Source organism: Salmo salar, chromosome 03 (assembly GCF_965601325.2).
Source record: "Salmo salar chromosome 03, fSalSal1, whole genome shotgun sequence".
In the NCBI taxonomy this organism is placed as follows: Eukaryota; Metazoa; Chordata; class Actinopteri; order Salmoniformes; family Salmonidae; genus Salmo; species Salmo salar.
This window is the reverse complement of record NC_138293.1, coordinates 23,174,997-23,420,791: the sequence shown is the minus strand read 5'-3', so window position 1 is coordinate 23,420,791 and position 245,795 is coordinate 23,174,997. Positions and strand designations below refer to the sequence as shown.

The following is a 245,795-nucleotide window of genomic DNA, read 5'->3' as shown; positions in this document are numbered from 1 at the left end:
CAAGCTTTTTAGCAGTATTTTACACATTTTAATTCTCTATTCTGTAAATATAATATTTATCTAGTTTGAGGAATTTGGGGGATCTAGTTCCATACATTTCATAGGGTGGAATAAAGGGCAGCCAATCATTGCTTTGGTTGCCTATTACAGTTTCAAAATCACAATTCAGTAGTACATTCAAAAGCCACCCATGGAAGGCAATTGGTAATATCCTAATGTTGTTGCTTGTTGAGTGGTTCCCTGCTTATGGGCTAAATGCAAAATCTATACCATTATAGGCTGACATTCTACCAAGGTCAGTTCCGGTCTATTTAACGGGGAGGGTCTCCCATAGGCACCAATGCAATAGCAGCTAGTTCTGGTCTACTTAGTTAATTGACTTTCGAACCAGAAAAAAACATTGAGTGGGTTGTCTCTTGCTTCCACTTCCGTTTCTGATTCTACTCCTCTTTCTCATTTTCCAGTTCGTTTATTCTTTCTTTGATATACACTGCCACCTAGTGAGTATTTCTCAGTGTGACGTTAGCACATGCATTTGCGTTGATCATTGGCCCCCATACAAGGTTTAAATTGCACAATCAGCAAAGGCAATGAATGATGAAATTAGAACGTTCATTAGCGTTTTGTTCTATATTGAAAAACTATAATTTATTAGGCATCTGTACATTTTACATTATGGATTCATATAGTTTGATCTTGGTGTTTCAATTGGAAAATCAGTGTGATCTTGGTTGAAATTAACTCTTTGCACAGGGTTTCAATTTATATTATCTTGAGTTCAGCTGTCCCTTGGCACATACCGAAGTTTAAATGATGTCCTCAAATGTCCAAAGTCGGCATGTTAAAAATGGATGAAAGGTGGCCACCAGTACATTGGTAGCGCCCTAAATTGATGTGCCGGGCCAGCTATACTCTTCTTTCACATTTCAACTTTCTCCTTTGGCTGTATTCAGACAGTACAGACACAATCATTTAATTGATATGAAGAATAACTTCATATTCTTGCAAAATACTCTTCACATCACACCAAACCAAGCTCATTTGTGCGTTGCACAGGGAAATCCAAGATCTCAAGTGTCCTTTGTCAAATGAAAGTGTGGATCACAAACTACTCTTCCATTTACTTGTGTGAGAAGATTCATCACTGGCTGAATGAAAATTGGAGACAAAATTATAAACATCTAGAACATAGTATTACGGTACATTAATCAAATAGTGTAACATAAGATGACAATTTAATTGACGGAAATGAAGACAAACCAACAGTTATCTTCCCATCCTTCTCAAATTTCTTAAGGTGATGCACAAGGTACACCTTTGTTGCTTTATGCAGACGTTCAAGTGTCTCCTTTTGCAGAGAAGTAAATGTTACAAAGTGAGATACAAAGTAGAGTATAGCACAAGATTCCACAGATTTGTAAATGTTCCTTTCAATAGGCAAAGCAGTGTTCGTATGTTTTGAATGACTTAACCTTCTTGGTTCAGCATCTACACATACTGTATATCAATCTTACGGTTACCAACAGAGGATCATAACTTTAAGTTACAATTCCCACACCTTGTAGACGACTTTGACCAGTTCCATAGAAGTCAATGTGTTCCCTTACGGCTGCCTGGAGGACAGTGAGGAACTGTTGCTCTCTGAGGTTTCTATGGCTGATGTAATGCTGGATCTTAGAAGCTGCATCTTGGACCACAGGGCTATGCCCTGCAGATATTAGATAAGGAAGAAATGAATGACTCTTGTAGAATAAGTTTTTGTGTTGATTTCTATACATAAAGTGCCTTCAGAAAGCATTCATACCCCTTGACTTATTCCACATTTTGTTGTGTTACAGCCTGATTCAAAATGGATTAAATATATTTTTTTCTCACCCGTTTACACACAATACCCCATAATCAGAAAGCGAAAACATGTTTTTAGACAGTTTTGCATAATGTATTGAAATGGAAACACTGAAATGTATCATTTGGGATTCTCTGCCTCTACCCCTATTACAGGGGCTGAGTCACTGGCTTACTGGTGTTCTTCCATGCCGTCCCTGGGAGGGGGTTGAGTCACTGACGTGGTCTTCCTGTCTGGGTTGGCGCCCCCCCTTGGGTTGTGCCGTGGCGGAGATCTTTGTGGGCTATACTCGACCTTGTCTCGGGATGGTATGTTGGTGGTTGGAGATATCCCTCCAGTGGTGTGGGGGCTGTGCTTTGGCAAAGTGGGTGGGGTTATATCCTACCTGTTTGGCCCTGTCCGGGGGTTTCTTCGGATGGGGCCACAGTGTCTCCTGACCCCTCCTGTCTCAGCCTCTAGTATTTATGCTGCAGTAGTTTATGTGTCGGGGGGCTAGGGTCAGTCTGTTATATCTGGAGTATTTCTCCTGTCTTATCCGGTGTCCTGTGTGAATTTAAGTATGCTCTCTCTAATTCTCTCTTTCTCGCTTTCTTTCTTTCTTTCTCTCTCTCGGAGGACCTGAGCCCTAGGACCATGCCTCAGGACTACCTGGCATGATGACTCCTTGCTGTCCCCAGTCCACCTGGCCGTGCTGTTGCTCCACCCCTCATAGCCTGGTTCCTCTCTAGGTTTTTTCCTAGGTTTTGGCCTTTCTAAGGAGTTTTTCCTAGCCACCGTGCTTCTACACCTGCATTGCTTGCTATTTGGGGTTTTAGGCTGGGTTTCTGTACAGCACTTTGAGATATCAGCTGATGTAAGAAGGGCTATATAAATACATTTGATTTGAATTTGATTTATTCACACCCCTGAGTCAATACATGTTAGAATCACCTTTGGCAGTTATTGCAGCTGTGAGTCTATCTGGATAAGTCTCTGAGCTTTGCACAACTGGATTGTTAAATATTTGTACATTATTTTTCAAATTCTTCAAGCTCTGTCAAGTTGGTTGTTGATCATTGCTAGACAGCCATTTTCAAGTCTATTGACTTTCAAGCTAATTTACACTGAACAAAAATATAAATGCAACATGTAAATTGTTGGTCCCTTGTTTCATGAGCTGAAATAAAAGATCCCAGAAATGTTCCATATGCACAAAAAGCGTATTTCTCTCAAATTTTGTGCACAATTTTGTTTGCATCCCTGTTAGTGAGCATTTATCCTTGGCCAAGATAAACCATCCACTTGTCCGATGTGGAATATCAAAAAGCTGATTAAACAGCAATATCTTTTTACAGGTGCACCTTATGCTGGGGACAATAAAAGGCCACTCTAAAATGTGCAGCTTTGTCACACAACACAATGCCATAGATGTCTCAAGTTTTGAGGTAGTGTGCAATTGGCTTGCTGACTGCAGGAATGTCATCAGAGCTGTTACCAGAGAATTTAAAGTTCATTTCTCTACCTAACCCGCCTCCAACGTCGTTTTAGAGAATTTGGCAGTACGTCCAGCCGGCCTCACAACCACAGACAACGTGTAACCACGCCAGCCCAGGACCTCCACATCTGGCTTCTTCACCTACGGGATGGTCTGAGACCAGACACCCGGATAGTTGATGGGCTTGCACAACTGAAGAATTTCTGCACAAACTGTCAGAAACAGTCTCAGGGAAGCTCATCTGTGTGCTCGTCGTCCTCACCAGGGTCTTGACCTGACCGCAGTTTGGTGTCATAACCAACTTCAGTGGGAAAATGCTCACCTTCGATGGCCACTGGCACGCTGGAGAAGTGTGCTCTTCACGGATGAATCCCAGTTTCAACAGTACCGGGCAGATGGCAGACAGCGTGTATGGCCTCAATTGGGCGAGCGGTTTGTTGATGTCAACATTGTGCCCCATGGTGGCGGTGGGATTATGTATGGGTAGGCATAAGCTAGGGACAACAAACACAATTGCATTTTATTGATGCCATTCATCCGCCACCATCACCTCATGTTTCAGCATAATGCACAGCCCCATGTCGCAAGGATCTTTACTCAATTCCTGGAAGCTGAAAGAGGCCCAGTTCTTCAATGGCCTGCATACTCACCAGATATGTCACCCATTGAGCAAGTTTGGGATGCTCTGGATCGACGTGTACGACAGCATGTTCCAGTTCCCGCCAAAGTCCAGCAACTTTGCACAGCCATTGAAGAGGAGTGGGACAACATTCCACAGGCCACAATCAACAGCCTGATCAACTCTATGCAAAGAAGATGTGTCACGCTGCATGAGGCAAATGGTGGTCACACCAGATACTGACTGGTTTTCTGATCCCCACCGCTACCTTTTTTAAACGGTATCTGTGACCAATGGATGCATATCTGTATTCCCAGTCATGTGAAATCCATAGATTAGGGCCTAATTTATTAATTTCAATTGACTGATTTCCTTATATGAACTGTTACTCAGTAAAATCTTTGAAATTGTTACATGTTCCATTTATATTTTTGTTCAGTGCAAGTCAAAACTGTAACTAGGCCACTCAGGAACATTCAATGTCATCTTGGTAGGCAACTCCAGTGTGTATTTGGCCTTGTGTTTTAGGTTATTGTCCTGCTGAAAGGGGGATTTGTCTTCCAGTGTCTGTTGGAAAGCAGACTGTGCTTTGTCTGTGCTTAGTTTTATTCAGTTTCTTTTTATCCTAAAAAAAACTCCCTAGTCCTTGCCGATGACAAGCACACCCATAACATGATGCAGCCACCCCCATGCTTGATAACATGAAGAATGGTACTCAGTGATGTGTTGGATTTGCCCCAAACATAACACTTTGTATTCAGGACATAAAGTTAACTTTGACAATTTCTTTGCAGTTTTACTTTTTTGCCTTATTGCAAACAGGATGCATGTTTTTGAATATTTTTATTCTGTACAAGCTTCCTTCTTTTCACTCTGTCATTTGGGTTAGTATTGTGGAGTAATTACAATGTTGTTGATCCATCCTCAGTTTTCTCCTATCACAGCCATTAACTGTTTTAAAGTCACCATTGACCTGCATCATTGTGAAATCCCTGAGCGGTTTCCTTCCGTTCCGGCAACTGAGTTAGGAAGGACGCCTGTATCTTTTTCGTGACTGGGTGTGTTGATACACCACCCAAAGTATAATTAATAACTTCACCATGCTCAATAGGTCCCCTTCTTTGCGAGGCATTGGAAAACCTCCCTGATCTTTGTGGTTGAATATGTTTGTAATTCACTGCTCGACTAAGGGACCTTACAGATAATTGTATGTGTGGGGTACAGAGATGAGGTAGTTATTCAAAGATCATGTTAAACACTATTATTGCACATAGTGAGTCCATGCAACTTATGTGACTTGTTAGGCAAATGTTTATTTCTTGCCATAACAAAGGGGTTGAATACTTATTGACTCAAGACACTTCAGCTTTCATTTGTAATACATTTGTAAAAATGTCTACAAACATAATTCCACCTTGACATTATGGGGTATTGTGTATAGGCCAGTGACACACATCTCAATGTAATGCATTTTAAATTCAGGATGTAACAACAAAATGTAGAAAAAGTCAAGGGGTGTGAATAATTTCTGAAGGCACTGTAGCTAATGTGAACTAGCCATTTGAAGGTGTGATTGACAGTAGAATTTATGTAATGTAATGTGTCTTTTCTAATGGATGATATCCATGCCTTTTTTGAACACTTTTCATTCAGTTATACCATTCAGTGTTTCAGAGTTGGGTATATTAGGTCAGCCTGTGAGTCCAACAGGATTTGCAGAGATTTCACATAGTCATAGAGATCTTCAAACACGGCAGTTCCCTCCCCCAGAATACAGTCTCCTGAGAAGTTGGCCTTCTCCTACTCCAACACGAGGACCTCTGTGTGTCCTGGGGAGAACAGGACCATGCACAGACCAATAGACATCCATGCTCAGACTGTGGATGAGACACTGCACATACATACAGCAACAGAGATAGACAGACATACATGGCACTGGCTTTGGCCAATATATTACTTAAAAGGGCACATGCATGCACATACTACTAACACATAGTAACACTAGACAATCAACTCACTTCAGTGTGGCCCCCTCTATCTCCATGCTTCAGGTAAGTGTACGTCTTACTTTCCACTATTCTTTCGTCAGTTGGAGGACAGCGAGGAAGTTTAATGACTTTGAACTCCGAACCTGCATGCGAAAATAAAAGCACATTGGCCTCTAGCTCTGGTCCAGGGCACTCCGCTTGCTGACACAGAGGCTCAGTCTCAGCAAGCCATAGGTTATGTCCTGAACCTGACCTAGTCTCTGTAGAGCTTCAGTGCCGTCAAACTGGAGCTGACCAAATGACAGAGAAGCCTATCCTCTGGTGTCACTCTCACCTCCAGTGATGTCCCTGCTGATGTCTATCCACCTGTATGGTGGTGCTGCCAATGGGTGACAATGATCTCCTGGATGGTAGTGTTGAACTGACTCAAGGCTTGTTTGAGACTGCTGATGTACTCAGAGACACGGGAGAGCCTGCTGTCCATCAAAACTCGTCTGAAAACAAGTACACTTTTGGTCAATTTCAATATCCATACAAACAATAGCTGGCTACAATCTTACCGCATTTGACCTAGCCCATTCATAGACGCTAACTACGTCTATTGAAGATAGTAACTTCTGGTCGGGGTCGTTTTGTTAAGAGCCCTGACGCTCGTTATGGACTTTAAAACGCATCGCTTGCAGTACAGTTTTGGAAACATAAGAAACTGAAATCTAGCGAGAAATACTTTTCTAAAAACAAAAGGTTAAATTACTACACACCTTTAAAGGGTTAGAATTCCCACACTGCCATGTTTCCATGTTACAGGGCATGTTTAGTGAAAAAAGAGGAAGACAGGCTTACCTGTGCCAATTAGGTATCTGAGTCAGAGTGTAAATGTAATTAACTTTAGAACGTGTTGTCACTGAAAAATACAGTCGCATTCAAATGTGTAAAAAACGGTTAAAACAGCGTACAGTAAGTGCATATTTTGCATTTGTGAAATTATTTAGAGGTGATATAAAAGTAGAGCGCTTTAGCTATGTTTGTAGAATTGTTCAGCAATTGAGAATCTATTCATTTAGATGTAGCCGATTAAACTCCAACTCCGCGATTTAAGATGGAGTTGAGCGGTGACTAGTGTGGGAGCACTGAACCTCACAATAAAGGAAGTTATCAAAAACGACTGATTGTGCGCTAAAATAATTGTGCGCTAAAATAAGTATTTTTTGATAACTTCATTTTATGTGACTTCGGAGCTCCAGTGCGCCCACACAAGTCGCACACGGTGGAGTTGAGTTTAGTCGGCTAGTTTAGATGGAATATTTGTCAGTTTGGGTTGCCAGGGCCAATTCGCCTCTTAACAGAACATGTCAGGTCCTTGGACTATAAGGTGTAACGGTAGGCTCATTTAGTCCATTACTGGGCTACATTAGACCAACCAGAAAGAACGGAACCCTCTTTGCTACAATATCACCTTGAAAGCTGAGCCGATGCTATCTAAGAGGGGCAATCGTGGCTAGCAAATGTAGTATATTTTACAAAATGAAAATCACATTTTCTCGTTTCCACTAAATATGTATTGGTTTCTTGTAGTGTCATTGGACCAGGGTTGCATGCCAGAATTCACACAACTGGAACACTACTGATCGATACGAGGGAGTGTGGCAGTCATGGTGCGATTTACGGCAAACAACCAGGTTAGAATATAAATCTCAATGTAAATCCAAAGGCCTGTGTGCAACAGGAAAAGGCGAGGCCAAAGACACGGAAGATTCAGCTAGAAATTTGCTTAAGAACTTGGAAATAAACATTCACCCAGTGGAAGATTACTACCTGTATAACGTATCGCCTCGTTTTCAAAATAAAAGTATTGTGGGAGGAAAAAAAGCACAAGCTGGTAGGTAGATCAGTAGGTGGAGCCATTGTCATCTTGTTCAGAGATAATATACGTGTGCAGTCTAGACTTGGTTCCATAAGTCTTAATCAGTATGTTTTAGAATATATAAAGTGCTACAAAACAATACAATTAAAACTAATTTACATTTATCTGTGGAAAAAAAAGATGAACACATATTTTTCTATAAAATGTTGGGTTATAAATTGTGTGTGTGAGCATTAGGTTTTCCCATCTTAAAAAATTTCCATGGGTTTGTCCAGCCCACAGAACAAGAATGATTATATTTCTATGGTTTAGCCTCTCTAAATGGATTGACCAGGATTCTTTAGAATGAGTAAAGTCAGATTAGTTGTGTCTGCTAGATAGACAGTCTCAATATGCAATAGGAAATAGATACATTTCTTATCGGATTTAACAATTTCCATTTGTTTTGGCTTTGCAGTTCCCCTGCATTATCCCCCTTATTGTCAGTAGGCCCATGCACAACATAAAGAACAGCATGATCTTTTATTAAGGGAATTGATTAGAGGATTGATTTTATTCATTCTATTACCCCCTTAGTGCATCATGAGTAATACTGCATGCATTACAACACAACAGGATCGATACATTCAAATGAACCCATAAAACTGAGATAAAGATGCAGCCATGAATCGTACAATGGGGCCAACAATCCATCTCACTGAATGCTGTGTTTTGATATAAAAATGGCTGCTTGGTCTATATAATATTTACAGGAGCATTGAGAGGTAACAGAGACCGTTCCTAAATGAAATGGATACTGCCATCTGAGCATCAGGGCCCTTTACTTCTCCTCTCTCCCTCTGTAATTACAACAAAATGGCTGCCCAATCTGCCTGTAATCTCACATTATAATCACTCTGCTTTCCTTCCCTCCATACCTCACTCTCTCCACTGCCGCCTATTCAATATAAATGTAATTGACTTAGAGAAAGAAAGGAGAAAATAAATATAGAAATTATATTTTTATTTACATGCCTAATCACAATAAATTCTTCTGTGTGAATTTCTGTGAAAAATAAATGGGGTAGTAGAGGGTAAGGGGGAAATGAGAGAAAGTTGAGGATTACTGAAGGCTCCTTTGGTTAAAGCATTTTGTTACACAAATCCATCACGCTGCCTTTGTTATAGCCCTGCAGAGGCATAGTGCTATTCAGACATTAACCCAGGGCAAAAAATGACACAGAAAAAAATATCATAGAACCCTTCATAATTCATAAAAAGAAGAAATATAATGGCACTAATCTTATCATAATTTATTATTCAAAATGCAAAAAAATGTGGTGTAATTACATTTCCCATTTAGAAACTTAATTTACCAATGGATTAAATGGAGAGAGAGAGAGGGCAGAGAGAGAGAAGCAGAGAGAGAGGACAGAGTGAGAGAGAAGCAGAGGAACCAGCTCATTGGACCGAGACACCGGTTGTTAATAATGTATGACCAAGCAGGTGTAGCAGGATGAGTTTTAAATATGGATCATAGATAACAGCCATTTTAGGATAAATGCCTGATGTGTAATCTCTCCCCCATCCTTCAACACTTCGCTGCGATCTACGCCCATTAATCTTTTATGGAAGCAGACAGTCGTGAGGATGCTGAGTTCCAATCATCTCTTCAATATCCCACTTTGGAGTATGTTGTTATCAAAGTATTATTATCCAAATACAGCCTCCCGTTTGCCTATGTATCTCTTAGAATATTCTGACTGCACTCCAAATATTGGCTGTTTACTGTTTCACCATTCAGAATTATTGTATTCAAGCAATATGCCACCATTTATTGCACTCCACCCTGTCAGTCCTGAGTCCTTTCAAATAGAGAGAGAAGCAATGAGGTATGCATGAGCCATGAGTGCAGGACTGTTCCGGTCAAAGTTGTGATATCATTTTCTGTGCATGTGTATCAACCATGCATGAAATGTGTCAATATTTTCTGTCCCATGGCATCCTTTGTCCATGCTCTAACCCTGTATGATGTCCCCACCAATGAAGGATACTACCCCTCCTCTTGCTGTGGTGAAGCTTCTTGTACTGTAGTCTACGGATACATCCCAAATGGCACCCTTCAGTAGTGCATTATATAGGGAGAAGGGTGCAATTTGGGATTCAGTCATAAAATATGTTGTTCTTTAAAGTTCTGTGGCTAGAGGTCATATGGGGAGACTGATGAGAGTGCTGAAAGGCAGAAGAGACATCAACACATTCTGATGCGAGATACAAAATATACACTGAGTGTACAAAACATTAGGAACACCTGCTTTTTCCATGAATCCAGGTGAAAGCTATGATCCCTTATTGATGTTACTTAAATCCACTTCAATCATCGTAGATGAAGGGGAGGAGACAGGTTAAGTTTCAAGCCTTGAGACATGGATTGTGTATGTGTCCCATTCAGAGGGTGAATGGGCAAGACAATAAGTGCCTTTGAACAGGATCCTGTAGTGGGCGCCAGGCGCACCGGTTTGAGTTGTGTCAAGAACTGCAATGCTGCTGGGTTTTTCATGCTCAAGAGTTTCCCAGGTGTATCAAGAATGTTCCACCACCCAAAGGACAGCCAGCCAACTTGACACAACTAACTGTGGGAAGCATTTGAGTCAACGTGGGCCAGCATCCCTGTGGAACGCTTTTGACACCTTGTAGAGTCCATGCCCCGATGAATTGAGGCTATTCCGAGGGCAAAAGGGGGTGCAACTCAAAGTAGGAAGGTGTTTCTAATGTTTTGTACCCTCAGTGTATATAACACAGCGGGATTGACAATTTACACCAGCAATGAAAGAGCATGATGCTATTGAGCTGTCCCCCTACCTTGGCCACAGCATCGTGTCAATATTGCCAGCCAAAATCAATAAGATGTGTATAACAAGGCTCTGCATGAGATATGTGGGCAGACAGACTTAGGTTTCAGCCCAAATGGAACCCTATTCCCTATATGGTGCACTACGTTTGACCAGAGCCTGGTCGAAAGTAGCACACTATGTGAGTGCCATTTGGGACATTGCCAGACTCAGTTAGCCTACCTTACCTTACTCTACCACATCAGCATTCTCAATGTTTCCCTGTCTGACCGCTCCTGGCTCTTCATTAGAGTGGAGGGTTAGCTAGATATTGCTTAATTTGTTTCGTCAGCTGGAATACATTAAATCCGGTTACACCAAGAGACAACGAGACCCTTTGTAAAAACATATTCAAGTGTATTGATTTTCCACACTGAATAAAACCTTCATTTGATTGTACTTGAGAGAGCTGCTGTTTGGGTACTGCTGTTGAATTTCCAGACCTCATCATGTCCTACTCATCTCTTTCCTTCTCCATGCTGCTCCTCAATTACCATAGTCTTTTATAACTGCTTGACTACAGTAGCTACTTCTACTGAACACAACCCCTGCCAGTTAGATAACTTTAGCTTTTGAGCATGGTGCTATATCATTGTAATATTCAATATTGTATTTTCTGATAGCTCCATGTTGTCTGAAAACTGCAGCTTCTTCATGTTCTAAGTTAAATGTAGGCTCTCTTGTTGCATGTGCAGAAGATCCAACATCTCATTTTAAACATATTCTTCGACCCGATTGTGTTGTTGTTATCAGTTGTTAAATCCTGCTGTCAAGGAGATTCACACTCCTTTCATATGTGCAGGTACCAACTGCCATGTTGGGTCCCTTTTGTTGTCTGTTTGAATAATTCAAAACAGTGTTGGAACAAGGGGTGGAAGTGAGAGATTGTTACTCAGCAGCTTGTATCCCCTCAGGACTAAATTACAACTGTTCCATTTGCCAATATGCTGATTCACGGCAGGCTCGTGTCTCAGGCTGATCTGGACCAGAGCCAACTAGGGGAAAACTGTCAGACAGCGGCAGTAAACTGCTGATTAATCTAAGCAGTCATGGAGAAAAACAATAGTGAGTGTGTGTGAGAGAGAGAGAGAGAGAGAGAGAGAGAGAGAGAGAAAGAGGATATCCTGAAGTGCGACCATGGCATCCATTGCTAAATTGTTAATAGAAGAAGAGCACAGACTGAGGTGTTGAGACATAAATTGCTGCCTTGTGAAATCCCGAAAGCTACGGCAAATAATGTGCACCATACGGAACCTGGCAAGGATCCATGGCAACGTTCTACATGTGAAGAATCAGACATATGAACATTGAACTGAAGTAATAGGAAAATACTGATCTATTCTATGCTAGGACAGGTTATTGCATGGCTGGTTACCCAATCCGTACCGCTTTTCATTCGTCCATGCCGTACTATTCTGATGGGATTTTTCTCACCCGACTAGCACATTCAGAGTCATCACCTTTTAAAATAGAAAGGTGACTATTGTTGGCTAAGGGGAAATGATGAACTGAATTTGCAATTCAGATTTTTATCACATTTGTGAAAGTTTTAAATATTGAATATCTATGGGGTTCCAAAGTGTGATCCTTGCTGATTGCATAGATGTCAACAGCGAGACCCTATAATTTTAATTTAATCTGGAGATGATGATTCATTCTCCCTCATTTAGAACTATATATCTAGGTCCCAAATGACACCCTATTTCCTATGTAGTGCATAGGGCTCTGGTCAAAAGTAGTGCACTATGTGGGGAATAGGGTGCCATTTGGGACATATCCTATGTCTCTATATGATTCAGTGCAGTGTCCTTATTTCTAATAGCACATTGGGAGGCCACCACCTGTCAGGGGACCTGCAGTTTTCTGATCTTGATCCAAATGAGCCGTGTGTCACCCAGTCGTCACACAGGCCTGGCTAGCCCTTTAATGGGGTCTCTACCCACACACTGTCTCATCTAGAATTGTTTCAATTACATGCTCTCTGAATTCACATTTTAAAGAGAGTAATATTCCTCCCTACTTACACATTTTCAAAAAGCAAGGGGATGGTGGTAACGATGAGATCTGATGAAGTTCAATGTCACTTTCAAATGAAAATATTGACATGTTTTTTTTCTTTCTCTTCAGATAGGAACAGCAGTTTTAACTTTCTGGAGACAGACAATATAACAACTATTAACACTAATTAGCTGCTGTTATATCTGTGTAATATCGTTGTAATTACTTAAGTAACATTTTACTAACATGTTATTTAGTTGCAGCTTTGTAATTACATAGTGGTAGAGTTCAGCGATTTTATTGGTTGACACAACTTGATATTCCCCCACAGGGCTCTGGTCAAAAGAAGTGGACTGTATAGGTGTCATTTTGGACTCCACCAAAGTAATAGCACATTATCTGTAGCTGATGCCCTGGATAGACAACACAGAATATAAAACTGACACCCCCTTTTCTGCATCATGGACAAGCCCTTTAAATCACGTTACAAACAGCAGCTCTTCTATTTTTATAGAAATCATCTGAGATGAAAGTGTCTGTGATAGATTGCCTGGTAGAGAATGGAGGCATGAATGAGCAGTGTTAGCTTTTGAAAGAGCAGGTAAGACTCCCATTTTCATTTTTAGATTAAGCCAAATAATACATCTCTAGATAATACCCACCTCTGGCCAGGAAAGAGAAAGAAGCTGTTGTGTTTGTCAGATGCAAAGCCATATTGGATTCAGTCAAAGAAGTTAAAGTTAAATACAAGCTTTTCCCCCTCATACCATAGAATGTCCCTGGGCTGATTGTGGCCCAATTGTGGACTGATTGTGGCTTGATGAAATCCTGCAGGAAAAATATATCCTGAAGGAATTTAAAATATCTTGCACATCTCACGTATATTCTTGCAGGAGCCTGTAGGAGTAGAACCACTAGGATTTATGATATAGTGTAGGACATGCTCATTTCGATGTTTCCTGAGGGATTCTGGTGGGATTTCTTGAAATATTCCTGCAGGAACTTTTTGGAAGGGAGATATTAAATCTAAGCACATTATATAAAAAAATATTCAGGGTTCCAAATGTTTGTGTGCTAACATATGCTAGTAAACAAACCTGAAGAAATGTGTCTACAGGTATTTTTGCAATAGCAGAGAAAGTATAATATCCGCTTTGCTTTCTGTAATTTTTAATAATGTTAATTTTAATGTTTTGATCAACATGATCTACGTCATGACAGTTGTTATTATTTTTGTCCAGCCTCTGTACCAAGGTGGGTATGTATAAAGCACTCTCTATTCATAAGTGTTTCTCCAATAAACATGGTATTTGTCTGTGTGTGTGTGTGTGTGTGTGTGTGTTTGTGTGTGTGTACCTGAGCAACAGACACAGAAAGGTTGTGAGTTAGTGGTATGTCCACACAGCTGGGGGAGAAAGGAAACATAATTTTTCCCTCTCAGTTCCTTCCCTCTCTCCATTGGCTAAATTGGATCAGACATGCAGGTTCTTGATAGGGTGAGGGGGTGGTTGTTGCTGTTGCTAGGATTCTGTTGCTAGGATCACCTCTGTCGCTAGGCTCTGTAGAAAACGTAATGAATTATGGATGGTTGATTTTTCTCATAGAGGCCTCATCTGAAATGCAGATGAGCTCAATCCTCCCTCCCTCCCTCTCTTTCTTCCCTCTCTCCACCCTCCGCTCCCTGCTTTCCCAATACACACACTTTATTCTGGGTTCATTAAAGAAATCGGGAATTTGGAAATCGGGAGCCGGCCATTGTGTAAAGCCATTTGCCGCTGTCGGTACGCTAGAATATTGATATTCAATTCAATTCTAATGCAAAAAGAGGTCAGAGGTCAATATAGGTTTTTTTGTCTCTGGAAGGAAGGCATGGATGATGACTCGGAACAATCCCCTCAACCCCCCCCCCCCCCTCCCCGAGGGACGAAACACTGGCAGCAGAGAAAACCACAATACAAGAGGCATTATCGGACAGGAAATGGCTAGTGAGAGCAATGTGGAGAATGAATGCCAGATGAACAGATTCTACCTGATGTTCAATGTGGCAGTAGCTGTCATTTACCTTATATAACAATATCCAAGGACTGAGCAACATAACCTATTATAAGCCTTATAATAACACATTATCGAAGGTTCATAAGCCTTATAACAAATAATATATCCTTATACTTGTATATGAAATTCAACTAATTTCAGAGTTACTGTTGAATTGGCAGCTTCAATAAATATTAACCGCAAAACACCAGTCTCAACATCAACAGTGAAGAGGCGACTCCGGGATGCTGGCCTTCTAGGCAGTTGCAAAGAAAAAGCCATATCTACAACTAGCCAATAAAAAGAAAATAATCAGATTGGCAAAAGAACACAGACACTGGATAGAGGAACTCTGCCTACAAGGCCAGCAATCCGGAGTCGACTCTTCACTGTTGACGTTGAGACTGGTGTTTGCGGATACTATTTATTGAAGCTGCCAGTTGTTTCTCAAGCTAGACACTCTAATATACTTGTCCTCTTGCTCAGTTGTGCACCGGGGCCTCCCACTCCTCTTTCTATTCTGGTTAGAGCCAGTTTGCGCTGTTCTGTGAAGGGAGTAGTACAAAGCGTTGTATGAGATCTTCAGTTTCAAGGGAATTTCTCGCATGGAATAGCCTTCATTTCTCAGAACAAGAATAGAATGATGAGTTTCAGAAGAAAGTTATTTGTTTCTGGTCATTTTGAGCCTGTAATCGAACCCACACATGCTGATGCTCCAGATACTCAAGTAGTCTAAAGAAGGCCAGTTTTATTGCTTTTTTAATCAGGACAACAGTTTTCAGCTGTGCTAACATAATTGCAAAAGTATTTTCTAATGATCAATTAGCCTTTTAAAATTATAAACTTGGATTAGCTAACACAACGTGCCACTGGAACACAGGAGTGATGGTTGCTGATAATGTGCCTCTGTACACCTATGTAGATATGGCATAAAAAATCTGCCGTTTCCAGCTACAATAGTCATTTACAAAATGAACAATGTCTACACTGTATTTCTGTATTTCTACAATTTTTTTTCTGAGGTCTTGGCTGATTTATTTTGATTTTCCCATGATGTCAGGTAAACAGGCACTGAATTTGAAGGTAGGCCTTGAAATAAATCCACAGGTACACCTCCAATTGACTCAAATTATGTCACAACGTCCACAGAAGGTGGCGCCACTCCCCGGTCGGGCGGCGCTCGGCGGTCGTCGTTGCCGGCCTACTAGCTCCCACCGATCCATGTTTCATGTGTCTGTTGGTTGTCTGTTTAGTACGCACCTGTTCCTTGTTTGTAATTAGTGGGAGAGTATTTAGTTTGTCTGTTTCTTGTTTGGGATTTGTGCGGGATTGTTCTGTGTTACGTTGAGGTTAAGGGCTGGATGATTTTTCCTATGTGTTTTTTTACACAACATTTTTGATAGGCTATAGGGTTGCCGGGCTGCGCCCCGTGTATTTTTTGAGTTTGGAGCTGTTCTCCCTCTTGGTTGTGGTTTTCACCCTGCCTAGTCGTTGTATTCACTCTGGACATTATTAAATATATATTCTACGGACATTTCGTTGCCTGCGCCTGACTCACCCGTTTCCTGCTCCTTGAGATACGTGACAAATGATGTCAATTTGCCTATCAGAAGCTTCTGAAGCCATGACATAATTTTCTGGAATTTTCCAAGCTGTTTAAAGGTACAGTCAACTTAGTGTATGTAAACTTCTGACCCAGTGGAATTGTGATACAGTGAATTAATTATAAGTGAAATAATCTGTAAACAATTGTTGGAAAAATGACTTGTGTCATGCACAAAGTAGATGTCCTAACCGACTTGCCAAAACTATAGTTTGTTAACAAGAAATGTGTGGAGTGGTTGAAGAATTAGTTTTAATGACTCCAGCATAAGTGTATGTAAACTTCCGACATCAACTGTATATAATTCACGGTTGTTTTAAATGCTCATAAGTGCGGTAAATGTGTACATTTTCCTGTTTCAAATATATATTGTTCAAAATAAGTTTTCAGGGGCTTCCCAAGTGGCGCAGCGGTCCAAGGCACTGCATCACCCATCATGTTGTGGGGGTGCTTTGCGGCAGGAGGGACTGGTGCACTTCACAAAATAGATGGCATCATGAAGCAGGAAAATTATGTGGATATATTGAAGAAACATCCCAAGACATCAATCAGGAAGTTAAAGCTTGGTCACAGTACATCTGACGGCCAGCTGCACCACATTGTCCACCTCATTTTCTACTGCTGGTATACTCTTCGGCAATGTGAACATCCACTGCAGGTTAACGTGGTCACGTCTTTGCCTGCATGGTAACAGTCACATGAGGAGTCTGGTTCCTTTTGCGACAACGCATCAGCGTTTCCATGCCGAGCTCCAGCTCTGTGTTCTATCTGACGGTCATACAGGCTGAGTTCCTCTAGCCACCGTGCTAGCTGCCCTTCAGGGTGTTTGAAGTGGAACAGCCACTCCAAGCTGTTGTGAACCATGCGAAGGACAATTTGTCGACCCAGTAGGTAGTGTCTGAACTGCCTGGTGAACTTCACCACTGATAGGAGCTCTCCCCTGATTACGCAGTAGTGCTGATTGGTGCTCAATAGGTGGGAGCTGGCATATGCTTTCTCCTCCCCCTCTTGAAGTTGAGACAAGACAGCCCCTATGCTGAAGTTCGAGACATCTGTGTCCAGTATGAACAGCCCTTCAGATGTAGGGTATGAGAGTATAGGAGCTGCTACATGTCTGCCCTTGAGCTCCTCGAAAGCATGCTGGTGTGCCTCACCCCACTGAAAATCCACATCCTTTCTCTGGAACTAATTCAATGAGTTGCAGATCGCTGAGAATGCTGCCGATAATAGTTACAGAGCCCCATAAATGCCTGCAGCTCCTGCAGGTTGGTGGGTGTGCTCCATTCCTTGACATCCTGGATGCGCTTTGGGTTTGGACCGATACCTTGACCATTGACCACATGACCAAGAAAGAGCACTTCATCCTTCTGGAGATGGCACTTTTGATGGTTTCGGTTGAATCCTTGCTGTTTCATGTGACTGAAGACTTCCGCTAGGTTCTGTAGACTGTCTTCAACTCCTTTGCCTAGTATGATCACATCGTCAAGGTATATGAGGAGACTTTGCTACTGCAACCCCCAGAGAACAATCTCCATGTCTCTTTGGAACGTACTCAGTGTGTTACACAGCCCAAAAGGCATTCTTGTGTACTCAAACAGCCCATACCTTGTTATGAAAGCAGTCTTGCGGCAGTCTTGCTCATGGACAATCTGCCAGTACCCGCTTTCCAAGTCTAGGGTGGAGAAAACTGTGGCACCCCCTAGTGTGTCCAAGCATTTTTCAATCTTTAGAAGCGGATAGGCATCCTTAAGGGTCAATTCATTCAGCTTGCGGTAGTCTATGCACCACTTGTCTCCTCCATCCTTTTTACGGACGAGCACTACTAGAGACGCCCACACTGAAGTAGAAGGGTTGACAACACCACTATCCAAAATTGCTTGAAGGTGCTGTTCATTCTTCTTGGAATGCAAGTGGTGTGCGCCAGGTTGGTTCTCTCACATGCCGTGCATCTCCAGTGTCAATCTGATGGGAGACTGTAATGAAGTGACCCAGATCTTGGTCACTGGTGGCGAAGACTGACTGATACTCCAGGTGTAGGCTGATGAATTTCTCATGTTGAGTATCGCTTAAGTCTTTTCTTGATGTAGTGAACAGCTCACGCAGGTTATCAGGTAGGTCTAGAGCATTTACTGGCTGGACGCGTCATATCTGTTGCTGAGGGGAGTTGCTGCTGGGGTGCACTTGTTATTTCAGAAATTGACTCTGTGGGCTGGAGGCCAGCCTCAATGAGTATTCCAGGGCAAGTACCCTCTCGTAATTTTGCGCTTACAGGAGACAGGTTACAGAAACAGATGAGCACCTGCTTATCCATTTCGATGAGTACACTGCCCGAGAGCCTGTCTGCTAAGCCTGCTGGCTCTAGAACTACTGCTACTCCAGGCCTTGGGTCTTCTACAACTCCACACACATGGCATTCACTTTGAGTTGTAAGGGTTGAGGAGATAAGTAGGTGAACTCAGGATACTGCATAAGTCTGAACTGATCCTCCAAAGATATAGCTAGGTACTGGCTCACCGGCAATGGCAACTCTACCTCCTGCCTGTATGGTCATTTCAGATTCTATAAGGGCACAAGGCGAGACCCAAATGCAGACACAGGAGGCAGATGGTTGAGCTCCGATATTTATTATACCAAAAGGGGGAGGCAAAAGGCAGGTCGGGGACAGGCGAGAGTTCATAAACCAGGTCAGAGTCCAAACAGTACCAGATGATAGGCACGCTCGAGGTCAGTACAGGCAGGGGTTCAGTGAACAGATCCGAGTCCAAACAGTACAAGGGGATAGGCAGGCTCAAGGTCAGAACAGGCATAGTGGTCAGGCAGGCGGATACGGTGTCAGGACAGGCAAGGATCAAAACCAGTAGGGAAAGGAAAAAACAGAGACTGGGAAAAATAGTAGGTAGGAGACACGCAGGTTGACTTGGCAAAACAAGACGAACTGGCACAGAGAAACAGGAAACACAGGGATATATACACCAGGGACTAATGGGGAAAACAGGAGACACCTGGAGGTGGGTGGAGACAATCACAAAGACAGGTGAAACAGATCAGGGTGTGACAGATTCAGATTCAGATCAACGATATTATCCCACCAGGGGGAAACATGAAACAACACAATAGAATTAATTGAAAGTGCTATAGATTCACATTTAAAGTGAAAGTGTAATATGCTGTATACTCAAGGGACCAACAGACTATCCATTATACAGCCCAATGGCTGTTGGAATAAAAGAGTCAACATATGTATCTATCTGTTTTGAAAGAAGTCTCTTTTCCCTTGTCCGGATGCTGCTGTGACGGAGTTTTGAGTGAAGGGGATGAGTACAGTCCTGTAAATTTGTTATTTATTAAAAAATGTATTTACCCTTTATTTAAATAGGCAAGTCAGTTAAGAACAAATTGTTATTTACAATGATGGCCTACCAAAAGGCAAAAGACCTCTTGCGGGGACGGGGGCTGGGATAAAAATAAAAATAAATAAACATATAAATATAGGACAAAACACACATCATGACAAGAGTGACAGCACAACACTACATAAAGAGAGACCTAAGACAACAACATAGCAAGGCAGCAACACATGACAACACAGCATGGTAGCAACACAACATGACAACAACATGGTAGCATCACAACATGGTAGCAGCACAACATGGTAGGAGCACAAAACATGGTACAAACATGATTGGGGACAGACAACAGCATAAAGGGCAAGAAGGTAGAGACAACAATACATCACGCAAAGCAGCCACAACTGTCAGTAAGAGTGTCCATGATTGATTCTTTGAATTAAGAGATTGAGATAAAACTGTCCAGTTTAAGTGTTTGTTGCAGCTCGTTCCAGTCGCTAGCTGCAGCGAACTGAAAAGATGAGCGACCCAGGGATGTGTGTGCTTTGGGGACCTTTAACAGAATGCGACTGGCAGAACGGGTGTTGTATGTGGAGGATGCAGTAGATATCTCAGATAGAGGGGAGTGAGGCCAAAGAGGGTTTAATAAATAAGCATCAACCAGTGGGTCTTGCGATGGGTATACAGAGATGACCAGTTTACAGAGGAGTATAGAGTGCAGTAATGTGTCCTATAAGGAGCATTGGTGGCAAATCTGATGACCGAATGGTAAAGAACATCTAGCCGCTCAAGAGCACCCTTACCTGCTGATCTATAAATTATGTCTCCGTAATCTAGCATGGGTAGGATGGTCATCTGAATCAGGGTTAGTTTGGCAGCTGGGGTGAAAGAGGAGCGAGTACGATAGAGGAAACCAAGTCTAGATTTAACTTAGCCTGCAGCTTTGATATGTGCTGAGAGAAGGACAGTGCACCGTCTAGCCATACTCCCAAGTACTTGTATGAGGTGACTACCTCAAGCTCTAAACCCTCAGAGGTAGTAATCACACCTGTGGGGAGAGGGGCATTCTTCTTACCAAACCACATGATCTTTGTTTTGGAGGTGTTCAGAACAAGGTTAAGGGTAGAGAAAGCTTGTTGGACACTAAGAAAGCTTTGTTGTAGAGCATTTAACAGAAACTCCGGGGAGGGGCCAGATGAGTATAAGACTGTATCATCTACATATAAATGAATGAGAGAGCTTCCTACTGCCTGAGCTATGTTGTTGATGTAAATTGAGAAGAGCGTGGGGCCTAGGTTTGAGCCTTGGGGTACTCCCTTGGTGACATGCAGTGGCTGAGACAGCAGAGTCTCTGATTTTATACACTGCACTCTTTGAGAGAGGTAGTTAGCAAACCAGGCCAAAGACCCCTCAGAGACACCAATATTCTTTAGCCGGTCTACAAGAATGGAATGGTTTACTGTATCAAAAGCTTTGGCCAAGTCAATAAAAATAGCAGCACTACATTGCTTAGAATCAAGGGCAATAGTGACATCATTGAGGACCTTTAAGGTTGCAGTGACACATCCATAACCTGAGTGGAAGCCAGATTGCATACCAGAGAGAATACTATAGACATCAAGAAAGCCAGTCAGTTTTCCAACACTTTTGATAAATAGGGCAAAATAGAAATAGGCTTATAACTGTTAGGATCAGCTTGATCTCTCCCTTTGAATAAAGGATGAACCGTGGCTGCCTTCCAAGCAATGGGAACCTCCCCAGAAAGGAGAGACAGAATAAAAAGGTGGGAGATAGACTTGGCAGTGATAGGGGCAGCAACCATAAAGAAGAAAGGGTCTAAACCATCTGACCCAGATGTTTTTTGGGGGTCAAGTTTCAGGTGCTCCTCTAGCACCTGGGACTCAGTGACTGCCTGCAGGGAGAAACTTTGTAGCGGGGCAGGGGAAAAAGAGGGAGAAGTATCGGGGATAGTCACATTAGAAGGGGTGGGAGATGAGGAAATGTTGGACGGGCAAGGAGGCATGGCTGAGTAAAATAGGAATCCTGACTTAATGAAGTGGTGATTAAATAGCTCAGCCATGTGCTTCTTGTCAGTAACAACCACATCATCAACATTAAGGGACATGTGCAGCTGTGAGGAGGAGGGTTTATTCTCCAGGTCTTTAACCGTTTTCCAGAACTTCTTGGGGTTAGACCCACAGAGAGAGAACTGCTCCTTAAAGTAACTAACTTTGGCCTTCCGGATAGCCTGAGTGCACTTATTTCTCATTTGCCTGAATGAGAGCCAGTCAGCCTGAGTATGCGTGTGCCGAGCCTTTCGGCAAATGCAATTCTTGAGGTAGAGTAACTCTGCAAGATCACGGTCGATCCAGGGGCTGAACCTGTTTTTAATTCTCATTTTCTTTATGGGGCGTGTTTGTTAACAGTACCACTGAAAATATCAAAAAAGAAGGTCCAAGTGTCTTCGACAAAGGGGATCAAGTTGATTCTATACCATTTTACAGAGGCCAGTTCATGAAGGAAGGCTTGCTCATTAAAGTTTTTTAGCAAGCCTCTATGACAAATCAGGACAGGTCGTTTCACTGAGCAGCCATTACGAACACAGGCTGTAAAACAGTGATCACTAAGGTCATTACAGAAAACACCAGACTGATACCTATGAGGATTATTTGTGAGGATAACATCAAGAAGATTAGCCTTTTCTGGGTGTTTGGAGTCATACCTTGTGGGATTGGTAATAATCTGAGAAAGATTTAGGGAGTCCCATTGCTTTAGGATTTGGTCAGGTGGTTTAAGCATGTCCCAGTTTAGGTCACCTAGCAGGACAAATTCAGACTTGGTGTAAGGGGCCAGGAGAGAGCTTAGGGCAGGTAGGGTACAGGCCGGTGCTGATGGAGGACGATAGCACCCAGCAACAGTCAACAAAGAGCTATTTGAAAGTTTAATACTTAAAACCAGCAAATAAAATTGTTAGGGGACAGACTTGGTGGAGACAACCGAGCACCTTTGGAAGATATATCTTGCCGAAAAAGGTTATAACCAGAAAGGTTAACATCAGTAATCAAAACACTCTTCCTTAACCACGTCTCAGTAATCTGGATTGGAGCTGTGAACCCACACTTTCAATTGATCCATTTTAGGTATTAAGCTTCTAGTGTTAACGTGCAGAAAACCCAGGCAGAAATCAGTGAAGCAGATATCAGAGCACAAGTCAGAATAGTAGATAGGCCAGGGTGTACATGCACATTTCCAGATATCATCAACAGTAATACAATCAAGGCACGGCATAGGACAGGGAGAGCTCTGCAGTGCTGATTTATGACATCTGAATGTGCATCAGATGGCAACAAGATCATATTGTACAGCAATTTCATCAGGTAGTATGACTACAAAGCCGGGGAGAGGTGTTTAGAATGGGATGGGAGGCCAAAAGTGTAACCAATAGAGAGTCAGAGTCCCGAGTGTGGGAACAAACAGCCTGTCCCACGGTTGGGTAAAGAACGTTTGTAGTCAACAAAGCATGATGCAGGAGTCATGAGGCAAATAGTAAAATAGCAAACTGCACAAGAATTTGTTTTAATATATAATGACTTGGGCCTAGCCATTGTAAGTTCAGAGTCACTCGCCCCAACACTGCATGTGTGCTGGAGGTGAGTGGAAACTCAGGAGAGAGAGAGGGGGAGGGGGGGTCTGGTGGGGAGTGTGGTGGGGGTACCTGTACCAGACAGGAGAGACAGGCCAGGGCAGACGGTGAACAGATCGCCAGGTGGAATCCAAGCAGGAGTGCAGCAGGCAATGGGAGTAGGTGTCACCCATTTGGGAGAATATTTTATTTCTGGAGGCAGATTTCTTGTAGAAAATGCCAGTGGATGGCAAAATGCTTTCAAGTTTTAGGAGGATGAGTTTTGTGTACAGGTTGGTGGCCGATTCTTGGATCTATACCAATTATCCTTCTGCCCTGCACTGGTAGCCCTACCTAAAGCAACTACTGGTGAGTTGTTGGCTTTTCCGTTCTCTTTGATAGTGTAGCCGCTGGAACTGTCGGCCAGGCCCGGGCCATGGGACCTGGCCTCTATTAATTTCCCAGGACCGTGGGGCTCGGGGACCTGAAACAGTCACGCTTGTAGTGTTCAGTCTCACCACAGTAGTAAGAAGGTCCCTTAGTAGCAGCTGTGGGACTTGGGGACCGGAAGCAACTACTTCAGATGGGGCTGGCGTGTGGGAGACCTTCCTCTTGATGGGTCCAGTTTCAGGCTGTAAGACCTACTGTATGTCCATGACTCAGGAGAGTTGTGTCAGTCGTGACAGTTTCCATTGTGTCTTGGAGCTTTTCCACTTTATCCATCAGGGACAGCAGCTGGTTGGTGGTAGCATACAGTAGCTGTCTGTTTGGGTCACTTCGAGGAGTCACTGTTGTAGGCCTCACTACAATGGCGACATTGTCTTCTGCCCAAGATATGCGCCTCATCTTGCCTCGGTTATCTGTCACTTATATGTCACTTGCCTCGGTTATCTGTGTTGCTCAGCTGATCCTCAGCTGATCCTGCAGTTCAAGGTCAACCCCTGGGTATGCCAATGTTACCAGGCGTCTCACTTCCTCTGCAAACTCTGCAGTGGTCTCCTTTTGCTGGCACAGTTCATTCAGGCAGTGACAGACAGTGGTAGGAGGAGACATCTGCCCGTAATGCTGTTAGCTGCTCAATGAGGAGGGCGTAGTCCCCTCTGACATGCTCCTGCAGAGAGCAGACAAAGTGGACTGCGGAGCCTCTGAGTCTTTCATGGAGTTTATCCACTCTTTCCGCGCTAGTCTATGTCTGTCTCTGAGCCTTCCGGTCGAACGTTATGAAAAAGGTGTTCCCGTAATTTTTTTCTATCGAAAGTGGTGATGAGTTTGGCACTGCAACAGCAGGAGGCAGAGCGTGAGGTGCCATGAGAGCCACTGAAGTTGCTGTGTGGCGGGTTACTATCTCTGAAGTCATCTGTCTCTCTATCCGACTTGTACAGGTGGGTGCTGGTAGAAGGAAGAGTGGCCATAGTTGGGGTCGGAGCTCCGCCTCTTCTCTCCGTGTTGCAGTCGTCGGACGACAGGCTCTGTGTCTGGGTACTCAGGATTCCACATATGGCGTGGTGGTGCTGAGGTATGGGACCGTTGTCGGATGATCTGTAGCTCTGGGGCAAAGTCTGGAGAAGCATTGGCGGAAGCTGATGAGGTGTCATATGTGATTAGATGGGGGGGTTTACCTTGCAGAGTCATCACGGGAAGGTGTGGAGAAACTCGTTTGGAGTGCCATTCTATCACAATCAGGCGGACTGTTTTCCTGGCCATGATGGGGCTTTGGATCCAGGTCATGAATGCTTTTTACAGCCGCTTCAACAAAAAAAAAAATATTCAACAATAGGTGTAGCCAGGCCTAGTGCTGTTCTGGGTTAGAGGCTGCAGTAGCACTTTTCTCATTGTCTCCAGCTGTCTCCATTTTGTTGGTGATTTATTTGTTTTGCTCGTATCTCCTGTGATTTTTACAACTCAGTCTTTATTTACAGTTGTTAGCTAATTATGTATCTTTACTTTTTAATGAATTTGCTTTCAATTTCATGAATTTTCTCCAATGTCCCTTTAATGAATTTTCCCAGATGGCCTTTTAATTAATTCTCCCTTTAAATCACGTTTATTTTGTTTTTCAACTGTTATAATACTGAACTTCCACTGTCCCATTCACTGAAATTATTTCCCCACAAGAATGACCAAGAAGGCAGATTTTTGTGCTTGTGATTTGTTACTGGGGGTGCAGAGCAGCAATATCTCTCCTTTTCTCTCCCCATCTAAGGTTTCTCTCACACTCTGTACTGCACAGGGGTTTCTCTTTGTACAGCGGGACAGTCTCTCTCTCTTTGCATGCGACCCGCTCGTGATGTTAATCATGTGACATTGCAGCTTTATCACAGGGGCTCGCGCTTTGGCCCAAGGGGCTTCGCTAGCTGTTTAGCTTTGTCTGACAGGCTCAGTTACATACATGATGCAAGCTAACAGTCCACAAGTAACCATTGAGGTCATTGGCTAGCTTGCTTCAAAAGCTTCCTCTCTGTCCAGAGCTAGCTATTCAATGTTCACGAGGTCCAGTAATAAAATACCAGCACTTCTAATGTCAACTACTAACATTTAGTACCTGGTTGGGCTAGCTAGGCTAGCAGTCCCACTTTTGACACCAGTTGTCATGCTGCTGTGTGTGGGTACAAACTGAGTCCATGACAATGATATTCATTCAGGTGGTTTTCAGCTTCCAAGGTAAATAATACAAAGCACTAGAACTGTCTTATACAAATTGTAGCCTAGTAGGGCTAGCTACGCTACATGACCAAAGTATGTGGACACCTGCTTGTCGTACATCTCATTACAAAATCATGGGAATTAATATGGAATTGGTCCCCTCTTTGCTGCAATAAAAGCCTCTACTCTTCTAGGAAGGCTTTCCACAAGATGTTGGAACATTGCTGCGGAGACTTGCTTCCATTCAGCCACAAGAGCATTAGTGAGGTCAGGCACTGATGTTGGGCAATTAGGCCTGGCTCGCAGTTGGCATTCCAATTCATCCCGAAGGTGTTCGTTGGTGTGGAAGAACATGACTGACCTGCACAGAACCCTGACCTGAACCCCCATAATAAATACAAATACAAACATCATACTCTTTTTGACCAGACAGAAAAAGATAGATGGGCTACACATAGAAATAAAGGGGTGCTGTTTCGCTCGACTCGTATGCTTTCTCCTGTGAGATACTGTACATTCAGCCTCTTGTCAATTGAAGGAAAATTATGAAACACAGAGAGAGATACATTATTTTATTAAAAAAATATTGCTCATATTTTTGGGCAAGCCTGGCTTCCCTTGGCATCCATGAATACACGCCACTGTAATGATTGTAAATAATGATTGTGAAAAAGAAAGAAGCAGTACTACAGTGTGACGTCATCTGTAAATATTGGTGGATGTCTATTGTTCTCCAAACGCTGATGAAGGCTGCCTTCGAAACGCATCTGTTTGTTTTGACCTCTGCTGCTAAAAAATAAAAAAGAATCACCTTTAATGAGCAATACTTCTGACTTCCAGTCTCTAATCAAATCAGTAGTCCAATCACTATCAGACATAGTTTGATACTTATAATTCTTTGCAACTCTTCTTTTAGGTTTTATTTAGCTGCTGTTCTATACATGTATTCTTCAAATTAGTCCAAATTCTTTTAGATCATACAACCAAAACACCATTCATTCAGCTTTCCTTCAATAAGATAATTCGATTTCTTTGCCCTCCTAAAATAATACTTTCTACAATAGAAAAGTTAACCATCCTCAGCTCCAACTTGACCTTTTTGCTTTTAGCCAAAGAAAGGATCAAAGAGCCCTTTAAGATTCTATTAAAATAACTTAAGGAAAAGAACGTGCATGGAGGTCAATGTTCTGACATGATTCCACTCATTCTAATGGGCAATAACAAGCTGATTAACAGCAGCGTGTGAGGTACGCTTACTTATAGACCTAAATAAGAAGAGGAATTTCTTCATGACCTCTCCTCATGTCTTGTAGTGTAGCTTTTCTTTTCTATTATAGTAATATTTTTCATCATGATTCCCCAGTACACGGTTTGTCTGAGATCACTGTATCATATGTAATTATGCAAAACAGTATTTTCATGCCATGCAGAAGGAAAGCAATTTTTGTATGCAAATAGTTAAACGGCCTAATAATGAGTGACACCATGCGATATTGGGGTCACCACACGTAGGACACCAATGAAAATTATCAACTAAATGCCAGAAGTGTCCAGTACGGACGCGTGGGGGACGAGATGAAACAGAGTGAAATGCCATGGTCACATCGACGCCTATTAATAATCAAATTGGATTGGATGTAATGAGAAAAGATTTTCATAGTGATTGAAGTGAGTCTTTATGTCCCAAATGGGACCTATCCCTATATAGTGCACTACTTTTGACCAGAGCCCTGGTCAAAAGTAGTCCACTATATAGGGGATAGGGTGACATTTGGGACTCAGAGTTTCCCCCGTTCATTCCCCGAGATGTTGGCAGCCTGTTGGAGCAACAGTCATTCAAATATTCCACGGCGGTTTCATTCAATTGACCTCTCTGAAGACCCATCAGCCTTCTGTTCTACATCTGTAGCCTACATCACTACAGCCAGCCTCATTCAGAGACTGGACTCAAAACCCAAAACATAACACAGGCAACCATATCATGGACCTGAAGCTGTAACCTAACTGTGGCTCTCAGACCAATAGCAAACTACAACTGTTGATCGTTTTGCATTACACTATAGAAAACGAGACCATGGTCGCTGTGTGGAATCTCACATCATCAGATAAGGATGAAAACAGGTTGACATTGAACACGGCTCTATTTCAAGTATTCACAATATTGACATGACGTCATAAAAAGGGGGAGTGGCTGTTTTCAGGGTCAACCTGTAGCTAGCTGTCAAATGACAAATCTTAGTGGTGTTTCTGTAAACAGGTTGACGTTTAACAAGAGCCTGTTCCAAGTATTCCAGTGAGATACATACACCTGTTGAATTGCTCTTACATAACATGCAGTAGACTAGACTGGAGCCCATGCTTGGAAGAGAGTTGATCATGGTCCTGAAAAGGCTCCTTATTTGTAGGGTAGAAGAATAGAATAGAATAGAATTACTTTATTTTGGTGGTGATAGTTACAGCACAAGCAGATAGTGGTGGAAAGAAGGACAACATCTAGGAGTACAAGTTGCAATACAATACACCACGGTCATTTTTATTAGCTAGGTGTCACTTATTAGAGGGACCGAAGGAGCAAGGTTAGGACTCAAATAGTTTTCTACTGTTTATTTAGTGTGCTTATCCTGGCAAAACAAGAGCTTAATGATTGAGAGAAAAGTCTCCCTGAGCTAGGTACATACCGTATTGTATCTAGCTGAGATGTTGACTTAGAAAGCATAAAACAACACATCAATGTCTTGAAAGACAACAGTAGGCCCTCAAAGATGAGGCATAAGGGAAGATTTAGTTTGCAATCTCTCCATGCCACCTGTTGATCTTTTTAAATTAACTTTGTACTATGAAAAGCAGAATAATTTCTGTCTTTGAAGCTTTTTCTTTATTTATATGTTTCAAAATATCCCTGTGATATTTCTCATGGTGACTTATTTTTCTTCATTCTGTGTGTGTGTGTGTGTGTGTGCGTGCGTGCGAGAGTGTGGTTACGAGACAGGAGACAGTCAGTGTTCCATCCTCTTACTGTGTGGTTGTTAGGAAGTGTTGATAGCATAATCTACACTCTGAAGTAGCATGAAGCTGCCAAGCCATGTGAATCACCATGCAGATTGGAGATCAGAATAGCACCCAGCCATTCAGACACTCTGGCTAAGAAGAAAGAACCTTTGAACCAGAAGGAAACTTAGAATTTTAGAAAGAACTAAGGTTTCTTTGAGACCATTTTAGAGGTATTGGGAAACAGGATCAGGTCGTTACAGAGGTTCCTTGCCTACTCAGACAATAAATACGTACTACCCAGCAGATAGTGGTGGAAAGAAGATCAACATCTGGGAGTACAAGGTTGCAATACAACATGCCATCAATAATGGGACTTTATTCACAATAGTTTATCTTCACTGATAGAACAAAATATTTTCTGTTGGTTTTTTAATAATCATATATATATACAAATCAATGGAACAGACCAGCCATCTCTTGCAATAAATTAGTTGAAAGCTTTTTGCAGTGGTGACAGTATGGGACACATAACATGGCCCGCTTTAACTCGGAATGCCTTCCAAATGGCACCCTATTCCCTTTATAGTGCACTACTTTTGACCAGGGACCAAAGGAAAAGAAGTGTAATAGAAAGGGAATCAGGTGCCATTTTGGAAGCACAGCTGTGATAGGTAAAATAAGTTTATGCCAATATGTAATATAACAATCCACTATCTTCTCCTCTGTATTTGCACTACTATTCTTCAGAAATGAATGTCTCAAATGGCATGATTATATATCCTTGGCTTGTCAAAGTAAATAGGAAATGATATCCTTGGCTTTCTTCATGGTGACATGATATATTTTGAGGCTGAAGGAGATACATTTGGGGAATAATAGTCTCAAATAGCCATGTGCGAGTGTATGCTAAAAAAAAACAGGTCATATCATCGGCAATTCAGAAAATATTGGGTGTACAAAAAAACAGAATCCAATGGACAAACATGAAAGCTTGACACAAAATTTGGTGATCTAATGGCATGAGTCTAGTCAAAGCAGAAAGTGTTGGGGTAGAGCTGTATGCCCGCGTGACTGTACAGGATAAAAGCGTCTGCTAAATGGCATATATTATTATTAATTATTATTATTTAGCTGACTGTACTCCTGTAGTGCAGACAAACCTGCCTGGTCAGCATCCAAAATGGCACCCTATTCCCTACATAGTGCACTTGTTTTGACCAGAGCTCTGGTCAAAATAAGTTATCTATTGTATATAAGGAAAGGGTTGCCATTTGGAACGCAGATATGGACTCAGTTGTTAATAAGACACAGGGACATCCAGTGGCAGCTTATATTCACACTTAAGCCATTGATGCTACATGTACATCTAGGGCTTTATTCAATCCGTAGCACTGATGATCCACTTTATAGCATGATTGAAAATGAAAGGCAATGTTCCTGTGGTTACGGAGACTGCATTCACGGTAAAACTGCATTCACGGTAAAACTGCATTCACGGTAAAACTGCATTCACGGTAAAACTGCATTCACGGGTAAAACTGCATTCACGGTAAACGCTGCATCTGTCGGCTAAATTAGAAATGACCTTTACATTTTAACCCAGATCTTCTGTGATACTTTGGCGATACGGATTGAATCCAGACCCTAGATTAGATGAACTGCTTTATTTACAAAATGACAATATCGTTTTCATTGTACATACAGTACACAAATTCGTAGAACTGCTTTACTTGAGGCAGGCATTAGCTAGTTTAGTTTACTGACATTAGTTAAGTTTACTCACAATCGTTGTCCACAACATACAATTATTTGTCCAGGTCTGGACAAGCTGAAGAAACACATATTGCTTGGTGTAATTATCACTATGGTAACTAGAATTAACATCAGCATCCTTGTTATCAGTGTTCACTTGACCTAATTAAGCAGTTTTCCTTTTATATACATTACATGGTATGATTTAGTACACCGCATAATAGGATCAAAGTAATAAAAAAAAATATTCAACTTAAATATGCCATATGATACAGATGTTATGACCAACATCATCATTTACACACACACAAAAACAATATTTCTGTCATTGATATATTCTAGTAATTTAACAGATAAACATATTTTTCAATCAGTAAAAGTCTTGATGCACTAAATTGTCTGTTTGGAAACAAGCTTCATAGGTTCACAATATATATCTTTTTTTATACACGACTAAGTCAGGTCACACTCTCTCGCACAACATCCACAAAGATAGAGAGGTGGAGAGAAGGAGTGGGGGAAAGAAAGCGTGGGCGAGAGAAGGAGAACAGGAGGGAGGTCCCTGGGGAGATCTGCTGAGGCTTGGTAGTGGGTAAACCTCTCACTGTGGAAGAGCTTTGAGTATGGCGTTCACCTCCTCCGCAACAGCTGTCAATGCAAACTCAAACTGCTCCTGAGGTGGAGTAAGAGAGGGAGGAGAGAGAGAGAGAGAGAGAGAGAGAGAGAGAGAGAGAGATAGAGGAAGGGGGGAGAGTGAGAGAATGAGAGAGAGAGAGAGAGAGAGAGAGAGTGGGGGAGGGGGAGAGAGTCATTGTAGAGTTAATGCCAATGTTCTTTCCAGATGAATTGCAATACAGAAATAGACACAGATCAGACTTACAAAGCAGCTATAGAGCTATAGAGAATCATGTGAAAGAAGTCTAGAAAACAATGACTTCACTGCGATTGGTCACTTGATACTGAAGTTATTCAATAAGCAAGCACTAGGGGGAGTACAACTGTAGCGCTTACTAACTAAACAAATGAGAAACATTTACAATGTATGTAGAACCCTTAACTAATGAAATCAAACTATATACAATAGGCTTATACGATATTGAAAAAGCAAGACTTATACTAATAAAACATTTTTTCATCACCAATAATAGTGAAAACATGAGTCACTCATTGAGGATACATGGTTTAATAAAGAATGGATCGATATGACTGCTGGACCAATCTAATAATTCACAGGGAATCCACACTATGATTGATGTTTCCAAACTGGCTGCCGATTGTCTGACCAGAACACATATTGTTAATTCTTTGTGTTTAGTGTTGGGGAATAACTTGGGTCTCATTTGAGCTGATACTCTGGAGAGAGAGCTCTGCTTTATGAAACAGACATAAAAGCTTCACATTTCTTGAGGACACAGAGTGTACCTGTGTTACCTATCCCAAGACAACTAACTGAGCCTGCCAGTTCTCTCTCTCTCTCTCTCTCTCTCTCTCTCTGTAAAATTATTTGGGAAGCACCATACACCCACTACAAACCTAGCACTGCACCAAATCAAAAGCTTTGAAAATGTGACCGCTACTAGTGCGCACCGCTAACTAGCTAGCCCATTTCATACTCTCCCTCCATCTCCTTTCAGAAATCACAGTTCATTAGAGTTCCCAGCAGAGGTGAGGACATTACCTTTGTCTGGACCATAGCCGGCCGCTGATCCCTCAAGTGCTCTAGGGTGGCAGCAATATCAATCTCCTTAGCACCTGCAACACAACACCAACAACAAATTGGACAGAGTTCAAAGCCAGGAGATAATCCAGGCAGCGTCTGTCAATATCCTTTTTACTTGAACCCTTTGGAACCTCCGCCATGCAGCGATTGAAAATTATTACATTCATCCCATATCCACACAGATGCTACAAACAAGGCTCCGATTGTTTTAGTTGCCTAGATGAAAATGAGAGGGTGGGGAAAGAGAATGTTTGCAAAGGTATTTGTAAAACCACAAAATGTAAGATACAGGAATCAGAGGGATTATTTTAGGATCAAATAAAATAAACACTTCAAATAAGGATTTGTTTTGACCAAAGCCTTGTCCCCCCTGTTGCTTTGTGAGCTAACCAAGGTGCCCCAGTTTGTCATAGTCTCAAGCAGCGAGGGATGGTGAGTGTCTGTCTGTCTGCCTGCCTATTTGCCTGTCTGTCTTTCTGCCTGCCTACTTGGCAAGCTACCACCCAGGTGAATAGCTAGATGTGTTGGATACTGGGCAAGCAGAGTGGAGAACCCTCTCTTCCCTATCCCTGCAGCACCAGTGCCCAGTCAGCCTGGCAGCGGGCCCTGCCCTCAGACCCAGTGCGCAGTTGGCACTGCTCTATGCTCCCCTGTCGACCAAACACGGCTGTGATCACAAAGAAGGCGGCTATCTGAGGCCCTTGAATTGGGGGCAGACTACATGATCGCCTGTCTGGCGCTGAAGGCCTACTGTGAAACCTTTGGAGAAAATAAATAAGTAACAGAACGAGGGAGACAAACACAACAAAATTACATTCATGAGGAGTGGTGAGGAAAATGGAAAAAGAAAAAGGATTTGATTCGTTTTCTGTAGCTAACTACCTCAACCCCTCCCACACTTTCCTCAGAAAATCTTTCCTGTGCATCAAAAGAGCAAACTTTTTTGTTTTACAAATCAAAAAATGAATAAGCAAGAATAGCTCATTCAAGCCATTCTCTTTCAATGACAGTTTTTACTCTACAGTTACAATAGAGTAACTCAAGTCTATTCCTCCCACCCAAGAATGGCGCTTGCACAATTCTACAAGCACCACACTGATAAGTTCTTTATTTTCTAGGACTTAACAGCCAGGCTATTGTGCTGGTTGTAATAAACCAGACTGTGGAGGAACAGTATAAACGGCTCATTTGAGTTTCCCTCGCAAGATTCCCTTCAAGGAGGGGAGCTCTGAGAAGAAACAAGAGAAAGCCCCAAGTCCTTATGGGAGCTGTGAAAGAGACAGAGCCGTGGCTAGCAGCTGGACCCCGGGCTGAAAGAGACAGAGCCATGGCTAGCAGCTGGACTCCGGGCTGAAAGCACTCCTGCACTTGTGCTGCCGATTCTTAAGGTAGAGAGAACATTACAGCAGGAGAAAAAAAGAAGAGGCTTTGGTAGTAAGTAAAAAAAAAAAAAGGCATAATTCTCAGCCTCCGAATTTACAATTCATTCCTTGGGAGAAAGGTAAAGAGGGTAAAAAAAGAGCGGAGAGTGATTTTGTGTCCAAGGGCATACAGGTCTTTGATCAGGCTGAGGGAACCTGGGCCTCCTGCTTCTCAGGAGACAGACAAAGAGAACCCTAACCCTAACTGGCCGGGCCCAGATTCCTCCCCGACACAGAGAAAAAAGCCTTTGGGCTGCCTCACAGTGTGACAGCCTGGGAAAAGCCCCTCTCAGCAGGCCTAAGATGCCTGCTTTGGCCTTTGATCTTTCATTAAGGCCAGGGCCACAGCACCGGTCAGGAGATTGACATCCCTAATACACACAAATGTAAATGCACGGGTGAACACACACACATACACACAATACCTCGACAAACCAAGAGGAGAATAGGTCAAGAACAAATGCGTGCGTGTGTGTGTGTGTGTGAATGCCATGCTGAAGCAATTGGTGTAAGGTGCTTTCAATTTGAATGGAAGAGCACATTCCAACAAAAGTGCATGTGAGACTACATGAACACAATTAGGTATACTGTTTGCTGAAAAGAAATGGCATTAAATTCCAATAAACAGGATGAATTTATCTGCATGAACAAATTTACAATTTGCCTGACGTAAATTGCCAGAATAGGAACTCTTAAACTACATTTACATCTGAAATCATCAATGTGAATAGGAATACTGATATATATCTCCATATTTTTTTTCTCTCCCATCGCTCATTAATTCAGTGAAGCTGCACCCGAGCCAGTCACTCTCTAATGCTTTTAAAGACCCACAGCTGAAAAAGTAAGGCTTTAACGTTGACATGGCGATGCTGCTAAACATGCGTAAGGAGAAAAGCTGTCTGACTCCCACCTTTAGCCATCTTATTGAGAACCATGTCCATCAGAATGTATGTTCCACTCCTCCCGGCGCCGTCGCTGCAATAGAGAGAGAGAGAGAGAGAGATGGGGTGTCATTAGCATCACTTAACAGACACAAGACTATTTCAATGTGTTATCGTTTCGGTCAGTGCAATTTTGACTTATATCCCTAAATGAGTTGTTCATTTTGAATGCAATTTTTTGTTGTTTGATATTGTATCAGTTTGTAAAAATGTGAGCTGTTTTTAACAAGTGGCAACATAGAAGAGGGTTTAATATTCCAAGCATATACAATTACTAACGCTATTTTGAGAGGCTGAACGACATCAAACCATGATGATTTTTGTATAAAAAGGTTGTTCTGGGGTTTAAATTTAATAACAGGAATAGTAAACCATCCTCAAAAGTGGCAAAGCTGCAATATGATGCAAAGAAGAGTGCATTTATTTTATTCAAATTGCTGGTGAAAAACTAACAAAAACACTCCGTACATGTAGAAAAAATAGGGGGTAAACTGAACATTTAGTTTGATGAATAGAGATGCAATACTATTTTAATCTATGTTTTTAATCTATGTTTTTAATCTATGTCTTTTCATTTCTAAATCTGGTGTTGGTGCTGTAAAAATAAAGACACCAAATCCCCTTAAAAAAGCACGAGAGGTATACATACACACACTGTCTGTTGTGTATCTGAACAAACTAGGCAGAGATAATTGGGCACAATCCCGCTACAGTATACAGGATGTGCTTCTCAAATGCCCCCTTATCCCTTTGTAGTGCAGAACTTTTGACTAGGGCCTGGTAGTACAACTATGAATAGACTAGGGTGCCATTTGGAACGTAGACAAGGACTCCGGGGCAATACGGCTATCTATGTCTGGGATCTGAGGTCTGCAGTTTGCAGTATGTATCAATACCTAGCAACGCCTAGCACGGGTCATTATGAACTGATCAAAGATAAGGCTGAGGACAAAGCCCTGGGCAACAGAAAACACATTTTAAGATGTTTGTTTGCCTGCCTGGCCTCGACTGGCTAGCCTCTCAGAGCTGAGCTAAACTGATCTGAGCTGAGATAGAGACCTGTGATTTATCTGCAAGGTGCCTCTGTATAGTCTACTAAGCTATAGCTATGCTAATGTTGCTGCTTGTGCTACTGGTTATATGAAAACTGAAAACACAAGCTTTAAACTACACTGAACAAAAATATAAACTCAACATACAACAATATCAAACATTTTACTGAGTTACAGTTCATTTAAAGAAATCAGTTAACTCGTATAATTTAATTAGGCCCTAATCTATGGATTTCACATGACTGGGAATAGAGATATGCATCTGTTGGTCACAGATACCTTAAAAAAAGGTAGGGCCATGCATCAGAAAACCAGTCAGTATCTGGTGTGACCACCATTTCCCTCATGCAGCGCAACACATCTCCTTTGCATAGAGTTGATCAGGCTGTTGATTGTGGCCTGTGGAATGTTGTCCCACTCCTCTTCAATGGCTGTGCAAAGTTGCTGGATAATAGTGGGAACTGGAACACGCTGTTGTATTCGTCGATCCAGAGCATCCCAAACATGCTCAATGGGTGACATGTCTGTTGAGTATGCAGGCCATGGAAGAACTGGGACATTTTCAGCTCCCGGGAATTGTGTACTGATCCTTGCGTCATGGGGCCGTGTATTATCACGCTGAAACATGAGGTGATGGCAGTGGATAAATGGCACGACAATGGGCCTCAGGATTTCGTCACGGTATCTCATCATTCAAATTGTCAATGATAAAATGCAATTGTGTTCGTTGTTTGTAGCTTATGCCTGCCCATACCATAACCCTACCACCACCATGGGGCACTGTTCACAACATTGACATCAGCAATCCGCTCGCCCACACAACGCCAAACAAGCTGTCTGCCATGTGCCCATTACAGTTAAAACCAGGATTCACCCGTGAAGAGCACATTTCTCCAGCGTGCCAGTGGCCAATGAAGGTGAGCATTTTCCCACTGAAGTCGTTTACGACCCCAAACTGCAGTCAGGTCAAGACCCTGGTGAAGACAACGAGCATGCAGATGAGCTTCCCTGAGACAGTTTGTGCAGAAATTCTTCAGTTGTGCAAACCCAGTTTCATCAGCTGTCCAGGTAGCTGGTCCTTGAAGATCCCGCAGGTGAAGGAGCTGGTTGTGGAGGTCCTGGGCTGGAGTGGTTACACGTAGTCTTTGGTTTGAGGCCGGTTGGACGTACTGCCAAATTATCTAAAATGACATTGGAGGTGGCTTATAGAGAAATGAACATTAAATTCTCTGGCAACAGCTCTGGTGGACATTCCTGCAGTCAGCATTTCAATTGCATGCTCTCTCAAAGACATCTGTGGCATTGTGTTGCGTGACAAAACTGCACATATTAGAGTGGCCTTTCATTGTCCCCAGCACAAGGTGCACCTATGTAATGATCATGCTCTTTAAACAGCTTCCTGATATGCCACACCTGTCAGGTGGATGGATTATCTTGACAAAGGAGAAATGCTCACGAACAGGGATGTAAACAAATTTGTGCACAAAATGTGAGAGAAATTCGTTTTTTGTGCATATGGAACATTTCTGGGATCTTTTATTTCAGCTCATGAAACACGGGACCAACACTTTTCATTTTGTGTTTCTATTTTTGTTCAGTGTATAAACTATATTCCAACCATTTATTTCAGGTTTCATCTATTTTTGGGAACTGTGGTTTGGAGCATATACATGAAAGGAAAACACAGTAGATCTATGCATAATAGATCTACGCATAATAGTATGACTCTGAGAGAGAGGGGTGTTATAATCATAGATGTAAGACCCACCTTAGACTCATGGCATTCTATGATTACATCATTTACTTCCTCTACTGAGGTACAATACTGTTTATACTTGCCTGCAGTGGACTATTATAGGACAAGACCTTCCCCGGTAGCACTTGTTAACCTTTCTGCAACAGAACAGACAGACATAAAGCATCATAAACCTTATGTCAAATCCCAACATCAAAATGAGATCAAATGAAATATAAAATAATAGAGTACACCCAGTGATTGAACCAATTTTATTCTCATTATGATCGGTTTTAATTGGTCAACACTTCTCATATTAATAAGGCCCTGAAGACTAGAACAAGTCTACATCAAGGTTAAATATTATAATGATACTATGGACTTTGAAAAGATACATCCCTTCTCAATCTATAAAAAAAATATATAAATCCACATTTCACAACCATAATTAATGAAGACTGACTTAATGAAGATATGCCATTGCAGTGGTGATATATTGGATTGTGGTAATGAGGTGAGGTGGCTGCTGGGTATCTGCATCCCAAATGACACATTAGTGCTCTACTTTTGACCAGGGTGCCATTTTGAGATGCGGCCCCTTGCCCGCCATGCATTAACCTTGTACAATTAAAGACATTACACAGTGGCGAGACACACTCCTGCCAACCGCACCGTACAGCAGTCCTCACATTGTTAATTGGCTGTTGTTGTGGGGGTGAATTATGCTGGATCAGATCTTTTCATCATGGAGCGCAAGAACTAAAATGTTAAAGGGGAAGGGGTGGTGGAGGTTAGGGGTCACTCACTCCCATAAAAGTACATGCAGTAGGCTAATGATCTTACTGAAACTTCTAGAACTAAATAAGAATTCAACTTCCATCTGTATGTATACTTTCAGTGTAGGGTTGAATGTATAGGGTTGAAATCCCAGTTACCACGCTTTACCCGGAATTTACCGTCCAAAACCACTCCCTTTTCCAAGGATAAATAACTGCAAGAAACCGGTAAATTATAATAAATTATTTATATGAACAGCATGGCATGAAATGGAACTGTTACATTATATGCAATGTCTAAATCTGGCTTCTCTACGGCCTCCAAATGATGAATCAGCGCTCAGGGTGGGGACAGACAGCCCATCTCAGTATGGAGCGCACTTCACAATGCATGTAGACCTATTACCTCAGCATGGTAACTGTTTTTCTTGTGACAGGTAGGCCTACATTTGCTGCACCATAGCCTATGCTACGGTAATATAAAGACTGAATGCGCGTCTAATTTACCCATCTCCACCTGGCTTTCGTGGGGTCATCTTGTTTTTTAATTGCAGCTCCAGAGTTTTAAAACAGCCTATCACTAGAATATCATTGCTTTAAATCAGTGCACCCTCTCACTAGCACTCTCTCGCAGTCTTTCTCTCTCTCCATCAACTCCATTCAAATTGCATCCAAAATGTTTAATCCTGTTCTAGATTGATATATAGCCTTATATATAGATGTCCTAGCCTCCCTCTTTCAGGTAATACATTCAATGCAGTATTAGCCTTATATTTAGTTAATGAATTATGGGTATGCATAATCAGCTTCTAACTTATAGCCTCTGTCTCTTGCCGCAATACGCAAGCACCTGTGCTTCACTGGCCTCTCCTTAAAAAACGCTACTTAGCTCTTGGAGTCCCATGCAGGAAAAGCTAGACTAGAATAGCTTGCTTGACATAATCTTTTGGGCATTTCTTATACCAGTAGACTATTCAAAGAGCTCTTTTTTGCTGAATGTTAAATACAGCAGCCAATAGAACTCACGGGTAATTTGAAAGAGGCGAACGAGGGATGGTGGTAGGCTATAAATCGGTCATTCTGCCCCTGAACTAGGCAGTTAACCCACTGTTCCTAGGCCGTCATTGAAAATAAGAATTTGTTCTTAACTGACTTGCCTAGTTAAATAAAGGTAATATTTTTTTTTTTAAATAGAAGTTATTTATTCAGACCGATAATCATTCAATCTTCATGAAGAGAAGTGAAAGCCTTCTGCATCTAATTCTAGTCCTATAATATTGAAGCATGTCATTAAAATGATGAAGATAAGTACAACAAAACTTGTTTCATGTAACTGCTGAAAGCGAGGAAGGAATGAAGCAACAATAGAGAGAGAAAGAGGAGGTAGGCTAATAACATTAGGGGAAATATTATGAAAGGTATATATGCGTCAGTCTACTAATTATACAAATAGGCTCTATTATATTTCAAAATTAAAATCAAATTCGCTAGCCTATACTTGTAACTTTGTAGGCCGCATTTGCTGCACAAGATTTGCATGTTTCTCTTCTGCTTCATCATGGCTTGAATGATATGCGTAATTCCAGTCCGTATAATACAGTGTAATACAATACAGCACAGTAATACAGTTCACACTCAAAAAGATTAGCCTACTGGAGCTAGTTTCATTTATTTACCCAAGAGATCATATAGCTAGCTACATCTATAGGCTGTTATGTTTTTCTGTTGTGCGTAATGTGCAGTAGCCTATATCATAGGTTATATGTATTGTTTAATGGCACAATCATTTGGGCTTTTTTAGGCTTGGGCTCATTAAATGTCATTTATGTAGGGATCAAATTTTCTTATTTAATACATGACTCATCAGGCTCAGGTAGCATCAGGTTTGTACAGATGAACGTGGTACCTTCAGGCGTTTGGAAATTGCTCCCAAGGATGAACCAGACTTGTGGAGGTCTACAATTTGTTTTCTGAGGTCTTGGCTGTTATCTTTTGATTTTCCCATGATGTCAAGCAAAGAGGCACTGAGTTTGAAGGTAGGCATTGAAATACATCCACAGGTACACCTCCAATTGACTCAAATGATGTCAAGTAGCCTATCAGAAGCTTCTAAAGGCATTTTCTGGAATTTTCCAAGCTGTTTAAAGGCACAGTCAACGTAGTGTATGTAAACTTCTGACCCACTGGAATTGTGATACAGTGAATTATAAGTGAAATAATCTGTCTGTAAACAATTGTTGGAAAGATTACTTGTGTCATGCACAAAGTAGATGTCCTAACCGACTTGCCAAAACTATAGTTTGTTAACAAGAAATGTGTGGAGTGGTTGAAAAAACGAGCTTTAATGACTCTAACCTAAGTGTATGTAAACTTCCGACTTCAACTGTATGCATTTACTGTATGTGGGGCAGGACACTGAATACTTATGCCTAGGGATTTATTTCAAGATCTCACTATAATCCCCAATGATTACCTCTTTAAGAAACTGGATTTAAATTAATAGTATTCCTTCATCGATCAAAAGAAAATTGACAGAAAATGTTACGCAACAAACCCGAAAAAACCAATTCACAATTCAGAAGTACCAAACCCACCATGAACCAAATTACCATAGGAACAACAGCAGATCACCAATGGGGGGTTGGTTGGGGGGAAGTGGGGGAATTCAAAGGAGGGAGGTGATCCTTAAATAAGTTAAACGTATAGAGTATCAGTCAGAGGAAGTCAAGCAAATCATGAGCAAGCAAAAGGTGAGAGGTCATTAGAGAGAGGAAGAGAGGCTGAGGAGAGAGAGGAGGAGCAGGGGGGTTCCGCAAGGCCCCTGGTTGCAGAGTCACAGTTTCCAATGATCACTTTTGTGACTATGCAACTGGGCTCATATTACTAGCTGCAACATCACAAAAATGACACTGGCAACCGCTAATTAGCTGGCAAAATAACAAAAGGAAGAAAACAAACCAAAACAGGTAGGTAGCTATGAAACTGAGAAATAAAAGAAAGTGCTGCTCGATCAGAAGTAAGACTTGTTAATTAAATACATGGCGGCATACAGAGAGAGGAATTAGCTCGCAGTTTATGATCTCGAAACCTCAAGTGTGATAATTGCTGTCGAAACCACAAACTAAGATTCAGATTCAAGTGTTACTGCAATAGCATGTGATAAGAAATTGAGCGAGAACACTTTTTTTTAATCCTAGTATTTCTCCTCACCATTCCCTCACCCCATGAGAAAAGAAAATGCCTACACTGACCACAGTTGGTGGCTTGATGGCAGTATGATGTGTTTCACCACATATCCTGGCCCTGCTCTTTCCCGGAAGATCTCACCTCATAAGTGTGCAGCACAAATACAATAACACCAGGATATATAACATCACAGTACTCAGACTTGTCCTGTTATTTGAAGAATTCCTCAGTGGGCCTAAGAGAGCAGCAAGGCTAGTAATAAAGAGATTTACTGAGTCGTAGTATATCTTATATCTATGTGAAGACTGGCACATAAAGTAAGAGGAAAAGAAGGGAACTAAAGGTTTAATCCCACAAAATACCTTATTGTTACCATATCAATCTGACAGCAATAGGGTTGCAAAAGTCTAGTAACTTTCCCAGGTTTTCTAGAAATCCATGTTTTCAGAGGAATCTTCCAATCAGGATTTCTGGAAAACCTGGGAATTTTTGGAAAGTTCACGGATTTTTTCAACTGTTGATAGTGGTGAGGACAGCCCTGTGGAGCCCTGGCTCTAGGAAGTCCTACCTGCGGAAGTCCAGGAGTGTCCGACTGGACTCAGGGACATTCTGGTTGAGCCAGGTAAGGAAGTGGAACTGTGTGACGGTGCGAGTCTCGTTGGTCTGCATGTTCTTTAGGTAGAAACTACGAACCAAGAAGTCATCACACCAGATGTGCTCCGACACCAGGTTCACCTAGAGAGGAAGTTATGTCAGAGTCATAGAAATATAATGAGTTCTTATTCTATTGTAAGTTATCCGTGAATACACAGTAAAACATGTAATTATAAGTGCACTTGATTTTAAATATGCAGTGTACTGTGCACCTTCCAGAAAAGTTAGAAAATGTGTATTACTGACTGTGCTATTACAGTGTATAAGTAAACGGTTGAATACAATTAAAACTGAGTATATTTACAACCAAATTACGCTGAAATTACACATTAATTTTAAAATCAAAAACGACTATAACCATATTTCTGATTTAGAACAATAACAATAGATAAGACTAGAAAAACAAAAAATTGTCATTTTGAGCGAACATCAGACATTGGATAACCAGGCCTGGTACCTCGTAGATGTGGTAGAGGTTGGACCCCTCGTCAGGCCAGTAGTGGTAGCACTGTTTGACTCCACTCTCAGTGAGGGGCGTCAGCATGACAATGACCACACAGCCATTCTCCCAAACCATCTGCACACAAAAGACAGAGAACGGCCATTTTGTCACAAGGCAACACCCGGTAATTGCCTCGTGACATGCAGCCTCACGCTATTCTATTGAGACTCTCCCTCACACACTTCAAACTTTTATGTATGAGCCCATTTACTAGTATTAGAGGAAAAAGACCAAACATGACAAACAGGAATATGGAATAAAATGCTTGATTAAAACGATTAATTATCATCCATTCCTTCTTATTGAATCATCTGCATCTAAATTACAGTACAATCTACTTTCCATACTTGGGGAAAACACTGTTAGCTGTCGCTGTGAAATTCTTAAAGTATTTTTGTAAACTTTAACAATAGTAAAAAACGAACAGCTTCATATGTAGGGGGGACTGATGGTGCAAAATAGCGCAAGCTAAGGCATGATGGTGCAATGCATCTGACTGTCGACTATTCAATGTATCAATGTTTTAATTGTGTCTGTCCCTTAACAAATAAATACACTATTGTCCCTATTGTGCCATTCCAGAACTAGGAGTGTCTGTTTAGGTGTATTTTTCTCGCTAACATACAGTCTAGATGTTGCTGGTCAGAAGGTAGGTAGGCTCTAGAGAGCCATTGGCAGGATAGAAAGACAGCAGCCAGGTTAATGAAGCTAATAAAACATTATTGTTACACTCATCAGATGACCAGGATGCTCTCTTACCTATGGCTCATGATTTCACAGTTACCAAGAACATTTGCTAATGTTTAGCACATTGAACAAAGTTTATCACCGTTGACAAAGTTCTAATATAGTTTAATGATGTAGATTGTGTTGTGACCCATGTAAAATGCACTTACATTTTTTATAATTTACTAAGACAGGAGGGAGAAAATTAGGGAGAAGAGAGGAGAGAGAGAGAGCCTCCACCCCCCCCCCCCTCTCAGAGTGTGTTCAGAGCCAAACAGGGATTAGGCAGAGAGGGGCCCAGGCCGAGGCCCATACTCCGGTTGTCATGTTGGGCCAGACATTCCCTCCACTCAGTAGCACAATTCAAGTAGCACACGGGTGACAGAGGATGCATCCTAAATGGCACCCTATTCCCTACATAGTACTCTACTTTTGGCCAGAGCACTATGCACCCTGGTGAAAAAAGTAGTGCACTATATATGGAATAGGGTGCCAATTGGGATGCACCCAGAACAATTCCATCCTCGGAATTCTCCCATTATCATGCACCTTATCGATTGCATGAAATAATATAATATAATTCAAGACAGCCTCCCTTTCTCTCCTATAGTTTGACACAACCAGGCATATCTGTATACATAAAATGTGCACCAATATTTGATTATCATTTGCAAGTAGATTGGGGAGTGGTATATATGGAGGCTATGGTGGGATTACAAAAAGCACTTGTCTCCAGTTTGACTTACACTTCTAATAACACTGTTCCCTTGTTGTTTAAGTCTGGAGAAGATATTGATTTTATGAAAGAGAGGACTGTACCTGCCAGAAATCAGCCACCGTGGAGGGAAGAGGGCCTTGAGTAGCGATGTAGGCTGGGTTCCGTGGGTCATGATCCATCTGGGAGAGAGAGAGAGAGACAGAGAGAGAGAGATAGAGAGAAAGAGCAATGTTATTACTTAATTATTGATCAAGTAAAGGACCACAAGGTTTACCCTAGTGAGTGCTTTGAGAAAGAACAATATTCTTAAACTGGATATAGTGAAAAACATACCAACTTAAAGTCAAATAAAAAATGATGTAGCAAAATGTTGAAATAAAGGGACAATCCATAGTTGCTACATTCCACTCATAAATTAATTATATTTACCCATTGATTCTTGAAGAAAATAACTTATAAATGCCTCCTGAGCTTAGTTCAACTGTCGTACCCCATCAGATCCCAAAATGTAAGATTGTTATACTCCAATGTTTGTAAACAAACACCATGTAGCCTAAAAACATGGTTAAAACTATTATTTTGACGTAATGGATGGTCAGTCCTTGCATCCATAGCTCTTTCTATGAATTTGAGAGTGGTTACATTTCTCCAGCCCTATCCCTCAGCTTTTTACTGAAACAGGGGCGGGGAGTACGCTATTGTTTCAACCGCTTATTGCCGCTTTAAAGTAACACCCACATTGGCTGTAGAAAGAGGAAATTCAGAGTATTACTGCCTACTCTTCCCTCCCCGAGAAATAGTGTAGGTGGTCAGTGAAGCGTTCAAGGTTTAATACAGTGTGCAAAGCCATTCACTTATGGTCTGATCTTCATTTCGGATATGTTTGAATAGGTATTCAATGGGAATGAGATCAGAGTGTTCCCATGTATTGTTAACCAAATGTTTGTGGAAGAACTCCTTTCTATGAATCCCAAATGTTGTCTGTGTGCCGTCTTTTCTTATTCTGCAGTGCTTAAAACAACAAGGCTGCTAAACTCTCACAAGTTGGAGAGCAATGACATCTTAAAAAAAACAAGCATGGTCCAGAAATGTGTGGCGAATGCGAGAAGAGAATAGTTGAGTGTCAGTCATACCTATTACCATGCAAATTGTATGGAACATTTTATAATTGGATAGGCCAATTTATCTGGAAGCAATTATGGGAAAAGACAGATAATTCCAAGGCTTGCACACACAAAATGGTGTTTAATAGTCTTCTGTTGCTTTATGAACTAAAATAATAGAATGTTTTAAATAAACTCGGGTTTACACAAAAGATTACGCTTTTAACGTAAATGTATTAACTGGGGAAAGAAAGGCACAGTTTTAACTAGGGGTTTGCATTTCAATTAATACGGAAAAACTGTCACTGCAAAGTGCATTTGTTAACAGATGGAGGAGAATAGAGGAGGAGCTGTGAATGGGAGAGTGCTTTTATGTCCTTTTATATAATTGTCAATGATGACGAATGCTAACAACAAGTCAAACGTTTTAGCTTTGGCAGAAAAAAGAAAACAGAAATACAAAAATGTCTAGTGTTTGATGCAGTACCCCAGGAGAGTATCTGCTGCTGCAACAGAGAAACTGACTGTCATTGGTCTAGACTCAATACTGAGAGAAACTCAGTGTCTGCAGTACACTCTGTACAGAGAAACTGTACTCTCTGTCGCCCCCCCCCCCCCCTCTCTCTCTCTCTCTCTCTCTCTCTCTCTCTCTCTCTCTCTCTCAATTCAATAGACTTTATAGACATGGCAAGTTAAATTACATACATTGTCAAAGTATACATATCTCTAGCTCTCTCTAGCTCTCTCTAGCTCTCTCTCTCTGATGCTCCCCTTCTGTCTCTCGTTCTCTCTCTCTCCAATCTCTTGGAGACACAATGTTTCCTGACAATTTCAAGTGTCTGCTGTCTCTGAACTAAGAACTGGTGCTAATGACATTCTTGAGTGTGTCCGTCCATTCAGCCGTCAGTAGGCTGAGGGGCTAATGCTGTTGATGGGTCTCCAGGAACCCATTGTCCCTCGTCCATCCCTCCCTCTTCCACCCACCCAACTTCTTGGTTGGAGTTGCAGAGGGAGAGAGAGAGAGAGAGAGAAAGAGAGAGAGATTAAACATTGTTTACCAGTGGATGATTTCCCTGGGACCTAATGAGGAGCAAGCGGCAACGTGACAGGCGTAATCATGGCCGTTTTGTTCTGCCCAGCCAGGGTCTGTGTGCAGTAATTATCAGCCTTTCTTCCCTACTGGCCAGTGGCTGCCGGTGGCAGCAGTAGTTATTGCAGAGCACTGCTCTGCCTCTGGTTGTCTGTCACCACTGCACCGTGGGGGACCAAGGCTTGTCAGCTCTTTGTTTCACCCACCACACTGTGAGACCAGGGAGAAGGAGGGAGGGACAGATACTCTCTCACAGGAGATTCACTTCTGTTCTGGTCCTCATTTCAGAGGTGTTTGAATAGGTTTCCCATGTATTGTGAGGGGCTAGTGGTGATGATGTGAAAGCAAGAGTCCATAAGACGATCTAGAGCGCCCATAGAAACTCTACTTCATCAATGTAACAGCAACAGTAATGCCTTCAAAATGAAGCCATACAATAACAGCTCAATTAGCTTGAAGCCAGATATCCCACAGTAGCGAGAGAAATAATAACAAGCTCTTTAAAGCGGCAATCACAAGGGAGTTACACAATTCCTCTTATAAGATGGTCATAAGTTTTACAGTGATTCACAGTACTACTTTGCAGACAAACATTCTCCAGAGTGCCGACAACAATGTTTTGCGCGTGAGCCAGTAAGTGGTGTTGTTGAGGAAATCAAATTGCCAACAGCAGAGGTATTTCTGTAAATATCTAGTTGTACCCATCCCGCTCGGTGTGTAGGAAAAGGTTCTTCTGTGTCGTCACATCCTGGCACTTTGGTGCAACGACAACGGGCCAGTGTCCCGAATGGCACCCCTTTCCCTATATAGTGTATTACTTTTGAACCCTATGAGCCCTGGTCAAAGGTAGTGCACTATGAAGGGAACAGGGTGCCAGTTTGGACACGACCTTGGATTTGAATTGCATAGCATTTCAGTTTCTTATAATGGAATAGTTCTGTATCTGCCTCCAGGGGAAGATAACTGCATCTATTTGATTTGACCACCTTTTTCAAATGGGTATGCTCAGTTCCTGAATTCACATGGCTCCTATTTCTCTCTTTCTTACAAATGTTTGGTTCTTGGACATTCACAGTTGAGTAAAAAAAAATGTTCGCTCAAAATGTATTGTTTGATGCTTAAGTGTGTGTAAATTACCCAATTTATACACTGGTTGTCATTTGTGAGTGGCGAAGGTTCAAAAATAGCCGGAGTGGGTCTTTAAACTCCTGATTTAGCCTTTAAAAATGCACCAGTAGAAATGGTATAAATAAATGCATCAGCTCCCATGCTGATTCCCTGCTGCCAATGTGTAGGCTTACATGTAATCAACTAAACCTGAATATATACACTGAGTGTACAAAACATTAGGAACACCTGCTCTTTACATGACATAGACTGACCATATGAATCCAGGTGAAAGCTATGATCCCTTAAAGATGTCACTTGTTAAATCCACTTCAATCAGTGTACATGAAGGGGAGGAGACAGGTTATAGAAGGATTTTTAAGTGAGTGTACAAAACAGCTCACCTTCCTAATATTGAGTTGCCCCCCCTTGCCCTCAGAACAGCCTCAAATCGTCAGGGCATGGAATCTACAAGGTGTCGAAAGCATTCCACAGGGATGCTGGCCCATGTTGACTCCAATGCTTCCCACATTTGTGTCAAGTTGGTTGGATGTCCTTTGGGTGGTGGACCATTCTTAATACACATGGGAAAGTGTTGAGCATGAAAAACCCAGCAGCGTTGCAATTCTTGACACAAACCGGTACTACCATACCCCGTTCAAAGGCACTTGCCCATTCACCCTCTGAATGGCACAAATACACAATCCATGTCTCAATTGTCTCAAGGCTTAAAAATCCTTCTTTAACCTGTCTCCTCCCCTTCATCTATATCAATGGGCTCCTGAGTGGCGCAGCGGTCAAAGGCACTGCATCTCAGTGCAAGAGGAGTCTCACATCCGGCCGTGATTGGGAGTCCCATAGGGCGGCACACAATTGGCCCAGCGTCGTTCCGGGTTTGGCCTGGGTAGGCTGTCATTGTAAATAAGAATTTTAACTGACTTGCCTAGTTAAATAAAAAAAAATAAAAAAATATCAGACAGGACCTGCAACTACCTATCGAATGTAGCTTGTTTGAGTTGGAGAGTCCATGTGACTTAAACAATCGGAAATGACTTGGGTTGATGCATCTAAACACTAGGAGCTTACTTCCTAAACTTAATTACATCAAGATCTGGGCTACGCAGACAAATTCAGACATTCTAGTATTGACTGAAACTTGGATCTCTGGGGACATTCTGGACTCCGATATTAATATTGAGTGTTATAATAGGTTCAGAGCTGACAGACAGGGTAGAGGTGGTGGAGAGGCTATTCTTAATAAAATAATTTCTCTCTCTTGACTGAAATCCATTTCCCTTGCCAAAAATGTTTAGCTACTATATTTAAGCCTTTGTCTGGGGAAAAATGTATCCATAACTGTTATAGGGGTCTACCTACCGTCCTCCCTCGGCTAACCTTTGTGCACTTAACTAGTTTGTTGTATTATTTTATTAAATCCGAAGTTATTATCCTGGGTGACCAAAATGATGATTGGGAAATGCAGGCTTCGGACAATCGAAAATATATGTTGTTTATCTAAGAGATGTGACAATACAAAAATCTAAGCCTCATGTTATCACAAAGAGGAACTTTAAAAACTTCAGTATACAGGCTTTTTTTTACATGATCTTTATTTTTGTGACCTTGATTGTATTTCAGCTATCCCTGAACCTGATTTATCTTTGAGCCTTTTTGCAGATGTCTTCAATACTATTGTGGATAATCATGCTCCCTAAAGGTAGATCAAATGCCTGGTACACTCTTTATCAGAAGTAATTCATAAAAGAGATGATGTTTTGGTCAAGGCCAGGAACACAAGCCTTTAAGATACTGAGGAATCATTGGGTAAGACAAATCCGAAAGGTTAAATCTGATTATAATGTAAACACTCTTTCAGATTGTAATTGAACCCGGCTAAATTCTGGAAAACTGTCAAATCCCTGAAGGGTTCTATTTCCTCCTCGCTGCCACAACAAATTCATTCAGACACTGGCCTTATTACGGAAAAAAATGCCATCATTGATGCATTTAATCACCATTTTATTTCAGCGGGCTATCTCTTTGAAATAACTTCTAAGCATATTCACAATGATATTTGGCAGGATGCTGATAAGGAAAACTTGCTGAATGACTTGCTGAATGATCAGAGAATTTATAGTCCAAAGTTTTCTTTTAGGCTATTTACAGAAAAAGAAGTCCTGGATGCTTAGCTAGCAATAGGCAACAAGAACTCCACAGGGGCCGACCAATTGGATCCTGGTCTGCTTAAGTGTGCAGCGCCCATCATTGTTTGCTCAATAACCCACATTATTAATTTAACATTGTTATCAGGAAATATTCCAAAAGTATGGAAATCAGCTCTTGTTCTGCCTCTCCACAAGCGCAGGGATAGTAGTGATCTTAATCATTATCTCTCCATTTCAAAACTTCCTTGTCTAGCTAAGAATCTTGAATCCTTGGTAAATGTAGACCTTTTCTCTTTTTTTATCTGAGAAATATGTTTTGAATGTAAACCAATCAGGGTTTAGGCCTGGGCATAGCACTATTACAGCAACCACTTCAGTTGTTATTGATCTTGTCCATGTGTTAGACACTACAATGAAATGTGCTGCTTTGTTTGTAGACCTGTCAAAAGTTTTTGATACTGTTTATCAGGCTATTTTATTGAATAAGTTGTCCTCAATAGGCCTGAGCTCTGACGCCTGTTCATGATTTCATGATTATCTTAGTGACATAACTCAGGCCATCGTGATGGATGGGGTTAAGTCTGAATTTCTTGAAGTACATAAAGGTGTCCCACAGGGGTCGATTTTGGGACCTGTTCTCTTCACTATTTATATAAACACCATTGGTCAATCTGTTTAAAATTGTAAACTTAATCTATATGCGGATGATAGTATTATGTATGCTACTGCCCCGACTGTTGATCTGGCTGTGTTAAACTACAGTATGATTTTATAGCTATGCAGGAATCCATTCCTGATTTAAAATGTGTGCTTAATACAGGCAAAACACAATACATGTTGTTTTTAAAATTTCATAAGAATGTTTCCGATGAACTACATGTTCACTCATTGGAGGGTTCTCCAATCGAACGTGTTCCCGCATATAAATATTTAGGCATTTGGATTGATGTGGATTTAACGTTCAAAAAACATATAGATGAGCTGGTTAAGAAGCTAAGGTTTAAAATATTTTTTTTTCTACAGCAACAGATCCTGCCTTCAGGAAGCAGATCCTTCAGTCAACGTTTCTATCTGTTCTTGATTATGGTGATATTATTTATCAAAGTGCAGCTGCTACTACTCTTAAACCTTTGGATGCCATCTACCATAATGCCCTTCGTTTTATTACAGGTGACAGTTTTGATAATCATCACTGCAGGTTGGCTGGACTTCGCTGAAGACCCGTAGATCTCTACATTACTCCCTTTTTGTTTACAAGCCCCTACTTCATAAACTTCCATCTTATCTAACTTTGCTGTTGAAGTATAGACACCTGAGTTGCCTAATCCGTTCACAGGATTGGTTAACTCTTGAGGTTTCTAGCGTCTCTAACGAGCTAGGCAAAATTCAAAATACATTTAATATTGATGTTCTGGTGTCATTCGGGCAATTTAAAGTATTGATTTGGGACTTATTTGTGGATGAATGTAACTGTTTATCTGGGTGATTTGTGCTGTTTTATTTTGTGCTTCCCATGACAATGTTTTTGTATTTTAATGTGTTATATACAGTAACAGTCAAAAATTTGGACACACCTATTCATTCAAAGGTTTTTCTTTATTTTTATTATTTTCTACATTTCAGAATAATAGTGAAGACATCAAAATTATGAAATAACACATATAGGAATCATGTAGTAACCAAAAAGTGTTAAACAAATATACAGTTGAAGTCATTTAATCATTCCTCCTTGCTCGCATACGCTTTTTCAGTTCTGCCCACAAATGTTCTATGGGATTGAGGTCAGGGCTTTGTGATGGCCACTCCAATACCTTGACTTTGTTGTCCTTAGGCCATTTTGCCACAACTTTGGAAGTATGCTTGGGGTCATTGTCCACTTGGAAGACCCATTTGCGACCAAGCTTTAACTTCCTGACTGATGTCTTGAGATGCTGCTTCAATATATCCACATAATTTTCTTTCCTCATGATGCCATCTATTTTGTGAAGTGCACCAGTCCCTCCTGCAGCAAAGCACCCCCACAACATGATGCTGCCACCCTCGTGCTTCACGGTTGGGATTGTGTTCTTCGGTTTGCAAGCCTCCCCCTTTTACCTCCAAACAAAACGATGGTCATTATGGCCAAACAGTTCTATTTTTGTTTCATCAGACCAGAGCACATTTCTCCAAAAAGTACGATCTTTGTCCCCATGTGCAGTTGCAAACCGTAGTCTGGCTTTTTTATGGCGGTTTTGGAGCAGTGGCTACTTCCTTGCAGAGCGGCCTTTCAGGTTATGTCGATATAGGGACTCGTTTTACTGTGGGTATAGATACTTTTGGACCTGTTTCCTCCAGCATCTTCACAAGGTCCTTTGCTGTTGTTCTTGGATTGATTAGCACTTTTCGCACCAAAATACGTTAATCTCTAGGAGACAGAATGCGTCTCCTTCCTGATCGGTATGGCGGCTGCGTGGTCCCATGGTGTTTATACTTGCATACTATTGTTTGTACAGGTGAACGTGGCACCTTCAGGCATTTGCAAATTGCTCCCAAGGATGAACCAGACTTGTGGAGGTCTACAATTTTTTTTTCCTGAGGTCTTGGCTGATTTCTTTTGATTTTCTCATGACGTCAAGCAAAGAGGCACTGAGTTTGAAGGTAGGCCTTGAAATACATCCACAGGTACACCTCCAATTAACAGAAATTATGTCAATTATCAAGTGAAATAATCTGTCTGTAAACAATTATTGTAAAAATGACTTGTGTCATGCACAAAGTAAATGTCCTAACCAATTTGCCAAAGCTATAGTTTGTTAACAAGAAATTTGTGGAGTGGTTGAAAAACGAGTTTTAATGACTCCAACCTAAGTGTATGCAAACTTCCAACTTCAACAGTATATATTTTATATTGTATATTCTTCAAAGAAGCCACTCTTTGCCTTGATGACAGCTTTGCACACTTTTGGCATTCTCTCATCCAGCTTTACCTGGAATGCTTTTCCAACAGTCTTGAAGAAGTTCCCACATATGCTGAGCATTTGTTGGCTGCTTTTCCTTCACTCTTCGGCCCAACTCATCCCAAACCATGCCAATTGGGTTGAGGTCAGGTGATTGTGGAGGCCAGGTCATCTGATGCAGCACTCCATCACTCTCCTTATTTGTCAAATAGCCCTTATAAAGCCTGGAGGTGTGTTGGGTCATTGTCCTGTTGAAAAACAAATTATAGTCCCACTAAGCGCAAACCAGATGGGATGGTGTATCGCTGACAAATGGTGTGGTAGCCATGCTGGTTAAGTGTGCCTTGAATTCTAAATAAATCACAGACAGTGTCACCAGCAACGCACCCCCCACCATCACACCTCCTCCTCCATGCTTCACGGTGGGAACTACACATGCAGAGATCATCTGTTGACCTACTCTCCGTCTCACAAAGACACGGCGGTTGGAACCAAAAATCTCAAATTTGGACTCATCAGACCAAAGCACAGATTTCCACCGGTCTAATGTCCATTGCTCATGTTTGTTGGCCCAATCAAGTATTTTCTTCTTATTGGTGTCCTTTAGTAGTGGTTTCTTTGCAGCAATTCGACCATGAAGACCTGATTCATGTAGTCTCGTCTGAACAGTTGATGTTGAGATGTGTCTGTCACCTGAACTTTGTGAAGCATTTATTTGTACTGCAATTTCAGAGTCTGGTAACTCTCATGAACTTGTCCTCTGCAGCAGAGGTAACTATGGGTCTTCCTTTCCTGTGGCAGTCCTCATGAGAGCCAGTTTCATCATAGCGCTTGATGGTTTTTGCGATTGCACTTAAAGAAACTTTAAAAGTTCTTGAAATGTTCCTCATTGACTGACCTTCATGTCTTAAAGTAATGATGGACTCTTTGCTAATTTGAGCTGTTCTTGCCATAAAATGGACTTGGTCTTAGCCCTATTTGGTAAATCTTCTGTATACCAACCCTACCTTGTCACAAGACAACTGATTGGCTCAAACAAATTATGAAGGAAAGAAATTCACCCCTTCAAATTAGTGGATTTGGCTATTTCAGCCACACCCGTAGCTGACAGGTGAATACAATCGAGCACACAGCCATGAAATCTCCATAGACAAACATTGTCAGTAGAATGGCCTTACTGAAGAGCTCAGTGACTTTCACCGTGGCACCGTCAAAGGATGCCACCTTTCCAACAAGTCAGTTTGTCAAATTTCTGCCCTGCTAGAGCTGCCCCGGTTAAATGTAAGTGGTGTTATTGTTAAGTGGAAACATCTAGGAGCAACATCAAGGCAAAGGGTGGCTACTTTCAAGAATCTAAAATCTAAAATATATTTTGATTTGGTTAACACTTTTCTGGTTACTACATGATTTCATAAGTGTTATTTCATAGTTTTGATGTCTTCGCTATTGTTCTACAATGTGGAAAATAGTAAAAATAAAGAAAAAGCCTTGAATGAGTAGGTGTCCAAACTTTTGACTGGTACTGTATATTTGGGGTATAATGTGTATATTTATGTTGTATTATACAAGGCGCATTTGCATGAGACATACTATGCATCTAAATATGTCTTCCCTGTTAAAATAAAGGTTAAAGAAACATTTTAAAATCTACACTGATTGAAGTGGATTTAACAAGTAACATCAATAAGGGATCATAGCATTCCCATGGTCAGTCTATGTCATGGAAAGAGCAGGTGTTCTTAATGTTTTGTACACTCAGTGTATATAGGCAACATCAAAGCACAACAAAACTGAACTGCATAGCTGTGACAAACAGCACACAGTAACACAGACATGAACATTAGCATAATTCAAGGTCAATAACAGTCACAGATCAACTGTGCTTTCAAAATGGGGGAATGAATAGGGTGAATCATGCATGGTACCCTTCCCCACCCATTCCCCATGTGAATATTCACTCATTATTTCTAATAAAACAATCATGAATATTCAACGCATGAAACACAGTGTGCATAAGCAATACCAGGCATCTTACTAAAGCTAAGCAATCTGTTGCATCAAATGGTATATTGTAAAGCACTGCTTTGCTTCAGTTCGTTCTGAAGTACAGCATCCAACACTATAAAGCAGAGTTTAGTCTACTGAAAAGGTACTTACAATTGGGCTGGCATTGATGTAATCTGAATTGCTGTGGCTGTTTTCAACCTTCAAGGTAATTCTTGAGTGATCATCTGAAATATAAATGGAGGAATTTATTGCACCAACTCAACCTCCTCTACAAGGACTCATCACCATGCTCCGCCTGCCTGCAGTGTGTTATAAGCACTGGAATGCTCAAATACTCAAAAGCAAACCTGCTCCATATACAGTGTATCTTATAATTTGAAATAGTCTCAGATGGGTGCAATTGACAGTAGCATGATATCTAACATGAGGAGAGCTTACAGGCCTTGTGACCTGGGGTGATCTAATGGTCTAAGCTGCTGCCTGATGTACTGCTGTGAGCATGGGTTCAAATCCCATTCACTGCTCTTTTAGCACACTCTCTTCTACCTTTCCTCTCTATCCAATAAACATGGAACAATACGGAAGGAGTGGGACTGCCCCACTCCTTTAAAAACATAGAATAATAACTTACAGGCCACCACAGCATTGGAGCGGTTCTTCTTTGTGTTCCCGGCCCCCAGGCCTGTAGTGGAGGCGTTGGGCTCAGCCTGATACGCACACAGAGCCTCCCACTCCTTCTCCAGACGATTCTTGTTCTTCAGGTGGTCCTCCATGTAAGACTAGGGAGGAAGAAGAAGACATGGAGTCAATATGCATTCAATAACTATAGTTGTACCCATCATGTCAGTTGGTGTGTATTCCTCCTCAATGTAAGACTAAGGAGGTCGAGGAAAGAGAATATATTAACCAGGTAAGTCAATTGAGAAGACATTCTCTTTAACAATAATGATCTGACCAAGAAGGAGCAATGCAAAGAAAGACATACAAACAACTCAAAATAAAATATTCTTAATTCAGCAGGAGTAAAGATGAGGTAGTAGAAATGTTCTTATAATTATATGAATAATAATGCTAATGTTTTATGGCATTTGGTTCCGAGGTGTGTGTGTGTGTGTGTGTGTGTGTGTGTGTGTGTGTGTGTGTGTGTGTGTGTGTGTGTGTGTGTGTGTGTGTGGCTTTATTATTGATATCTATGGTCTCTATTATCTATGGTCTCTTTGTGGTCCTAGCCGTATAGATGTAGGATAAAAATGTTATCAATCTTTTGTTGCTGAGAAATTTCTTTCACTGCAGGAAATGCAATCTTGTACTGTATTTTAGGTTTAAAAAGGCTTCAAAAGTTAGTCATTTCCACTTTGAAATTTGACTTGATTTGCCCTAACAAAAAATGTATCAACCCCTACAAAAATGTCCATAAAAGCTGCAATATGTAACTTTTTGGGCAACCCTACCAAATCCACAGAGAAATGTGTGTTATAGATATTTTAATCTCATTGAAAGCAAGTCTAAGAAGTGTAAGATCTGTTCTATGTTTTGCGTTCAGAAGTTTTGTTTTTGCATTTTTTACTTTCGGTTTTGAAAATATATTTTACCGTTTAGATGGTACAATGATTCTCTACAATATATTACTTGTTTTGTCACAAACTGAAATTAGGCGAACTATTTGAATTTTAGCAAACAGGAAATGGCGGAGAGATTTCTGCATAGTGCATCTTTAATTATAACCCACACAATAATAAAAATTTGCTGTTGCTGCATGATTATTTTCCTGGTGTAGAAAACTGGCTCAAATTAAGAAACTACATCTGTAGTCAGGAACAGGAATAGTTCCCTCACAATGATAAGCCAGTCAACCGAGCCCATTACCTCTCATACTGTATTCATCATTAAGTCAGGAGCACTGACTTTGATTAACTGCCGCTAATGAGATTGTCAAAGCTAAATGTGAAACCTACTGTAGCATGTTTTAGCACGGGGGCCAAAAGTGTAGACTAGCTATTGTTCCTCTCTGTTGATAGAGAACAGTTGGACTGAGATGGTTGTTGGACATCAATGGTTATCCAGGGTCCATACACAAACAGGCAGGAAACAATCACCAGGAATGTCTCTTTAAAGCTGCATTATGTCACTTTTTGGGCGACCCAATCAAATTCACATAGAAATGTGAGTTATAGATCTGTCATTCTCATTGAAAACAAGTCTAAGAAATGGTAGATCTGTTCTATGTGGGCTATTTCTACGCTTCCCAATCTTAAGTTTAGTTTTTGCGCCTTTTACTTTCGATTTTGTACACCAGTTTCAATCAGCTCAAAATACAATATTTTTGGTTATTGAAAGATATTTCACAACGTTTTAGATGGTACAATGATTCTCTACATTTCTTGTTTTGTCACATAAACTTAAATTATGTGAACTATTAGAATTTGTATTAATTAAATTAAATAGTCTCCTAAAACAGACTCTATGTCTGCGTCAGAAATGACACCCTATTTCCTATGTAGTACACTACTACCATACTACCCATAGGGATCTGGTCAAAAGCAGTGTACTATATACAGTAGGTAATAGGCTGCCATTTAGGACACAACCCTAATGTAATTATATTAATAACATAAGGTTACAAATGAGTGGGGACATAATCTGGATTCATTTTCATTACTCAAAGAGGCTTAATAGACTTTCTCTTAACAGGGTATAGTGCATTACTTTTGACCAGAGCCGTATGGGCCCTGGTCAAAAGTACTGTAGTGCACTAGGGAGCCATTTTGGATGTATCCTTGTCTGACTCTTACTCACTATGATATTGAAAAAACAAAGTGGAATACAGCATACAGAGATGATCAACACACACACACACACACACACACACACACACACACACACACACACACACACACACACACACACACACACACACACACACACACACACACACACACACACACACACACACACACACACACACACACACACACACACATATTCCATTTAACAATGCTACTTTAATCCCTGCCCACACTACCCCGGTACACCTCGGTCTCCATATCATATCAACACTTATTACATTATGTGCTGACATACTGAACACAGTCTGGGAAACGGTCTACACTTTTTAGCAGGGCACGAATTCATGGCCCTTCCTTGATTTAGCCCCTTATCGAATAGCAGCTTCATTCTGTACTTATCTCCTTCCCAAATACCCCCTCCTCTACCCCTGCATCCCCCCTCCTCCACCAGCCCTACCTGCCAGGGCATCAGAGAGACACACTCTCCTCTGTGCTAATGCCAGAGTAATGGGGTTTTGTACTGTGTAAAGGGATTATTGCAATCCAATCAGGAGGTGCTGAGATCACCATGTGTCAGGCAAACACTGGCTAATCCCCTTACTGCTGGGTTTACAGCTGCCAAAGGTGCTCAATAAAATCAGAATGAAATAACGCTCGATGAGGAGCTAGCGCTCGGCTCAGGGCTGCTCAGAGCTGTCGATGACGTTGAGGCAGGGCTGGAGCCTCGTAATGAACTAGAATAGAGCACCTGGGTAGGAGAAGGACATATACACATACTGTATAAGCTGTTTGGTTTTACACTGATGGGGTGGTTCACAAATGGCACCCTATTCCCTATATACTGTAATGCACTACTTTTGACCAGAGCCCATCAAATGGAGTGCACTAAATAGGGAATAGGGGGCCATTTTGGACGTAGACATGGAGATGCCAGGAAAAGGAACTAGCGTACAACGGCAACTTACACAGTACAGTGAGGTAGCTACAGTATCACAGTATCACATTTTTGGAAATCCTGGATTAAGATTATATGGGATATGTCCCAGATGACACTACTTTTGACCAGAGCCCATCAAAGAGAGTGCAATATAAAGGGAACAGGGTGCCATTTGGGACACAGCCATAGAATAGGGGGTATCATGGAAGATTAAGACCTGCTCCTGAACACATATTGTGCTTTCCAACATAAATGCTCCCGATAGGCTTTTCCTCTGACACTGTCCTGTATTAAAGTGATTAAACAACATATTACTTCATATACACATTGTGCCTGCGACATTGTGGTGTAAATCAACACTCCAAATTACACCTCAGCACACACCCTCACACTCAAAATAACTTCCGACTTAGCGGCTTCGCAAACCCCTAATCTATATAGACTCCAAGCAGTATAATCTATAACACTTACTGGGCCAACAACAAAAGACAAGATAATGTGCTTTATATATAGGGCAAGTTAATCCGCTTAAGACACAGCCAAGTCTCTGTATGAAGTCATATTCTGAACAAGTCACATGGGAAAAAGTAATACATTAACATAGATAAGATGGTGCAAGCCATTTCTCAAATTAAAATCAGTCGGGGATCATGATGTTGTGGGATTTGCAGCTTTACAGAAGGCAATTAATTTTGAGTGTAAAAAACTTAGTAAGCAATTATGCTTTTTTCTGACACCCACAGTTTTAATCACTCTACAATGTACTGTAAGTATGCAGCTCGTACTGTTGGTACTGTCATTCTGTACTGCTTGTGAAAACTCAATATCATTTCAGAATAGTGCTGGTCTGACTCTGGTCATATGATATGTCTGAGGAAACTACTCAGAACATTTATTTTGGCTAGATGAACAATCACTTTTAAGAAAGGGCATTATGGACTTCAGTGTTGATGTCCATAAGAATTGCTATGGTGTTTGGAATATATACAGACCACTAAAAACATATCAACTGAAATACAGACTACTAAAAACATATAAAGTACTATACAAACTACTAACAACGTATCAACTGAAATACAGACCACAAAAAACATATAAACTAAAATACAAACTACTAACAACGTATCAACTAAAATACAAACTACTAACAACGTATCAACTAAAATACAAACTACTAACAACGTATCAACTAAAATACAAACTACTAACAACGTATCAACTAAAATACAAACTACTAACAACGTATCAACTAAAATACAAACTACTAACAACGTATCAACTAAAATACAAACTACTAACAACGTATCAACTAAAATACAAACTACTAACAACGTATCAACTAAAATACAAACTACTAACAACGTATCAACTAAAATACAAACTACTAACAACGTATCAACTAAAATACAAACTACTAACAACGTATCAACTAAAATACAAACTACTAACAACGTATCAACTAAAATACAAACTACTAACAACGTATCAACTAAAATACAAACTACTAACAACGTATCAACTAAAATACAAACTACTAACAACGTATCAACTAAAATACAAACTACTAACAACGTATCAACTAAAATACAAACTACTAACAACGTATCAACTAAAATACAAACTACTAACAACGTATCAACTAAAATACAAACTACTAACAACGTATCAACTAAAATACAAACTACTAACAACGTATCAACTAAAATACAAACTACTAACAACGTATCAACTAAAATACAAACTACTAACAACGTATCAACTAAAATACAAACTACTAACAACGTATCAACTAAAATACAAACTACTAACAACGTATCAACTAAAATACAAACTACTAACAACGTATCAACTAAAATACAAACTACTAACAACGTATCAACTAAAATACAAACTACTAACAACGTATCAACTAAAATACAAACTACTAACAACGTATCAACTAAAATACAAACTACTAACAACGTATCAACTAAAATACAAACTACTAACAACGTATCAACTAAAATACAAACTACTAACAACGTATCAACTAAAATACAGACTGCTAAAAACATTTCAACTAAAATACAGACTGCTAAAAACATTTCAACTAAAATACAGACCACAAAAACATATAAACTAAAATACTGACTACTAACAACGTATCAACTAAAAGCTTATCACACACAGTACTGAACAAAGAAAAAGTATCCCTTGACCTGAAAGCTTCAGGAAAAACTAAAAAGGGAAACATCAACCCTTCTCTACCAAGAAGATGGCAATATTTTGATTTTACTGGATCACAATTGCAGTTGTTGTTGACTGCATTTGGCCTGTAGTTGTAGTTCTATCTCTAAGACAGAGACAGTTCAGCTGTGAAAGAGGGACCCCCTGTGAGGAGATGAAAATGGGCTGGAGAGAAGAGAGGGGAGGGAGAGAGGGGGGTGGGGGGGGGGGGGGAGAGGGGGGAAGAGAAGAGAGCGAGTGGAGAGAAAGAGGAGAGAAGATAGAGGAAAGGGGGAGGAGGAGAGAGAGGAGAGGGGGAGGAGGAGAGAGAGAGGAGAGGGGGGATTAATTGCAGGAGAAGAGAGAGGCGTGCCCCTGGATCTGCCCCAGTCTCTTGCAGTATGTAATGAAGCAGGGTATTCAGGATGGGGGGTGGGGCCAAGGGGCACAGTCGGCAGTGGGAAGGCAGGGATCGTGGCTCACACCTCCTGGGTAATTTGCCTTTGCTTCCCTGCCCTGGCTGGCTCCAATATGTACCAACCCACCAAAGGCCCAGTATCATCAACACTGAACAGAACCTCTCCAATGACGGCCTCATGGCCCAGTTCATTCTCATATTTAAACTGGCGTACGTGGGAGGACGGGACAAACAATTTGGCCGATCCGTTGAAAATGGGCTCAGTTGAGTAGCAGCACATGTTACTATCTGCTGCCAGGGAGTTGTCCAAGGTACTGAAGCTCACAGAGCTTTCTCTCACATTACCCTGCTGCTCCACTCACTGCCAGTCAGTCAGAATAGCACAGCCAGACAGAGGGTGAACCGTTGTGTGTGTGCGTTCATGTGCATGTCTGTGTGTCTCATACACTCCCAGCGTAAATCTCAGGGGCAATTAAGAGCTTCATGCCAATTGGACACATCCCAGGGCCCTTCTATCACTGTGAGAAGCATATGATGCATGTAGACTCAGAGCAGGAGGACAGAGTTATGTGAAGAATAGCTATGTATTGCAATGATGGTAGACTGAGTTTTTCAGAATCAATGGATATTTTAATCTGTGGGAAAAGAAGACATGTGGAACAAGCCGGCTCATGGAAATGTGGCTGTAATGAGATGAATAGAAACAAATAGAGATGGTGCCGGAGAGAGAGAGAGAGAGATGGAGTAGGAGGAGAGCAAGAAAGAGACTGTGCGAGAGAGAAAGAAAAAGAAAGACAGACGGGATAGAGAGAGAGATGAGACACAACGACAGACAGACAGACAGACAGACAGACAGACAGACAGACAGACAGACAGACAGACAGACAACCAGTCACAGACAGACAGACAAACAGTCCGACAGAAATAAGGATATAGTGATGTTTACCAGGATCATGTGTCCAGTGGAGATGTCCATGTTGGAATGGACGGGTTCCTCAGACCAGGAAGAGGTGGAGCTTCGTGCCGAGGGGCTGACCATGGGCCCCCCGTCGCTGAATTGGGACGACACACTGTTGAGCCGTGATGACACACTGTGCATCGGCTCTGGACGCTCCGCCGGCGGCTTGACCGACATCCGCTGACGACACAGCTCCTAGGAGCAGAAGGAGGGACATGGGTAGACTATGAGCACAGTAACAAAGTAAACTCACTTATTCCGTGAAATACATGTTTTTCATATCCTAATGTTTCTTAAGACCTACCTATACAGAAACAATGTATTTTTATGGTATACATTAAATTGATTATTAATAGGCTGTTTAAAAAATAAACTCAGCAAAAAAGAAATGTCCCTTTTTCAGCACCCTGTCTTTCAAAGATCATTAGTAAAAATCCAAATAACTTCACAGATCTACATTGTAAAGGGTTTAAACACTGTTTCCCATGCTTGTTCAATGAACCATAAACAATTAATGAACATGCACCTGTGGAACGGTCGTTAAGACACTAACACCTTACAGACGGTAGGTAATTAAGGTCACAGTTATGAAAACTTAGGACACTAAAGAGGTCTTTCTACTGACTCTGAAAAACACCAAAAGAAAGATGCCCAGGGTCCCTGCTCATGTCGCCAGGGCAATAAATTGCAATGTCCCTACTGTGAGACGCCTAAGACAGCGCTACAGGGAGACAGGACGGACAGCTGATTTTCCTCGCAGTGGCAGACCACGTGTAACAACACCTGCACATGATCAGTACATCTGAACATCACACCTGCGGGACAGGTACAGGATGGCAACAACAACTGCCTGAGTTACACCAGGAACGCACAATCCCTCCATCAGTGCTCAGACTGTCCACAATAGGCTGAGAGAGGCTGGACTGAGGGCTTGTAGGCCTGTTGTAAGGCAGGTCCTCACCAGACATCACCGGCAACAACATCGCTGGACCAGACAGGACTGGCAAAAAGTGCTCTTCACTGACAAGTCGCGGGTGATGGTTGGATTCGCGTTTATCGTCGAAGGAATGAGCGTTACACCGAGGCCTGTACTCTGGAGCGGGATCGAACTGGAGGTAGAGGGTCCGTCATGGTCTGGGGCGGTGTGTCACAGCATCATCGGACTGAGCTTGTTGTCATTGCAGGCAATCTCAATGCTGTGCGTTACAGGGAAGATATCCTCCTCCCTCACCTCGTACCCTTCCTGCAGGCTCATCCTGACATGACCCTCCAGCATGACAATGCCACCAGCCATACTGCTCGTTCTGTGTGTGATTTCCTGCAAGACAGGAATGTCAATGTTCTGCCATGGCCAGCGAAGAGCCTGGGTCTCAATCCCATTGAGCACATCTGGGATCTGTTGGATCAGAGGGCTAGGGCCATTCCCCCCATGTCTGGGAACTTGCAGGTGCCTTGGTGGAAGAGTGGGGTAACATCTCACAGCAAGAACGGGCAAATCTGGTGCAGTCCATGAGGAGGAGATGCATTGCAGTACTTAATGCAGCTGGTGGCCACACCAGATACTGACTGTTACTTTTGATTTTGACCCCCCCCCCCCTTTGTTCAGGGACACATTATTCCATTTCTGTTAGTCACATGACTGTGGAACTTGTTCAGTTTATGTCTCAGTTGTTGAGTCTTATGTTCTTACAAATATTTACACATGTTAAGTTTTCTGAAAAGAAACGCAGTTGACAGTGAGAGGACGTTTATTTTTTTGCTGAGTTTAGATGTTCCTAAGGCGTCATAGGCTGCTTCTTGCTTCCAAGCGGTTTTGGTGTTAATGACCATGTTAATGACCATCTCCAAGGAAACGGCTGCCGTCGCTAAATTTACGTCACTATTATACACTACCTTTGGGATTGCACATTCACAATCAATGAGGGTTTGACTGATGTCATATAATTTTTGCTAATGCGCACATTAACATTTACAGTTTGCATACTATCAGCTTACATGATGTTGGTGGCTTGGCACGTCTAATGAAAATACAAAAGGCCTACATAAAAGGCCCTTCTGTAGAGTAATTTTAGTATTTTGAATTCGAGCATGTGTTCAACCTGTTATTTCAGTAATACTGAAATATTATTAGAGGAATATTTAAGGAATGCTGAAATAGTTATTACATTTTCTCTAAGACAATGTGTTCAAATTATTATTTTTCTCTGCTTCATGATCTGGGGCTGCATTCCAAATGGCACCATATTCCTTTTCTAGTGCACTACTTTTGACCAGGGCCCAAGGGGGAATATATAGGGAATAGGGTACCATTTAAGACGTAACCCTGGTGTCAGTCTGTTATACTGTATATGGTTGATCACCATGTTGTATTGTAGGATGTGGAGGAATGCTGAAAACAAAAACCCTTCGTCAAAAGATACATCTGTTCTCCAGTGTGAGCCAGAGACAGACGATGGAATGACATTTTCTCTAATAATCAGTTCAAATGATGCTTTTTCTCAGTCACAGCTGAGCGAGGATTTCTGTTGGGGTAGCAGTGATGTAGCCTAGCTAATGTCAGAGGACGTCTAGCTACACATGCTCCAGTCATTAGGAGAGAGATAATCATGATTAACATTTGCTGTGAGTGACAACACAAGTCATTTCACCATCCCTTCATTATCTCACTACTCCTCATTCTCCCTCTGACCTCGATCTATTGTCTGTCGTCTAAACCATAACCATGGCAATTAGGTCTGTCTGTGTTTTACCAGCACCCATACACTTAGTACCATTAACTGGTAAGGGTATACGGTGTGCTTACACTCTGCTTCAGCGGAAGCACACACAATATCTGCAACGGTATAGAAAAATACAGGAATCCAGCTAGTCATATTTCTATTAACATGCTATAAGTCTAGTAGCTTATTACCACTAAATTCCTGCAAAAATCTGTCCGTCTGCCTGCCTGCGTGACCGTCTATCTGCTTGCTTGACCATCTATCTCCCTGCCTGTCTGTCTGTCTGCCAGCCAGCTCGCTTATCTGTCCCCGCAGCCACCAGGGAGGGCCTGCCTCTCCCCCATCCCCCTGCTACAACCCCATTACAGCCAGCCAGACAGCCACAGTGTTACTGCACGCTCTAACATTCACATTGAAACAACTCTACATGCTGAACTTTGTACCAGTTAAAAGTTCTAATAAAAAAAGCCCCATATGAAAATGGCCTCTCCTGAGATATTCAATTAGCTGCCTGCAAAAAGCCCAAATGAACCAGGCGAGGAGAAAAAAAGAAAAACGTTCCACCAAGGTCGGGTTTACATTGAATAACACATTATTTACAGCTTCAGTATGGCACTGCCCAGGCAATGGAGAAATGAACAGCGTCCCAAATAGTACCCTATTCCCTATATAGTGCATTACTTTTGATCAAAACCTGGTCAAAAGTAGTGCACTATATAGGGAATAGAGTGCCATTTGAGATGCAGTTCAGATATATCTTAATTTATGGGTTATTGATTTTCATCTATACACTTAATCAGCAATTTATGCCCCTGCATTCCAAATGGCACCATATTCCTTTTCGAGTGCACTGCTTTTGACCAGGGCCCAAGGGGGAATATGTAGGGAATAGGGTACCATTTAAGACGCAACCCTGGGGCCAGTCTGTTATACTGTATATGGTTGATCACCATGTTGTATTGTAGGATGTGGAGGAATGTTGAAAACAAAAACCCTTCGTCAAAAGATACATCTGTTCTCCAGTGTGAGCCAGACGATGTTTCATGTTTCATTATTCATGCTTCCAAATGATGTTAGAAAACAAGCTATGGCTGTGTTATGTTATATTTCTCACACACAAATCTGGAATTGAACACAGATTTTTTTTGTTTAAGCGTACATTGTAGAAATGAAGAAAAATGTTTCATGATGGAAATGTATTCCAATTGGTTTGGTTCTGATGATACAGAAAGCACTAGCTATCTCACAAAACAAAGTCTGGCCTGACATAAAATAATAACATTTAAAAAATGGACAAAGACACAAGAGGCCTATGAGTCATGTGACTCCCAAATGTGTCCCAAATGGCACCCTATTCCCATAGGGCTCTGGTCAAAAGCAGTGCACAAAATAGGGATTATGGTACCATTTGTGAAGCATCCATACATCACCCTGGCCAGTGTGGGCGAGCCTCCAACACCAGTCCATAGCTGAGTCTCAAATGGAACGCTATTCCATTGGGCTCTGGCCCAAATGTGTGCATTATATAGGGAATAGGGTGCCATTTGGGATGTAGGCCATCTATAATAGAGTGCTAATAGGGAGGGTGGCAGAGGGTAGCAACGCTACAACAGCACAGGGTTTGCATGCCCTCCAACAAATGTAGGGGCCATTCTCACCGCTTTGCCTTCATGCTAAAACAAATAATCAAACAAGCAAACCCTCTGGAACAATGTGGTGGAGAGACAGAAAGAGAGAGGAAATGGAGAGAGAGACGGACAGAGAGAGAGAGAGAGAGAGAGAGAGAGAGAGAGAGAGAGAGAGAGAGAGAGAGAGAGAGGGTGGGTGGCTGGGCAGAGAGAGAGGGTGGGTGGGTGGGTGGCTGGGCAGAGAGAGAGAGGAGTGAGAGGGAGGAGGACAGAGGAAGAAGGCCAGAGAAGGATAACATAAGCCTCAGTAGACTGTTCAACAGTATGACAGGCAGTTCCCATGTCTCGCTTGGCTATCAAGGGAGAAGGAGACTGACAGAGAGGTATCATCCACAATATCCCCCAAGATGAAAGCCAACAGCAAGCACTCAGGTACGACAGGCGGCCTGTCAATCAAGCTTTTCTCTCTCAGTGTCAACATCATACTTTCACAACACAGGAAAATATGCCTGACAACTTGGAGACCTAGCGAAGGCTCAGAGGATTCTGTGATAAACAGAAAGCTGGTTGGACACTAACGCAACGGGAGCGTTGTGTGTGGGGGTATATAGACGTGTGTAAGTGTGTGTGAGCATGGCCTCAGACAGACGCACCCAGGGTCTGGGTCATTAGCATGCAGCAAGGCTGTGAGAATCTGTGTGTGTCAGGCTGCCCGCTGCTACCCCTCTGCTTTAATTGCATGTAGCTCTAAAGAGTCCCCTGCTACTGGGCCACACACACACACACACACACACACACACACACACACACACACACACACACACACACACACACACACACACACACACACAAACACACACACACTTAAAATATTTGCGTTTTAGTTGCATGGCCAAGGTGGTAAATGCATTAGGAAAAGCCAGTGACTCCTACTGGAATTGTGTAAAGGCACAGTAAACATTAATTAAGTGGAAATGTGCAGGAGCCCAGCAGTAAGTGGATCATGAAAATGATTTAAGACTAATAAAACTATCCAGCCACCTTGTTGGTTAATATGAAATACATCCTATAATGTCACAGTAAAACATATATATTTCAAAGTAGAAACACCACCTCTTCAATGAGTATCTTAAATAATCCCACGACACACCCCCATCCCCCCTCCCTGAAAGAAAAGCCCCAAAAACAACTAACACCCTTGCCTTTCGTGAACTAACACTAGCACTTGGCTTTTCTCTACTAGCACTGACTTAGCTGATAGCTACTTTACTGAGAAAAAATGTACTTAATATGACTGAGATATGTTGTTTCCCACCTAGCTATCGTAAGATGAATGCACTAACTGTAAGTCACTGGAAAAGAGTGTCTGCTCTATGACTAAAATGTAAATGCAGATTGAAACAAAGTTGAATACCCTACACTGGTATTATTTATTGAAATAAGAATGACGTGAGAAACGCACCTACAGTAAAATGTAAATACTAAAGAGAAGGGCATTCTTAAATCACTGCTCACCGGACTGCCCTCATTTAAAAACATAAGGGAGAAATGGTCAGTGGTGGAAATGTAAATCTAACTCTTTCCTTAAAAAGGCACTTAATATTGTATTATATTAATTGGACTTGTAGGCCGTTGGATAATTACGCCAGTTAGAGAGTGGAATTTAAATGATTTCCAGCACAGACAAACACTGCCACCCGCAAACCTGTTGGGTTCATATCATTTTACATTTTCCCAATTCCCAAACACTCAGAATGGAATGGAATCTACTCCACAGTAAGAAAAATGTCAAATACAGATGTAAATTACACCACATAAAATGTATCTATTATACAATCCAAGTAGATTAATTAACAAGTGCACACACTCAAAACAATGTAAAATACACTGAGATCCTCCGTTTTCATCGATGAAAAAACAAGACCACACAGATCAAGTCATCTGGATTTTTTGGCGTCCGTCACAACTGGTCCCCTATTCACTAAATAGTGCACTACTTTTGACCAGGGCCCATAGGGATAGGGTACCATTTGGGACGCAGACATTGAAATAAAGACGAACTAAAGTCTGACATATATCCTCTTACCTGATAGGTGGATGTAGCATCGCTGCCTGTGTCTGTTCCCAGGTTGGTGAGCTTCTCCTTGAGCTTGTGGTGAGAGCGGTGTCGGAGGCAGTAGACCACAGTGGAGGCCAGCAGCACAGCCACGATACACAGGATAGATACCACTGTCAGGATCATGTACTTGGTGGACTCGGCTGTGCTGTACTTGGTAGGGATCTGGTTTATCTGGCTTCTCTGTAGGTAGGGGGACGGAGAGGGACGGAGGGGGGGGGGGGCGGAGGAGGGGGAAAGAGAGAGGGAGAGAGAGGATTACACATTATTACATGATGAGAGGATGGTATAAGACTTCACGCATTTTCTTTATCTAAAAATGTTGATGTTTTGGTTGGACATACAGTTGAAGTCGGAAGTTTACATACACTTAGGTTGGAGTCATTAAAACTTGTTTTTCAACCACTCCACACATTTCTTGTTAACAAACTATAGTTTTGGCAAGTCGGTTAGGACAGCTACTTTGTGCATGACACAAGTCATTTTTCCAACAATTGTTTACAGACAGATTATTTCACTTATAATTCACTGTATCACAATTCCAGTGGGTCAGAAGTTTACATACACTAAGTTGACTGTGCCTTTTAAACAGCTTGGAAAATTCCAGAAAATGATGTCATGGCTTTAGAAGCTTCTGATAGGCTAATTGACATCATTTGAGTCAATTGAAGGTGTACCTGTGGATGTATTTCAAGTCCTACCTTCAAACTCAGTGCCTCTTTGCTTGACATCATGGGAAAATCAAAAGAAATCAACCAAGACCTCAGAAAAATCAATTATAGACCTCCACAAGTCTGATTCATCCTTGGGAGCAATTTCCAAACGCCTGAACGTACCACGTTCATCTGTACAAACAATAGTACGCAAATATAAACACCATGGGACCACGCAGCCGTCATACCGCTCATGAAGGAGACGCGTTCTGTCTCCTAGAGATGAACGTACTTTGGTGCGAAAAGTGCAAATCAATCCCAGAACAACAGAAAATGACCTTGTGAAGATGCTGGAGGAAACAGGTACAAAAATATCTATATCCACAGTAAAATGAGTCCTATATTGACATAACCTGAAAGCAAGGAAGAAGCCACTGCTCCAAAACTGCCATAAAAAAGCCAGACTACGGTTTGCAACTGCACATGGGGACAAAGATCGTACTTTTTGGAGAAATGTCCTCTGGTTTGATGATACAAAAATAGAACTGTTTGGCCATAATGACCATCGTTATGTTTGGAGGAAAAAGGGGGAGGCTTGCAAGCCGAAGAACACCATCCCAACCGTGAAGTACGGGGGTGGCAGCATCATGTTGTGGGGGTGCTTTGCTGCAGGAGGGACTGGTGCACTTAACAAAATAGATGGCATCATGAGGGAGGAAAATTACGTGGATATATTGAAGCAACATCTCAAGACATCAGTCAGGAAGTTAAAGCTTGGTCGCAAATGGGTCTTTCAAATGGACAATGACCCCAAGCATACTTCCAAAGTTGTGTCAAAATGGCTTAAGGACAACAAAGTCAAGGTATTGGAGAAGCCATCACAAAGCCCTGACCTCAATCCCATAGAACATTTGTGGGCTGAACTGAAAAAGCGTGTGCGAGCAAGGAGGCCTACAAACCTGACTCAGTTACACAAGCTCTGTCAGGAGGAATGGGCCAAAATTCACCCAACTTATTGTGGGAAGCTTGTGGAAGACTACCCGAAACGTTTGACCCAAGTTAAACAATTTAAAGGCAATGCTACCAAATACTAATTGAGTGTATGTAAACTTCTGACCCACTGGGAATGTGATGAAAGAAACAAAAGCTGAATTAAATCATTCTCTCTACTATTATTCTGACATTTCACATTCTTAAAATAAAGTGGTGATCATAACTGACATAAGACAGGGAATTTTTTACGAGGATTAAATGTCAGGGATTGTGAAAAACTGAGTTTAAATGTTTTTGGCTAAGGTGTATGTAAACTTCGACTTCAACTGTAAGTATGCACATCGATGTTGCAGATAAAAATCTGATCATGTTTTTGTTCCATCATCTGTGCGTAATAGTGCACTAAATATGTAAATTCCCCAAGTAGAAAAACAAAATATAGATTATTTAGGAACAAATTGAATAAAATAATATATTTTGAAATCAGTAACGCAACCACTGTTTGCTTCATTGGACACAATAGTTTTCCTGCTGTATTTTTCCTATCACATCATTACAAACAGTAGAACCTGTGACTCGTAGCCAATGACTAGTTGAGTAGCTACAACCTGTCAAGCACTTAATCCACTGCCAAGAAAAATACATCTAAAAGCAAACATTGGGATGTGAAACAACCTACTTCATTTTGCACAGTACATTGCTAGGAAGAAAGCCCAACAATATACAGAGTGCTAAATTAAAACACCATATAAACCTACACTCAAATAGGCTACATATGGAAAAAGCTTTACATGTACAGAAACATATTAGAGAAGGGAAATTCATTATGTTACTCATTAAAAGCAGACTGTCTTACTGCTACATGGAATTAATTTCAGAGGCCAGTGATCTATGGATAATGGCCCTGCTCCATTCTAACTGGGATGCATTCCAAGTGGCATCCTATTCCCTTCATAGTGTACTACTTTTGAACAGGGTCTCTAGGATCCCATTTGGGAAAAGGAATAGAGTGCCATTTGGGACACAGCCCCAGCCACAGTAAATCAACAATAGCCTGATAATTATCTCTCATTAGAAACAGCATAAATGATGTTAGCAACAATACGGAGCAGGGGGAAGAATGAAGAGACGAGAGCTGCAAATTGCAATCCCAACTACCAGACCTACAATTCCCCCTTTTTACAGAATTTTCAAAGGAAATCAATAATGAGAAAGGCTTGGTTGCTTGGCTTGACTCTCTGCAGCTTGCTACAAGATGGGAATAATTCGTTAACCAATTTTTCTTCTTTTTTACATCCTCTTTGTAGTGTTACAAAAAAATATATATTTTCCAACCCCCCTCTCTCTCACAATTATAAATGTCTCACTAGGCTATTCATTATCTTGTTCTAATAGTAATGTAATGCTATGTATTCAGCGTGCCACATTCTATTTTCTACCCTGTATTACATTGCAGAAATGCAAGGCCCTCATTTAGTGAAGGCTCTTTTTATCTCTTCATCATAAAGACCTGGCAAACAAATATTGTGGGTCTAAAAAAAATGAAAAAGCCTGGTGGAACCTGGTCGGTCGGTGGCAGGCCACGGGTCATTGGGATTAGGGCCGGACCAGTCTGCATCCCAGTTAATGGAAATGTGTGTTGAAAGAGGCTGTGATGGCATCCCAAATGGCATCCTATTCCCTATATGAGCACTACTTTTGACCAAGGCTTTGGTCAAAAGTAGTGCACTATATAGGGAATAGCGTGCAATTTGGGACATAGCCTGTGAGATGGGCTCTGCTTGGGCCTGCCTGCCTGTCACAGACGTGTAAGCCCCTGGGAGGCGGAAGGGTGGAAGGGAAGGGGCGGCCAACGAGCGCTGTACAAGGATTGTTCTGGAATTCCTTGTGTTGTGAGGCTATGAAGCAGGGTACCCCACCACTACACTCAGCGGTGTAGATCTGTTCCCCCTGATTTAATTCATAGCTGGCTGTATTCAGCACCTTGAAAGAATGGACGCAGAAAGCCCCACAAAGGGAGACAACAGTTGCCCAATGCTTTGTGGGGTCCAACTTGCCTGGGAGCATTAAGTCCTACTGTAAAGCCTGGTTGAATGGTAATGTGATGGTGTTAAAAGGAAACAGTGGAAAGCTCTCTTATCTCTTGTCTCACTAAGGCCCTCAGTGCTATGAAGAAAACTAGCATTTCTCAGTCTGGGAGGTAGAATCCAAAAAAAGACTATATTATTTCTAAAGATTATATTCTAAAAGATTTTTAACATTCTATTTCCACTGACCTTCTCTCAGTCCCTGGGAGAAAAAAAGAATGTAACGCTCTGATGTATCTTACAGAAATATTGCAAAATGAACTGAGCAGAATGTTTATTGTAAACACCCTCATTAATAACACATTTTAACTGCATGACACACTTGCTTTGATTCCAATGATCTTCTGCAAAATATATTTTTTACACAGATCAAATGACTTCATTTGTATTTTTGTTTTGTCAAATTACATTTCATAGAGAAAGATTGATGGCATCTTGCTTGGATAGTAATGGCCATATTTAGTCTTAAATCTGTAACTGTTCACTCATTCCTCACTGGACAGACGCTTTAGCTTCTAATACTTACTCACTCTCTTCTTCATAGCTGCCTTCTTATGCCTCTCTCTCTCTCTCTCTCTCTCCCGATTCAAACAAATGATCCCTGACTTCCCCTGCTTAATCAACATTGGGTGCGGTTGTCAGTGAAGTAGGGACGTTTTAAATCACATCTATGAAAAATGAGGAGCTGAGGTTCTGATTGTGGTGCAGAACCACAGAACCAGATGCTGTGGCATAGAGCAAAAACATAATAATAATAATAATAATTAAAAAGCTTGCAGAAGGAGAATGTTCCAAATAAATATGCCTATACAGTGTGTGTGATTATTACATGAAGGCCACATTTTTTTCCTTCATGCATTTACAAATAAAATTGAACACCAAAAGAATGTGTTACCTTTTATTCGGTACAAAAGCAACATAGAATAGAGATGACCAGGCAGGCCAGACAGACATACAGACGGACAGACAGAGAATCTTCTCTTTAATACTGCCGCTCCAGGGCCTTAATTTCCTACTCTCTCTCCAAAGGCTTAGCACTTTCAATCAAATGACATGGCAACATCTTGACGCACAGAGGACTGTGTAAGACTGAATCACATTATATATGGAAATAAATGCAGAAACATTTGCATTTCTTAATTATGTTTGGTCAAAAATAGATTAACAAAAAATATATGTGCCAGTATGAATATATATGTATTTTTAAATCATGAATTGACACACATTTCCTTGAAAACAAATATGATTGATATAAAGATAATTTGTAGTCTGACATCTAATGTTTTACATAATATAAATCACTTAGGCTGCTGTTGGGTTTTTAACTTACATTTGTCTAGCTCAATTTTAAGAAACAAGTATTTGGTTTCAACCATATTTAATGGAATGCAAAAAAAGATATAGAATAAACTGAAAATAATGCCTGAGAGCAAAAGAGAAGGGAGTTCCCTTTATGACGAGAGGTCTATTGTTCATCTGTCCTAAAGTCATTGTACTTGCAAATTTCCATATCACACAGGCAAACGTCACCTGACATACCCAGCTCCTCCTCAGCATGCATTGGAGAAAAACATTAGCATAGCCGTCAAGGATGGATGCTGCACACTACGGGTTCAAGCTTTTCATTTCAACACATATCAGATGTAGGCGAGTCTGCCCAAAATAACACCGATTCTCCTGAGAGAAACAATATCCTATAGGCTGCAATAATCTCAAGAAAGAGAGAGAAAGGATACTTAATTAAAAACCATTCAATTCATGCAGATAAATTCATTCAAATAGATGTATTATTGCTGCAAAATTGCCACCATATAAGACAAGTGTATTTTGCCATACAACCCATAGGTTTTACAGGTTTACAGTATGATGAGAGAAAACTGTTACGATTCTGTTCTATAACGAAACATACAAAATAAAGTTACTAAAACGTTTGAATGAAATGGGCAGAAAAACATGGGCAATACAAATGCAGAGGTGGATTTGAGTAACGGGCTCTTTATTCTCACCTTTATTTTAACGTAGTCATACTGAGACAAAGGTCTCTTCTTCTCTCTTGCAAAATTAGAGACCTCCTAAATCCCATCCAACATGTTTTTCAATTCTTACATTTGAAATAGAAGGCATAGAGAGAGGGCTTGAGTTGAGGGATGTTGGTTGGCTTGGTGAGGGGGTATGACGGATTAGGGGGCTCCCTTAGATAAAAGGCAGATGGATTTCTACAGCTCTGGCTTACTCAAAATCATTGAAAAAAGGTCAGGGGGAGAGAGGCGCCTAACTATTGTTCCCAGCCAGTCTAACTATTGTTCCCAGCCAGCTACTTGTGAGGAAACAATGATCTCTCCCTAACCTCAGATAATACAATGCCTTTGAAAAGTTCACCCCCATTTACAAAACCTTTCAGCAAACAGGCGTGTGCGCAAACACACACACCCACGCCCACTTTTCAAGAGAGCAATTTAACAATTCAAGAGTGTATAAATTGGTAACACAATTTACCACACATAATATCAAATATATATAGCCCTACTCTACTGGAAGTTACTTCTATTTTATCCCGTTCTTTGGATCTCTGTCTGGCAAACATACCTATACAACTTTGATATTATGCACACTCATATTGTGATTCATGATGGTCCTCCAAATGAATTATATGTACACAACATTAAAACAAGTAAATTATCATAAATTACAACATGAAGTGCCACTATTGCAGGCATAATAACTGTTCTATATTCAACCAGGTCTGCTCACTTCAACGTATCAGAATACCGAAAATACTGAATAGACTAGACAAAAATAAACTCGATAAATATAACGTTATGAATATTTTTTATAAAAAATCTAGATTGTCTAGGCTACAGAAATATGCAGTCCACCCCTGGCAACCGTGAGCCATCAGATCTTCATGATGCGTAAAGTAAACTCCAGGTACTGCACCGCGCTAACTTCTGATTGCTATAAAAGTGTTGTCAAAATAGATCGGAAATGTGAGAGACATTAATACAAATATTATTGTTTGATTTCAGGCTTTGGTTAATTAATATACAGTATTACCAAAGGAGGATTACGCATTGTTATCATATGAAATACAAAAACGCAATGCATGTTGCGCAATTATCTATATTGAGCAGTATCCTAGGCTATAGCCTATGCATGACAAAACAAAATACGTTAATAGAAAAGCATATGATCTCAAAGCACAATCAAAATGATGATCAATACCCTACACAACATACGCCTGCTGAACATGAGATATCTCGAGATGGAGAGAAGCGAAGCCAAGTGGTGTTGCAATAAGCGTGTATTTACCCAAATCCATGTTGAGATGCGACAGAGATTCCTTGAGCTTCAGCTATTCCCTATTCCATCTGAGGGCACGCGCGACACGGCTGCCGATGCACAGACACTAGCAGCGGCGGCGACATCAGCATGAATGACTCTGGTCTTTCGTCTTTCAAAAGTTCACTGCATCTCTCTTCCATTAATTTCATCTGTGACAAAGGCGCACACACGGCAGCGGTTGCACTGCTCCGTACTCCTCAAATGAGGTGAAAGCTTGGAGAACAATGTAATACACCAACAGATTTTTTTTCTCTCTCGACAAACTCAGAAGTAAGAGAAGCCTCAGCTGTACCAGCACGCTGAAAGCTGCTCCAGTGGAAAGGAGAAGCCCGTGGGTGATTTTATCGCTTTGGAAGACTAGAAAGTGAGAGGCTCCTTATATTCAGCGGTCCTTGAGTCCGTGTCTGTAACAAATCACGTCACATCCACTGGTTGCTATGGTGATGCCTCCACATGTTGTGGACAGTGCAGTGAACATGGTGAAAGCTTGAGGAGAGCTCAGAGCTGGCTGTTGAAAAGCTTGTCGGGAATATGAATGGTCCCTGCGCAATTGCTTGCCTCTCATTTATAAAATTGTTTAGGGTTAGCTTATGGAATAGCCAAACTAGGCTTTCTTTCTATTTATTTTGTTTCCTCTTGGACATGATTACTAATTGTGTCATTCCACGAAATTAGTGCGTTCTGCATCCCTCTGATATTTTAAGTCGAAATTGTGCACCAATATTGAATTTGAAATGCCTGTTATATTAAATGAAGTGCCCTTTAATATTGACCGCATGGAAAATGTAATAAATCTGATGTTTAATATGAATACAAATGAAGCATTGTGTCAAATCCTTCTGTGCACTCTGTGACTTCCAGGAAGATTTCTAACCCCCTTAACAACCAACATTTCTCCAAGTTTTCTGCATCATTGTAAAGCCCTAGTTCTTTTGTTGCTTTGACAAATTCATTTCTGAAGTTAATTATTTATTTCATGTGACTAGTGATTCATTTTAAGGTAAAAATAATATATATAGTGAAACTATTCCTTACATTTTTTTTTCTTCTTAATAAACATTGAACATCTAATAGTCAAATCATAGTGTAAAAGTAGGTGAGCTGGTTCTACTCTTTTAGCACTTTTCTGGTGTTTTGTGGCAGAAAACTGTGGGTCAACCATAACATGTCAACCCTGTTACCCATAACATGTCAACCCTGTTACCCATAGATAGACAGGCTAGACATTTTTTTACAATGTCACATTTTTTGTGAAGCTTGCATTCAATTGCCCAACCCTGTTGCACACAACAAGCTTCCATTCACTCTGTCAAAAGGGGATTTATAGCAGATTTAAGATTACATCGTCAACCCTGTTACGGTCAACCCTGTTACGTTATGTCACTTAGTAGGCACTTACTATCGTATTTTTTTATTTAACCTCTTGAGATCGGAAAATATGTTTTTTATTAAATTGAACATGTGCTCTTCATGACAGAATGTCAACTTTTTTTTCACCAAGTTACACTACCACAAAAGGCACTCATTTCGTGGAACAACCAAATTAATGGAAGTAAAGGGGTGAAACCATATAATCAGTTTTACATCTATGGGTTGAAAATCCTCCTTTAACATTCACCTGCTCCCCCCAAAAATGCCATCATAAAAAGTAAAACCTGACAACCATCATTCTTGCTGTCTTATGCCAGTCCTGCTGAGACACAAAACTAGGTATCTGGTTTTTGGTATTGCAGGTGTCAGCATTGACCATGCACTGCAGTAGTGACTCACAATTTGCTATCCTCAAAAGACCACAATATGCAGAGAGAGGGAGCAGAGACTTATTCCGCTACAGTACACACAGGGACAAACATCCCCCCCAAAAAACAATCAACAAATACTGGTAATTAGTTATTAGCACCAGAAAGGACTGCTCCTATGTAGGGCAACAGCTGCAGCAAACATGGGGGAAGGAAGGCTGGGTTGCTGGGTCTGAGAAACCAGGAGGGGGACGATGGGAGCGGTGGAAGGGAGAGAAAGAGTTAAAGAAGGTATGTGTCCTGAATGGCACCCTGTTCCCTATATAGTGCACTACTTTTGACCAGGGTCCATAGGGAACAGGGTGCCATTTGGGAAGCAGACTTAGATAGGGGAGAGAAGGAGATCCTGTCTAATGCAGATGACAAGTCTTGGTGGGACGCTTCAGTTTATCTTTCTATTCAGGCCCCACTCTTGCGTTCGTTGGTCCATTGTTCCCCTGTGTGACAGCTGGAGGTGACAGGCTCAGCTCTTGGACAAAACAGGGCCCTTTCACTGTGCACCGGGCCACACTCGGACAAACAGAAAGGATGCCACAGCCAGCTACAGCTTACAGCTCCAATATCTAATTTCCCCCTTAGCAGCATGCAAACACTCTCCATTAGGATAGGATGGCTACTACAGGGGTTTTCTCCCTCTAAGCAGCATCTTAAAAGGCAGGACACAGCAAGAAGACTCTATGGTGGATTAATCGTTGGAGTTAAAAAAGTGTTGTTTTGGAATGTATTAATTTATATTGATTTCATAGCTTCCGCTCCGAATGAGGTACAAATATAAAACCAACTGCGGCAAGTTCCCTGACCTCTCTTGTCCGTGATGCTATGGCAATACATTTGATATGAGAGATGGGGGAAAATAAGTGCAACTTCTTTTGCCAAGCTGAGAGCACAAATTCAGTAGCAGCTCACCAAACTAATCTCTCCACCTGTCAAAGTCTCTTGGTATTCTGAACAAAACAATCATGCAAAGCAAAAGCCTGGATGAGTCTCAAACGGCACTCTATTCCCCATATAGTCCACTACTTTTGACCAGGCCCATTGTTAACCTTCGTAACCCCTCAACATAGGCTGCAGTACACCATTATGCACCTATAACACCTCGCCTCCACATCCTCTCTTCGCTGCTGAAAAACCAACTGTGACGAGGCACTTCATAAGGGCAGAGAGGATTTATAGTGATATTGAAAAGGATTGGACACAGAGAGAATAAGCAAGCAAAGGAAGCCTATTTTCTCTGCAGTCCGGGTGCTTCTTCACGCTGCTCAAGCTGTACCTGTCCAGACAGCCCACACAGAGGCGGCGTCCCAAATGGCACCCTATTCCCTATATAGTACATTGCTGTTAACCAGAGTACGCTCACTTCACAAGGTGGAACATTTTTGACAAGCAAGCCCATATAACCAGCCTGCGTGCGTGTGTGTGTGTGTGTGTGTGTGTGTGTGTGTGTGTGTGTGTGTGTGTGTGTGTGTGTGTGTGTGGGTGTGTGTGGGGGGGGGGGAGAGACTGGCCGGGCTCAGGCTCTGTCTGCAGTCTGACAGGTGTCTCCAGGATTTCCACCAAATTGAGCATTTCATGCTGTGTGCTTGATTTCACATCCCAGGTCACATAGTCCTTGGTTGGTCACAGAATAGTGTGATCAGTCCTTTAAAAAAAAGGGGGCTAAAAAGGGTAGGCTTTAATTTACATCTGAAAACATACTCCACCCCTTCAATCTGCCACTTAGGTATTCTAGTTATTTTCTCATAATGAATTCTCAAATAAATAATCAAATGATCATCTTACGGTCACACCCCTTATCCCATGGTTATATAATCATCAACTGTATCCAGAATGTAGGATTTTAATTAATAGAAAAAACTGCTAGTGCATGAGAGTGTAAGAAATGAGTAGCTCAGATAAGGTGCAGTTACTTAGCACATTCTGCCACTACACAGTATCAGAAGAAGAGGAGTAGTAGACTGGTACTGAGTAGACTGAGGTCTGGCTCCAGAAGAAGAGGAGTAGTAGACTGGTACTGAGTAGACTGAGGTCTGGCTCCAGAAGAAGAGGAGTAGTAGACTGGTACTGAGTAGACTGAGGTCTGGCTCCAGAAGAAGAGGAGTAGTAGACTGGTACTGAGTAGACTGAGGTCTGGCTCCAGAAGAAGAGGAGTAGTAGACTGGTACTGAGTAGACTGAGGTCTGGCTCCAGAAGAAGAGGAGTAGTAGACTGGTACTGAGTAGACTGAGGTCTGGCTCCAGAAGAAGAGGAGTAGTAGACTGGTACTGAGTAGACTGAGGTCTGGCTCCAGAAGAAGAGGAGTAGTAGACTGGTACTGAGTAGACTGAGGTCTGGCTCCAGAAGAAGAGGAGTAGTAGACTGGTACTGAGTAGACTGAGGTCTGGCTCCAGAAGAAGAGGAGTAGTAGACTGGTACTGAGTAGACTGAGGTCTGGCTCCAGAAGAAGAGGAGTAGTAGACTGGTACTGAGTAGACTGAGGTCTGGCTCCAGAAGAAGAGGGAGTAGTAGACTGGTACTGAGTAGACTGAGGTCTGGCTCCAGAAGAAGAGGAGTAGTAGACTGGTACTGAGTAGACTGAGGTCTGGCTCCAGAAGAAGAGGAGTAGTAGACTGGTACTGAGTAGACTGAGGTCTGGCTCCAGAAGAAGAGGAGTAGTAGACTGGTACTGAGTAGACTGAGGTCTGGCTCCAGAAGAAGAGTAGTAGTAGTAGACTGGTACTGAGTAGACTGAGGTCTGGCTCCAGAAGAAGAGGAGTAGTAGACTGGTACTGAGTAGACTGAGGTCTGGCTCCAGAAGAAGAGGAGTAGTAGACTGGTACTGAGTAGACTGAGGTCTGGCTCCAGAAGAAGAGGAGTAGTAGACTGGTACTGAGTAGACTGAGGTCTGGCTCCAGAAGAAGAGGAGTAGTAGACTGGTACTGAGTAGACTGAGGTCTGGCTCCAGAAGAAGAGGAGTAGTAGACTGGTACTGAGTAGACTGAGGTCTGGCTCCAGAAGAGGAGGAGTAGTAGACTGGTACTGAGTAGACTGAGGTCTGGCTCCAGAAGAAGAGGAGTAGTAGTAGACTGGTACTGAGTAGACTGAGGTCTGGCTCCAGAAGAGGAGGAGTAGTAGACTGGTACTGAGTAGACTGAGGTCTGGCTCCAGAAGAAGAGGAGTAGTAGACTGGTACTGAGTAGACTGAGGTCTGGCTCCAGAAGAGGAGGAGTAGTAGACTGGTACTGAGTAGACTGAGGTCTGGCTCCAGAAGAAGAGGAGTAGTAGACTGGTACTGAGTAGACTGAGGTCTGGCTCCAGAAGAAGAGGAGTAGTAGACTGGTACTGAGTAGACTGAGGTCTGGCTCCAGAAGAAGAGGAGTAGTAGACTGGTACTGAGTAGACTGAGGTCTGGCTCCAGAAGAAGAGGAGTAGTAGACTGGTACTGAGTAGACTGAGGTCTGGCTCCAGAAGAGGAGGAGTAGTAGACTGGTACTGAGTAGACTGAGGTCTGGCATCATAAAGCAAAGAACTACCAGATGTAAAAAAGCCTAGAATTGTCAGGGACCTTATTGTTATCACAATCCCCTCAGCCTGCCAGGAACAAAGAGAGCCAATTCATTCAGGAGACTCTGAGGCATTCTCAGTTGTGTGTGCAAGCGCGCATGGGCGCTCTATGTTGAAAAGATCTATGCATGCTACGAACACAATTAGAATTCTGAAAACAGTTTTTGTTGGGAGGAGACGTTTTCTCTCCCCAGTGTCTTTTGACTGACCACCTGTGTATCTGCCGGGGTGAATGAAGAAACCTTGAAATGAAGTGAGCAGGATGTTCAATGCTTATCCACTGAATGGGATTGCTCTCTGAGAGCATACATTTCACCGGCATAATGTTACAGGTGGCCAGCTGGGGATGTGCTGTTGTCAGTGGAGGTGGTCTTCTACAGCTGTTCGTCATATACTTTATACAGAACCTTAGGAAAAATGATGTTATTCTATTCTATTGTAAAGATATAAGAGTCTCACTGAAATACAGCATGGGATACAATAACTAAAATATAATTCAATTTACAGAAACAAAGAAAGAGAATAGAATATTGACTTAACGTTCTCGTACTGTGACTGAGATAGGATAGGCCTTCCCCTTGGTACAGACATGTATTCATCACCCGACCCTCACAGTGTTGTTAATGTGGCTCTGGTGGTGTTTTATCAGCCACATTAGTTGAAGAAGAAAACAGACAACTGGGTGACTTATAAACACTGAAGACCTGAGAGCACTAGTAACAAAATCTGCTACACAGCCAGAGGGTAACATTGTGGCACATTTTTCACAACAATTTTGTGGCCATTATCAAAGTCATGTTTGTTTTTTTAAACACTACAAGTCAGGAAGGGGGTGAGGTCGAATTTTTCACAATGGGAAGGAGAGAAAAAATGAAAACATTAAAAGCTTGCATAATTATTCATCATTAGCTGCACCCCCTCTGGACCAGGCCCATGTCATTGTCATGACAACAATATTCCCCACCCCCACAGCACCCTCCCCACCCCACCGCTCAAACACCAAACACCAATGTGACCCACTCTCAACTGAAAATGTCCTCCAGGCAAGCAACTTATGTCTGCTTCCCAAAAGGCTCTCTATCCCCTACATAGTGCACTACTTTTGACCCGAGCATAGTGCACTATATATGGAATAGGGTGCCATTTGAGACGCATACTGTACATTACCCCATGTCTCTGATGGTTAGGGAGGGGAGAGTGGCAGTGGGCCAGGGTGCTTGAGCCTGAGCCATCCCCTCCCCTGCCACCCCTTTCTCTGGCCAGCCAGCCTGGCTCATGTCTCATGGTGTCTCATGGTGTACAGAGTGACTTAAGGCAATGGCTCTGATTTCACAGTTTAATTAGTGCTAATCTGAGGAAGTGTGGCCAATGGTAATGGCTTGGCACACACACATACAAAGTAGCAACACAGGGGAATGTCAGGACAGGGTGTTGGGATAAGAAACCAGGATTTGTTTCTGAGCTTGATATTCTTTTTACATGAAGACTTTGTACCCTTAAGTAAACGTGAATGTGTAATGAAGAGCGCTACTACATATTATATTGCACAGGATCCTGCATTTTACGGCACAGTAGCTCTCTTGCACGGCTCTGCAATGCGCAATTCAAATATATTTACAAACAAAAATGAAAAACAAATAATATTCCAAATAAATTTTGCCTCTCTTTTATTACTCATTGACTGACAGATTTGTGGGAAGAAGGGAGGAGGTGATGAGGGAAACTCCTGAACCTTCTATTTTAATTTAAGAAACATTCTAATCAAATTTCTCCTTATGCATTTATAATTGATATGCAATCCAGTCACTTGAGACAGATACCTCCGACAGGTATTCATCCATTACATTGGGGCTTGTGCTCATTTCATGGTGCCTGCCTGTTCTACTTTTGTTGTTTATGCGTATTCAAATGAAAATATGTAATTATTAGCTACTCATTTGAAATGTCTCTCTTGGTAGTGAAAGTGCCTGATCTCCACGGAGACCTTTCTATCCTACAGGGGTGTGTTAAGATGCCCTTTGAGAGGAAACAGATAAAACTGCATCAACATTTAAATCTTTTCGCAGTGATCCAAATGATAAACTTGATAAAATCTGTCAAAAGTGAAATCGTTTTTTTTTGTTGCTCTGGGATAGGATAAATGTAGTGTTTGGTGGTGAGCAGTAAATAGTTATATTGCCATCAAAATGATTACATCTTTTCAGTAATTAGTTGATAAAAGCTACCAAGGTCAATCCGATTGGAGATTGCTCTCTCGCTATTATTCTCGGTCTCCAACAGCCTCCTCCTCTCTCTCTCTCTCTCTCTCTCTCTCTCTCTCTCTCTCTCTCTATCCCTCTCTCTCTCTCTCTATCTCTCTCTATCCCTCTCTCCCTCTCTCTCTCTCTCTCTCTCAATGCTTCTGTCTTCCCTTCTCCAGCAGAGATCGTTTTTGTTTGTAAATGTTGGTGAAATGTCTGGCACAGGAAGTACCAATTACTAATCATAATATAGATGCAGACATCCTACTGTGTTTGATCAGGTAGGGAATATAACAGAAACCAGTAATACGCTAAATGGAAAATTAACTCCAGCTAATTGTTCAGCATACACCGCATGCTCTGATTAAAAACAACTCAATTTGCCGATATAGGAGGAAGACAAACAACAATATTACGACTAAAGTAATGTATTAAATGCACATGTAAAACAACTGAGCAATACCAGTATAAGGCTACAACTGAAAAAATGTTACCTTGACCTTTTATGATTTCAATTGCATTAAATTAATATAATGACACATTTTTGCAAGACAACGCTGTAATGTTGATTATTAAATCAAAGGGCTCTATTCAATCTGTAAAGCTGAAGCGTTACAGATTCCGTGATAGAAATTTAAAGGTAATTTCCGATTGAGCCAACATAGGCAGTGTATAGCATGAATGAAGTCTCCGCTAAAGCGGGAAAATTACCTTTCAATTTCAATCACGCTGTAAAGCTGAACTTTCCACCATGCAGATTAAATAGAAATCCAAGAAGAGAACACAACAAACAAGCAAACAACATCGGAAAGTATTCAGACCCCTTGACTTTTTCCACATTTTGAAACGTTACAGCATTATTCTAAAATAGATTCAATTTTTTTTTTTCCCTCATCAATCTACACACAATACCCCATAATGACAAAGCAAAAACAGGTTTGTAAAAAAACGGAAATATCACATTTACGTAAGAATTCAGACCCTTTATTCAGTACCTTGTTGAAGCACCTTTGGCAGTGATTACAGCCTCAAGTCTTCTTGGGTATGATGCTACAAGCTTGGCACACCTGTATTTGGGGAGTTTCTCCCATTCTTCTCTGCAGATCCTCTCAAGCTCTGTCAGGTTGGATGGGGAGTGTCGCTGCACAGCTATTTTCAGGTCTCTCCAGAGATGTTTGATCAGTATCAAGTCCGGGCTCTGGCTGGGCCACTCAAGGACATTCAGACTTGTCCCAAAGTGTTGTCTTGGCTGTGTGCTTAGGGTCGTGGTCCTGTTGGAAGGTGAACCTTCACCCCAGTCTGACGTCCTGAGTGCTCTGCAGCAGGTTTTCATCAAGGATCTCTCTATTCTTTGCTCAGTTCATTTTTTCCTAGTCTCCCAGTCCCTCCTGCTGAAAAACATCCCCACAGCATAATGCTGCACCACCATGCTTCAGATTAGGGATGGTGCCAGGTTTCATCTAGACGTGATGCTTGGCATTCAGGTTAAAGAGTTCAATTTTGGTTTCATCAGACCAGAGTGTCTTGTTTCTCATGGTCTGAGAGTCTTTAGGTGCCTTTTGGCAAACTCCAAGCGGGCTGTCATGTGCCTTTTACTGAGGAGTGGCTTCTGACTAGCCACTCTACCATAAAGGCCTGATTGGTGGAGTGCTGCAGAGATGGTTGTCCTTCTGGAAGGTTCTCCCATCTCCACAGAGGAACTATAGAGCTCTGTCAGAGTGACCATCAGGGACCAAGGCCCTTTTCCCCCGATTGCTCAGTTTGGCCGGGCGGCCAGCTCTAGGAATAGTCTTGGTGGTTCCAAACTTCTTCGATTTAAGAATGATGGAGGCCACTGTGTTCTTGGGGACATTCAATACTGCTGTCACGCCCTGACCTGAGAGAGACGGTTTATTTCTCTATGTTGTTAGGTTAGGGTGTGGGGTGGGCATTCTATGGTTTATATTTCTATGTTTTGGCCAGGTATGGTTTCCAATCAGAGGCAGCTGCCTATCGTTGTCTCTGATTGAGAACCATACTTAGGCAGCCATTTTCCCTCCTTGAGTGGTGGGATCTTATTTTTGCACTGCTTTGTAAAGCCTGCAAGACGTGATGGTCGTTTTCCATTGTTTATTATTTTGTTTAAGTGTTCTGATTTAAAATAAATTCAAGATGAACACATACCACGCTGCACCTTGGTCCCCTCATTGCGACGGTCGTTACAACTGCGGACATTTTTTGATACCCTTCCCCATTTCTGTGCCTCGACACAATGCTGTCTGCCTGCTGCCGAGTCTTAGCAAACTTTTAGAAAAAATGGTGTTTGACCTGATACAATGCTATTTCTCTGTAAACAAATCAACAAGAGACTTTTAGCATTCTTATAAAGATGGGCACTCAACATGTACTGCACTGACACAAATGACTGATGATTGGTTGAAAGACATTGATAATAAGAAGATTGTGGGAGCTGTACTGTTAGATTTCAGTGCCGCCTTTGATATCATTGACCATTACCTGTTGAAAAAATGGCTTTTCAACCTCTGCCATAGAACACATAGGGTTTCCTTTAATGTAAGCTTATCTAATGTTAAACATGTAAAGGGTGGTGTACCGCAGGGCAGCTCTCTTGGTCGTCAATTATGAAACTTTTTTTTTTACCACTGACATTAAACAGTCTGTGTGTCTATGCATGCTGATGATTAAACCCTTTACGCATCAGCAATCACAACTAGAGAAATCACTGCAACCCTAAACAGAGATTTGCAGTCAGTTTTAGAATGGGTGGCTAGTAACTAGTCCTGAACATCTATTAAACTAGTCCTGAACATCTATTAAACTAAGAGCATTGTATTTGGTACAAATCATTCCCTAAGTTCTAGACCTGAGCGCCTCATGACAGTCACCTGGACTCCATCACCTCCCTGATTACCTGCCCTATGTATGTCACTCCCTTTGGTTCCTTCCCCAGGCGTCATTGTTTCTGTTTCATGTCTGTGCGTTGTTCGCATTTCTTGTTTTGTATTATGTTTCGTTCATTTATTAAATGATTCACTCCCTGAACTTGCTTCCCGACTCCCAGCGCACACATTACAAAATGACTTGGTGTGCAAACTGTCATGGTCAAAACATATTGATTCAATGGTTGTGAAGTTGGGGAGAGGTCTGTCTGTGATAAAGAGCTCTAGTTTGACCTTATCTTGATTATTGCCCAGTCATATGGTCAGGTGCTGCAAAGAAGGTCAGGTGCTGCTCTTCACTGTAATCAGAGGGCTAATATCAATACTACGCATGCCAGTCTCTCTTGGCTAAAACAATCACTTCTTGTTTTTAAAAGAAACATTAATGTTATGAAAAGACTAAATTGTTTGCATGGTCAACTTACACACAGTACTGAGACACACACTTACCCCACCAGGGGTCTTTTCACAGTCCCCAAATCCAGAACAAATTCAAGAAAACATACAGTATTATATAGAGTCATGATTGCATGGAACTCCCATCAAAGTGAACAGCAAAACTGGTCTCAAAAATCAGATAAAGCTACACCTCACCGGACAACGCCTCTCCCCCATTTGACCTAGATATTGTGTGTATGTACACACATGTAGGCTATGTGTGACCTTTTACACTTATATAGTTCTGTCTTTGAGCTGTTCTTCTCTAATAATGTTCTGTATTATTTCAAGTTTTCTATGGACTCAAGGAAGAGTAGCTGCTGCTATCGCAACAGCTAATGGGGATCCTAATAAAATACAAAAAAATACCAAAGAAACTTTTTCAGATTTTTCTCTGCAGAAATCATCTGATGAGATCCCCTCCTGAGTCACATGATGATGTTTAATGTGTTCACAAAGCAGAAGGGAAGGAGTTGATGATAACAAACTGTCTCCTCATACCTCCGACCGCAACAGCCCCGGGAACCCACCTGCTCTAAAGGTCAGGAAATAACTCACACTGCTCTGTCTCTGTCTGTCTGTCTGTCTGTCTGTCTGTCTGTCTGTCTGTCTGTCTGTCTGTCTGTCTGTCTGTCTGTCTGTCTGTCTGTCTGTCTGTCTGTCTGTCTGTCTGTCTGTCTGTCTGTCTGTCTGTCTGTCTGTCTGTCTGTCTGTCTGTCTCTCTCTCTCTCTCTATATATATATATATATACACACTGCTCAAAAAAATAAAGGGAACACTTAAACAACACAATGTAACTCCAAGTCAATCACACTTCTGTGAAATCAAACTTTCCACTTAGGAAGCAACACTGATTGACAATAAATTTCACATGCTGTTGTGCAAATGGAATAGACAACAGGTGGAAATTATAAGCAATTAGCAAGACACCCCCAATAAAGGAGTGGTTCTGCAGGTGGGGACCACAGACCACTTCTCAGTTCCTATGCTTCCTGGCTGATGTTTTGGTCACTTTTGAATGCTGGCGGTGCTTTCACTCTAGTGGTAGCATGAGACGGAGTCTACAATCCACACAAGTGGCTCAGGTAGTGCAGCTCATCCAGGATGGCACATCAATGCGAGCTGTGGCAAGAAGCTTTGCTGTGTCTGTCAGCGTAGTGTCCAGAGCATGGAGGCGCTACCAGGAGACAGGCCAGTACATCAGGAGACGTGGAGGAGGCCATAGGAGGGCAACAACCCAGCAGCAGGATCTGGTAGTTCATTCAGATCTAGGATGTGTTGTTTAAGTGTTCCCTTTATTTTTTGAGCAGTATATATAATGATAATAGTGAGTTGCGAGGGCTGTTAAGAAGACCAAAAATTTACCCTATGAGTACATACCAATACATTACACACTACAGACCTAAATCACATATGTCACTACCAACAGTGAGTCCCTGCTGAGATCACTGAGGCTGAGATGGTACAACACCACTAATACAGTACAGCTCTTTGCATTACAGCTCTAAAATACTGTGATAGCACAGAAATGAGACAGAGATTGAGACAGAGATGGAGATTGTGATCGAGAGTCTATATGCGAGTCTGTTTGGTTTTGAACTGTGAGAGTCACCTACCCGCTGTATTTATAGTTATGTGCAACAGCACCATAGCGATCCAGGAGCAGCATCTGATGTGGTGAACAATTCTAGAGCTATCCCAGCATGCCCCTGGCCACAGGCCTCATAGTGGTGATGCATCCCAAATGACACACTATTCCCTATATGGTGCACTACTTTTGACCAGGCCCATAGGGGTCCGGTCTAAAGTTGTGCACTATATAGGGAAAGGGTTGCCATTTTGGATGCACCCTGGGCCTTATTACCATATCAAACCCCGTGTGGATGCTTATATCTTGGGCATAAAAATAGAGGTAGTACTTCAATAGCCTATTGATAACATTTTCACATAGATACATTTGAATATCTATTACAATAGATGCAGATGTATTTTTCTCCATAGCACTGATGTCCCAATATTTTTCTTTCTTTGTAATGGAAATTTGAGCTGGGATAATGTCTGTATGCCGGTAAACAGATAAGCCTTCTCTCTCTGGGCAGGTAGCTTAGTAGTGGGCGGCAGGTAGCCTAGTGGTTAGAGCGTTGGGCCACTAACTGAAAGGCTGCTGGTTTGAATAGCTGAGCCGAACAAAGTGAAAAATCTATTGACGTGCCATTGAGCAAGGCACTGACCCCTAATTTGCTCCAAGGGTGCTGTACTACTATGGCTGACCCTGTAAAACAACACATTTCACTGCACCTATCTGGTGTATGTGACAATAAAAACATATACAGTACCAGTCAAAAGTATGGACACACCTGCTCATTCAAGGATTTTTCTTTATTTGTACTATTTTCTACAGGATATTTTTTTTATTTTTTTTTATTTAAGCTTTATTTAACCTTTATTTAATAGTGAAGACATCAAAACTATGAAATATCACATGTAGTAACCAAAAAAGTGTATTTTATATTTGAGATTCTTCAAAGTAGCCACCCATTGCCTTGATGACAGCTTTGCACACTCTTGGCATTCTCTCAACCAGCTTCATGAGGTAGTCACCTGGAATGCATTTCAATTAACAGGTGTGCCTTGTTAAAAGTTAATTTGTGGAGTTTCTTTCCTTTTTAATGAGTTTGAGACAATCAGTTGTGACAAGGTAGGGGTGGTATTCAGAAGATAGCCCTATTTGGTAAAAGACCAAGTCCATATTATGGCAAGAACAGCTCAAATAAGCAAAGAGAAACAACAGTCCATCATTACTTTAAGACAGGAAGGTCAGTCAATGCGGAACATTTCAAGAACTTTGGAAGTTTCTTCAAGTGCAGTCGCAAAAACCATCAAGCGCTATAATGAAACATGGTCTCATGAGGACCGCCACAGGAGAGGAAGACCCAGAGTTACCTCTGCTGCAGAGGATAAGTTCATTAGAGTTAACTGCACCTCAGATTGCAGCTCATATAAATGCATCTCAAAGTTCAAGTAACAGACACATCTCAATACCAACTGTTCAGAGGAGACTGCATGAATCAGGCCTTCATGGTCGAATTGCTGAAAAGAAACCACTACTAAAGGACACAAATAATAAGAAGAGACTTGCTTGGGCCAAGAAATACGAGCAATGGATATTAGACCGGTGGAAATCTGTCCTTTGGTCTGATGAGTCCAAATTGGAGATTTTTGGTTCCAACCTCTGTATCTTTGTGAGACGCAGAGTAGGTGGATGGATGATCTCCACATGTGTGGTTCCAACCATGAAGCATGGAGGAGGAGGTGTGATGGTGTGGGGGTGCTTTGTTGGTGACACTGTCTGTGATTTATTTAGAATTCAAGGCAGACTTAACCAGCATGGATACCACAGCATTCTGCAGCGAGACGCCATCCCATTTGGTTTGCGCTTAGTGGGACTATCATTTGTTTTTCAACAGGACAATGACCCAAAACACACCTCCAGGCTATGTTTGACCAAGAAGGCGAGTGATAGAGTGCTGCATCAGATAACCTGGCCTCCACAATCAATCAACCTCAACCCAATTGAGATGGTTTGGGATGAGTTGGACCAGAGTGAAGGAAAAGCAGCCAACAAGTGTTCAGCATATGTGGGAACTACTTCAAGACTGTTGGAAAAGCATTCCTCATGAAGCTGGTTGAGAGAATGCCAAGGGTGTGCAAAGCTGTCACATCAAGGAAAAGGGTGGCTACTTTAAAGAATCTGAAATATAAAATATATTTTGATTTGTTTAACACTTTTCTGGTTACTACATGATTCCATGTGTGTTATATCATAGTTTTGACTTCTTCACTATTATTCAACAATGTAGAAAATAGTAAAAAATAAAAACATTTGACTGGTACTGTATATATCTTTTTTTTTCTTGATCCATTGAAATGGGTCTCCATCATTCACATTAATTAAACATTTGTAATATTCCTATACAATATCAAAAAATGTTTTTGATAGGGCATCTAGGCATGAGATAGATTGGAAATCAATGCGAAATGGGTTAAACAGCCATATAATTAAACAATAAATGATTTATTTCAAATGAAATCAATGTTTGTCTGTTTATTACTATCAAAACAATTATAACATGTCATCAGGAGGCAGCCACACAGTTAACGCATTAAAGCGTATTGTATTTAGGGCGGTAAAACCATAACAGATAGCTTTAATCCTTTTTATAGACAGAGTTGTGCAGTCAGTGGTTTTGTCCCAAATGGCACCCTATAACCTATTTCATTTACTACTTTTGACCAGGGCTGTGGTCGAAAAATAGTGCACTACATAGGAAATAGGGTGCCATTTGGGACACAGCCAGTCTCTCCCAGGATAGGTTACTTGTAGCCACCATGGTTGTAATCAATTAAAATGGCTGTGTGGGGCTATCTAATCACTAACCACGCTCCTGTGTTTTCCTTTTGATTAATTCCTTCCCCTTGCTGTCTAAAACACAGTTTTGAGGACAGATTGGAAGGAGAACAACTCAAGCTAAACAAAGCAGCGCAGGGAACTGACTGGGATTAGTGGTAGCTACTTCAGGACAATTAGAATCTGGCTTCTGCCCAGATTCCTTATATAACACTACTCATAATTGGACCTGTGTTGAAGAAGTGTGGAAACAACAATGCCTGTGTCCCAAATGATAACCTATTCCGTATATAGTTCCCTTATAGGGCTTAGGTCAAAACTTTAGCACTATATAGGGAATAGGGTGACATTTGGGGCACAACCAATGCTTGTGTTGACTAATGGTATAGCTATAACATCAAATGTGAATTTTTGTTTTATTTCAAACTCAGATATTGACAAATTAAATGGGTGCTCTACCCGTCATCACCTTTTCTGACTCCTACAATCTACAATGAGCAATATATAGTATATCCAGCAGAACATTCAGCATGTAGAATACAAAAACCTTGAAGCTGGGCACTTTGAAAAAACTTAACTCAGTCTCTGTCTGATTACAGTAGACATGATCCATCTCAGTGTTCTCAGAGAATCCATTTCAGAGCAGAATCGTGAAATGGAGTAGCACTCTCCACCCGACCCAGGCTAGGAAAAGAAGATTGGGGTAGCAGTGCAGCACCAGACATAATCTGAATAGGCCTGGTTTGTGTCCCAAATGCCCTAAATAGTGCAATATCATTTTATTCATTCAAAAAACAGATAAAGCAACACCTCACGGCACAATGCCACTCCCCTATTTGACCTAGATAGTTTGTGTGTATGTAATGATATGTAGGCTGCCTTTTATTTATTTTTGATGTAGTTCTAGTGTCTATTGATGTTCTGTATTATGTCATTCTGTATTATGTTTCATGTTTTGTGTGGACTCCAGGAAGAGTAGCTGCTGCTTTTGCAACAGCTAATGGGGATGCAAATAACATACCAAATACCAGGAAATATGATCAGACCCCTATGGGCCATGGTCAAAAGTAGTGCACTACATAGGGAATAGGGTGCCATTTGGGACGCCTACCCTTCCCTCTCACAACAGCAGTTCAATTGGTGATAATAGGCTCCATTCAGGCCTAGTATTGAATTCGCTCTCTCGCTCTCGCTCTCTCTCTCTCTCTCTCTCCACATTGAGCTCATCGCTGCCATTTTGATTACTGGTCTGAATGTAACACAGTCATTGAGTCATACTTACTGCTAAATCAGTAACAGAGATAGGAGAGACACTCCATGGTATATTTAATAGAGACGTGGCAGAGAATGGTAATGTTCACGACTTGAGCCCAGGAAAGCCAGCCAGCCAGCCAGAGAAACTAATCGTGGGTCCTGAAAATGGAGGTTCGGTGGCAGCCTGTGCTGTTTCAACTGACACGTCCGCAGTCATAAAGGTGCTTTATATTGCTGACTGCTGAGCACAGAAAATAAAGAGTTCGTCCAGTTTATTTGCGCTGTCATGTTCGCTGTTTACGTGTATGTTCGACACAAAATCTGTCAAAGTATGTCTTTATGCTCTCAGGAAAACACTCTCTCACAAATATGCTTTGCTGTAGCAGCCCATGAGGAAACCATTCAAATCAATGTCATAGGACAACTCAAACGACAAATAATAAACTCAACAGAGTCTAACATCATAGCTGATTCCCAAAAAGTATTGCAATATTTTGGAAATAGGGTGCCATTTGAGACACAACCCATAGAAAGAAGGGTACTTACATCTGTGATTCCAGCCTCCAGAATGATCACCTTGGCCTCCTTCTCCACTGCATCCTTCTGGTGAACTGGGAACGGGAGAAACAGGAGCTTGTGTGAGACTAGACTGCTGGCAATTTTTATTATTTCACCTTTATTTAACCAGGTAGGCAAGTTGAGAACAGGTTCTCATTTACAACAGCGACCTGGCCAAGATAAAGCAAAGCAGTGCGACACAAACAACACAGAGTTACACATCAGATAAACAAAAGTACAGTTAATAACACAATAGAAAAATCTATACACAGTGTGTGCAAATGGAGTAAGGAGGTAAGGCAATAAATAGGCCATGGTAGCGAAGCAATTACAATTTAGCAAATGAACACTGGAGTGATAGATGTGCAGATGATGATGTGCAAGTAGAAATACTGGTGTGCAAAAGAGCAAAAAAGTAAATAAAAACAATATGGGGATGAGGTAGGTATTTGGGTGGGCTATTTACAGATGGGCTGTGTACAGCTGCAGCGATCGGTAAGCTGCTCAGATAGCTGATGCTTAAAGTTAGTGAGGGAGATGTAAGTCTCCAACTTCAGCAATTTTTGCAATTCGTTCCAGTCATTGGCAGCAGAGAACTGGAAGGAAAGGCGGCCAATCACTCCTATAGTAGAATATGTGACGCAGGTGGTTAGAGGAGCAGCTCCAAGGAGAGACAGTCTATGTCGAAATGGTGCCCTATGCCAATATAGTGCGCTACTGTTGACCAAGGGCAAAAGTAGGGCACTCAATAGGGAATACAGAGTCATTTGGGACACAAACCACCACTGTCTACTAATCTATTTCTACGCAATTGGTTAATAACTAGCACTAGATGAAATAACGTGCTTAAGGCATCGAGTGTAATTCAAATAGGCCTGAGGGTATTTGATATAAATAGCAAAATCAAGGTTTATTTACCTCTTGGTGATTGAACTAGCAATAAAGTATGTATATTTTCTTACGGGTAAATTATATTTCCATCTCTTTTTGCAACCGTTGAATATATTAAGGCGAATCGTACCCGAAATAGATTCATAAAACTCATGTTGAAACCTTCCTTCTTTCTTTCCTTCCACTGCCTTAAGAGGAAATAATTGTGAGGTTTAATTGAAATTCATGGAGGACTAATATTAAAGGAAGAACAAAATGTTATGAAAAACTGTGCATAATTGGCATTCACTTTGTTTTCCATGTGAAAGCACCTCCTTTGTTGACACATCCGGCAGATGAAGGATATGCAAATAACCTAGGGAGAGCTCTTCTAGGTCCCAAATGGCATCCTATTTCCTATTGTACACTACTTTTGACCGGAGCCCATAGAGCTCCGGTCAAAAGTAGTGCACTATGTAGGGAATTGGATGCCATTTGAGACGCAACACTCAACTCTATAACGTTCTCCAAATCCATCCAATAGCCTATCTAATGAGTGTTTTAATCTATCACAGTAATTCTTTGCTCTCGTCAATTTATGCAGAATCCAGTATAATTACGCTGTGCGGCTTCAGATGGGTGATTTGATTGAAGTGAACTAAGCTCTGAACCTGAGGAGGGGAGCGTGACCACCATGTCTGCCATGGACCAGGCTGTCAAAAAGGATGTCTTAATAATGCTGTCAGAGCCAGACCACCTGGGCTACACACATACGTAATGACCACTGAACCACAACCACTGGAGTCAGTTTACTCCATAGCCATTACACCACTGTCCAGTAAAAGCTTTGCAGAGCGGACACATGTGTGCAGCCAGTGGTAACATACTGCCTTAGCAAGTGAGACATGCCCACAAAGACATTGACATGAAAACCCAGACAGTCAATTAACTACAACCATACATCGCAATATGATGAGCATAAAACAAACAATCAAACAAGTAAACAGACAAATGAACATGAAAAGAACAAGAAAAGGCTGTCCATGGGAGGGATCCAACAAGTACACAGCAACAAGTGGGACTTCTCTTCCTGGTGCTTGAATGTGATGTGAACAGTAAGGGTGAGATAATTACAGCCAGACAGTCTTTCATTAGACAATACTTTTGGCATCGCAACACCACATTGTGGAGCGTGGCTTCCCCACATCCTCTCCTCTCCTCTCCTCTCCTCTCCTCTCCTCTCCTCTCCTCTCCTCTCCTCTCCTCTCCTCTCCTCTCCTCTCCCCTCCCCTCCCCTCCCCTCCCCTCCCTCCTCTCCTCTCCTCTCCTCTCCCCTCCCCTCCCCTCCCCTCCTCTCCTCTCCTCTCCTCTCCTCTCCTCTCCTCTCCTCTCCTCTCCTCTCCTCTCCTCTCCTCTCCTCTCCTCTCCCCTCCCCTCCCCTCCCCTCCCTCCTCTCCTCTCCTCTCCTCTCCTCTCCTCTCCTCTCCTCTCCTCTCCTCTCCTCTCCTCTCCTCTCCTCTCCTCTTCCACAGACTCTTAATGAGCAGCAGCCTAACTAGAGCTCAGCAACTCAACAGCCAGAATGAGCAAGTTCATTTGTACCACACTGAGTGGTTCCCAAATCGCAACCTGCATGGATGGATGTTTGAAACTACTAACAAACTACAAAGCGGGCAAGGGTAAATTGGCTATTTTGTTTACAGTTTGCATACCTGCAGGTTTCGAAATAAGTCTGAGATATGAGACATTTTGAATACAAATTGCAAAAGTAAACTAGATACAGGTTTTCATTGCATGTATTATATTATTTCCATATCCCCATCATTCCATTTTATATATACCCTTTTCAGTGTGCTCCATCTTTTGTTGCACAGTATCACAGGCCAGATTGTTGTATAAGAAACAATGGGCAGCTGAAGAAAGAACTCACTCTATGAGCGAGTAGCTGCCTTTTTTCCTTCGAGAATACATAGGAGTTTCATTTGTCACCCCGTGTCCTGCTTTATGTTAACTCAATGTATCAGAGGCACCTTGAGGGGAACAAAACAGCCTGGATTCCAAAAATGCTCAATATTTAACCACTGACTGAAGGAAAAGGCCTGGTTCTATGAGGTCTATGAGTTCAGAGCCCAGAATGGGGTGCTGTGTTGCACCGGGGACTGTTTCTGAGCACATTTGATGGGAATAACAACCCCATCACTTTGTGATACAGCACACGGATGTAATCACCTTACCTGATCATGATAGCAGTGATCCCTGAAAAAATTCTAATATATCGCGGTGTGTTTTCTGCTCTCTGAAATATTTGACAGCGTGAGAAGGAAGGGGACTTGATAAGTAATATTTATAATATTTTTGGTCTAAAGACCATGTCACCATCCCCAACATCCAGTTGTCAAAACCAATTCCAGAGTCATTTTTCAAATGCTTTTTAATTACATATTGTATTCGGAGGTCTCACTTGCATTAATTTGATTTCTGATATCAACATTTCAGCCTTCAATCTCTTTCAAATGATGTTTTTCTCCAATCTCCAACACCCTAGCCTTATTGCCTCCAGTAATTTAAACTGCAATATGAAGCAATGAGCAATGGGAGACGACTTAGAGCATCACAAAGACAATGCAATATGTAATCAAATTAAAAGCAGGGGGGAGAAATGGCATCCCAGGCCACCTGGGGCAAGGAGCCATTACCTCTCTGTGGAGGGGAGAGAGCAGTACTCCATCATACACTGCCTGTATCCCAAATAGGCACCATATTCCCTTTATAGTGCCATAGGGCTTTGGTCAAAGGTAGTGCACTATGTAGGGAATAGGGTAACATTTGGGAAGCAGCCACTGTCTGCCAGCTGAATAATGGTAAACAAGCTCCATCTCTATCGAAACATTTATCATCACTCTCCACTGCTTGGAGAGTCTGGCTAACACTGGGAATGGAATGATATTCATGTAAAAATGTACACACTGTATGTTACATGGTTCCACTTTGAGTAACGGTTGTAATACCAAATATCTAAGAATATATTTTTTTGGTGTGTAATGTGCTTGGTCTCAACATGAAAATGATACCGATTTTCCTAACACAGCAGTTTAAGCAAGATCTGAGCAATTTTGTTGAAACAATACTTTTGTTTTGTTGTTGTTCATATTTTATTTGATTATTAGATGTTGCCGTTCATATTTTATTTATTTATATGGTGACATGTTATGTAATGTTGTCACTCCACACTGGCAGTTGTTTTTCTGTTGCATTCAGGTGCAGGTACTAAACTGTAATGACAATGTACAGTATACAAACATCTGATTTTATGGGCCCTGGTTAAAAGCAGTGCCCTATAGGGAATAGGGTGCCATTTAGGATGCAGCCTATGACACAAACAACCCTCCTACAGAGGGTAAACAGCAACAACACCCGCCAACAACAATTAATGACCCTGCTTAAATGAATTGAGGTTACTGCACTAAGATGTAATACAGACCACGACATCGCAGCCTCGACTTTCAACAGCAATCAGCATCATATCACAATCTGTAATGGAAGCTTTAACACAGTGCTGTTAACGCTGTCAACTCATTTCTAACCTAGAATAGAGTGATGGGTAATGAACCAAGTATTCGTGTGATGCATACATTTATGCATCACACTAATGCTATATAAGAACTAAGCCCAAAGATCTATGAATATCTATCTATACATTCTCATGAAGGATCTCACAGTCTAAAAGAAGATCTCTTTAAAAGTAAGAGAATGTCTAGTCTACACAGAGTCCATGTGGGCTCCCTGTCCTTGTCTGAATTCTGCCCATCTGTCTCATCCATCATGATTCATAGAATAGGGATGTCTCTCTCTTCTTTGTGTGAGGGATGGCCGGATGGTGGGCAGGTAGCCTAGCGGTTAGAGCGTTGGGCCAGTAACCGAAAGGTCGCTATTCGAATACCCGAGCTGACAATTTGCTCCAGGAACTCTGCACTACTATCGCTGACCATGTAAAACAGGGCTCCCCAACTGGAGAATTTGGCCCTCAGGTAAATTTATTTGGCCTCCCAAGTTTTCTTAGCAAAACTTTTTTGGGGGGGAGGGGGACATAAAAGACACCAGCAAAACAGCTCCAAGTGATTTACATTTTGGTAATCTGTTCCAAAGTATGCCCAAGCTGACTCATCACACACGCTGCTGTTACTGTTCATTATCTATCCTGTTGCCTAGTCACTTTATCCCTACCTATATGTACATATCTATCTAAATTACCTCGTACCCCTGAACATGGACTCGGTACTGGTACCCCGTGTATATACAGCAGCCAAGTTATCATTACTCATTGTGTATTTATTCCTTGTGTTGTTATTTTTCTATTATTTATCTGCATTGTTGGGAAGGACCTGTAAGTAAGCATTTCACTGTTAGTCCACACCTGTTGTCTACAAAGCATGTGACAAATAACATTTAAAATTATTAGGTTTTAGTCAATCATATCTGTTTGGGCTTCTTGTGGTCAATTTGCAGACTACAAATTATTTGCAATTATGTTCAGGCCCCCTGACCATGCGCTCAAGAAAAAAAAGTTCCGCAGCTGAATCTAGCTGATTATCCCTGCTGTAAAATAACACATTTTACTGCACCTATCCGGGGATGGAAGGAGAGAGGCAGAGAGGGAGGGAGGGGGAGGGAGGAGAGAGAGAGAGAGAGAAATAGAGATGGAGGGGGGTGGATGGAGGGCTGAAGGGAGGGAGCGATGGGGTATAGAGGTTTGATAAGTGGAGGTAATGATAATTCACTGGCAGCAGAAAAGCAACAAAAAAATGGGACAGACAGTATCAGCCCGTCCACAGCAGGGATCTGAACCGCCAGGACAGACAGTATCAGCCCGTCCACAGCAGGGATCTGAACCGCCAGGACAGACAGTATCAGCCCGTCCACAGCAGGGATCTGAACCGCCAGGACAGACAGTATCAGCCCGTCCACAGCAGGGATCTGAACCGCCAGGACAGACAGTATCAGCCCGTCCACAGCAGGGATCTGAACCGCCAGGACAGACAGTATCAGCCCGTCCACAGCAGGGATCTGAACCGCCAGGACAGACAGTATCAGCCCGTCCACAGCAGGGATCTGAACTGCCAGGACAGACAGTATCAGCCCGTCCACAGCAGGGATCTGAACCGCCAGGACAGACAGTATCAGCCCGTCCACAGCAGGGATCTGAACCGCCAGGACAGACAGTATCAGCCCGTCCACAGCAGGGATCTGAACCGCCAGGACAGACAGTATCAGCCCGTCCACAGCAGGGATCTGAACCGCCAGGACAGACAGTATCAGCCCGTCCACAGCAGGGATCTGAACCGCCAGGACAGACAGTATCAGCCCGTCCACAGCAGGGATCTGAACCGCCAGGACAGACAGTATCAGCCCGTCCACAGCAGGGATCTGAACCGCCAGGACAGACAGTATCAGCCCGTCCACAGCAGGGATCTGAACCGCCAGGACAGACAGTATCAGCCCGTCCACAGCAGGGATCTGAACCGCCAGGACAGACAGTATCAGCCCGTCCACAGCAGGGATCTGAACCGCCAGGACAGACAGTATCAGCCCGTCCACAGCAGGGATCTGAACTGCCAGGACAGACAGTATCAGCCTGTCCACAGCAGGGATCTGAACCACCAGGGGGTGCTCACATTGAGAAACATAAAGACACTGCATCTTCAACTTCAAATATTCATTCTACCTTTTCTGTTTTCCGCAAGGTACTCTCATTTAAAGCATTACTGTAAATCCTTTTTTTAGCATAAAAGGTAAGTATAACATAACACTGGTAGTACCAGCAACATAAACCATGCCTATCAGAGGGCAGTGACAGAGAGAGTTGTCTGGCCTGTTACCCAGTTCCAGTACACTAGCATCTGTAGACTTTAGACCACAGGGACTCCTGGTAAAGCAACCTTCTGGATCCCGACTGGCACCCTATTCCCTACTTACCTTTTGACCAGAGTCCTATGGGCCCTTGTCAAAAGTAGTGCACTAAATAAGGAATAGGGTGTCATTTGGGATGTAAACAAAGCGTTTGGTCTTATCAGGAGTGTTTGTCCTAGACACCCGACTGTCAGGAACCCTTAACACACCACTTCCCATATAACCAGGCCTGACCCAGTTTGATACTGGGAGGAGGAGGGAGATAGAATGCATCCCAAATGGCACCATATTCCCTATATAGTGCACTACTTTTGACCAGGGCCCAAAGGGAATAGGGTGCCATTTGTGATGCAACCATAGCCCGGGGCACAGTACAGTACAGTATCTTTCTGACTGAGTAGTGGAAAAAATTAGAGACCACTTATTGTTCATGACAGGAAAATTCACACGGACTGGCAACACTTAACGCCTCGCTTGCTCGCTCTCTTCCCTCTCTCTTTCTCCCTCCTCCCGCGCTCTCTCTCTCTCTCTCATTCTCTCTCCTCCCTCTCAGCACGTCCGAGGGGTGACTTTTACGTCTGACTCATCTCTCATCTCTCCAGCCGATTGAGTGAGGACCGACCGACCGGCTGGCAGCAGCTCCAGCTCGCCAGCTCCAGCTCGCTCAAATATGATTGCTGCATGATCACTCAAGCATTTTAAAGACTCTCTGACAGCCCCATGCATGTCAATAGTTTAATAAAGGCTAGATAGATGGTTAATTCGTAGTGTCAGAAACCTTGTGGTGTGTGGATTGCATATTTTTTTCAATAAAATGTAGAGGTTATACACAGTTGTAAGCAGCAAAATGGACAAAACATTACACAAGGTTTGTAGCTTATCCTTTTGTGTGTGTGTGGGTGTTGGCGTGTGTGTGTGCATGCGACGTGCGTGTGTGTGTGTGTGCCGGTGTACATGGGCGTGCACGTGTGTCTGAAACAGAGAGGAGACTGAAAGCCTTCTAGCACAGGTCCATGGTCAAGGCCATCTCACTGGGGAGCCTGCAGTGCAGTCAGAGCCTTTCCACTTGAAGGAAAAGTCTCCTGTTTCTGCTGCAGAGAGGACAAGGGCTGACATACTGGGAAAACCTTCAACTTTCAATTGTTTCCAAGCACTGGAAGCTCCATACCTAATGCAGGCTATTTCTTAGACTGCGCTGGGTTTGTCCATATTGCTCGTATTATGTCAATTGTGCTCGGTTTTTCAGACAGTGTATATCGGCTGATGCTTATTACAAACAATCCATTCTGTATGGCAGTCTTTAAAGTGTCCATGACCATTTGTGTCAAATAATCAATATGTGACTGAATGTGTGGGTAGGATGGGGTAAGCTGTAAAATGCTTATGCACACAATTGAAAGTAGAATACTTGATAATAAGAAAATAAACACTGAAGGAATTCATTCAACTTGCATAATGCTCAAGGCTCTGACAATGGTGTTACACATGCTTGGCATGCCCAGTCCAACCAGATTATTTCACTGGTATTTTCGCACAGTCATCCATTGTCCTGAGGAGGTGTGTGCACTGCCTGCAGTAAAGACCTTTACTAATAACATAGTAATAATAGCCTAGCACCCTGGGACAGCTGGACACACTCAGTTGCGTGGACACCAGGAGACCATGACAATGTCACTGTGCTGGGAGGACAGCAGCGGAGCATGCCTGTATCACCCCAGCCCAGGGCTACAGATGGACACACGGGCTGATGGGTAAATCTGTGATAACAGAGGCCTCACTTCACTATGCTATCCTCCACGGACAAGTCCTCTTGTCCTGCGGCACGTAATTACAAACCCGGCTCTTAGCTGGACGAAAAAGAAGAGAACTATCTGATTGACCGTTGAAAAGTCGCCCAAAAAACCGACAGCGGTGGATGGAACTATCAAGGGACATCTGTGTAAAGAGATATCAGTGGAGGACTGCCACTTTATTTCGCCCACATGCAGCAGCCAAGAAGAAGAAAAATTGTAAAGCCTGAAACCATATAAATGCCTCCAGGAGATACGGGAAACTGGAGACTGGCCAGACGCTGCCTGTATGAACGGTTAGAGCAGGCCTGGGAAAAGGCCGGCCCGGGGGCCGTATGCGGCCTGCAACCTGATTCAATACGGCCCGCGGAATCATGCTCAGATCTCAAGGAATTTGCAATAGTAAAGTTTTGAAAAACATATTTGTTATTCACATTAAAAGCCCAATGAATACTCGCCTTTGTGTAATGATTTAACTCCCACCGCTTGTGGGACATTTATTTTGAAGGCACATATAAATAACAACTGCACGAGGACAGACAGTGACTGACAGGCTGATACACACGTCACAATTACAAATAGTAGCTAGCTACAAATGAGATTTTTAAAAGAAAAGGAAAGTAGACAATGAATGTAGGGTGTTCCAGCAAGAGTGGATATCGAAATATTTCTTTATTTAGGTATCAGGGAAAGCTGTGTGCTTAGTGTGCAAAGAGAGCATCGCTGTCTTGAAAGACTACAACTTGTCCCGACACTTCCAGATGAAGCATGCAGAGAAATATAGGAATATGTCTTCTGAGCAGAGGGCAAGTGCATGGAAAGAGTTGCTTTCTCAGTTGCAAAAGCAGCAAGGACTTCACAAAACTGTATTCACAAACGACGGAATTGCGAGAGCTAGCTATGTACTGACCCTCAAAATTGATGAACATAACAAGCCATGGCGAATTCAATAAAGAATGTTTAATTGACTCTGCAGCAATACTTTGCCCCGACAAGAAAGAGCTGTTTGAAAATGTTTCCCTGTCAAGACGAACAGTGACACGACGTGTTGAGGGCATCGCAGAGAATATGGAACAACAGTTGAAAGACAAGGTAAAGGATTGCACCTATTTCTCCTTGGCCCTGGATGAGAACAGTGATGCACGTAACACAAAGCAGTTGTTGATATTCTTACTAGGCATAACCCCAGACTTTGAAATTACAGAGGAGCTTGATTCAGTGCAGTCAATGAAGAGCACAACCACAGGGAAAGATTTATTGGAGGAGGTTAATAAGTGTTTGGCAAAGCTGGGACTGAGTTTTGAAAAGTTATCCAGTGTGACTACTGATGGGTGCCAAAACAGGAAAAGGATACAAGATCAAGTAGCTGAGCTGAATCCAGATCAGAAAATGATTTTCCTGCATTGCATTATTCATCAGGAGGTGCTCTGTAAATGTGTTCTGAAAATGAGCCATGTTGTGGATACAGACACTAAAGTGGTAAACTTCATAAGAGCAAAATCTTTAAACCACAGGCAGTTTGTCTCACTGTTGGAAGAGACAGAGTCGGGTCATGCAGATCTCCCCTACCACACAAATGTGAAATGGCTGAGTTTGGGGAAGGTGCTTAAAAGGGTGTGGGACCTGAAGTCGGAGATTGCTGAGTTTTTGCAAATGAAAGGAAAACGTGGATTTCCCTCAACTGCAAGATAAAGAATGGTTGGCTGATTTTGCCTTCACCATGGACATCATGGCTCTCATGAATGAACTGAATTCCAAACTACAAGGGAAGGGCCTTTTTGCACATCAGATGTACAGCCTTGTCAAAGCCTTCAAGGGAAAATTACTCCTCCTGACCCGCCAAGTAGAAGCCAACAATTTCACCCACCTTCCAACACTACTGGTCTGTTCCCTATCAGATGACCAGGGGCAGAAGTATACATTGCCGCTGCGTGATTTGAACAGTCACTTTTCTCGTCGTTTTTTCAAAGTGTTGGAAAATGACATGCTGTTGGTTTCCTCTCCTTTCACTTTCAATGTGGATAACACTCCCACTGACCTGCAACTTGAGCTTATCGATCTTCAGTCTGATGCAGTGATTGGAGAACTATTCAAAACAATGTCACTGATGAGGTTCTATGCATTTCTCGATGAACAAAACTTTCCAAAGATTATGAGTCATGCTCAGAAGATGTTTGTACTGTTTGGGTCAACCTATGTATGTGAACAGATATTCAGTGATGAAATCAAGGCACAGATCATCTTTTACTGGCTCTCACCTCTCAGCAATCATGCGCATAGCGACGTCAGAAACTATATCTGACTTCACTGCTGTAGTCAATGCCCATCAGACTTCACTCCTCACACTGATTGAGTAGTTTAAATGTAATGTTGAGCTCTCTCTCTTGCTTGTGTTTTTGTGCATACCCGTTAACAAGAGTTCTGTCCATGGTGCTGAATGCACAGTGTACTTTTCCCTCCGTGTAGTTCATTGCAGTGTCTCCCGACCCCTCCTGTCTCAGCCTCCAGTATTTATGCTGCAGTAGTTTATGTGTCGGGGGCTAGGGTCAGTCTATTATGTCTGGAGTATTTCTCCTGTCTTATCCGGTGTCCTGTGTGAATTTAAGTATGCTCCCTCTAATTCTCTCTCTCTCCTCCCTCTCCTCCCCTCCCGGAGGACCTGAGCTCTGAGGTGCTGACCTGTTGCACCCTCTACAACCACTGTGATTATTATTATTATCTGACCCTGCTGTTCATCTATGAACATTTGAACATCTTGGCCATGTTCTGTTATAATCTCCACCCAGCACAGCCTGAAGAGGACTGGCCACCCCTCAGAGCCTGGTTCCTCTCTAGGTTTCTTCCTAGGTTCCTGCCTTTCTAGGGAGTTTTTCCTAGCCACCGCGCTTCTACATCTGCATTGCTTGCTGTTTGGGGATTTAGGCTGGGTTTCTGTATAGCACTTTGTGACATCGGCTGATGTAAAAAGGGCTTTATAAATACATTTGATTGATTCATTGATTGCATGTTTATTTCTGTGCATGTTAAAAAAGTAAAATAAGTAGCATATCTGGATGTGATTTACAGTAGATATATCTGTCAACACAGTCATACACATGTTGTAGAGGAAGGCTGGAGACTGGCCAGACGCTGCCTGTATGAGCGGTTAGAGGAAGGCTGGAGACTGGCCAGGTGCTGCCTGTATGAGCGATTAGAGGAAGGCTGGAGACTGGCCAGGTGCTGCCTGTATGAGCGGTTAGAGGAAGGCTGGAGACTGGCCAGGTGCTGCCTGTATGAGCGGTTAGAGGAAGGCTGGAGACTGGCCAGACGCTGCCTGTATGAGCGATTAGAGGAAGGCTGGAGACTGGCCAGGCGCTGCCTGTATGAGCGGTTAGAGGAAGGCTGGAGACTGGCCAGGTGCTGCCTGTATGAGCGGTTAGAGGAAGGCTGGAGACTGGCCAGGTGCTGCCTGTATGAGCGGTTAGAGGAAGGCTGGAGACTGGCCAGACGCTGCCTGTATGAGCGATTAGAGGAAGGCTGGAGACTGGCCAGGCGCTGCCTGTATGAGCGGTTAGAGGAAGGCTGGAGACTGGCCAGGTGCTGCCTGTATGAGCGGTTAGAGGAAGGCTGGAGACTGGCCAGGTGCTGCCTGTATGAGCGGTTAGAGGAAGGCTGGAGACTGGCCAGGCGCTGCCTGTATGAGCGGTTAGAGGAAGGCTGGAGACTGGCCAGGCGTTGCCTGTATGAGCGGTTAGAGGAAGGCTGGAGACTGGCCAGGTGCTGCCTGTATGAGCGGTTAGAGGAAGGCTGGAGACTGGCCAGGTGCTGCCTGTATGAGCGGTTAGAGGAAGGCTGGAGACTGGCCAGGTGCTGCCTGTATGAGCGGTTAGAGGAAGGCTGGAGACTGGCCAGACGCTGCCTGTATGAGCGGTTAGAGGAAGGCTGGAGACTGGCCAGACGCTGCCTGTATGAGCGGTTAGAGGATCGCTGGAGACTGGCCAGGTGCTGCCTGTATGAGCGATTAGAGGAAGGCTGGAGACTGGCCAGATGCTGCCTGTATGAGCGGTTAGAGGATCGCTGGAGACTGGCCAGGTGCTGCCTGTATGAGCGATTAGAGGAAGGCTGGAGACTGGCCAGGTGCTGCCTGTATGAGCGATTAGAGGAAGGCTGGAGACTGGCCAGGTGCTGCCTGTATGAGCGATTAGAGGAAGGCTGGAGACTGGCCAGGTGCTGCCTGTATGAGCGGTTAGAGGAAGGCTGGAGACTGGCCAGGTGCTGCCTGTATGATCGGTTAGAGGAAGGCTGGAGACTGGCCAGACGCTGCCTGTATGAGCGATTAGAGGAAGGCTGGAGACTGGCCAGATGCTGCCTGTATGATCGGTTAGAGGAAGGCTGGAGACTGGCCAGACGCTGCCTGTATGAGCGATTAGAGGAAGGCTGGAGACTGGCCAGGTGCTGCCTGTATGAGCGGTTAGAGGAAGGCTGGAGACTGGCCAGGCGCTGCCTGTATGAGCGGTTAGAGGAAGGCTGGAGACTGGCCAGGTGCTGCCTGTATGAGCGATTAGAGGAAGGCTGGAGACTGGCCAGGTGCTGCCTGTATGAGCGATTAGAGGAAGGCTGGAGACTGGCCAGACGCTGCCTGTATGAGCGATTAGAGGAAGGCTGGAGACTGGCCAGACGCTGCCTGTATGAGCGATTAGAGGAAGGCTGGAGACTGGCCAGGTGCTGCCTGTATGAGCGGTTAGAGGAAGGCTGGAGACTGGCCAGGTGCTGCCTGTATGAGCGGTTAGAGGAAGGCTGGAGACTGGCCAGGCGCTGCCTGTATGAGCGGTTAGAGGAAGGCTGGAGACTGGCCAGACGCTACCTGAATGAGCTTGTTCTCCCCTGAGGAATGGAGTCCAGATTGTAAATAAAGGAAAGCCTAGGGGCAAGCCTGCGTGGCTCTGACTCCCAACCTGGCTCTGCATGGCTCATCAGATGCTAGTGACTACAAAACCAAGAGAAAGCAGCAGGCAGTGTAGTGAGTCCCTGGCAGCACAGTGCAGGCAGGCAGTGAAGAGAGTCCCTGGCAGCACAGCGCTGGCAGGCAGTGTAGTGAGTCCCTGGCAGCACAGTGCAGGCAGGCAGTGAAGAGAGTCCCTGGCAGCACAGCGCTGGCAGGCAGTGTAGTGAGTCCCTGGCAGCACAGTGCAGGCAGGCAGTGAAGAGAGGCCCTGGCAACACAGTGCAGGCAGGCAGTGAAGAGAGGCCCTGGCAGCACAGTGCAGGCAGGCAGTGAAGAGAGGCCCTGGCAGCACAGCGCTGGCAGGCAGTGCCCACTCAGTGTAAACTACCTAACTCTGTGAGATGGTATCAAAGGATGAGAAGCAGAGATTCATCCCCCCTGAATAACATATCCAAGGCCTAGCTACACTTGCAGGAAAGGAGAAACCAGTTCACCACACTGTTGAATCCTAGTAGAGATCTGTACTGGTCCAGTGACAATACTGGTCCAGTGACTGTACTGTGACAATATTATTATTCATAAAGCATATTTTTCATGAACTTAATGTGAACATGTTCATGAATATTCTTCTCTGCATTAGGAGAATTTGACGTCCTCTATTACCCTTCCCCCACGCTTCTCTTCTCCTGCCCCACCTTCACTGGTATTTCTTCTGGAGTGTATGTGTGTGCGTGCTTTCAGACACTGAGATGAGCTGCCTCTGTTCCCTGTCTGCCCATCGGCAAGTGGGCACTACTTATATGTTCAGACAGTGAGCAGAGCTGTACACGAGGGTCTTTCTCTCTCTGTCTCTGTCTCTCTCTCACACACACACACACACACACACACACACACACACACACACACACACACACACACACACACACACACACACACACACACACACACACACACACACACACACACACACACACACACACACACACACACACACACACACACACAAATGAAAGGTATTAGCTAGCCTGCCGATGCCCATGGGAGAGAAGGCAGTAGAAGAGAGTTGTATACTGAAGCACACCCACGTTCTAACCCTCAGAACTGAGCCAGGAAAGGGCTCACAGACAAAAGGGAAAAGACAAGAATACAAAATATACCACAGAATCCTAGATTTTTTTAAATTTCTATTTCAAGATGGAAACGAGGTAAAAATCCAAATCCACAGGAAGACATATCAAGCCAGAACAGTAGACAGCTATCGTTGTTTCTGTCCTTTCCCCTTTATCAAGCGGTAGGCACTACATTTTCATTTAGATGACTCTAAGTCTATGTCTGAAATGGCACCATATTCCCTACTTAGTGCAATACTTTTGACCAGAGCCCAAGTAGTGCAGTCAAAAGTAGTGCAGAGAATAGGGTGCCATTTGGGAAGCAGCTTAACATGGTGGGTTGTGAGACATTTGAAGTCAGACAGTTGATCTAGAACCCAAGGTGACTTCATTAACAGAATCTGTTCCGGTTGTCATGATAAATCACACGCAGTGCCACTCAAACCCAGGAAGCCAATAGGAAGCCCTGACGCTGCAGACACCAGTAGAGACAGACATTACTGTCATCTCATGATCAGTGACCCTGGAGTCAGAAGAATCTGATCTCATTTTCCAGTTGGAAATCTCTCTGTCCGGCAGAGCTAAGCTACAGTATAGTGCACTATGTAGGGAGTAGATTGCCATTTGGGATGCAACCAGGAAAGGCAAAGATGACCCGTAGCTGACCAGGCTGTATCAACACTCGGCTACATTCATAAGCTAAGGTTGCTAAAGTTACACACTTTGTCTGATCCTCTAGGCTGCCAAGCAGAGAGTTTATTTATCACCCAGTTAGGCAGTCTTCACAGCACCTTGTGATCTCCAGAATGGCTATGCTGTGATATATCACTGTAAACTCCATTAAAAACTGACTGTTACTGTATTACAACATTACAGTAACAACCTTATGAGCTTTACTGCTGAATTTAACCTGAGAAATGTACATATATTACAACTCTGAATGACCTCATTGAAATCCATAAAAAGGGGAAGGTGGAAACTATCTTCCATTGCACTTAGGTTACTTAATAGCATGAGCAAATGGTTGTAACTTTTCATATTTTCTACATTGAGTTTCAAATAAATGATAGAAATAAATATAAACATTAAATCAACTGCAATGACTCAGACTGTGCAGTGAACAGCCAGGCCAGCGGTGTTCTAAGAATACAGGGTTGCTGGGCTCAGTGGCTGTAGCTGAAGCAGCAGTGTATGTGTGCGTGTGTGTGTCTGCGTGCATGCATGTGTGTGGTAGCAGCAGTGTGAGAGCCTGGCAGTTAACTTGCTAACATATTGGCCTTGGCTGAGCCATTATGCATTACTTGTTCTCCTGCCAGCCAACAGTGGAGCCATGAGAGGGTGTGTGCGTGTGTGTATGTACAGGTGTAGGATCTTAATTTGAGCCAGTTTGCTACAGCAGAACAATTATCCTTCAGCAACAGGAAATGTGAATTATTATGTGGATTATAATTAATGGACATCCAAGTCTGACATTTCAAAGTGGAATGTATGTACAATACCAGTCAAAAGTTTGGACACACCTACTCATTCAAGGGTTTTTCTTTTCTACATTGTAGAATAATAGTGAAGACATCAACACTATGAAAGAACACATATGGAATCATGTAGTAACCAAAAATACATTTTAGATTTTAGATTCTTCAAAGTAGCCAGCCTTTGCCTTGATGACAGCTTTGCACACTCTTGGCATTCTCTCAACCAACTTCATGAGGTAGTCACCTGGAATGCATTTCAATTAACAGGTGTGCCTTGTTAAACGTTAATTTGTGTAATTTCTTTCCTTCTTAATCCAGTTTAGCCAATCAGTTGTGTTGTGACAAGGTATGGGTGGTATAGAGGAAGATAGCCCTATTTGGTAAAAGACCAAGTTCATATTATGGTAAGAACAGCTCAAATAAGCAAAGAGAAACGACAGTCCATCATTACTTTAAGACATGAAGGTCAGTCAATGTGGAAAATTTCAAGAACTTTGAAAGTTTCTTCAAGTGCAGTCGCAAAAACCATCAAGCACTATGATGAAACTGGCTCTAATGAGGACCGCCACAGGAAAGGAAGACTCAGAGTTACCTCTGCTGCAGAGGATAAGTTCATTAGAGTTAACTGCACCTCAGATTGCTGCCCAAATAAATGCTTCACAGAGTTCAAGTAACAGACACTTCTCAACATTAACTGTTCAGAGGAGACTGCGTGAATCATGCCTTCATGGTCGAATTGCTGCAAAGAAACCACTACTTTGCTGGTGACACTGTCTGTGATTTATTTAGAATTCAAGGCACACTTAACCAGCATGGCTACCACAGCATTCTGCAGCGATACGCCATCCCATCTGGTTTGCGCTTAGTGAAACTATCATTTGTTTTTCAACAGGACAATGACCCAACACACCTCCAGGTTCTGTAAGGGATATTTGACTAAGAAGGAAAGTGAGGGAGTGCTGCATCAGATTACCTAGCCTCCACAATCATCCAACCTCAACCCAAGATGGTTTGGGATGTGTTGGACTGTAGAGTGAAAAACAGCCAACAAGTGCTCAGAATATGTGGGAACTCCTTCAAGACTGTTGGAAAAGCATTCCAGGTGAAGCTGGTTGAGAGACTGCCAAGCGTGTGCAAAGCTGTCATCAAGGCAAAGGGTGGCTACTTTGAAGAATCTAAAATATAATATATATTTTGATTTGTTTAACACTTTTTTGGTTACATATGTGTTATTTAATAGTTCTGATGTCTTTATTCTACAATGTAGAAAATAGTAAAAATAAAGAAAACCCTTGAATGAGTAGGTGTGTCCAAACTTTTGACTGGTACTGTATGTACAGTGTATTTATGTGTGTGTGTGTTTGTGAGAGCATGCTTGCATTTGTTTGCATGTGTGTGTGTGTGGTGGGTTAAAAGGGGAAGGGGTGATGGCGGTGGCACTAAGACAGGTGGCACATTCCTGCCAATGAGCCTCCTGAGTATCAGGTGGCAGAGAGGGATACAATGGCCTGCACACGTGTCTTAAGGAATGTGTTATCACAGATCCAATACACTATAGCTGTACCAAATCACAGCACTACAGCTGTACCAAATCACAGCACTACAGCTGTACCAAATCACAGCACTACAGCTGCACCAAATCACAGCACTACAGCTGTACCAAATCACAGCACTACCGTTGTACCAAATCACAGCACTACCGTTGTACCAAATCACAGCACTACAGCTGTACCAAATCACAGCACTACCGTTGTACCAAATCACAGCACTACCGTTGTACCAAATCACAGCACTACCGTTGTACCAAATCACAGCACTACAGCTGTACCAAATCACAGCACTACAGCTGTACCAAATCACAGCACTACAGCTGTACCAAATCACAGCACTACAGCTGTACCAAATCACAGCACTACAGCTGTACCAAATCACAGCACTACAGCTGTACCAAATCACAGCACTACAGCTGAACCAAATCACAGCACTACCGTTGTACCAAATCACAGCACTACAGCTGTACCAAATCACAGCACTACCGTTGTACCAAATCACAGCACTACAGCTGTACCAAATCACAGCACTACCGTTGTACCAAATCACAGCACTACAGCTGTACCAAATCACAGCACTACCGTTGTACCAAATCACAGCACTACCGTTGTACCAAATCACAGCATTACCGTTGTACCAAATCACAGCACTACAGCTGCACCAAATCACAGCACTACCGTTGTACCAAATCACAGCACTACCGTTGTACCAAATCACAGCACTACAGCTGTACCAAATCACAGCACTACCGTTGTACCAAATCACAGCACTACAGCTGTACCAAATCACAGCACTACCGTTGTACCAAATCACAGCACTACAGCTGTACCAAATCACAGCACTACAGCTGAAACAAATCACAGCACTACAGCTGAACCAAATCACAGCACTACCGTTGTACCAAATCACAGCACTACAGCTGAACCAAATCACAGCACTACCGTTGTACCAAATCACAGCACTACAGCTGTACCAAATCACAGCACTACCGCTGCACCAAATCACAGCACTACCGCTGCACCAAATCACAGCACTACGTGACCAAATCACAGCACTACGTGACCAAATCACAGCATACCGTTGTACCAAATCACAGCACTACAGCTGTACCAAATCACAGCACTACCGTTGTACCAAATCACAGCACTACAGCTGTACCAAATCACAGCACTACAGCTGAAACAAATCACAGCACTACAGCTGAACCAAATCACAGCACTACCGTTGTACCAAATCACAGCACTACAGCTGAACCAAATCACAGCACTACCGTTGTACCAAATCACAGCACTACAGCTGTACCAAATCACAGCACTACAGCTGTACCAAATCACAGCACTACAGCTGTACCAAATCACAGCACTACCGTTGTACCAAATCACAGCACTACCGTTGTACCAAATCACAGCACTACAGCTGTACCAAATCACAGCACTACCGTTGTACCAAATCACAGCACTACAGCTGTACCAAATCACAGCACTACAGCTGTACCAAATCACAGCACTACAGCTGAACCAAATCACAGCACTACCGTTGTACCAAATCATAGTACTACCGTTGTACCAAATCACAGCACTACAGCTGTACCAAATCACAGCACTACAGCTGTACCAAATCACAGCACTACAGCTGCACCAAATCACAGCACTACCGTTGTACCAAATCACAGCATTACCGTTGTACCAAATCACAGCACTACAGCTGTACCAAATCACAGCACTACCGTGGTACCAAATCACAGCACTACAGCTGAACCAAATCACAGCACTACCGTTGTACCAAATCACAGCACTACAGCTGTACCAAATCACAGCACTACCATTGTACCAAATCACAGCACTACAGCTGTACCAAATCACAGCACTACCGTTGTACCAAATCACAGCACTACCGTTGTACCAAATCACAGCACTACAGCTGTACCAAATCACAGCACTACCGTTGTACCAAATCACAGCACTACAGCTGTACCAAATCACAGCACTACAGCTGTACCAAATCACAGCACTACAGCTGACCACCAGCACACCGTGCCAACACGCACTACCGTTGTACCAAATCACAGCACTACGCGTCCTCCGCCTCACCAAATCACAGCACTACCGTTGTACCAAATCACAGCACTACAGCTGTACCAAATCACAGCACTACAGCTGCACCAAATCACAGCACTACAGCTGCACCAAATCACAGCATTACCGCTGTACCAAATCACAGCACTACAGCTGCACCAAATCACAGCACTACAGCTGTACCAAATCACAGCACTACAGCTGTACCAAATCACAGCACTACCGTTGTACCAAATCACAGCACTACAGCTGTACCAAATCACAGCACTACAGCTGAAACAAATCACAGCACTACCGTTGTACCAAATCACAGCACTACAGCTGTACCAAATCACAGCACTACAGCTGTACCAAATCACAGCACTACAGCTGAAACAAATCACAGCACTACAGCTGAACCAAATCACAGCACTACCGTTGTACCAAATCACAGCACTACAGCTGTACCAAATCACAGCACTACCATTGTACCAAATCACAGCACTACAGCTGTACCAAATCACAGCACTACAGCTGAACCAAATCACAGCACTACCGTTGTACCAAATCACAGCACTACCGTTGTACCAAATCACAGCACTACCGTTGTACCAAATCACAGCACTACAGCTGTACCAAATCACAGCACTACCGTTGTACCAAATCACAGCACTACAGCTGTACCAAATCACAGCACTACAGCTGTACCAAATCACAGCACTACCGTTGTACCAAATCACAGCACTACAGCTTTACCAAATCACAGCACTACAGCTGTACCAAATCACAGCACTACAGCTGTACCAAATCACAGCACTACCGTTGTACCAAATCACAGCATTACCGTTGTACCAAATCACAGCACTACAGCTGCACCAAATCACAGCACTACAGCTGCACCAAATCACAGCACTACAGCTCACCAAATCACAGCACTACAGCTGTACCAAATCACAGCACTACAGCTGTACCAAATCACAGCACTACAGCTGTACCAAATCACAGCACTACAGCGGGTAGGGCAGGCTTCTTCTGGATTCACAATGTGTGTGTGTCCCAAACGGCACCCTTAATCAATCAATTAATCGAAAATATTTTATAAAGCCCTTTTTACATCAGCATTTGTCACAAAGTGCTTAACAGATACCCAGCCTAAAACCCCAAACAGCAAGCAATGCAGATGTAGAAGCACAGTGGCTAGGGAAAACTCCCTAGAAGGCAGGAACCTAGGAAGAAACCTAGAGGAACCAGACTCAGAGGGGTGGCCAAATGTAACTGTACAATGTCTACACTTGAATATCGGGTCACCTCAACCTCACTGAATTAAGCCCACTGTGTATGACTGAATTGCAGGCCACAGTAAATGACAAACCAAACACAGTTTGTCACGGTTGTTGCTGTTCTGATAAACTGCAACAAGACCGTTATTAGATCTGAAATCACTCATCCAGAACTCAGGAAAATCAGTTCTCTCTCTGCTGCAAAATACGATCACGTGATTTGCATGCCTTAAATTACATTTTTGATATGCAGTTCAGGAATTAAGTCAACAGTGTAATTGTCTGCTGTAAAGGTCAGGGTGTATTTGTGCATCTCAAATGGCACCCTATTCCCTATATAGTGCACTACATACTGTAGGGATCTACTACTACAAAAGGGCTCTTGTCAAAAGTACTGCACAATAATGGGAATAGGGTTTCATTTGGGACACACTCTTGTCTGGGACAGGGGATTGTTGTCATATCACTTTGGGTTGTAATTCCTCTTTCCCGTAATAAGATTTGGAAAGTGTTGCATTAGCACCTTGAAGTATAAATAGCCTTCATATTGTCTATTGCACTGTGGTAACAAGAGGGCAGTTCACACAGGAGTAATAGTATTTAACTGTCCCAAAACAGAAGAAACAACTCCACAAGATTATAAACAGATTATAAACCGTCATCAGTTAGACAAAACCCCTATGAATCAGTTCATCCAAATAAACAATAAATAAAATAGTCATTATTTGTCAAGCCAGACACAAATTCTATGCAAAATAATGTCACTAGGCCTGTCACAGTAAACAATTAGCTAGTATTTTCCCAATGGTTGTGTATTATAAAGGTTTGATCTGATTCCTCCGCCAGGTTTAGGCTCAATATTATTATCATTGTTTAATTGCTACACCGTTTGAACAGCCTCCTTTCTCCTCTACTATGATCAATAAGACTGCAGCCTTTCAACATTACATACACATCAGCCAACAGGACAATATTGCTTTCCTCTGAACCAGATCTCTAATTAAAAAGATAAGCAGACCCATTTGAAGCTCACTTTAATAGGCAGTTTCTTGTTTCTAGGAGTGAATATTGAATAGAGCCAGTCAGATCGACAGAGTCATTGGTGCCGGGTGTTCATTCAGTTTCACATAGATTATTTGAGGTAACTATGGGAATTCCCTGTCTCTACGATGTTGGATCAAGACCATAAATGCAATCTGTACATTCTTAGATAAAAAGGTGCTATCTAGAACCTAAAGGGGTTCTTCAGCTGTCCCCATTGGACACAGGTGTCAAACTCATTCCACGGAGGGCCGAGTGCCTGCGGGCTTTTGCTCCTCTTTCGGACATGATTGATGAATTAAGGTCACTACTAAGGAACTCCCCACACCTGGTTGTCGACGGCTTAATTGAAAGGAGAAAATGTAAAACCTGCAGACACTAGGCCCTCCATGAAATGAGTCTGATACCCTTTCCATAGGAGAACCCTTTGAAGAACACTTTTTAGTTCCAGGTAGAACCCTTCCACAGAGGGTTCTGCATGAAACCCAAAAGAGCTCTACCTGGAACCAAAAAGGGCTCTCCTATGGTAGGGGTGTCAAACGCATTCCATGGAGGGCCTAGTGTCTGCTGGTTTTTGTTTTATCCTTTCAATTAAGACTTAGACAACCAGGTGAGTGGAGTTCCTTACTAATCAGTGACCTTATTTCATCAGTCAAGGACAAGGGAAGAGCGAAAACCCGCAGACACTCTTCCCTCCGTGGGATGAGTTTGACACGTGTCCTATGGGGACAGCCTGTCACAGGGGTCGTGGAATGGAGACCAAGACGCAGCGTGGATAGTGCTCATTCTTAATTCTTTAATGAAAACACTTCAAACAGCAAAACAGGAAAACGACCAACAACAGTCCCGTCAGGTACTACGACTAAAACGGAAAACAACTACCCACAAACCCCAAAAGAAAACAGGCTGCCTAAGTATGGCTTCCAATCAGAGACAACGAAAGACACCTGCCTCTGATTGGAAACCATACCCGGCCAAACATGGAAAAACAACACATAGAAAGAGAAAACTAGAACACTCCCACATAGAAACAGAAAACCCAAAAACCCACACAAAACAACCCCCTGCCACGCCCTGACCATATTACTATGGCAAATGACCTCTTTACCTGGTCAGGATGTGACTGTTTTGGAACCCTTTTTTCTAAGAGTATATGATGCACTTTACATTGAACAAATGCAGCCTTTGTTTTTGTCAGACCACATGGCAGCCACTGTCCATCAGGAACGAGATAGGAATGAGTTTCATCATGTGATGTTGATCCCTTCAGCAGGAAGGGGAAATGGGGTGTATGGCCTGAGGTGAGCCATAGGCTGTGTACCAAATGGAACCCAATTCTCTATAAAGTGCACTACTTTTCACCAGAGCCCTATGGTCCCTAGTCAAAAGTAGTGCACTACACAAGAAATAGGGTGTCATTTGGGATGTGAGCCACATTGACCTACATCACCCATGGCCACATACAGATCAATTTGAACCTCGATCCAGGGGGTGAGAATGAGCTGAAGACTCGTCTCTCATAACCCATACATAATTCACCCATTCCTTTCTTCCTTTCATGATGGGAAGAAAAATAAACCCTTTCAATTTCCAGACAGATCTGTTCTTGCCCTTTGGAAAATACTTGATCCATTAAAAAAGAATGAACAGATCTGTTCTTGCCAGTGGAAAATACTTAATCCATTCACGCAGAATGAGACAGAGTAATGTCCATATAGTTCAGGTAGGAAAACACATAAGTGGCACATTGAGTCAGTACAACCTCATATGAGAATAATACAGGTCCTAGGCTGCCGTGGGCACATGCATGTGATGCATACAATTATTGGATCAATATGGATGTTACCAATAAGATAAATGCCTAATCTTACCAAAACCTAATTTATAGCTACATACATACTGTACATACATAATTAGAGCTGGGACGAAATATCGAAAAATGACCGACATTGATTTTGCTACACAACGTTCCTGCAGATGTTTCTGTTTTCTTAAACCATTATTTGGACAACAGTAATAGCCTATGTGTAACCGATGTGAAATGGCTAGCTAGTTAGCGGGGTGCACGCTAATAGCGTTTCAATCGGTAACGTCACTCGCTCTGAGACCTTGAAGTAGTTGTTCCACTTGCTCTGCAAGGGCCGCGGTTTGTGGAGCGATGGGTAACGATGCTTCGTGGATGTCAGTTGTTGATGTGCGCAGAGGGTCCCTGATTCGAGCCCAGGTAGGGGCGAGGAGAGGGACAGAAGCTATACTACATATATGCAGTATGTTGATTCCTGCTATGAAAGCATCTGCCTGGCCCTGTTTCACTGTTGGCTGCTTTGTGAGCGAGACACTCATGCGCCCGCTGAGCGGAGGGCGCCATTTGCGCTGAATAGGCCTACATCAAGTAGCCTAGGCCTAGCACTGGAAAGTTCTGTTGGACATTATATTTACTGATAGATTAATCAATTAGCCTACATGGCTATCAAGCAACAATATCACATTTAGAGTTAGCAATCTAGGTAAATGTTTTGAGTTCCCACTTCCTCAGGTGGTGAATAGTATAACATACGCCAATAGTCGTCGGCAAATTCATCTCTGAAGAGCCAAAAATAAATCTGATTATATTGGATCCTATTTTGACAGTTCGTACATCAAAATATCAATCATGCATTCCCTGGATATGTTAGATGAAATAGCTTACTTTTTAATCATGCTGGAAGCTATAGTCTTGGCACTGGAAAAAAACTGCCACTAATGGAAAGTAGGCCTAATTGTCCATAAAACAATAATATACAGTATATCTTTGTATTTATCGAGCAAAATAGTTAGGTTTATCATAATATGATTTTTTGTTCATATCGCCCAGGTCTAACATACAGTTGAAGTCGGAAGTTTACATTCACCTTAGCCAAATACATTCAAACTCTGTTTTTCACAATTCCTGACATTTAATCCTAGTAAAAATTCCCTGTTTTAGGTCAGTTAGGATCACCACTTTATTTTAAAATGGTTAAATATCAGAATAATAGTAGAGAGAATGATTTATTTCAGTTTTTATTTCTTTCATCACATTCCCAGTGGGTCAGAAGTTTACATACACTCAATTAGTATTTCGTAGCATTTCATTTAAATTGTTTAACTTGGGTCAAACGTTTCGGATAGCCTTCCACAAGCTTCCCACAATAAGTTGGGTGAATTTTGGCCCATTTCTCCTGACAGAGCTGGTGTAACTGAGTCAGGATTGTAGGCCTCCTTGCTCGCACACACTTTTTCAGTTCTGCCAACAAATTTTCTATAGGATTGAGGTCAGGGCTTTTTGATGGCCACACCAATACATTGACTTTGTTGTCCTTAAGCCATTTTGCCAAAACTTTGGAAGTATACTTGGGGTCATTGTCCATTTGGAAGATGCATTTGCGACCAAGCTTTAACTTCCTGACTGATGTCTTGAGATGTTGCTTCAATATATCCACATAATTTTCTTTCCTCATGATGCCATCTATTTCGTGAAGTGCACCAGTCCCCCCTGCCGCAAAGCACCCCCACAACATGATGCTGCCACCCCCGTGCTTCACGGTTGGGATGGTGTTCTTCGGCTTGCAAGCATCCCCCTTTTTCCTCCAAACATAACCATGGCCATTATGGCCAAACAGTTCTATTTTTGTTTCATCAGACCAGAGGACATTTCTCCAAAAAGTACGATCTTTGTCCCCATGTGCAGTTGCAAACCGTAGTCTGGCTTTTTTATGGCGGTTTTGGAGCAGTGGCTTCTTCCTTGCTGAGCGGCCTTTCAGGTTATGTCGATATAGGACTCGTTTTACTGTGGATATAGATATTTTTGTAACTGCTTCCTCCAGCATCTTCACAAGGTCCTTCGCTGTTGTTCTGGGATTGATTTGCACTTTTCGCACCAAAGTACGTTCATCTCTAGGAGACAGAACGCGTCTCCTTCCTGAGCAGTATGACGGCTGCGTGGTCCCATGGTGTTTATACTTGCATACTATTGTTTGTACAGGTGAACGTGGCACCTTCAGGCATTTGCAATTTGCTCCCAAGGATGAACCAGACTTGTGAACCAGACTTTATCTGAGGTCTTGGCTGATTTCTTTTGATTTTCTCATGACATCAAGCAAAGAGGCACTGAGTTTGAAGGTAGGCCTTGAAATACATCCACAGGTACACCTCCAATTTACTCAAATTATGTCAATTAGCCTATCAGAAGCTTCTAAAGCCATGACATCATTTTCTGGAATTTTCCAAGCTGTTTAAAGGCACAGTCAACTTAGTGTATGTAAACTTCTGAACCACTGGAATTGTGATACAGTGAATTATAAGTGAGATAATCTGTCTGTAAACAATTATTGTAAAAATTACTTGTGTCATGCACAAAGTAGATGTCCTAACCAATTTGCCAAAACTATAATTTGTTAACAAGAAATTTGTGGAGTGGTTGAAAAACGAGTTTTAATGACTCCAACCTAAGTGTATGTAAACTTCCGACTTCAACTGTACATACATACATACATACACACACATACACTAGTCCTGTCAATAGATCATGCAAAGACACTACCAATAAATCCCCCCAGTGCCTGGTGATTTGGTGCTTAGTCTCTGGGATGCAAATGAAAATTATGAGGAGGACGATCAATTCTAATCTGGCGCTCTAATCCCGCTCGGAATTAGAAAGGAGGAATAGAAGGAGTACATTAATTATAGACAAAAAGTACAAAAGCAGGGAGCAGGCCTTTGAAGATGCAGAGCCTTAAATGTCACCCAGCAGCTTTGATGTTCCTGGGCTGCCTTTGTCTCTCTGTTAGAATACATAAAACGCTCTAGAACAGACAGACAGAAACCCCAGACGGGTTTCAATGGGACATTTCATGTTGGCTCGAACCATCAAACGCTCTTCACCTCCTACTGTAATCTTATGGAGACAGCTACAGTACCTCTACCTTTCAATGGCGAACAGCCATTGTATGGACCTGTAATGCGTGTATATGGGAGGCGAAGTCAAGTGCAGGAGAGCGGAGTATAACAAACAGGTGCACTTTAATACCGGTAACCAAATGACAGCACATAACACATACAAGTGCCAAAAACACGGTCTAAAACAAAAGTGCAACGCCTGACTATAATCCACGTAACAAATAACAATCACTCACAAATACAACATGGGGAACGGAGGGTTAAATAATAAACAAGTGATTGGTGAGTGAAGCCAGGTGTAATAAGACAAAGACAGAACAAATGGAAAATGAAAAGTGGATCGGCGGTGGCTAGAAAGCCGGTGACGTCGACCGCCGAACGCCGCCCGAACAAGGAGAGGGACCGACTTCGGCGGAAGTCGTGACAGGGCCAAGCGTTCTCTATCACTCACTCAGCCAGGACACGTTGACATTTGAGAATCACACTGTAGAACATACTGCGCATACTTATAAAAACTACAGTAATAACATATTGTTGAAGCCATCAATCACTACGTGTTATGTTACACATTCAAGGTAGGCATCAATATTTTTCAAAATGAGGAAATTACAAGAAAGATGTCTTATTCTGGGAACAGAACAGTACATACAGATACTTTGGTATTATCCTAAATCTTTAGCCTACCTATGTGCAACTACAGGGAACTGCATTGGTTTGTGTGTTAACGTTTCGAGGGGAACACAGCTAGCTGGCTATATGCAGCATGCAGACAGACAGACAGCCTGCCTAATCCTAGTGAGTCAGTCTGCTTTTCTCTCCTACTCTATCTGCTCTGATGAGTGAAGGAGCTGTGGAGAGAACAGAACAACACTTGAATGCGGCTGTAATCAAGGTCCATACGGTGAAGTGGGCCAATCAATTCAGCTGTCTGCTTCTGTTCTCATCAGGGATCTCAGAGCCCACTACGAGTAGCGGGCTGCTGCCTGATCAGGCCACTAAAGGTGAGCGAACAACAGGAGCATTTCAACAGCCTCTAATAACGTTCTTCACTGCAGAGAGAAAGAGAGAGAGAATGAGAGAGAGAGAGAGAGAGAGAAACCATGACTAGGAAGTTTGGAGGAACATGGCTTTTTTACTGCCCCAGAGAGAATACTGTCATGGGACTCTGCATGGGACTCTGACAAGGGACTCTGCATGGTGTTTTATCCATCCTGCAGTAAAAGCATAGTGATAGTGATGGAATAGTACATTTCATACAAATGGTTACAGAAACACCTGTATTAATGTTATGTTATACCATGGCATCAGTGGCGGTCGGTGCCATTTAAGATGAGGGAGGATGATTACATTTTTTTTATGAGCATGGCATATTTATATTACAGCATATTGGATGACTGTCATTCATATTCATTCACCCAGTTCAATGTAACAGTGATAGGTTTAGGCTACTACATGATACTCAAATTTTCCCTATACCCATTATGAGGTTGCTACAACCTAGCCTATGAATGAAAGTTTACAACGTAGGTACACAGCTCGAGAGAATTTTGAGTGATCAAGATGACAAGACAGTGACACATTCAATACCGCCTTGCACACTCTTGCCTGCATCTAGCTGATCTAGGGTGTAATCACTAGTCCAACAGTTGCAAATGAGTGTTTCTATTGGACAAATTCAGGTATGTTTATCCCCGTTTCGTTACGTTTGCTTCCGTTTAAGAAACTTTTTTCAACAGAATTGGCGGAATTAATATACCCCTGATCAAACGCAAAAAGTTCACTTTCATAGCAGCCACATAAAAAAGGCATGATCACTTTGCTCATTGCATATATAATTCCTTCTCGCAACTATCTACACGCTCTCCTCCTCTCACCTTTTCCTTTCGCTTGTGGACTACAATCCTGCAGTACAGTGTACAGTCAGATAGCAGTTACACCAGTGTGCCCCGGGCTCAGGCTGGGCCACTCAAGGACATTCAGAGACTTGTCCTGAAGCTACTCCTGCGTTGTCTTGGCTGTGTGCTTAGGGTTGTTGTCCTGTTGGAAGGTGAACCTTCGCTCCAGTCTGAGGTCCTGAGTGTTCTAGAGCAGGTTTTCATCAAGGATCTCTTTGTACTTTGCGTCGTTCATCTTTAGCTTGATCCTTAATAGTCTCCTAGTCCCTGCCGCTGAAAAACATCCCCACAGCATGATACTGCCACCACCAAGCTTCACCGTAGGGATGGTGCTAGGTTTCCTCCAGACGTGACTCTTGGCATTCAGGCCAAAGAGTTCAATCTTGGTTTCATCAGACCAGAGAATCTTGTTTCTCACTGTCTGAGAGTGCTTTAGCTGCATTTTGGCAAACTCCAAAATGGCCACTCTACCATAAAGGCCTGATTGGTAGAGTGCTGCAGAGATGGTTATCCTTCTGGAAGGTTCTTCCATCGCCATAGAGGAACTCTGGAGCTCTGTCAGAGTGACCATCGGGTTCTTGATCACCTCCCTGACCTTGGTCAAGGCCCTTCACCCCCTTTTGCTCATTTTGGTCGGGCAGCCAACTCTAGGAAGAGTCTTGGTGGTTCCAAACTTCTTCCATTTAAGAATGATGGAGGCCACTGTGTTCTTGGGGACCTTCAATGCTGCAGACATTTTTGGTACCCTTCCCCAGATCTGTGCCTCGACACAATCCTGTCTCGGAGCGCTATGGACAATTCCTTCGACCTCATGGCTTGGTTTTTGCTCTGACATGCACTGTTAACTGTGGTACCTTATATAGACAGGTGTGTGCCTTTCCAAATCATGTCCAATCAAAATAATTTATCACAGTTCATCACAATCAAGTTGTAGAAACATCTCAAGGATGATCAATGGAAAAAGGATGCACCTGAGCTCAATTTTGAGTCTCATAGGAAAGGGTCTGAATACTTATGTAAATAACTTATGTTTTTTTTATTTTTTATAAATTTGATGAAAAAAATCTGTTGTAGCTTTTTCATTATGGGGTATTGTGTGTAGATTGAGGATGTTTTTTTATTTAATACATTTTAGAAAAAGGCGTAAAAAAGTGTGTAAAAGGGGAAGGGGTCTGAATACTTTCCGAATTAACTGTATATCAGCACGGTAAAATTCAATGGCTTATATGTTCTATGTTTGAGCTGTTTTTGAAAGCAAGAGTCGAATTGAAAACATTATTGGCATTGCTGAATTCGATTTTCATAATAGCAAGCTAGGACTGATGGTTTGGTTAGCTAAATTAGCAAGTCTATTTGGTTACCAAGGTAACTACTGTAGCTATGTAGTAAACTTGCTAGCTTGTTACTTCAGTGGATGTTGAACACATTTCTACCTGCAAATTAACACATTTCTAGCGGCAAATGTGCTACATTTTAGCCATGGTATAAAAGGGATAATCAACGCGGGGCTCTATGCATTCTCTGGAAAACTCCTTGGAAGGTTAGTTCCAACCCTGCTAGCGCGTCATCGAACACCCCTCCCACGTCGTTCATTATTTTCCATTGAACGCATATCCCGTCATTGATTATCCCTTACTTATGTTATGCCATCATCTTCATATGTGAACTAGACCTACATCCAAGCTTAGAGCATCCATTCACACATCCCACACATACTGCCTTTTTAGCACAGAGAAATAGACCGCAGCAAAATGGAAGCTTTCCCTCGACCTCTCTGTCTCCCAGACAGCCAGTTGCTGACTGCCATAGAATGATGCAAGAGTGGAACCATGCAGGCAGCAGAGCCAGCATGAGATCCAGTCAATCAAGCCATCTGTAGGAGTTCTGAGGCTCAAATGGCATGCTTTTGCCTATATAGTGCACTATATAGGGGAATAGGGTGCCATCTGTAGGAGTTCCGAAGCTGGAGGTCCAGAAGCAGGGCCTACACAGAGGCAGCATCCCAAATGGCACCCTATTATATAGTGCACTACTTTTTAACCAGAGGGAACAGGGTGCCATTTGGGACATAGCCACAGTAGAGCTGTCAGCTGTGAGAGTTGGACTCTGAGAGGCCTGCCCAGAGAGGGCTGGCTGAGGACCATGACGCCTGCGTTGCCATTGCTGCTGAACAAACTCAGCTTCCACACAACACCTGTGTTCCACCTTCTCTACAGCAGGACTCACAGATGCTCCCAAAGCTCTGGTGATGCCACCACACACCTCACACCCTCTCAGCTCTCTCTGAAGTGACTGAACCATGGGGAACACAAACGATCGGGGTCTCGCTAGTAGGGATTTCACAGAAATCACAAAACACAACCACCATCATCCGATAATAGAGAATAAAGATGAACCACCAACCTGTTAATTCAATAAACAACAGGAAACCCTATTTTCGTCATTTTATTTTCCACTAATTTGGTTTGAGCACATTTTTACCAAAATCTAGCTATTAGCTGCTAGCTAGAGAAAATCCTGAATTGACTATCCTTCAGCATTAGATGAGAACTGATCAACAGGCATGAAGCTACATGATGTTAACTTCATTGGATCTGGTGGCTCCTGTAGGGCTTAAGTGGGCCCATAGTCCCACTGGGGAGACTTCCAATGCAATCACACAGGAAATCAATGGAGACAATTTAAGAGTTGAATCGAAACAGAAATTGCTGATGACAAACAGTCAGTGTGTGTCCCAAATGGCACCCAATTCCTTATATAGTGCACTACTTTTAACCAGGGCCCATAGGGCTCTTATCGAAAGTAATACACTATAGGGAATAGAGTGCCATTTGGGATGCAGACTTGTTGCTACTGATGAGGATTATGCGAAAGGGAACCACGGATTGGCCTGCTTGGGGGGAGTAGTTTGGAGCTGGAAAATGTGTTTTTATACACTAATGTGTTAGGCTTCTATGTTGTACGGTCAAAACAGACAAGCATACAGGGATTTAGGAAGACCTCAAAATGTAATGTATTTGGTACTTTTATGGTAGGCATGCGACTTCTCTCAGATAACGCAAAAGCCTAAGCTGCCGCTGATGATAACCATAGAGAAGTAACGTTACGACAAGATTTTCAATGCCATGTCACAAATTTCACTTTGTACATCAACATCATGCACGTTTACAGAGTCACACGGATTACAATAAATTAGCTTAAACAGGTATACATTATATTCCCTTTTTCTGTAGAGCAGCATGGATGATTTGTCACGAAACCAGGACAAAAAAAGACCATGATTTTGGAGACAACATTTAATCCATAGAATGGTCGTTTGGAGGAAGGTTTGTTGACATACATTTCACATTTGTATTTCAAAGCATAATTGAGAAATAATGAATCAAAGTTGGCATTTTTATGACATTTTGGCCTTACCCAGGCCTCCTTGAATACTCCATAACGTTTCATATGTAGGTGTTAGTCAGCGCCCTAAAGCTAACCGCTAAGCTAACCGCTAAGGCTTTCTCCACATCAATAAGGAGAAGATAAGTTAGGCAGATAAACCACATTACTTTTTCCTAAAGAGCCAGGTAATTAGATTTGACATTTTGACAGCTGTCAGCATTATGAGATCTATACTAAACCACTGAACTGCGAAAAAGACAAGAAAAGAGAGAGAAAAAATACAACCAATAGTCTTTGTAATAATCAGAAGAATTGGGGTCTCATTTCAACTCCTGTATTAACCAGTGATCAGAAATGACTCATGGTTCATAGTGGATGAGGCGATTGAGATTCAAGGCAAGGTTAGGACAAGAGGCTACCAGAGACAGGAAGTGAATAAGAATAGGTGTAAAGCAGAAAAACGTTGTTGGATACACCATATTCAAAACAACAACAGCTCTGTCTGCATAAGTGAGGAACTGACAGAAGAAAAGCTGGTTGATAGATGTATGTGAAAAATATCATAATGATCACAGTTTCTTGACTTTTTAAAAGGGGTCATTCCATCAATTAGCATACAAACTCAGTCATTCACAGATGGGAAACCGCCTTTATAACTTATTGAACTGTGTGTGACCTCAGTGACAAAGACTTATTTCTATGTCAACACACAAATCACATCTCACATATTACACTCAGCCAGTGAATGAGTAACTAACTATTGTCAGGGAAGACAATGCATTTACTCCTCTTCATAGAAAACATAAGAGACTCAGTTTAATGGTTAATAATGCACAATCAGTCAAACCATTTGTGGCTTTAAAAATATATTTGACTACACAACACATACATGCATTCTATGCTGGATTTTTTTGAGGGACTCTTAAATTAATGATACATAGCTATTGATTCTTGAAGAATATATCTTAAACACGCCTCGTGAGCATACTTGTTTTACTCCACTGTTTGTTAACAACAACATGCATATCTACAGCAGCCATCTGAGGCTGATAAGGGTTGGGTTTCAGATAAACAGCATGGTGGTGTGTGTCTGTGTGTCTTTCTGCTTTTTAGTGTCAGTGGTCCTCAGCTGGTGTCCTCCTGCTTAAAGTGCTAATTACGCTGCCGGCTAGCCTGACCCTGACCTCCAGCCCATAGAGAAGGCCGGTTCTCACGGCCGGGACGCACCACTGGAAGTGGCCTTTGGGCCTGCCACTCCCCAACATTGTAGTGCGCATGAATAGGCCTGACAATGAGGGTCATCACCCCGCTGCCCACCATCTTGACATCCCCCCTGACAATGGCCCTTGCCTGGCCCTGGGTGCCTAACAATGGTCGGGTACGCGTGACAGAAGCTCCACTCCAGGACTCTTTACTCAGCAGGTCAGGGCCATACAGGGCTGCATCCCAAATGGCACCATATTCCCTATATATTGTGCACTACTTTTGAACAGGGCCCATAGTGCTAGTCCTATGGGCCTTGGTCAAAAGTAGTGCATAATATATAGATAATAGGGTGCAATTTCGGATGCAGACTGGGCCATGCTGCTGCACCTCTTTGTCAGACAGCGAGCACCCTGCTCCACCATGGACCTGGAGGCTGGCTCTTTATCGATCAAGTATTGTTCATATGAAGGAGAAGAATGATAAGGCTGACTTCTTTGTCCAGCCGGTCCATGTATGTGTCCTACATTTCCTATATAGTGCACTACTTTTGACCAGGGCACTGGTCAAAAGGGTCTCAAACTGCTTAAAAGATGGGCACACAGATTTCTCCAATGCATCTGGAAGAATCTGTAAAATGATGATAAAATGATGGCCTTGTATTGCTTAATGTCTCAGAAAAACAACAGAAACTGGGGATATTGAAATAATCTCTGCCCATATTCTTGGTGAATATGACAAATGATGCTTTAAATACAGCAGCTCACCCACAGTACTGCATTTGAGGTAAGAGGCAGAGGTATTTCATTTTGAAGTGCGGTTCTGTCAACTGTTTGCATTAATATCAATCAAGGCTCATCCATGACCTCTCAAAACAACTTAGTCGCAGCACTGGAAATGAGAAACGAGGGCACGAACAAGAACAACAGCACTTTCGAAACAGGTGGGTGAAGTAGCCATTACATAATCACATCATCAAGAGTGTGGACTGTGGAGTTCAATTATCAAAGCTGTCATCAATAAGGGAAAAAAACAAGGTTTAGCTATTCATGTAACTTGTGTGTGTGTCTGTGAGTGCGCGTGTGTAGGTGATTTGGAGGAGGTAGTCTCAGCCAGGCCCCAGCCAGGGATCATTTGAGAATCTAGCCAGGTCCCTTCCTGGGAATGACATTCCATTTATATTGCTATTCCCTTTACAGTGTGCACTACTTTTGACCAGAGCTAAAAAGTCCTATACAATAATGGCAAGCATCTAATATTTATCTAAGACAGTCGGGAAAAACATTACCTTCTCATATTTATATCCATATTTTCCTGGTACCTGTTGAAGCAGCCCTGCACGTTTGTCAGTAATACTAACCACATACAGCTGAAATACAGCTATTCTCTCTAATTTCCATGGAATCTTTGACAATGCATATCTGTACTTAATTCACCATAGAGGAATGTGATTGGTGCATAGTACAGAGGTCAAAGCTACAGCAGATTACACTGAAGGGAGGCTTCCTAAGAACGCTTAATGGATGTCATTCTGACTTTAGTCTTCTTCCCAATGACACACATCTCCATTACCAGTGGTCTTTACAGAGAGCTTTCAATAGGAACCCATCAAAACTGTGAACTATACTCAGCAAAAAATGAAACGTCCCTTTTTCAGGACCCTGTCTTTCAAAGATAATTCATAAAAATCCCCAAAACTTCACAGATCTTCATTGTAAAGGGTTTAAACACTGTTTCCCATGCTTGTTCAATGAACCATAAACAATTAATGAACATGCACCTGTGGAACGGTCGTTAAGACACTAACAGCTTACAGACGGTAGGTAATTAAGGTCACAGTTATGAAAACTTAGGACACTAGAGAGGCCTTTCTACTGACTCTGAAAAACACCAAAAGAAAGATGCCCAGGGTCCCTGCTCATCTGTGTGAACGTGCTTTAGGCGTGCTGCAAGGAGGCATGAGGACTGCAGATGTGGCCAGGGCAATAAATTGCAATGTCTGTACTGTGATATGCCTAACACAGCGCTACATGGAGACAGGACGGACAGCTGATGGTCCTCGCAGTGGCAGATCACGTGTAACAACACCTGCACTGGATTGGTACATCTGAACATCACACCTGCGGGACAGGTACAGGATAGCAACAACAACTGCCCGTTACACCAAGGCCTGTACTCTGGAGCGGGATTGAATTGGAGGTAGAGGGTCCGTCATGGTCTGGGGCGGTGTGTCAAAGCATCATCGGACTGAGCTTGTTGTCATTGCAGGCAATCTCAACACTGTGCGTTATAGGGAAGACATCCTCCTCCCTCATGTGGTACCTTTCCTGCAGGCTCATCCTGACATGACCCTCCAGCATGACAATGCCACCAGCCATACTGCTCGTTCTGTGTGTGATTTCCTGCAAGACAGGAATGTCAATGTTCTGCCATGGCCAGCGAAGAGCCCGGGTCTCAATCCCATTGAGCACATCTGGGATCTGTTGGATCAGAGGGCTAGGGCCATTCCCCCCAGAAATGTCCGGGAACTTGCAGGTGCCTTGGTGGAAGAGTGGGGTAACATCTCACAGCAAGAACGGGCAAATCTGGTGCAGTCCATGAGGAGGAGATGCACTGCAGTACTTAATGCAGCTGGTGGCCACACCAGACACTGACTGTTACTTTTGATTTTGACCCCCCCCCCCCTTGTTCAGGGACACGTTATTCAATTTCTGTTAGTCACATGTCTGTGGAACTTGTTCAGTTTATGTCTCAGTTGTTGAATCTTGTTATGTTAATATAAATATTTACACATGCTAAGTTTGCTGAAAATAAACGCAGTTGACAGTGAGAGGACGTTTCTTTTTTTGCTGAGTTTATTTCTCTGAGAGTAAACAACAAAAACGTTGGCATATTTGATGAAAGGTAAAATGTCAATTTCAGATCCAACATGCTCCACTAAAACACAACAGATTTCTTTTTTTTGTAAAGTTATATATGAAGAGTTTATTTCCAAATGCTTTATCCACCAATTTTTTACATTTGTGTTTTTTCATAAGAAATGATTGCTTATTGGTACCTTTATGTGTGTGTAAAAAATATTCCTGTCCTCAGATTTTTTATTCATAGATTTTAGATGTGTATAACAATTGGTTTTGTTGCAAAACTCTATATATCAATTGTTTAGCTGGAATGGAATGTTCGTATCCTATACATTTAAATTCAACACATCATAAATCTAGCCTCATGCTATCGTGTTTGGTGATTAGAGTTGGGCCTAGTCCCAAATGACACCATATTCCCTATTGTGCACTACTTTTGACCACAACCTAGATGAGATCTCATATTATTGTACAGATCATTTTTTTGTATATAACGATGTTACAAATGTATCATTTGTGCAGTTCTTTATATTATTATAATCTTCTTGTCACATTTGACAGTGTAAAAACTTGCAGTGCTCCCGAGTGGCGCAGCGGTCTAAGGCACTGCATCTCAGTGCAAGATACGTCACTACAGTCCCTGGTTCGAATCCAAGCTGTATCACATCAGGCTGTGATTGGGAATCCCATAGGGCAGCGCACAATTGGCCCGGCGTCGTCCGAGTTTGGCCGGGGTAGGCCGTCATTGTAAATAACAATTTGTTCTTAACTGACTTGGTAGTTAAATAAAAATATAAAAGTGTTACTATTTTCTCTGAGAGTTAGGCGGATATATCTTGTTTTGCAACAAAATGTGATTGTTTGTCTCTCTGAAATGAAACTATCTAGTGATAGGTTTCAAATCAATACATTTCTGTCATTTAACACCAATCTCTTTTATAAGTTCTTTAAAAAAAAACTTATTTACCAACATTTCTGAAATTGTATATATAGCGTTTTGGAATGAAATTCTTCATACATTACATCACATTTATCTATCAGAAATGCTCCGACCTACCTGCTACATTGGCCACATCTGCGGTGCTGACGTTCTGGGCATTAGGTCGTACTCTGAAGGTGACAGCTGGGCCTACCACTCTGTAAAAAAAAATATATATATATTTTTAAACACAGACACACACACACACACACACACACACACACACACACACACGCACGCACGCACGCATGCACGCGCGCACACGCACACACACACACACACACACATTGAGATGAGACACTCCAAACACAAGCAGGAATCTATTTTTCATGGTGGCGAAGCATTATTTTTCTACCCTCTTGCCTTAAAAAAATAGCTCCCCTCATTAAAGCAGAGCCGTACACACACGGTGCTTGAATACTATTTCACCTCTGGCTTCCCCGCCTGTTAGATTCCCTGTTGCCAGGAGCCGCCGGATACCCGCCTGTTAGATTCCCTGTAGCCACAGGAGCCACCGGATACCCGCCTGTTAGATTCCCTGTAGCCACAGGAGCCGCCGGATACCCGCCTGTTAGATTCCCTGTAGCCACAGGAGCCACCGGATATCCGCCTGTTAGATTCCCTGTAGCCACAGGAGCCGCCGGATACCCGCCTGTTAGATTCCCTGTAGCCACAGGAGCCGCCGGATACCCGCCTGTTAGATTCCCTGTAGCCACAGGAGCCACCGGATACCCGCCTGTTAGATTCCCTGTAGCCACAGGAGCCGCCGGATACCCGCCTGTTAGATTCCCTGTAGCCACAGGAGCCACCGGATACCCGCCTGTTAGATTCCCTGTTGCCAGGAGCCGCCGGATACCCGCCTGTTAGATTCCCTGTAGCCACAGGAGCCGCCGGACACCCGCCTGTTAGATTCCCTGTTGCCACAGGAGCCGCCGGATACCCGCCTGTTAGATTCCCTGTAGCCACAGGAGCCGCCGGATACCCGCCTGTTAGATTCCCTGTTGCCACAGGAGCCGCCGGATACCCGCCTGTTAGATTCCCTGTAGCCACAGGAGCCGCCGGATACCCGCCTGTTAGATTCCCTGTAGCCACAGGAGCCGCCGGATACCCGCCTGTTAGATTCCCTGTTGCCACAGGAGCCGCCGGATACCCGCCTGTTAGATTCCCTGTAGCCACAGGAGCCGCCGGATACCCGCCTGTTAGATTCCCTGTAGCCACAGGAGCCACCGGATACCCGCCTGTTAGATTCCCTGTTGCCAGGAGCCGCCGGATACCCGCCTGTTAGATTCCCTGTAGCCACAGGAGCCGCCGGATACCCGCCTGTTAGATTCCCTGTAGCCACAGGAGCCGCCGGATACCCGCCTGTTAGATTCCCTGTAGCCACAGGAGCCACCGGATACCCGCCTGTTAGATTCCCTGTAGCCACAGGAGCCGCCGGGGATACCCTCTTGAATCTCAATGTGCCTCCAGGCATTTTACAAACAACAAATGACAAGGACGGGGGGTTTTGGTCTACAATGAGATACACATGCCTAATGCTTGTCCCTTCACCGACAGTCATAGGGACAATTTCTGATGTACAGAGCTTTATGAATTTTGTGCGCAATGAAAAGTGCTGTACAAATAAAATGTACAAATATTATTTTCCCCTCACAATGTATTTCCAAAGAGCAAAACTAGGGTGACACTGGCCAGGTACTATATTGAGCTTAAAAGGGCTAAAAGGGATGAAGGAGGGCATGGGTGAACCACCCTGAATACAAACAGGTAATGGCAACATATTGAATATAAAACGCTGGACATTTTATTGAACAGAAAGTGCTTTGCTGTATGTTGAAGTCAAAGACTCAGAATGTATCCAGACAGGAGGTTAAGATCTCTAGCAATGTGTGGAGAGTACCTCAACCAGCAGCCAGCCATTCAACCATAATATTATATTTACCTCCGTAAATCTCTAGATGTATAGATGTATCCCATATATTAGGAAATAGATCAACCTGCCATAGCGGTCTATTAGCGGTTGAAGAGGAATATCACTCACTGTGACTTTCTAACACATTGATATGTTCCCTGACAGCCGCCCAATGAACGTTTCTCAAAATTCAACACAGCAAAAGTAAAAAATGACTTTGTGGTTTTCAAACTGAAGCTCATGCTTTTCTTTAGTACAGTATTACTCCACTGTCGAAGCGAAACACTCAATATTAGTCTGTTAGAGCACAAATATAATCATTCTTTTTGACTGGCCAGTTACTGTACATTACAACATCAAGTGTCGGAATGTCAAACTGTCATTGTTCATCAACCATCATAATCTAGATTCTCCTGTGAAAGTAAATGAGTCCTTGTCTGTTCAGTATTATATAGACTGCATTACCAGCAGCCAGCATAGATGCATCTCCCCACCTAGTGGCTATTCTTTGAAATGAGCTGAAGTCAGACATTACGTCACCCCCATTTCTTTTCAAATTGGAGTCTGACTGAAGTCAGTAATGGTTGCACAACAACTATTATTCAGAGGGAACTAATGCTAGATGGTTCTAAAGCAAACCACCCACATTGGCACATCAAAACTAACGTCTCTGCTTTCAACCGCTCAGGCCTGACATGATCAATTCCAGATATTATGAGACGATTCTGGCAGTCTCCTCTGTCAATCATTAGTCATAACAAATAATAATGGATATTTTGATTGATTAACTTGTGTGTGTAATGTTTGGCCTTGTGTCTTGCATACTGTGTTAGTACTACAGTTACATTGAATTACCCTGTTTGTATGCATCTCTATTTTCCTTCAATATGAAAAACATGATAGACACTCATTTCAAGGCCCTACAGGACTAAGTCATGCTTACACAAATGAGTCAACATGAAGGGTGAGAGGAGCCATGCTGGGAGGGCCATTCTCCCAGGCTCCTAGGTGGAGTCGTGGTCTAGGAGTGGCAGCGGTTAGTTGCAAGGAGCAGGAAATAAAATAAGCGTGGAGGCTTCGACAAATTGTCCAGACTGCGCCCCCTGTTGGGCCGGCTCGGAGCTCTAACAAAGGGCCCCTGGCTCTCTCCCACCCAATCTATCACTCTCCCATACCAACGCCCTTTCAGCTCCAGAAAGGGATAAAGACAAAAGGTACATTAGTCCGGCCCTGTAGGGCCACCCATGAGCAGTGTAAAGCGCCCTAGTGCCGTGAGGTGCTTCAGAAACAATGTCATTTTCAGAACCTTACAAACAGGGTCACATGATACACAGTCGACCAATCACTACCTGTACCGCCAACAATCAAGCTTAGTAGTTAGAAAGACACAAAGGGGGCCTACCAGCCCATACAACACTCTCTTTCTTATGCCTTTCATCAGCATGTTACGTCACCATTGCATTTATGCTGGTAAATTGTTACTGCATACATACTGCTACGCTTATTAAGTATAGCAGTGTATGTTCATTTGATGAATGAATGCATTACAATGACCACAATGTCAGACTTGAACATAAGTCATGAAGAATGTGGCCCATTGTAAAGCTGTGTGTAGTTGTGGGGTACAGGGCATGACAGTTGGGGAAATAAACACATGACAGGTTATGGCATAATGTTTCTATACAACGTGGATATGATTTTCTCTTTGATGTTATTTTGAATGTCATCTTTGAATAATGTGCTTCGGTGCAATATCTAGCTGTGCATTTGTATGTCAAGTGTGTGTAGAGTAGCTGTTGGTGAGAGTATTTGAAAGAGTTGCCACTGAACACACAGACCATCACAGTATGTCAGTAGATTCTCATTTCTGTTGTGGATGGCTTTAAAAGCCTCATTGCATGTGTGTGTGTGTGTATGTGTGCGTGTGCGCGAGTGTGTGGTGTTCAAAGTCAGATACCTGCGTGGAAAAACATAATGATTTTGGAGAGAGAGGGAGGTTCATGAAAAGTTCATTCTCGTTAATAAATGATTGCAGCCACGACTCTACAGTATATGGCGCCTCATGTCAATAATGTGCATGAGCAAGTTTCCCATCTTCACCCTCCAGCTCGAATGTTTACAGAAAAAGAATAAGACAAGTGTCCCTGTATATCTTATTTCTCACTAAGGGTGCATTTCTTAAACCTGTTAGACGGTTTAAATGATTTGAGTGTTCCTATTTTATTTTATTTATTTATTTTTGGCAATAAAAGTTTTTAAGTCCCTCAGGTAACGTTTGACATGACATGGTGCACTTGCCAACTAAAATATAGCTGTTTGGTTTTAGGTATTTTTCTACAGTATATTGGATAAACTCTCTCCATGCACTGCTCTGCACTTCAGTCTGCATTATTCAGTGGATGTATACCTATCTACAGTGCATTCGGAAAGTATTCAGACCCCTTTTCTACATGTTGTTACATTACAGCCTTATTCTAAAATGGATGAAATAAAATAAAAAATTCATCAATCGTCACACAATACCCCATAATGACAAAGTGAGCTTGAGACCGGACTTGAACCTGATCGAACATCTCTGGAGAGAGCTGAAAATAGCTGTGCAGCGACGCTCCCCATCCAATCTGACAGAGCTTGAAAAGATCTTCAGAAAAGAATGGGAGAAACTCCTCAAATATAGGTGTGGCAAGCTTATAGCGTCATACCCAAGAAGACTCGAGGCTGTAATCGCTGCCATATGTGCTTCAACAAAGTACTGAGTAAAGGGTCTGAACACTTATGTACACTACCGTTCAAAAGTTTGGGGTCACTTAGAAATGTCCTTGTTTTTGAAAAAAAAGCACAATTTTTTACCCTTCAAAATCACATCAAATTGATCAGAAATACAGTGTAGACATTGTTAATGTTGTAAATGACTATTGTAGCTGCAAATGGCAGATTGTTTATGGAATAGCTACATAGGCGTAGAGAGGCCCATTATCAGCAACCATCACTCCTGTGTTCCAATGGCACGTTGTGTTAGCTAATCCAAGTTTATAATTTTAAAAGGCTAATTGATCATTAGAAAACCCTTTTGCAATTATGTTAGCACAGCTGAAAACTGTTGTCCTGATTAAAGAAGCAATAAAACTGGCATTCTTTTGACTAGTTGAGTATCTGGAGCATCAGCATTTGTGGGTTCGATTACAGGCTCAAATGGCCAGAAACAAAGACCTGTCTTCTGAAACTCGTCAGTCTATTCTTGTTCTAACAAATGAAGGCTATTCCATGCGAGAAATTGCCAAGAAACTGAAGATCTTGTACAACGCTGTGTACTACTCCCTTCACAGAACAGTGCAAACTGTATCTAATCAGAATAGAAAAGGGAGTGGGAGGCCCGGTGCACATAAATGTGATACCTGTTTTTTATTTGTAATAAATTTGCAAAAATAAAAAAATAAATGTTTTTTGATTCGTCATTATGGGGTATTGTGTGTAGATTGATGAGGAATAAAACCAATGGAATCCATTTTAGAATAAGGCTGTAACGTAACAAAATGTGGAAAAAGTCAAGGGGTCTCAATACTTTCAGAATGCACTGTACCTGCTACAGGGAATTACTATTTAAAGATGCCCATTTTAGATTCTGCCCTGAATCGTATAAGCTTTCGGAGGGAAATCTAGTCATGCCTTTTAAGCATGCAGCCAAAAATGAATAGAGTTACATAAAAAGGTTAAATACATACAGGAGTGGTGTTGACTCTGTTGGTTGGGTCTGTACTGGTTGTTGTTTGTATTGAGTGTGTGAAAAATCTATAAAAAAATCACCACCAAAAATACGTACGAGAGCTCCAGGAAGTCAGTCATCTGCAGCTTGGCGCGTCGTGTCAGAATCTCCATCAAGTGGAGGCCCTCATCAGTCTGCAATGCGCTGTGGAGAGAAAAATAGAGTTCATCAATACTGGCCTTTCTCCTAAAGGTCCCCACAGAGTTGATACCTAAGCCTGTTAAGTGTGGGTGAGCACTCCAACACATTACATTCCTGTCACACACAGAAGAGAGGAATGGGGACATGAGTGGGGAGACAGGCCCGGAGGTCAGGGGGATGGAGGGAGGGAGGGGGAGGAGAGGAGGGAAGGGGGAAGGGAGTGAGGGCCAAAGACAAGAGAGCCAGATAGGTAGTTGAGGGAGAGGGAGACAGAGAGTGAGGACATGAGGCAGGGTTGAGGTGTGAGAGCTAGGGGAGCAGGAGTTCCCTCTGGCATGATGAATGACCTGTGTGCGCCGAACGTGTTCCAAAATGGCACCCTATTCGATATCTAGTGCAATACTTTTTACCAGAGAGCCCTGGTCAAAAGTAATGCACTATATAGGGAACAGGGTGCAATTTGATACACAGGCCCTCTCTCAGACTACAGGCCAGACAGAGAGGTGCAGATGGGATGGTGAGGAGGTGTAATGGTGTAGCCACACCACAGTGGTTCAGTTCAGCCCTGCCTATAGCTTATAGGGTCTGAGTCCCAAATGACACCCTATTCCCTACTATACATAGTAGTACACTACTTTTGACCAGAGCCAGTAGGAGCTGCTACCAGGCTACTGTGCGTACAGTATAGCAGTACATGTCTCAGTTTTCCTCGATTATATTTCCTCCTGTTGGTGGTGATAAGCCATACCGTTCAGAGCTATAAACCATACTGTCCTACTTTATCACATAACAGGAGTATGGAGATTAAAGCAAGAATTCGAGAGACATTATATATACAGATAGTGATATTTGCTAGCAGCAGCACAGCCCCCATCCCCAGCCCCCTATGGAGAGAGGAGGCACTCCAGACCTGAAAGTTATGGAGCAGTGAAGGGACGTGGGCACCAGTACAGGGTGGCCTGATGGACTGGGGGTTCTGTGACATGGAGAAGGACTTGAACCTGAACACCATCAAATCATTATCTAATATTTACTGAATGATACGTATGTAAGATGTTTATTATACATGCATATGATATACCACACTGGGGTATGGTCTTGATAAATTGAAATAAAATTGCAAATACAAAAAAAATGAATGAGAAATGTTCATGCATAAATGAGTCCAGTATTGAAACATTTCAAATAATCAATGGTAATAAATTGAAATATACAGTATGTCAAACAGCATGAGTAAAATACATCATGGAATTACTATCCCAAAAGTGACACAAACACTTTGTCAAAATGAGGAATGAGAAATGCCAATGTTTTATTTTCAAAATGGTTCCTGGGAAATTCAGGGCACCGCCAGGTTGGATAGGGGGCAGGAGTGGAGTAATGAGAACATCTCTGTTGGCAGACACAGGGACACAGCAGGCATTTGGTGGTCTAGCATCTAAAACACATTTCTGTTTCCATTTGTAATGGTTGGTTTTACAGCAACTTCAGCTATACTTACTCAAAACAAAAACAAAAAGACCATCAAAAGTATAAACAGAACTGCACCAATGGAGCCAAATCGTTGCTACTGATCGAACTTACCCAATCGTCGCTGTCTGATGAAAACCTCATCTCCAAAACACAAACTTTTCAGGAAATTTAAAATAATTACCATATTTGAACAAACATACATTTATGAGACTACAGAAGCTATTTTGAATGCATTTCCTTGGTCCTAGAGTAATGAAATGTTCAGAGTACATTGAGGGGAGTTACTGCTTTCATTAAATGTAATGTAAAAAAATATGTACGTTTTCATCAGAGAGCGACGCAATGCAACATGTTGACACCTGTAAAATTCACCACAGATGACCCTGGACTAAAAAAAGACTCCTTTGTACTGTACTAAATGCAATTCCATAAAGACATACTGTAGAACACTGATTGATTAGCTGTGGTTGCCTCATTCATTGTTTATGACAGGCACTACTCACTCAGTGTCGGTGATGACATAACCGTAGTCATCATCAGTCTTCTTCGTGTCCACAGCAGCTTTGACATCTAGCTGCAACTCCTGGACGTTGACTTTCTTCTTATGGGGCTCCTGGTAGACCACCTTGGCAGCAGGAGGCTCCACTGCCTGGATCCAGCCCTCCACGGCAGCCACCTCCTCCATGCCCGTCGAGTGGGTCGACTTCTTCTGCACCGCCACCTTGATTTGATTCAATTTATTTGACCATTTAAAAACACAATTCAACCACACATGTGGATACAATGCATTTAAAGTAATTGAGGATAAAACAAAAAAGTTGAACAACAAAAATGTACATGGTATGTATAAGCTGGAAGTAGAAACCTAAGTGTTGTTTTCCATTAGTTTACTCCAATTAGGGGAGGGATAGGGGAAAATAAAAATAAATTAAAAAAAATATTATTTTTTTTATATACATGGGAAATTGGAAATTGTGCAGATAATTACATTGATGGAAGCCACAATCAATCTGCAATATTGAAGCTGGTCTACCTCTGTGCTTAGTCCCTTACTCATTGTGGTCCTCACCTCAGCCTGAGTGGTCCTGCTGTGCACGTTCTCCAGACCAACACCTCTCCCCTCACCCAGCCCTGCACCCACACCAGCCTGGCCTGGGGGCTCTCTCTGGGCTGGGGACTCAATCTTATCCAGGTACACCAGCAGCTTGCCAAATAAACTGACGGCGTCGTGGGGCTGAAATAACACAGAACAATGTCATGGCTAGATCACCGTCATGTTGATCCCAAGTCATGTTGATCCCAAGTCATGGTGATCCCAAGTCATGGTGATCCCAAGTCATGTTGATCCCAAGTCATGGTAATCCCAAGTCATGGTGATCCCAAGTCATGGTGATCCCAAGTCATGTTGATCCCAAGTCATGGTAATCCCAAGTCATGGTGATCCCAAGTCATGGTGATCCCAAGTCATGGTGATCCCAAGTCATGGTGATCCCAAGTCATGGTAATCCCAAGTCATGGTGATCTCAAGTCATGGTGATCCCAAGTCATGGTGATCCCAAGTCATGGTGATCCCAAGTCATGGTGATCCCAAGTCATGTTGATCCCAAGTCATGGTGATCCCAAGTCATGGTGATCCCAAGTCATGGTGATCCCAAGTCATGTTGATCCCAAGTCATGGTGATCCCAAGTCATGGTGATCCCAAGTCATGTTGATCCCAAGTCATGGTGATCCCAAGTCATGGTGATCCCAAGTCATGTTGATCCCAAGTCATGTTGATCCCAAGTCATGGTAATCCCAAATCATGGTGATCCCAAGTCATGTTGATCCCAAGTCATGGTAATCCCAAATCATGTTGATCCCAAGTCATGGTGATCCCAAGTCATGGTGATCCCAAGTCATGGTGATCCCAAGTCATGGTGATCCCAAGTCATGTTGATCCCAAGTCATGGTGATCCCAAGTCATGGTGATCCCAAGTCATGGTGATCCCAAGTCATGTTGATCCCAAGTCATGGTGATCCCAAGTCATGGTGATCCCAAGTCATGTTGATCCCAAGTCATGTTGATCCCAAGTCATGGTAATCCCAAATCATGGTGATCCCAAGTCATGTTGATCCCAAGTCATGGTAATCCCAAATCATGTTGATCCCAAGTCATGGTAATCCCAAGTCATGGTGATCCCATGTCATGGTGATCCCAAGTCATGGTGATCCCAAGTCATGGTGATCCCAAGTCATGGTGATCCCAAGTCATGGTGATCCCAAGTCATGGTGATCTCAGAAAGAGAACAAATACGAATCAAATAATAATTGCACTATGGCTTTTTCTCATCTTGATTATGATGAGACAAATATTTTCTTATAGTACTTGTGTACTGAATAAAGAAACTGTTTTGATAGAGAAGAGGCGATTTTCTTCTCTCATCAAAGTCTAAGAATACATGGAGCAATAGGATACAAGTCAATAATCATAATCTGAAAGATAGGACTGCAAATTGACAGCATCAACTTTCTCAGTTGAAAAATAAGTCAATACAACACTCGAAAAGATTTTAATCAGTTTTAAAAAATCTACTTCTTCTCTAAGTTGTGTATACCAACTGGTTTACTGTCTACATTGCAGATGTAACATCAAATTACTAAAATCCTTTTGAAAAACATCTTATCTGGATGATTGATACCCTACACACAGTATAAAATTACCGTTTAGAATGTAAGTCTTCCGTTTGACATTTTACACTCAGCTTTCAAACCATTTATCTCTTTAAGAGTCCAAATGGGGTACCTTGTCATTGGAGTCTGCTGGCTCTCTGTCTCCCTCCGTTTGTCGCTCTGTCAGGAAATTACACAGAATTACTATGTTCACTGACAACAAGAATAATATTAAGCAGAAAGCACACCAACTTTGCATATCTCAAATAACATGCAGATACAGTATATGCTCCCTTTCACCGTTTTCAGCTGATACTTTTTTCTAGTAAGTCTGACTGCATTTAAAATGAACAGAACAGACAATCTGAACCAGTCACCCTGAAGTTGGCATCGATAGACAAGGAGCAGATAAAGGTGTTGGAGAGAACTATGGGATAATACTACAGATGGAGGGATCCTCCCAGTCGGTCAGGCTTGAGTACCTTGGATCACAGCCTCCTCTACTGGAGTGCTCTCCGGAGCTGTTTTCTCTGTGGTGGATGGAGGGACACTCTCCTCCTTCTCCTCCTGTTCCCCAGGCCCTTCTTCTCCAGGCCCCTTGTTCCCTTCCTCCCCCAGGTCTCTGGGTCCTGCTCTGGACTGGGCTTGGGTATGTTCTTGATCCACTATCTGCATTTACATGTATTATTTTATCCAGAACATCTGCAGACAGTGCGCATTCAACAAGGTAAGGCAACCACATATCACATTCATTCCAAGTAAAACCTTCCTCTAAAATCAGCTAAATCAGTGAAATCAAAGCTAGTAAGAAAAGTGTGAGCATTACAGCAAGAAAGACAAGTATCAACATGTTATTGTTTATTCTACCTGTAGGGCGTCAGTGATCAGCGTAGAGAGTTGGTCCAGGTCTTTAAGACTCAGGTCGTCCACGTCCACGTTGTGTCTGCCCACGTTCTTCAGAACCTTCTGGATGAACACCTCTGTGGAGGAGAGAGGAAGAGAAGTAGGGATAAGAGGAGGAGAGAAGAGGGATTAGAGAGAGGAAGGGTTATAACTAGAGGTCGACCGATTAATCGGAATGGCCGATTAATTAGGGCCGATTTCAGGTTTTCATAACAATCGGAAATCGGTATTTTTGGACGCCGATTTGGCCACTTTTTTTTTATACCTTTATTTAACTAGGCAAGTCAGTTAAGAACACATTCTTATTTTCAATGGCGGCCTAGGAACGGTGGGTTAACTGCCTTGTTCAGGGGCAGAACGACAGATTTTTACCTTGTCAGCTCGGGGATTCTATCTTGCAACCTTACGGTTAACTAGTCCAACGCTCTAACCACCTGCTTTACATTGCACTCCACGAGGAGCCTGCCTGTTACGCGAATGCAGTAAGAAGCCAAGGTAAGTTGCTAGCTAGCATTAAACTTATCTTATAAAAAACAATCAATCAATCATAATCACTAGTTAACTACACATGGTTGATGTTATTACTAGTTTATCTAGCCTGTCCTGCGTTGCATATAATCGCTTAGGTACACGTTGCTCCAACCATAAACATCAATGCCTTTCTTAAAATCAATACACAAGTATATATTTTTAAACCTGCATATTTAGTTAATATTGCCTGCTAACATGAATTTCTTTTAACTAGGGAAAATGTGTCACTTCGCTTACAACAGAGTCAGGGTATATGCAGCAGTTTGGGCCGCCTGGCTCGTTGCGAACTGTGAAGACTATTTCTTCCTAACAAAGACAGCCGACTTCCAAACGGGATGATTTAACACAAGCGCATTTGCGAAAAAAGCACAATCGTTGCATGACTGTACCTAACCATAAACATCAATGCCTTTCTTAAAATCAATACACAGAAGTATATATTTCTAAACCTACATATTTAGCTAAAAGAAATCCAGGTTAGAAGGCAATATTAACTAGGTGAAATTGTGTCATTTCTCTTGCGTTCATTGCACTTTGGGCCGCCTGGCTCGTTGCGAACTAATTTGCCAGAATTTTATGTAATTATGACATAACATTGAAGGTTGTGCAATGTAACAGGAATATTTAGACTTTGGGATGCCAACCGTTAGATAAAATACGGAACGGTATTTCACTGAAAGAAAAAACGTTTTGTTTTCGAGATGATAGTTTCCGGATTCGACCATATTAATGACCAAAGGCTCGTATTTCTGTGTGTTATTATGTTATAATTAAGTCTATGATTTGATAGAGCAGTCTGACTGAGCGGTGGTAGGCAGCAGCAGGCTCGTAAGCATTCATTCAAACAGCACTTTCCTGCGTTTTTTACAGCAGCTCTTCGCAATGCTTCAAGCATTCCGCTGTTTATGACTTCAAGCCTATCAACTCCCAAGATTAGGCTGGTGTAACCGATGTGAAATGGCTAGCTAGTTAGGTGGGTGCGCGCTAATAGTGTGTCACGTCCTGACCAGTAAAGGGGTTATTTGTTATTGTAGTTTGGTCAGGACGTGGCAGGGGGTGTTTGTTTTATGTGGTTTGGGGTTTGTTGGGCTATGTACTTATGTAAGAGGGGTGTTTGTTTTATGTGTTCCGGGTTTTTTTGGTCTATGTTCTATGTTAGTGTTTCTATGTTCAGTCTAGTCTATCTATTTCTATGTTTAGTTCATTGGATTGACCTTCAATTGGAGGCAGCTGTTCCTCGTTGCCTCTGATTGAAGGTCCTATGTATAGGGGTGTTTTTGTAATGGGATTTGTGGGTAGTTGTCTCCTGTTTTGTGTCTGTGCACATGACAGGACTGTTTAGTGTCGTTCATTGTTTTGTATACATGCTTTGTTTGTTTTTCCTTCTTTTGATTTAATAAAGAAGATGAGTATACACGTTCCCGCTGCACCTTGGTCCAATCCTTATGACGCCCGTTACATAGCGTTTCAAACGTCACTCGCTCTGAGACTTGGAGTAGTTGTTCCCCTTGCTCTGCATGGGTAACGCTGCTTCGAGGGTGGCTGTTGTCGATGTGTTCCTGGTTCGAGCCCAGGTAGGAGCGAGGAGAGGGACGGAAGCTATACTGTTACACTGGCAATACTAAAGTGCCTATAAGAACATCCAACAGTCAAAGGTATATGAAATACAAATCGTATAGAGAGAAATAGTCATATAATTCCTATAATATCTACAACCTAAAACTTCTTACCTGGGAATATAGAAGACTCATGTTAAAAGGAACCACCAGCTTTCATATGTTCTGATGTTCTGAGCAAGGAACTTAAACGTTATCTTTCTTACATGGCACATATTGCACTTTCTTGTCTAACACTTTGTTTTTGCATTATTTAAACCAAATTGAACATGTTTCATTATTTATTTGAGGCTAAATAGATTTTATTGATGTATTATATTAAGTTAAAATAAGTGTTCATTCAGTATTGTTGTAATTGTCATTATTACAAATAATCCCCCCAAAAACGGCCGATTAATCGGTATCGGCAGTTTTTGGGCCCCAATAATCGGTATCGGCGTTGAAAAATCATAATCGGTCAACGAGTTATAACTATGGTAGAGTACCTACAGTATATCAATGGTTGCGTCTCAAATGGAAGTATATTCCCTATAACACACTACTATAGACCAGGGTACTATCAAAAGTAGTGCATTACAGGGAATATAGTGCCATTTGAGACACAACCATTGACAAAGGTACTCTAACCTTTCCTCGCTCTCATTCCCTCTTCTCTTCCCTCCTCTCATCCCACTTATCCTAATCCCTCCTACACAGAAAGGAAAGATTCACCCATTTCGAATGTTATATAGTTTTTGTGCATCTCTGAGAGATGTTCCATCGATTCCCGGGGTCATTTCCTGTTTTCATGTGTATCTTACCTATTGCCGTTCAAGCAGGCAGAAATACTAAATGCATGACACCGGCAGTGAGGATTAGCGTTTTGAAAGTTCTATATCTCGATTGCTGACATGCAAAACATTTTGGGACTGTATCAACAGTGGACAAATAAAACACATTTTGAGTGGATTAATCCTTTAACAACGAATAGCATGCTATACCATTATTTAACAACGAATAGCATGCTATACCATTATTTAACAACTAATAGCATGCTATACAATTATTTAACTACTAATAGCATGCTATACCATTATTTAACTACTAATAGCATGCTATACCATTATTTAACAACGAATAGCATGCTATACCATTATTTACCAACGGATAGCATGCTATACCATTATTTACCAACGAATAGCATGCTATACCATTATTTACCAACGAATAGCATGCTATACCATTATTTACCAACTAATAGCATGCTATACCATTATTTACCAACGAATAGCATGCTATACCATTATTTACCAAAAATAGCATGCTATACCATTATTTAACAACTAATAGCATGCTATACCATTATTTACCAACTAATAGCATGCTATACCATTATTTACCAACGAATAGCATGCTATACCATTATTTACCAACGAATAGCATGCTATACCATTATTTAACAACGGATAGCATGCTATACCATTATTTAACAACTAATAGCATGCTATACCATTATTTACCAACGAATAGCATGCTATACCATTATTTACCAAAAAATAGCATGCTATACCATTATTTAACAAAAAATAGCATGCTATACCATTATTTAACAATGAATAGCATGCTATACCATTATTTAACAACTAATAGCATGCTATACCATTATTTAGCAACGAATAGCATGCTATACCATTATTTAACAACTAATAGCATGCTATACCATTATTTAACAACTAACAGCACACTATCCCATTATTTAACAACTAATAGCATGCTATACCATTATTTAACAACGAATAGCATACTATACCATTATTTAACTACTAATAGCATACTATACCATTATTTCCAGTGGATGCATACATGACTACTAATGGTGATCATCTGTTCACAGTGAAATAATGAGGAACAACTTGTACAGTAAAAGAGGAAGAAAGCATTTTTAATGAGGCACATACCATCCACTGTACTGAGGGGGTCCTTGGGAGCAGAGCTGGCTCCAGCTGTCTGGAGGAGTAGAAGTCTGTCCAGGTTAGGTGTTTGAGATTGAGAGGTCTCTTTAGGTCCAGTACTGTCTATACTGTTGCTGTAGGAGGGGCGTAGGCGAAGGGAGGGCAGGACCGGGCCCTTGGTGGACACCCCAGTCTGAGATGGTACCTGCCCAGACAGGTAGTGTCTGAGAGCAGCCACGAGGAGGTCTCCATCCCCCGCAGAAGATCTGTCCTGGTAGGGAGGCTGGAAGGACGTCAGTGGGGAGAAGTTTCCCTCTCCCTGGGACTTGGGCCAGTAGTAGTCAGAGGAGACCCCAGATGGGTAACGGTCACTCTGCAAGATAATAAATAAACACCTTATAAGTGTATTATAAGGCATCATAAATTATGTTATAAAGCATAATACATGTACATCATAGAAAGCGTTAGCAAATAATATATAATAATAATATATACGATTTATCCAAAGTGACTTAAAGTCATGCAAGCATAGATTTTAAGTATGGGTGGTCCCGGGAATCGAACCCACTATCCTGGTATTGCAAGTGCCGTGACCAAATAAATCAAATGTGTTCGTCTTTACTTAGTGCTTCACTTAAATCCTCAGGTAATACACCAGCATCAAATTAAAGGTTAACTGATAATGTTAACAGTAAAATAAGCCTATATGATCAGCCTATTGAAGTACAGTATAGGGATGGATCAACAACATTCCAAGATCCATCCATCTCCCGCACGTTCATCTTAAACAAAAGGCAAGTCCCCCTTGTTTGCCATCAACCCTATCCTTGATAAATAAAGGGTTACCCTCCCCAATCTCTCAATGCCTGGCCCTCAGCAGGGGTTTGGCCCTCTCATTCAGCTAGGCCATGTTGGTCACCCCCCTGAACAAAAATGACCCAGAGCCCATCATGTGGACGTTATTAATTAAGGAACTGAACTCCTGAACCCTCGGTGGGCATTATCTCCCTCATAATAATCCAGCAGGAAACTATCCCTGTGAATGGTCAACCAACAGCCATTCATTCACTAACCTTCAGAAGTGGGATAGATAATGATACAGAGTACTAAAGATGATCCACAGCTCCCGCTGTGTCAGTTTGTGTGTGTGTGTGTGTGTGTGTGTCTATGTGTGTACATTAGTGTGTTTGTGAGTGTGTGTGTGCGCGTGTGTCTGTACATTAGTGTGTTTGTGAGTGAGTGAGTGTGTGTGTGTGTGTGTATATAGAGATGTCCATGCATGTAGAAGTAAAACATGGTCCAGCAGCTCATCGCAGGCTAAAGCAGGTGCAAGGAGGGGTCTGGAGGGGCCTGAGGATGGTCAGTGGCCCCCAGGGGCCCTCACCTTACTGGGGCTCTTGGGTCCGGCGGGGGAGGAGGCCTGGGGAAGGAGGCCCAAACGTTGCAGGTAGTTCTGGAGGTTTCTACTGAGCTCCACCTCCACTGGCTTGATCCTCCGGTCTCCTGGGTCCATAGCCTGTGTAGAGGGCCTGGACCAGACGAGCAGAGGTAGAGAGTAAGAATGAGTGGTGTGGCTGAGTGCGACAGAGACAGCGAGAACTAGATAGAGAAAGAGAGACAGAAAGAGACACATGAAGACACAGAAAGAGAGAGAGAGAGAGAATGAGAGAACGAGAGAGAGACAGAAAGAGACACATGAAGACACAGAAACAGAGTGAGAGAGACAGACAGATAATGTGGACTATCCAGAGATAGACTAGACCATTCAGACCTAAACCAGTGGTGGGCAGGGTGGCTACTGTAGCTCATCAGTCATCTCATTGCATGTGCCCTCCTGGAGTCTGAAGCGTAAATCAATGTCCTATTGAGGTCTGCACTATATGTTTGTGTGTGTCTGTGTGTGTGTGTGTGTGTGTGTGCATACGTACGGGCATGCCTGACTGTCTGCGTCTGTAGGTGTGTGTCCGTGTCACAGGAGGCTGGTGGCACCTTAATTGGGGAGGACGGGCTCCTGGTAATGGCTGGAGCGGAATAAGTGGAATGGAATCAAATACATGGTTCCCATGTGTTTTATGCCATTCCATTTGCTCTGTTCCAGCCATTATTGTGAGCCGCCCTCCCCTCAGCAGCCACCACTGTTCCACGTGTGAATGTACAGGTGTAATGGATTGTGCTGCCTGCCAGAACAGTGACCTGGATTTGCTGCTGCTGTAGACAGGGGGGCTGGAGTCCTGTAGGCGTCTGTAGGGGATCTTCCTCAGCTTAGACAGCTCCCTGGACAGGATCTGCTGGGTGGTCTCATCCTCCCAGGTCAACCCTGGAACATAACACATTTACAGGAATAACACTCAGAATGTCAGACTAGAACCATCTACTATAAATATATCGAGCATGTATTTCATTATGTGACAAACAATGGAAGGAAGAAAAGCCAGGTTAGGAGAAGAGACTAAGAGGTGTCTGATCGTAAATGTTATATCCTCCCAGTTCAACCCTGCACACAACACATCAAAAGGAACACTCAGAATGTCTAGAATGACTAGAACAAATTAAGAGTTTCTTTCCAAAACGCTTCACAGTATATCCATTTTCAGAAATGTTGGTAAATTAGCTTTGTTTGAAGAACAATTCTTGGATATATAGCATTTTGCAGAAAAACACATTTTAATACACACCTAAAATCTATGAATTAAAAATCCAAAAACAGTAATATTTTACACAGACATGAAGGTACCCATAAGCAATCATTTCTGGTGAAAAATTGGTGGATATAGTGTTTTGGAAATAAACTCTTCAAGTGGTTGAACATGTACTATATATTGCATCATGTGACTAATCTCAAAGGGAAACAGAGAAAGAGGTGTTTAAAAATGTTATCCCTGGTGGATAAGGTCAAAGTTCACTAAGAAGCAAAGGGGAATGTATATGTGGCTCTCATCATGTAGACTTTAGTCTTGTATACCTACTAACATGCTGAGAGAATATTACAGGATGAGAATGACTTAGGGTGTGTCTCAAATGGCAACCTATTCCCTATAGGGCTCTAGTCAAAAGTAATGCACTATCAAGGTAATATGGTGCCATTTGGGACACATCCTAAGTCCTTCTCATCCTGTAATATTCTTTCATCATGTTAGTAGGTGTACAAGGCTAAAGGCGACATGATCAGCCACATATGTATTCCCCTCTGTTTCTTTAACTACAGCGCATTTTGGCAACAGAACTGAGGACTGGTGCCAACACCAGATGGGGTGGCGGAACCAAATGTAACCCAGAATATGGCCACGCACACTTGAACAATTCAATAGAGACATTCCACAGATGAGAGGCAGCATCCATGAAATATACAAGCAACACTAGAATGCAGGGCAAATAGCATCTGCAATGACATCATTATCACATGTCACTTTGCACAGTGCATCTTACTGTTTAAAGTGAGCATTTTGGCTAGATAAGCTTGGCTTATATAAATCAAATTTTTCCAAGAAGGCATGTGGGTCGTTCCACAAAACTTTTTAGTAGAAATGGTACCCCATTATTGAATGTTAAAAGCCTGTTATATTAAACGAAGTGCCCTTTAAAGAGTGATTGCCCCTAAAAAAGCAACTTCTTGTTTTGAAAATGGCCTATATGGCATCCATATGAGACAGAAACATTTATTCTAGTGTCAAAATTTACTATAAAGTGTAAATAGGATATTTTTGGTCATTTGTGAGAGGATAAGAAAATAAATGTACGGCACAGAATGAAGGGTACGGTAACAGTTTTCCGTAGGTTGGGTTTATTTTAATCCTACCCACATGTCCACACCTGGCAGCACCCAAGTAATCATCAATTCGGAGCGCAGATACACTCGACCCAATCGTAATGCTTATGATCAATTTGGTTTGACATTTGATATCCCTTCGGGGCTAGTTTGGGACCATCAGTAAATTACACAACTGGTACTACTAGGACAATATTTTAAAAGGTAAATAGCTCTAAATTCCAATGACGTAACAACCTCAAACCAACTATACATTTTTGAAAATTTAAAATAAAATAAAAAATCTAATCTAATAGTCAAATCATAGTGTAAAAGCAGGTGAGCTGGTTCTACTCTTTTTGGCCATTTTGGGGTGTTTTGTGGTGGAAAACTGTGCGGGTTGAGCATAACACATCAGCCCTGTTACGCATAGATAGACATGCTAGAAATGTTTTAGCAATTACATTTTTTTGTGAAGCTTGCATTCAATTGCCACACCCTGTTGCACACAACAAGCTTCAATTCGCCCTGTCAAAAATCTTCAACCATGTTACAGTCAACCATGTTACAGTCAACCATGTTACTTTATTTGGCACTTAATAGGGACTTACTATATTCACGAGCTGAATTAGGTGAAATGTTTTTTTTTTAAAGCACTGAATATATATATATATATATAATATATATATATATCAACCATGTTACTTTATTTGGCACTTAATAGGGACTTACTATATTCACGAGCTGAATTAGGTGAAATGTTTTTTTTTTAAAGCACTGAATATATATATATATATATATATATATATATATATATATATATATATATATATATATATATATATATATATATATATATAAAAAATATATTGTTGCAGGTCATCATTCTTAAAAATGTAGTATAAATCAGTAAAATATCCCAGGGAATAAAAGTATGAATCGATATGGGCACAGTGGTCTGAAATTATCTCTCCTTTTTACATACTTAGGTATGCAAATGTGCTATCATGGCTACCAGATGAGAGCATCAAGCAATGCAGATCTCTCGGTGGTGGGTGCGTCCCATGATGCTATTGAGCGGCGCACAGAAGGTAGAGGCCAGGGTTCTGGAACCCAGCCAGCCACTAGATCCACCACAGCCTGAGGAGGGAGGAGCAGCGGAACACACTGAACACATAGAACACTCGGAATCCACCATACTGCTGTCTGCTGCTACAGCTTGGCCTGCCTGCCACACACCTCTCAGAGCAGTGCCTGGCTCAGTAAAACACGGAGGACTATCAAACACAGAAAATAACTGCTCAATGATGGCTTTAATGGGGGCCCTGATGGCTTTCTGTGTGAGAGGAGAGCACAGGCAGTGTTTTCACAGGAGCAGACGTTATGTGGCACGGCAGCTTGATTAACGGTAACCCCCGCCAAGACATTCACACACAGCTTAGGTTTTCACAACCATCAGGCGAAACGGGTCCATAGCAATGGAACATAAAGAAGAGGTCCGCTTGGTTGGGCATCTGGGGTTAACAGAGATAGAGCTGTGAGACGGTGGGGGTCAGGGTTAGGGTATTAGTTTGTACGTCTATCGGGCTGATTTAACAGAAATAGTGTTGCAAAATTCCAGTTACTCCCCAAATTTCCAGAAAATCATGAGGGATAAGCAGGACATCCAGGAGTCTCCCAACCAAGATTTATGGAAAAGCTCAATGTTAAGTTAAAGCCCCATAATGCTGTGCTTCATCAGCAGGGTTTATGTTTTTGTGATGAGGAGAAACAAGAGGCGTCTTGGTAGCTTTGAAAATATGGCGGTGTTTCTGTTTTGTTGTTTTATCGGCCAGCACTTGGAGGGTCAGAGCAGAGGTGGCCGTTATGTTGAATATTCTGAGGCCATTACTTCTTCATCCCAAATGGCACACTATTCCCTACATCGTTCACTACTTTTGAGCCCATAGGGATCTGGTCAAAAGTAGTGCACTGTGTAGGGAATAGGATGCCATTTGGGATGCATTCTAGGTTTGTGCTGCTCTGCTTATCGTGTTGCTCTGCTGTGCTCTGTTCTGGGATTGAAATGCAGATGCTCTTTGCAGTTTTGTTCCCCTAATGGTTTTTCAGACAGCAAGGATAAATAACCTATTAGCATATTTCATTTCAGCTGGATAGGTTGATAAACCCTCTAAAATTAATCAGCACTGTGCACTATGGAATCTGAATATCATTATGTAGCTTGCCCGTCTAGAGCTAATTTCTAGAAATGTATGTGGATTTCCGGGGCTTGCTAGAGGATAAGGTATTTGATCTATATAAAACAACTATTATAATTTTTCAATTGTTCAGTAAATATTAAACATGATGACTTGATGGCCGTGTAAAATAGGATTTAACTTCAAAAGTCATGTCTTTCTCCATTTCTGCAATTTTGCTCTCCATGTGCTGTATGAACATGTCCTTACAATTCTTCTGTCTTTATACATCAATAACATACTGCTGTTGGGAGGATGGAATACACAGCATATATGCTCTATGATACACAGGCATTGATTACCCTCTGGTGGTAATTTATGGGTATTACAGCACTATATGCCAAGCACAGTCTGGGGTGTAAAGTTCATGGCATTCTAGCACATTCTGTAGAAAATCTGTTATCAGTATACCTTTATACTTTGTCTGTGGAATAGAAGTCAGTGGATGAATTTTAAGGTTATGCTTAAAGGTTTACGAAATGTACCTGATATGATCCACACAAAAACCCAACTACATTAGTGGTGCCAGGACAACAACCTCTCACTCAATGTGAGCAAGTCAAAGGAGCTGATCGTGGACTATAGGAAAAGGAAGGCCGAACAGGCCCCCATTAACATCAACGGGGCTGAAGTAGTGTCCACATCACCAACGAACTATCATGGTCCAAACATACCAAGATAGTCGTGAAGAGGGCACGACAACACCTTTTCCCCCTCAGGAGACTGAAAAGAAATAAGGGGAAATAAATCATCTGATTCAACAGTTTCCTGGTGAAGACAGGACGTCAGGAAGAAACATCTGCTTTCTGATGATGGGAATACAGGAATTTACCAATTTAATTATGCATAGCTGACATTTCCCCACCAATGCCAGTGAGGGCTGGGGTGCTGAGGATGCCTCAGGAGGTTTGATCGACAGACAGTGACGGTGGCAGCAATAGCGTGGGCGTACTGTACGGACCTCTGAATCAGAAGTATGTGGAATATTTTGAGTGTTCTTGCTGTAGGAAGCACACTAATAACTAGAAAATGAACATTTGTGTGCTTGTTCAGCGGTCTTAAAATTTATTTTTATGGTAGTGGAAGAAGTTTAAAAGTTTTAATTGTAAGTGTTGTAAAATTGAGCATAGTGTAGGAGAAGAAGTAGTGACTAAAGCAAGCACACAATTATGCATTGCTGACATTTCCCCACCAATACCAGTGGGGTGGCTGGGTCTATGAGGATGCCTCAGAGGGGGCTGTGACAGACAGTGACGGCAGCAGCGGTAAGTGGTAGCGCTGGTGTAAAAGTGGAAATTGGAGTTGATGATCATTGATTAGTACGCCTGACAAATGTCTATAAATTCCTATAAATGTTTTGCTTACAAGAATGAAGTCATGTTTTATGACCTCCTGTATGCTGCCTTTAAGTTGACGTTCCACTTTTTGAATTCTCCAATTGTTGCATTACATTTAGCCTGACTACTCTTCACTAAATTAATCTGCTGCTCGGTCGTTCGCTACATACTTTAGCCTGAGACTGCCATCGTTGAAGTTGTTGTGGTGACGAGGGGCACAAGGGGCGTTGTATAAAACAAAGTAATCAGCGATTGGATCGTCTCCAACCAATCAGACAGTGGAGGCTCCTCAGAGGAGGAAGAGAAGGACCATCCTACTCAATGAATTTCATAAAAATAAACATAGTTAAACATAAAAAATGTATCTTTTTTAGATAGACCTATATTAAGCATATTCACATCACCATATAACTGATTAAAACGCACTGTTTTTCAATGAAGGTCTACAGTAGCCTCAACAGCACTCTGTAAGGTAGCACCATGGTGTAGCAAGAGGACAGCTATTGTCCGTCCTCCTCTGGGTACATTGACTTACAATACAGAACCTTGGAGGCTCATGGTTCTCACCCCCTTCCATAGACTTACACAGTAATTATGACGACTTCCGGAGGACATCCTCCAACCTATCTGAGCTCTTGCATGAACTGACATGTTGTCCACCCAATCAAAGGATCAGAGAACCTAGTAGTGAAAGTACAAGCTACAACTAGCTAGCACTGCAGTGCATAACATGTGGTGAGTAGTTGACTCAAAGAGAGAGAAAGATAATAGTTGAAGGGTTTTGAACAAATGAATTTCTTAAAAAATGTATGCGAAGCAGCAGACAGAGAGAGTGACAGCTAGCTACAGTTGAAGTCGGAAGTTTACATACACATTAGCCAAATACATTTAAACTCAGTTTTTCACAATTCCTGACATTTAATCCTAGTAAAAATGAGTCAGTTAGGATCACCACTTTATTTTAAGAATGTGAAATGTCAGAATAATAGTTGAGAGAATTATTTATTTCAGCTTTGATTTCTTTCATCACATTCCTAGTGGGTCAGAAGTTTACATACACTCAATTAGTATTTGGTAGCATGGTATTTGGTAGCATTTCCTTTAAATTGTTTAACTTGGGTCAAACGTTTCAGGTAGCCTTCCACAAGCTTCCCACAATAAATTGGGTGAATTTTGGCCCATTCCTCCTGACAGAGCTGGTGTAACTGAGTCAGGTTTGTAGGCCTCCTTGCTCCCACATGCTTTTTCAGTTCTGCCAACAAATGTTCTATGGGATTGAGGTCAGGGCTTTGTGATGGCCACTCCAATACCTTGACTTTGTTGTCCTTAAGCCATTTTGCCACAACTTTGGAAGTATGCTTGGGGTCATTGTCCATTTGGAAGACCCATTTGCGATCAAGCTTTAACTTCCTGACTGATGTCTTGAGATGTTGCTTCAATATATCCACATAATTTTCTTTCCTCATGATGCCATCTATTTTATGAAGTGCATCAGTCCCTCCTGCAGCAAAGCACCCCCACAACATGATGCTGCCACCCACGTGCTTCACTGTTGGGATGGTGTTCTTTGCTTGCAAGCATCCCCCTTTTCCCTCCAAACATAACAATGGTCATTAAGGCCAAACAGTTCTATTTTTGTTTCATCAGACCAGAGGACATTTCTCAAAAAAGTACGATCTTTGTCCCCATGTGCAGTTGCAAACCGAAGTCTGGCTTTCTTATGGCGGTTTTGGAGCAGTGGCTTCTTCCTTGCTGAGCGGCCTTTCAGGTTATGTCGACTCGTTTTACTGTGGATATAGATACATTTGTACCTGTTTCCTCCAGCATCTTCACAAGGTCCTTTGCTGTTGTTCTGGGATTGATTTGTACTTTTTGCACCAAAATACGTTCATCTCTAGGAGACAGAATGCGTCTCCTTCCTGAGCGGTATGACAGCTGCGTGGTCCCATGGTGTTTATACTTGCTTATACTTTTCCTGAGGCACTGAGTTTGAAGGTAGGCCTTGAAATACATCCACAGGTACACCTCCAATTGACTCAAATGGTGTCAATTAGCCTATCAGAAGCTTCTAAGGCCATGACATCATTTTCTGGAATTTTCCAAGCCGTTTAAAGGCACAGTCAACTTAGTATATGTAAACTTCTGACCAACTGGAATTGTGATACAGTGAATTATAAGTGAAATAATCTATCTGTAAACAATTGTTGGAAAAATGACTTGTCTCATGTAGAAAGTAGATGTCCTAACCGACTTGCCAAAACTATAGCTTGCTAACAAGAAATTTGTGGAATGGTTGAAAAATGAGTTTTAATGACTCCAACCTAAGTGTACGTAAATGTATGACTTCAACTGTACATGGAATCACTGGACACTTTGATAATGTTTACATACAGTATTACGCATAATGTTGCTGCTACCATCTCTTATGACCGAAAATAACTTCTGGACATCAGAACAGCGATTACTTACTGCAGACTGGAAGAAACGTTTTCCTTTTCAACGAGTCAGACGAGAACAGGTGCAGTTAATACAGGTAATACGTGGAGAACAGGAGGGCTTCTTAAAGAAAAACTAACAGGTCTGTGAGAGCCGGAATTCTTACTGGTTGGTAGGTGATCAAATACTTATGTCATGCAATAAAATGCAAATGAATTACTTAAAAATCATACAATGTGATTTTCTGGATTTTTGTTTTAGATTCCGTCTCTCAGAATTGCAGTGTACCTATGATAAAAATTACAGACCTCTACATGCTTTGTAAGTAGGAAAACCTGCAAAATCGGCAGTGTATCAAATACTTGTTCTCCCCACTGTAGCCCTAAGAAGTTTTAATGCAGGCGAACTTAAATCAGTTTTACCAAATTTTTACCAGCATGTCACAAGTGCAACCAGAGGAAAAAAATTCCAAAGACACCTTTACTCTACACACAGAGATGCATACAAAGCTCTCCCCCGCCAACCATTTCGTAAATCTGACCATAATTCTATCCTCCTGATTCCTGCTTACAAGCAAAAACTAAAGCAGGAAGTACCAGTGACTCGCTCAATACGGAAGTGGTCCACTTTCAAGGAGCGGGAGACTAATCTGGACGCTTAAAAGAAATCCCGCAATGCCCTCAGAAGAACCATCAAACAAGTAAAGCGTCAATACAGGATTAATATTGAATCCTAATATACCGGCTCTGACGCTCGTCGAATGTGGCAGGGCTTGAAAACTATTACGGACTACAAAGGGAAATCCAGACACGAGCTGCCCAGTGACGAGAGCCTACGAGACGAGCTAAATGCCTTTTATGATCGCTTCGAGGCAAGCAACACTGAAGCATGCACGAGAGCACCAGTTGTTCTGAATAACTGTGTGATAACACTCTCGGTAGCCGATGTGAACAAAACCTTTAAACAGGTCAACATTCACAAAGCCGCTGGGCCAGACGGATTACCAGGACGTGTACCCAAAGCATGCGCTGACCAACTGTCAAGTGTCTTCACTGACCTTTTCAACTTCTCCCTGACCGAGTCTGTAATACCTACATGTTTCAAGCAGACCACCATAGTCCCTGTGCCCAAGGAAGCGAAGGTAACCTGCCTAAATGATTACCACCCCGTAGCGCTCACGTCGGTAGCCATGAAGTGCTTTGAAAAGCTGGTCCTGGCTCACATCAACAGCATCCTCCTGGACACCCTCCTGGACACCCACTCCAATTCACATACCACCCCAACAGATCCACAGATGACGCAATCTCAATCGCACTCCACATTGCCCTTTCCCACCTGGACAAAAGGAACACCTATGTGAGAATGCTGTTCATTGACAACAGCTCAGCGTTCAACACCATAGTCCACGAAGCTCATCACTAAGCTAAGGACTCTGGGACTAAACACCTCCCTCTGCAACTGAATCCTGGACTTCCTGATCGGCCGCAACACGTCTGCCATGCTGATCCTTAACACTGGGCCCCCTGAGGGGTGTGTACTTAGTCCCCTCCTGTACTCCCTGTTCACCCACAACTGCGTGGCCAAACACGACTCTAACACCATCATTAAGTTTGCTGACGACACAGCAGTGGTAGGTCTGATCACCGACAAATTTTTGCAACTGTTTGTAATGATTACACCCTAGATCAGTTAGATGCAGGCAAGATTGTGCAAGGTGGTATTACTCCAATTTGTCTCTCGACATGTGCACCAACGTTATAAACTTTCGTTTTAAACCTATCGATGTTACATTGAACTGGGTGATCCAACAGTCATCCAATATGCTGTAATAGAAATAAAGCCCTGCTCATGAAAATAAATCTTCCTCCCTAATCTTAAATGGCACGAGCGTCACTGAATCAAAGCGTTCAAACTGCCGCTTTACCAATGTATGTTCTGGCGCTGGCCCAACCCATCGGTTTCTGGACCAATCAGACGGTCCTGAATGTGTTTACTTTCGGTGAAGGTGTCGGGGAGATACTCAGATCCAGACTCATTGCGGAGAAGAAACAAACATCCGTGAGCGTTGTGTAGTGTTTGGCCGGAGCAAGGACTCAGGGGTGGATGATAGTGACGGCAGCAGCAAGAGAAACTGTACTGTACTTACCTCTGTGGGTGAGTTTCTGCAGTAGAGTCCTGAAGCGCTGAACCACAGATGGAGACACATCATACGTATACACCTCTGCTACCGGAACAGGTGTGGAGTGACACCTCCCGAACATTCCATCTGGGGAAAGGACAACAAAGAGTCAGGAACATACTGTATAGTGTGGTAATATACAGTCCATGTCATTTATCCAAAGCGATCTACAGTCATGCATGCATACATTGTAGGTATGGGTGGTCCCAGTTATTGAACCCACTACCCTTGCGTAATAAGCCATGCTCTACCTATTGAGCTACAAAGGACCACTACTAAAGTCTGCCTTTCATGTTCCCCAGCCAGAGACTTCAAACAGTAATAATGTTAGGTACCAATACAATTACTTTGATACAATTCATTATTATGAGTTGCCTTTTTTAAAAGTATTTATTTTGATAAAAGCTTCTCACCAAGAAGCACAACATTCTCCCTTCAGTACCAACCCTGCTACATCAGCGTTTGTCAGAGATTTAGATATTCTTCAATGGGAGATAATGCTTCTCACTTTAGAGGGGATGCTATCAGCATGATGATAAGCACCAGCTCATCAATAGAGAGACGTTATCAGTGAAGGTTCATCTAGCCTTCTCTCCATATCAGCAGGCCTGGGCCCAGTTGCATAAAACATCTTAAATGTTTCCCCTAAGGAATAATTTCCCCTTACCTAAGGGAATTGTTTAAGGATGTTGCATAAAGCCCCTCAAATATTTCCTTAGGTAAGGGCATACTTAAGGGGTTTTACGGTCGTTTGAAGGCATATATGGCAGAACGAGTAGCTGGTTACCATGGAGACGGCCTGATTCACTGACTAAAAGCCTCCATAAAAGAGATCTCGCTTTCATTTTGTGAGATAGCTAAATAGAACAGGATAAACAGGATGAACAAATTGCTTCAGAAGATAAACAACCATGTTTTTGTAGTTACTTTTTCTTAACTTGTTTTATTACTTTCTAGTATGTCAAGCTAGTTTACAGAGTAGCTATAGCTAACTAGCCAGCTAGTTTATAGCCATGGATTGTGCACCTTCCATTGTTAAAGTTAAGGAAACTAAGGGAAAAGATAAGGGGGAAATTAACTTAAGGTGTTTTATGCAACTGGGCCCTGAGCTCTACTGTGACCAATGGGCTCTGGGGTGATGCACTCTGTGTCTCCTGACCCCTCCTATCTCAGCCTACAGTATTTATGCTGCAGTAGTTTGTGTCGGGGGGCTAGGGTCAGTCTGTTATATCTGGAGTATTTCTCCAGTGTCCTGTGTGAATTTAAGTATGCTCTCTCTAATTCTCTCTTTCTCTCTTTCTTTCTTTCTTTCTCTCTCTCTCTCTCTCGGGGTCTTGAGCCCTAGGACCATGCTTCAGGACTACCTGGCATGATGACTCCTTGCTGTCCCCAGTCCACCTGGCCGTGCTGCTGCTCCAGTTTCAACTGTTCTGCCTGCGGCTATGGAACCCTGACCTGTTCACCTGCTATTTTCAACTCTCTAGAGACAGCAGGAGCGGTAGAGATACTCTCAATGATCGGCTATGAAAAGCCAACTGACATTTACTCCTGAGGTGCTGACCGGTTGCACCCATGCTGGTCATTTATGAACATTTGAACATTTTGGCCATGTTCTGTTATAATCTCCACCCGGCACAGCCAGAAGAGGACTGGGCACCCCTCATAGCCTGGTTCCTCTCTAGGTTTCTTCCTAGGTTTTGGCCTTTCTAGGGAGTTTTTCCTAGCCACCGTGCTTCTACACCTGCATTGCTTGCTGTTTGGGGTTTTAGGCTGGGTTTCTGTACAGCACTTTGAGATATCAGCTGATGTAAGAAGGGCTATATAAATACATTTGATTTGATTTTGATTTGAAACAAATACAGCAGGATTCATATTTCAACAACCCACTATCTAGACAAGATTAGAAAGCCAGCACTTATTGGAGTGTGTATACATCCCAATTGGCACCCTTTTCCCTATATACAGTATAGTGCACTACTTTTGACCAAAGCCCTATGACTGCCATTTAGGATGCAGACTTTGTCATAATACTGCACAACAGAATAATGTGAGACAGTAGAGTAACACTGCAATGCAAAATCTTTGAATTCATCATTGTTTTTAGTTAACAACTATCACTTCCATCGCTGAGTGAGATTCAATTCAAATCGTGCAATGCAGACACGTTGGCAATGGTCCATGTTGGTAAGGGACTGGCCGCTTTTTTGTTGTGATTTTTTTAAGCAATTTAGTCCAGGGGAGGTTCATGTAATTTGTAATCAATTAAATATCAGTATTTGATCAGTCCCTCTTTGTGCTTGGCATATCCAGAATGTGTGCGTGTAGCATACCTGGCGAATCAAATAGCGCTTGTAGTGATGAAATGGGAAGCTAGCCTGCAACAAGAACAGTGGTAGAAATGCCACGTTCAAAACAACTGGGAACTAGGAAATCTCATAATTCTGACTTCAGTGCGTTCAAGATATCTGGGAACTATATATATATAGAGCCCCGACTGGGAAAATCGTTTTGAACCGTCATCCAACTCGGAATTCAAAGTCGGAAACTCAAGCATCTTTCTAGAGCTCCGACTTTCCGACTTGAAGATCACTGACGTCATGATTTGACATATATTTTTCTTTCGAGTTCCCAGTTGTCTTGAAAGCACCAAAAACCTCTGTGATTTATTGGAATAACAAGCATGGCGTCGCACAATTACACAGCTCGTGAAAAAAGTTATCTTCACAATAATTTAGGGGTTTCTTTACAGTCTCTGTCTGCTGAAGATAGTCTATAAACGTTCAATGGAATTTTTGAGTGGAAAGGAGATGGTTCCTCAATGGGGAAAAAGGTGAATGGATGAAATGTGGTGTTGGAGGAGTTGCTACCTAATGGGGAGGACAACAGTCCATGTGGATGGCCGTAATATCTGTATGCCAAGAGATGTTCTCTTCCTTTTTCTAGGCTGCCTGTTATTTCATATTATTCCTAATAATTACTGTTTAGCTCTTGAAATCCCAGGAAAAGCTAGACTAGGCCTACAACAGCTTGTTGTACATTTATTTAGAGCATTGTATTTACTACTACAGCTTCCTCTTGCTTGCTGAATGTAAAATATAGAAACCAAAATAACTTGGGCGTATTCATTAAGCAAATTCTGCTGCAAAGCGTTTCTTAAACTGAAGCAAACAGAACGAAACGGGGAGGGACCTACCTAAAGTTGTCTTTTAGAAACTCTTATTTTGCTCTGTTTGCTTCCGTTTGGTTATAAACACCCCTGGTTGGGAATTTGAAAGGGGGGGAGAGATGATGTGATCAAAATACACCATATGAGTAGCCTGCTAATGTACCTTTCTGGACCTTGTAAACTGTCGAGAATAGACCCATAATGGATCCAAATGGTTGGATAATCAGCCTGAGGTTGTATGGTACTCTCTGCATATAGCTCCAGTCTTATGTATTCCTCTTGTTTATTTTTTTGCATCATTGGGAAGGACTCTTAAGCAAGCATTTCACGGTAAAGTCTACACAGCTGTATTCGGCACATTTTAAATAAAATGGTATTTGATTTTATGCAGTTATATCGGCATGAAGCATTCAAAACAGGATGTTTGAGCGGTTATTGTCTTGCTCTTCACTGTAATCAGAGAGTTAATATGAATACTATGCATGTCCAGACTCTCTTGGCTAAAAGTAAAGGAGAAGAAGAAGCATTAATGTGTTAAATTCCTAAGTTTTGCATATTCAATTTACACACAGCACTTACCCCACCAGCAAGGTGTGGCGTTTTAAATGCACATAGTTCTGTTCTTAAGGTGTTCTTGTCCATTAATGTTCTGGATTATGTCGTGTTTCATGTTTTTTGTGGACCCCAGGAAGAGTAGCTGCTGCAATCGTCACAGCTAATGGGGATCCTAATAATCCAACTGGCCTACATCACTTGCAGTTTACAGACCTAGCCAATAATTGTTTGCTCACTTGATAACAATGTTGTTGTAGCCTAGGTAGAATTATGTTATTGTCTAAAAATGTAGGCCTAAATCAATAGTGAAGATTTGCATGCCCAACTGCTGCAGAGTGCAGCCTGGAGGAACGTACAGATCTGCCATTTCATTATCTGTTAATCAAAAATATTTGACAGGTAAATACTGTATTTATAGCCCTAATATTTAGCTAATGAGTGGCCAAATAGTTAGCTAATATTTAGCTTCTTCGGCTACACAACTCTAGCCTCTCTCTTCCAGCTATTCCCCATGCGCAATAGGCTATAGGCTACAAGCCTCTCCGCTATTCCTCTTTTCCTGAAATCCCAGGATAAGCTATAGGCTACAAAAACTATAGCAGATTTATACAAAAAAAAATCATACTAGGCCTAATAGCCTTTTCGTGGAGAGAAGCAGGCTTGCTCTTGCTAATTTGCTGAATGTCAGGGAAAGTTGCGGAGAGAGAGTCCATGTATGACGTATTAAATGGCTGCACAGGAGAGAGAGTGATGAGCACAGTGAAAAGGATGATCCAAGCGATTTGACAACCATTAAAAAAATTGAAATCACTTGCAAACCACTTGAGCAACGAGGCAAACAATGACATGACGTAAAAGATGCACTCGACAAACAGCATGTTGTTGAATATCTACATTTAATTTAAATACGAGTTTCTGTATTATTATTTACATTAGGCTACATGTAGCTTACATTGACTATGACAATGAACACACCCTGAAGCACTGATGAATGATCTGTGTTACCAGCTTATTAATAGGGCTACAGTAGGACCTCTCTCTCACCTGCTGTCTTGAACTCTGAATGCCCGGCTATAACCTGTCGGCTATGACCTGGTGCTGACCTGTTGCACCCTCTATGACCACTGTGATTATTATTTGACCCTGCTGGTCATCTATGATAGTCTTCCCTGTGGCTCAGTTGGTAGAGCATGGTGTTTGCAAAGCCAGCATGGTGTGTGCAATGCCAGGGTTGTGGGTTCGATTCCCAAGGGGGGCCAGTACAAAAAAAATGCATGAAATGTATGCATTCACTACTGTAAGTCTCTCTGGATAAGAGTGTCTGCTAAATGACTAAAATGTAAATGTATGAACGTTTGAACATCATAAAAAACTATCTAGATTTAATAGCCAGCCAGAAGAGAACTGGCCACCCCACATAGTCTGGTTTATTCTGAGTTTTTCCTAGCCACCATACATTGCTTGCTCTTTGGGGATTTAGGCTGGGGTTTCCGTAAAAGCACTTTGTGACATCTGCTGATAAAAAAAGGGCTTAGAGGATGCACCTCTGATGGAGTTACATAATTGAAATCCTCCATGGTAAAAGCCCACTCTTTTTTTACCACCGATTGTAACCATCGCAATCAAACGGAGAGGAGCTACATTCACTAGGCAGTTGAGAGTGGCCTGGCTCTATGGCGTCAAATCAGTCTCTCTACTGCCTGTAACAACCATTCACTCTCTGTCACCACCTCTGTTCTAACAAAAATCCAGAAAAACGCATGTCAAAAATGTTATTAATTGATTTGCATTTTAATGAGGGAAATAAGTATTTGACCCCCTCTTAATCAGAAAGATTTCTGGCTTCCAGGTGTCTTTTATACAGGTAACGACACGAGATTAGGAGCACACTCTTAAAGGGAGTGCTCCTAATCTCAGCTTGTTACCTGTATAAAAGACACCTGTCCACAGAAGCAATCAATCAATCAGATTCCAAACTCTTCACCATGGCCAAGACCAAAGAGCTCTCCAAGGATGTCAGGGACAAGATTGTAGACCTACACAAGGCTGGAATGGGCTACAAGACCATCACCAAGCAGCTTGGTGAGAAGGTGACAACAGTTGGTGCAATTATTCGCAAATGGAAGAAACACAAAAGAACTGTCAATCTCCCTCGGCCTGGGGCTCCATGCAAGATCTCACCTCGTGGAGTTGCAATGATCATGAGAACGGTGAGGAATCAGCCCAGAACTACACGGCAGGATCTTGTCAATGATCTCAAGGCAGCTGGGACCATAGTCACCAAGAAAACAATTGGTAACACACTACGCCGTGAAGGACTGAAAATCCTGCAGCGCCCGCAAGGTCCCCCTGCTCAAGAAAGCACATATACATGCCCGTCTGAAGTTTGCCAATGAACATCTGAATGATTCAGAGGACAACTGGGTGAAAGTGTTGTGGTCAGATGAGACCAAAATGGAGCTCTTTGGCATCAACTCAACTCGCCGTGTTTGGAGGAGGAGGAATGCTGCCTATGACCCCAAGAACACCATCCCCACCATCAAACATGGAGGTGGAAACATTATGCTTTGGGGGTATTTTTCTGCTAAGGGGACAGGACAACTTCACTGCATCAAAGGGACGATGGATGGGGCCATGCACCGTCAAATCTTGGGTGAGAACCTCCTTCCCTCAGCCAGGGCATTGAAAATGGGTCGTGGATGGGTATTCCAAATCTGTGGAGGGAGCTGAAGGTTCGAGTTGCCAAACATCAGCCTCGAAACCTTAATAACTTGGAGAAGATCTGCAAAGAGGAGTGTTGACAAAATCCCTTCTGAGATGTGTGCAAACCTGGTGGCACACTACAAGAAATGTCTGACCTATGTGACTGCCAATAAGGGTTTTGCCACCAAGTACTAAGTCATGTTTTGCAGAGGGGTCAAATACTTATTTCCCTCATTAAATTGCAAATCATTTTATAACATTTTTGACATGTGTTTTTCTGGATTTTTTTTGTTATTCTGTCTCTCACTGTTCAAATAAACCTACCATGAAAATTATAGACTGATAATTTCTTTGTCAGTGGACAAACGTACAAAATCAGCAGGGGATCAAATACTTTTTTCCCTCACTGTATCTTCTGTACTGTACTCTAGTTATGGCAACGTTTGAATTATTACTCATAATTACAGTATAGCTGTCCATATTTAAGTCAGGAACATCTTCTCTCTCATCCATCTTCACCCTTGTATCTGGAGCTGTACTTCAAAGCCAGAGCCCCCTCCCTTCCACTTGATTTACGGCGTGGATTACAGCAAACGAGAATTTAAAGGCCATTGTCATGGGAGTGGTTTGCTTTAGGATTGTGGAGATGCTCGTTGGTTGGATTGTCTCTGATGCCTTGTTGGATTGTCCCTGATGTATTATCTCTGCTTGGATGTGGCCAAGTGGTCATGTTTTGTTGTGCTACACTGGTCTGTACAGCTGGAGCAACTGTAAACAACTCCCATATTCAATCAATTCAATAGGATGCAACTTGACCAATCCATCTATCTATACGATATCACAAAAAATTATAAGGGTAAACCAATAAATGAATGATCAGGAAGTGGATAAGTGCACTGAATTCTGATTGTCTCGTACAAAAAAAGATGGTGCTTCAAACCTAAATAGAAAAAAAGATCTCTGCATTGCACTACACTTCAGGTGTTCCTCCAGTGTGTGGTAGACCAAAGCCATGCACGGCATCAGTCGATGCAGCTAATCAACTGTGAGTGATGCTATAGCTAATAGAAGGTTCTCTGAGTGGGAGGCTGTGAGTTAATGGACCATGGTGATGCTAGCTGCTGCCAGAGTAGGAGGAATTTTATTTCCCATCCAGCTCAGTGTCTGAATCCCAAAGGGCACCCTATTCTTTCTCTATATAGTGCACTACTTTTGACCAGAGCCCAGCCTGGGGTATGGTCAAAAGAAGGGCACTATGTAGGGAACAGAGCGCCATTTGGTATGTAGAAAGTGTTAATAAACATGTCAGATTGTGCCGGGGGAGGCCAGAGTAATCGATCTGGTTGAGTGGTCTGGGAAAAGAGGGACTCTGTATGGCTCTAGTCTGGTCAGGCTCTGGTTGGCCCTCAGGGGCCTGCCCGGTAAAATATCTTGTTCCAGGTCATTAGGCTTCAGTGTAGAGATATGGGTTGCGTCCCAAAAGGCACCCTATTCCGTATTCTCTATAGAGTACACTACTTTCGATCAGGGTCCATAACGGACACAGACGTGCTCTTTTTTAGCTCCCCTACCCACATCCCACAGCAGAGTAGCCGCACTCAACACAACACAAAGCAGCCAGGAAAACAGCTTGAGTCTGCTGCTGTGGTGGCTCTCTATAGTAAATGATTAAACAAATATGTTCGGTTCATGATGATTTCAGAGGTGGGTATTCGTAACGGAAGGCTTTCCATGCTAAATACAAAGCATTACATCTGTGGTCCATTGAAGCATTTTCTCATTAATGAGCAGTGCATCCAAGCAACTACATTTACCACAGAGCTGGCATGACAATTCTCATAACAGAACATTTAATGTGACAGCAAGAGCATTACAGTAGCCTAAGCAGGAGGGGCAGAATAAAACAGTCTCAATATAGCCTATGTATTATGTTATTTGTGAGAAGAAGAAAAAAACATGTATTTATATATATATATATACACACTACCGTTCAAAAGCTTGGGGTCACTTAGAAATGTCCTTGTTTTCCATGAAAACACATGAAATTAGTTGGAAAATGAATAGGAAATATAGTCAAGAAGTTGACAAGGTTATAAATAATGATTTTTAATTGAAATAATAATTATGTCCTTCAAACTTTGCTTTCGTCAAAGAATCCTCCATTTGCAGCAATTACAGCCTTGCAGACCTTTGGCATTCTAGTTGTCAATTTGTTGAGGTAATCTCAAGAGATTTCACCCCATGCTTCCTGAAGCACCTCCCACAAGTTGGATTGGCTTGATGGGCACTTCTTACGTACCATACAGTCAAGCTGCTCCCACAACAACCTAAATAAGGTTGAGATCTGGTGTCTGTGCAGGCCACTCCATTATCGACAGAATACCAGCTGACTGCTTCTGCCCTAAATAGTCATTGCATAGTTTGGAGCTGTGCTTTAGATCATTGTCCTTTTGTAGGAGGAAATTGGCTCCAATTAAGTGCCGTCCACAGGGTATGGCATGGCGTTGCAAAATGGAGTGATAGCCCTTTTATCCTGTCCAAATCGCCCACTTTACCACCACCAAAGCACCCCCAGATCATCACATCGCCTCCACCATGCTTGACAGATGGCATCAAGCACTCCTCTAGCATCTTTTCATTTTTTCTGCGTCTCACGAATGTTCTTTGTGATTCGAACACCTCAAACTTTGATTTGTCTGTCCATAACACTTTTTTCCAATCTTCCTCTGTCCAGTGTCTGTGTTCTTTTGCCCATCTTAATCTTTTCTTTTTATTGGCCAGTCTGAGATACATATTTTTCTTTGCAACTCTGCCTAGAAGGCCAGCATCCCGGAGTCGCCTCTTCACTGTTGATGTTGAGACTGGTTTTGCGGGTACTATTTAATGAAGCTGCCAGTTGAGGACGTGTGAGGCGTCTGTTTCTCAAACTAGACACTCTAATGTACTTGTCCTCTTGCTCAGTTGTGCACCGGGGCCTCCCACTCCTCTTTCTATTCTGGTTAGAGCCAGTTTGCGGTGTTCTGTGAAGGGAGTAGTACACAGCGTTGTACGAGATCATTAGTTTCTTGGCAGTTTCTCGCATGGAATAGCCTTCATTTCTCAGAACAAGAATAGACTGACGAGTTTCAGAAGAAAGTTCTTTGTTTTTGGCCATTTTAAGCCTGTAATCAAACCCACAAATGCTGATGCTCCAGATACTCAACTAGTGTAAAGAAGGCCCGTTTTATTGCTTCTTTAATCAGAACAGTTTTCAGGTGTGCTAACATTTTTTTTACATTTACATTTTAGTCATTTAGCAGACGCTCTTATCCAGAGCGACTTACAGTAGTGAATGCATACATTTCATTTCATACATTTATTTTTTTCGTACTGGCCCCCCGTGGGAATTGAACCCACAACCCTGGCGTTGCAAACACCATGCTGGCGTTGCAAACACCATGCTCTACCAACTGAGCCACATAATTGCAAAAGGGGTTTCTAATGATACACTTGGATTAGCTAACACAACGTGCCATTGGAACACAGGAGTGATGGTTGCTGATAATGGGCCTCTGTACGCCTATGTAGATATTCCATAAGAAAATCAGCCATTTCCAGCTACAACAGTCATTTACAACATTAACAATGTCTACACTGTATTTCTGATCAATTTGATGTTATTTTAAAGGGCAAAAAATTGCTTTTCTTTCAAAAACAAGGACATTTCTAAGTGACCCCAAACTTTTGAATGGTAGTGTGTATATATATATATATATATATATATATATATATATATATATATATATATATATATAATATATACAGTACCAGTCAAAAGTTTGGACACACCTACTCATTCAAGGGTTTTTCTTGATTTTTACTATTTTCTACATTGTAGGATAATAGTGAAGACATACAAACTATGAAATAACACATATGGAATCATGTAGTAACCAAAAAAGTGTTAAACAAATCAAAATATATTTTATATTTGAGATTCTTCAAAGTAGCCACCCTTTGCCTTGATGACAGCTTTGAACACTCTCGGCATTCTCTCAACAGATGTGGGATACATACAACACACACACACAACCCCTTTCCCACACAAACAACCATAAGCTCAGATGCTCAACAGTTGTTCCATCCAAGAAAGGACTTGATTTACAAATGCATACAGTTGCAGCTGTTTGAGAAGGCATGCAAAATTTTGTAAAAATTTGATTGTTAGGTCCTAGGTGATGGAGATCAGATACACCCCCTTTCCCTGAAACACACGCACGCTGGACCCCCGTTGTGACCATTTTCCCAAGCATTTCTGTGCAGTCAGTCCTTTGATTATTTTGTGCCACGAGGGCCACAATAATATGCACCCTCTCTGATTGTCTGAGTGTGACCTACAGCTAGTGTTGCCAGCACTGCCACTACCTGGGTGGGGGCATCCCACCGGAATTCCCACCGTATAGGTACAAGGTCATCAAGGTTCTCATTAGTAGCTTTGAGAATTTCCTTGTATATTATGCTCTCCTATCAGTTGGTCCTACAATGCTCATCAGGGGAGAGCATTGTAGGACCAACCTTGCCAGGGAGGCTCAGGATCTTGAGGGGGCGGTGCTGCTTTAGTAGGTCTCTGACCACATTCATCTTTCTGATTTGACTGCGTATAGGCTATTTATAGTAGGCCCATAAAACAGATAAGGACTTCTCTTTAGTGTATGGGTTGCTCAGGTGGCTGTCTAGGGTATAGGGTTGGGGACCGTTCCATCATGATAGGACAATAAATAAACATTTTTTATTATTTATTTTAAAACCTATATCCATATCTGCACACAGTTGAAAGCTCTGTCTCACAAACACACATGATCTCTGGGATTTGCAACCCTTACTGTATCCTTTTTCACTCACTTAACTCCACACTTTTCCAAACTCAAAAACACACACCCGACCTTCCATCGCAATACATCCGCACATCTCTACATACTGTGCCTTCTATGTCCTCTGTTTGCTGTGTTTTATCTCTACCGTGTTGATTGAGTACTTTTGTGTTCCAGTTCCTTATATTTGAAGATGTATTATTGAGCTAATTATCCTTTCTTCTAATAATGTCTTATGAATTTATAAAAATACTATAAAAGGAATGTCTAATACAAATTATTTTCCAATATTCCCTATCTAGAATGGTATAGTGTAGTTGTAGTTTATTTCTTTAACAATTGTTGAATTTTATTGCTTTTCTATATATATTTCTTATTACAATCCCTACCATGGCTTGTATTGGGTGTTCCATTATTCGACGACTCTATGGGAACTTTTGTAATATTTAAAATAGCGATGGAGTAGTCTTTGTGTCTTGAAACATTTGGTTATCAATATATCAAGTTTATAGATTACAAGAGCTACACATTTCCCTTTTAATCTATTCTCCTTGAAGATTGGGTACAGAACTTTGCCCCGGTCTGCAATTTCCTTCGTGAACTGATCATTCATGCCTATTCTTGTGCCAGCAAGTCTTTTACCCAGGCATTTGACCATTATTTTATCGTTAAAGAAAGCAAATTTGGCGACGATTGGGCGCTCATATCTCTGTCCTCTCTGTCCGAAACGGTGTACACATTCGAGTTGGATTTTATCGACTGCTTCGCGTGGGTTCTGAAGCGCTGAAAGAAGGAATTCCATCACCACATTTTCAAATATTTTGCCTTCATTTTCTTGGATACCAGTAAGTACCAGATTTTCTCTCATAGACCTAGTTTGTATGTCAAGTAAGGCTTCTCTCAGAAAGATGTTCTCCTTTTTAAGTTCATTAATGTCCCTTTAAGCTTGATTGTTTCTTTCTCCATTGTCGCAGATTTTTCGTCACTCATCTCGAGGCTCGCCTTCCAACTCCTTTATATCTTTACTGACTAATTCAAGTATGCCCAGTTTGTCATTTATTGACTTTAACAGATCGCTTTCCACCCTTACCAGTCCTGGTGGTCAAAAGCATAAATCGTCTGTGTCCGTCGGGGAGTCACGTTTTCTTTTGGAGATTGGTTATCCTTGTTTACTCTCCGTCATGTTTGGGTGTTGCTTGTTTTCATAGTATTTGTCGATACATTTCTCTAGCCTTATGATTTGATATGTGTTGTTGTACAGACTGAAGGTTATTACCCACGAGTATGTAAAGTGGTAATATTTAGTCTAACTTACAGATATTGAATATTACGATTTTATCTTGAGGCAATCTGCACCGCTGTATTCAGTCCGCCATCTTACCTCCACCTTCGCTCTAGCAGGCTAGTGTTACTAAGTGCTTGATTCTATATAGGAAATGAAGAGAAGCTGTGGTTTCTTCCTTTTTTAAATGTATCTAATCAGTATAAGGGTTAGTAAATTTAGAGCTGGTAGAGACAAACAGGCTTTCTTGTTATCAGAGACCAAAACCTACTACAGATCTTAATTTAATCACTCTTTTATTGCTGAGAATTTTCCTGCATTGCAGGAAGTGCAGATGAGCTTTGTCATTTCCATTAATTCACTGAAAACCCACACTAACACATGGTTATATGAACAGTATTGCACTTTTCATGTAGCCTACTTTTGGCCAGCTAATAGCCTAACCACTGATCAAGCAACATTATGGACTAAATGTTAAAATCCTGTTGCTGTAGGATTATTTTGCTGTGACAATATACAGATAGCTAGGTCAAGTTAAGAGCTTACACCTGTAGCTGTGATGAGTCGCACAGCAATCTGAATCAGTCTGTGACATGTTGGATGAAGACAGCTAGGACACAGCTGGGTAATGGGCCAATTTAGTTATGTTCCCTGTTCCGCCAGTTGCCATGGTGATGCGTTGGTTCCCTACTCCCCGTTAGCTAATCAGAGTAGGAGATGGAACAGAGCAGAGCATCCTCTTTTGTTTGTGTGGTGCTCCAGCAGGTTTTCAACGGGCATCAACATCTGATGCCTCTTTTCCTACTCCTCTCAAAGAGCACCTAGAGTCTGTGGTTTTACTGAGAGGGGGGAGGGGTTGGATTCCCCTAGCCAACTTCAGGCACTTCTCAGGAAATCACAGTATGCGCTTGTACTAGCACAATCTTTACGGTTTTATATTAATCATAAATAAACGGAAATGATCATAAATTAGCACTAAATTGTGGAACATCTGCTTTCCACGGTTCTCCTTTGTTAGGATAGAATACATTGTCTATGTGTGTCTGTGTGTGTGTGTGTGTGTGTGTGTGTGTCTGTGTGTGTGTGTGTGTGTGTGTGTGTGTGTGTGTGTGTGTGTGTGTGTGTGTGTGTGTGTGTGTGTGTGTGTGTGTGATCCTACTTGACAGATTGAACATTTTATGCAAATGTGCTTTTCCTTCTAAAGCAAGCTAAGCATACATAAATGGCTCATCCAAAACCATCTTTTTGCAAAGACAGCAAAACTATGGATAGGTGCAACAGAGAGATCTACATGTATAGGTCCTAATGTAATAACTACAGTATAAATATAGAAGTTATAAAACCACACCAAGACCTGTCCTTCACAGTAACAAATCCACACCAAGACCTCAACTTTACCTTGCTTCAATGTTGCTTCAACTTATTCCAAGAAAGCATGAACTTACCAAGGCTTTCTCCACCTTGGGAAAATAGGTAAATTGTATTAATTTTAGCAACACCTTAATTGATTGAATTAAAATCAGTTCTGCATTGAAGCTTTGCAAAAGGACTCCATAAACAATGTAAAAAAAGCACCTAGTACACGTCTATGTCCAAAAGGAAAGTCAAAACGGATACTTTACTGAACACTTATTGACTACAGTCTTTCCTGTATCAGGGAACACAATGTTTCAATTTCACTGTTGAGCACACAGAGGGTGTTCCTTGTGGAATGAAGACAGGCTGAGGAAGCGTTCAGTACTACCGGTATTAAATTATAAGTCACACAGTACACAATACAGCCTAGGAAACTGATTAACATTTACAGTGAAATTAATCAAACAGAGGAAAATAATCAAGACACATCCAGCACACTTTCAATACCATTGTATATATTTATACATAAATTAATGTAGCAATCATTCAGAACCAGAACTACCCTGCTCCTGGAGAGCTACTGTCCTTTAGGTTTTCACTCCAACCCTGCTCCTGGAGAGTTACTGTCCTTTAGGTTTTCACTCCAACCCTGCTCCTGGAGAGTTACTGTCCTTTAGGTTTTCACTCCAACCCTGCTCCTGGAGAGTTACTGTCCTTTAGGTTTTCACTCCAACCCTGCTCCTGGAGAGTTACTGTCCTTTAGGTTTTCACTCCAACCCTGCTCCTGGAGAGTTACTGTCCTTTAGGTTTTCCACTCCAACCCTGCTCCTGGAGAGTTACTGTCCTTTAGGTTTTCACTCCAACCCTGCTCCTGGAGAGTTACTGTCCTTTAGGTTTTCACTCCAACCCTGCTCCTGGAGAGTTACTGTCCTTTAGGTTTTCCACTCCAACCCTGCTCCTGGAGAGTTACTGTCCTTTAGGTTTTCACTCCAACCCTGCTCCTGGAGAGTTACTGTCCTTTAGGTTTTCACTCCAACCCTGCTCCTGGAGAGTTACTGTCCTTTAGGTTTTCACTCCAACCCTGCTCCTGGAGAGTTACTGTCCTTTAGGTTTTCACTCCAACCCTGCTCCTGGAGAGTTACTGTCCTTTAGGTTTTCCACTCCAACCCTGCTCCTGGAGAGTTACTGTCCTTTAGGTTTTCACTCCAACCCTGCTCCTGGAGAGTTACTGTCCTTTAGGTTTTCACTCCAACCCTGCTCCTGGAGAGTTACTGTCCTTTAGGTTTTCCACTCCAACCCTGCTCCTGGAGAGTTACTGTCCTTTAGGTTTTCACTCCAACCCTGCTCCTGGAGAGTTACTGTCCTTTAGGTTTTCACTCCAACCCTGCTCCTGGAGAGTTACTGTCCTTTAGGTTTTCACTCCAACCCTGCTCCTGGAGAGTTACTGTCCTTTTGGTTTTCACTCCAACCCTGCTCCTGGAGAGTTACTGTCCTTTAGGTTTTCCACTCCAACCCTGCTCCTGGAGAGTTACTGTCCTTTAGGTTTTCACTCCAACCCTGCTCCTGGAGAGTTACTGTCCTTTAGGTTTTCACTCCAACCCTGCTCCTGGAGAGTTACTGTCCTTTAGGTTTTCACTCCAACCCTGCTCCTGGAGAGTTACTGTCCTTTAGGTTTTCACTCCAACCCTGCTCCTGGAGAGTTACTGTCCTTTAGGTTTTCACTCCAACCTTGCTCCTGGAGAGCTACTGTCCTTTAGGTTTTCACTCCAACCCTGCTCCTGGAGAGCTACTGTCCTTTAGGTTTTCACTCCAACCCTGCTCCTGGAGAGCTACTGTCCTTTAGGTTTTCACTCCAACCCTGCTCCTGGAGAGCTACTGTCCTTTAGGTTTTCACTCCAACCTTGCTCCTGGAGAGCTACTGTCCTTTAGGTTTTCACTCCAACCTTGCTCCTGGAGAGCTACTGTCCTTTAGGTTTTCACTCCAACCCTGCTCCTGGAGAGTTACTGTCCTTTAGGTTTTCACTCCAACCTTAATCTAGTGCACCTGATTCTAATAATTTGCTGGTTAATAAGCTGAATTAGTTTAGTTACAACTGGGGTTGGAGTGAAAACCTACAGGAGGCTTGCTCTCCATTTGGGTCAGATCTTGACTGCAAACTCTTCCTTGCCATTATCTCTCTGTCCAGGTGTGCCTCCATACATGCTGTTGAAGCCAGGTAACTGAGAATCATGAGATGAGCCTGGAATGTCACAGGTCATCCTGCTCCAAATTCAGGACTGCTCATCCTCAGACAACTATCACAGTGAAAATGTCAAGTCACTGATCAAACTTAGCCTCTCCACTGCCGACCGACCATTCAGACGGCCCTTTCCTTTTGTGTTCTATATCAAACCTGGGGTGCATCCCAAATGGCACCCTATTCCATTTATAGTGCCCTACTTTTGATCCGGGCCCTATAGGGCTGGGAATAGGGTGCCATTTCAGACATACCCCTGTTGGTGGGGAGATGTGATCTAGAACATCCAAATGGCCAAACCCACTAATATGCCTCTCTATCTCAGGATCCAGGAAGCATCATCAGAAGCTGATGTTCAGTGTAAACAAGGATTCATGTCAGTGTCTCCGATTACAAAAACATTTTTGTAGCTTGGTGGCGATTTCATCTGTCAGTTTCTTCCAAATCCTCATTTGTTTCACATAATAACCAAATTATAACAGTTTACAATAAGTTGCTCTTATGCCTGTGTAGTAACCCTGTTACTCTATCAACATTGTATTATTACATAGTAGCCTACTGAGCTGTTGGGCACAAAGCAAGAACAACAGAGTCGTGGGCTGGCAAACCACCAGTAGCTTATCAACAAGCAGGAGATAAGAGGGGCTGTGTCCCATTATCACCCATTAGCCTCTCAGTGTGCGTCTCATTTCCCTGCCTGGAAACAACAGTATTAGGGTTTGTACCAAATGGCACCCTATTCCCTATGTAGGACACAACTTTTGGGCCCTGGTCAAATGTAGTGCACTATATAAGGAATAAGTTGCCATTTGGGACATCTATAGTGCTAGCTGTGGTTCTGTCCTAGGGAGCATGTGTGTCCTGATCCTGCCACTCAGACAGACAATGTGCCTAGCAGGCAGCGGCAGCGGCCCAGGGTAAATTGACAACTGCCATTAACACTGACTTGCTGTCACTGGCACACACCACATAGAGAAAGACAAAGGCTGAGCTAGTGGTGCTCACTCACTGTAGCTTTTCCACAACGTGGTCCAAAACTAACGTGTCAGCCAAACCTCAGCTCAGTTTACCTCAGTTGACAGTTATAGTAGCAGCTTCAAACAGGTAGTCAAAGAGAGAACGCGTCAGAGTGGCTGGCATACACTCAAAGCAGCACTTCCACCCTGTTGCTAGGCAGCACGTCAATCTACACTGATCATTTTTTTTTGTCTGAAGGTTAACCATATTCAGACATTAGGAGTGGCGTAAAAATATGTACCATATCAGGCATAATATACTGTATGCGATGTTGTTCACATCAAATAAACTTTTATGGCTCATATGATCTCAATTGCCAATACAGTATAGCTTAATTACTTTTGAAAGAAGGACCACCTAAATATGGACAGTGTGTTGCTTTGATGTGTAGAACTACTTTGGTGCTATTGGTGACTCATTGGTAAGTGTGACTGAGTGTGTTGTGAAGGGTGTGAACAGCAACACCTACAATACAACCTACCTCCCTGTACTTTAACCCACACAGAACGAATAAAAGTCAAGTTTTGAGATAACTTCACGAGAAGTTTAAATATGTCTCCCACCTGGCATACCTACTAGGTCATCAGTTACATCAAATGAATAACAATATCCGCAAGTGAAAAACATTTATAATAGTCAACAGAACCATCAAATTATGGTTTGATAGGATATGTCAATTCAAGTGATTATATTTACATGGGAAGAACAATATTCATGAAACTATGTTCACCTCAAGGACATAGTGTCTATCTAATATAGCCCATCAGACAGTATCCACTTTCCTCATTGAAAATGAGTGAATTCCTGACATAGGAGTGTTTTCCTATGACATATGGTCTGTTAAATGGAATAACCCAGGCGACAACCAGCGCAGACTAAACACAGACTGAGAGCTGAACTGGGCCAAAATAGTTTAGCTATCAACATGATTTTTCCCCAGCGGCACAGGGCATTGTTTTATTCCTATCACAATGAGATCAGAGACAAGGCCACATTTCAAATGAGGAAAAGGTCCCAAATGGCACCCTATTCCTTATATAGTGCACTAATTTTGACCAAGTCTGAAAGGGCTCTGGTCAAAAGAAGTGCACTATAATGGGAATAAGGTGTCATTTGGGATGCACACTAAACAAATGAATTCTGAGGGAGTAGAGGCCCAAAGAGAGCACACAGGAAGAGAGGTGGACACCATCTCACCAGCTGTGTCTGTGGCGTTCCCTTATCTATTCTTTCCTGTGGTTGCACCCTGTGCATTCTAAACCATAGAAATAGAATCTAATTCTAGTCCTGTGTTTTCTAGTCCTGTGTTTTCTAGTCCTGTGTTCTGAACCAACCGTTCAAAGAGAAGAAGTGAGGAGAAAAGAATCAGTTCAATAGATTTTCTTCTCCAATTGATCGTCATCACTTTCTCTAATATTGTGCCATGAATGTCCACTTCCTTTTAGATGAAAAATATTTCAGTGTCTACAGATGGCTTTGATTTGTGAGCTCTACTTTATAGCTGTATGGTATCTGAATGAAATGAAAATGGCTTACCGTTGACACAGATCTCGTATGGTGTGCACAACTCCTTCTCAAACAGACAACCTGTTGGAAAAGAGGAGAGAACAATTTGTACATTGCAACTTTATAATATCATGCTATCCTAAGACCCATCAACAATAGCCTACTATACATACATGTATTGTACACCTCAGCTTTTTATAGATTCAGCTATTCTATAGGCTATAGCTGAATCTATAAAAAAGAACAGAGATATACAATATAATATCCCACTTCCTGCGTGGGCGAGGCGTCATGGATTACAATGTCATGCAGCACTGCGTTTCACAGCTACAGCAGATAAACAGCACAGCCACGGGGCCATTATTCTAAGTTAACATTTAGGCCAGTCGTAAAACACAGACTGTTTCCCAAATGGCACCCTATTCCCTACATCGTGCACAATGATTGACCAGAACCATATGGGCCCTGGTCAAAAGGTAGTGCACTAAATAGGGAATAGGGTTCCATTTGGGACTCAACCACAGTGTTCCAGGGTGATCCATCAACACAGAGGAGCAGGCTGCTGGGGGATGCTGGTTCTGTATCCATCTCACTAGGCGCTCCGGCAGCGGCAACCGGTCGTAACTGACATTTCTGCTTAACAGGGATCTGACAGAACACACTGCCCTTAGGCCATATAATACACATCTTTGTACCATACATACAGCTAGAGGATGGGAGAGGGAGAGGAGGGGGAGAGGAGGACAGCCAGGAGAAGAGCAGGCCTAACAGGGCATAAAGTTCTCTCTCCATTTGACAACCCCTTACCCTCACTAAGAGGACACGATTTATAACCCTGTCCACAAATCCAATTGAACTGCAGTATCAAATCGGTATCAGGCCGGGGCCATAGCAGCTATACGGAGTGGGATGTGGGCGGCTGCATGGATCCACCTTCCTCAAGTTTATATAAATCATTGTTTTGTTATCTCTAGGTTTTTAGTGATTCCTTTTCCCCCCTAGTGGTTCCTAAACACATTTTTTCATCATAAGGGATTTAGGAAGATACACTGTTTATTGTGGTCGGGAGCTGCTGACCCAAATGGCACCCTATTCCCTATGTAGTGCACTACTTTTGATCAGAGCCCTAGGGGAATAGGGTGCCATTTTGGGAGCCAGTCTAGGATACTATGCTATATAAAGCAGTCTTGTCACAGCATGTGGTCGGCGGATGGGGGCTGAGGAAAGGGTCAGGGCCTGGGTTTACAGTACACACAGCCAGCCCACCCACCATCCCCTGCAGTGTTTCTGGGGGTGTTTTGGGCTCAATATGTCACATTGCTGTCATACCACAGCAGCACCACTGGTGACACACTCCATGGGACACCCATACAGGACACCCCAGGCAGGGAGGCGTGGCCAATTATCCCTCTGACAAGATGGAGAGCGAAGACACAACGTGTGCTGTGCATCATACATACGTCACCACCTTCTGTAGTGGTTTCTACAGCCTTGGTGCTGATGTGACTGCATTACACATGCTAGCGATACTGACAAAAAAATAGTATTTGTCTTTGAAATTGACATTTTTCAAGATCTGACATTTTTTAACATATTGAAAAATAGCGTACTTTTGAAGTTGAGTTTGAAAGATTTTGGGTGTACTTGTATGATTTAAGAAGGGATCCACGTACTCATTCTTAGACACAGACAGACAGACTCAGACTCCTTTCATCGTGGCGCTGCTACTGATGAAGGAGTCTGCTTTACTCTGCTCCTTCCTGTGTCTGGGAGTGAGCTGGTAGTGCGTAGGCAAAATAGAAGCTTCTCAGAAGGCCACAGCACCAAAACCAAACATCAAGAGAAGAGAGTGCCTGGCATACCGATCAACCTAATGAGCCTAGAGGTAACCTTGGGGGAAACTGAGGTAACCTTGGGGGAAACTGAAGTTGAATGTGAGGCTGATAACATCAAGACTTTTTACTTAGAGTGGTGATATAGGGCATTATGACTCTATATGCCATGCATATAAAGGCTTTATGACTGCTTTATGAATGCTACATATCAACACTAAGTAAAGTATTACCAAGATGTTATTTTTATAGGCACACACAAGTGAAGGATGAAGCTACTAAAAAAGGAATTCTGACAAATTAATCATTTAACAAAAGTGTGGGTGGTTTTCGACATGGCTGTCTTGGATTTGCTCTTTACTTGCAAAGGAATAAAGTTTGTCCATCTGGAAAATTAGATCTCTGTGTAAAAGACAGATGAATGACTCTATGTTTATTGGTATCTTAAAGGAGCATTAAAGATCTCATCCCAATATACTGACGGTTGTCACGCCTATTCCCGTTCCCTCTCTCCGGTCCGGGCTACTAACCATCGGTCTTGGCAACCCACATTACGCACACCTGGACTTCATCATTACCTAGATTACTTCCCCTTTATTTAGCCCTCAGCAGCCTCAGTCTTCAGGCCGTATTGGTTTTCTTCCCGTTCAGTACGCTTCTCCTGTTTTGTTCATCTGCTTATTCTCATTATTAAACTCACCTTCTGCACCTGCTTCCTGACTCCGAGCGTATATGTTACAGCCGTTGTTGCACAAATGGCTGCCGCCTGTTGATTGACATTGTCAGACATACACACTGTGTCTATATATTCTGTGTCTGTGTTCTTTGACTGTCAACATTAGCTTAAATAATTATTGAAGACAGAAAGAGCGTAGCCACACCATGGCTACACCTACAGAACACACAAAGGCTAAACAAGAGATCAAATAATGTTTCTGGATGCTGCTGAATATTTGACCAAACAAAGTTACATTAAAAAAGCTGCCACAAGTCATACTGTGCACATTACTGTCATAACTGATAAAAACATCTATATTTCCACTGACTGTCAACCTTGATAAGACCTGTGTAGGGAGTGAACAGGGAGAGTGCCAGGGGGTAAAGTATGCCCTTACGGAAAAACCACATGAATTTCACAGAACACAGGATCTTATGTGAAGTTAATGTGACAACATGTAAAACAACATGTGATAACATGAAACTACACATGATAAAATATGTGATCACATGTGAAGTTTCACATGAAATGTCATGTTATTTTCCACATGTGAAATGATGTGATTCTCCACATGTGGTTTTTCTGTAAGGGGGAGCTGTAACCATTGTGGTAACTGCTCTGCGGTACGCCCCTGTAACTATATCTGCTGTTGCGATTCAAGGCAGATCAAACAAAGACAACAGTAACGCCCTCCCACTCCTCTCTATCATATTTGTCACTTGACATTTAGTTTGAGTCATTGCATTCATGTCCACCCCTTATTGTAAAGTGAATTATAGTAGCCATCCTTTTCCCCGAGGTGTGCCCTTGTTTACAACACATGTCAGTTCTTGTTACATTTTCTCTTGTTTTTAACATGGCCCTATTTTGGCTCTGAAGACATACAGTAAGATGTTACTATACAATGTTTCAGAGACAGACATACTGTCACGTCCTGACCAGTATAAAGATTATTTGCTATTGTAGTTTGGTCAGGACGTGGCAGAGGGTATTTTGTTTATGTGTTTCGGGGTGATGGTTTATGTAGTAGGGTGTTTGATTTATTATTTCCGGGTTTTTTGGTCACTGCTCTATGTTAGTCTATTTGTATGTTCTTTCTAGTTAGTCTGTTTCTATGTTTAGTTAATTGGGGTGTGGACTCTCAATTGGAGGCAGGGGTTGTCTAGTTGCCTTTGATTGAGAGTCCTATATATTAGGGTGTGTTTGTGATTTGTGGCAGGTTGTGCTTGTTTAGCTGTCTATGCCTGACAAGACTGTATTTCGTCGTTCATCATTTTTGTGATTTTTGTATACGTGTTTGTTTGGTTTTCCTTCTTTCTCCTATTAAAAGAAGATGAGTATACAACCCGCTGCGTTTTGGTCCTTTCCAGACGACAACTGTTACACATACTCTCTGCTGTATAGCATGTTACTACCTATAGTTTCATCCTATTTTTGTGTTATTTTGAAATCCACAGCTGCATGGGTTTTACTCTCTCTGGTCACAGATTGTTTGTGGTGGTCTTTGATACAAGTAATACAATTTAAAGATGCACTCCGGGATCTTAAGCACAAGAAATGTGTAACATATTGCACAAATTTGATTAGTAACCTATCATATAAATTGCTAAATTCTTAACATATCACACAAATTGGATGACGTAGTACAAAAACAACGGGGATCCGTTTTGGCTCGTGAGCACCACTTTCAAAACTACTGGCTGAAATTATACAAAGGTTTGAGAGTGACTCTTTAACATGCCAAATAACTTATTACAAACAGAGCAAAACATATAAACCAATGTGATTTTGGTATTTTTAACCAGTCTGATTTGTCATTTGTGTCCTTCTGAGCTTTGCTCTGTGGGTTTTATGGCCATATGCCTGTGGAGTGTGAATAGGTTGAGGGCAGAACACCAGACAAATAACAACTGGTAATAGGGGATGGATTTTTCAATCAACTTCTCCCTGTGTGCAAAGAGCACTGTCCTTACCCTGGCTTTAACGCTGCCAAGCAGCATAACCATTTCAACCTGTTATCTCTCTAACAAACAAGAGTCCAAGTCCACTTCCCAAATGGCACTGTATTCCCTTTAAATAGAGTGCCATTTGGGACGCAGTCCATAAGTTTACAGTTATTATCTTTGTGGAAATTGAGTCACACACTGCAAATTACTTAACCCATCGGCCTGACTAGAAATACTTAGAATAGAGGGAAACCAAATCAAATATTGCAATCATTAGCTCACCAAGGCCTCGGAAAAGGTCTTCCCATGCATGCCTGTGCACCCATGTCCATAGAAACAGGTATTAACATCTTTAATTCATGCTGATTGTTCAGTTGCATACGCACATTGCACATAGACTGACGACTATCAAGGCTGACATCACCCGACTGCAGTATATACAGGGAAACTACATGGACAGGAAGATATACTCTGACATGACCCCGTCACAGCATGTCAACAGACTGTCCTCATGAAATACCAAAGCTGCAGAACAGTCTGAGCAATATGAAAATGCCCTTACCTATTGTGATAGGCCTTTTATTCGATGCCTGAGGTAGTGTTATATATGGAGCCAATTTAATGCCAATAATAATGAGTTGAAATGCTTAATATCCATAAACCAAACAACTAAAAACTGAAAGCAAAAGGGAATAAATGTGCCTTGAGATCAAGAAAAGTGAACAGTGGATACAAGCTTTGGCTGAGACTTCAGAGGATTGAGAAAAGCTTTGTGTATCGTGTCCATGCTCCAGTCTGGTGGACCAATGCTGGAGCTTTGGATCAGGCAGTCAGTCTCAGGATGTGAGAGGAGGGGATGAGAGCAGGAGGGTGTTACAGGGGGCAGTTAGTCAGGCACCATGAACACACAGAGATTACTATCAATTTAAGGAGCTTTGTGTGAGCACACCTCCTGATTGAAACTGTTATTTTCCACGGTAGTTCTGTCAAGGTCCACAAACAATGGAGCAAATTTCAGGACTGCTATTCCAAACCACTATCGGTGTACCCCTCTAAATTGACCAATTGAAAGTTGATTGTTTTTCACCTTCCAGTTTAACCCTGTACTCAGACAAGTTACATCTCTGTAGGCTGTTGGTTCCCAGTCACCATGGCTACAGTGGGGATGATAATGCCCTCTCTTTTTTCTCCCTGCTGTCATTGGGGAATTGATCCAAGTATGCTTTCAACTTAAGCCACCAATCCAGGAAGAAACTCATTACTTAAAGAAGCAACACAACAACATAGGTTTAGTTTACCAGTAGGCCTCTTCATCTGATTGTAAATCAGCAATCGCACATAAGTGACACTACAGCCAATTAAGAAATGCTTTTGATCAACTGACACAAGAAGTGAAAGTGACTCAGCCAGTGGAGCATAGGCGTCCAAAAATAAACACAGGAGCTTTTAAATCAGTGTATTATTGTTCTCCTCTGAGTGTGCTGGCAGACCGACCACTCCATTAACTGCAACCCAAAATAACATTTTGAACATTATGGGGCTCTTTCCCTGACCCTAAAACCTAGACTAAAAGGCAGACTCAATGGAGATTCTCTATGAAAGGGGGTTTTAGGCCAGGACTAGACTTAATCTGTGTCTTGGAAAACGGCCCTACATCCCATGCAATGAAACCAATGGGAAGTGATACAGGCAAGGCAGTGTATTGTACAATACGGTTCATAATAGAGTAAATGCTATGGAGGGTAGAACAGCTAGAGTGAGCTGGTGATACGAAGGCTGCTCTTGTACCTGTGCTGTAACACCGTAATTACTAGGCTACATGGCTACAACATGTTTATACAATATTAATATGGTCATAATAGCACAGGTGTAATCAGATGCATAATGTTAAGTGTTGTAGATTTGTCCATGGCATTGTGTATATATTTCTTAACAACTTTTCTAACACAGTATGCTATTACTGTACTTGATCTTTATAATATAGTATTTAGAACAATTCCCTGAATTATAGTGTGTCAAACAAGGGCAAGTTATCAAAGTCAATGAAAAATCCACACTATAGCATGGTGGCAGTTATCAAAAATGCAATTACATTTTTTATGAGGCTACAACATTAAATTGAAAGGTGAACAACTGAAATGTAAATACAGGGAAATTACTGTTTGATATGACACGGTTTGATATGAAAAAATATGGTTTCTAAGGACTGAGTATTGCATTAGATAGCCTATACAGAATAGTAGCCTATGTAAGTAAAAAATAAAGCATTTCAACTATATAACAAATGGTCCACCCATAGCCTAACACTAAAATGAGGCGTTTTAAAATCGGATTTCTTTACATCTCTCTTCTTAAAATGCGTCTCTTTTTAATCATAGATATGGCTACAAACTAATGGGTTTTGTAAGGTTTGGAGCCTAATAATGTGTTGGTTTTCCTCCCAATGAGCATAGTTACCCTCCATGGTCGCCACAGCAGGCATGTTGCCTCGGATACTACCACAGCTTTTTCCCTCACTGACTCTCACCATCTTCGTGATGGAAAGACAGACAGCAAACGCACCACGGTGGCCTAACGTGATTCTCTGCTATTTCTCCCCGCCAAATAGCTATGCTGTATCCTAAATAATGGCATTTATTCCATTAGAAAACAGTTTGGCTACTCAGTAGCTATTAAAATAGTCATCGTTAAAAGTAGTAAACACTTGATATTGATATATTGACAGGTGCGTTTTAGCTTGCCCATGTTAAAGACGTACATGCAAACAACATGTCTAAACAATAATATAGGCCTACATCATAGACTATTTCTTGCACATTTTCTATATTACACCGACCCCCATTTTATAGATATAGCTGTTAGCCTCTCTCTTAAACAAGAACTGCAGTCGTACAGTAAGCTATTCCGCGCCTTTCCCAGCTGCCTAATGTCCAATACAATTTGGACATTATGATCCTTCAGATAAATACATGTAGGCTACTCACCGAATTTCCTGTCTGCAGAGGCTAAAAAATAGGGTTGGGGAGCAAGGAGGACGAGAAGAATGTAAATCGAATCCATGTTTCTCATTCTTGATCCATGACACACATGCGGTAGTTAACAATCCATGTCTATGGTTTCGTTTCGTTTTATGAAAGGAGAGAGGAGAGACAGAATCAGGGAGAGAGATGGAGGTTGGAAGGTATGGGGAGGATGCAGGACGATTCAGGCAGCTCCATTGGTCTCGGCTCCTGCAGTAAGTCTCACGACGACGATCAGCACTATGAACAGACAAGCGTTGGCCCCTCCTAGCTGACGCCAAGCAGAAGCGCACCTGCGCGTCATTGAGCGCACACCATAACACAGCCCACCTAAATGTCTTTATTAACCAATTATAAGAGGCACGTGTCAATAGATGTTCACTGATAATAAAAATATTGATATTATTATAGTTTGGTACTGTACTAAGTAACCTAGACTGTTTCACTTTGTAAAATGTTCCTGAAAAGTATTGAACAGCCGAATTAATATGCGCCAATTGCCAATATGCGCCTTCTGTTATAATGTAGGACAGGGCTGTTCAATATCGGTCCTGAAGGGCAGAAGCACTTCTGGTTTTCATCCTCTCCGTCTAATACGGGACTAATTCAGGCCTGGGACATCAGGTGATTGCAATTAATTACCAGGTAGAAAAAAACGTCAGTGTTTTGGCCCTCCAGGACCTGAATTTTAAAGGACCTGATATACTATAGGAAGTATAACCAGTTGACCTACTGCATGTATACTATGAGGGCACGTGAAGAAAATCCCAATGAACAGCATTTGTTCCAGGAAATCCCTTTGAACATTAGATATACCTTTCTAGCATGACTCACTCTATCACTCTCCCTCTCATACCCTAAGTCACAGGGTATGACACCCCATCATCGTTCCGTGGCAGCTCATAGGTTCCCTCTATCATGCAATAACACATCACATCTGATATTGGCGCGTCCTGCCTTGGTATCCTCTTCAATCTGAGACCTTAATTCTGTAGAAGACCAAGGTCAAGTTAGTTTTATATAAGATATTCGGGAGATGTTTTTTCTCTCGTCAATAGCTATTGAATCAAGCATGCCATGACTATGAATATAACGTTACCTCGGTTAGAATACCTACTGTAGACTTTGAAAAGAGAGATGAGAAATGTGGGAATGGAGAACTGTCAGGTGGTTTGAGTTGACTGATACATCCATCTCCCTGAAATGAATAACCAGATAAATAAAGGTAAACCAAGGTAATACAAATGCGTCAATAGTTGACTCATCCATTCAGGGAGTCAGTCATCGTGAGCACACCGACACACCATTTACAAATAACTATCCCTCAAAATGTTTGCACATTACATATGTTTGAAGGCGCTTGTGACTCATGTCGTGTTCATCTCATATCGGAAACTTGGAAATATATTACTTGCTTACTCATTGGAGAAAGATCGCTACGTTTACACAGGACCACAATTCTGCATATTGTTCCCCACGAATTGATCTTTGACCAATCACATCAGATCTTTTCAAAGCAGGTCTTTCCAGTTAGAGAAAAAAATATCAGAATTGGGTTGCCTGTCTAAACGACGCACATGATAGCCGAGTTTCCCACTTGGGAAGTATCAGAGTCCACCAATAGGAAGCTCTAAGCAAATAACTTACGTTAGTTTTAACTAGGAGGTGCCGAGTTTTCGACAAGACATGAACACGGCATCGTTTGCGGTGAGCAAGCTCGTGCATTATTAAAAGGGCCCACAAGATGGCATCAATACACCTACATTGATTTGATGAAAACAAGACGAATACGATTAAATTAATGAAAACAAGAAACAAGACAAATAAATGAAAAGACAAATAAATGAAAACAAGCATTAGTGCAAAATCAGCGCAATAAACGTTTGATAACAGTGGGACATTAGAATGAAGTCTATGGAGTCAAAGTAATATACAGCTTATTGCTGTGCATACAGCAAAAGCTCTTTATTATTTAAAAGACATAAGTAGAAATTCTCAAACATGGAAACCGTAACAGCTTCTTTATACTTTAAAATATCTTAATATTTGTGGATTTAAGGCACAAGATAAATAAAGTACATGGAGAAGGCGAACCAGTTCAGAACAAGAGGATAAGAACTTGACTTCAGAGACCGTTTTCATTTGATGGCTTACACATAGGTAGGCAACCAACTAGTTTAAAAAAGGACAGAGGTTTGAGAACACAAATCATAACTAATACATTAGGTTACACGCCAATATGGTACAGTCTAAACATGGTACAATCTGAAATGTTTTCCATTAATATGCATCATTAATGGGGTAACCGGATACAATAGGGTCATACCCGCAACGTAAACCAAAACAATTCCTTAATCCTTATCATGTGTTTGTTTTTTTGCAAGCGATTGCATTAAAGAGAAGCTTCGAATAAGATATGCATGCTGAAATGTGTTTGTAATACAAAAACAGAATTAAGACTGGTATATTTATTGATCACAAACATGATACATATATTTCACCATCCATACATAATTGATCTGTCCTGATTTCAGAGTTGGAAAATCAATTATGATAAGCCACAATGATTTGAAGGAGGCTGGAATATTCCTGTGAGGTTAACTAGAGCAAGTTCTGTTATTATTACTGTTCCTAAACACTATGCTTTGAAAGACTTTAAATAAGGAAACAAATACTGTGCAAACATGCATACATATTTGGCTTAGTTAAAACCCCATGTAGGCAATAAAATGAAACACTTGTGTCTTTGGTGGCCAAGTACTGTACTAGGTGCATTCTTTAACTTAGAGGAGAGACTGTCAACTTGTAGCCATGCTCTGACAAAGTTATTTTTAGATTGTAGAGTTTATACGTAGTTTGTTTAATTCTAAAAATGAAATGGTAATTTTGACCAAGCGAAACCTCCCTCTACTAACACTATAATAAACCTCTTCTTTAGTCCTCATTGTACATATATGTTGTACATTCTCCACATAAACCAAGGCGGTTAAACCTGCTGTCACAGCCGTAGCAAGAAAATAGATATTTTGTTACAGTCCTCAATAATTTCCTCTTTAAATATGGAATTCTTTTTTTCATTCATTTTAACACCACATACTCCCTTTCTTACTATTGCACTGGAGAGTTTCTAAGTGGGCAGCGATAACGATGCAACTGATGTGTATAAATGAATATCAAAAGCTTTTTTTTTTTTTTACAATTGCGAGTCATGTAAATAATAATAATCGTAATTAAAAAAGGGAAAACAAATAGAAGATTTGCCCACGGGCTTAAAAGCAACTGTATGGAAAAGGCAGTTACGTTTGTAAAAGATTTGGGCTGTATGTATCATGCGTCTCAGAGTAGGAGTGCTGATCTACGATCATGTCCCCCCCCTGTCTATGTAATCTTATTTATTATGGATTCATGTCCATATTACCTTATTTATTCTGATCTAAAAGGCCAAACTGATCCTAAATCAGCACTACTCTGAGATCCTTGACACATGCGGACTCTGGTGGCAATGATACATGGTTGAAGACTTGGTTAGGTTAGGTCCTCCTCTAACTTTCATGGTGTAGTCTATAGCTGCTGAAGAGGTTTTTTCAGCCCATCTTCACTCAACTCATACCTAGTGGCAAAGACAGACACATTGTTATAAAGCAGGAATAACAAACATACATTTACATTAACTACGCGTAATTCTTTGTACCTCAAATGGTGTGATGAGAGCAAATAATGTCTCAATTTGTTTGAGAACAAGTAAACATGACTGTATTTTTCAGTTCTTTCCACTAACCATTGTGTCCATCCTTTTGCGATATCCTCGTAAGTCAGATCCACAAGAACCTGTCAGGATGACATGACATGAAGGAGGAAGGGTGAGACTTGGACAGGTAAATAAGAAAGAGTGATTGCAAAGTTTCCCTGTGAATCAGCAATAATGTGTCTTCACAGTTATGTCATCCAATAATGGACAAGGTATGCATGTATAGACACAGTGCTGTTGTAAGAGGACAGGTCCAGTCTCACCTTCCCCAGCAGCCCTTTGTGTTTGGAGAAGATATTTCCTCCGTTCTTTACCGCCACGTCCAGAGTCCTCCTGTGTAGCTCCACGATCGACACACTGAACTCAAATCTGACAACACACACAAACACAATTCAATTACACAATGATTACCAGCACACCACCAGTAAACCCATTGATGTCTGATGGTAAGAGTAGTAAAGAGGAATGTCGAAACTTACATCTGGTCGTAGACAGGGTTCAGTGTCTTCTTGTGCGTGTGGGTTTTCCTCCTCCCAGACCTTCGCTTGTCAGGTAGAAGATAGAGCCGCACGTATGGATCTGACAAGTGATCTGTGAACGCAATCAGGTTTCTGTGGGGGAGAGAGAGAGAGAGACATGAAAACACAGAAATAGAGAGGGACAGACCGATAACGTGGACTATCCAGGGATAGAATAGATCCATTCAGGGCGGCTACTGTAGCTCATCAGTCACCTCATTACATGTGCCCTCCTGGAGTCTGAAGTGTAAATCAATGTCCTATTGCGAAATGAGTAGTTTGGCACAATTAAGTTAGCTGGATCACATCCTTTGAGTTAACAGAAAACAACTATTGAGAATTAATTGTGTGATCAAATAAAAAAAGCTTGTACTGTACATTTAAAATAGAGTGGATATAGCTGATACAACCAGCACCTTGTCCAATACTTAGTGTATAAACTAACTACAGTCCTGCATGCTACAGTCCTGCAAGTGTCCCAAATGGCACCCTATTCCCTATAAAGTGCACTACTTTTAACCAGAGCTCTATTTGCCCTGGTCTAAATGTCCCGTCATGTCTCTTACCGACAGGCGTGCACCACCACGATGAGCTTGTTCCTCTGAGAGCTGTGTCTGACAGTCAACTGCACTTCACCCAGGGGGAAATGACTGGCTGAGCCACTGTGGACAGAGACACACAGATTAGTCTCCATGTTCTGATCACATTAGGTCTGTAATATAATATAATCTGCAAGTTAGTCAATAATTCTGTATTTTATGCTTTAATTATGTCACAATGTGGTGTGATTGTGCACGTGCCTGCGTGTATCAATGTGTTTTTGTGTGTGCTTGGTTTCATGCATGCTTACTTCTGCAGCTCTCTCAGCCTCTGCTGGAGCTCCTGTGTGGCGTAGGGGTTGGAGATGTCTGAGGCGATGCTGGGGGTTGACCCCCTGTGGGCCAGGTGTTTCTGAGAGCCAGAGATGGCCAGGTTGGAGGTGCTCCTACCTGCGTCGGCCAGGCCGATGCCTACCGGTCCCCCTGAGTAGGGCTCGTCATCCCCCCCTCTCCTGTGGAGCTCCTGGGTGGAGGCGGCCACAGAGCTGGGGAGGTCTAAGACAGGGACAGGGTTGGGGGGTTCGGAGACTAGCGGTCTCTTCATGGGAATGGGGTTACTAGTGCTAGCCTTACGAACCTGCACCGAGGACGTCTGGTCTGACGCTATCAGCTTCTCCAGACACAGAACCTGCACAAGTGGGATATAGAGGTTGGAGAGGGTTAAAAATAATCATACGAGACACATTGCTCGTCTTTATTGAAGAATGTGTAGTATATCGTTTTTATTTTTAAGTCAGGTTAAACATTGAACATTTAGCAGGGAAAGTACTAAGGTGAATATGACTACGTACCAAATGGCAACCTATTCCCTGCATGGGCCCTGGTCAAAAGAAGCGCACTATATAGGGAATAGGGTGCTAATTTGGGACATAGACAATGTAAAAGAGCCCACTTCAGACCCTCATGGAACCTTACCCTCAGTGCAATCTTTATCTTGAGGGTGCAGCTGGGCCCAGAGTTCTTGAGAGGAAAGCGCTGGTGTAGTGTCATTTCCTCAGCCTCTAGGAGACGCACCAGGGGCAGGTTCAGAGTCCCCAGGGAACACTCATGTTTCTCATCCTTCACCTGAGGAGAATGGGACACACCACAGCCACAGCACAAATCGCATCAAACTTCACAGCAAAACACTTATTGAGGCAAACTAGAGGCAAAGATGTCTTAAAACAGTAACATCACTGACGAACGTGATTTAAAAAACAGCAGACAAAATCCACTCCTCCTCGCATCATAGCCACAGATATCAAATCAGACACAAAAGCCATACTAAATAGCTGAGATTTTGAGGTCACTCAGGAGGAAAAGCATGCTTATCTACCTCGACCTCCAGCTCTTGGCATTTGGGGTTGTGGATGAGGAAAGTAAACGCCTCTTCCCATACAGGCTCGTTGGTCTTATACCTCGTCTGGTTAGGGAAGGAGGATAATGTTAGAGACTGTATATCAGCAAGGACATATTCTATTCACATTGCACTGGAAATTCCTCTGTATTTTATATGGTTAATGTAACCAGTGGTAGAAAAAGTACCCAACTGACATACTTGAGTAAAAGTAAAGATACCATAATTGAAAATTACTCAAGTAAAAAAGTGAGTCACCCAGTAAAATACTACTTGAGTAAAAGTCTAAAAGTATTTGGTATTAAATATACTTATGTACTTTTGGGTGTCAGAGAAAATGTATGGAGTAAAAACTACATTATTTTCTTTAACTTCTTCAGGATCGGTGGGTCCCCTACAGGGCGGTTGAGCTAACATAGGCTAATGCAATTAGCATGAGGTTGTCAGTAACAAGAACATTTTCCAGGACATAGACATATCTGATATTGGCAGAAAGCTTAAATTCTTGCAAATCTAACTGAACTGTCCAATTTAGAGTAGCTATTACAGTGAAATAATACCATGCTATTGTTTGAGAGTGCACAGTTATGAACGTGAAAAGTTATTAATAAACCAATTAGGCACATTTGGGCAGTCTTGATACAACATTTTTAACAGAAATGCAATTGTTCATTGGATCAGTCTAAAACTTTGTACATGAGCCTAAATTGAGCCTGGGCTGGAATAATACATTACAGCCTTTCTCTTGCATTTCAAAGATGGTACCAAAAAAAATGGGTGTTTTTTTTCTTTGTATTTTCTTTTACCAGATCTAATGTGTTATATTCTCCTTCATTCATTTCACATTTCCACAAACTTCAAAGTTTTCCCTTTCAAATGGTATCAAGAATATGCATAGCCTTGCTTCAATGCCTGAGCTACAGACAGTTAGATTTGGGTATGTCAATTATGGAGAAAATTGAAAAAAGGGGCAGATCCATAAGGAGATTTTAAGAATGTATTGAAGTAAAAGTGGTCAAAAATATAAATAGTAAAGTACTGTACAGATACCCCACAAAAATACTTAAGTAGTACTTTAAAGTATTTTTACTTAAGTACTTTACAACTGAATGTAACATACAAATGTAGGATCTAAAAAAATGTGTTATTTTGCTCGAGCTTACCTTACTCTCATAGGTTTTGTGGCCGACTGTGAATTGTACAAATGGACTCGGGACGCTGCTCACTTTCTTACCAGACTGTGAAACAACAAGAACAGCTATAAAACACATAACCTCTAGCCCTGTGAGATGTTACCTTCATAGGTACTACTGTATCACCCTAGCCTAGTATCAAGTTCAGTATTTAAATATCTAAATCACTTAAAGATCGATTCCGCATTTGGGGAAACAGCACCACTGTTCGCCCCCCAGCGTCTTTGTTACAGTTTTGGTTTTATTGATGAAATGCAGAAGTGTGTCGGGCAGCATGGTAGAAAAAAAATTGCAGTACATATTCTGCTATTCTATCACACATGCAATGATGTCTGAGTTAAAAAAAAAAACAATAGTGTTGGTTGTTTGCAGTTCTTCTTTGGTGTTGTAATATCCCAAACTGACGTGGCAGTTTCACCAATTAAGAATTGTAGCTTAAATATTTGATTTCATTATGTAGAATGGGTATATTCTCAACAATATAATTCAAATCAAATGTATTTATAAGGAAGATGCTCTATATTTGTGAAATATATTTGTGAAATAAAGATTATGTTCAAAGTGATTTATGTAAAACTAATCATGTGGATTGATCCCTCATTGGCTAAATATGGCAGCATAAAGACTTGAGATCAGGAAGTATTGAAGTTACATAAATGTATATAGAAGAACCCCTTAACACCAGGAAATTTAGTTGAAATTGGAAGAGAGGAAATGCTTACATGAAGATATATTTTCTTCGTGCATTAATCATATCATACAACAATTTGTTTTATATACATCAGAATATTAGAATATAGTGCATGGAATGCAGTTTTAGTCCACAAACACAATTAGTAGAGTTTGGGGTTTGTTAATAATTAATTTCACAAAACAAGGAACCCAAATCAACTTGTAAAGCATTTTTAATGCTCCAGTAGCAGTCCTGTAGGAATACATGGGTGGGGAACAACTTGTAAGCAATATTACTCACTGGGATCTAATCAATCGATACAGTTGATGCTAGTCTAGGAAACTTAATTGCTTTTCACTAAATCCACTTCCTAATAGAAAAAGCACAGCACTGTACGTGCTTCCTGTACTACATTGTAACTCTCTGGTCACAGGGGCAACAGCAGTGTGTCTCTAGGCCCTGTTCAAATACCTTAAATTCATCCTTAATCACTGATCTATAAGTGAGTGCACAGATGAAAACGTAGCTTCCACCCCATTGCTTTCACCAGTCTTACTGTATTATAGGAAGGGTGTTTTAAAAAAAAATAAAAAAGTATTTAACAGGGCCTTTAGTCTTCCTCTGTCTGTCTGTCTGTCTGGCTCTGCATGCTCGGTTGTTACATTACCTTGATGGCCTTACTGACTGAGGCCTTCTTCAAACCGTCATGGTTGAATTCTAAAGGATTGCGCTTTTTCCCCCAGGGCAGGAGAGAATGAACACACCAGGTTGGTTATTAGGAGAGGGCATGCAAGGAGGAGGAGGAGCAGGAGGAAGAAGAGGAGGTTAAATCATGATTGGAGCGACGATGAAGACCACACACCAGACGACCCCAAAACCAGGACGCCAGGACAACAGGTAGAGACAGAGACAAAAACAACATGATGAGCACAAGGTTAATAAATCATGAAGAGTATTGACAACGACATACCCAGGAAAAACCCAATGGGAGATAAAGAGGAGCATTCATTATGGAGAAAACAGAAGGACCATTCCAACCCTGACAAGGCAGTCCAGTAACAGGAGTGAGATGGTGGATGTGAATAGAGAGTAATAATTGGGGGTAAGGTTGCAAAATTCAAGTAACTTTCCCAAAATTCCTTGGTTTTCTAAAAATCCCAGTTGGAGGATTCCTAGAATAGGAGGTAATCTGGGAATCCTCCAACCTAAAATGGGGATATTCACATTGTACTTTTTATCTACATCTATGAGATTCCAGATACATTATCATCTCTTTATGGGTTAATGGAATGGAGTCATTCTCTTGATGAGTACTTTCGTACAACACAGACAACATCATTTCTATCGACAAATACATCTACAGTTAAATGAATACAGTTCATCCACAGAGCGAAGCATTTCATTTAGGACGTAGCATATCCTTGCATTCTGTATCACATTAGTTATTCATTATCTGTTGTTAAAAATGATATTTTTGTTGTCAGCTACACATCTCTGGAGAATTGTTAACATGTCTTGACAGATCATGTCACTGACCCCTTCCCAAATGGCAAACTATTCCCTTTATAGAGAAAAGGGTGCCATTTGGGACGAAGAACATGCCTTGACAAGTCATGCCGTTGCTTTTGGACTGAGTAGTGTGGGAGGCATGTGTAACAGGAGACTAGCATCGGGAGATGCTTTGAGATGGCTGGTTATGTCTGGAGTTTGAGACAAGGCGAGGCAGGGTCAGTGTCCTGAGGACGCCCGTGTTACAGGTAAGAGAGCATTTGTTGCTGGGGCAACAACCCACTAATGGGCAGGTAATGGCTGGGTGAGCGGGATGGAGGGAAAGCAATCTACAGACAAGCCTCCTAACATGCCTCTGGCTCTTTTGCACCGATATCTTTCTCAAGTCCTGGCCTCATAGTTATGACTGACAGCCTCACTGTATGTTTTATGCAAAATATTAAGAACTTATACGTGCATAAGTCATTCATACGACAGTCAACATGCTTATTGGAATTTCTTTCTCATTTCAAATCGTTATAATTACAAACAAAAATCACACTGTGGGAAAAAAAACTATAACTAGGATGCAAAATACCAGAGGACTCACAAATAAGGTCCTATAGAGAGAGGCTGTATTCTCACAAAAGACTAGGCCCGAAGCTCTCCTCTCTTTTAAGTAGCCAGAACCCAAGTTCCCCTCGAACACACTCTTCAGAGGAGGAGGGAAACGGAGAGAAGAAAGCAAAGAAGAAGAGGCTGAAAAGAAGACATGTGAAGCAGGGTTTGCCTATGCTATGCATTTATGCAAAAAGAGTGAAAACAAATTCTGTGATTTCACAGGTATTATAGAACAGTATATCAACTTTAGCTACAATAATTATTGTAGCCCTTTGGCAGACTATTAGTGTGAGGTAGAGAATAAACATTAACATTATCACAAGGATAAAAATATTAACATTATCACGAGGATAAATATGAACATCACGAGAATAAATATTTACATGATCACAAGGATAAATATTTACATGATCACGAGGATAAATATTAACATTATCATGAGTATCAATAACATGATCACGAGGATAAAGATGAACATTATCATGAGGAGAGGAGAGAGGGGGAAGGGAAGGAGTTCAAGCAGGAGAACAATCAGAAGAAGAGGAGGCAGGTGAGAGAAGCTGGGGTGAACTGGGAGGCTCATACTGTCTGATGACTGGTAGACTGGCACAATAATACCTTGTTTTATGGCCTTTGAGGAGACTTGACATTACCATCTCCTAACTAACGCATTAAAGAGGTTGTGCTGAGTTAATGCAATGTAGTGCGTTTCCCCATCCAAGTTATAGTTTAAAATGGGGCCAATGATTGATGTTTAACCTCTGCTACTGTACACATTAGCCCCAGCAGAATGGATGATCAATCTTAAAGACTTAGTAGCTGTTGTGGTTCTTCCTATTCTTCCAGTGAGTTTACCACAGGTGAAGTGACTTACTGGAAGGTTCCTTGCTGAGTCCAGGTAGACCACCAGAAGGGCAGACGACAGGCCATCGTTAGCCTGGCCTTTATCAGCCTTAATACTGGTCAGCACCTAGGAGAGAGAGCGCGGAAGAGGACCAGATCATAATCAATAGTTACAGTTTGTCACTCAATTCAAACAACTGTATTTGTCCCCTTAGGACAATGGTATTAGGGTTATAGCGGTGCTTCAAACAGGCACAGAGGCAGTAAATAGGAGACAAAGAATGAATGCTTCGCTTTAGCCAATACTGTAGGAGGTGCAATTTGTACTGTTGGTCAAACATAGAATGATCTGAGTTATCTATTCTTGGCTTCAGAGCTGATATAATGGACTGCAGAAATGCAGTGTGTGTCCCAAATGGCACCCTATTCCCTATTTAGTGCATTACTTTTGACCGGAGCACAATAGGCCCTGGTCAAAAGTAATGTACTGGATAGGGAATAGGGTACCATTTGGGCCGCACACACAGCATCAGGTGTTACAGGGATCTTTGAGTGTACTAATGGAACAGATGTTAAATAAGCACCACAGCACTAGTTCAAACAGGGTGAGCACTCCCTCTCGGATTCCCCAACCTATCCCTCTAATCTGCATGTTTCATTTTCTCACGTGGATGTAGAAGAGGAATACGTAGACCTATTAATGTTAAGTATATTAACGCTGAAGGACTGAGAAGTCCATTAACATACAGACTGATCTAAAGTAGCACTCAGAAAGACTATATAGTGCACTACTTTTGACCTGATCAAAAGTATTGCACTACATGGGCAATAGGGTGCCATTTTGGATGCAGAGTAGATAAAGGTGTACCTGATCCAGCTTTTCAGGAGTGGGGAGCAGAGACAGCCACTCTAGTTTTAAATGCAGCTTTCCGGTGTTCACCTCCTCCATGACAAACCACTGGAATGGAACACATTGTGCTGGGTGATCACATATACTGTCTTTACAGTTGAGTGTTTTTATTAAGAACGAAAAAAGTCATAAAATAAATAAACTTTACCTCATCAACTTTCTGTTCCTTCTGAAGTTCAGCCACATCTATCAGTAAACTGCAAGGGAAATATACACATGCTGTGAGTTTGTTGGAGAGAGGGGCTAACACATGATAGCTTTATGCGCTACAGCAGAGGTCACGCTTGATGTTCATAGTGATTTTGATGGCTGAGGAAGGACCCCAAAGGATTTGGATCTATCATTAACCTTCCTAGGAAATCATCCTGGTCTGTGTCCTCATCAAACAGCTCTATCTCCAGGTTCTGTGGTCCTGAGTGCTCATACACCAAAGCCTGAGGGTCACATTCACACATACAGCATTACAGACCTTCTGTGTGGCATACAGGACAACATATTGGTAATGTACTGTAAGTATCTAATGTCAGACATCCCACCCACTCCAACATTGTAAAAGAGTCCCATTCAGTTTCTTCAATAAGACATTCTCTCTCATACTGCCGACATAAGAATCATCCTAAGAACACTTCTAGAACCTCCCTGTGGACACTTTAAAATGTTCTCTACCTCATAGACTTCGTTCCACTTGGGATGGATGTTCTCCTTGACCACCTTACTCTGGAACAGCTGGTTGCCGATGTGAAGGACACCGTACGGGTCTGACTTGCCCTTGATCAGACCCCCCAGGAACTTATCCTTCCCTAACAGGTCCTGGGCCTCCAGGAAGTGAATCCTCAGGACACCCTAGAGGAGAGAGAGAGACAAAAAACACTAAGTTCAGACATACTGTATATCATAGTGATTTCATGTATTACATTAACAACATTGGAATTCAATAATGCCCCAACGGATGGGTTGCATTTGAACATAACAAAACAACAGTAAAAAATGCATTGATTAATTTATCAGGCTTGGCTTCATAGAGTGGAATATGTGTTTTGCTTTCAGTGGTGGGTGGGGATCCTCCCTACTTTAGGTATTGGAAAGCGTAGCTGAGCCAGCTGAGCCTCTCCCACCAGAGGAATGGTGATGCGGTTGGGCAGGACCAGGTAGCTGTAGATGATGTCTTGGATCAGGTTATCACACAAGCCACTAACAAGGGACACAGACAGGGATACAGGTTATAAGACACACAGTCCAGGGGACACACAGAGACACTGATAGAAAACATCTATCTTCCATTCAAGCTGCTGCTAACTCCATCCTGTTTCAACCAACATTCTGCATCTCAAATGGCACTCTATTCCCTATATGGGTCATTCTACAGAAGTGGAGTAAATTGGGGGTAAATTTTTTTAAATCACATTTGCATCCTATTTTTCCCAAACCTTCAGTACACGCCTTCCAACATGCACTATATATACAAAAGTATGTGGACACCCCTTCAAATTAGTGGATTCGGCTATTTCAGCCACACCCGTTGCTGACAGGTGTATAAACTCGAGCACACAGCGATGCAATCTCCATAGACAAACATTGGCAGTAGAATGGCCTTACTGAAGCACTCATTGACTTTCAACGTGGCACCGTCATAGGACGCCACCTTTCGTCAAATTCCTCCCCTGCTAGAGCTGCCCCGGTCAACTGTAAATGCTGTTATTGTGAAGCGGAAATGAGGGCTGAAGCGCGTAGCACGTAAAAAAATAATTTAAAACAAAACGCCTGTCCTCGGTTACAACACACACTACTGATTTCCAAACTGCCTCTGGAAGCAACGTCAGCACAAGAACTGTTTGTCGGGAGCTTCATGAAAAGGGTTTCCATGGCCGAGCAGCCGCACACAAGCCTAAAATCATCAAGTGCAATGCAAAGCTTTGGGTGAAGTTGAGTAAAGCTCTCCGCCATTGGACTCTCGAGCAATGGAAACACTTTCTCTGGAGTGATGAATCACGCTTCACCATCTGGCAGTATGATGGACAATGCATAGTGCCAACTGTAAAGTTTGGTGGAGGAGGAATAATGGTCTGGGGCTTGTCATGGTTCGGGCTAGGCCCCTTAGTTCCAGTGAAGGGAAATCTTAACGCTACAGCATACAATGACCTTCTAGACAATTATGTGCTTCCAACTTTGTGGCAACAGTTTGGGGAAGACCCTTTCCTGTTTCAGCATGACAATGCCCCCGTGCATAAAGTGAGGTCCATAGAGAAATGGTTTGTTGAGATCGGTGTGGAAGAACTTGACTGGCCTGCACAGAGCCCTGACCTCAACCACCGTTGGATGAATTGGAACACCGACTGCGAGCCAGGCCTAATCACCCAACATCAGTGCCCGACCTCACTAATACTCGTGGCTGAATGGAAGCAAGTCCCTGCAACAATGTTCTAGTGGAAAGCCTTCCCAGAAGAGCGGAGGCTGTTATAGCAGCAAAGGAGGGACCAACTCCATATTAATGCCCATGATTTTGGAATGAGATGTTCGACAAGCAGGTGTCATGTCCACACACTTTTGGTCATGTAGTGTATGTCAGGTAGACATACAGTATATACTGCTTACACACTTTGTATTACATATTTGAAATATTTACCCGAATTCCTTACCACCCCATAAACGTAACTACTGAATAAAATAAAAAAATTGCAATAAAAAAGGGAAAACCATGCACAGTAGTGATCATTTTGATAAACCTATTATAGATTCATTTTATGAATTTCATTTGGATACAAAAATTAACAAAATAGTAAAACATGATTTTTAACCAGACATTCTAAACCTTTAAATTTAATTGAAAGATTTCTGTAAAATGTTCAATATTGATTGTATGAATCTGAAACTTGTTGATTGATTTAATAACTTATGCATTGTTGGATTCTGGGTGAAACTTTGAACATTGAACTCAGAAGTATAAGAACAGTTACAAAGGAGACATGAGGGGTGTCATAATTAAGCTTTGGAGGGGCTGAGTGCAGGGAACACAATCGCATGCGGCAGTACTGATAAAGGGAGAAACTGTTGAAGGATCATATCACTTAGTACCCTGCTCAACAATAATGATGCAATGTTTAGCGATAAGGAGGAGACTCCACCCAAAGTGGGATATGAATACTACCATGGGGGAAGCCATGTCTGAATTACAGCTGTATCGACCCTTTGGGAAGAATTAAACTTGGTTAAGCTTCTCTAGTGTCCGTGAGTTATTTACTCAGAAAATTAGAGATTAACAGCACCTAATTATTTATGTTGTTAGATGTTTAAATTATGACTTTACATATCTTTATTTTGGCAAAATAACAAGCGTTTCAGATGGTAATATCCAGGAGCCAAGACCAAGATGCATACCAGGACATTGGTCCTGTTGGAATCGGCTAAACTTTGAACATTGAGATATTAAGTAAATGATAGAGACGAAGCCTTGAATAGAAAGAATCTGTAGCAAGCCAGAAGGCTTTGGAATGTGTTTGATGGAGGAGAAGATAGCGATGTGTTGATATAGGGAAGACAGATGGATATCTGTGGATTCGGTGAAGAAGGGGGTGAGGTCAGTTCCCCTTAAGGGAGTAATCAGGGTTAGTATCTGGTTACCTTCTTTCCTGTGGAGCCATAAACTGTAAAGAGGAGTGTCTTAAGTAGGATGCATATAAACTGTGATGTTTGAAATGTTTAGCTGTCTGTTTTCAGCTGTACAGAAGAACCTTTGGGGAATGATTAAACTAGGTTAAGCTTCTCTAGTGTCCGTGGGTTATTTACTCTGAAAAAGAACAACCTAAAAGCATCTAATTATTTATGTTGTTAGATGTTTAAATTATGACTTTACACATCTTTATTTTGGCAAAATAACAAGCATTTCAGATGGTAATATCCAGGAGCCAAGACGTATACCAGGACATTGGTCCCAAGATCCAGGACCTAGACCCAGTGAGTTGAGACCATGACAAATTAAAGCCTGAATTCATGTGATCTTGCGTGCTCTGAACACCAAGACCACTAGATCAAAAGTCCCTGGGCCCTTTCTTCAATTGTAATTAACTCGAAGTAGAGTAAACTTGAGTACATTGGAGAACATTAGAGTAGGGTACAGTACAGTATAATATAGTAAAGTACAGTTTAGCACATTATCGATGTCTATGTTTTGGCCAAATATATGGCCAAAACATTGCAGGGTTAAAGCCTCCCTGCTGGCTATGCATTTCAATACTCTACATTTTTCCTCAAGTGTGCACTTTTCCACTACCCACAGTGGTCCTCTGTAGCTCAGTAGGTAGAGCATGGCGCATGCAACATAAAATTGGAGATAGCCTCAATGGCGCTGCCCATGCGGTCACAGAATCATTAATAGCAGAGACACAAAGATGAGACCTCCACAATACAGTATCTATGTTGAGTCAATTGTTTCAGTTGTGACCATTTTGATTTATTTTGGACTTTAAAGACTCCCCATAGCCAGCCATATGTTAGCCATCTTTCATTTGGACAGATGTACATACATTTTAGTCACAAAAGCGTACTTTACATATTTGTTGATATATTAGATTTTAGGTACTAGTGACACTTCTTAAAAATACTTTAAGATTGGTCAATTTGTTAACTAATTTTCTCCAAAATGATTGCAGAAATGTGGCCATAGTGGAAAGGGGTGCAATCCCATCACCTAGTGATATTTGTAGGGTTGTAGCATAAAGCACATTCATTCTACAGTCTTTTAAAGTCAGTAGTGACATCAAAAGTGGGGACGGTATTTTTCAGAGAAAGATGTTTATAAATGAATAATTAGATCAGTATCTGTCAAAGTAATAATATAGCAACTCAAGATCTTCTACCGAAATAATATTTCTACATTTCTGACTACAAATTAGCTATAACTGGGCTAATAACTCACTAGCAAATAATATGAACAAATGTGCACACGTGGCTATATGCAGTGGCTAATATTGTGTTGAGTCGATCACAATTCCCACAATAAAGCGAAATGTTGAAAGTGTTAACGGGGAAAACTCTAGAAAGTTGAGTGAAGTTCAATCTCGTGTTTCTCTGCGCTGGCTGATATTTCTTCTGCATGACAGTCCCTGGGAGCTTGCGCACACACAGGGTAGCTTAGAGGGAAAATTGGATGGGTGGTAAGTGTGGACGAGTTGGGGGGTGTAGCCCTATACAACTCTGACCTATTGGCAGGTGTAGAGGGGGGGGGGGGGGGGGAGGGGTCACCGTCTATGCCCCAAATGACATCCTATCCCCTATAGTGCACTACTTTTGACCAGAACCCAATGGGGCCTGGTCAAAAGTAGTGCACTATATTAGAAATAGGGTGCCATTTGAAACAAACACTATGTTTCACTATGTTTGACAGCAGAAGTCAAGGGCACTGTCACAATCTGAAGTCCAGAGGCCCAACCTCCCTCCCTGCTCCCACCCCCACCTGACTCATACCATAGACCTGTGCCAAGAGACATTACACTACCATCTGCAGCTGGCACCATCTGTCTGTGAAGTTGAAACTAGACATGTGACAGTGGTGTGCACACACAGAAACTTATCCACTTCCTAATAGTCTATTTATGGGCTCAGTGTAGAATCCCACAACTTTCAATGGCTCCACTACTAATCCTTACAGGAAAATGGATATCCTGTATTTAAATTATGTATTTAAACTGGAGCCAAGATGAAGCTCATAAACGGGGAATCAAAACAACAGTCAATGTTACGTTTTTCTAATACCCACTAGATGGCAGCATTGTAGTGAATGGAGAACTCCCTAAGTGGGTGTGTTACTGCCTCAGAGCTGGGTTTAAATGGTGCAGCCGGGCCTCCCCCATCCCATCCTCAAGATTCCTCTGAGGTTACGACATATTCTATCATGTCTATAAAAGGAGGTTGTTTTTGGTGCTGGGAAGAAAAAAAAGTGTGGATGCGAAATATGTGGAGGCCAGCCCGCTCATTTCTGGGTTTATCGCAGAAGGAATGTATTCAATGCTGGTGTTCAACTGCAATTGACTCAAATGATAATTGATAACACATGTTAGTGACTTTACATTTTGTCCTATTTCTTTACTTTTTGTCTGTTTGTAGGAAAAGATCAGCAAAGCTACAGTTGAACTTTCCAGACGTTATACCTTCAGAGCAGGTCTGTGTGTTGGGGGAGGAGGAGACAACTTCCATTCCAACAATGAAAAAAGTGGTCCCAGACAGGGGCCAAACACACACACTTAGGAGTGAGCTGAGGTGCCTGCTGTTTGAGAGTGAGATGCAAGTCATACCAGAGGAAATGTGAGCCTCATACACAGAACCCTCTGTCTGTTCACACACACACACACACCTGGTAAGCTACAATTAAACTTTTCAGACTCTTTAGACTCAGAGCGTGTCTGTGTGTTGGGGGGGGGGGGGGGGGGGGGCGACAACTGTGTGTGTGTGTGTGTGTGTGTGTGTGTGTGTGTGTGTGTGTGTGAGAGAGAGCGTTTGAGGCAAGGCCGGTTTCAGGTTGTTTCCTGCAAACCCATATATAGAGGAAGGCTACATTTCACAGGAAGGAGTGACACAAAAGCAAATAACAAAAAAACATCAGGCACCATACTTATTTGTTTAACTGTGGACCTCGATCAGGGAACTTATCAAACCACTGCCATATAGGCCTAAACATACAGGCAACTGCCAAAATAAAAGAAACACCAACATAAAGTGACTTAATAGGGCATTAGGCCACCACGAGCTGCCAGAACAGTTTCAATACACCTTGGCATAGATTCTACAAGTGTCTGGAACTCTTGCTGAAGTGATGTGACACCATTCTTCCACGAGAAATTCCATCATTTGGTGTTTTGTTGATGGTGGTGGAAAACGCTGTCTCAGGTGCCGCTCCAGAATCTCCCATAAGTGTTAAATTGGGTTGAGATCTGGTGAATGACACACACACACCCTTTAAACACCCTATGCTCTTTTGAGACTCCTCTTTCAAAGTCACTGAGATCTCTTCTTCTAGCCATAGTAGCTTAAAAATTTGGGCAACTGGGCATTTTTATACATGACCTTAAACATAATGGGATGTTAATTGCTTAACTCAGGAACCACACTTGTGTGAAAGCACCTGGTTTTAATATACCTTCTATCCCTTATTTACTCAAGTGTTTCCTTTATTTTGGCAGTTACCTGTATCTCTGCATGGCTCTTCATTGAATTTAGTATATTCAAATGGCCAAACATTCACTGTAGCATTTTAACACATCTCCCACCCAAGCTTCAAAACACAACCACCTATTGAATCACATGTCAACTTCTCTGACCACTCCATCATCAACTTCTATAAATATCAACAGTTAGATAAAATAAACTAGTTATAATCCCCATTCTAATCTATTCATTAATTCAATCATTTTAATAGCAGCTCTAAGGGATTCCAGGGGCTTTTCAGGAGGAGGGCTAGCTCAGTTTAGATGACTATTTATAGTTTAAAGTTCATCATAAACAAAGGAAGCTGTAGGGCCCACTACAATGGGGATCCTGTCTGCGTGGTCAGGGAAAGGGGGGATACCTAGTCAGTTGCAAAACTGAATGCATTCAACTGAAATGTGTCTTCCGCACTTAACCCAACCCCTCTGAATCAGAGAGGTACGTGGGGCTGATTTAATCAACATCCATGTCATCGGCGCCCGGGGAGCAGTTGTTGTTGGGGGTTAAGTGCCTTGCTCAAGGGCAGAACGGCAGATTTTTACCTTGTCGGCTCTGGGATTCAATCCAGCAACCTTCTCCGTGGCCCAACGCTCCTACCCGCTAGGCTACCGGCCGCCCAGTTAGTTGCTCATTTCCTTTTCTCATGTGACTTCTAACACTATTTTTCAGGGAGACTACCCTTGACAACTGTATTTACACTGTATTTCCATTGGTCCATTTAGCTGTGTTTCATTTGATCCCACTTTTGGGATAAGTGCAAAACATGCGGACAGTGACAGCATTTGACAGAACTTGAAGAGTGAGATGTTGAAACAAGCTATGGGGTCCAGTAGTATATCCATGTGATGGCTTCTTGTCCTCTAATTACAGCCCTCCACCACATGGCTGCTTTGCATAGAGCTGTAAATGCATGACCTCATGGTGCTGTGACCTCACAGTGGTGTAGGACTACTTTTAACACACAGCTACAGGGCCAGCTTCCCAAATGGCACCTTATTCCCTATGGGCCCTGGTCAAAAGTAGTGCACTATATAGGGAATAGGGTGTCATTTGGGACGCAAGCAGGGAGAGCTATGCTGACCATTCTCCCTCCTTATCCCTCACAGACTGCAGCTCTGTCTGAGAAAGCGGACTGGCTGTTAGTCATTTATACCTGCCATGGTGTCATTACCGACATACAGTAAAATGCTACTAACACGTACGCATACGTGTGCCATACAAGTACAGGCATGCGCAAATGGGTGCACTCCCTCCCTCTCTCTCTCTCTCTCTCCAGCCCTGAAAGCTGCCACCTGGCTCTCTCTCTCTCCAAATAAATGAGGCCTTCATGTTAATGTTCCCTAGCGCCTGTCTGTTTGCGCTGCCTGGGCAGCATCCAAAATATCATCCTAATTCCCTATATAGTGTATACTTTTGACCAGGACCTGTCAACACTGAAGGGACAGAGCTGTTTTCAAGCCTGACACAGGAGCCATAAACAGCCTAGTAAACCTTAGCCTTCAGGCTCTCACAGACACAATGAACTTCATGATATAGATACCTTTCCCCTTCTCTACCTCCTCCATCCCTGGTAATTGGTGATCACATTAAAAGACTGTTGCCTCTAATCTATTAGCCTATTTCGACTGATAACAAGGCATGTCCCAAATGGCAACATATTACCTATATAGTGCACTACTTTTTAACCAGGACTCAGAGCTCTGGCCAAAAATAGTGCACACTCTAGGTAATAGGGTGCCATTTGGGATGCCCACAAGGATACAATACAGATATCCATTTACTATGAATGTGTACTGTAACTGTAGACTACACCCTCTGAGTAAACCAATACGGAACTCATTTCCCTACCATACCTACAGTGCCTTTGGAAAGTATTCAGTCTCCCTGAGTTTAAAGTTTAAAACAATCCACACACAATACCCCATAATGACAAAGTGAAAACAGGTTAAGACATGTTTGCAAATGTATTAAAAATATAAAACAGAAATACCTTATTTACATTAGTATTCAGACCCTTTGCTATGATACTCGAAATTGAGCTCAGGTGCATCCTGTTTCCATTGATAATCCTTGAGATGTTTCTACAAATTAATTGGAGTCTACCTGTGGTAAATTAAATTGATTGGACATGATATGGAAAGGCACACACCTGTCTATATAAGGTCCCACAGTTGACAGTGCATGTCAGAGCAAAAACAAAGCCATGAGGTTGAAGGCATTCTCCATGGAGCTCTGAGACAGGATTGTGTTGAGGAACATATCTGGAGAAGGGTACCAAACAATTTCTGCAGGATTGTAGGTCCCCAAGAACACAGTGGCCTCCATCATTCTTAAAAGAAAGAAGTTTGGAACCACCAAGACTCTTCCTAGAGCTGTCCGCCCGGCCAAACTGAGTAATCAGGGGAGAAGGGCCTTGGTCAGGGAGGTGACCAAGAACCCCATGGTCACTCTGACAGAGCTCTAGAGTTCCTCTGTAGAGATGGGAGAACCTTCCAGAAGGACAACCATCTCTGTAGCGCTACACAAATCAGGCCTTTATGGTAGAGCAGCCAGACAGAAGCCACTCTTCAGTAAAAGGCACATGACAGTCCGCTTGGAGTTTGCCAAAAGGCACCTAAAGACTCTCAGACCATGAGAAACAAGATTCTCTGGTCTGATGAATCCAAGATTTAACTCTGTGGCCTGAATACCAAGCATCATGTGTGGAGGAAACCTGGCACCATCCATATGGTGAAGCATGGTGGTGGCAACATCATGCTGTGGGGATGTTTTTCAGCGGCAGGGACTGGGAGACTAGTCGGGATCGAGGCAAAGATGAACAGAACAAAGTACAGAGAGGTCTTTGATGAAAACCTGCTCCAGAGCGCTCAGGACCTTCCAACAGGATAACGACCATAAGCACACAGCCAAGACAACACAGGAGTGGCTTCGGGAGAATTCTCTGAATGTCCTTGAGTGGCCCAGCCAGAGCCCGGACTTGAACCTGATTGAGCATCTCTGGAGAGACCAGAAAATAGCTGTGCAGCAACGCTCCCCATCCAACCTGACAGAGCGTGAGAGGATCTGCAGAAAAGAACAGAAGGAACTCCCCAAACACAGGTGTGCCAAGCTTGTAGCGTCATACCCAAGACTCAAGGTTCTAATCGCTGCCAAAAGTGCTTTAACAAAGTACTTAGTAAAAAGTCTGAATACTTATGTAAATGTGATATTAGCTAATTTATAAAAAATGTAAAACTGAAATATTTCTAAAAACCTGTTTTTGCTTTGTCATTGTCGGGTCTTGTGTGTAGATTGATGAGGGGAAAAACAATTTGAACAATTTTAGAATAAGGCGTAATAAAATGTGGAAAAAGTCAAGGGATCTGAATACTTTCCACTCTATATTGTGGGTTAGGCCAGTTCTAACCTACATCAAGATTTGGCAATATTTGGGGAGACCTCTTCTACGATATGTTACTCCAAATGTCGAGATATCCGATATCCGAAAATTGTGTGCGTATTTACAATATTATAGTCACATTCTCATTAAATAATCTTTTGTATGGCGAAAAAAAATAGGCTTAGTTCATTCATTTAGACTTAATTTTCAACATACTAAGACAGGCTAACATACATTTGCACAGTTTTGATTTGTAAAGTTCAAATAGAGTATAGTCTTGCACATCACAATATATCGTCAATATCAAATATAGCGATATTAGATTTCATCATATATCGGCCCAAACCTACACCCCACCCATCTGGAGTGAGAGAGAGTGATAAGGGCTTGGTAGTGCTGACAGAAGCCATGTAACCGAGACCCATTACAAGCAGGGTTTGCAATCTTGCAGTTGTCACTTACTTCAATCCTGGAATGTCCAGCATATTTGTGAGGCCTGTCCAGTTTATATCCAGCAACTGGAAGAACAAAAGAAAACATGCCTTGAATGACAGAGAAAAAACTAAACGTTGATAAACCCATACAAGGAACACATGTTGTGGACCACAAACACAAGTCATTTTATTTCATTGAATTCATTACAGTCATTTAATTTAGAAAGTGACTCCACAACTAGCTCTTGTCCTTGTCCTCTAAACTTAGGGAGAGCATTCTCACTAAGAGGGCAGCAGCCTGCTCCATGGAACTGCTAATCAATAAGACTCGCTATTTCAGTACAATGCAGAGAGGACATGTATATGGTGGGCAGGCTCTAGCTCTGTGCGTCTCCTGCCGTGGTCTGCATCACTCACTGGGCTCCTAAGGACTGAATGACAAAGCTACTGCAGCACATCTTTATGAGGTTCTAATCCAGCTACTGTTCTCATCTAGCTGATCATTGTAATGAAATGTAATGAACGGATTAGAAATGAGGACAGACTAGACAGACACAATTAGTGCAATAGTTCAAATTGTTACATACAAGTTTAACAAAGCAGAAACATTGGCAAAACTGAGAATAGAGAGTAATCAATATTGAAGAGTTAGCTCTGTTTTAATACGGGAAGCAATAGAGTAGGCAAATAGTAAATCAAAGTCCAAACATAGGGAGTAATTTCAAAGCACTTTAAGATCGGTTCTCAGTGACTCATCAGGAGAAGAGGAATTTCCGATGGCTAAAATGCATTAACTTGGAAGCAGCTCTACAGCTAATGAAAGCTCTCAGTCCGTGAGGAGTACAGTTTCCTAATGAAACAACAGCTAATGAAAGCTCTCTGTCCGTGAGGAGTACAGTTTCCTAATGAAACAGCTAATGAAAGCTCTCAGTCCGTGAGGAGTACAGTTTCCTAATGAAACAACAGCTAATGAAAGCTCTCAGTCCGTGAGGAGTACAGTTTCCTAATGAAACAACAGCTAATGAAAGCTCTCAGTCCGTGAGGAGTACAGTTTCCTAATGAAACAACAGCTAATGAAAGCTCTCAGTCCGTGAGGAGTACAGTTTCCTAATGAAACAGCTAATGAAAGCTCTCAGTCCGTGAGGAGTACAGTTTCCTAATGAAACAACAGCTAATGAAAGCTCTCTGTCCGTGAGGAGTACAGTTTCCTAATGAAACAACAGCTAATGAAAGCTCTCAGTCCGTGAGGAGTACAGTTTCCTAATGAAACAACAGCTAATGAAAGCTCTCTGTCCGTGAGGAGTACAGTTTCCTAATGAAACAACAGCTAATGAAAGCTCTCAGTCCGTGAGGAGTACAGTTTCCTAATGAAACAACAGCTAATGAAAGCTCTCTGTCCGTGAGGAGTACAGTTTCCTAATGAAACAACAGCTAATGAAAGCTCTCAGTCCGTGAGGAGTACAGTTTCCTAATGAAACAACAGCTAATGAAAGCTCTCTGTCCGTGAGGAGTACAGTTTCCTAATGAAACAACAGCTAATGAAAGCTCTCAGTCCGTGAGGAGTACAGTTTCCTAATGAAACAACAGCTAATGAAAGCTCTCTGTCCGTGAGGAGTACAGTTTCCTAATGAAACAACAGCTAATGAAAGCTCTCAGTCCGTGAGGAGTACAGTTTCCTAATGAAACAACAGCTAATGAAAGCTCTCTGTCCGTGAGGAGTACAGTTTCCTAATGAAACAACAGCTAATGAAAGCTCTCAGTCCGTGAGGAGTACAGTTTCCTAATGAAACAACAGTGCACTTATTCACAGCAGAAAGAAAGAAAAAAAAAACTCTCCAAAAGACATTATTTCGAATTGGTTCTAACTGACAGTTCCAGAGCAAGGCATTGATTTCTACTTTATAACAGAAGATGTTATCTACTTTCATCATATCTTTGAAGACTCCTATAATGACCACTCCAGTACCTAGTAAGACAGTTATCACTTTGACCTGAACAGTGAACACGGACATTAACTTTAAAAATGCTGTCTAAAGCGAAAAGCAATTTCTTGAGGAAAATTAGCATTCTCAAAAAGAATGCAATACAGTGCAGGCCCAGGAGAGAGAGATAAGGCTTCTAAGATTCTCACTACAAAGGGCAAACTATACCGAACCAGTAATTGTTCATTCTGCACAGGTTTTATGGAAGGGATGACTGTAGACTGTACAGTATGTGGCAAGCATAGTCTGTATCCTAAATGGCACCCTTTTTCCATATGTAGTACTTTTCACTACTTTTGACCAGAGTTTTTAACCAGGGAATAAAGTGTCATTTGGGACACATTCTTAGTGCGGATTGGAAAACAAAACAAATACTGTAACGCCAACTAGAAGTTTTCAGGACAATGCCAGAGTCTGTGTGCAGCAACAGTGCACTAAAGCATCACAATACTACACAGACTGCAAAACCACTCAGTACAATGGCAAACATTTAGTAGGCTCAGGAATGAGTAGGCACTGGACAGTGTACCAGGGACGTAAACGAAGGAATCAAACTCTGAGAATGCTATGTCGTGACAGTCTCTATGGGAACGTGACCTGGCTAGCTATGTTACTGGGTTCGTCTGTGCACCCCAAATGGCACCCTATTCCCTGTATAGTGCATTACTTTTGCATCCCATTTGGGATGCAGCCCATGTCTTTCTCTGTGCCAGTAACCAAGCCAGGAGTCCTGCCCACTGAATGTCTCCATCTAGGCTATGCTCTCTTACTTTATGAGTCATAGTTGCAATAAAAGAAAATGTAATGATAGTTAAGCAATCTACGACTATTACCTAGCACATCAAATGAACTCAGTGTTCGCTGTATCTAAAAATAAAAACATTGACAGACATGCTGTTTGAATATGGAGGGTAGGCCTAAACCAATACTAGGTAAGAATTATGGCATTGTCACATTAACGTTTCCTACCACATCATTTAGGATAGTCAAAACCTATTTACCATAAAAGGACTTATTAGTCAAATCAAATCACATTTTATTGTTCGCATCCACATACTTATCAGATGTTATTGCGGGTGTAGCAAAATGCTTGTGTTCCTAGCGCCAACAGTCTACCAGTTGTCATGGTAACAAAATAGAAGTAAACCAAACATGGGGTAATATGATGTCATGTCTCATGTGCTAGTGGTCAGGGATATGCCTCTGAACTGTGGGATGTGTGTGTCAGGGGACTCAGGGTGAGATTACGTTTCTAACTTTGTTCACTTAAGAATATCTGCAAAGGTGAGCAACAGGCCATTAAGCAAATCAGAATGTCAACATTTGTGGGATTTAAGATGAGGATTTGACTTGTAGCGTACATAAGCACAGATGTACTTAGTATGAAGAATAAAGCTGTTCAAGTACACCTTAAAAAAATACTGTCTGAATGTGTGTCTAAGGAACGAGAGAGCGTGATATAGCCTATGGCTAAATTCAGGCTTGTCAATCGTCAAAGGAACATTTCCAGAGACCAGAGGCGACATTCAAACATGTATTCTCCCACATTCTAACAAGAGCTGCAGGCACAAGCTTTGACACGATTATATTCTGACTGTGACACAGCAACATTCTTTCCCATAAAGCTCTAATATAACCTAGCCCTAGGCTACACACGGTGAACACGTCATGTTGGGCTGTAGTATGATCCTGTTATTCAACTTTTAACATCAACCCAGAGAACTCTGTCAGGATAAACTCAGGTATCCTGAATTCTGGTAACATGAGCCCAAGCCAACCCAGTAATGTTTAAATGAGAAGCATGCCTACTTGTTCAGAATACGACCAGGAAGAGTGGACTGAACTGACTTTCACAGAGAACAAAGGCTGATTCACACCTACAGAGAGCTCCAAAAGTATTGTTTTTCTTTGTACTCCAGCAATTTGAAATGATACAATGACTGAGGTTAAAGGGCAGACGTTCAGCTTTCATTTGAGGGTATTTTCATCCATATCAGGTGAACCATTTAGAAATTACAGCACTTTTTGTACACAGTCCTCCCATTTTAGGGGACCAAAAGTATTTGGACAAATTCACTTACATGTGTATTTAAGTAGTAAAAAGTGAAGTATTTGGTCCCATATTCTTAGCACGCAATGACTACATTAATCTTGTGACTACAAATTTGTTGGATGCATTTGCTGTTTTGATTTCATTTAAGATTGTTTTGTGCCCAATAGAAATTAAATGGTAAATAATGTGTCATTTTGGAGTCCCTTTCATTGTAAATAACAATAGAATATGTCCCTAAACACTTCTACATGAATATAGATGCTACCATGATTACAGATAGAAGCACAAATGTCATACCCCCCCAAAATGCTAACGTCCCCCGTTAATGTAATGGTGAGAGGTTAGCTTATGAATTTTGTTCGTCTGTAACTTTCTCACTCATTATTCACAAGCTTGATGTAGTCGTGCTATGAATATGGGACCAAAAACCTCACATAAGGTCCTTTTTACTACACATAAGTGAATTTTTAACAACACTTTTGGTCCCCTAAAATGGGGGGGGACTATGTACAAATAGTGCTGTAATTTCTAAACAGTTCACCCGATATGGATGAAAATACAAAAAAAAAAGCTAACCTCATAGCTATTTGGGCTCCTGAGTTGCGCAGTGGTCTAAGGCACTGCATCTCAGTGCAAGAGGCGTCACTACAGACCCTGGTTCGATCTCGGTCTGTATCACAACCAGTCGTGATCGGGAGTCCCATAGGGCGGCGCACAATTGGCACAGCGTCTTCTGGGTTAGGGGAGGGTTTGGCCGGGGTAGGCAGTCATTGTAAAATAAGAATTTGTTCTTAACTAAGTTTCCTAGTTAAATATAAGTTAAATAAAAAATATATATCAATTTCAAATCCAAAATGCTGGTGTATAGAGCCAAAACATTTGTCACTGTCCCAATACTTTTGGAGCTCACTGTATATTTCCTTGTTGTCTTGTCATGCAAGGAGTGGCACATGATGCCTTACCCCAAAATGCATAACAAAAAAACAGGACACAATAAGGAACGTGAGATCGAGATGAAGGGAAGGAACATTAGCTTGTGATGATGCTCTCATCATTTGTTGAAGACATGGGCAGGGCATTTACGATGATTTTCCTATCTCCAGATACTGACACAAATGAGTTTTACTGCCTGTTTTACAGCCTGCTCCATTGTTCTGACTGATATAAAGAGCAGTGGCTGGCTGACTGGCATGTAGGCTGCACAGCAATACGAACCGCTACCGGCTTTTATCTGGCAAGGCAGGGCGGGGTGGCAGAGCGTGCGTGCACTTCCTGTGTGCACCACTTAGTCTTCAGAACAGGCCACACCACCACACCGTGCCAGAGCTTACAGGAACAGACAAACATGAACACGCAAGGGCTTCTGCACAGGCCCTGTCACTAAGCCTTCTGTACAACACTGGAACATACTGTACTTGGCTGTACTAACTAAGTCATAACTCTTATCAACAACAACCAAGTACCAGTAAAAAACATTGATTATCCAAAGATAATTGTTTTAACAACAACAACATTCAGTGCTGTTTATAGATGAGAGCACACGATAGGTATCTCACTGTAATTACATTGGGTTGAACAAATATCATCCGTTAGTCAGTGGAAAGAAAAGGTGGTTTCCTCTTTGGTTATGACCGCATGGCAGGAGAATGCTGCAGCATCAAACAGTCCTGGTGAGGCCTTTTATCCTGGCTGGCTGCTCTGCTCTACTTTCAAACACACAGCCACTACGCTACGTAGCCACAGCAACGCTGCTCACATTTCCACCACACTCTTGGCACGCTCCTCCCTCGCCTCCAGCCCAGACAGGGCACTGGTTACCAGCCAGTCCTAAAGGCTGTCATACCTCACTGATGGTAACTCTGAGAACAAACATCTACACAACTCAGGGGACAGATAGACTGTCAGGGTAGAAGGGCAGGAGGAGTATGAAGGCACAACGCTTTACAGGTAATACCTTCTTCAAGGGGCGGTAAATTAAAAAACAAATTCAAGACAGTGTAGAGGGGTGGACCTTACATTCATTCTTAAGAAAGTCTCCATGACTGGACCACAGGTCAGAGGCCATTGTGGACAATAACCATGTGCTCTATAGCAGTCTAACTTGGTCCCAGATCTGTCAAGACAGCACAAACAGATCTTGGACCAGGTTAAAAACAGACTTAGATGGCTGTCTGTCACTCTAAAGGACTCTCATTACACCCCAGTCTTTATCCCAGGACTTCTAACCAGGCCTCTGACTACATCAGGGGGAAATAACTGTGGCTCTGCCTCAGCCTGGTCTGTGTTTATAGGGATGATGACAGTCTCTATCCCTGATGAAACATATCTATTCAAACTGTACTGTATTCTACTATATAAGTGCATCACAGCTCTGATAATCCAATTCACTGTTAGTATGTTTTACAATGAGCGTACAGTTATAGACTGGCTGGGAAAATGCAGGATGCTATTGTAGTCATCAAGACTAGACTGGACTGTGTGAAGATGATCAAATTTAACTAAAAACTGGCAAGAAATAATTCAACTCCGCTCACAGCACTGGTCCAACACTAACTGACTGTAGTTCATTAAGGGGTTAAGATGTATTAGGCCAAGAGGGGAGAGTTGTATGAGATGGTATAGACTGGATGTCCGGCTGATTTACCATAGACCTTTACTGAGTAATAACAAGGCAATGAGCATAGAGGAAAGTCTATAGAAATCCTACCCAATGAGAAAGACGCAGCCTCGACAGCATAAGAGCACAGAGGAGGCTAAAGACAAAGCAAATCTGCTCTCCCCAAACTCCCCAGACACAGAGGCGATACGACCCAGACACAGAGGCGATACGACCCAGACACAGAGGCGATACGACCCATATCTTGACAATAACACAGCAATGCTCCTTGAGACCCATAACTTCACACCCCTAAAAATAAAACCTCTTTTGTCAAAAAGACAAATGACGTGTGACTACTGGACTGGTAATCAACACCGCCTGAAACTGGGTCTGTTTAAAATAAGACCTGAGTATTATTACCCATCTAGGAAATATATCCAAGCTATTGTACACCAGTTCATTATGTTTTCAGCTGTAATGAATCCAACAGGAAGCTACAGTGCCCCTCATTGTCCTTTTACTGGAATGTATCATCCTCCTAAGGGACCCCATATCAAACCCTCAATCTATAACACATGCTGACCCATGAAGACAGCTGCTAAAGAGCAGGTTATGGACTAAGGCTGAATCTCAAATAGCACAATATTCACTATAAAGTGCACTACTTTTGTCCAGGGCCCATCAAAAGTCGTGCACTATAAAGGGAATTGGTAGCCATTTGGGCTGCAAGCCTAATTATAATTAGGCTTGGTGGGAAATGGGCTTTCTGGAACAGGAGCTCAATGCAACGTCCTTCACATCCAGCGGTCTGCTGACCATTCCCTCCTCAGTGGCTCCAACCACTGCAGTAGTTCTAGAATAAGTCAAAATGGCTGCCAATACTTACAGGCTTCTTCAGGAAGAAAACTGACAGGGCTCCGATCAATGGCATGTCTCCGAGCAGGGGCTCCATGATGACCCTCAAGACACCGTGAAGCTGCAGAAAACATGCCAATCAGTGACTTTTCGATTGCAGATCATTGTAACATACAATTTATAGGTCTCTATCTTATTACATAGGAAACAGCGGTACAATACACTTTTGATTAATCTATTTGACAAATTCTACATGACTGTCTTCTTGTTGTCTCAAGGAAAAGTCTGACCTGAGTTGTATTACTAAATGTTCCACTGCTTTTATTAGTATCCATCCTGACTGAAGTGACTCTTTACTCAGAAATGTAGAGACTGTCTAGAGCTCCAAATTTGGTTGCAAGCGCAAGCAATTAAACAGTCAGCCCTTAACATGCAATGGAAATATTGGACATGTTCAATACCCATACTGCCATACTGATTAACCATACTGCCATACTGATTAACCATACTGATGTAGTCTTATTGTCACGTTTACTCAAAACAGTGGCTTTGTCAGAATCAAAACAAAACATATGAGATTGCAGATTGCCACATTTAAGGGCTTCAATCTGAACAAAAATGGTTACAGTGAAAAGCCAGCCATCTATTAGGAGCCAACAAAACCGTCTGAAATCTGGACTGATTCCAAAACAGCCTACCAGAGTGGACATAGACCACCTGAGACTGCAGTCTCAAATCTGGCCAATCAGAATGGGTTCGCAATGATTACTGTAGACTACCCTGCATACAACTGTCTCTCTCTGATCTCTGAACAGCAAATATGCTGGTGGTTTGCAAGGGCAACCTCTTGTAATGTTGTATAATCAACCGTCACCCTTATCTATGAAGAGTCAACATATTATGTGATAAAAAACAACATCCAAAACAACGCTAATTTTCATAATACATAGCCAAATACGGAGGTGGCTAATGGTTAGTCTCATGCACCAGACAGATTTTCATCAAGCTCGGGAGGTCTGGTATATCAACTGAATAATCGGAGAAAGTCACAACATTTCCCAATAGAAAGTAGTGTATGCATGTGTATGATATAAAAACATGCATATAACATACCTGTATACTTTTTATACCAGCTCTGCAGTAGTATTTCTTGATGTCAACATCAATCTCTGTATTTCCAACAAAGCTGAAAAGATTTTTAAAAATTGTCTTGATATAGAATGATATAAAAAAAAAGTATCTCCAAATTTAACCACAGTGCATGTGACGTATACCTAATCTCCAGGTCCATTATAATCTGTCGTTTGTCCACATTCTCAGTGTACACTTTGACCCCGTTCACCCTTAGAGGCTGTAGAGAGAGAAGGAGAGAAAGATGGAGGGAGAGCGGGAGAGAGAGGGGGGGAGAGGATAGGATGACAAAGCAGGACCCAATGGTTGACAGATCTCTCTGTGTGCTCAAACCCAAACTGCTTGTCCAACCATACTTCAAGCATGTGTTTCCTAAGTTCCCTTACAAGGTTAACAAGTTTGAAAACTTACACACAGGAAAAATTGCTGGACTTTGTTGATAGGGCTAATGACGGTAAACAACAAACACCTATGAACTATATTATACAGAATAAACACCTACAGCATATAACAAGATATAGAACATTTTCCACACTGCTCGACATAACAGTGGGAACATAACTAACAGTACCATTGACCCCAGAACTCATCCCTGGAAACATACATGTATATCTATCTGCCTCAGTCTCACCTTGTCCCCCATGTCGATCTTGGTGAAGCAGAAGGAGCTGAGGTGAGCATTAGCCCCCTTCACAGCCGGCTCAATGGTTTCTCTGAACAGCTTGTCAACAAACTGACAGATGTACGGCCACATCTGTTTCACTGTCTGGGGAGGGAGACAGAGGAAGACTCAGGGTTACACAGGTCATATTCTCAAAGCTCAATGTCTGACAGAGACACTACATAGGTAATGGCCCTGTTCTCTGCATGGTTTGATTGAATAAGACCGTTGAATTAAGATCCAAAAATACTTTATTAATCCCAGAGGGAAAATTCTTAGCATTATTTTGTCATAGATAATAGGCAGGAAATGCCCTCATAATTGCCTGCCACACATAACGTTACCTCAACTGACACATCTATTTGGTTTGGGTGTGGCCCTAGTGTAGTTTACAGGCTCTACTTTAAGTACTAATGCATGAACTCCTTACCACATAAACCTACTACAAAAACAATAGCATCTATAACACTCCTGCAAAACAAATAGAGGTCAATCTCTCGTTTTATTATCTAATGTGTCTTTGAAACATTGTGGACTAAATCCCTATAAGTCTGGTTTTTACAGTAACTGTAAGAGTAATGACTCCTCCCAGTTCCTGGAGTCAGAAGGGTCCCCAGGGAGGCTGGTACTGGAGCTGGGTTAGCAGAGCTCCAGATAAGGGCCTATTTATAAGAGGCTGCTGCCCTCCCCGCCCGCTTCCCTGCCTCCACACTGTACCACTTATCTAGAGCAGGGCAAGTGCTGCTGCCGGGAAAGTTGGTATTGGACCGGGTTCAAATACTATTTTCAATAATTTCAAATATGTTATCTGTGCTTGACTGAGCTTGATGGACCAATACGATAGTCCCAAAACTGCAAAAACCCCACTAATCTGGCACTCTAGGCAGGCTAGATCAAACAAAGTATTTGAAGGATTTTCAACGTATTTGAAAGATGGTATTTGAACCCAGGTCTGATTGGTGTACTGTAGGACAACGCACTGCAGTGAAGACGTTCAGTACCTTGTTGAGCCATTCCACTCTCTCCACATCTGGAAAATGGACCTGGAATGAAGAGAATAATGGATCAGTTCGTATTCGTTCAATATGTGAGCTGTCTGAAGAGATGCTGTGGGGTAGATGAAAACAACGTCACAATGTCATTACAGGTTGGTGAACAGTTTGACATTAAAACAGACATTCAATAAAGACTATAGGTGCAATAGACAGTAACAACTGACAGATTGACAGGATCAATCAAATAAAATCTGTCACATTCTTCGTAAACAACAGGTGTAGACTAACAGTGAAATGCTTACTTACGGGCCCTTTCCAACAATGCAGAGAGAAAAAATGTTACATTAATACAAGGAATACATACACAATGAGTAACGATAACTTGGCTACATAAACGGGATACACCAGTACTTTGAGTTGTATAATGATTGTATTCTACTAATACAGTCTAATTACACAACAACATATCACCTTAGTTTGGTTTGGTAGTAGTGTTTAATGGTGCTAAAGCAGCACGTCTAAAGCTCAGATGAGGAAAGGGCTGATTCTGTGCATTGATTCAAAGACGAGGCTGCAGTATTTGGGGTCTCAGGCGGACAGCATGAGAACAGCACCAAGCCGCTCAGAGATAGCTGAGGCAGGGAGTCGACTGTGACAGATAAGCAGTTGGATTTACATAACTACCAGACAGACAGAGCTTCTGCAGGCAGGCTTAGGCTGAATCCCCAAACGGGACACAATTCCCTATATACAGTGCATTCGGAAAGTATTCAGACCCATTTCATTTTTCCACATATTGTTACGTTACAACTTAATTCCATAATGGACTCAATAGTTTTTTCCCCTCATAAATCTACACACAATACCTCAGAAGGACAAAGCAAAAACAGGTTTTTAGAAATGTTTGCAAATGTATTAAAATTAAACTGAAATATCACATTTACATACAGTACCAGTCAAAAGTTTACACACCTACTCATTCAAGGGTTTCTTTATTTTTACTATTTTCTACATTGTAGAATAGTGACGACATCAAAACTATGAAATAACACATGGAATCATGTAGTAAACAAAAAAAGCGTTAAACAAATCAAAAATATATTTTATATTTGAGATTCTTCAAATAGCCACCCTTTGCCCTGATGATAGCTTTGCACACTCTTGGCATTCTCTCAACAAGCTTCATGAGGAACGCTTTTCCAACAGTCTTGAAGGAGTTCCCACATATGCTGAGCACTTGTTGGCTGCTTTTCCTTCACTCTGAGGTCCAACCCATCCCAAAACATCTCAATTGGTTTGAGGTCAGGTGATTGTGGAGGCCAGGTCATCTGATGCAGCACTCCATCACTCTCCTTCTTGGTCAAATAGCCCTTACACAGCCTGGAGGTGTGTTTTGGGTCAATATCCTGTTGAAAAACAAATGATAGTGGGACTAAGCGCAAACCAGATGGGATGGCATATCGCTGCAGAATGCTGTGGTAGCCATGCTGGTTAAGTGTGCCTTGAATTCTAAGTAAATCACTGACAGTGTCTCCAGCAAAGCACCCCCACATCATCACACCTCTTCCTCCATGCTTCACGCTGGGAACCACACATGCGGAGATCATCCGTTCACCTACTCTGCGTCTCACAAAGACACGGCGGTTGGAACAAAAAATCTCATATTTGGACTCATCAGACCAAAGCACAGATTTCCACCTGTCTAATGTCCATCGCTCATGTTTCTTGGCCCAAGCAAGTCTCTTTTTATTGGTGTCCTTTAGTAGTGGTTTCTTTGCAGCAATTTGACCATGAAGGCCTGATTCATGCAGTCTCCTCTGAACAGTTGATGTTGAGATGTGTGTTACGTGAACTCTGAAGCATTTATTTGGGCTGCAATTTCTGAGGCTGGTAAATCTATCCTCTGCAGCAGTGATAACTCTGGGTCTTCCTTTCCTGTGGCGGTCCTCATGAGAGCCAGTTATCACATCATATGTAGAAAATAGGAAAATAAAGAAAAACCATGGAATGAGTAAGTGTGTCCAAACTTTTAACTGGTACTGTAAGTACTCAGACCCTTTACTCAGTACTTTGTTGAAGCACCTTTTGCAACAATTACAGCCTTGAGTCTTCTTGGGTAGTGCACTACAAGCTTGGCACACCTGTATTTCGGGAGTTTCTCCCATTCTCCTTGGCAGATCCTCTCAAGCTCTGAAGTTGAAAGGGGAGCTTCGCTGCACAGTATATTAAGGTCTCTCCAGAGATGTTCAAATCGGGTTGAAGTCTGGGCTCTGGCTGGGCCACTCAAGGACATTCAGAGACTTGTCCTGAAGCCACTCCTGCATTGTCTTGGCTGTGTGCTTAGGGTCATTGTCCTGTTGGAAGGTGAACCTTCGCCGCAGTCTGAGGTCCTGAGCAGGTTTTCATCAAGGATCTCTGTACTTTACTCCATTCATCTTCTCCTTGATCCTGAATAGTCTCCCAAACTCCAAGCGGGCTGTCATGTGCCTTTTACTGAGGAGTGGCTTCCATCTGGCCACTACCATAAAGGCCTGATTGGTGGAGTTCTGCAGAGATGGTTGTTCTTCTGGAAGGTTCTCCCATCTCCACAGAGGAACTCTGGAGCTCTGTCAGAGTGTCCATTTGGTTCTTGGTCAACTCACTGACCAAGGCCCTTCTCCCCCAATTGCTTGGCCGGGTGGACAGTCTTGATGGTTCCAAACGTCTTCCATTGAAGAATGATGGAGGCCCCTGGGTTCTTGGGGACCTTCAATGCTGCAGACAATTACTTCAACCTCATGGCTTGTTTTTTCTCTGACACGCACTGTCAAATGTGTGACCTTATATAGACAGGTGTGTGCCTTTCCAAGTCATGCCCAATCAATTGAATTTATCACAGGTGGACTCTAATCAAGTTGTAGAAACATCAAGGATGATCAATGCATTCTGAGCTCAATTTTGAGTCTCATAGCAAAGGGTCTGAATACTTATGTAAATAAGGTATCTGTTTATTTTTAATACATTCGCAATTTTCTTTTCTGCTTTGTCATTATGGGGTATGGTGTGTAGATTGATGAGGAAATGTTTTATTTATTCAATTTTAGAATAAGGCTGTAATATAAAAAAATGTGGAAAAAGTCAAGTGGTCTGAATACTTTCCGAATGCACTGTATAGTGCACTATATAGGGGATAGGGCGCCTTTAGGAATAGACAAACATTCATGCCACACACACAGATGTTCGGAGAGCAACCCTGGGCTCATTTTGAGGCAGAGAGATGAACTCAATGTGCACTGGGCAGGGTCCTTAGGATGTACTCGACTAGCATTGATGTGTATGTTTGGCTCATATGTAAGAGTCTCAGCATGACTCCCTGTCAAAATAAAGGTTAAAAGGCCTAGTCCAGTCAAAAACGTGATATTCGGCATCCCGAGTGGCGCAGTGGTCTAAGGCACTGCGTCGCAGTGGCAGCTGTGCCACTAGAGATTCTGGGTTCGAGTCCAGGCTCTGTCGCAGCCAGCCATGACCGGGAGACCCATGGGGCGGGGCACAATTGGCCCAGCGTTGTCCGGGTTAGGGGAGGGTTTGGCCAGCAGAGATGTCCTTGTCCCATCGTGCACTGGCGGGTCCGGGCGCAGTGCACGCTGACACGGTTGGCCGGTGTACGGCGTTTCCTCCGAAACGCCATGGGCGTTTCCTCCGAAACGCCATGGGCGTTGTGTCAAGAAGCAGTGCGTCTTGGTTGGGTTGTGTTGTGTTTCGGAGGACGCATGGCTCTCGACCTTCACCTCTCCTGAGTCCGTACGGGAGTTGCATCGATGAGACAAGACTAACTACTACCAATTGGATACCACGAAATTGGGGAGAAAAAGGGTAAACATTTTTTAATTAAAATGTGATATTCCTGTGTTCTATATACACTGAGTGCACAAAACATTAGGAAGACCTTACTAATATTGAGTTGCAACCCCTTTTGCCCTCAGAACAGTCTCAGTTCGTTGGGGCATGGACTCAACAAAGTCTCAAAAGCATTCCACAGGGATGCTGGCCCATGTTTTTAATCCCAGCCAATGTCCCCGCAAGAAACCTTTTGACTTTTGGTAGGCCATCATTGTAAACAAGAAATTGTTCTTAAATAAAGGCTAAATCCAATGTGTCACACAGTTGTGCCAAGTCGGTTGCATGTCCTTTGGGTGAAGGAACATTCTTGAGGCACACGGGAAATTGTTGAGCGTGAAAAACCCAGCAGCATCGCAGTTCTTAACACACTCAAACCAGTATGCCTGGCACCTACTACCATACTCTGTTCAAAGGCACTTACATCTTTTGTCTTGCCCATTCACCCTCAGAATGGCACCCATACACAATCCATGTCTCAAGGCTTAAAAATCCTTCTTTAACGGTCTCCTCCCCTTCGTCTACAATGATTGAAGTTGATTAAACATCAATAAGGGATAATAGCTTTCACCTGGATTCACCTGGTCAGTCTATGTCAGTGTTCCCCAACTGGCAGCCTGCAAGTCAAGGTGGTTTTATTTGCCCCCTTCCCCCAAGTTTTCAGAGTCAAAAAAAACATTTTGTTGGTGTGGAATTTTCATTGTTGGACAGAAGACTAAAAACAGCAGGAAATCAGAGCCAAGTGATTTTAATTTAAGAAATCTGTTCCCAAGTCTTCCCACGCATAATTGAGAGACACGTGATAGTATACAAATGTAAGCAAGGTTAGAAATTATTTTGTTTTAGTGAAACATTTCATCTGTTTGCAAGCTGACCACAAGAAGCCCAGTCTACAAATAATAAGAAAATATAAATAAAATCGGCCCGCGGCTGAATCTAGTTGATGATCCTTGGTCCATGTCATGGAAATAGTTCCTAATGTTTTGTACACTCAGCATATATTTCCACACTAAGTTGTTGGAATAATACTGTGAAATTGTGAAAATGATAATGCCCTTTTCGTGTAAGAGCTGTTTGAAAAGACCACCTGAAACTTCAGCCTGTTTTGGTGGGATGCAGTTTTGACCTAACTGGTGACAAAACAGTAGGCAAATTAGTTAGAGAGTTCCAAACCACTCTGCCAATAACAGCTTGTTTTCTGTTTCCCCCTCCCAACTCAGACCACTCCCAGTCCTACCAAATTCTTGCTTGATAAATTGCTCTCGCTAAGAAGCTATATTTATTTGACTGTAAGATCATGTTTGTAAAACGCAATACTATGAACTCAAACCCAAATAGCCTGGCATAAGTCTGCATAATATTGTACAATGACATTTCTTTGTTTTCCTTGACAACTTCGATGCTGTGAGACAGTAAGGAAACCGATTCATTTCACAGATAACATTATTTTTTTTTTTTTAAGAGTTCCCCCTTCAATTACATGTTGCCAGACCACTTTTCACTCCTTTTTAGGGTCTGTAGAACAACAGTAGAGGTTGCCTAGCAGCATATTCCAGCCTGCCTTGAAAGTGAGAGATCCCACAGCTAGTGGAAAAGAAAAGCAGAGGTTCACAGTAATTCCTCACAGGAGGAAAGCCAGCAGCTCTGACTCATTGTCAAGCTATTTCCTGGTTTGACTGAACAGTCAGTCTGATGGAATATGGTTTCCAACCAACAGACTCAGAGTGTGTCAGCTTTAGTACCCCGGACAACACACCACAGTCAACAACAGAGTAGTCTGAATAACAGAAAACTGTCACACAAGTCACAATGCAACTGCTAAAACTCTTTCTGATTCTGACCATAAACTTGTCGGATATTTAGAAAGCTCATTCAACCCTGACTAATCTTAGCCAGTATGAATATATAGTTCATGGAGTTGTGTCTTATCAATGTATGTAAATATAATACTAATCTCATATCTCAGCAGCCATGAAGTGGAGCAATGTGGTCATCCCTCTCCTTGTGACAGCTCATGGGAGAATCAAGCTGGGATGTGTCCCAAATGGCACCCTATTCCCCATATTGTGCTTAGAGCCCTGGTTAAAACAAGTGCACTATATAAGGAATAGGGTGCCATTTGGGAAGAAGCCCTTCTGACAGCCCATGGGAGTCATGCTGGACTGGTGGAACCACAATCCCACAGAACAGCTGTTTAGAAATCCAGACCAGGGCAGCTAGCTAGGGGTCATCGTCTCCTTCACTCACACACTATGCAATACTACGCTAATCAGTGAACATTTACCATTAGAGGAGTCATTTATGAGTTTACAGTATATTACAATTTCATTTTTGTGATACGGTTTGATACGGTCATAGAATGAAGTGGAGGGAAACAGTATAACAAAAATAGGGCTAGACACGGCAATACAAACAGTCTTGCTCTCACCAGCTATTCACATTTTGTTGCGTAGGAGAGAACAGAACATGTGACTGGTGTTGCACTCAGAATAATGAATTTGTGACAGAGGTCAGTATTATTATAGCCTAGTGCGAACCGTCCTGATCTCGCAAGCTTAAGACGAGGCTAGTATTATTACACCAGATTGCCATGGCTTCACCAAAATAAAGGTCCTAGTGCCATGAAGCTATCACACACACTCGTATATTCTGTTCTGTTACGAGGTCAGAAGTCAGTACCATAACTGTGTCAGAGGCATTATATATATCATCAGGTCAAAATGACGGCTTCAACTTCCAAGGGAGATTCTCATTAGTCTTCTCTCCTCCATGACCCGGAAACCGATAAGTGGTTGAGGAGAGATTCAATTTGTTTATAGGCGAACAAATGAGGGTGCTCCCCTCCTCCATTACCTACTTCAGAGGATTCACAATAGTATTCTCACGGCAGGTAGTGCAGAAATGTTTTATAAATCAGACACATCCCCTTTAAATCAGCTGTTGTCGAAAGGAGAAAAGCACGCACACATTTAAAAGTTTTATGCTAATGATCCTTTTATCTATAAAAATGCCTTGCACAACTACCTACAGAACATTTGTTTATAATTTTACACATTTATTTTGGTATTCCACCCCTGTAAATGTAATTTTCCTGATGACGCAGAAGTGGAAAAGGAGAGTCATTACATACAAGCGCATTTGGTTCCTCTATTCGATTACCTTTGACATTTTTCAAAAAGAGGCAAGGACAGGAAGGAGTTAGCAAAACCAATTAAGAATCTTCCCCAACTCAATCAGAAGATGCAATTTCTGTACCGTGGAAAATAGTCAGGCCAGTCAGATAGCAATATATCATTGGTGGACGGTCAATAGCGCAGGACAAGTCATACTATATCACAAGACAGTTGTTCCCACCTATATTTAGGCCCTCAGGGTGGTGTGGGGCGGGACCCATAATCGCCACAGGAACCAAAGGAGAGCCATTGTGGGGAGTATCAGATCACAAGCAAAACTTCACGGGCCTTTGTGGCACATGATCTACAGTATGGCAATTACATGGTAACAGAATTATGCTGAGATTGAGATTCTTTTATTTTAAAATGTATACCAAACAAAAACCACTGATTTAACAAAACCATACAACGCTATGCACAATGAGTACTTAACAATTTACACTAAACGTTTTAGAAAAACACATTTACAGGAAGAACTGTGCAGATAAAGTTTTGTAACAGAATAAAACTGAGGGAGATTTTACCATAATTCTATTACCAAATTTTGCATCCGTATAATTTTTCCAATAAATGTTTTTTAAGCAGCAAATAGAGTTGTATGGTTTGTTAAACGTTGAAATCAATGGTTTCTGTTTAGCAAACATTTTAAAGTGAAAAATCTGAGTCTTAGTGGAATTGCCCAGTATGTACCATACCATTAGAGCAACTAGAGCAGAACTAGATCACACACACACACAATATAACAGTGCATTCGGAAAGTATTCAGACCCCTTGACTTTTTCCACATTGTTACATTACAGCCTCATTCTAACATTTATTAAATCGTTTTTTCCCCCCATCAATCTCCACACAATATCCAATAGCAAAAATAGGGTTTTAGAAATTTTAGCATATTTATTACAAATAAAAAACTGAAATAACACATTTAAATTAGTATTCAGACCCTTTACTCAGCACTTTGATGAAGCACCTTTGGCAGCAATTACAGCCTCAGGTCTTGGGTATGATACTACAAGCTTGGCACACCTGTATCTGGCGAGTTTCTAACATTCTTCTCTGCAGATCCTCTCAAGCTCTGTAAGGTTGGATAGGGAGCGTCACTGCACAGCTATTTTCAGGTCTCTCCAGAGACGTTCGATCGGGTTCAAGTCCGGGCTCTGGCTGGGCCACTCAAGGACGTTCAGAGACTTGTCCCGAAGCCACTCCTGCGTTGTCCTGTTGGAAGGTGAATCTGTGCCCCAGTCTGAGGTCCTGAGCAGATTTTCAAGGATCTCTCTGTACTTTGCTCCGCTCATCTTTCCCTCGATCCTGACTAGTTTCCCAGTCCCTGCCGCTGAAAAACATCCCCACAGCATGATGCTGCCACCACCATGCTTTACCGTAGGGATGGTGCCAGGTTTCTTCCAGACATGACGCTTGGCATTCAGGCCAAAGAGTTCAATCTTGGTTTCATCAGACCAGAGAATCTTGTTTCTCATGGTCTGAGAATCCTTTAGGTGCCTTTTGGAAATTCCAATCGGGCTGTTTTATTTAACTAGGTAAGTCAGTTAAGAACAAATTCTTATTTACAAACCCTAACCCCTATGGGACTCCCAATCATGGCCGGTTGTGATACAGCCTGGAATCGAACCAGGGTCTGTAGTGACACCTCTAGCACTGAGATGCAATGCCTTAGACTGTTGCGCCACTCGGGAGCCCGGCTGTTATGTGCCTTTTATTGAGGAGTGGCTTCTGTCTGGCCACTCTACCATAAAGACCTGATTGGTGGAGTGCTGCATAGATGGTTGTCCTTCTGGAAGGTTCTCCCATCTCCACAGAGGAACTCTGCCAGAGTTACCATCAGGTTCTTGGTCACCTCCCTGACCAAGGACCTTCTCCCCCGATTGTACAGGAAGAGTCTTGGTGGTTCCAAACTTTTTCTAATAAAGAAGGAAGGATGAAGGCCATTGGACCTTCAATGCTGCAGACATTTTTTAGAACCTTTCCCAGAACTGTGCCTGGACACAATCCTGTCTTGGGGCTCTACGGACAATTCCTTCAACCTCATTGCTTGGTTTTTGCTCTGACATGCACTGTCAACTGTGGGACCTTATATAGACAGGTGTGTGCCTTTCCAAATCACGTCCAATCAATTGAATTTACCACAGGTGGACTCCAATCAAGTTGTCAAAAAATCTTAAGGATGATCAATGGAAACAGGATGCACCCGATCTCAATTTCAAGTCTAATAGCAGGGTCTGAATATTTATGTAGACAAGGTATTTTAGTTAATTATTTTGTATACATTTTCAAAAATGTATAAAAACCTGTTTTCGCTTTGTCATTATGGGGAAAAATGTAATTTAATACATTTTAGAATAAGGCACTAAGGTAACAAAATGTGGAAAATGTAAAGGGGTTTGAATACTTTCCCGAATGCACTGTATACAGACAACTCAGGAAAGGGATTTAATCTTACGGTAGTAAATACACATAGTAGGCTAATTTAACAAGGATCTAAATCACCTTGTAAAACTAACTTCACATAGGCCTAAGTGTCCTCCCTTCCACTTCAGTTACAACAAACTTTCATTTGTTTGCTTAAGTTACTGATTAGCCTGCCTGCTTAGAAGACACTGTGTGTGACACACCTCTGCTCTTGCTAAGTCACAAAGCACAGGGCCACAAGCTAACAATACAGGCCTAGCAAATACAACATGACAGGCCTACTGCATCGTTTGAAATGTGATACAAATATCTATCCGTTATCAACTCAAATTCAAGCCTGTAAAAGCTTTGAGATGCTTCCGTCACAGCTCTCTTTTTTGCTGTGTGTTTTCCCTACATCATCCAGAAACTCATCACAGTCACATTATCCAGTGAGTGAGCACTGTGCTGACTGGACTGTCTTTTTCTCCAAAGTCACTGACAGTCTCATCACTCCATGAGAGGAGACTGTGTGTGGAGGGGGTCTGGGTCATATGCAACAGCGGTACATGACTGCAGGTTTGAACACATGACTGCAGGTTTGAACGAGTTAAACAGGGATTATTCTCTACTCCCTTTAGTCAGAGGCAGAACTCAAGAGCACAGTGCTCTGTTCAACACTCATCGCTCCCATGAGACTGTGAAGGAAGTCACGGTCATAAAACAGCACAGGACCTGGATATTTTAAAGAATCAAACAAGGCCTATTCTCCCTGTAGTCAGAGGCAGAGCACAGCAGCACAAGGCTCTCTGTTCGACACAATTCTTTTTTATATATATTTTTTTTCCACTGGACTGAATGGCCCACCCTTTGGCACATCACGGAGGGAGGCCCCACCCATGGTCATTATGACACACCATTAGAGAGCATAACAGAACAAGAGAGAGAAACCTCTACTCCACATAGACCATTTGACTAGACCAGTGTTTCCCAAACGTGGTACGCGGAACCCCAGGTGGTGCATGTTTTGGTTTTTGCCCTAACACTACAAAGATGATTCAAATAATCATCAAACTTTAATTATTTGAATGAGCTGTGTAATGCTAGGGTAAAAACCAAAGCATGCACCCCTTGGGGTCCCGAGTACCGAGTTTGGGAAACGCTGGACTAGACCTATATTTTGGAGGATGTATTTTGCTACAGTTATTTTCTTCTTGACAGTTTGACCTAATTACAGTCCAGCGATCCTGTTGTAAAAGAACTGAGGCCCAGTCAACCAGGGACAGACAGGCCAGTCATGACCGGATTTATACTGACCTGAGGTCTGCCCTCAGATATCAATCGTCTGTCTTTTAAAAGGTCTCAAAATTTGAGTGCAGTGTACATCATCTTAACATATTGTTTAGTGAAGACAGAAAGCTAATTTGCTAATCTTAAGATGCAGTGTAGACATTGTTAATGTTGCAAATGACTATTGTAGCTGGAAACGGCTGATTTTTTTATGGAATATGTACAGAGACCCATCATCAGCAACTATCACTCCTGTGTTCCAATGGCACATTGTGTTAGCTAATCCAAGTTTATCATTTTAAAAAGGATAATTGATCATTAGAAAACCCTTTTGCAATTATGTTAGCACAGCTGAAAACTGTTGTCCTGATTAAAGAAGGAATAAAACTGGCCTTCTTTAGACTAGCTGACTATCTGGAGCATCAGCATTTGTGGGTTCGATTACAGGCTCAAAATGGCCCGAAACAAAGACTTTCTTTTGAAACTCGTCAGTCTATTCTTGTTCTGAGAAATGAAGGCTATTCCATGTGAGAAATTTCCAAGAAACTGAAGATCTCATACAACACTATATACTACTCCCTTCACAGAACAGCGCAAACTGGCTCTAACCAGAATAGAAAGAGTGGGAGGCCCTGGTGCACAACTGAGCAAAAGGACAAGTACATTAGTGTGTCTAGTTTGAGAAACAGACGCCTCACAAGTCCTCAACTGGTAGCTTCATTAAATAGTACCCACAAAAACACCAGTCTCAACATCAATAGTGAAGAGGCGACTCCAGGATGCTGGCCTTCTAGGCATAAAATACAGTTCTTGGGAAGTGTGTGCTTCTTTCTGTCAAATTGTTTTAACAAAACAGTCCACAAAACTACCACACCGCCTATCAAGCCTCATTCCAGGCATATTTGCTGAAACAACTAGCATGCATGAATGTGTCCCAAGTGGCACCTTATTCCCTTTGTAATGCACAGGGCCTATAAGACTATGGTTACATGTAGTGCACTATGTAGGGAATAGGGTGCCATTTTGGACACAGTCAGAGAGGGCATGGCTCACCAACACCAAGGCCTGCTGCATTTTTTTAATAACGCTCTAACAATTGTATCGTTCACATCACAATCAATGCCACCACTCCTGACAGACAGTGCTCGCTTCTTACTGCTGATTTTCTAAATGTCAGACTCTGGAGCAGGTTTCTGACATTAACCAAGACAAGTTGTGTCTGGAATTGATTGTGCTATATACTTAACCGAAGCTGCCTGTACTTGCCCTAGCTTAGAGTGAAATGTCAAAACCTGTCAGAGCTACAATAAGTACCTATTACAGGGCATAGAAATACCTGAATAAATTAGGTGGGTTCAGGAGAATAGAAAGTAATAATTCCATCAGATCACATAGCTTATCAGAGCCCTAGTGTGCGCACGCACGCACCTTCGCATGCACGCGTAGTCATTGCTTAAGTATTCAGACCCTTTGTTTCGGCAACCCTAAATTCATTCAGGGGTAAAATGTGGCTTAACAAATCACATAAGTTACATGGAATCAATCTGTGTGACATAATCGGGGTTGTCATGATTTTTGAATGACTACCCCATCCTCAGTCCCCCATACATACAACATCTGTAAGGTCCCTCAGTCAGGTATTGAATTTCAAGCACAGATTCAACTACAAAGACCAGGGTCTTTCGAAAGCCTCATAAAGAAGGGCAGTGATTGGTAGATGGGTAACAATAACAAATCGGACATTGAACATCTCTTTAAGCATGGTGAAGTTAATGATGCTGTGGATGATGTATTAAACCACTCAGACACATCAAAGATAGTCTTCCTTCTGAACTGAGCAACAGGACAGGAATTAAACTGCTCAGGTATGTTACCATGAGGCCATTGGTGATTTTAAAACAGCTACAGAGTTTAATGGCTGTGATGGGAGAAAACTGAGGATGGATAAATAACATTGTAGTGACTCCACAATAATACAGAATAAAAATATTCCAAAACATGCATCTTGTATGCATCAAGGCACTAAAGTAATACTGAAAAAAGTTTAATAAAAAAAATAAAAATAAAAAACACAGCAAAGGAATACACTTTTTGGCCTAAATGCAAAGCCTTATGTTTGGGGGCAAATCCAACATCACTGAGTAACTGCCTCCTTATTTTCAAGCATGGTGGTGGCTGCTTGACATGGTACAGTATGGGTATGCTACACATCGGCAAATACTGGAGAATTTTTGCAGAATAAAAAGAAACATGATGGAGCTAAACACAGGCAAAATCCTTGAAGGGAACTTGCTTTACACCAGGGACTGGGAGAGGAATTCACCTTTCAGCAGGACAATAACCTACAACACAAGGACAAATCTTCACTGAAGTTGGTTACCAAGAAGACAGTGACTTTTCCTCAGTGGCCAAGTTACAGTGTTGACTTAAATCTGTTTGAAAATCCCCAACATCTTGACAGAGCTTGAAGAATTGAGGGGGAAAAAAATATGGACAAATATTACACAATCCAGGTGTGCAAAGCTCTTATAGACACCCAAGTAGGCTTACAGCTGATCGATGCCAAAGGTGATTCTAACATGTATTGACACAGGTAGCTGAATACTTATGCAACCATTATAGTTTAGATATATATAAATAAAAATAATGTCTTACACTTGGACAGAGTATTTTGTGTAAATTGTTGACAAAAAATGACAATTAAATAAATTTGAATCCCACTTTTTAACACAAAATGTGAAAAAATCCAAGTGGTCCAAATACCTGAATTACCTTGTGCCCCTGCACATGACTCAGTACTGGTACTCCCTGTATATATAGCCATGTGCCACTCTTTATTTTGAATTGTAGCTTTCTTTTATTGTTGGAAAAGGACCAGCATTTCACTGTTAGTCTACACCTTAAGTTTATGATGCATGTGACAAATTATTTGAGCATAAAACCATGTTGTTGTTGTTTTTTTACTTAAGCCAGTTAAAAGGAGTTGGCTGGATCACCTCAGTGTCAGACTGATGCTTGATTGATATATTACCGAAGCTCAATCTCTTGGAGTTCAGCCATATTCTCCTCCCTCCTTTATAGTATAACATAAACCAGGCCATCCTCAGAAGGAACTCAGAACTACTCTGACACAGTAGGTACAGGGGTCAGTACAGATCTAGATAGCTACTCTGATTGCCATGGGCTATATGGACCGTTTACAGTTCGACTGTCCATGAGGGCTGTTGAGCAGTATACTGTCAACCAAGGTGATGTGGTGAAAGTGAACTGCTGTTTGACGTTGTGAAACAATCACGTTGATTAGCAACACTAATCTGGATGGGGGATACCATTGACAAGACTATTCATCGGTAACACCTGACCAGGAAAAAAAGTTGTTAGCTTTGTTAGAAGCTTTAAAATGTTTAACTCAATAAAACAAAACATTGTTATTCTTACCCATGGTGGCAACTCAGAGGTCGACAAATGTTGTTTTACAGTTTTCTCTTCATGCTCCAAGAACGCCAAGGCACGGGTCAATCTGTTGTTTTTATGCCCTTGGTTTCTTCTCCACCAGAAAAAGATGGCAAGCCCTATTAGAACCCAACTGAAGCTGAACTCAAAATATCCCAACACGTAAATGGGAAAAATAACGATGAAGGTCTTGGCAAATTTCATCCACATCCGAGTGGCGTCTGTGACGGAGGACTGTGGCTCATCTCCCAGATCCACCGGGGCGATTGGGGTCGTAGGGCTGACTGGAGGGCTCGGCGTTGTCGGTCCATTTTCCTTGGCTGTTGTTGGTCCTGTGGAAATTGTCTTTCCAGGAGCTGCTCCTTGAGCTCCACTGTTTGCCGCTGCCGCTCTTCTCATTTCCACTCTACAGAGAAGTTTCAGAATAGAGAGAGCAGAATAAGCGACACAGACATAAAACATTTTACATACACAATGTATATTCTACAATGTAACAACACGCTGACAAACGTTAATGTTTCCACGGTCAAAATGTTGCAACCACAGCCGCTGGAATAATTATGATAGATGTAATCGTAGTAGTTAGTTCAGAGCGAAGGGCTCAGCGACCTGTCAATCTGCTCCGTGGTTCATGAAGGAGTTTCCTAACAGCCGCAAATTAACCGCTATTTCGCCAAACTTGTGTTAACCTTTTTTTATAAAATAACATAAATACTCTTCCTCACCCGTTTCCGTATTCGACATCCGTAATGCTTTGAATTCAGTGTACCAGTCCCGTACACTGCATGGGTTCCTTCGACTAGTTTAGTTTCCAATGTAGCCCAATAATCCCTTCACCACATCCTGCTTTAGAGTGCGTTTCTCTTCTACACGCACACAACACAATATGACCAGCCCCTTCTAATTTTTCTAACAGGAAATTGTCATTGTCAAGATAGGTCAAACACAGGGAGGGATTTTTGAAAATAGGATTTCCAAGCGCCATCTCGTGGATACTTGGCTCGTGCACACTCGTACAGCGCAATTACTTATTATTCTGAACCATACAGAATAGTCTAATAATCTATTTTCCAACATCAAACATTTAGGGTTGCTATAAAAGTATGGTAGTACAACTAGTAGAGAGTATGGGATGCAGCAGTGTTTTTTTACTGTCATCTATGATGAAGAAATCACACCGTGCACAAAACATAATGTACTAATGTATTTTGTCCACTAGATGCCAATAGAGACTTGATACTGTGCTGTAGCCTATAACTAAGCACTATTGAATGTGCCAATTACCAGTAGGTAAGTTGCATGGATAATAGTAGTTGGAACAGATCATTCATTACCAAGGTATAATCATACTGAAACTATATTAGAATGATAGATTCCAATGATCGAGGCTACAATATAGCGACCCTGTGATAGTATCACTGTCTACACAGTCCATTGCCTATGCCATATAGGATCTTTTGAATGGGCTATCAGTTCAAATAGTTGACAGGACAGCAGTCCCTGAATGGTAGAGTATGATGAAAGATGTCAAAGAATCTGATGGTCTTCGAATGTTGAAATGACAATGTATACATCTCCAGCTACATTAACCATACAGGGAAGCTGACGAGTATAGGTATAGACCTCCTGAATAGAGCCCTCACATGACTGATGCAGTGGGGTAAATATATATATATATATATATATATATATATATATATATATATATATATATATATATATATTCTCTCCCCAATTGGTAGTTACAGTCTTGTCTCATTCCGTACGGGAGTTGCAGCACTCTGGAGACGCGAAGGTCGAGAGCCGTGCGTCCTCCGAAACACAACCCAACCAAGCCACATGGCTTCTTGACACAATGCCCACTTAACCCAGAAGCCAGCCGCACCAATGTGTAGGGGGAAACACCTTACACTGTGTCAGCGTGCACTGTGCCCCGCCCGCCACAGGAGTCGCTACTGCATTATGGGACAAGGACATCCCTGCTGGCCAAACCCTCCCCTAACCCGGACGACGCTGGGCCAATTGTGCGCTGCCCCATGGGTCTCCCGGTCACGGCCGGCTGTGCCAAAGTCTGGACTCGAACCTAGAATCTCTAGTAGCACAGCTACTACTGCGCCACTCGGGAGGCCACAGTGGGGTAAACACAATCACCATTGAAACAAACAATTGTGTGGCATCCCTGTAGCCCTTTTGACGTTCATATAATCTGATACCATCTGATATGATGCATGAACAAATATAATAAAATAATTCAAATTCTATGGCATGAACAGTTCTATTCAAGAAATGCCTGCAATGGATGTAACTGATTGCAGTTGTAGGTGCATTGCTATATATCTCATATGTAGAATTTGAAGTGAATGTACAAACTCTTTCTCCAGCCATCATCAAGCAAGGTACACTCTTAGAAAAAAGGGTTCAAATAAAATAAAATACAACAGGTGTAGACCTTTCCGTGAAATGTTTACTTACCAACAATACAGATGTAAGAAAATAGAGTTAAGAAAAAATGTACTAAATAAATAAAGTAAAAACATTTACAATAATAAGTAACACAAATGGTATCGAGTCAATGTGCGGGGTACAGGTTAGTCGAGGTAATTTGTACATGTAGGTAGTGGTAAAGTGACTATGCATAGATAATTAACAGCAAGTAGCAGAAGTGTAAAAATAAAGGGGGGGGGGGGGGTCAATGCAAATATTCATGGTGGCCATTATATGAATTGTTAAGCAGCCTTATGGCTTGGTGGTAGAAACTGTTAAGGAGCCTTTTGGACTTAGACTTGACGCTCCGGTACCACTTGGCGTGCAGTAGCAGAGAAAACAGTCTATGACTTGGGTGACGGTAGACTTTGACAATGTTTTAGGCCTTCCTCTGACACCGCCTAGTATATAGGCCCTGGATGGCAGGAAGCTTGGCCCCAGTGATGTACAAAGATGTACGCACTACCCTCTGTAGTGCCTTGCGGTCGGAGGCCGAGGAGTTGTCATACCAGGCAGTGATGCAACCAGTCAGGATGCTATCGATGGTGCAGCTGTAAAACCTTTTGAGGATCTGAGGACCCATGCCAAATCTTTTCCGTCTCCTGAGGGGGAATAGGTTTTGTTGTGTCCTCTTCACGACTGTCTTGGTGTGCTTGGACCATGTTAGTTTGTTGATGATGTTCCAAGGAACTTGAAGCTCTCAACCTACTCCAATGCAGCCCCGTCGATGAGAATGGGGCGTGCTCGGTCCTCCTTTTCCTGTAGTCCGCAATCATCTCCTTTGTCTTGATCACGTTGAGGGAGAGGTTGTTGTCCTGACACCACACGGCCAGGTCTCTGATCTCCTCCCTATAGGCTGTCTCGTCGTTGTCGGTGATCAGGGCTACCACTGTTGTGTCATTGGCAAACTTAATGATGATGTTGGAGTCGTGCCTGGCCATGCAGTCATGAGTGAACAGGGAGTACAGGAGGGGACTGAGCACACACCTCTGAGGCGCCCCTGTGTTGAGGATCAGCGTGGCGGATGTGTTGTTACCTACCCTTACTACCTGGGGGAGGCCCGTCAGGAAGTCCAGGATCCAGTTGCAGAGGGAGGTGTTTAGTCCCAGGGTCCTTAGCTTAGGGATGAGCTTTGTGGGCACTATGGAGTTTGAACGCTGAGCTGTATTCAATGAATAGCATTCTCACATAGGTGTTTCTTTTGTCCAGGTGGGAAAGGGCGGTGTGGAGTGCAATAGAGATTGCATCATCTGTGGATCTGTTAGGGTGTTATGCAAATTGGAGTGGGTCTAGGGTTTCTGGGATAACAGTGTTGATGTGAGCCATGACAAGCCTTTCAAAGCACTTCATGGCTACAGACGTGAGTGCTTCTGGTCGGTCGTCATTTAGGCAGGTTACCTTAGTGTTCTTGGGCACAGGGACTATGGTGGTCTGCTTGAGACATGTTGGTATTACATTGAAAATGTCAGTGAAGACACTTGCCAGTTGATCAGCGCATGCTCGGAGTACACGTCCTGTGAATGTTTACCTGTTTAAAGGTCTTACTCACAATGGCTGTGGAGAGTGTGATCACACAGTTGTCCGGAACAGCTGAGGCTTTCATGCATGTTTCAGTGTTGCTTGCCTCGAAGCGAGCATACAAGTGATTTAGTTCGTCTGGTAGGCTCATGTCACTGGGCAGTTCTCGGCTGTGCTTCCCTTTGTAGTCTGTAATAGTTTGCAAGCCCTGCCACATCCGACGAGCGTCAGAGCCGGTGTAGTACGATCTGATCTTAGTCCTGTATTGGCGCTTTGCCTGTTTGATGGTTCGTCAGAGGGCATAGCGGGATTTCTTATAAGCTTCTGGGTTAGAGTAGAGTCCTGCTCCATGAAAGTGGCAGCTCTACCCTTTAGCTCAGTGCGGATGTTGCCTGTAATTGTCACGGTCGTCGTAATAGATGGACCAAGGCGCAGCGGGTACGTGAATGCTCATTTTTATTAATCCAAAACAAACACGAAAAAAACAATAAACGGACGACAAAACAGTCTTGTAGGCAATACAAGAAACAATCTCCCACAAACCCCAAAACAAACATACTCCTAATTATAGGACCTTCAATCAGAGGCAACCATAGACAGCTGCCTCCAACTGAAGGCCCCAACACCAATTAGCAAAACATAGAAATACAAACGACTAGACAGAACATAGAAATAAACTAACATAGAACAATAACCAAAAACCCCGGAATACATAAATCTAACACCACTCTACATACACAACCACCCCGAACCATATAAAACAAATACCCCCTGCCACGTCCTGACCAAACTCAAATAACAAATAACCCCTTTACTGGTCAGGATGTGACAATAATTCAGCTTCTGGTTGGGGTATGTACGTACACTGTGGGGACGACATCATCAACGTACTTATTGATGAAGCCAGTGACTTATGTGGTGTAGTCCTCAGTGCCATCGGAAGAATCCCGGAACATATTCCAGTCTGTGCTAGCAGAACAGTCCTGTAGCTTAGCACCAAGTCACTGGTGCTTCCTGCTTTAATTTTTGCTTGAAAGCAGGAATCAGGAAGATGGAATTATGGTCAGATTTGCCAAATGGAGGGTTAGGGAGAGCTTTGTAGTCATCTCTGTGTGTGGAGTAAAGGTGGTTTAGAGTTTTTTCCCCCTCTGGTTGCACATTTAACATGCTGGTGGAAATTTGGTAAAACGGATTTAAGTTTCCCTGCATTAAAGTCACCGGCCACTAGGAGTGCCGCCTCTGGATGAGCATTTTCCTGTTTTCTTATGGCGGTATACAGCTCATTGAGTGCAGTCTTAGTGCCAGCATCGGTCTGTGGTGGTATGTAGACAGCTATGAAAATGTACAGATGAAAACTCTCTAGGTAAATAGTGTGGTCTACAGCTTATCATGACATACTCTACCTCAGGTGAGCAAAACCTCGAGACTTCCTTAGATATTGTGCACCAGCTGTTATTTACAAATATACATAGACCGTCACCCCTCGTCTTACCAGAGGTTGCTGTTCTATTCTGCCGATACAGTGTAAAACCCGCCAGCTGTATGATGTTCATGTCGTCGTTCATCCACGACTCGGTGAAACATAAGATATTACAGTTTATAATGTCCCGTTGGTAGTTTAATCTTACTCGTAGGCCATCAGTTTTATTTTCCAATGATTGCATGTTTGCCAATAGAACGGATGGCAGTGGGGTTTTACTCGCTTGCCTACGAATTCTGAGAAGGCAGCCCGACCTGCGTCCCCTTTTTCTCTGTCTTCTCTTCACGCAAATGACGGGATGTGGCACTGTTCCCGGGAAAGCAGTATATCCTTCAAGTCGGACTCATCGGACTCGTTAAAGGAAAAAGCTTCTACCAGTTTGTGGTGAGTAATTGCTGTTCAGATGTCCAGAAGTTATTTTCGTCATAAGAGACGGTAGCAGCAACATTATGTACAAAATAAGTAAAAAAAGAAGTTACAAACAATGCAAAAAAACTAACAAAATAAAACATCAGCCATTCTCTCTCTACAGCTTATCATGAGGTACTCTTATCATGAGGTAAGAGGTACTCTTATCATGAGGTACTCTACAGCAACGAAAAATACGGAAGAAAACTCTATAGGTAGATAGTGTGGTCTACAGCTTATCATGAGGTACTCTACCTCAGCGAGCAATATCTCAAGACTACCTTAATATTAGACATTGCGCACCAGCTGTTATGGACAAATAAACACAAACCCCCACCTCTTGTCTTACCGAACGTAGCTGTTCTGTCCTGCCGATGGATGGAAAATCCAACCAACTGTATATCCGTGTCGTCGTTCAGCCTCGACTCGGTGAAACATAAGACATTACAGTTTTTAATGTCCCGTTGGTTGGATAGTCTGGAAAGGAGCTCAACCAGTTCATTCTCCAGTGATTACACGTTGGCCAATAGAACGGATGGTAGAGACGGGTTACCTACAGGCCAACGAATTCTCACAAGGCACCCTGATCTCCGGCTCCCTGTATTTCCTTCTTTTCTTCATGTGAATAATGGGGATTTGGGCCTTGTCTGGGAGCAGCATTATATCCTTCGCTTCAGACACATTAAATAAATATTTGTATCCAGTTTGTGGTGAGTAATCGCTGTTCTGATATCCAGAAGCTCTTTTCAGGCATAAGAGATGGTAGCATCAACATTATGTACAAAATAAGTTACAAACAATGCAAAAAAACACACAAAATAGCACAATTGGTTAGGAGCCCGTAAAACGGCAGCCATCCCCTCCCGCGCCATTAAGATCAAAAGGGTTCTTCGGCTGTCCCCATTGGATAAGCCTTTATGGTTACAGGTAGAACCCTTTTGGGTTCCATGTAGAACCCTCTGTTGAAAGGGTTTTATATGGGTTCTTCAAAGGATTCTCCTATGGGGACAGCTGAAGAACCCTTTTAGTTTCTAGATAGCACCTTTTTTTTCTAAGCGTGTACACATGTTCGATGAAACATTAACAAGTTCGCTCATTTGGGAGTCAGTCTCCTAAAGAACATTGAAAACAATATTGTTATGAATTATGCAACCCATGAGGGTAGCAGCGGAGCACAGCAGAAGAGTAGAGGAAAGATTCCATCTGCCTGCCTGTAGGCCTACATTTATTAGGGGTTCTTTTATGGAATTATAGAATCTCTATGGGTTCTTCACTATCCATTGAGGGTTTCCTGGTAAAACGCTGCATCCTTTTCAGAGGAAAATGTACTGTGTTCATCACTGATCTCTCGGAGCAGTTCAAGGGCCCTGTGACTGATTGAATTGGAGTTCATTTTATCATAGCTGGAAGGGTTGTCTAGTAGTGTGTGTGTGTGGGGGGGGGGGGGGTAACTTTTGTTTGGCACAATTTAATGGGGATTGTTTCCATAAATGGAATAGTAAATTAGGCTGTGGAGTGTGTGTGTGTGTGTGTTACTAGATTGCCTGTGGGATGAAGGACCCATTCTTTATTAAAGAAAATAACAATGTGATTAAATGCAATAGGACACTATTAGATCTTTCACTTCTGTGTATTAAACTGTCGATGACGAGTGAACAATTACACAAGTAGACAACACTGTTTCTCACATTGCAATTGATGAATGTGTTCTGTGCTTATTCATAGCACAATGCTCATGAGAACAGGATGCTGTGGGAACTCTACTGAGCAGAAAACGCAAAAAAGTTACCAGTTCAATAAAAGTAAGCTTCTAATGTAAGTAAAAGTGCTGCTACTGGAACAATGAGAGTCACATGGTATCTATATGGAGTTCTATGGAGACTCACCACGTGACAGTGAAAGACATGCTAGGCATTCCCATTCGAATTCCATAATAGAAGGTACATCACTTTTCTGTCAGTATGAGAGAGATTATTAAGCTGAATAATGAATAGAGAAGTTTTCTGAAGGACAGGCTCTGCACATAGACCATCTCATAAATGTTATTTAACCATCATAAGTCCTGTACAAAATACATGAATGCATTACTCTTTGACACTTTATCTTTGTATTTTTGATGACAAAATTATTATCTTTACATTGACTATAGCCTACATTGATCACCGACAGTATTACTTTCCTAATTATATATGTATGACATAAAAGGAGGAACATCAGAGTATAAAGTACATAGTCCTGAATAGGGTTGCAAAATTGGTTTTCCAGAAATCCTGGTTGGATGATTCCGGATTTCCTGTTTATTCCCTCAGTGTAGGTTAAGGGCTTGTAAGTAAGCATTTAACTGTAATAACATTTGATTTGATTTAGATTTGATTTGACTCCAGGAACATCCAACCAGGATTTCGGGAAAACCAGGGAAGTTATTGAAAGTTCCATGGATTTTGCAACCCTAGTCCTTTACATTGGTTATTCTACACAGAAACATGACTAAAACCAACTCATCTCTCCATTATGTATTCATCTTTATACCAAAGCACAATGCCAATGTAAAAGTCAACATTGGAGATCCAGTCTTGCAAACTGCATGTATGATAATGGTGAATGGGAAGCTTTTCAAGAATACAGAGTAGCATGACGAGCATTCAGACCTCATGGGGACAGTAATGGACAGTATGAGTTTTAAAGGTGCAATTTCTGATCTGGGAATCTGTCCAATGCTCATTTAAATTATTGATATACTCATTGATTATTGAAGAATATAACTTCAAATGCCCCATACTTACGCGATCATAAAGCCAAAATCTAAGGTTGTTTACCTTTATTGTTTGTAAACAATGTATTTAAAACCAATGTACAGTATAGCTTTGTATTATGAAACTAGGAAACTTAGAAACTACTGTATAATGTTGATGTATTTGGCAATCAGTCCTTGAATTCATAACTCCTTCGGTTTCCATGGCAACTGCACGTTTTGGGCTCCCTGTTCATGAGACTCGTTAGCTAGCTACTTTTTCGCTGCCTGCCCAGCTGATAAAGGCCTAATAAAACATTTTCAATAGTCATTGAAGACTGAAGAGCGCATGTTACTGCTGGGAGAAGGAGGGGAAGGGGAGAAAAACATTCAAAAACATACAGTGGGAAGAAAAAGTATGTGAACCCTTTAGAATTACCTGGATTTCTGCATAAATTGGTCATAAAATGTTATCTGATCTTCATCTAAGTCACAACAATAGACAAACACAGTCTGCTTAAACTAATAACACACAAACTGTAAGGATCGACGCAGGAGATGAGAAGCAGGTACAGGGAGTGAAGGTTTAATAGCTGACGGACATGAAACGGAACAGGAACAGCGTCTAGACAGGAACACAAAACAACAATTAATGCGGACACAGGGAACACCACCGAGGAACAGACAGATATATACAGGGGGTAATCAACAATGTGATGGAGTCCAGGTGAGTCCAATGAGCGCTGCTGTGCGTAATGATGGTGACAGGTGCGTGTAAAGAAGGGTAGCCTGGCACCCTCGAGCGTCAGGGAGGGGGAGCGGGAGCAGGCGTGACAGTACCCTCCTCCCTCTAGGGGCGCCACCCGGCGTCCCACCTGAGCGAGCCTGGCAAGCCGGGTGAGGCGTGGGAGCCTGACGATCCGGCTGAGGTGTGAAAGCCTGACGATCCCGCTGCGGCGGAGAAGCCCGATGGGCCGACTGAAGCATGACGTGATATGGGAACCTGCCGAGCCAACCGAGGCAAGGAAACCTCTCGAGCCAGCTATGGCGTGACAGCCAGACGAGCCAGCTTAGGCACCCCCGGTTCCATCAGCGGTGGCCCCCAGGTCCGACGTCACCAACGAAACAAAACTAAAGAAAAACTCCCTGATGCTTCTTGTAATGGTGTCCGCATTCTGTAAGGATTGACACAGGAGATGAGAAGGAGGTACAGGGAGTGAAGGTTTAATAGCTGATGGACATGAAACGGAACAGGAACAGCGTCTGGACAGGAACACATAACAATAATTGAAGCGGACACAGGGAACACCACCGAGGAACAGACAGGTATACAGGGGGTAATCAACAACATGAAGGAGTCCAGGTGAGTCCTATGAGCGCTGCTGCGCGTAATGATGGTGACAAGTGCATGTAAAGAAGGGCAGCCTGGCGCCTTCGAGCATCAGGGAGGGGGAGCAGGAGCAGGCGTAACACAAACAATTATAAGGTTTCATGTCTTTATTGAACACACCATATAAACATTCACAGTGCAGGTTGGGAAATGTATGTGAACCCTTGGATGTAATAACAGGTTTGGCAACAATAACCTCAACCAAACGTTTTCTGTAGTTGCGGATGAGACCTGCGCAATGGTCAGGAGGAATTTTGGACCATTCCTCTTTACAAAACTGTTTCAGTTCCTCAATATTCTTGGGATGTCAGGTATGAAACGCTCTCTTGAGGTCATGCCACAGCATCTCAATCAGGTTGAGGTCAGGACTGACTGGGCCACTCCAGAAGGTGTATTTTCTTCTGTTCCAACCATTCTGTCTTTTGGGTCGTTGTCCTGTTGCATCACCTAACTTCTGTTGAGCTTCAATTGGCGGACAGATAGCCTTACATTCTCCTGCAAAATGTCTCGATAAACTTGGGAATTCATTTTTCCGTCGATGATAGAAAGCAGCAAAGCAGCCCCAAACCATGATGCTCCCTCCACCATGGTTTACAGTTGGGATGATGTTTTGATGTTGGTGTGCTGTGCCTTTTTCTCTCACACATAGTGTTGTGTGTTCCTTCCAAACAACACAACTTTAGTTTCACCTGTCCACAGAATATTTTGTCAGTAGCGCCGTGGAACATCCAGGTGCTCTTTTGCAAACTTCAGACATGCAGCAATGTTTCTTTGGACAGCAGTGGCTTCTTCCATGGTTTCCTCCCATGAACACCATTCTTGTTTAGTGTTTTACGTATTCCAGTCTCGTCAACAGAGATGTTAACATCTTCCAGAGATTTCTGTAAGTCTTTAGCTGACACTCTAGGATTCTTCTTAACCTCATTGAACATTCTGCGCTGTGCTCTTGCAGTCATCTTTGCAGGTCGACCACTCCTAGGGAGAGTAGCAACAGTGCTGAAATGTTTCCATTTAGACAATTTGTCTTACCGTGGACTGACTTTTAGAGATACTTTTGTAACTATTTCCAGCTTTATGTAAGGAAACAATTCTTAATCTTAGGTCTTCTGAGATCTCTTTTGTTTGAGGCATGGATCACATCAGGCAATGCTTCTTGTGAATAGCAAACTCCAATTTTGTGAGTGATTTTTATGGGGCAGGGCAGCTCTAACCAAAATCTCAAATCTCATTGATTTGATTTGACTCCAGGTTAGTTGACTCCTGACTCCAATTAGCTTTTGGAGAAGTCATTAGCCTAGGGGTTCACATACTTTTTCCAACCTACACTGTGAATGTTTAAATGATGTATTCAATATAGACAAGAAAAATAGAATAACGTGTGTGTTATTAGTTTAAGCACACTGTGTTTGTCTATTGTTGTAACTTAGATGAAGATCAGATCAAATGTTATGTAACATTTTTGCAGAAATCCAGGTAATTCCAAAGGGTTCACATTATTTTTCTTGCCATGGTGTGTCCTCCTGAAACTGCTTATTACTAAAATAATTATTGTACTGCCCTTTCCTGTGGACTGTTGCTCGTGTCCGGTCCTATTCCGAACTTGACTTTCACTCCTGTTCCTGCAGGAATCCTGTGGGACCCACAAGACCTGTGGGAGTCCTGTTCCGGTGTCAACCTTTAGTGGTTACCTTTCTCCAGCCTCAACCCTCAGCTTCATACAATATAAAACCAAGTTGTGGGGCTGCAGTTTGGCTGCAGATTGTGCCTGTAAAGTTGGTTTCCATCCTGCTATAATCAGTGCTTCCCCCTGCAGAGTGCTGTCTGGAAAGGATCAGCTCACTACGGCACCCTGGGAGATGATTGAGAGGAGGAGTGCACTCTATGATCTTTACCTGATTTGAAATTCAGTATAGAGATTTGGACCTACAGTACTACTGCAAACCTAGAGGTCCATATATGTAAATGCTTCTGGATATAAAAAAACGGTCATATTGTTTTATTCTACATGCTATATCCTAGGCTGAAATAGCAAGCTGGAGCTATTCCACTGGTTGTTGATGCCAGCTGTGATCAGCAATATTATCCAGAACAGCCCCCCTGCTGCTTATGAGATCCAAATCCCTTGGGATTTAGGGCCCTGGTCCCAAATGGCACCCTATTCCCTATGTAGCGCACTACTTTTGACCAGAGCCATATGGGCCCTGATCAAAAGTAGTGGTCTATATAAGGAATAGGATGCCATTTAGGACCAATATTACAGAAACCAGGAGTCTCTCTGACTGTTGAAGAGTCTGAGAAGAAAACATCTAAAGAGTCTCTCAAAGTTCTCTTCCCATTTGGAATCTAAGAAAGTGGTTGGATCTCATGTTATCATGAACTGGAAGATGTCTCAGACGGTGTTCCTCTTTGTCAGTCCAAATTGTGTCAGACAGTGTCCCTCTTTGTCAGTCCAAATTGCCCAAATTGTTTTGGCAAACAGTTTTTGGCACTTTGAAATTCTGTAATATGGCCAAAGCCTAGCCAACAGTAGTGGCCAGTGCATACTACAACATGTTTCTAACATCATCAAAGTCATAATGGGTTGCACCAGTAAAAAAGTTGGTCTTAAATGGTTTGCATAGATTCTAGAATTTACACTTCCATGAAATTGGCAGCAATGTCTGTGTGCAACGAACTGTGTAGACACAAAGGAACACACTCTCATTAGTTCATAACATATTTTCACAACAAAGAATGGCCTAGTTAGGAAACACACTCAATGTGTACATTATTACATGATAGAACAACATGTACACAGTCACAGCGTAGCTCTTCCTTCATCATGCCCAAAAGTAATTTTCAAAAGTAATTTCTCCCCCAAATGTTATTCAAGTTATTAAATGTACACAACCAGGTAGTTTTCAACTGCCATCTGAAAAGGAAAGGAAAGTAAAAGTGTAGATAACCATAGGTAATTGAAAGTCCATTATCCAAAATTGTTGTTATGTGTGGTGTAACTGTGACCCATGTGCATGACCAAAATGACCTCTTTTGTATCACTGTTAAACCCCTTATGTTAATGTAACTTGCTTTTGTTCCGGAACCGGATTTTTTGATAAGCATGTTTCCGACAAGGGGGCAATAGTGACATGCTTTTGTAGTTTCGTCATTTGTTGCTGTTTGTGAAACACATGACAATTTAATTGAAGTCCAATTTCACACATTTTCCGGTTGAGTGGAAAATATCTTGACATTTTATTACAAAAACATTACATTTTGGGAAACAAAAGATCCTCCCACAAAGCATGACATGGGCTTTCAATAGATAATTTTTTTAGGTCATCATGTTCAACTCAGAACCATTTTATTACATTTTATGTTAAATTAATTTCCTGTTTGAAACACTTACCATTTCAAGCAGCTATGGTCTATGCAAGTTTACACAGCACATGGTGATTATGTTAACTAACCCAGTCAATTGTGGGAAAAAATGTCTTCAGCAAATTCAGAGTGAATACATTCCATGTGTTAAGTGTTTCTTTAGAGCAAAGCACTCAATATGAAGTAGGGCCGTAGGTTTCCATCAGGGTAGTACTTTCAGCCTCATGCTGAGCATTGATTTCTTGTGAAGTGTGCCGACAGTGTGAAGATAACCAAAACATGTTTATATTTGATGATACAGTATATAATGTCTACTGCTCAGCATGACTGAAGAAAAGTCAATGTGAGTGACGTGCATGATGAAGGATAGTTTTCTCAATTTCAGTTTGTCAATATCTGCAGGAGATTTCTCAATGTCAACTGAGCTACGCACAGCCCACAACAATACCTGAGGGAAGGTCATCTGTTACACATTAATCTCAGGCTCAACACCCAGAACGAAATCCACTAGTTACAAATAAAAGTTCCCTCCAGGAAAATAAAGTTATTCTAGTCTATAAGGAACAAAGATTTTTCCACCTTGCACGATATACTGATTCTATTTCACAATGTTCCCTCCAGGAAAATAATGTTATTCTATTCTCTACAGAATAAACAGTTGTTAAACATGCACAGTAAATATTAACATTTTAGTCATTTAGCTGACTCTCTTATCCAGAGATTGACTTAGTAGTGAGTGCATACATTTTCATATTTGTTTCATACTGGTCCCCCATGGGAATCAAACCCACTATCCTGGCGTTGCAAGCACCATGCACTACCAACAGAACTACACAGGACTATTTCAACTTTTGCACTTGTCTTTATTTTGCTGATACTGTAGCTGCTTTATTGAGGAAAGTTTTACTGTAACTGTGATATCTGGATGTCATACCTAGCTACCTTAAGATGAACGCACTAACTAACCGTAAGTCGCTGTGGATACGAGCAACTGCTAAATGACCGAAATGTAAATGTATACTGTTCCTTTAGGAGAAAATACAGTTATTATATACAGAATAAAGAGTTGTTCACCATGTATGATATACCATTGGAGGTCGGTGCCTTTTGAGATGAGGGAGGACCATTTTTTTTATGAGCATGGCCTTATTTCTATTACAGCATATTGGATGACTGTCATTTATATTCCATTCACCCAGTTCAATGTAACAGTGATAGGTTTAGGCTACTACACGATACTCACATTTTTCCTATACCCATGAGGTTGCTACAACCTAGCCTATGAACGAAAGTTTACAATGTAGGTGCACACAGGTCGAGATAACATTTTTAGTTGACAGACAGTGACACATGGACAGACAATGACACATTCAATACCACCTTGCACACTCTTGCCTGCATCTAGCTGATCTAGGGTGTAATCATTAGTCCAACAGTTGCAAACAAGAGTTTCTATTAGAAATATTCAGGTATGCTTATCCCCGTTTGCTTCCGTTTAAGAAATGTTTTTCAACAAGATCAGCTAAATGAATACTCCCCTGATCATGCACAGTTCACTTTCATGGCAGTCACATTGTATTCCGACGTTGAATCTATGTGCTCTCCTCCTCTCACCTTTTCCCTTCGTTTTTGGACTTCAATGCACAACACATCAGCTGTATGTGACCAAGATAAAAAACATTTCCAAGCCAAACTATGTCATAACAGCCTACATCGTTGTCACCATATTAGCTAAAGTCAGTCAACATAGCTAATAGAACTAACGAGTTAGTAAACCCGCTACAATAACGCAGTAACGTTACAGTGTACAGTCAGTAAGCAGATTAGCACTTACACAGGCAGGCCCCGGTGGCAATACATTTGTTCATTTTGGAAGAAATGAATTTGTTCAAAACTGTTCAACTATTTTCTTTCTCTCTCATTGAGTCAACTATTCACCACATTGTATGCACTGCAGTGCTAGCTAGTTGTAGCTTATGCTTTCAGTACTAGATTCATTCTCTGATCCTTTGATTGGGTGGACAACATGTCAGTTCATGCTGCAAGAGCTCTGATAGGTTGGAGGACTTCCTCCGGAAATTGTGATAATCACTGTGTAAGTCTATGGATGGGAGTGAGAACCATGAGCCTCCTAGGTTTTGTATTGAAGTCAATGTACCCAAGGGAGGACGGAAGCTAGCTGTCCTCCAGCTACACCATGGTGGTACCCTACA

The 245,795-nt window shown here is 42.1% G+C and overlaps 2 protein-coding genes across 5 annotated transcripts; both read right to left on the bottom strand.

Annotated features, from left to right (window-relative positions):
• Nucleotides 1-29,242: 29,242 nt before the first annotated feature.
• On the bottom strand, nucleotides 29,243-183,053 carry LOC106599468 (receptor-type tyrosine-protein phosphatase N2). 2 transcript variants are annotated; one of them, XM_014190720.3, is made up of 25 exons: nucleotides 182,763-183,053; nucleotides 175,313-175,363; nucleotides 156,578-156,697; nucleotides 146,870-146,993; nucleotides 146,061-146,205; nucleotides 144,683-145,049; nucleotides 140,563-140,675; nucleotides 140,178-140,364; nucleotides 139,829-139,875; nucleotides 138,115-138,279; nucleotides 137,549-137,766; nucleotides 135,489-135,575; nucleotides 129,835-129,914; nucleotides 92,502-92,566; nucleotides 68,232-68,444; nucleotides 61,786-61,992; nucleotides 55,125-55,272; nucleotides 54,644-54,717; nucleotides 44,187-44,264; nucleotides 42,597-42,716; nucleotides 42,054-42,220; nucleotides 37,628-37,681; nucleotides 34,706-34,770; nucleotides 32,330-32,403; nucleotides 29,243-31,324 (listed from the first exon to the last, which is right to left on the bottom strand). In XM_014190720.3, exons 1-25 carry the CDS (start codon nucleotides 182,845-182,847, stop codon nucleotides 31,253-31,255), a joined length of 3,126 nt encoding a protein of 1,041 aa, XP_014046195.2. In that variant the 5' UTR covers nucleotides 182,848-183,053; the 3' UTR covers nucleotides 29,243-31,252. The 2 variants fall into 2 exon arrangements, with proteins under 2 accessions (XP_014046195.2, XP_014046198.2); XM_014190723.3 differs by lacking the exons at nucleotides 175,313-175,363; nucleotides 182,763-183,053 and adding an exon at nucleotides 168,975-169,287.
• A 1,671-nt stretch (nucleotides 183,054-184,724) lies between these two features.
• Nucleotides 184,725-231,126, bottom strand: LOC106599471 (extended synaptotagmin-2-B). 3 transcript variants are annotated; one of them, XM_014190726.3, is made up of 24 exons: nucleotides 230,937-231,126; nucleotides 230,197-230,617; nucleotides 216,020-216,061; nucleotides 214,989-215,123; nucleotides 214,501-214,577; nucleotides 214,340-214,412; nucleotides 213,258-213,347; nucleotides 205,766-205,821; nucleotides 195,798-195,918; nucleotides 195,394-195,570; nucleotides 195,076-195,161; nucleotides 194,876-194,924; nucleotides 194,686-194,775; nucleotides 193,849-193,944; nucleotides 192,964-193,065; nucleotides 190,163-190,237; nucleotides 188,979-189,065; nucleotides 188,579-188,728; nucleotides 187,915-188,291; nucleotides 187,631-187,726; nucleotides 187,026-187,157; nucleotides 186,810-186,915; nucleotides 186,577-186,626; nucleotides 184,725-186,408 (listed from the first exon to the last, which is right to left on the bottom strand). In XM_014190726.3, exons 2-24 carry the CDS (start codon nucleotides 230,608-230,610, stop codon nucleotides 186,360-186,362), a joined length of 2,730 nt encoding a protein of 909 aa, XP_014046201.2. In that variant the 5' UTR covers nucleotides 230,611-230,617; nucleotides 230,937-231,126; the 3' UTR covers nucleotides 184,725-186,359. The 3 variants fall into 3 exon arrangements, with proteins under 3 accessions (XP_014046201.2, XP_014046202.2, XP_014046203.2); XM_014190727.3 differs by lacking the exon at nucleotides 192,964-193,065 and adding an exon at nucleotides 191,533-191,595; XM_014190728.3 differs by lacking the exon at nucleotides 192,964-193,065.
• Between the last annotated feature and the right edge of the window lie 14,669 nt (nucleotides 231,127-245,795).

Excerpts from the sequence above, each read along its gene's own strand:
- LOC106599468 (XM_014190720.3), bottom strand. The coding sequence starts at position 182,847 with ATGAGAAACATGGATTCGATTTACATTCTTCTCGTCCTCCTTGCTCCC. Across the intron at positions 146,206-146,869 it reads TACAGCAGCAGCAAATCCAG|GCCCTCTACACAGGCTATGG; the intron begins GTCACTGTTCTG and ends CGTCTGGTCCAG. Across the intron at positions 61,993-68,231 it reads ATGCTACATCCACCTATCAG|GAGCTGTGTCGTCAGCGGAT; the intron begins GTAAGAGGATAT and ends TTCTGCTCCTAG.
- LOC106599471 (XM_014190726.3), bottom strand. The coding sequence starts at position 230,610 with ATGAGAAGAGCGGCAGCGGCAAACAGTGGAGCTCAAGGAGCAGCTCCT. Across the intron at positions 195,571-195,797 it reads TACGCTTTCCAATACCTAAA|GGTGTCCTGAGGATTCACTT; the intron begins GTAGGGAGGATC and ends TCTCTCCTCTAG. Across the intron at positions 189,066-190,162 it reads ACAAAACCTATGAGAGTAAG|ACGAGGTATAAGACCAACGA; the intron begins GTAAGCTCGAGC and ends TTCCCTAACCAG.